The sequence below is a fragment of the Episyrphus balteatus genome, chromosome 3 (assembly GCF_945859705.1).
Source record: "Episyrphus balteatus chromosome 3, idEpiBalt1.1, whole genome shotgun sequence".
Lineage (NCBI taxonomy): Eukaryota > Metazoa > Arthropoda > Insecta > Diptera > Syrphidae > Episyrphus > Episyrphus balteatus.
The window spans coordinates 36,026,646-36,305,189 of NC_079136.1; the positions used below are offsets into that span (position 1 = coordinate 36,026,646).

Consider the following 278,544-nt stretch of genomic DNA (forward strand, 5'->3'; position numbering starts at 1 on the left):
CAAAATTTTTAAAAGCCAAATTTTAATAAATCGTTACAAGGAGTGAACGAAATGTTCAAGGAGCCTTTTTGGCTGGTAACGGTGAGAGCTCATCTTTGGGAGCCCATTCAATTATAATATTGGATAAATGGTTGAATATAATAAAGTTTTCACGTTGGGCGCGATTTAAAAATAGTACTGTATAATTACTTTCACAAAGTGTTTAACTAGAAAAATATAAGTTTGAGCATTTTCATGTTGAACGGCGCGCCGCCGTCTAACATCATTGGATAGTTAGAAGAACAAAGTACTTAAATTGGAAATAAGAAACAAGTCTGAATTTTTTTGCATTGGGCGCCATTTATCAATAATATTAGATACCTAAGTAAAAAAAGCTTTTTAAATGGAAATATAATTTTGATCTGAATATGTTCTCTTTTAGAGGTTTAAATGACCTCAGCTACAATGCGTCATTTGAACTTTTAAAATTAAATTACATTCAATACTTTTCCTTTGTTTGTTGAATATGTTCCCGTTGGGCGCCATTTTATCAACAAATATTGCTAAGTATTTAATCAAAAACTCCGACTTTTTGTTTCCCAAAATGTGTTCCCACTTTTTGTCCACACTACTTTCGTACAAAAGAAAATATAAGTGTCAACACTTTAAACCTTACACGATCCCACACACACACACACACTCTAACCAAACAACCGCCATTCATAACAAAAAAGAAAGAGAAACCATTACCATCGCCAAAACGATCGTATTTCAATGAGCAACAAGTATAACTCTCAAACACTCATCACAAAATCTTAAAATTTAAAATAAAAGCGAGAAAAACGAACTCATCCAAAGCAACAGAGACAACACTATAAATGATTTTTTTTTTTTTCTAAAATAGATTTTTATTTGATCACCCACGACAAATTCCAATAACTTCTACAAGTGTAACCAAGACAAGTATTACCACAATTCACCAATCATCCCTGTGGACAAATAGAGATGGCAATACTATCGATCTAAAACGAAACAACCATCAACCACCTCCATATGAACATAATCATCCACTTTACTTTGGTTTGATCGTAGGAAATTCAGCTCCGCTCGCAATAACCAAATCGTCTCGAATTCAGTTTAATTCTGAAAGGCAGTCGGTTCGTTTCGTTAAATGCAAGCGATTGTTAATATTGATATTAAACTAAAATAGAAATAAAAAAAATAAATACAATTTATTTGGTTAATTTATCTATCTCAGAAGGTAGAAGATCTATTTTAGGACACGGGAAAAAACTTTAAAAATCATTCTTTTTTTTTTTTGTATATTGGATCAATAAATCGGCAAGAGGTTTTTTCTTTTTTTGGAAAATCTTTCACTTTTCTTTACTCGTTCTTTTGGTTATCGACGATATAAAAAAGGGAACATTTTTATTTCTCTTCGTTTTTATTATTTTTTACTTTATTGTCTACTTCTGGCATATATAAGAGAACGATCTGTGGGATTAAATAAAAGAATTGAAATTGAAATATATAAATCCCCGCTGGAATTTTTCGTTGTTTTTCCTCCATTTTCTGATTTTTCTCTGAATTTTCCTCTCGGAAAAAAGTGCGATCACATACACAAAATTTTTTGTTAAACGGCAACATCGGCGGTGGAAAACCCTGACAAAAGAAGAATTACTTAAAATTTTCAATTTCATTTGATTTTCCGTGGAAATCAAACAACACAAAAGTGCTGAAGAAGAAAGAAAAGAATCGAGTGGAATTTAATTACATATTATTACTTCGTTCGTAACAAAGTGCAATATAAATAAAAAAAAGTAGTAAGAAAAATCAAAAGTGGCATCCCTAATTTGCGCAAAAGTACCTGTTTCATATTGCAGTTATTTAGAATAAAAATTTTTAAATAAAATTTTTACTATTATTTTTATTAATTCTATAACCTAACTGTGTTTCGAAGAGAAGAGGGAAACAAAACGGCAAAATGAGTGTCTGCGAAAATAATAACACACAACAACAAAACACACAGAGCATAGCCGACTATCTGGCTCAATTACTTAAGGACAGGAAACAATTGGCAGCTTTTCCGAACGTTTTCAATCACGTGGAACGTTTGCTGGATGAAGGTGAGTTTGACTTTAAAGGTCCCACAAGTACCTTTAGTTTAAGACCCATTCGTTAGAAATACCTTAAAGGAGGAGATGGTGGAATTTTGTATCCATCAGATCACCATTTACCTCCCCGTATGTGGACTTATGTTTATTCTGGTTTTCTATCGAATTCCTGTTTTTCAAGAAAAGTCGATGAGGACAAGTGCATAACAAACTCAGAGCTCTGAGATTCAGGAACCCTTTTTTTTACTTAGGTATTCCTACAACAACATCATTCTGTATCTCAGGTTGATGACCCTTTTTTTCTATTGGAATTTCATTTACTCGCTTCGATGGCGAGTTCCGAGTTTTTTTTTTTCTGTTTTTGTTTGAGTCGATGACGAAATTTTTCAATTCGTCGAATCGTTTTTTTTTTTATTATTTTATTTTATCATTTCTATTTCTATAGCATCTTGATTATGAAGAAGATGATGCTGGTTTAAGGTTCTGTTCTAGTGTTTTTTTTTTTTATTAAATGTGTATAGGTGCTGTCGAACCTAACCTTTAAAAAATTATGTGGTGCTCACTGCTCACTCTTTGATCAATAGATCGTAGATACAGTGAGTATGAAATTGTTTGCGATAGGTAGATTTCGAAAGTGAAAATAGAAAACAAACAATGGCCCTTAGTAATAGAACCGAATTTAGCGAAAACTCGATTTTAACAAAAAATCAGTAGTCTAATAAAACATAACATCTCACTTCCAAACTAAAAAAATGTTATCATTTTTAAATCGACTTAGTTAGAAATGAATTGCTTATAAGCCACTTCTTAACAACTTTACTTCACTTCTTAGTTTGGCAGTGAGATGTATGTTTTATTAGGTACTACTAATGTCGATTTGCATGTCAGATGCTAAAATTTTTAAAACACAAGAAACATAAAGAAATGAATATTACATTCCCAGAGTTTCATCAAAATCGTTAGAGTCGTTTTCGAGAATATTGCAATAGATACCTAACTTGAAAATTTTGTATTGAAAAAAGCTAGATATTATAAAAAAAAATCTTTCAGAATTCTATAAAAATCGTCTGTACCAAATTTGAAGAAAATCCGTCTACCCGTTTTGCCCACACTGCCGACGGAGGTCATGATGAAAACCACTTTTTGAATTTCACCGACCATCATCGTAATGTTAGTTTTGATCAAAACGAACAAAATTTTTGGACACGAAACGAATATATAGATCAAGTAAAAAATATTGTTTAATTCTGAATGACTCCAACCAAATTGCATTCAGAATCATAAAAATGTAGAAAATCTGGTGTAATTAATTTTGGTGTCCGACAAAATTTCTATGAGGATGAGGAATTGCCGAAAAAAAACAAACTTTTTTTGTATTTTGAATGAGAAAATTACCAAGAGTTTACTATTGAGAAATCAGTACAAAAATTCCTACATTTTCAACAATGAACTAATTTATTTTTCAAACATTTTTTTTTTTCGTACTAAAAGAACCAACTTGCAACTTGTATGTATATTTCAACAGTCTTTTGAGCTAAACCAAAAAATCATGAAAAATGAGTTTTGCATAATTTTTTAGGGCTTGGTGAAGATGGTCTTCGCGCAACTATTTTCTTGCGTGGAAATTAACTTAACCCAATGCCAGTGACGTGAATAAAATTACGTAGACTTTGCGACATCGTGCCATTTAAACGACCATCTGGTGATATTATTTTACGAAATCTTAGTTTAAACAATTATTTTCGTTATTTTTTATCGAATAAAAACCTATTATTAACTTTTTGTCATTCCATAAGTCTTAAAACAAGTTTTCAGTACTTTCGTTCATTTTTGAAAATCACATAATATCCAAATCCAATGTAGTAGAACTGGAAATTCGTTGTTGGATGTATTTATATAAACTGACCCCTCGAAAATAAGCAACATGTCATCTTTTAATACAATTTTAAAGCCTTTTGTAGCATGTGTTTGACCATTTAATTTGATTTTTGAAACAGCTGGGTAACAACGGCTAAAATTTTGTTTTTTTAAAAGAGTAGATACAACAGCATTCATCCTATGAACCTTACATATTTATATATTCGAAAAATAAATATATTTATATTTGCAACATCTATGATCTAATAACTTTACCGGTGAAACGTTTAGTCTTGTCGATATGGAAAAATTCACATGTGTTTCAAAATGTTGAATTTCCCCAGCAAAAACCTTTACTAAACTTTTCTAACACCCTTTTTCTTCGTTGAAAAAATCAGGGGTCAAATCGTCGCATACGTTAACGAGTAACTCGTTAACGAAATCTGTTCATTTGGCATGATGTCATACGTACAGCAAACGACTTCGTATTCAACTGAACGGAATGTCATTCGTTTGGTTTGAAGCTTTCGAACAAATTGTTAATGGATTCAAAAAGTAATGAAAATATAAGAATATCTTATTTTAAAAATAATTAATACAGTAAAATAAGGAGAAAAAAGGGGTAAATCTCGGAATGAATGTTAGTTGAAATTTTTTTTGCTCAATATCTTCCTTTTGCCATTCTATAACATATCTCAAAAGTCTAGAAAAATCTCATGTCCGCTTGTCGCGATTTCAAGGTCAAATCGCGAAATGGAGATTTTCAAAATTAGCAAAAATAGGCTATGGTAGTATATACACATATGATACATGATTTCAAGGTATTTTTTAATGCTGATTCCAAAAAATCTAAAATTAAGACAATCTGACGTCTCTGGAAAAAGTTATACCTGTTTTTGATCTGTCAACTCATATTATTATAACAGTTGCAAACTTACTGCCGAAAAACCCTTAAAAGTTATGGTAGATGAACCAAATTTTGCATGAAGATTTTAGAATCCATCATTATTAAAAATCAAAACAATCCATTACAAAAAATATATATACCTACGAAATAATGGTATTTTTTGATGGAGGGGCAAATTTTAGGATATGCACTAAAGAAGATTCTTGTTCATCTTAGGAATAAGTGCAAATAGGCTAATTTTTACATTTTAATCTTTGTTTGGATATTTTTTAACTACCCTCAAAAATCTGAAAAAATCTCATGTCTGCAAGTCCTAATTTTCTTGGTTTGAAAATAAGGTGCAGATTTTAAAAAATTGGAAAACTACACTTCATATATTTGTGTCAGATCAACATGAATAAGGTGCATTACTTTTCAGGGATGGTCAGGTTGACTTGTTTGTGAGTTTTGTTGGAACTAGTGTTAAAAAATACCTTTAAATCATGTCGCTTATGTTGGTATACATATAAAAATTTAAACTTTTCTTATTAATTTTTTAAAATCTGCACCTTATTTTCAAACCAAGAAAATTAGGACTTGCGGACATGAGATTTTTTTAGATTTTTGAGGGTAGTTAGAGAATATCCAAACAAAGATTAAAATGAAAAAAATTAGCCTATTTGCACTTATTCCTAAGATGAACAAGAATCTTCTTTAGTGCATATCCTAAAATTTGCCCCTCCATCAAAAAATACCATTATTTCGTAGGTATATATATTTTTTGTAAGGGATTGTTTTGATTTTTAATAATGATGGATTCTAAAATCTTCATGCAAAATTTGGCTCATCTACCATAACTTTTAAGGGTTTTTCGGCAGTAAGTTTGCAACTGTTATAATAATATGAGTTGACAGATCAAAAACAGGTATAACTTTTTCCAGAGACGTCAGATTGTCTTAATTTTAGATTTTTTGGAATCAGCATTAAAAAATACCTTGAAATCATGTATCATATGTGTATATACTACCATAGCCTATTTTTGCTAATTTTGAAAATCTCCATTTCGCGATATGTCCTTGAAATCGCGACAAGCGGACATGAGATTTTTCTAGACTTTTGAGATACGTTATAGAATGGCAAAAGGAAGATATTGAGCAAAAAAAATTTCTACTAACATTCATTCCGAGGTTAAACCCTTATTTAACTGGATTAAATCAAACTGTTTGAAATCACGAAAACATACATTAGGGCATATATTAACAAAATAAAATTTCACCAAAAGAGTTCAAAGCAACAGCACCAACCCCCAATGATTTAAGAAAAAAATAATTCCTCAAATTAGAATTATATGGAAAAAAAAAATTGATTTTAAAACTAAAACGACGTGATTAGCCAAAAAAATAATAAAACTCTTAAAAAAAATAAAAAAAAAAAATTCTTGTCAAAAGTGGGATTCGAACCCATGTCATTTACGCTCCCATATCTTTAGAAGGCAACATTGTTTTTTGAGTCAGGCGCCTCAGACCACTCGGCCATCCTCGCATAGGGGTCGACGAAGTCAAATTTATCACCAATTATGTTTTGGCCTATGCAGTTGTACATTCTACCAAAAATTTCGTTCTGTTTTCTAACGTATGCCGTCATCCCAATCGCTGTGCTCGTTTAATGTATCACGAAATTATCTTTCGTACGTTTGAGGTTTCGTCAACGGATGCGACGATTTGGCCCCAGGCTTTTTGTATTTTGTTTTAAAAAAAACGAACTTATCGATCGATAGAATTTTTGCATTACAAAATGAGTGATTACCAAGTCCCTTGAGGATAAATCTCACATTTGAAATTTGTTACTTTTTAAAAATTACCAGCTCTAACAATTTTACCGATTTTAAAGATCTTTCGTCACCTAATCTTTTGTAATTCTTGGTAAAAACTCAGTAAAATTAGCTGATTATGATTACTAATACGATTCTGAATAAAAAGTCGCAAATTTCAATAGTTTTAATGATCCGTGCTTAACAGTCCGACATTCAAATTTTTTGTGATTTTTCAAGTAATATACCAGTGCTGCTATAGTTAGTGCGATTCACTACTGGGTTAAAATCCAGTTTCAGGGATACTGCAAGTATTATACGAAGGAGTGCATCTTTGCTAAGTTGTTTGGATCCGACAGAAAACTGTAGGCCAGGTCCTTTTTGTTGCCAATTTATTACCTTGTAAGGTAAGTCACAAGGTGTTGTCCCTTCATGAAGTCGTCAGTCGTTGCAAAAATGTATTTATTCATTCAATGGAACCATTTTTAGAAACAACTCATGTTAAATAACTTGATTTTTCTGAAGTCCTTGTTTTTGACTTGTCCGTGCTCATATCTATCTTTTTTGATATTGAAGTTATAATAGGGTTGAAAGTGACTTGTACTGTGTACTGTAACGGCTGGTAACAGCTGAGCTCAATCCACCATTATGAATCCAAAGTGCCAAAAAGTGCATTTCATCATCAGGTACCACTTCATTCCCAAAAAGAAATGTGGATAAGCTTTTAGTTTGATTTGATTTCTGTCTTGAAAAAATACTTATGGTACCTATTTGACGTTCACTGCTAGGACCGAAAACTACTAAATTCCTGTCGATAGATCGAGGAGTACATTTTTCTATGAATTTTTCTCTATGAACTCCTATGATTTTTTTATATACTCACTGTACATGATCAAAGTATTTTTATTGATATTAAGTTGTTTCTGTTCGTAAATCGTATTCATCGTCGTATATTCGTTCACATATCTCCTTGCTCATTTCAATTCTAGAAATGTTATTTGTATTTCTTTCTCCCTCTTTCTCATCATTATTATGGATTTTCTCTAGCGCATTCGCCGTCGTCGTCACCATCACCATCACCACCACCGCAAAGGTTTTCACTTTGACTCTTTTTGGCTCTGTCTCAGCTCAGAGATCTATAAGCTATTTCGTCATCATCACCATCATCGTGGTATGGGGTATGAATATATATATAAAAATACTGTGTAATGCGTATTTCGCCCTCTTGAAAGTACTCTCATCCCCTTGTCGTAAATTTTCATTAAAAAACATAAGAAAAAAAAAAAATGTTAAACAAAATAAAATTAATGAGATAAACCGAAAAAATCAACGCATGCGTCAATGAATTTTGATGAAAAAAAAGATCAAGAAAACAAAACGGGAGGAACGATCTTACATGTGTAAATTCTGTTTTTTTTTTTAGAGTAAATTAACATTTAAACAGATTTATTAGTAGAAGAAGGAGAAGGTAGCCCTGCAGCGCAGTGCTGCTGTATTAAAGAAAATTGTATAATGAAGGTTTACGGATGTGTTTTTAAAACACAATCTCCGTATATCTTTTGGTTTATTTATGGAATTGGTTATTGTAAACAATGATCATCGTATAGGGATGAGGACTGTGGATCATCAACATTTTTTTTGTAGAAAACGTAAATAAAACTTCGGAAGGAATTTTGTTTGCATTTTTTGGAGTAATTTAAAAATGACGAGCTGAGCTATAAGAGAACGAGAAAGAAGATATTGGTTTAATGTGATGCAAATAGGAATGTAAGAGCAAATTCCTCCCACTTTTAAACTGTCTTTAACTATCCTGTTTGTAGTACTGAGGTTTCTGGGGTCTTAATAAACTTGATTGATTATTCGCTTTTGTTTCGAACAAAACAAATCCGAATGACAAAATTAATTAAAGTGCATATTAATCTACAAATCAGAAATAAAAACAAAATAAAAAATTGTTTGTTTTGATAGTTAAACATTTTAATTTCAGGTTATTAACATTGACAAAACGAAAATAAGACTTAAGAACCGGATAGACTTGTATAGTTTGAAGATCGAATCTAATATTTATGGAAACAATGTTTAAAAGTAGACGATGATACAATAACCGCAAAAAGAACATAATTGTTATCACTTTAATCTGTTGTTATGGAAATGGATTTCTTTTCTTAATTTGCATTTTATAAGACACTTCTGCACTTTTTGATTATGTTTGCAGTCAAAAGCAGTTGGTAACTCTTGTTAAAATAATTATGAACCATGAAAAATTTTGATATGCAAACCGACGGCAACCCTGGTTGATAAAAGAACTAATGAATACAGGAATATAATTGAACGCATTTCTTTCGAAATATCCTTGAAATTGTTTTCACACAATAATGGGTAAATATGTCTGAAGGTTCCTACCTGCTGCTAGACTTACAAGGAGGGAATATGTCAGCGCCAGACGTATTGTTTACATCTCAATTGACTTCGGGTAGTATTTGTTACAAACATACATACATCGACTCTTGTTTCGTCCTTTCTTTTAGGAAATTAAAAAAAAAACATATGCTTCTGTTAAAATAAAATCTGGCTCTCATTAATATGTACATGACAAGGACCTTTATTTTGTATGTGGTAGTAGTTAGAAAGAATAATGAGCTTAGTTGCATAATTATATTGGTGTTTGTTTGAATTGTTTGTCGATTGCAGGTCAATAAATGAAACAAAGGATCTGTAAGTGAAGCAAATAAACAAACAAATTTTTTTTTTTACCTTAAACGTTTTTATATTAATTAAAAAATAGTGTTTCCGAGGTTCTATGAAAAGAATTTTAAAAAAGGATTCAAATTTGATGTTGTCTACAAAGACTTCTAGATTTAATTTTAACTTTTTTAGATGGATAAGGACTTAAAGTCACATTGAGTTCGTACCTATTAATAACTTTTTTTTTCACCTATCAACGTTACCTCGGGTATGTCACAAGGAAACAGTTATGGTCCGGTTTTTTTTCTCTTCTTTATCTATTACATTCACTTTCTATTTTTTAATTCTAGATGTGTAATGTACGGAGACAATTTGAAAGTCTACGATTATCCAATTTTTCTTATAATCTAAATGATTCTCTTCAACTTATCTACTGTAACTTTTAAAAAAGTCCTAGGTATAGAGGTAATATTTGATCAAAGCCTTTATGTCTAAAAACCCACAGTCTATTTTTTTCAGTTTAAAAGCAAGTTAATATAATAATTGCTTTGAACATTTAAACAAACACCTAATATTAAGTTTTAGCTCTTACAAATTCCTTAAAAGCTGTCCGGAAGACGACAGGAGTGTTATATGTTAGAAAAGTTTGAATAAATCAGCAAACATAATATAAACAAATGCAAGAGTCACTTTCTATCTTATTTTTTTTTTTATAAGTCAGACTTTAATAAAGTTACCCAAATCAAATTTTTACTCATTGAGTTCCTTTCCTACTCATTTTGGTTCGATTTAATGTCAAATTATTTATTCATGTCACGATTACACACATATTAATATATATATTTATATTTCTATGTATCAGTTCAAAAAAGGAGAACCTATTAATTTTGTATTTTGAGTGATTTAAAAGTAAAGTTTTTCTTTATACTCTTCCTGCCTACCCATTTGTATTATCTTTATATACCAATTTATGCATATAATTGATAGGTAGCTTTAAAATCAATAATATGTTGCTTTAAATCTGGAGATAATAAATTATTTTCATATAATTAATTCGCAGTATATCAAGATACAAACGAAAGGAAATAGAAAATAGAACGAATTGCACGATTTTCTTTCACGTTTTGTTTTTGTTTAAAAAATATAGTGCAGGAGCTAAAGGCCATTTTGCCGGTTTAGAAGTATTTTTAGACTTTTTTTTTGAGAAGGCCACTAAATGCAAGTTCGTTAGCTAAAAATAATCAAAACAAAAATACATATATATTGAAAATTTTCCGAAAATTTCCCCAGATTTCGAAAAATCCATAAAATCCGTACAAATTTTACAAATACAAATCAGCACTTTTTGAATAAACATAAAAATTTCCATTTTTCGTTCAAAAAGTACTAATTTGTCCTTTGAGCAAAACCATTCATGGTATAAAAAAAGAGGTTGTCTGTAAAGCCGGTTTACGGACGATGATTTTACGTGATAACGTCGTTAGAGCCCAGGTTGTGTGCTTTTAAAATGAGTCAATTGAAGCGTTTATTTATTTCAAACAAATATAATTTACAAGAAAAAGCTAAAAAAATTACCTTTTTTCTTTTCTCATTATATTAATTTTTTATTTTAAAAGCTTACAAAAAAATTTATACCATTAAAAAGCCAAATATTTCTTCTAAATAATAAAACCATTTTTAAATTTTTACAATGCTCAAAAAGTATTAAAATAATTTATTAAAAACAATCATTTCTTATGAAAAAAGTGAAAAATCATTTCCGTCACCCAAAAATTCATTTTTTTGATATAACAACCTATAATAAATTTTATACCACCTGAAAGCTTATTGCTTCAGCTCAAAATATACATTTATATCGATCATGTCTATTAGGCATCTACAAAAAGAGCTAGAATTTTTTGAACTCGATCAATTTTCATCAAAAAAAGCAACAAAAAAAAACATATAATTTTATGTTCTCACGCTATTGAATCAATTTTTTTTTAACAACCTATACAAAATTTTATATCATTTAAAAGCTTATAATTTCACCTTTCATATGACGTTTCAATCTTATTTCTGCGATGCCTAGTAAAAAAGTAAGAATTTTTTAAAGCCAACCATGTCGAAATTCCAAACTGAGATTACGGTACTTCCCACACTGGTGGCTGTTCATGATCAACAGATCTCCACAGGTGTTTTGAGGTATTTCGCAAGTTTTTTAATTTAACATTGTGTAGCTTGTAGTGAATGTACAGTTATGTGTGATATACCAAATGAAAGGTAACATCATCAGGGTGCTCAATAAAGTTAAATCAATTTGTATTTGCTTTAGATCAAAAGATAGAACCTGTTGAATAATAAAACTTTATTTTACCGTTATCTCAAAATTGTTACTACAACATTGATTGAAATTTTGCACAGATATAGTCCTTTTCATTTATTTATCTGTTGAAGAAAAAAAGATAAAAATAAAAACAGTTAAAAAAGGTCAAAAAACTTGGGACAAAAAAACTTGTTTTTCCTGTTATTCGGTCAAAAACCATTTTGAAATACCAATTTTTTGCACATGTATGCACACAGTCATAGACTACATGTTCTATAAGCTTGAGATTTTTTGAATGCTACAAAAATTTAAAAAAATAAAAACTCACCCAAAAATACTCCAAATCCGTATCAGACCCCTATATTTTTTTCTTTATTATCTTTCGAATGACGTTTTTCAAATTGTCAAAAAAAAAAAAAAATCCCCTACCTATAATCACTACTTTGTCAAAGGTCCACCTCATGTTTTAGTTTTAGAAAAAAATTAATAGCTTGGTTTTGAATTTTTTTAGAATTTTTTCAATACCATTGTCAGTCTTGCAATAAATTTATCTATTGATTATAAAAAATTCAACTCTTTACATTGTCGCGTTTAGAAAATAGCCAATTTTTTGAAATTTTGTTTTACCCCTATTTACTCTATTAAAAGATGGAATTTTTTAAAATCCTTCAAATGTATTTAACTTTAGGTTATTATCTTTCAAATAAGTTATAGAAGATTTTTTTTTTAACTATTTTCATAGTAAAAATCGGGATAACTATTTTTGATTTGGATTTATTTTTGACATTCGACAATTTTACATCTAGTGAATAATATGGCCGTAATAGTTTATTTTTAATTTTTAATTGAGATTTTTGCCGCACTGCGAAAGTGCGAGAGTGGAACGTTAGAAAATGGTGTCAATTTCTTGTGGCGGCTGCCATGGTTCATCGATTTATAAGACGTTATCATCACGTCAAAAAATAATAATAAAACATAAACTGTTCTTAATATAATATATTTATGTATATTTATATATATATTTTCTTGTATAATACACAACTTTTTTTTGTAAAAAAAATACCACTTTTCATGAAATTCACCAATAAAAGGAAAAAACATAAATTTTTGGATATTTCTCATGCTTGGCGTGAGAAACAAGATGGTTTTGCCAGTGAAATTGACCACTAATTTACAAAATTTCTAGAGCCCAATTCGAGAAAATCCATCAATTCATAAGATCGAGATTGGTATAAATGGACGGGACCTAAAATTTTTTGAAGAATCTGAACGGCTTAGCTGAGATGCACTTTTTTATGACAATTATACTCTTGGACCTTGGAGGCTTTATCAATTATTATGTATTAACAAAATGCAGTACTGCTGGAAAAAAATACCTATTATGTTGCAGGCTGAATCTGCATCTTCTGCATTTAGCAATAACAATAATTGTACCACGGAATATTTCGCATAGAAGCAATAAAGAAAAAAAAAAAAAAATAAAGAAGGAATTAATAAAAAAGCCAGAAATTGTAAACCTATTAAACACTAAATAAAGAATGACTTAAGAACTGTCATACTGAAATCATAATAATTGTCTTACTAGGATAAAATTCGTATTGCTTGTAACGCAGTTTTTAAAACACAGTGTCGTCATTAATGTCAGATTTTATTAGTGCTTGACCGCCTATTTAACACGAAGATTATACTGCCCATAATCTCGTAAAGGCCCTAACTAAATTTTTCTTACTTCTGATTTATAGAGGGAAACACTAAATCTAATATCGCAATTTGCATATAAAAATGAAAAAAAATCTAAAGTACATTTTGAGTTTTCTGACTTATTTGAAGACCTAGGCTAAAAAAATAAATGAGATTAATTCAGAGACAATGCCCTCTAAATCGAAAACTTTGTAGTTAGGGCCTTTACGTGATTATGGGCAGTATAAAATTCAAGATTTTTCTTTGAAAACAAAAAGTGGTTCCTTTCAGAAAAACTAAATTTATAATGATTTAGCATCAATATCTCATCTGAAAACAATACCTCCCCATAATAATAATCATAAACCAAAAATTCGGTTTGATATTTCTTTATATTCTTATCTAAGAATAAAAATGGAGAATCTACCTGACCTATACGATTAGTTATACACCTCTATAAGGTACTTAAGTATAAAAAGGTACCCTCCAAACCGACCAAAGACCAATAGAAGTTTCTATTTTTCTTCTATTCGGTTTTGTATTCTTTTCAAATCTTTTTTTATTATCATTTGAATTGAATAGAATGAGAAGGTAAAACAAAAAATGCAATAACAAAAAAAAAGAAAGAAAAAAAAAAAACAAAACCCTGTTAATCTGATAAGGACGGAAATATATTCCAACAGGTTTTTCATTTATTTTTTATACCACACTCTAGCCACTGTCTAGCTAAGCTATAGTAGATTCTAACACATTTGTGCTGAATTATGGCGAAAGACAAAACAACTATAGTAAAAAAGAAATACAATATTCAAAGAGAAGATAGAAAAACGTGATAAAGAAACAGTTGATTCATGAATAACAGTTTATGTTGTCATTATTTGTATCTGTATCTAATATCTAAGAGTTTTTTGTAGCCCATGTCCAATCAGCTACTTCATGTTGATATACTTCTAGTCCTTTTATTTGTCCTCTTTCCATGAAAAATGTTGATCGTGTAAACAAATTATACTTTTTTTTTTCTAAACGATCGTCAAACATGAAAAAAAATCAAGCCAGGTACTTATAGGTATTTGTTTTCATTTTTTATCTCTTCTATCACTGTCTCGTTCTTTCTAACTTCGTTTCTAATGTTTGGTGTATTAATTATCAAGGGAAGTTATGTGATCTTGCGATCTTGGTTATTCAAGAAATACCTATACATACCTAACCTACCTCGCGGATCGCGTGCTCAAAACTTAATTAAGTGATAGAATTTAATACAAAAGCCGCAAATTCTCTTAGGTTCTCTATAAAAGTAGATATTTTTCGTCAAATTCCATTATGAGCGATGAGTCATTGTTTAATTTGCATATTAAACTTTTTTTTTTTTTGTTATCAAAAGGTTTTTTTTTTTTTATTTGATGCAATCATTTATTGGATATCTCTTTCAAATGTTATTGGCGATTTTTGTTTAAACTTTGTTTGGGTTAAAACACATTTTTTTTAGCTTCTCTTTTTGTGTTTGGCTTCATTCGCATATGGTGCGCAGATGTTTTTTTTATTATAATTTTTGTATCGTTTTAGATTCTTTGCATTTTTTTGTTTCGCTAAGCAAATTCTGTGCAACTAATGGATCGTTTCTAATAAGGCGATTGATTCAATTATTAATTCAATAATTTATAGGCCTTGAATTTATTTGTTTTTTTTTTTTGATCATCATTTTAACAATTTTCTCATTATTGTTTGGGTTTAAATTGATTTTTATGAATTTTAGACTTTAATTATTAAAATTTTAAAATATTATTAATAAATAATAAACAAAAGCAAGCAATTTCCAAGAAGTTAAGAAACCTTTGAGGTTAACATTATATTTAATATCTTTAACAATAAAATTAAGAACGATTTTTTAACAGTAAGTTCTGCAATTGAGATTTTGAAAATTAAATTTGTTTCTTTGCAAATCAAATTCACCTTTTGAAAATCAAATACTTATTATTTTTATTAAAATTAAGAAAGTAAACATTAAGACCTTCAAAACATATCAACGTCAGTGGAGGATTCTGTCCTGCAAAAGGTGAATTACGTTTCTTGAATAAAGAACACAAGAATCTGAGTTCTGACTTCACAAAGCTTTTAGAAGACAGTTTCAATATGATGTACTGTATTCCCAAAATGAGAGCTTCCTAAAATGATTTGATTATTCGGACAGATTAATAAATTTTGAACTTCTCAAATTTTAACTGCAATTTCTTGATGAAGAAAATTCCATTGGGTGTTTATTTTTTAACATTAAAAATTAAACGAATAACAAAGCCTACGTCATGTTTATATTACCTTAAAAATGATAATGATGATAAATCTACAAACTATTCGAAACTTAAAAAAAAAAATAATAAAAAAAAATATTTATCACTAATTAAGCAATAAATCAGAGTAGTCAGATAGACATCTGTGTTATATCAAATGGAAATGTTCTTAAACTTGTTCTATGTATTCAGATTATACCTACTAAGATTTGATTCAATATTATTAATCGCTCAAGACCAACAGCAAAAAAAAAAAAAAAAGAAAAACACAAATACAAAATATTGAGTCATAAACTTTAAATAATAAAGTAACGAGTGTTGATTTTAACCACCTTGTCATTAATTAAAATTTTTTTTTTTTTATACACAATTCAATTTATGTACTTAGACAACAGAACGTGCTCAAAAAACTAGGCAACGCATTAAAAATACACCATCACCAAATAACAATAGTCTGCATCTCATATATACTCGTTAATAAAAGATAATAAAATAAACAAATCACGATTAACCTATTCAAGAAAAGACCACCACTTTATTATTTTAATTTTATTGTTTATAAGTTTGTTTTCTTTTTTTGAAGTTTTATTTATGAATATATTGTGTATGTGCGTTTATATGCAAAAAAACCCCACCTTTTGTTTAATTTATTGGTTGCATTTTTAAAATAAAAAAAGATATCGGGTATCTGATTAACAATAATGATTAAATTATTATATTTTTAATTTGTATTTAAATTTACCAAATTTTCACTCAAGTACGTATGAATTTTAGTCTTAATTTTGTCACACCCGTAACGATTGGTTGTCACGCCCGTTACGACACTAAAACGAATATACATAGGAATACAAAACTGAAAATCAACGTTTAGATGAATTTGTTGAAAAAAGATTAACATAGTTACACATTTGAATTCTTTTTTTAAGACCAGGAGTTTTTAATGTCACACCCTTAATGTCAGTAAATTGTGTCTTGTAACTAAGTTAAGTAAATTTCAAATGTTATTATAAAAAATACCATGCTTTTTGAACATTATTCAACTAGAATTCGAGCAAAAGTGTCACACCCGTAACATAGTCAAAATCTTACCCCCAGGCAATACAAAAATTATTATTTTTCACTTGAAATTCAATCTTTACATTCGTAAAAACATGTGTACAAAACGATTTTGGAAAAGAACTAATATTTTATCCCAAAAGGGAAGCAAAACAAAAGATCATTCCATTAGTCATTTAGCTACCGAATGATGAGGAGCCTGCAACTGCTCATACAATTTCAAATTCTAAGTGGAACACTTAAAACAAATATTAATAATGGAAATTAAAATAAAAAAAAAGAGATAAAAACGTAGGGGAGAGTGGGGCAGTTTTGAACACGGGGCACATTTGAACACTGCTTATAAAGTTTTAGTATATCAATCTTTTTTAGAAGTATTTAGATATTTGAACCCGTCAACACGATATCCATAAATGTCAATGACTTTCCATCGTTATCTAGGCTGACTTTCAGATTTATAGGTGGAAGGTGATCTTTATAGTGGTTTTGCATTATTTCAGTTTTTTAGTTGCAAGAGTTTAAAAAAAAATTGGTACGTGATTTCAAAACGCAATACAATTTTTGTTAATGGTTAATGAATTTTAAACTAATTGACGGTGAATTTTTGAATGTATGTATTGATGTTAAATATTTATTCAACATTTTATGTCGTTGACACAGTGGGGGCAGTTTTGAACAAGTATGGTGGGGCAGTTTTGAACATGTTCAAAACCACCCCGAGCAGTTTGTATCAGACATTTTTAGGACACTTGAATATGTATTATTCAATAAATCGTAATGTTCTTATAAAAAAAAATAATGAAAAAATGGGAATATGTACAACATAATTGAAGATTTAAAAAAATGCCTGAATTCTTCAAGTTCTGCTAGACTGTTCTGGATGAGAACTCGATTATATACTGCTTAAGCAATATAGAAATTAAAGTCAAGCTACCTACACCAATTAATGCTCCTGGTACAGAACATCCGCTTTGTTAACATTTGGATTTAATGTCTAGAAATATATCTATATATATTGAAAATAAATCTATTTTACTCTGAGAAGCATAAATGGTATGAATACCATTTTTCTAAGATATATTTTAAATGAATTTTTCTTGGTTTTTGTTTTTCTTTTGAACTTATAAATGTGATAAACTGATAACTATAGTTTAAATTTTAATGTTATTTTTTCTGAGTTTTTATTATTTGTTGGTTAATTGAATATGCTATAATAATCAATTTGGAGTTTTTGTATGTTCTTATTTAAAAACTAATATAAAGTTAAGTATTATTTATTCATTGCAACGAAATTAATACTGCTGTTCAAAACTACCCCTTCCATGTTCAAAACTGCCCCATACATGGGGCACTTTTGAACCTAAGACCTAATATTGGTTAAAAATTAAAATTAAATATAAATAATATGCTAAAATAACCAGATGTAATTTAAAATCGAAGTTCAATATCACTGCTTCATATAAGTAAACTTAACAGATCAATAAATCGAATAAATATCTTTCTAGCAGTTGCGAAAGCAAAAAGTGTTCAAAACTGCCCCACTCTCCCCTACAACAATTTTGAAAAACATTGCCAGATTGTGCTGAGTCAAAAAAGAATACTTCGAACAACGTTTTTCCTTTTTCATGTGTTTCTTGTTGAATTTTTTTGTCTTTATAATGTTCATGTGCGCTATCGACACCTTTTGAATAGAATTTTCAAATTTTGTTATTTTTAAAAATGAAAATGTTTTCTTTTCTTTTTGGATTTTTGAATAAGATAGAGAGATGGAAAGAGAGAACAAGTAAAAGAGAATACCAAATGTTGTTGATACTATGGTATAAAAACTAATTCAGGAGGAAGAATAAATAAATGAGTTTTTGGTTGTTTCTGAAAAATAAAAAAAAAAAAAAATTAAAAATACATTATTTTCGAGAATGCATGAAATTCAACATTTTTATAGGTTTTTGTTGTTTTCGAATATCTACGTGTTGGCGGTATATGAGCGAGGGTGGAAAAATACAAAAGAATAACTTGTAGATAAAATACATTTCCCCCTTAGTTCGTTTTTGAAGAGGAAAGTATTTTTACCAACATACGTGTGTGTCACAAATCTTTCAGAAAATAGAAGAATTGTTTTAAAAAGAACCCAAAAACTAGGTGTGGAATGAATATATTTTATGGCATAGGTGATGGCACAGTGGTGGGTGTTTTTTTTTTTGTTTTCAGTTTTAAAGGAAAGGTACCTACCTACAACTTGATCGATGTTTTGTGTCGACTTGAAACGAAAACAAAATGGGAACTTTAAAATTTAAAATTTTAGATATTTTTAGACATTTCGATGGCTGACAAAGAGATTATAAGGAACGGTCCTACAAACATAAAACAAAAACAAGAAGAACAATTTTAAAAATTCTTTGATTTTAGTTTGAGTTCGTTAGTTTTACGACATGGTGATGTAAATTATAAAAATGTGAGTGACAAATGGATTAGACAGGTGACTAAGATAGATAATGTAGATTTTATCATGATTTTTGGGGACTTGATAAAGATAATGATAGAATGAACAGAATAAAAACTGTAAATCATAAAAAAAACTCCCCAAAACAAAATTTATTTATTGAATGACGTGATATCTGTCACGTAGACAACTTTCTATAGAGATATTTCTATAAGTGTGTGTCTGAATTCGTCAAAAATTTCGGTAACATTAAAAAAAACGCACATAATTATAATGATATACCACAGTTTAAAACTTATATAAGGATTGTATAAGCTTTCCTCAAAACAAACTTTCTTATGGAGGTTATAACTTTGTTAATAGCAGCTACGAGATTTGAGATTATTGTTCCATATTAATTAATATTAATTCATATTTCATATGTCGAAAAAAAGTGACATTCAAAATTAAAAAATGTATATTTTTCAAAGTTTAATCAATAAATCTCACATACTCGTATTTTATGCGAGAAAGAAAAGTTCCAAAAAGTATTTGATGTATTTAATTTTCAATATCTCTTAGTCAGCTATTACATGAAGCCTCAAGAGGCTTGACTCTTTTTTCGAATTTTCTTTTGATAATTATTCTGTGAGGCGCGTACTATTACACTAAGCCTCTTGAGTCAAAGACTCAAATTTGACATTTCTCATTTGATTTAAGTATTGTTGTTGTTGTATTTCACCAAGAAACAAAAAGAAATGAAAGGGAATGTTGAAAAAAGAAAGAGTGGAAAAAGAAACGTCAAAAAAGAGTCTCAGAATTTCGGCCCACGACTCTCCGGTCGGATAATTTTATGTTTTATCTTCTTTCTCTTTTGCACTCATTAGATTTGAAAAGAGGCGCGCCTCTTGAGGCTTCATGTAATAGCTGACTTAAAATTTCACTGATCTAATTTTCACGCGTAAACTGTCCAAACATACGTGACTATAAGAGTAAAATATTGTCAACGAGCTCCTTTTCCATTTGCTTGAAAAAAGTGGAGCTAAATCTCCCTAGACCTTTCTGTGAGTCATTCTTTTTCTCATTGTTGGTTGCTCGTCTCCTTAGTAAAAATTTTAGTTTTTGGAACTGGGAATGTTTTGGATGCTTTCTCAAGCCCTTTGTTTTTTTTTGGGACGGCATCAATGGCATTTGATAATGCGTTTTCTGTCTTTTGCGCCTTTCTATAGATCGTTTATATTTACTAACTTTGTTCACTATAAAGTAAATGAAAAATTGAAAATAAGTATAAAATTACACACTATGCCATTTAAGCCGAGTGCGTAGTAGTCCATTTTATCCGTTTAGTTTTTTTCATTTAAGTTTTAATACCGACAAAAATTGAAATAGTTCTAGATCAACTTCAGTAAATAAATAAAAGTATAAGAAAAACTGAATTCTATCTGTTTAAATGTTTTGTCCAAAATTCAATGTTTTTATAGATTTTTTTTTCAAAACATTTTTCGAGACTCACTACGTATGTATGTATAAACTAAAAACTTATGTATTTACAAAACTTTGTAATTCTATTTAATTCTACGATTTCTAGAAAGATGGCCCATTTTATCTTGTTGGACTATTTTTGGCCACCTTCCCCTATTTGTCACACATCAAAACTATTTACATAAGTTGCCATTTATATTAACAATAAACTTTTAAGTGAATTTCTTTAATAGACAAGCACAAATGTCATTTTGTCTGCTATCTATTGCAATGACAAAAAATGTAGTAGATTTGGTATTAGAGCGGTAGTAAGTAAAAGAAACGTATTTGATGGTTAAACTAAACATATCCTTAAAGTTTTTACTTGGAAACTATTTATACAAAACTATTTAAAATCTTTTGAAGTTATATCACCCTGTGCAGAGCATATAGGTACCTACCTATTCCTCAAATAGAACTAAATACATAAATTCACGCGTAGTTATCAACAATTTTTGTGTCTATCAATTAAATTTTACTTAACATTCAACACGAATTTTTGAACTTTTGAAGTCAATTAAAGTTCAAATTGTGAATGAAATTAATGAATGGTCCGATGGTATCTAAATTGTGCTTCGTAAGTACCTACTTCATAAATTTTCATTATTCATTGATCATAACTTCTTGTCAACAATATTATTGTAAAGTATCATCTGTCAAAGTAAATCTATTACATTTACCTGTCAAAATGAATTTATGTTAAATCAAACAAAACCGATTTACTTTATTCAAATTATTGCTGAGCATAATACATATTACATTCAACAAAGTACAACAAAAAATTACAACATAACAGCCACATTATAATGTCAGACAAACTCATCCATAGACAGTTAGATGTCAAATAAAATATTGTAAACCTTTTATAACTGTGCACACTTTCTCTTTGTCTTGTTTTGTCATATAAATGTATATTATGATTGTGTTCCAAGGAAAAAATCTTACAACCTTTTTTTTTTTATTAATTTATTTGTACATAGATCCATCGCCGCCACATAGCCATTTGCCAAGTGAGCTGCGTGTTTCTTTTTGATTTTCTTTTTCTTCCTGTTTGGCCATATTATTACCATAATGATTCGATTAATATGGCACGCATAGTTACTGTCACTTTTGGTTTGAAAATAAAACAAACGGAAGCATTGTCAATAAAAAGAAGCAACAGGAAAAACGGTGATTGTTTTATAAAATTATGTGGATTATGTTTGACTTTTAATAGTGACATTTATATGGAAAAGTGATTGATACAATCAATAACAAGATTGAATTCAACAAAGTTGTTAACAAAATAAAATGTAAGTGGAAGCATTTTTGCTTTTTCACGGACATCTCACAGAGAAAATATTATTGATTTGTATTGTACGAAACTAAGTTGCTTCTGGTAACATTTTCGCTGCATTTTGTAACATTTGTATGTTTACCCTATTATTTATATTTTTATAACATGTACCAATACCAAGTAAATTAGATCGAACCATTATAATCCTATGTATTAATTTATACCAAGCAGTAAATCAATGTAATGTAATTGAACGGTTTTGGCACTCACTCGAATATTGTCCGCCAACCAAACAACAACTCTAATCTTTATATTAACAATAGTTTTAAGAAATATTTTAAGTAATTAAATAAATGAATTCTTTTATAAAAGTTACAGTCTTTCTTTATTAAAAATAAACACAACACATTTGAAAACCCAATTTACAAGAATCAAGCAATTCTCAGTTTCACGTTGGGCGCCACTAAAAAGTTAAATTACAAAATTGAACCATAATTGTATCATTTGGTCACCTTCAAGGAAAGAAACTGTTGAAGCACGTTAAAACAGAAAAAAAAGTATTAAATAGTTCCACGTTGGGCGCCAGTTAAACATGTGTTATTTAAAGATATCAGATTGATTAATTAACTCCTGACCCATATTCACAGTGATTTCAATTTATTTATACAAATCCGCCTCTTTTTTAATGAGCATACGAATATAAGTTGGTGCCTACTCATTCTTTTTAACAAAAAAAAAATCACAGCTCTTATCAATCAAAAGCCTTACGATTAATTAACCGCCACACTAACTTCAATATATGGCACATACGTACAATGACCTTTTTCGTATACCAAAAAAAAAAAAACAAAATAAACAGATTTTTCCCTCTTTTTATGGCTTGGCGACATGTATGTTTAATGAATTTAAATATTATTCACATTCGCTGAAATAAGCATTTTTCAATAATGGCTACCTTAACCAAAAGTTTTGAGGTGAATAGAATACATAAAAGAAGGAACACATCGTCTGTTTATCAATTGAGTATTTTTCTCCCTCGAATACGCACGTTTACACAGAGCCATAACCTGATAAAGTTTCAATTCAATACAAAATGTTTGATTTGTTCACAATAACGAAAAATCAATCGCTTCACTGTAGTGTTTTTTTTTAAGAATTGAAATACTTTTTTTGTTGTTGTATTTTGTTTCTTTTTTGGTATTGGGTGGGGTAAATGATCGATCGCCACTGCTTGCTAATTAAAATCGTTCATGCAATATGTCCGCGCTAGCATGCACCATTGAACAAATCGAAAAGTACACAATAGATTTATAAATTTCCCATTTCTATACAATAAATATCTATCTATCCATTCAATGCATTAGTCCGCAAAAGTTAAAAATGCTACCCGCAACGCATCATAAGTTCTTTTTTTTTTGTTGTTTTTCTTTTTTTTAGTTTTGCCTTCATATTGACTTTTGTTATTTTAAAATTTCAATAGAACTTGGGGAGGGTTTCGAAAGAAAAAAAAACCTATTCAAGATCGAGGAACATGCGCAATGCCCTCTTTAAGCTGTGTGGTTTTCGGCCCTTCCTTAGAATAGAAAATTCCGTCACTATTATACATAGTTGCAATTCGGTTGATCATGTGGGTTTTTGTTTGTGTGGATAGGGTTACCATAGTTTCGTATATTCTTCAATAAGAACAAATTGATACGAAATATTTACAAATCAAACTTACCTATTTCTGCTGAACGCACTCATTTGAAACGTCATTTTTATGAATCGAACCAATTTGTGTGGAAATTACATGTGAGCTACTACGTTTACATACAAAATCAAGAAATCGAGTTGAAAAGATTGCAAGATTTTAAGTCTGTACGAGGAAGTCTATTTCAATTCAAATAGTTTTTTGTTAATTTAGTTTTACATCTGGTAACACTCCCTGTCGATGAATGTTCTTGTTATTTTTATTCCCCAATGCGTGTATAAAGATGCGTGATAAGACATTTTTAATTTAGATCATTTATAAGCGATTTGTTTCTTAAATTGCATCTTATGATTGCTTTATAGAAGAGTAAAGCTTATGCCGACATTTTCTGTTTTTATTTAACTTTAAAAACAAGATCACACAATTTTTTTCATTAAACAGAACTTTTTATTCTGTTTGTTTTAGAATGGAAACATTTTTAGAGAGTATCTCCAAAGGAGAAAAATTTTTAACCATTTTTTTTTTTTTGTTCTTATCTGTTTTCATTGGAATGTTGGTAATGTTTGCAGATGATGTCTCATTAAATGAACAAAGATGTTGTTGTTGATAATTCTTTTGGAAGTTAATCATATTTAAGAGGTTTTTTATTGTGGTTTTAATGTCTGACCTCGATAAATTGTATTTTTGAATTTTTATTTAAAATATTTTTTGGTTGACTAACCACAAATAGTTTAAATTCAACTTTTAAATTATCTTTTTCTAATTAGCTTGGGAAATTATTTACTTGATCTAATTTATATCATAAAATTATCAAAATAATTTTAAAAATTTTGGTATTACTTAAGTTAAAATGTTTTAAGAATGTTTTTTTTTCAATTTTTTGCTTATTTAATAAAAAACCAACACAAATTATGAATTAAAACAAAGTATAATGTTGATTTTTTTTTCTTTTTCAGGTAAATAACAAATTTAAATTATGATGTTTGAATTAGTTAATGTGTAAGTATTTTTTCTATTTGATTCTAAAGAAGAGTTTTATCACGTGAAGTTTTATTTACGTGAAGTAGAACACTTTAGTGGTAAAACTTTGGACCAGTAGTACCCTAAAAGTTTAAACATATCGTCGGCACAACGCCAAAACCGCGAATCTGCATTTTTGAATGTGTCATTTTACTTCTTATCGGTCCCTCTATTCACTGCGTCAATTCCAATCCTCCATCTGTTGCCTAGAAGCCTAAAATATCATTTTTTGTTGCACGAGTTTCCATAAGATTGCATGTGTTTCCAAAACTTTGAAGCCGTTTTTCTCAAAACTACAATATTGCAGATTCGTGGTTTTGGCTTTGTGCCCACGATATGTACGCATGACTCATCCAGTTCACTCTACAGGAATTATAGTTCGGCCTCAAAATTTTTGAATCAAACTTGTCTACTTCGTTTGTCCACCGTTTATCCATGTTTGTCCACCCAAAATTTTTGTTTGTTCATCAAACAAAAAAAAACGCTCAAATTTTGAGATAGACGTACCAATAAAACCAACTGCAATTGTTTGTCTTCAAGTTTTATAAACATACCAAATTTTATCGTTTATCAACCCTTCGTTTAGAAGATATTCAAAAATCAAATTTTGCACTAAAAAATTGAAATTCCCCTAAAATCCACAAAAATCATTTTTTTTTTAATTCAAACTGCTGTCGTTTGTCCACCTCGAGTTCTTTTCGTATACAAAAAATCATTGTTTGTCCAATCTCCGTTTAGGAGATATTCCAAAAAGAATTTTTTTATAGCAACTCTCATACAAAATATCATTTTTTCTAAAATCCCCAAAAATTCAAAAAACGTCCATCGTTTGTTCACCTTGAGAAAGGGATACAAACCAAAAATCATCGTTTGGCAACCCTACGTTTAGGAGATATGTATTAAAAACACAAATTTTCAAAATTCCCAAAAAAAAGTTACGCATACACCATAGTGTACCTACCTACTGAAAATTTCAAACCCCTAAAATCTCCAAAAATTACTTTTTTTCAAAAATTCAAATTTCTGTCGTTTGTCCACTTCGAGAAATGAATACAAACCAAAAATCATCGTTTCTCCACCTTACGTTTCGAAGATATTTACATAAACAAATTTTGTACTGAAAGTCCCTTAAAATCCCCAAAAACTACTTTTTTTTCAAAAATTCAAATTTCTGTCGTTTGTCCACCTCGAGCACCGAAAGCAATAGTCAAAATGTTAAAGAATGATCGTTATCGTATGCCGTGATTTGACCCCTAATTTTTAGGATTTTAAGCTGCTTAGGTCGAAAAGGTTATTAAGAATAACTCTAATGAACCAATAAAAAATAGAAAACTCTTTACAAGTAAATAAATTCAGCACATCAAAGCTCTTGAAATGTCTATATGCGAAAAGCGAACTACCGTACTTAAAATGCAACAAAATTAGAAATTATATTAAACAATTTATAATTTATCTTTGTGCAACCATTATTTAAAATAAGCTTAAATACGAACAGACTTTAACTATCTACCAAGGTTTGTAAACATATCGATTACATCCTATCAACCAAAATTTGAATTGGTACTAAATGACATTTACTTAATTGAAATAATTATACTTGTCAGATTTGCAAAACAAACTAAAAATTGTAAATTTAATTACGTCTTTATATCTTCGTTATATTGTCAATACACGGCTTGCGAACTGGAACCAGATAGTCACTCAGCCACAAGTCAACTGTGGTTAAAAGAAAAAAGAAAAACTTGTGACAATCGGCTATAAAAGTTGTCAAAACCTGTTCTAAGTTGTAACTAGTACGCAAGCCATAAAATTTTTCATTCACACTTTTATTTAATCTTTAACTCTCAGAATAAAAATTATCCTACACGTGTAAAATTGTTAAAAAACAAATGCAAACACAAAACACATAAAACTGAAAACCTGAACGGTAGCCCTCTTTTATCGAAGTTCATTAAATTTTTTATGTATTGTCTTTGAATATTTAAGAAAAGAAAAAAGAATCAGTCAAATCTTTATGCCTGAACGCATGCCTTTCAATGTCGCTCCAAAAAGGCGAGATCACAATTAAACGTCAACTGTCAAGTGACTGCGAACTATAGAGAGATTATGGCGCACTTTGGTTTTGTGCTGATATTATAGACGATGATTTTGTTGCCCACCACAAACATAACAAGACGTGTTAAGAGGGGCGTGTGTGTTTAAAAAAAAAAAAACAACAACATACACATTAACCAAACTCTGTATCTTTTTTAAAAAAAGATTTGTATCCTACAGAGAGTTTGTTATTATTTGTATGTACATGGCGTGATGTAGTTGATAAAAGTTGATCTCATAAATCAATGAAAGTCATTAGCTTAATATTCACCTATTTCTGATTCGATGACAGTCATTACAGAAATGTCACATTACTACTTTAGTTAAATAATATAATTGACATCTATAAAGCACATTTTATGTCGAATGTAATAGTTTTTTTTTTCCTTCTTGTTGAAAAATTAGCTCCGAATTGGAGTGGTTTTCTTGTTACCCTGCTTTTCGTGTGTGCTATACTGTTTTTGGGGGTTGTCATTTATAAGAAATTAAATTAATTAATTAACATTCGTTAAGTGTAAATTGACATTTATGACAGTTTAATAGTAAAGACATTTGGGTAAGGAAAGAAATTAAATTAAATTTTAACTGGCAATCACGCATTGATATTACATTCGAGCCTGCAAAATTTGACAGCGTTTTTGTTGTTAAGAAGTGACGGCAACTTTTGTTTTAGTGTAGGAACTCCTATAAGACACTTTGTAACCAAAATTTCGCACCTGAACGTCGTCAAAGACAAAAAAACACTGTCAACTGCGTTTTTAGTTGTCTTCCGTCGTCGTTGGTGTAGGAGAACCTTTAATGCTGTCCTATACAAAAGACGACTGACGGCAAACAAATGCTTCCAAAATCGTTTTTCTACGGAAAAGAATCAAAACCGGAACTTCAACGTTCGGGTGTGTAATTTTTTCATACAAAAAAGCTGTCGGCGGAGTTTTTTGTCGTTGGTGTGGGACAGGCTTTAAAAGGTTGTGATTGCTTGCATTATTCTCGAGGCGAGAAAAAGAGTCTGGCAAAGTGTATCCTGTCATCTTGTCACTTGTCATTGCAGCCACAAATTTTATTATAAACGTCAGTGTTTTGAAACAAAAGGTAGAAAATACAGCTTTGACTTAACACTTCTTTTATGCTCCAATTAAAACTGATTTTAGTGACAGTTGCATTTTTTTTTTAGTTATTTTAATCACAAAAAGTGATGAGTACGTTCGATATTTACAAAAACAAACATATCCCGACTAACAAATTTGCTTCTATAAAGCTTTACAGGTGGTAATATAACTCCTGTAAAGCTTTTAAGAAGTGATATTTTTTGTTGGGTATGCCTTTTAAATATTCTGTCAAATTTGAAATGCACAACAGACGACACACTATCGAAACTGACCTCTTTCTTTCACTTCAAGAGAGTAATTCACCAGAAACGTCAAAGGGGCATTACAATGTCTCACACAATAATACCTCCTCGAGAGCACATGCCAGCAGGCCAGTTAAGTTCAGTTCGACTACACAACATGTGCTTCTCGTCTGCCTTAATTGCCATTTCTGTAAAAATTTCTTACTTTACTCTTCTTTTGCATTTTATAATCTCATTCGCATAAAGCATTTACAATCACACATTAATATAAAAAAATAAAATGCGGCCATTTATTTGTATTGGCAGCATTCAGAGTCTCAGTCAATTCAGTCAGTAGTTGTCGATGGCATTACGAGAGCAAGATCGCCAAACACCAGATTAAAAACGTCATGCCAAGATATGAATGTATGTTCAAAGTGTAAGCGGGGGGTAATATACATTGTTTCAAGGGAATATATACATATACACACATTGATCGTTACCGAACGTGTATACGAACAGAGCCAGTCAAAGTGGACTGTGATGTTGTGTTTTTTTTACAAATAAAAATAACACCCGATTTGGTTTTGGACTATTTTCATAAAAAGTCCAATTTGCAAGAGGACATTTTTGATTGCATTTTACTATTTGACAGTAAAACATTTCAATTAGTTGAAGAAACTTTTGGATATTTGACAGGACATGCGATTAATATGGTCCAATGGTATCAGATGTCATTAATTTGCCGCCACAGTGTAGGTATGTTTCTTAAATCTAGAGCGAGATAGAGAGGCAGGAGAAAGAGCAAACAAATTGAGTGGTTTTGGTTTTTTTTTGTTGTTGTTGTTATTTTGGTTAGCCAAGTTAATAACTGCTTTAAGTTGTCGTTTTGTTTTTCTCTGACAATTTTGCTGTGCGGGAAGTGGCAAGCGACACACGGCTGTCAGTATCAGAAGCTTTGTGTAGTCATTTTGCTAAAGCTGAATTGTATCTTCATTTTTTTGTTTTATTTGTTTTTAGAGACTTTTCTCTGAAAATTGGGAATGATACGGTTCATTTATGTGGGATGTGGATGTCAACAGGTATACATAACTGGATTTCATTCAGATTCTGAATCCATGATTGTGATTGACCCTCATTTTGAAACAGGAAACTGAAACAACATTCAAATGGGCCGTATAGACTTCAGACAGTGACTTGACTCTGCTGGCTGAACCAAGGTATTTAGCTCGTGCTGAATATTGCCATATGGTTCTTTCTCCCTTTCTATCTCTCTTTTTCTATCATTTCAATCCTATACCAACATGTATTGGTATAAATAAATTAATTAAAGAAGGGAATCAACAACAATAAAACAAAAAATAATAAAAAAAAAGGGGTTTTCCCCCTATCACCTATTCATAGTTTTCAAAACAGGAAGACATTTAGATCTTTTGATGACGTAATGTTTTAGAGGAAGGTTCATTCCTCACTATACTACAATGCGATCGACGCGACAACGCGACGCGACAATTTTGTATAAAGAATTTAGTGTTGCCAATAAAAAAAGAAACAATTAGGTGTCTCTTATATTGGTTTGGAAGCTTTATAGGAATGCTTGTTTGGAATGACAATGAATGAAGCCGCAACCACGAGTTGTGTATAGATTAATCAGCTGGCTGTTATAAAATTTGTTACATTACGAAACATCTATTAGTATTATAGGTGGGGTACCTTATGTAAAAATGATGGTTGAATGTTGTTCAAAGCTATACAACTAAATCCCTGGATTTTTGTTTGAGATTAAAACTGATAGGTAGGTAAACTTGATAAGAAAATTAACATTAGGTGCTAGTTGATGAAATGAAATCATTATTTCAGGGGATTAGATTTCAATACCTAAGCGTTGAAACAGATATTTAATAGGTTTTCAATAAAAATTTGTAATCTTAGAAACCAGATCATCTTTTAAGCTGAACTTGAGCTATATTCTTGTACATTTAAAAACCTTAATCGAGTTGAAATAAGCTTGCTTTGGCTACTTTTTTCTAGAAAACGCTGGATATTATATTCCCTACAAAGTTTACTTTTTTTACGCAAATCGAAGATGACAGAGTACCTTTTGCGGTTTTGCCCCGACTTTTTTAAATGCAGCATTAGATTCAGACTTTTTCAGGTCTTTATGCGATCTTATTCTCCTTTAAGACTGTCTTACAGAAAATTCCACACCTGAACGTCAACGTTCCGGTTTGAAATTTGTTTCCTACAAAAACGCTTTATCAGATATTAAATCATTTTTAAACTTATTTCGTGAACTTTATTATTCTAGCTCGTACTGGTTGAAACAGTCTGTAAAGTTGATGAAAGATTAATAAAATAAATTAAACGCAGGTTTTTAATTAATGTGCCTGACGATACGACTGGACATTTTGAAGACTCTTTGAATTTGTTAATTTGTATCTTTAGAGACAGATCAAGTAGTTAAACATTTTTTTTGATGATCATCAATCAAAATCAAATAAATCTTCAACGGATTCAAAAATGACTCAGGAAAATTTTAATAAAACAAAATTTAATTAATAATTTGACCTTTACGACATAAAATTATGTTACTAACAACCTTCAAGTCATGAAACCACGTTTTGGCATTGACATTGACATTCAATTAGAATGTCTTCACCACAAAATGACGTAAGGCAAAAGTGTAAAACTTCAAAATGTTCACTAAAAATGTAAAGAAGAAGTATAATGCCACTAAAGACATGTTTTCTATACAAAAACTATTTTATCTCATCAATATTTAACTTAAAATAGTTAAACAAGTTTTTAAAAAAACTAATATTTACTTAATTAGAGTTAAACTTATAAATGTATTAAGTCATTTTGAATTATTTATTTGATCATTAAGTAAGCGGTTAAAATTTTGCGGTCATTATTTTTGGAATAAAAAATGTTGATTAAAAAGTATAAGCAAAAATAGAGCTTGGAACATTCAAGTCCGTGTTTTAACATCGAAACCGGGTTAAATCAATTTGATTTTTAGCTGACAAATTTTACTGGGTTTTATATGAGGTATTCAGAGTAAAAATTAGGTCAAGGCTATTTGGAATACGTGAACTGTAGCACTACACCTACAGTATTTTAGAAATTAAAGAAATCTTTGAAAATTTAAGAATTTTTTTAAACAAAAAAAAAAACTGCATTTTCATTTCTTCTATAATATTGGGATTAATCTTTGGAAGAAATATTTAAGCTAAAGATTAGAATCAACCTTTTAATCTATAATAAAAGTTTAAGTTTTAAATTTCAAAAAATGAATGCTGGTGTGCCTCAGGGTTCCGTTTTGTCCCCTACACTTGTTTTAATATTCATGGGTAAACTATTTTCATAAAAAACAACAACTGAGCTTTTGTAAGCTTTGTAGGCCTTGCTGTATCTCCTGTAGAGTTTTATAGAAGCTTTATAATTGTTATTTGCGTTGTGTTTTATTTTTTTACAGAATTTTTCGTAATTCTTGGAAAGATTTTAGTGCGCTTTGTGTAAGTTTGACATTCAGTAAAATTTTTTAATTTTTCTGGATATGTCCTTCGCACTATTGAATTATTAGGATTTCCTTAGTAAATTTGTCAAAAATCATTAACCTTATTCAAATGGTCATAACTGTCACGACAATTCAGCAATATGCTGAACAATTTATATGGAGACTTATATTAACAGTCTTATTCTGTAATTAAATATTATAATTTTTGATAATGACTGTGCATGTCTAATATTTCAAACCAAGCCTTCAAGTCGTATGAAGTTTGTCTCGTTTAGATTGATAAAATCTAGATGACATTTTCCTCTATGCAAAAATTCATCTAGTCCAATTATGTTTAGCCTCATATTAACAATCTTCAGCGGCCACCCAGTTAGACTTGTTATGGGCTAAAAAAAAAACTGCCGAAAAGTCTTAAATTAGACAAAAACTTGTAGAACAACCACTATAAATCTCAAATGGGTGCATTAAGGTGTTAATCTTTATTTTATGCAGATATATCTTTTTTTTTTTTAATTTATGTCAGAAATTCAATACCTACAATACTACCATCGTTGTGCATTTTTAAATACATGAGTTTTTTTCCTTATCGCATGACAAATCTCTCAAAAAAACAAGCAGACAAAATTTGTGTGTAGGCACAAACAAACATTTTTAACTGTTTGAGAAAATCATTTAAAATATAATAATTTATCTTTTAGCTTGGCTCATTAAAATGCAATTAAATTGGTTTTATTATTATTTGTTGTTGTTGGATGAGAGAGAAATCTTCATGCATATCACCTGCCCGAGAAGACCAGAAAAAAAAAACAATTTTTTTTTTTCAAGTCTTGATATCTTCGCGGTAATAAAAAAACTCGCGCACTGAATGTGGCCTCTGCCACTTATGGATGCAAAGTTATTGCGACATATGGGACAAGAAGCCGTTGATGGTGTGTAATTTCATAACGGACTTTTGACAGCTCCTTCTTCTTCTTTGAGCTGAACTGAGCTAAGCTGTGAAGCCTTTATCCAAACGTAATTTTTGTATCTTTAATTTGAATTGCTAATTAGCACAAGATTGAATCATGTTTTATAGCTTTATTTTTTTTTTTTTTTGTTAATCATCTTATCGATTCGTATCGGAAAGCCAAAGTGTATGTAAGTGTGTGTTTGGTATAACACGTTCCACATCTTTGATTTTCGAAAATACTATTTTCCGGTATTTATTTTTATTTTTATTTTTATTTATTTTTTTGAACTCCCACACTGGGTCCGCTGCTGGCTGTTGCTGCTTCTATGAGATTTCGCGCGCATCCGACGAAATATAAATCAAACCGAAAGAAAAACTACTCATCGTATTTTAATATAATTAGACGCAATGGCTGCTTCTTTGGCTTTGCCGGAAGTCGAAGAAGATGAGAAATATCTATCAAAAGGAGACACATATTTCAAATTCAGTTTGAATTCTTTTTTTTTGCTTTTGAAAAATTTAGTGAGAGGGTCTTCTGATGCTGATGGTTGAAAAGTATAGTTTTTTGAAAATGAATAATTGGCCATCTTCGACGACCCCGAGTGGGTGGGTGGCACTCTCGTATATTCATTCGAAATGAATAATTTTCCAATTTTTTTTTTTTCACTTCTTTAATTTCCCACAGAAATTATAGAATCGTGCCAAATGAATCCGTCATCGTCACGTATGGTTCGATAGATTTTAGGAATTCATATAGATTAAATGGGCACAAGTCAATGTGTGAATTTATTCAAAATGCGGGTCGTCCTTATTTGCTCGTAATACCCTCACTTCACATGATTACGAACTGGAACAAACATTGAAGGTATATAATTTGAAGTTAGATGAAGGAAAAAAAAAGGTCTGATTGTATCTTTTGTTTAGCAATTCAACGGGTTCTTTCCAAAATAATGCTGGTATCAAGTATCCTTTTGTGGGTTACTTAATTATACCACGTTAAAGTGTTTTTCTTTCTTTCTCATAGAAATCGACTTCAACCCCTGATTAGAAAGGTTGTACAAAAAGGGAGGGTTGTGAACTCCTTTTATTCTTGTTTTACCTAACATTTAACATATTTGATGATTTAAGGTACATGCTTTGCATACCTGTTGTTCCACTTTTTTTTTTTTAACCTTTTTAACGTTTGTTTGCAAATTATCTTTTTTTGTTTATATGTTAATATGGTGTCAAATCCCAAACCCATATTTTTGTAATTTTTTTAAACCACTTAAATTTATTTTAGCTAAGAAATAATATTTATTAATTATTTTCAAATCAATTCTTCAAAAGTGTTTAGTTTATTTTTGACCTCAAAAGTTTTCGCTTGTACAGCTTGTTTCGGTCATCATCTAGAAAAGTGTGTTGAAAATTGTTTACATTCCACAAAAATGTTTAGAAAATAAATGTGTTTAATGCTCGTTTTGACCATGTGCAAAGATTATTATAAACAAATGTTTCTATTCTGTTATTTTGTAACATAGTATTTGTTGTTTAAAATGAGCTATTTGTTTTCTATGAATTTATGTTTTTACTTCGCAATTTGAAATTCAAATAATTGTTGTATTCACATGCTTAAGACTATAGATTCTTGTGGTGCCATGTATGTTTTAATTTCTTTTGCTTAAAAATAAAATACATAATATTTTTGGTGTTTTTATTTTCAATTTTTATAGATTATTTAGCTTTTCAAACTATTTTTTTTTAATTGAAAGATAATGATTATGACATTAACTCCACCTCGAAAAAAAACACCCTTTCACCCAAAATTATTTACTTTTTTTTTTTTTTTTTTTTTTTTTTGTCCGTGGGTAGGTGTTGAAATCTTCAAAAGATTCTATGAGGACCGGAAAACGCGTGCTCATAGATATGTGGGACTCTTAACCACTAAAACCACCTCCTCCTCCCGATTGCAACTAAGTTCAGATGGAACTTATCTAGCAATTTATCTTTCTCGAAGTTAAGTTACGTGTTGTAGGTAACTTTCCGATGAAAGTTCCTACTGATGATATTTAAAAATAAATAAATAACTTTTGTTTTAAATTAAATCATTAAGTAATGGTTTAAATTTTTGTTATCAAAAAAATATTTTAAAGGAAGTTAAATAAATAAAATCTCTAAAACATTTAAATTCATATTAATCAATGCCGATATTTCGAAATAAAGGAATTAAATTGAAAAATTTCACTGTACCAAATCGGAAGGTTTAGTCCTTCGCAAACGTCGTACTAAGTTTGTCTCGTCGAGAATTTCTAGTATTGTTCTATTAGTATGTTCGACTAACCGTTTTCGATGTTTTTGGGCAAACGTTTTTATTTCTTCGCGAACCGTGGGGATTCCAAGATCCCTGTGAAGATCTTCGTTTCTTATATACCACGGCGCATTTACAAATGATCTTAATAATTTATTTTCAAAAGTTTGTAATCTATTTAAATTTGTATCGCGTGTACAACCCCAGAGTTGAATACCGTATGTCCAGACAGGCTTTAGTACCTGCTTGTAAACTAATAATCACAACAAAAACATTACTGTTAAAAAAGTAGCCAAGTTCTCCTATGTTGAAATTATGCTGGTACAAAAAGTACTGAGATGTAAAAGTGTACCAAGTTCTAAAGTTTGGGTTCAAATTCGTATCAATAAAATTTTGATTGTTCTCTTGACAATTTTTCTTTTAATTACCGATTTTTAAAGTTATTTAAAAAATTGCCAAGTAAACAATCAAAATTTTATTGATACGAATTTGAACCCAAACTTTAGAACTTGGTACACTTTTACATCTCAGTACTTTTTGTACCAGCATAATTTCAACATAGGAGAACTTGGCTACTTTTTTAACAGTAATGTTTTTGTTGTGATTTCACTACTTTTTGCAAGGTATGGCTGTAGAGTTAAAAATCTCTATATTTGATGAAAATTCAGTGATAATGGGTGGTTGTCACGCCCCCTGGCTGAAATTCTCAAACTTTAAATTTTTTCTTTGTATAAACTACCATCTCTACCATTCTACCAAATTTCAAGATTCTACGATAATCAGAAGTGCTCTGTTATATTTAATGAAGATTCAGCGGAAATGGGCGGTTGCCACGCCCCCTGGCTGAAATTCTCAAATTTAAAATTTTTTCCTTTGTATTAACTACCATCTCTACCATTCTACCAAATTTCAAGATTCTACGATAATCAGAAGTGCTCTGTTATATTTAATGAAGATTCAGCGGAAATGGGCGGTTGCCACGCCCCCTGGCTGAAATTCTCAAATTTAAAGTTTTTTCCTTTGTATAAACTACCATCTCTACCATTCTACCAAATTTCAAGATTCTACGATAATCAGAAGTGCTCTATTATATTTAATGAAACTTCAGCGGAAATGGGCGGTTGCCACGCCCCCTGGCTGAAATTCTCAAATTCTCAAATTTTAAAATTTTTCCTTTGTATAAACTACCATCTCTACCATTCTACCAAATTTCAAGATTCTACGATAATTAGAAGTGCTCTATTATATTTAATGAAAATTCAGCGGAAATGGGCGGATGCCACGCCCCCTGGCTGAAATTCTCAAATTTTAAATTTTTTCCTTTGTATAAACTACCAGCTCTACCATTCTACCAAATTTCAAGATTCTACGATAGTCAGAAGTGCTCTATAATATTTGATGATAATTCAGCGGAAATGGGCGGATGCCACGCCCCCTGAATTGAAAATCTCAAATTTTCGATTTTTCCCTTTGTAAACACCACAAGCCCTATCACCGTGTAAAATTTCAAGTTTCTACGTTAACGGGAAGTTCTCCATAATTTTGATGATCTGTCAGTGAGTGAGTGAGTGAGTCAGTCAGTCAGTTACGGTTTTTGCGATTTTTGAAGCCCTATATCTCAGAAACTACTCATCGTAAAAGGCTGAAATTTTGTGAGGAGTTTTGTTTTGACAAGCTCAATAAATGTAGCGAGTTTGAAATTTCTAGCATCTTTGGTGTGGAAGTTAGAGGGGGGTCGAAAATGGCCTGAGTTGTTTCCTGTAAATAAGGGTGTAGTGCCAAAGTTGCTAGAGAACTTGGCTGGGCACTACCGTGCCCCTTGATTTGTTTTCGATACTTAGTCTAGAATGTTGTCCTAGCAACCAGTACATTTCTCTCAATTTCATATTTAATTGATCACATTTATTTTTAACATGCGCTTTCCATTTTAATTTCGCGTCGAGAGTCATCCCGAGATATTTTGCCTCATTTGCAAATGGGACTTGAGTAGTATTAATAAAAACAGGTAGTCTATTTATTTTCTTATATGTAAAGTCCACGTGGACTGACTTAAATTCGTTAAGCGCTATTCGCCACGTTTTTGTCCATTCATTGACATTGTTAAGGGCATTTTGCAATTTACTTGTCGACTCGTTGATTGTTTTGCCTACTGCAAGTATTGCGGTATCATCAGCAAAAGTAGCTACAATTGTGTTTTCTGTTTGAGGTATATCGCGTGTGAATAGAAGGTACAAAATAGGACCTAAAACACTACCTTGTGGTACCCCAGCCACTATTTCCCTAAAGTCTGAGTAATCATTTCCGTGTCTGACGCGAAAAATTCTGTTCTCTAGATATTCTCTAAGAATGGTAAAGAGTCCTTCAGGTAGGACTTGTCTTAACTTGAATTTGAGGCCCTCGTGCCATACTTTGTCAAAAGCTTGAGATACATCTAAAAAGACCGCTGAACAAATTTTCTTTTCTTCGAGAGCTCGTAAAATCGTAAATTATTTACTGATATCTCTTTATTCTTGCTTAAAATCTCAATTGTTGAATTTAAATAACCCACATTTTCTCTACACATCAATAAAATAACCTTTCACATGAAAAAAAATGTATAGTTGTAGTTCCTACACTGAGGGAAAAAAACAACTTAAAATCAACGAAAACCACGTTGATTTAACTATTTTTCGGAATAATTTAGCTTTGAAGACGAAAATTTTAAAATCAAATTAGAGCATCGTAAGTTTAAAGTTGTTTACAGTTACAAAACATACTTAAACCAAAGTTGTTTCAACTTTGAAAAAAAAAGCATCAATTTAAATAAAAAAAAGAAAAAAATTGGCACCCACTGGGAATTGAACCTACAACTCTTGGGTCTCTAGGCGAATGCTTTACCAATGTGCTATCTCACTGTTGAAAATTGGAGTGATTAAATGGAAGAAAAGCAAAAGTGCGACAAAAATTGAAAATTTTTTTGTACATGAACCAATTTTACCAATTTTCATTTGGGTATTAATTTTTTCTCAGCTTTTATGAATTTAATATTTTCTTCAAACACCCTTTCACTCAAGATAATTTTGTAGACTTTTAGATTCTTAATTCTTAACAAATTAAACTTTTTCACCAAAATTTATGTCAGCTTTTATGCAACCTTTTTCACACATAACTCAACTCCACAAAAAAGACACCCTTTCGCCAAAAATATTTTTGAGAACTCCTATCGTATTGTAACATTGAAGTCGCATTTAGCTTTCAAGTCACAGCTAAAGTTAGAGTTTTCATACGAACTCAATATCGTTTTTCAGATACAAGGTTTGTGTCCCGTCACCAGACAAAGGAGCGAATAAGGCCTCTAAATCTATGTTCCAAGCAATATTGAATCTGTGCATCTGCATTGACTCAGATAGAAATTTACACTTTCTATATTTTGACCTATGTCACACCCGTAACCTATAGGTTCAAAAGATATTATTACAAACCAAGATAGAAATAAAAGTATTATTCACAAGGTTTTCAAGCCTTAAAATAACTTATTGAATAAAAGAGGTTGCCTGTAAAGCCGGTTTACGGACGATGATTTTACGTGATAACGTCATCAGAAAACAGTTTGTGTGATATTGTTTAAAATGAGTCAATTGAAGAGTTTGCTTTTTTCACCCAATCATAATTTACAAGAAAGAGCTAAAAAGAAATACCTTCTTTATTTTCTCAATATATTAATTTTTTTATTTAAAAAAAAAATGCAATTTAAAAGCCAAGTATTTCTTCTTAAGAATAAAACCATTTTTATTTTTACAATGCGCAAAAAGTATAAAAATAATTTATTGAAAACAATCATTTTCATCAAAAAAAGCAAAAAAAAAAACATGAATTTTTATCTTCTCAGGTCATTAATTCCATTTTTTCCTTAACAACCTATACACAAATTTTATACCATCTGAAAGCTTATTGTCTTGGCTCAAAATATATGTATTGATCAGGTCTATGAGACATCTACAAAAATTTCATTAAAAAAAGCAAACAAAAAAAATATTTATTTTTTATTTTTTACAAGAGAAGTTAGAATTTTTTAAAGTCAACCATGTCGAATTTCCAGACTGAGATTACGGTACTTCCCACACTGGTGGCTGTTCGGGGGGCAATAGATCTCCACTGGTGTTTTAGGGTTTTCGCAAGTTTCTTGATTTAACATTGTGTAGCTTGTAGTTAGTCTACCGTTATGTGTGATATACCAAATGAAAGGTAATTGTATCAGGATGCTCATAAAAGTTTAATAAAATTTCTATCTGCTCTTGGTCAAAAGTTATAACCTGTTGAATTTTAAAATTTTATTTTACTGTTATCTCAAAATTGTGTTTACGAAAATGATTGAAACTTCGTACACATTTAGTCGTGGTCATGGTCTCCAAATACTTTATTCCTGTATCTATTAAAGGAAAAAAGATAAAAATAAAAAATGGTGAAAATCGGTTAAAAACGGTCAAAAAACGTGTTTTTTAAAAACTTGTTTCTTCTGTTATTCAGTCAAAACTCACTAAACGATGCCAAGTTTTTGCACATGTATGCATAAGGCCAAAACCTACATGTCCTATAAGTTTGAGATTTGAACGCTCAAAAAAAAGCTAAAAAACAATTACCCAAAAATATCCCTAAAAAACAAGGTGTTTTTCAAAAATTCATATTTCGAAACGCAGAGCGTTAGAAAAAAATCCGTATCAGATGCCTAATTTTTTTTTTCTTTCATCTTTGACCTGGCATCTTTAGAATTGTCAAAACAAATTTTCTTTAACCAAAATCATCATTTTGTCATAGCCCCAACACGTGTACAATGTTCAAACAAAATGTTATAGCTTAGTTTCAAAAATTGTTTAGAATTTTTTCTTAAATGCAGTTATTCCTAAATTAATCTGATCTATCTATAGCAAAAAAAATCAATTCTCTACGATTTCGCGTTTAGATTTTAGCCCAAATTTCATCTTTCCGTTTTACCCCTGTTTACCCTATTAAATGACGGAATTTTTAAAAATCCTTCATTTGGATTAAGCTTTAGGTTATTATCATTCAAATAAGCTATAGAAGATTTTTGTATCTCTAATAGTTTATTTTTAATTTTGAATTGAAATTTTTTGCCGCACTGCGAAAGTGCGAGAGTGTAACGTTAGAAAATGGCGTCACTTTTTTGTGGTGGCTGCCATGGTTCATCGATTTATAAGACGTTATCACGTCAAAAAGTACTATTATTAGGATTGGAAAAAATTGATTTTTGTCACACCCTTTACAAAGATATATATATCTTTTTTCACTGTTTAAAATAAGTATTATTACTGGCTTTGTGCTTTGTGTGTATAGTTTATAAACTCAATACTACACCATTTTTATTGTATCATTTTTATCTGAATTAAATTCTTTTTGAATAGCCAATTATTATCGTGATTAATTTATATGCATTTTTTTTTCTTTCCAGGTAAGACAAATAACCATCCATCAGCTTTAACTGCTTCAAATGGGAGGAGTTTATACTTTATCTAATTTTAATCTACCATCGATTGAAGTGTATGATCAATCGATTCACATGTGAACAACAAAAAAATATCAGTTATTTACTTATAGAACGTGGGTATTATTTATTTGTATAATTGAATGGTGTTATCTTCGAACCACCCAATAAGGGGGTAATAAGAAAATCCCCACACTACTTATTTTCTTTAATTTAAAGGTGTGGTTCGAGATAAAAACTTAACTATCTGCAGGGGCGTACACTCCCTTGGGGCAAGCGGGGCGGCGCTCCGGGGCCCCCGACCGAATCCAGGGCCCCCATTGGAGACAATGCAGATAATATAATATATTGATTTAAAAAAAAGGTTACCCCAACAAAATAAACTGCTATTTTCAAAGAAAAATTATAATAATCTTAGGGCCCCAAAAAATATTACTTGAAAAATCTTTGCAACCACAAATAATACATTAGAGGCCCTAAAAAAGCAAAAAAAGTTTTGTTAATGGCATACCAAATATTACTCAAGTCAATACATTATGGGCCCCAAAAAAGCAAACAACTTCAGGTCAGGGGCCCCAAAAGCCTTTACTTCAGGGCCCCCAAAAAATTAAATTAAAAAAAAAAAATAGTTTTTTAAATTAAATTACATTTGTTGATGGATTACTAAATATTACTTTAGGAGCCCCAAAAAAATATGACTTCGGGGCTCCAAAAATATTATATGAAGGGTCCCAAAAAATAATTTTTCAGGAGCCCCGTTAGTTGAAAGGCAATCAAATATTAATTGGGGGCCCCAAACTCTATTACTAAGGAGCCCAAAAATATTCATCAAATTTTTTGATGGCATGACAAATAATATTATTTGAGGATCATCAAAACCTTTTACTTCAGTGGTTCAAAACAATCAAATGTAAAATTAAATATCAATTCAGGGGCCCCAACACAAATACATTAGGGCCCAAAATAAAAACATTACGTTATTTATATTTTTATATTTATATTTTACTTAATTTCACTTAATTTTGAGGCCCCAAAAATAATTTTTCAGGGGCCCCAAAAGAAATAAACTATGTTTGATGATAGAAAATCAGATGTGTACATATTACGTCAGAACAGAGGCCCCAAGAACTATTAATTCTAAGCTAAACAAATGTTTATTTTAGAGGTCTCTAAATATTTAATTTTTGGGGCCCCTATTTCAAGTATTTACTACTTTTATGATAGACATTTTAAGTAAGTATAGCAAAGTGCATAACGAACATATTAAAACATTAAAATAAAATTAAAAATAAATAAGCCATACAAAAAAAATGTATGGCGTATACTTACTTTTTTTTGTATCTAAGGGGCCCCCAATTATCAAAGGGGCCCAAACTTTAGTCTTGCCTCGGGGCCCCGGCGACTCAACGTACGCCACTGACTATCTGTTTTGTTAGAGGCGTTACCTTAAAATTACAAAAATAACATCACTATACTCTGATTCTATTGACAATTTCACCTTAAATAGAAGATATTTCCCGTGCAGATAATGGATAACAAAAAATAATTCCCACAGCAATTTTTTATATCCAAAAAGAAAAACAAATTAGATCATCGTCAATCGATCCTATATAAAGATTTGATTTTTGAAGTGAAACACGCCTCTTGCGAATAGCGAAAATTGCGTGCAAGTCATCGCATAAATTTTCCTTAATTGTAATCGTGAGTGCTTGTGGTTAAAAACTGATTTTCTACCACCGATAAGCTACTGGTTATAGTCTTAGACAATACAAAATTGGATGGACTAATAAAAAAAACCAACAATCTCAACAACAAATCGTCGTTAAGTTGTTAAATAAATGTTTTTTTTTTTTTTTTTACTTTTGATTTTGATTAAAAAAGGGAACACAGACAGTTTAAATTTCACCACACCAAAATTGACTATAACAAAATGTGGTCTCTATGGTGAACTAGTTAATGGTGAAGCTTCACCAAAATTTCATTCAAATTTTTTCCAAGTTATAGAAACATTAGGTTCCCATGAGACTATGCAATAATGTTGTAGATAGTGCAGATAGGCATAGCTATATCGTGGCGCTGTACAACAATTTAATGTGGCAAAATTGTAGACTGGTATGAGAGTAGATACTGCATTTATATTTTATTCATTTAGGTTTCAAAAAATTACTTGATACAAATTATTCTCAAAGTTTTCAACATAATTATACATTTTGCATAATCTAAAATAAATAAAAACAAAATAGATTGCATTTAACTGTGAGAAAATAAGATATGAAAGTGGGAAAAATTACGTTTTAATATTAGCCTTAGAATCTAAAACAATGACTTTGAAAATTTACTTCAAAGTATTTGCAATATTTCAGCAAAGCTGAGTTTCTGAATGAGAGTATAACTTTCCAAAATGGCGACTGAAAATAACTTAGTTGGTTGAATCGAATTGACTATAAACATAATTGACATGCATTTTTTCTGGAATCTGGAATTTCGCATATTGAGCCAATTCAGACGTTTAGGTATAACATATAAACTGTTGCTTCATAATAATATCCTAATAAAAACACATCTTTTGAAAAAAAAAGCCAAGTTTGTTTCTATTTTGAAATTATGTTTACAACAAAAAGCACTGCAGATTTAAAAATGTACCAAAACTTCTTAGGCTTTTTAGAGTTCTTAATTCCTTCAAGTAATTCTGAGCTACTTGTGTGAAAAACTTGCTATTATTCAACCCCATGAAAAAAATAAAATGATATAATTTTTCATTAAAGGTTAAAAACCAAGAAAACATCTTTTGTTTAATATTTTTTTTGTTTTCTATAAGAGAAAAACTAGTTTGGAAAGTACCAACAATTACTGAATCTATAAATTTTCAACTATGATCATGTTTAAATAGTTCAAAAGAGCAATGATCTCTTTAATACAGTCAAAATGGTTACATAAACCGTAAGATCTAAAATTAACTACAACTTTTATGACAATGTTACGATATTTTTTTCATTTTTAATGTTATATCAAGAAGATATATTTTAATGGTTGGTTTCTGCAGTGTTCTTAAATAATAGGCCATGGAACTCTAGATTGCAAAAAAGTTAAACAATCAAAAAACATGTTCCAATTATAAGATGCTATAAAACGTTAGTAACTTTATGCAAAAATAAAATTTAATTTTTCATGAGATTAAACAAATTTATAGCAACTTTACTTTAGAAGCCTTTATTTTGAATATGAGAAAAACGTATTTACTGATGAAATCTTAAAATAATACAAATTAATTTATTATAGCAGAAAAGAAAAAGAACGAAGAGAAGCAGACATGAAAACTTTTTTTGTTTTTTGAAAAAAAATTAAAAGACATGCATAGTTTCAATAAGATAAAACAATTTTGAACTTTTTAAATTGTTAAATACTTTTGTTTAAAGAAGTGTGGTGTTGTACTTTAAAGCCAGTTTCATTCTTTTCAGCCTTATTTTTAATACAGTTTCTGCTGATTAACAAGTTGCCCAGTTTCCCCTACGAAACTAATAAATTCATAACACTCTTTTATTGTTGAAAGTTTTAAAACATCTGTGTGGCGTGTTTTATTATTATTTGTGTCTTTCTTCAAAACTTGGGTTTAATAAATTTAAACAATAAAAATAATATGACTATTCATGCTTCTATTTACGGTTCTTTTGCTCATATAGCCTACACAACACACACTCACGTTTTGTCAAAAAAGAAAATTAAAACTATAAAATACAAAAATTGTGATTTGAATATTAAAAATGTTTGGAGAGAATTTTGTGTGTTGCAACGTAAATCACAAACATGACATAAAAAACCTATAGCCTAACCCCTCAAGAGCTTAAAGTAGTCAACCTTTATATAAACTTGTCCAAATGTGGGATTATATCGAGAAATAGTGCGTTGGTTTGGGTTTGAAGAAAATATAAAAAAAAAAAGAAATCCATCAGAGTCCACCTACTGACACAATCAACTTTTAGTACACTTTACGACCACAACAGCAATAATGTTCAATTGGTAACCGTTCAGATGGTTATAAATAAAAACATATTTGTTTTATCTTACCTACATTTGTCATTCGAAGATTTAGAATCACCCACACAATCCCCCAGATTATGATTTAGTTTATTGTTAGAAATTTTTTGATATCAAAAGTTGCAGGCTGTATAGTGTATAGTATATATGTACTTCTTGCATATAAATTTGATACCAACTAGCATTAAAAGGCAGGCATAGAAGGGCAATATCCATCGTTAAGTGTAAAAAATAAGAAGAAAGTCATCAAACTTTCTCTAAACTGTTAATTTTTTGAAAACAAAAAAAAAAAAAATTATTTACAACAATCTAAGACTCAGAAGGTAAACGTAAAATTTATACTATGCTTTACTGAGTCTTTCTTAAAACACATTGATTTTTTATCATCCTGGTCTTTGAATCGAAGGTTCGGTCCTTCTTGTAGTCTCAAACCTAGAAGTTGGCTTTCTGATTCATAAACCATCTTGAATGGTTGTTGTGATCGAGCTGCGTGTTTGTTTAATGGACACAGGACCTTCCCATTTTCCTCAGTTTTTAATAATACTATCCACAGGACAAACTTGAAACACAAACAAAGCCGGTGCCCGAAATTATCCATGATTTGAGTCTTATCTAGCGTCTAATAGTTTTAATAAACCTAATAGTTTTCAAGATTTCGCTTTTCAAAAATCTCAAGTTTTGTGGAAATCTCTCTAACATTATTGACGTGATGCTAAATTGAGAAAAAGATTGTTTAGAGATTAAAATGTTTTTATACAGTTGTTTATTATAAACTTAAAGTAGTAAATATTCATAACACTACCCTAGTGTTGACATATTGCCATTTATCTACTCATTTATGGATAATTCATGCAAATTTTATTATTGCATAGATAATGTAATAATTTTTTAATAGTAGACTTTCTTTTATCTTTGACACTCCTCACATTTTATTTTATGAACCTTAATAACCATTTATCCTTGTCTAATTTGTCTACTTTTGATTTTGTTTTGAAAAAAATAAAATACACGAGTGGGTCGCATGTACTTGCATTTATTTTAGTTAAGAAAACATATTTTGTCGTTATTTCAATGTTGTCAATAGCATGGAAATGACATCATTGAAAAAAGGTCGATGTGGTAAAAAAGAATGACAAAACGGGGAAAGGTGTTATTATTAATCTAAATACTATTTTTCGCTTACATAAAATGTTTAAAAACATTATATATACGAGTATATTAACAAATATTTTCTCATATTACAAGTTAAAATAGAGAAAAAAATTTTTTTTTCAAAATTTTATTTCAAAAGAAAACTATTTTTTATAACAAACAATTAAGAAAATATTTAAACACTGAAGAATGAATACTCAACTTTTAAACACATGTGTTAATTCTAATAATAACTATTTTACATTAAAATAAAAATAATAAAATTGACATAAATTTAAATCCATTGTTTTATTGTTGTTGAGAATCAGGAAAAAGTGGGGGCTTTCGAATTAATAGAACTAAAGCCAGCTTGTCCAACTCACTGTCGCAAATAGTGTAAATATTTGTTTAGTTTTTTTTTTTTTTTTGAAATATGTAAGAATAACTTTTGCCACCTTTTCATTACGCTTACTCTATGAAATGATTATAAATTTTGTTTACCTTTTTTTTTCTGAAAAAATATCTATTTCTCTTGTTGTTTCTGTGGCTTTGTTTTTTTTTTTTCAATTTTTACTTTTCACTGTGTAGTTTTTGGAATAATTCCAAAAAAAAATTCAAAATGAGTGTCCAGCTAATTTCATTTAAATCTAACGTCTAACCTACCTAAAAACATATAGCCACATATTGTGTCAATGGTTGGTTTGTTGGTCTGTGTTTCTTCATACAATTGAGTAATTTTATTTTCAAAACGATGCATCATTTTGTGTGTGAATGGAATAATAAATAGAGAAAAACAGGTGACTTGTGATTTGTTCACAAGTTAGTCGAATGAAACATTTTTTTAAGATTCAAAACAATGTTTGAAAATAATCATTATGAAATTGCAATACGAAACGATAATTTTAAAGTCAAGGGTGCTTTAATAAAACGCTTATTTCCAGAGTTAGAAATGTTTCCATAAAATATAAGATCTGTGTTCAATAGAATGAAAAAAGTAGTCATTTTTGCAGGTATTTAATAAATTAAATAAAGTTCTTTTTCATGTTTTTAAGATAAGATAAACTTACATAAAGCAAAGTAATAAGCATTGATTTATAGTCTTTGTAAGAGCGGTAGCATATTTTGTAGGTATATCAAATTTAAAAAGTTTAAGTCGTTCACTGTGGCGTATGTGTAACTATTTTTGAACTTATTTTTTGTTTGCTAATACAGTTTATATTCTAAACCCTTTTCACATATTTAATACACTAATTTAATAATTTTAAAATATGCAAACAAATGTCTAGTAACAGGGAGATGATTTTTAGTTATGCCAAAAACTTAGATACTATGCTTTATGAAGGTTTTAAGTTCCGTTAAGGTTCAATAAAAGAAAAAAAGGAAAGAAGATAAACTAAAGCAGCCATAAATAAATATAAATTTACGTATAAAACTAAATAAAAAAAGTGAAAATAAGACTGCCTACGAGTATTTTGTGCTGTTTACGGAAGTCTCAATTTAGCACAAAGAGAAGAAGTAGAATTACTGGTAAAATACATGCAAGGATTTTATACGGTTTACAAAATCGGTCAACATGTTAGCACTGTTGTTAAAATGATGTCAACAATTTTTTTCTTCAAGTGTGTCAGTTTATATGATCGTTCACAGAAAAACTGTCAACATGTTGACGGATACGATGACACTCGCGTTGACACATTTTTTTTTTTGGGTTTTGTGACATGACGGCGCGCTGACAGTGTTAAGATAATGATTTTGGTGACATCTGAGAGTCAACGCGTTGACCGATTTTGTAGACTGTTTTATACTAACTTTATACTTGCAAATATTAATGCGATAATAATGCAAACATTTTAAGGCTGAGTACAAACCTCTTTTGTATATTACTGCATTGTTAAGGTACCTGGTCACTGTTGACAGTTTCTTATGTGAGAAGATTTTTAGAACCCAAGGTCGAATTCAAATATGATAGCTCTATAAATCCCAGTCATTTGAACGTCCTTGAGAAATCTTTAATTAAAATCTTAATATTACCAATTTTCTCACAAAAAAATCAAAAAAAAAAAAAAAACATAAACGGGAAGTGAATTCAATATAAAACTCCAATATTTATTTATTTATTGAAAAAAACTATAAAATATTCACTTTCATATTTCTTGGACACACAAAAATAATATATATATGCATTTATATAATCAATTGATTGCATGTTGATATCAAAATCAAACCTTAAAGCTAAAAATAAACTAGAAAACAAAAACACAACACTCAAAAAAGTGATAATTCAATAAGAAATATAAAATATAGGCCACAACAATCAGCCTTGTGGTATCTCACAAATTTAATTTTGTTGACAGCCTACAGCGATCAACCGACATTTCACACCGTGTATATCGTAAATTTGTCTTGATAATAATAAGATCAAAACGCGATTGTTAAATTAGTAGATAATCATTTCTTCGTCAAAATAGCTTCTGGGGTTTAATCTTACAACAACTTTCATTAGCCTGATTCGAATTGTGAAGCTTACAAATCATATTTATAATCCCTCGATTGAATCAAAACCAATCATCCAATACACTCCTAATCAGAAGAAGCAAATGCCCACACCCTGACATCCATATGTGGGGGTACCTCCATACATAATTTTCCATTTAAAAAATGATTTATAAATTTACTTTGTAATTTTACTTGGCAACATGATTAAATTGCAAATCGCACGCGCACTTAGAAACTAAAAAAAAATTATGTATAGCCCATCCATCACTGTTCAAATAGTTCTCCTATCTACCACAAGTGCTAGTATGGCATTACAATTACCAAACAAACACACAAAACAACCTCCACTGCCGTCGCGTCCGCCTCCTATATCGACCACATACAGCACACAATATGGTGCTGAATGCATCCAATTCCACACCACACGCCACCGCTAAGCCACTGCTGCAGCGCACGCAGAAATTCCAGTCGTTTTTGGAATTTTATCTGTTTACTGTTGGATTTCCACACACATTTTCTTTTTCTCCTGCACAAACATGGACGCCGACAAAGAACCAGACACACAGTAATTTTTCCGCTTCTATTTCCCGCCACCGCTAATGCTAGTGTTGTTACACTCTTAACTCGCTACAACCATAATGCCAGACCAATTGCTTACAAATCAATTGACCATTTTAAGTTTAAAACAAACTTGTACAACCAAAAGGTATTAGATTAGTTTGATTAACGTCCGTCGTTGTCCGTCTGATGAAGCCTTACAGTTGTTACAAATATTTGAATTTGAAAAACTTGTTCTCCTCCAAAACAAAAAACAAAAAAAAAAAACAAAATGGCAGAAAAAAAAGAACACTTTAAGCCCCAAACAGATGTCTTGTGTCAAACTCTAACAACACAAAAAAAAACCAGCAATGTTAATCGCTAAAAATAGATTTTGTTAAAAAAAAAATAATAAAATCTTCTCTTCTAACGGACATCGCGCATTAAACTAAATAAAAAGAAGAAGACAAAACAAAAACAACATAAAAATCCACCGAAACCAAAATCTATGACTGAACTTTAACACACAATTTTTAGTGGAACTTTAGTTGCGAATTTTGGCGGAAAAAAAATGACATCATAACTTTGGTATTGTTCCATCTTGAATCCGCTGTGAATATACCATTTATTTGCTTAAAGAATTTCGCGCCATAATTCATTATTGTGACTGCGAAGAAAAACTATTAAACACTCAATAAGTGTGGGACTTTAAGTTTATGGGGATTCTTCTAAATTTCTTTAAAAAAAATAAATAACTTTTGAATCTTCTCCGTGAAATGCGGAATGTTGTTTCATATATAAATTGCACAACAATTTTGGGTGAATAAATTTAAATTTTGAGCAACTATACTAACGGCTATTAGAGCTAAACAAGCATATAATTTCATGTGAGGGTTGGGCTCATCTGCATATTTTTGCTGTTTGCTGTTGTTTTGATTTTCGCTATTTTATGTGCCGGCCATTCTGTGTCAATGAATTCGCTTTACAATTTTTGTAGGTGTCACCATACTCGTTTTGTTTTCTTTTTTTCTGCTTTTTTTTTTTGTTTATATTTAATTTTATAACCTCATTATTGTGAATCAAATTTATTGAGGTACTTCATTCACAAGAGCACGAGTTTGAAGTTACAATATGCAATAGTTTCCGGTTTCGTAAAATTGTGTCAGTCGGAGAATGAGCAACACATTTTGGGTTAACTTAACTTTAATTTGTTTTTTTTTTTTTTTATAATTTTAGAAATGTTTATAGACGAGGTTATTTACTTTTTTTTGTATCTAATTTGAATTTTTTTTTATTGGAATTCGAGCAAATCATAGTGATTTATTGTTTTAAAATTTATCGATTGAGAAAGTTATTATTAAAATGGGAACATTAATAACTTTTGTGTTATCAAACTTTCTTGATTTGAATTGGATCGATTTGGCTAAAAACAAAAAAGAGTTAACACTCTACAATATCTTACAAATTGTAATATTAAAAAAAAAAACAATAAACTTGTTTTTTAACAAGATTAACATAATATGTTTTTGCATTGATTAATTAAAAATTTTATATAAAACTGTGAAACTAATAAGTTTCAAAGTCGTAAAAAGTTTAAATATCACAACAAATTATTATTTTATTGGAAATATCAATTTTATCTCTCACTTTTTTTTTTGTTTTGCTTACATTTTGAGACGAAATTTAAATTTTCTTATTCACAGAAACAGCTTCTGGATTGAATCTAAATTTAGCTTAAGTTTTTATTGGCTTAGAGATTATATTTTTATGTGATTTCTAATAAAATTTATGAATTATGAAAATTTAAATTGTCATTGTAACCTTGTCATATTTTAATATTGTAAATAAAAGGCCTTTACAAATATCTTATGTCACATTTACAAGAGTGATAAATAATAGTTATGTCTTATGTGTTACAATCGTGTTATAAGATAACCTTTCAAAAAGTCAAAGATTATTTGGTTGTGATCGGGCCTTTTTGAGGTTCATAACCTCAGTAATTCTTCAAATAACAGAAAAATATAAATCCAACAGGCTAAAGCTTCTTTAATTAGACTTCTTTAAAACGTTCCTCAAAATCTATTACATTTTTTCATAAAAGCCTAAATTCGTTTATTGTATACTTCACGCAGAGATTTTACGAAGTTTTATCAACCTTCCGGTAAGAATTCGGTATGTTACATACTTATATTTCGATTATGTCAAACGAATATAAGTGCAAACGATCCAATAAGATCGGAATGAAGTCCATTGTCTTGCCGATTTTTACTTATTCTATATATATTTTAATTCTCACAAAAAAGCTTGAATTTAATAAAAATTTTCTCCTTTTTTTATTTTCAGGTATGTTAAAGTGAATTAATGAAATCAAAGGATTTATACAAAATTGTATGGTTTGTCTCTAATTTTACATATTTTAATTTTCATTGACATTTTTACAAATTCTAAAATTTTAGAAACAAATTAAATCTAAAAGTCAATTTAAGATAAGTTTAGTCATTAAACAAAATCTATTGAAAAACGTTTGAAAAAAAAAATTACTCATACACCACAGTGACCCGCAAACAATAAATAAAATTCAATAATTAAAAATCTTTAAATCTGTTTTGAGCATGACAATTTTTAAATTATCTAATTAAGCGTATCTTCATGGTTAGCATTTATAATTGCTGCTTTATTCTCTTTTGTATAAAGATAAATTCTTTTAAGACTAACAAAAGCTGTCAAACGCTCCCAGTTTAACAAAGGTATTTCTTTGTTAAAAAAAAAAAAATAAAAAAAATATTAATAATAATAATATTGATTGATTTGACATAGAGTGTATACTCGGTGGTTTGTCTAGACATAATCATCTTGCTACTAAATAGAGGATAGTATAATGTAAGAATGCATTGTCAAAATGTTCAATCTTCGTAATGTGTAGTTTCAAATTCATCATAATAGTTAACCATGATATTTTTTGTGTTGCTTTGAGTTAAAATTTCTTAAAAAAAGTGTTGAATGAATGCACCTTTTGTGTAAATGAATAAAAAGCATTGTATTCATAAAACAGATTATGACAGATTGTACATATCACAGTCAACATAACATACATTTATGAAGTTGTAGTTACTTTATTGTAGGTCATCCTGGAGGTGAAAATTAGTTATTAATATTATATTCAAAGTAAAATTAAAGTGTTAAAGTTTGACACTAAAAATGTTTAATGAAACATTTTTGAATGCGCAATGCTCTAGTTAATTGAAAAATTGTAATTTTGATGAATTTTAGTTTTGAGACTCAATGCGTTAACAACTTTGTAGATTTGTCACATGAGAATTCAAGTCGATGCTTCATCTTCATCCTTTCCATCTCTCCTTTATTGTATTTATAGTCCACTCAAATAAATTGTATTTTAAATTAATTTCATTTGAACTCACATGTGACTGTTGGTTCTTTTACAATTTTTTTTTTTTTTTTTCATTTGTTCTTTGCACAAGTACCAATAAAATTTAATTAATATTTCTCTTCCTACACACAATATTAATGTATAATATTTAACATTTTTAATGCACACATTGGATGTTCGCCAAAATGTACACGCCCCGTTTTCGTATTTCATTAATTTTTTAATTTTTATATTGTATACACTCTGTAGTAGTTGTTGTTGTCATAAAAAAAGAGTTCTTTGTTTATCAAAAATGCATAGAAAGAGTACCTTTAAAAAAAAAACTAAATAATAATTTAAAGCTTTTTTGTTTGTTTTGTGATAGGTAATTTTAATGTTATATAGTTTGGGCAAACCACAAACAAATGGGAAAATGGCCAAAAAGTATTTTTTCGACTCGGTTGTTTAAAAATCAAAAATGCGTGAAATTTCACGATTAAAAGAACTTAATTAAGATTTGTTGTGGTGTGGTGCAATATTAGATGTAGTGTAAATGAATATTAAAACTTTGTCAAATAAACATTAACAAGTGCCTATTTCAAAACCATACATAGCGATTTGATTTTCTTTTGTTTTTCTCTTAGCTGTATGTTAACTTAGTTGGAATCAATTTTTTAATAGATCGTCTTTTTTAAATACAAGATCAGAATTTTTTACCATTTGCTTTCTTTAAAAAAATATTAAATTTCCTTACATGCAAGGGTGTTTAGAGATAGTTTCTTGCAATAATAAATCAATATATTTTAGACATTAATCTTTTAAAATTAAAAAAAATGCTAAAGCTGTTACTTTTTACGGTCAGTTCATATCCATATTTTAGTCTAGTATAGGCAGTTTTATTTCAGAAGTTAAAAGATTTGACATTTGATCATTCATTGTTGTACGATTGTCAAAATTGGGGACATTAAAAATATTATTAAAATTCCTAGTCAATTAATAACAATGAACGTAGATTACGTCATGAGTAATGGTTGTCAACATAAGCAAATTTTAAGCCATCAACTACACGAAATTGGTGAAGGGAACTAAGTCCACGGGAACTTTTTCCACTGATTGAGTTAGCTCTCACTCAGTGGAAACGAAACCCCTTTATAGTAAAGTGGACTTAGTTCTCAAGCTGGATGGGAACCAAATTCCGAAAAAAATGTGTGTTTTTTTCCCTCTGAATGTAAAATTAAATCCTCATTTGATCAAGAAGAAGTTAAAATAAGAAGGAGACGAATCAAGATTTTGAAAATGCTGCAGTGCATTAACACCCACAGAAGGGGTCGGGTCAAAATTCTGGCTTCAAAATTCTGCTTTTCAAAATTCTGCTTTTTTAACGAAAATTCTGTTTTTCAAAATTTTTTTTCTATTCTGCTTTTTAAAATTCTGCTTTTCAAAATTCTGCCAGCATTATTCTTGAACAAAAAAATTCTGCCAATTCTGTTTTTTTTTTTTATAGCAGCGCATAGCTGACTAAAGAAAAATACACCTTATTAATGTAATTCAACATTGGTACTTTCCTAAATTTTTTTGTTTGAGTGTCGCAAATATTTTTTAAAATGCAAAGACTGACTTTCTTTCAAATAAAATCTATAACTTATTGGAACCTATCGGTTGTTTGATACAAAATATTCCTTTATTAAAATTTTGAATTATTGTCGGAAATGTTTAGTATTAAAAACCTTTTCTTAATTTTTTCAAATTTATCTATTTATTATTATTATATTATATTATTAATTTTTCAAGAAGATGATTTTACAGAATTCTGCAAAAAAGCGCTTTTTAACATTTTCCAAACCCTTTTTTAATTTTTTGCAGAATTTTGAAAAATAGAATTATGAAAAGCAGAATTTTGAAAAACAGAATTTTGAAAAACAGAATTTTGTAAAGCAGAATTTTGAAAGCAGAATTTTGTAAAGCAGAATTTTGAAAGCAGAATTTTGACAAAAGAATTTTGACCCCGGCAGAATTTTGACCCCAAACCCCACAGAACTATGCCCGGTGGGTGTTAATTCTTTTTTAATTTTGGAATTAACATCGGCGGGATTTGGTTCGTTTCTCGGGCTGGTTTAAATTAAAATTTTAAATAAAAAAAAGCCTTTATGGCTGTATTGAGAACCTTCATATCGGGCCAGGCAAAGAAAACTTAGTCCCTCAGTAGACTTAGTTTCCTGCACTACAGAAATTAATGCAAAATGAGAAAAGTATAATCGCGGATGTAGGAGCTAGTATTTAATAGAAAAATTCTTTCAGAGACAATCTTGAGCAATTTCTGAATTTTTATGAAATCCAAAGAAAATACTATTTTCTGAGGAATAAATTCATAAAATTTCGATTAAAAAAAAAAAAAAAAAAAAAAACAATTCAATATGTTATTGTGATGCAAATGATTAATAGTTAAAATATTATTCATATCTAATAGACCCCTTGAGTTATCTTCAAGAGCTTCCATTCAAAATAATACCAAATTCAAGTACTCTCCACATGCACTTGACAGACATAATAATATTGTTGTTGTGCTTCTTTTTCCAAGTATTCAATATGGTTTAAATCAGAAAAAAACCCTTCTTTTCTACCCAGCTCACTGAAACTTCAAAACATTAAGCAATACAAAAAATATACAAATCAAAGTTATTTCGCCTTGACTTTTTCCTAACATGGTGCCATTTAATATATTAAAGCACTTTTGATTTCAATTCTTTTTTTTTTCGAATGCGATTATAGCCTCAAAGCCACATAACCACTTGAAAGTACCATGGATATTAATTTGTTTCATGTAACACACTTGACAATGTTCATTAATTTCTACCTCCTCTCGAGGACACTTTCAATCTAAACAAAAAATGCCTCCAGATAAAAAAGTGAAATCCAAGAAAAATAAAAATAATTGTTGTGACACATTTCGGTCTCTGTGGAACTGTTTCCCTTTCCGTTTTCAATGTCAAACTTAGATCTTATAGGCGCCATTTATAAATTCCAGTTTTTTTTTTCAGTTCGTCACTGTTATTATTTTTATTTTGTTTCTTAACGTATCTTGTCGACAATGTGTGTCATTATTTTAAATTTGATTTCGATTGCAAAGTAAGTTCCGGTGGCGGAGGTGGTTTAGCGGTGACAAGAATGACGCAATGACATTGACAGTTAAACCACACAATCTCGTGAGAGAGAACCCAATATCAAAACAAAGTACTATTTGGTGATTAAGATGAAAACAAAACACAATAAAAAAATCACTGTGTATAATCACAACAGTGAGTTGCTGACACAAAATACAATTCAGAGAGGAAGTAGTGGGTTTCTTCTTACGAAAAAAAAAAAAAAAATAAATAACAACCTTTAATGAGTTTGCTTATCTACGTAAAGTAGCCTCGACATTGTTTAATGTCCAAACAGAAAAATTAAATTAAGATACAGGTAAGTACTCGCCAATGACAGCCGCCGCCGCCAGCAGAAACAAAAACAAAAAAAATTAACTGGGTGTGGAAAGTGACAATCAAATTGTATCTAAGTACCGAAGCAACTTGTTTCCAGTTTCCACACACAGTTGACACACATTTAAAAAAAAAGTGTGACAAGATGTTGACTTAAACAAAAAGTAAATTAAAATTAAATCAAAAACAAGGTGGGGATTGCAAATTGCGCTAAAACGATTTGTTTATTGCATCTTTTTGGGTGACCAAAAGTATTTGTTTTGCTTGTTGTGTTCAGGTTCAGGTGTTGAGAAAATGAATACACGATGCATTATGGAGTTGTTTTGGATGAATAAAATGTTTGATAAGACTTGATTTTATTTGACATTGATACCTCATTTAAATGAAGTTACTGGCCCCATCTTTTATTTATTTTAATTTTATTTAAGTGACAATTTAATTTAATGACGGAGATTGGTTATTTAATAAAACAAGCAAAGTCACACGGTTAGTGCTAATTGGGGTTTAAATTATAACACTGACAATTTCTACCAGTCGAAATATCTATTAGCTGATAAGAGTTTTTAATTTAAGAAGTGAGTACAAAAGAGTGAAAAACTTGGAGCACTCTTTCATGTAGCTTTGAAGGAATTTTAAACAGAATTTTCTGAAAGATAGATGAGTGTTTTAAGTTCTCAAGTTTTGGAATTGGATTGGAAAAAAAGCTTCTTTTTATGTTTGATATTAAGAAAATGATTTAAATTCGAATTAACTGTTAATTACACTGGTCAACAAAATGTAACTTTTTTTTTGCCACAAGAACCAAAATATACTTTTCTAGTAGTTTTTGGGGTGCTGAATCCGAATCTGAAGTCAAAAAAATTTGATTGGCCTCCGTTTTTGAAATATTACCGTTATAAAATGCTAAAAAACGTCATTTTGGCTGTTTTCGAGGTTCTGTTTTAATGTAGGGTAATTCATTACAAACAAATTTGTAAAGGTGATTATAAGAACAGATATTCTTCTTTCAAAAACTGTTTAAATCTTTCCGATATCTCTTTTAATGCCCGAGATATTTAAAATTTAAGTAGCGGTCCTTGAATCAGAAATAACACCGGCCAACCAAATCAAAATTTGTTTTGCTACAAGAACCAAAATATACTTTTCTAGTAGTTTTCGGGGTGCTTAACTCGAATTCGCAATCAAAAAAATTCTATTAGCCTTCGTTTTTGAAATATTACCGTTATAAAATGCAAAAAAAGTTTTTTTTATAACGGTTATATTTCAAGAACGAAAGCTAATAGAATTTTTCTGATTGCGGATTTGAGTTAAGCACCCCGAAAACTACTAGAAAAGTATATTTTGGTTCTTGTGGCAAAAATTCTGTGACCAGTGACTTAAACTTTAGATTAAATTTAGTTTCTCTTTGGTTTATTAACTGAAACTTAAGATATCTCGAGCAATAAAAGAGATATCGGAAAGATTTAAACAGTTTTTGAAAGAAGAATATTTGTTCTTATAATCACCTTTACAAATTTGTTTGTAATGAATTACCCTACATTAAAACAGAACCTCGAAAACAGCCAAAATGACGTTTTTTAGCATTTTATAACAGTAATATTTCAAAAATGGAGGCCAATAACAATTTTCTAAACTCCAGATTCGAGTTTAGCATATCAAAAACTACTAGAAAAATATATTTTGGTTCTTGTGGCAAAAACCTTGTTGACCAGTGTTATGAAGTACCTACAAGTTTTTTTTTAGTCGAACCCCTTTTCCAGCCTAAATAAATAGTAACTTCTAGGGTTAAAACTTTTAAATGTTCTTTTTACCTGGTAGAACTACCAAACCTTATTCCTGCTAAAGATCGTTCTATTTCTTCCATCGCTCCTTTCTCGTGGAGCGACTCGACCTTAACTTTACAAATTCTTTTTCATAAACACTCTCTAAAGTGCTATTTATCCTATTTAAATTCGATCACACTTTAGCTTAGACTCAATTAAGTAACGACAATGAATAAATCCCAATAAGTTTAAATAATAACTGATTTTATCTATGGATTTTATAAGAGCTCAAAAATTTGACCACTCTATTTTTTTTTATAATTTCTTTTGTTTATTTTTTATACGAAACTAAACTTTCGAAACAATTCTATTTACTTAGCTTAATTATAACGCGTGGTCAACAAAAAATCATTACCCTGATTCAAATTCACTTTAAACAAATATTATTATAAGACAAATAATATCTTTCAGATATGACCAATCCGTCACTTAAAATTTGCCTTAGGTAAGCAAAGAACACAAAAATTAAAAAATATGAAATAATGCCTGTAGTTATAACAGTTCCGAAAGTCAACCGTCACCGCATAAATTATACGCTTGGCTTACATTCAACAAAAACAAAAAAAAAAAAAAAAACTGAAAACAAAACAAAAAAAGTATATTATTCCTTTGCCTTTTCACCATTTCTGGTTTCGTTGACTTTTGGACTTTCTCCGCCAAAAATTCTGCTCCATAAAACCAATTTATTCGTTTCGTAGGGTACTTTTTGATCCCGCGCACAACAAGATCCCGCAGAAGATTTTATTTCGCTCGTCATCATTATCACCAACATCAACACAATTTTTCTGCACAAATGTCCCTTTGCCACACCGCGCACCCAAGACACTCTTTTTCTTCATCAAAAAAAGGTGATCGTGTGTCTTGAAGATTTGAAACTTTCGATTTCACTCCCAACGAACGGGTACGACTTATATACGGCAGAGACAGACTAAGTACCTACTCCAGATTCAGTCTAGCATGTCCGTCCATTCATATAAAGTAGAGAAGGTAGCGCAACGACATGACACGGAGACGAACGACGAAGTAAGGAAAACATTGATGATAGCACAAAACTCGTACCAATGTGGGCCAACTGTGAGATTAAGTACCTCTTTGTGTATGTCTCTTGGCTCAGATTCAGAGATGGTAATTTAAGACTCCACGAGTCAACAACAATGGATTGCGCTAGATGGCGCGATGGCGACTCCGTCAGTCAACATTCATCGCAACGACAAAAGCAAAGTACGCATTTAAGATTTTATTCACAATGACAAATAATAATAATTTTGTTTTTTTTTTGTCTCAGTCTCTTCATTGTAGACGATCTCATATTTTTTGGATTTAACAATCTTCTTCTCCTAAGGGGGACTGACTTTCTAATTACCCGCGTGAAGACTAAGTTAATTCCCATTTAATTGTGTTTATGAGGTGTAATTTGGCTTTTATTTGCTGTCATTGCCCCAAGGCTTTTGTAAAAATTTTAGACAACACATTTTGTTAGCAATTTACGAAACTTTTTGTTTGTTTATTTTGTTTTCCCAAAAAAAAAAAAACACAAAAATGACATCCATAAAAAATAAGTACCTATTCTGCTTCTACCTTGTTATATTAAATCCAATGACAGATGATTTCTTAGTGGTGGTGCATTAGACTCACAACTGCACAGAGCTCACCATCATCACCCAGCTGAAAATATAAAACCATAAAATCACAATTTATTGACAGAATTTTTCTAAATTTAAACTCGTGAGTACCTTCGAAGATGGTTTTTTCTTGTGCGATGATTTTGGCTGATGGGAGACCAACGCAAATAAGAATACATTGTTGGGGAAATTGGTCAATTTTCGTTTTGAATTTGTTTTGTAGAAGAAAAAAGCTGAGAAGATTACACTTTTTGGTTGAAATATCCTTTTTTTATAGCAAATTCTATAAATCATATTTTAATTGCGTTTTGTAAATGTTTGACTATAATTTGCGTAGAGTTTGATGAAAAATTAAAAAAAAAATAGAAAAAGAGGCATTAATGGAACAGGATTCCAAATCCTCTTGAACTATTTAAACCTCAAATGCACCATCTTTTGCTCGACAAATTTTATAAAACAGTTCCGTATTCCCAGAGACTTCCCAAAACCAAATTCGAATCTCTTTTTTTTCATTCTGAACACTTAATTCACGTTAAATAAGTCTTTATATGTTTGTAGAATTTTGAAGAATTTTAGAAAAGAGCATACAAATAATTTAAAAATTAATAAAAAATGATGTATGGCGTATACATACGTAACCTTTTTTATCAGTTATGTTTAACGCTTTTAATATTGCTTAAATATTAATACTAGTTTGCTTATTGTATTATTTATTTACATAATTAATTAATTTATTTATTTATTCATTTATTTTAAGAAATAAAATTGATGGCAGTTATAAGGCGATGCATTTTTTTTTTATACATATAATGGAACTTTTTGATCCTGAACACAATTACTTATAAAGCTCAAAGACAAAAAGCGTAGCCCACAGTTAAAATTGTTTTTTTTTATCTTTTATTAGAACTGAGCCTGCTATTGCGATAGCTGCTTTCAATCACTCTGCTCTTCCACTGAGCAGTGAACAGTTGCGATTGCTCTTCAATATAGCTGCTTACTGCTCAGTCCACAACTTACTGAAATCCAAACCAATCTTATTTTTGTTCTTATATTTACAATTATAAACATTTCACTGCTTTTAAAAGCAAAGCTGCTCTCTGTTCTTTGTAACTTCACTGCTCTTTTCAGAAAATATTCTCGGCTCTTTAAAATTTCTATTGCATTTTTGTGATCATTTTGTTATTGATATCTAATAATTTGATTAAAGATGACAAAAGGCAAATATGTAGAGACAAGTTTAACATGATGATAGCGAAACAGAGAAGTTCTTTTTTAAATTACCATTGTTTTAGTGCATGCATTCAAGGAGTTATTAAAAAATTTCAAAAATGGCTACTTACATTTTATTTGTTTTGTATTCCATATTTTCAATCATGATTCAAATCAGGAAGAAATTTAAAAAGTAATTTGCAACTTTAACTAATTGCTATTTAAAGAGTGATTAAATAGCAGCTATAAATAGCTGCTTTTGTAATATGCTGCTCACTGCTATCACTGCTCTTTAAAAATCGCTCTTTAGCAAACCCCTATCCATTATTATCATCAACAAATGGACGGTGTGCGAGTTTTTTGTTTAAGCTTTTCATTCTATGAAAAAATACGCTTTCAGAATTTCAGCGAAATCTTTCGAGCCGTTCTCAAAACATTTATACTTAATAAATGTTGAATGTTATTTATAAGAACAAAATTCTGAAATTTTAATAAAAAATCGGTTACATCGTTTGCGAGTGCAAGGTGTTCGAGGTCTCAAATTTGGATTTTAGTTCACTAACTATCGCAGAAATACTTAAAAGTAAGTCCTCAAGACATGTTGTTTGATGGCTCCAGAGAAAACTTTGCATTTTTTTTTTGGACAACTTACAAAAATTTAGAATTTTTAAACCCGTGAACATTCATACCTTTCTGTAAGGCATAATCAATAGCCTTCATTAAAAGTATGTAAAAGGATCTAAATTTTTACTCTCTATGTAGGACTAAGATCAAACAAGTTTAAATCAAATCTTATTTCGAAAGAATACCTAAACTATATTTGAAAAATTCTAACCTTTAGACAAAAAATTTGCATTAAAATAAAAGTAGATTATGATTAATTCATTTGGCACTCATTGAACACAAGATCAAATTGATTAATTGACATATTATCGTGACATTTTGTGACAGAAAACGATATGTTAATAAAACGTTTGCGTATAGCCTAACCGCTCTGAACTTCCTATCCATATAAACCACTTGCACCTGCATGCAAATTCAAATTCTATATATAGATAAGTTATCTTTCGAACGAAAAGTAGATAAACTCGTACCTCCTCGTACTTGTTTATATTGACGTTCGCCGAAGTTGCAAATAGTTGTGTGTGTGTTTAAAATGGTGCATCTGTTAAACATCAATCAGAAATAATAACTTTTCCTGTATACAAAAAAAAAATCAATAACAAATACCTATCCATCAGTTTGAAATATTTACAACTTTTTAAACAATCAATTTTAAATTTATCTCCTCTTTCTGTGAATTGTAGCTTTTCATGAAAAATAAAACAACTTTCACTGATTTATTTTTTTTATATTTCTTTAAATGGAAGAACGCATAATCTTTCTTCCACTTTTAAAGTGCATGCGTCTGTGGAATTTTTTATTTCTTCAAGTTTCCAAAAATATTATTACAAATCAAAACCTAATCAAAATCAACCAAAAAAACAAGCTAAAACATACACAAGTTGTAGGCATCTATCAAGACTTTTCATCAACCTACATGAGTCTTAAGCTCAAATCGGACGACGGAACCTTGTGCTTATTCACTCACAATTACAATATCAATCTGTTAGTCATTAGAGACTGACGCCAACGTCTCTCTCAGAAATCGGAACTCCAAATAAGGGATCTCTCTACCACGCCAAATTATAGACACCAACTTCGCATCAGTGTAGGTGGCCAATAAGCAGCAGCGACACACAACAACAAAATGATTTCTCTTTAGTTAAACTTTTTTTCTACTGGTAGTAGTTGTTGGTGGAACAAGTATTGTGCTTGGGCTTGCTTACCTTTTATAGATAACCTAAAGCTTTTGCTTGTTACCCTCCACCGACATTGTGCCGCAAATTACTAAGTAAAACGCGGAGGCATGCATTTAATGTGATAGCCACTTTTCTATTGCTGGTTGCTTTATGCCAAGCTTGGCTTTGCTGATGACTTTTGAGGCTTGTTCCCTGTTTTGGTGATATGTGAGTAGGTTTTTTTGTTTTTTTTTTTTTTTGTCGGTTTGGTATATGAAATTATAATTTTCAAACCCCACTCAGTTTTGAGGTGGATTCGTCATTGTCATACATTTAGTCGATGACTTTATAACTCAAGGTTAGTTTGAACCTTAAGCTTTGTGTTCGAACCAAATGAGGATGATTTAAAATTTGAAAATAAACATTTTATATAAAAACATGTTCTAGTGTAGGTTTGATTTAAGGAGAAACTTGTAAACCCCTAAAGCCATTAAATTTTAGGTATAACAATTAGAAATCAAGTTTTATTTTATACTTTTGCAACAAGTTGGAGGAAATTAAAAAACTGTTATTGATATTAATTTATCTTTGCTAGCATCGCTAGTCTCAAGGCGGATATGTCTATATTTGTTATTATTAGCGTACCGCGCCGCATTGTGTTCCAATTAAGGAATTTGTTATTTCTTTTTTTCTTTAATGGCCATTTTGGGTATTAGAAGTATAAAAGCAGTCCTCAAGCTCAATTTCAATGTGAGTTTCAAGTTTAAAAACTAAGAATTAGAAAGAACCTAAGTTAAACAATACTTCCATACCTATTCGTCTAAATTGGTGAATTTAAAAGAAAGGTAAGTAGAAAGAAATTGAGGGCTCTAGAACAAAATTTTAATTTTGAACTTGTTATCATTTTGCTACTCAGCTTTTACAGCAGCTTGTTTTTCTAACTGTTAAAAGGTTTTCTGCAATTTTGTTTTCTTGAGAAATTCTAAAATATGTTATCTATGGAATTCATTTCTATGAATTCGAATAGTTGACTTAAATTTTGAATTCAACTTGTAAACATTATGACTAGGTACCAAAATGAATATTAAGAAGTTAATACAATCTCTTTGACACTCTGGCTTTTCAGGTATTTAATGCAATAATTGGACTAAAAAGTATTTAAATGTAGTACTTTTTCAATGGCTAATATTTAAATCAGTTGTTTTTTACTTGCTCTATAGGGCAAGTATTGGTTTCGTGCAGAAAAAAAAAATCGAGGTTTTAATCAAAACCAACATTACGATGATGGAGAAGATCAAAAAAGTGGTTTTCGTCATGCCGTCCGTCGGTCTGTGCGTCCATCTGTACATCGAGCTAGGGCCTAAACGGGTGGATGGATTTGCTTGAAACTTGGTACAGATGATTTTTGCATAATTTCCTAGGTTCGTTTTTTTATTTTTTTAATATCTCCTTTTTAACGCATACCTCCCATATACCGTTTTCGAGGTATTGCATTTTTCTCGAAAAGGGCTCTAACGATTTCGATAAAATTTTATATACGTAATGGTCTTATAGATCCTAACAAAACTGTGTTTTTAGTTTTTCTCAAAAAATTCGGAGAACGGAAATATGGCGTTGCCATTTTGCAAAAATTGACATATTTTTTAGGTTCATATATTCAATCGAAGCATAATCTAATTTTATTCAAAATTAACAGGCAACTAATTCTTTTCATTTTTAAATGTAAAATAAATTTTTTTTTTAAGTTTTAAAAAATTGAAAAGTTTAATTTTCTTAACATTCGATTTAAAAAAAAATTTTTTTCGAAACTTAACAAAATCTTAAATTTACAATAGATATTTAAGATAAAGACACTTTGAACTACAAGAGCAAGTACGTGCGACCCAGTCGTGCATTCTTTCTTAAAGAAATGCTACAAATTTATTAGATATTGATTTTTTTTTTAATCCATAAACTATGATAGTAATAAATAAATAATCGTTTTAAACTTCTAGCTACAAAACAACAGAATACAAAAAAAAAAAAAAGTTCACCGCATTCCCAACAGATTATTCACAACTATTTTCTGTATCCACTTCTTTCTGATCTAACAATCAACCAATCAAGTCCATCAGACACTCATTATAATTACTTTAAATTAACCCATCATTAATCATCATTGATTAGTTAAATTGGTCACAATAGCTTTTGCTTCGACTATAAACTAAACCCTTTATCAGAAAAAATACAATCTGATGATCATCAATATCATATGACTTCAAGCTAAAAAAAAATTGCAAAACAAAAATATTTTTGTTTATTAAAATCTTTGAATTCGAATTGATAATAATTTAAGTGGTATTTCAATACTGTTCTTTATAATCTCTAACCCTATCGGCATCGTTTTTTTTTCTAATAATTCAATAAAATTACAAGTCACACAATCGATGGAATTTGAAAATTGATTAACTTCCACTCCTTATAATACTCTTTGATGGTTTTAAGTTTTGATGCACCGATCGATCGCATTATCACACTTCTGATGAAGTGACGTTAGTAGATCGTCTATCTATCTTTTGAGTGTGGTCTATGTGTTTTTTTTTCTTCTTCTTCTTCTTCTTCTTCTTTGATGTTATAGCAATTTTTATGCCAATTACAATCCACACCTATTTGTTGGGGGTTAACTATTGAAAAAGGCGGTTCCAATTGACGCGTTGACCTTTAATAACTTTTATTTTATATGACGGAAAAAAGGGGAACTTTATATTTTTATCGATGATGATGGATGGTCGGATGGTGTTTTGACTGATTTCTCGGAATTGACTTCCATGTGCACTGTGCAGTGCCAGTGATGTAATTTAATTTAATTAGTTTAGATTGAAAAATTGAGTAGTCCTTTAGGTTTTATGCACCATTTAGGGTCAGTTTTTCAGTGCAAAGTTAACCGTAAATAAACTTTGGATAAGTTAATCCTGCGAAACACATTTCGTCAGAATTAACTTTGTGATAGTTTTTAAGTGCAGAACATCATTTATTCCTATAGACCATTGTGGATTGTAAGTTAACTCGGGGTAAACCTTGACATTATTTTCATACTCTGTTTGGGATTTTTGTATTGGGTTAATATTTCAAGATACTAAAAATATTTCAACCAATATGTTTTCAGTTTCTCACTTTGAACATAATTCTTAAACTTTGTTGCATATTATTTCCCTAACTTTATGTTTGTTGTTTTTGTGTACTGTTTCAAAAGCTCTTAAAATTTTAGTCCAAATTCAAGAGGATTAAAACAATTAATTATATTTCACAATTTAATTTGATTTACAATGATTATGATGATTTCATTACCAACAGACTTCGTGCGCCGAAGGTTCATTTCACATCTCATCTGCATACATAAATTCTTTGGAATTACTTTTATCTTTAAGTTATTAGTAATAAATTGGAATCGGATATCAAATGATTGTATCTATTAGTTAAACTATTGAAGAAAAATTTAAACATTTTTGATAGTAAAATATGCTTCATCCTGTGAACTTTTGGTGAATGTTTAGTGATTCACCTGTTGGCCAATATACTTGGCCAACAGGTTTAATGACGAACTTTTGATTATTATGTGTTCAATAAGAAAACAAAGAAAAGAAAACAAAATTCAGATCCTTAAGTTTGACATTTTTAGTGAGATTATAAAAACAAATTTTGTTAAATTTCCATCAAAACTAATAAAAAAACTTATTTTTATAAAATACGGAATAAGTTATTGAACTGCTTAACCTTAAACCCATTTACTGAAACGAAATTTAAATATTTTAATAAAACATAAAATCTTTTTCCCTACTTTTTCCTCTGGCGTAAACTGTTACATACGATTTTATTTAGAACTTAAATCCTTAAGTTTCGTTTCAGCAAACAGCTCTTACTCGTAGGCTTCAAACCTTTAATACCAATTTCGAATTGATAGAATCATAACGTTCTCAAGCATCTTTTTGTTTTAGTCCAAAATATGTATAAAAAGGGCATAATCCTTTCATATTGTCATTCCGTTTATATTTTTAATTTTTCTTATACACATGAGTTTTTAAACTTTTAGTTGGATAATAATTTATCTCATATTTAAATTATCGAATTTTTGTTTAATGTTTGAGTATTTGTTTAAATTTGTATGCATTTTTAATTATAAAATTATTTGAAAATATATACTTCAAAAATTAGAGCTCCTAGAAGGGACTAAGATTTTTAGGCCCAAATTCATTGAGTTAACTATTTATTTTTTTTTGAAAATTTTAAATAACGCTTAAAAACAAAATAAAACTTAAAAATAAATATAAAAAATTAAATATTGGAAAATTAAAGCTGCTTGAAGCGAGAAATATGCTCCGGGTATTAAATGGCAAATTTTGTGTTCAAGACTTTTCTCGCTTATAAACCTTTCAATGTACAGCAAAATTATACCATACAAAACTCTTATTTAACTTTGAAAGACATACATTTCAAAACATAATATCTCAGCTAACTGAAGCAACTCCCAAATAAGCCCACAAATTTAGTAGGTGTTGACTTATTTTGAATGTGGGAGTAAGTTCGTGAAGTCTTTAGGAAGCCGTAAATTCGTAATAATTAACTTAAGACCCACGTAATTTGTCAAAATTCTATAAAATTTGCTTAACCAATGCAATCATAAAAATATTCGTGCTTAATTCATTTTATAAATATTATATCGATGACAAAAGGGCAAATTGTTTTGTATTTCATTCACAGTGCACATTCCTCATCATTTTTCTTTTCTTATCAGTTGTTTTTAATTCAGCCATTAACGTTACATCTAATGCGGCATTATACACATACGAATATTGGCAATAATTCAACAACCAATTTATTCATCATGTCACATAAAAAAGTAATATTAATTTAAAATAATAAATAAGAAACACAACAAAATTCATAGAAAAACTATGCAATAATGTGTTGTTATCAGTTTTATCTCAAAAAAATGACATGCACATGCACAAATGGATGGTAACACTTAACCCAATAAAACAACCCGACTCCTCGTTGTTGTCAATCTTTTTTTTTTTGTATGCAATTACATCTATACGAACCACTTGAACGATGTCTATAAAGACTACGACTAGCAACTTGAAGAAAAAAAACAAAAGATACATTTTGCATAATTTTCCAATTTTGATGTGAAGATCAAATAATACAAAATTTTTGTTGAAAACTTATGCACTTCAAGTAGCCGTGTCGGTCAACTACTTGCTATATTATTGTACGAGTGCATATTGAGTGTGGTTATGGCGGGAAATTCAAATGCATTCCATTAGATGCAGATCGAGTAGTTAGATATATATATTCGGCTCGTGTTACAGTGGTTTTTTTGCTTGGTTTTTGTCTATTTTAACTTGATTTTATTAGTTTTTTTTTGTCTATTTTTTTTTTTTTTTTTTTGATATTTGCAATAAAAATGTATATTTTTCAGTTCAACTATGGAGGTCAATTGGCAACGATACGCCATATTTATATTCTCGTTGAGGAAAAAATAAAAATTGTGCACACTGCCAAGCAAACCATAAACACCATCATCATCAACATCAAAGTTTTTTTTTGTTATTTAAAAAATACAACAAAAATGAGAAAAAAAACTATCGACACTGGACAATTGTTTGTCGATTATATAGCGAAACGAGTGATGTAGTGATGGCAGTTTGCTAACTTGCAATTGCAATGCATTTGAGTGACATTAGGCGCCACAGCCATAACAGCGGCGTGCATAGTTTAACCTAGTTTCGGCGACAAGACCAAGTGCAGGATATCGTTTTAATTGGCGTGGGAATTGGTACTTGTTTATGCTTTGCAATAACTATGAAACGATGCTTTTTTTAAACTCACACACTATATGAATTGAATAAATATTTTTAATAGCGAGTTTTTATATTATTAGGACTAGTAGGGCAAGTTAGGAAACCGTAAAATGATCGTACTGGCAATTGTAGTCTTTAAAGTTAAAGCTCAGTTTTTCAGTAGAAGATTATCTCTTTAAGCCATTTTTTGGACTCAATCAATTTTGACGTAGAAACAACTTTACTGTCAGATTACAGTGCAGAGTTAACTCTGGGTTAACTCGACATTTTTTAATCCTGCCAAACAAATTCAACCAGAGTTAATTTATATTATTCCTATTTCAATATTTGCACTGAGTTAACTCCTGCAACATGTTTTTTACTAAGTTTTGGTTTTAGAGTTTATTAAAAAATAAATTGCACGACTGGGGTCGCACGTACTTGCTCTTAGAGTTCAAGTTGCTTAAATTTTAAAGACTTTTTATATAGAAATTTGGAAAATCTAAATATATGGGAAAGAAAAAAAAAAAGGAAATTCGTTTTTTAAAAAAATAATATAAAATCTGAAATCAAATTGCCCCTCAAAACAAGTATGCAGTTTTGACTGATATACTAACATGCATTTTTAGAAAAAAAAATTTCAAAATCGTTAGAGCCGTTTTTTAAAAAACTAATTTTTTATAAATAATTTCTTGGAAAAAAAGTTTTAAAATAAAATTGGTATGCCATTTTGTAGAAATCACTGATCAACATCTAAACACAAAATTTCAAAAAAATTTAATGTCCCGTTTTCGAAAATTGGATTTTTCAAAAAAAAATTTTCAAAATTTTTTTAAAAATCCAAAAAGTATTTTTTTCAAAATTTTCCTTTTGGCTTATATTTAAATTATATAAATTCTTCATCACAAAAAGTTTCGTTGAAATAGAATAAGCACTTTCGGAGATAATCGGATTTAAAAAAAACGGTTCTATGGCAGGTACCGTTAATAATGATTTTCAAAAAAAAAATTTTTCATTAGAAGATAGACCTTGTCTTAAAACTTACATTTGAATTTTTTAAACAAAATCGTTGGAGCCGTTTTTGAGCAATTTTAACTTTACTAAAATCGGTATATGACAAGTACCGTTATTTTTGGTCCAAAAAAATTAATTCCAAAAACCCCTCTGGAGAGTTGATAAATAACGCTACACACCAAGTTTGACATTAATCGGTCCATCCGTTTAGGCTGTAGCTCCTTATACAGACAGACAGACATACTGACAGACTGACAGACTGACAGACTGACAGACTGACAGACTGACAGACTGACAGACTGACAGACTGACAGACTGACAGACTGACAGACTGACAGACTGACAGACTGACAGACTGACAGACTGACAGACTGACAGACTGACAGACTGACAGACTGACAGACTGACAGACTGACAGACAGACAGACAGACAGACAGACTGACGGACTTCCGGGACCCACTTTTTTGGCATTCTCTACCATCGTAATGTTATGGAAAAATGTTATCTCAACTTTTTTTTTTGTACGAATACATAACTTGATATATATAGTACCTATATCGCAAGTAAAAAATTGGTAAATTAGTTCTGGGATTAAAATAAACAAATATTTTAGCAGGAGTAAGCGCTACTTCTATTGATATCAAGTTATATAATATGTAATTTAACCTTGTTATGGAAAGTGAAAAAGGGTGACATCCAATTGTAAAAGATTTTGAGAACTTAAAATCAATCTTGGGTAAAAAAAAACTGTTTTTGAAACAACTCGGGTTCTATTTATTACCTACTCAGGATGAGCTTATATCAAGTTAACTCAAACCAAACTAAACACCTTCCTTAAATTTTTTTTATTCTTATAACAATATTTTTAAAAGGTTTTGACCTCCAAGCTAAGTATGCCATTTTTTAATTTTAAATTTAAAAAAAAAACCTTTTAAAATCGTTAGAACCACTTTTTTAGAGCGTTGATTTTTTATAATTAAAAATTTTCAAATACCTTTTTAGGGGAGAAACACCTCTGAAATTTTTTATTTTTGCATTATTTTTTTTTGCCAAAAAAATTCATTTATCAACCAAAAAAAACTATTTTCAGAGGGTTTAGCCTTGAATGAATCCTCCAAAGCCCCTTGATAGTCCCGAAACCTATGGGCTCCGAACTTACCACAGTACGAAAACGAAAACTATAAACGCATTTTTCTCAAAACGCTTTTTTCCGCGCCGTATAATGTAACTCAAAAACTAATGAAGTTATCGTTTTGAAATAAAGTGCAAATTACTTTCTTTGGTTTCTAATTTGTATTTCACAAAAATTTATCTTTTGATTATAAATAATTTCCTGGACCTGGGCATTGCACTGCCCAAACTCGAGGCGTCAACTTAAAAGGGCAGTAGAGCCGCCATTTTTTTTTTTACTTAAAAAAATTATATCGGTACTTCATAATGTCAATAATATTATTTGTACTTTTCCAAATTTCAATAAATGCTTTCAGTTTTCCAAAAAAAAAATTATTGAAAAAGCTGTCGTCCAGAGGGATTTTGCCCCTTAGACAAATTTTGTTTGCGATCAAAAAGAACATATTAATCGACGCATAAAAACAAATTTAAAAAAAAAATTCATGGACGGATTTTCAATTTTTTTTAATCCAATAATTATTTTTTTAAAATTTTTTTCACTTAAACGTTTTCTTATAAAAATTTACATTTGGTCATTTAATTTTTTAATCAAAATCGTTGGAGCCGTTTTTATATAGGTAAAAAGAACACAAGATAACAGATCAATTTCTTCAGTTATTATGGTGAATATTTTTTATATTTCAATATCTACACATTTTAAAAACTAAAAATTGCCTTTTTATTAGAACTAATATGTGTGCGACTTTCTAATGCATTTTATCGAATACTCATTTATCTTTTTAGAAATAAAAACGATGCGTCTTTATTTTTGAAAACAAGTATTTATTTACATTTTCTGAATGAATGTTTAAAAATGTCTACAGAGTCACATAGGCCTAATGTATAATATGTTGTTTTTCATATTTTGTTTTTTTTTTTTTTTTTTTACTATTTCTTTGATCATCGTCATCACCATCATTATGATATCCTCTCAAAACATCATTGTAATAATAATGCGTTGAAAGATTTTTGATGATGATTCAAAACTATATAGCATCGCAACATGAAAATACCTACTATTCTAATTTTATCTCATTTATATATATTTTTTTACTTGCGATATAGGTACTATAGGGCAAGTTTAGGATTCGTAAAAAAAATCGAACTCGAGATAACAATTTTACATGACATTACGATGATGGAGAATGCCAAAAAAGTGGGTCCGGCAATTCTGTCTGTCTGTCTGTCTGTCTGTCTGTCTGTCTGTCTGTCTGTCTGTCTGTCTGTCTGTCCGTCTGTCTCTATCTGGAGCTGCAGCCTAAACGAGTGAAGTGATTTTCTTCAAACTTGGTAGTTAGCAGTTTTTGGTGATTCCCTAGAGGGGAAATTGAAATTTTTTTTTTATGACCAAAACTAACGGTACCTGCCATATAACGGAAATAGAAAAGTTAATTTTTTTCAAAAACGGCTCTAACGATTTTGATTAAAATTTTTGTGTGTAATACTACACATAAGGGCCAACTTTTTAAATAAAAAAAATATTTTTTGTACCGTTATTAACGGTACCTGTCATAGAACGGTTTTTTTCGTTTCTGAATATCTCGTACAAAATTAGCCCGATTTAAATGAAAATTTTTATACAAAAGTGTGTAAGTAAAGATAATATTAAAATTTTATAAAATTTTCAAAAAACGCATTTTTGGTTTTTTAAAAAATATTTCAAAATTTTTTTTTGAAAAATCAATTTTTTGAAAACGTATCAATGAAAAATTTTGAAATTTAGTTTTTATGTGTAAATTAATTATTTCTTCAAAATGGCATACCAACTTTTTTTTTGAAAAATGTTAAAAAAATTTTATATATAAAAAATTATTTTTTTAAAAAACGGCTCCTACAATTTTCAAAATTTTTTTTCTAAAAATACCTTTTTATACGAGAAATAAAATGGCATATTTGTTTTTTTTTTTGTAGATATTTTAAAACGGAGTTTTATTAATTATAAAAACAGATTTAATTTTTTTATACTACTTATGAAATTTCTTCAAAATATCGAATTTTAAATTTCTTGAATAAAAAGCTTTAACATTATAGTTACTTTAAGCATAAGAGCAAGTACGTGCGACCCCAGTCGTGCAATTTATTTATTTTATATTTTTGCTTGCGGAAATTAAATATTTAATTAAGTTTTTTTTTTAAGTGACTAATATTTAAGATAGTTTTTTTTTTTATAAAAAAAAAATGTTAATTTTTTTGAAGACAAATAGGAAGGCGTGAATATGTTTCTTTTTTATTGTAGACATAAATAAATGCCATTTTAAATTAATTAATAGAAACATTTGTACAAAAACAAAAATCAGGAAGAAGAAAATTATTATTTTATATTTCATTCAAGTTATTTTTTGTATTTTTTAATTCTAAGTATCTATGTAGGTATGTATTAGATTAATATTAGGTTTTTATAAATCAAAAAATGAATGTTAAAAAATTTTGATGTTCAATATCAATTTTGATGTTCAATATCAAGGTCATTTACAAAAATGCTTCAACCGATACCTTATTTGTCAAATGAAGATGAGAATTTTAGAAACTATGAGGCAACAAACAAACGTTAACAGCAGCTAGAGTTTCTTTATGGTTATTTCTAAAACATGTAGGAGATTTTGGGACAAAACCGGCCCTTTTCTTGTTTAATAGTCTTAAAACCAATACAAAACATCTTTTAGTTAAGGGAACATGTCTTCTTGGGTAATTTGACCAATTTGAGATCGTTTTGTAAAATTAGGAAAAGAAGGTTAAAAGGTATTAACTAACTCCAGAAGACATATTTTTTATAAAGCCAAAAAATAATGTTTTATAAAAAGGAATTTAATAGTTTCCGTTTTTTTATACCAACTCTATACCCTTTCATCTTATGTTAATTAACTGTTTTGTATCCATATTCAATCAAATTCATATTCAATGCTCAATAGTTTGGAAGCACTTTAATAAATAAAGTAAAAATATGTATTTATTTTCTTTTAAACTATGAATATTCCAAATTGTATTCTAATTCGTATTTTTTTTTTTATTGATTTATTATAGAGATTGCCAGAGTACGTGCCTCCCTATTTCAAATAAATGGCGTTAAAAAAGAACCGCTCACATTACCAGAACCCGAAGGAGCGCCTATTACATTAAATGAAAAAGTCTATGTGCCAGTAAGAGAACATCCAGATGTAAGTAAAAATTCATATTTCACCATTTTATATAAAGAGAATGGAAAATTTCTATAATGACATTTTAAAAATTATTTCCGCTATCTTTTTAAAAAACATTTAAATTTATTTAACTTTTTTTCAAGATTAACTTGACAATAAGTTAAACTCTACTTCCGTATGTTAATAGTTCTAGTGTTCAATTTAAGAAGACATATAATAACTATCTTTCATTTTCATTAATATATAACTGCACAAAGTCAATCATAATTAATGTTTCTAGTTGTCATATGCGTTTTAAAGGTCAAGTTATTGGAGTTATGAAAAAAAAAACTCATATTATTGAAGTGTCTTTCTTCTAATTTGGAAACAATTTACGGAAACTTCACTGAAATAACGTTATTTCCTCAACTCCAACTCAGCCATTTCCTATAAATTGCTCTAAAAAAGTTTTAACACATTCCAAAAAAGCAGCCTATGTCGTTCACTGAACAAAATTCTATACCTTCGTTAAATTTTATTAGGATCGAATAAGTATTGCAGCATACACGCTTCCACAAACAAGCAAAACATTTTAAAACTAGCTAGTTTGATCCCGAAAAGTAAACAAACGGATCTTAAAAAAGATAAAAAGCGATTTCGCTCAGTATAAAATTTGGGTTAAGCCTGTTAAAAGCAATCATGTCAATTTTTTGACGAAATTCGACAGGCAAATTCATACGACTTTATCATTTGATTTTATTTGTTAGCATTTTTTTTTTTTTTTCATTCTATACAAAACCCATCATCACCATTCAGACATTTATCTCGTCATCAATCCAAATAAGCATTTTACAGACTTTAATAATTAATTAATATACGACTTCTATTTGACATCGCACTGCCAATTGTCAGCTGGAAACAAGTTGCGCGCTGGTGCTGGCTGGATGCAAAGTGAAAAACGATGTAGCATTACTGCATTAGCACCTTAACTCTTGCATGACGAACTGGGTTTCGATTGATGGCGATATAGCGATTATTAACTTGGTTCTAAAACGAGAATAAATTTGTATAGTTCTTTTGTTTTCAATTCCATCATGACACAGAATATGTATCTGTAATGTTATAATAAAACTTGATTAATTATATTGGCCGCGGGCTATTGAAAAGTAGATAATGAACATGTCTTTGAATCTAGCTAATTAGTTGCAATATAAAAAGTGTGCAACAACGAGGACAAGATTGTGAATTTATGTTATTTAATGTACAGCACGAGTAGGTATTTATAAGAGTAAATATATATCTTTCCCACAAAACAAAAAAAAAAACTAAAAAAAAAACTCGAATCTACTGTCAATATTCATTAAGCACTCTGACATCGCTTCTCTCCGGTCACACCTTAACCAACATCCGGTGATGGTGTATCTTGAAGTTACACTAGAAATCCATATAATGAGTTTCCCATTTGCATAAAAACTGATCTTTTTCAACTTTAACGTGTGTTGTGTCGTGCACATATCCGTTTATAGTTGTTTGAGATGACATATTCTGAGTCATAGATACTTTTCACGAGAAATTTTTTTCACGATCATCCAAACAATTGGATAATGGAATTTCCCCCGAAAAACTGTCTACTAGTTTGTCAGAAAGATATTTTTGGAGAAACATTTTTCTCAATTTTCTAATTTATTTTCGTGCTTCAATATAACCACAAACTAAGACCGATGGGGTCGTTATGAATATTAATTTATTTTATTTTTTCTTCACATTTTTTTTTGGTTTTTTTTTTACAATCATCTTAAAGCTCTTACCGTTGGTCTCGATATTTTTTTTATTTAATTACCAATTCCTGACATTCATCGTCGTGATAAATATTTTTTAGTACCAAAAGATATAACACCCACTCACTCTCAAAGTAGGGGGGCTCTCTACTGGATGTGACTTGGAGATATTTTATCTGAACTTTTATATACAAGCTACTGTTTCGTTGTTGTGTATCGATGTCGGCAGCCATAAATGAACATGAGACATACGATTTTAGATCTTTTGGAATTTATTAATTTTTTTTTATAGTATAATGGAATTCAAATAACTTATAACGATGATTAATATGATTTCTTTTAAATTAAATTTTATAATTGGAAATATGGTATAGAGCTTTGGGGATGGTATGTATAAGCAAATAAAAAAAAATAACAAATAAGAGTTGTAAAATAGAAAAAGATATTAATCGGATTAAGTCTTGTTACAAGATGTTATAAGATTGTTTATTAATTCGTTAATTTATAATAAATAAAAGTTAACGAATCATTACTGTTGGGCGCCAATAAATATTTTGAATTGAACATTTTGTATGAACAGATTGTTTCTTTTTAAAGATTTATTTGATTGATATTTGGATTTTGGCATGTGGATTATTATTTTATAATAAGTCTTTCAAATGGCTTTAACTATTGTTTAGAAACTTTTGAATTAAAAATAGATATACACATTGTGAAGGCGTTTTTTGCATAAATAACTGAAAGGCTACGTGTACAATTCATAAACTCTGAAAACTCTCATGTAGATATTTCTTCAAGAGAGTGCACACAAAAAAAAAATGAAAAAAAAACTTCGAAATCAACAAGCTTCTTCAATTAGTTCTTCCATTTACTAATGCCAATTTACTTTGTTACCGTCCATCCGTGTCATGGTTTTCTAATTTCCGTACAATAATTGCACATTTTCTCCGACTCTTCCTTAATTTGGTTTGTGTCCTTTTTTTCACTTTCTCTTTCCATTTGACAGATCGTACAGAAAGAAACAGTTTATTAATTTTTGACAACAGCTTCCGTTTATTAAAGTTGGGCCTACACTATACCTTACTCTCATAGATAAAATCAAATACTGATGGGCTATTCTCTAGCTTCTAGCCCATACTATCAAAAATCCATACTTGTAAAAACTATCAATTTAACCCAGTAACAATTGTGTTGCTTCTTGCAAATGCTGACTTGTAAATATCAATTCACGTACGCTTCCTTTCAGTATTGGATATAAAATACAAAAATGCCGATTTGCTGTGCAAATAAAGAAATAATAACTTTTCCATTCTTCATTTTAACATTTGACTTCACTTTTTTTAATATAATAATAACTTCTCATGATTTTTAGAATTACAATCTAGGAACAGATGAATAATATATTTCTGTGAAACTCGTCACTTGTGTGTTTGGCAGTTTTAATTTTAGGAATTATAGAAAAGAATTTTTTTGGTACGTACAGTGAATTTTCAACAAATACAACAGATTTCCTTCCAATTCCATGATTTTCCCTTACCTGACGCTGTCTCAAGGCAAATTTGTTTGGTTAGTGCAATGGTTTCCTTTCTAAATCTCAGTTATAGACCTGTGCAAGGTTAAGCAGAGTTTTAGTCTTTTAATAAACTTTAATATTTGTAGATATTTTGTTTTTTTTTTTTTAACTTATACTTCTTTTGCGGCTTTGGGACGTGCAACTCAAAACTTTGGGAATGAGTTCGTGTGATTTCCTCTCATACTGCAGAGTGCAGTTTGTATTTATAACTTGCGCACGACCTTAAAACACGGGCCAAAACCAGTCGGTTATCAATTTGATTCGAGAAAGATTATGATTTTTCTTCGTTTGTCTTCTATTTATGCATTTCCGATCAAGAAATGTACTACTTTGTAAGTCAAAATAATTATTGCATTTATAAGACAGTTCGTTCCTTTACTCATAAAAATGGAGTATGCATTTAATTTAAAAAAATCTTTCGCCGATATTCTAAACACCTTTCGTAATCGAACTAGTTAAATAAATCAATAGTTCATCAAACGCAGGAATTATACCCGATGTTTCTGGCTGATGCAATGTGTTTTGGACAAAAAAAACTCCAATTAAATATCTTAACCATTGAAAAATATGAAGGTACATTCATAAAATTAGACTTAGTGATTTCACTTGTGAGAAGAATACTAAATCAAATAAAGTTTATTTTAATATCTGGTGTGAAAAATAGCAGGTTTTCGAACTATTACTGAAACATCATGTGAATAAATTGCTATACTCTTAAAATCCACTTAAAAAGTTACATTTGGCATGAAAACCAAGAAAAGTAAATTCAAATGTTGTAGGTTCAAGGGTGTTTTTTTTTTCTAAGCGAAATACAAAATTGGACTTTATGACATTAATTTTTAATTTCGGAAGAAAACATGTGTATTGTGAATGTGCATGTTTTACAATATTGATTTATTTTAAATCATCTGTTTTTATTTTCATAATGTCCGGTTGTAAAACACGCTTTTACCTACTCTGATATCCATATTAACACCATATTTGTACCAAAAATAACAATGAATTCAATGAAAAGCTGAGCATAAAACCGAATTTATGAGCGAGTACAAGAATGTATCCGTGCATTAAGTTCATTAAGTTTCAAAACAATCCATTAGCACACATGTGTGTTCAGTTGCTTTTGTAAAATCTATCATTGACTCTGTCAAACTTAAAACAAAGTCCAATCACTGTTCGGAATACCAATCATGGTCTACTATTAGTATAGTTATGCTCTTAGAAAGCAAAAGATTTTAATTTTACAAAATATAAAAAGCCTTCACTTGCACTTGGAATTGGAATGCATGATGATTATTCAATTTAAAAACTATTTCTAGTTCAAGTTGCCCGCAGCCCCTAAGTAGGGGAGAGTGGCGGACAGTGAGACGGTGCAAACAGTGAGACAATCCATTTTTCTCTTTTCTGAAAATAAGCACAGTAACGCTAGTTTGGGTCAAAACGTTTATTTCCCCGTCTGCGTCTTTTAATTTTGTCCCGACTTAATTAAAGCTGTCCATTTTCCCCCGCCGTAAAATATCACAAAAAATCAGGTGAAAGTAGTTTTTGGAGTGTTATAAAAAGAGTGTATAACACAAAAAAATCTGGTTAGTGGACAGAACTTTTTTTACATATGTATTATATTTATATGTTCTTTCATAAAAAAATATCATTGAATTAGAATTCCTTCTCGTTTTTTGTAATTTTATATTTTTCCGAAAAATGACAAAAAGTAAACAGTGAGACATTATTAAAAAGCAAACAGTGAGACATAGGTTTTTTAAAAAGCAAACAGTGAGACATATAGATTTTAAAAAAATCTATTATTTTAGCATGACTTCAAAATGATTTCGTATTGTTTTTTCTTTCATTTTTTTTTGGCTTTTTGTTTTTTTTTTTTTTGAATAAATGGGTTAAAGTAACATAAATTAATTAAGTATATACTTGTCAATTACCTAATTATTTGACGTTTTCGTTATTTTTTTTTTCACCTAAGAATGTCTCACTGATCGCACCCCTTTCAAACAGTGAGACGTTTTGACTTTTTCTACATTTTAGTCCAATGTGATGCCCTCATTCATTCTTTAACTATAAGTTTTTTTGCAACATTAAGATAAAATATGTCTTAAACTAACTTCAAAGTTTCGTTAAGCTATCTCGAAAACATTCTAAGATATACCAATTTAAAAAAAGGGTGTCTCACTGTCCGCCACTCTCCCCTACTCGTAATCAATGCTGTGCATTGTCTGATTGGCATAAATCAAGCCTAAGTGAACATGCAGCACACACATCATACCTACGAGTACAACGAATACATGTATGTGACTTGGAGTTTAGATAGATATAGGATGACTCATACCATAAAATGATGCGATCGGATTTTGGTTCAGAGTGCAGTGTTGATCTCACCGCATGATAGTTTGATTGATTGTAACAATTTGCAATAAATAAATTATAAAGAAAATAAAAAACTCCATCATGTCAGTTATGGAGTCCGGATCAAGAGTGTGAGTGTCGAGGGTTTGAATTAACTTGATCGCTAAGTTCGTGGCAGTAAATCAAATTATATGGAGGAATAGCGGCCATGTTTTTTTTTGTTTTGTTTTTGCTGTTATAGCTGCTGCATTGCCGCCACCGATCGACCGACCGGGTGTCGCATAATGCCACCCACAATGATTGTCATGGCATCGATGTTATGTCATGCGGTTTTCGAGTCATTTTCAAAAACCACTGACATAATACACATACTGTCGTTTCGGTCGTGCTATATCTAAAGTTGATGTCGTCGTTGTGTTCGATTTATTGCAAACAAATTTTTGTTTAGTAATTTTGTACGTCGCACATTCGTTTCGTTAGGATTTATTATGATTTTCGATATGAAAATTTAAATGAAATTCGTCGTGTCGGCACAATTCGCACTGACATCATGCCTTGCATATAAATGCAATTAGTGCATCATTCTGTAGACAATTTAACGGGCCGTTTGCTCTCATGTTGGCATTGGGTTTTATGTTCACTAGATTGTTTTTTTTTTAGTCTTTTTTTCTCAATTTGTTTTTTAGTACATAAATAATGTTTTACAATTTTTTTGTTTTGTTTCATTTCGTTAAGTTATCATCTAACATTTTCTGTTTTTATATGTTAAATTCAAATGTGAATGTCATTATCGTGAGGTAGTTTAAGATAGAAAGTTAAAAAACTACTTGGATTACAATTTGACGGTCTCTGATTTCGAACAATGATGATGAATGTCAGATACGCTTTGTCAGAGAATTGATATGTTGCGTTATGTCTAACTATGGAAAACACATGCTGTATGTGGTTTTTTTTATACAAACGTCGTCATTCATATTGTGAATGATATGCAAAAAAAAAAACATCGTTTGTTTTATTAAGATGATGGCAGCCGGAATTAGAAATGCATTCAAATGTTAATGTTATAGTTTATATGGTGAATAGAAAACAATAAAGATTAAAGTGGATTATGTCTAGGATATTGATAAATGATAAGATAATCTGAATAACATAAACAATACATAGTTGAAAACGATTAAAATTGTATTAAATGAAAAATCTGACAATTCGGTTGTTCGTGAGTGTATCATTCGGAAAACAAACTTAAAGCATTTGAGCATAAACATTTCTTTTACAAAATAGAATTCAGATTTGCATTCAGATAATTATATTCTCTAACGAATAAAAGTCATTTTCCAAACTAAATTCACCCCTTTGCAAATCAAATTCACCTTCTGAATATTAATTGCTTAAATTTATCAATTGGTTGACTTTCATTTGCATCATAAGGGTTATGGTTCTCCCAATCTTGGTGATCCGGTGGATAGAATCCAAGATATATAAACCACGTTCATCAAACTAATAGTTCTAGTTCCAATGAGTTATATAATGGAAGTCAATGGTACCATTGACTTAATATATATGGACTGCTAGAAGCATATTCAGGTTGGTTCCACTTGTTTCTTCGCGATACTAGCGCCCTAAAAAAAAGCGGAGAATAAGTGCAACATTTTTGACGAAGTGCGAAAGGAACAAATATATAAAAACAGAGAAAGCACTACCTTTTAACGACAGATGTCATTCACTAAAAGTTTCCTCTTTTCGCCGTCTAAGGTTATACCGCTAGTAGAGCTAGAAAGATGTGGAATCATTTTTTTTTTCAATTTTTGTATTGAAAAGTCAAACGACTAGCAGTCCATATATAGTAGGTCAATGAATGGTACATTTTGTGATAAAAGCATGAAATTCGTTTTAGTGTTTTCTGGATCTCTCTTATCTCTGTACTCTAGATTTGTACCCATATTGTAAGAGATCATAAGAATTACATATTTTTCACAATGTTCTCTTCACTATATGATATTATTTGTGGGTCAGACTAACTGTGAACTTTAAGATTTTAAAAGTAAAATTTGTAGGTATAGAAATTAAATTTCTATATTTTTCCATTGCAATCGGGTGACGTCGCGTCGGTCGGTCTCTGGTATTCATTACCTACTGATTGCATGGATACTTTGGAATACGATTTTCAACCCGTTTGAGCTTCCACAAAGCTTACCATGTGGATCATTCACGCAGAGTCAGATGTCAACCTACATTGTGACTTCATCTTCAAGTAGTTGAGGTCTGCAATAAAAAGTAAAGGCCTCAAGACACTTCCCAATGGTACACCTGTTGTGATTTTGAAATCTTCAATACACATGCCAAAAACTAAACTCACAAAGATTTTCACTACCTCGTCGTTGCTTTAGAGCCGCGATGGTTGTAGATCCTCTTTTTTTTCAAAAGCGACCAACATCATTTGCATGACCTAAAGGGGAACCACAATGTTTTTTTTTCCAATTCTCGTTCAAAGTTTTTGACTTACCTACTCTATCCAATAGTCGTTCAACGGTTTTCATATCTAAGGACTTCACTGTTTTCCTGTACCTATACTCGTTGATTAGTAGTTCGGAAAATTGTACTAAATGTACGAACTTTTAGATTTCTAATTGTTACATGAAGCTACAAGAACTACACCATTATAATAAAATCAGATGGAATGTGTATGTATAGTATATTTTTATATACCTACAGCATTTTTTTTATTGAAAGAAACAAAAATTGGTTTAAAAAACAAGACTTTTGTGAGTTTGTTTAAAAAAAAAAACAATCACTTTAGAAGGCGTAGAAAAAACACCTTTATCGATATTTGCTTCAACATAATCCTTCTCCAGCAATTACTTGTTTGTCATCTACTTCAAATAGATAGATAACATTTTCTTTTTCTAATATGAGTTGCTTCTTTTTCGATAAGATGTTTTTTATTTAATTTTTGATAACGATCGGGTGTGTCGTTTACAAAAAAACTAAAGTGCTATTGTAAATAACAGTAAGTGAGAGTAGCCATAATTATTATTGTTATACTTTATGGTTCACATCCAATCAAACACGGAATCGATTTCGTTGATTTTTTATGTAAACAATTGTGTTTTTTGTTGAATACTTCCTTCTGAATTTGAAAACTCTCACCGTATGAATTTTGAGTTATGACTTGTGATTTATGCGATGATGCTAAAGATGTAATGCACTTTATGACAATGTCATTCACAATTGTAATAACAAATTGAACTTCGTATATTTTCTTGTAAGGTTGATTGAAAATAATTTTTGTATACAGTAATTTAGGTCAAAGTTATCATTGAAGCAAAGCATGTTTTACCTGTTTCTTTTTTTTAAATTCAATTTTATTAACTGTTTTTAGTAATATTGCACACGACACGATTATAACATTGAATTAAGGTTTAAGCTGATCAGACACAATGCAGACGACAATTCACAACGCAGTAGTCACACCTCACACCTTCTTCACATAAATTTTAATTTAAAAAGAATTTCAAAAGACAAAAAGAAGAATAATAATTTTAAGGCTTGTTAACGTATAAGGTCGTAAAATGAAATACGTTTACATTCAGGGCAATGGCAAAAAGACGATTAAAAATTCAAAAACAATGGCAAAACAGTGGCTTTTACATGATGATATTTTCGATAAGGTGTCAATATTATTTGCATTGGAATTATATTTTGTTTAAACAAAAAATTAATATACAGTTATTTATGTTTTTACAAATTTTAATTGAAATGTCTCAGAAAAAGAAATCCTTCAAGAAAAAACACCGGAAATTGAAAATCAACTTATCTTATTATTGTGACCTATTTTTGTCATTCACCATAAGTTATTTATTTTTTCATGAAAATTGAAATTGGAATTCAATTTGACACACAAACAAGTTCTTCTTTTAGCATTTGTCATTAATTTTTCAAAACATTAGCATAAAACTTTTCAACAAAAAAAAAATTTTAATATATTTTCATTCAATTATTCATTATATTGTGAATGGCATGGATTAAAATTGTTATAATGACCTAAGACAGCAACCATTTTATTTTTTTTTATGGTTTTTAAAAATAAAATTATTTTTAATTTCCCTTCGTTTTCATCAACATTTTTATGTTCAATAAAATTAAATTGAAAAATTTTCCACCCAAAGTGAGAGAGAGGTGAATGACAGAGATCTGAGATCTAAATAGACCCTCACGAAGATTGTTATATTGAAAAAGAGCATTTCTTCAAAGGTGTTTTTTTTTTTTTTGTTGAATCTTTTGAATTTTCAAAAAACATCTTCATAAACAAAAATGTCATAGCTAATTTATTAAGATCCCCACATGAATACGAGTATAATGTCATCCATTTTAACTTGAAAATTGAAGTTTTTTTTCTCAGAGAAAAAAAAAATAATAAAATGTGTATTGGTACTAAAAATAAATATAATTTTCTTTTAGAAGAAAAAAAAAAATTAAAAAAATCATTAATCATTAATGTGTTTTGGAACAGTCATCAAGCTTATTAGCTCTGTTTTCAAGAAATTGTCTTATTTTTATTTATGTTTTATTTTCTATTTTAATATTTTGTTTTAAAGAAATAAAAATATACATAAAAGACTGCTGCTCACTGCTCAAGTGCTCATGCATGACATTAATTGTTAGAAAATGAAACAAAACACAGTTTGAATTTTGGACTTTTCCCAAGGTGATTGGTAAAATATCTTTGATGTTCTTGTGCACTTTTAAATGCATTTTTGTAGGCTATGGTTTTTAAAAGCAATAGACAAATCTTTATAATGTCAAAATTTAGAATATTGTTTTTGAGAAACAATTCGTAAAAATGTATTTATCCAAATACGCCAAACACATTCTCATCAGTTCACCCTATTTTTCTTGACCTTGCAATATTTGAACAAGTGTAACTTCTGCATATATCAATATAATTCATCAAAATAGAAAGAAATAACAAGCTCAGCTCAAATATTAATACCTTGATTTTTTTGAAGAAAAAATCTTAGTTTTTGAGAACTTTAGACTATGGAAAAAAAATAATTAAATTATTATTTCTGAAAAAGTAAAAATAAAAAATCCTTTTTGAACATTTTTATGAATTATATTTATATACATACATGCAGAAGTTACACCTGTTCAAACATTGCAAGGTCAAGAAAAATAGCGTCCGTTCCGATTAATTTCCAAAATAGAATTAAAAAAAAATAAATTTTTAGTCTGACAAAAAACACAAAACAAATACATAGGTCTTACTAAAATAACGACCAAAATGATAGCTTTTTACACTCTCTAAATTACAATTGCTCAAATTTATTTTTATATTTTTAAGGCCTTGTTTATTATCTAAATAATAAAATTTATTTCATTCAATTATCTTTACAAATTTGGAAGTTATCGACCAATTTATAAACGTTGAGCCGTTTATGTGTTGGTCCCACCTCGCCTTAAATACAGACATTCAGACTTTCTACAGCCCCTCAACAAAAATTCGTAATGCTTTACCTATTTTTCTCGAAGAAAATTGGTCTCAAAGTCAAAAATTATCATGGACAAGAAAAAAAAATTTAATTTAAAAGGTTTTATTGAGCAACCAAAAGGTATTAATCATTTTTAAACACATTTAAATAAAAACAAAAACCTTTACCAAGTTTTTACCATTTTTATTAACAGAGAAATTATGATTAACATGAGTAAAGGCATCCTAAATTATGGGTTTTCTTAAATCATCAGATAGCTTTTCTCTTTGAAAATAATTAATAATAAACTTAAATTTTCGTTATCTTACTCCGGAACACCCTGTATATTGGATAGTTTAAAAAAAAATGCATCACTTATTTGACATTTTTGAAAAAAATAAAAATGCAGTTTTGTTGCAATCGCTTTGAATATTACGTCTGCAAAAAAAAAAAACAACTTTAAGAATTCTATAAAAATCATCTGTACCAAATTTGAAGAAAATCCATCCACCCGTTTAAGCTGTGGAAATGTGTACTTTTTTGGAATTCTCCATCATCGTAATGTTGGTTTTGATTAAAACCTCAAATTTTTTTCGACACGAAACCAACACTTGCGCTATAGGCAAGTAAAAATGGCTAAATTGGGAAACTCATAACAATTCATAAATAAGTCAGAAATCAGAACAACCAGATTTGATACAAAGTCTGATGTTGGTTACATTACAAAACATTCCTCATCATACAGAACTTCTTAAATTCTATCAACATGCATCATTTGCCTCGTGTAAGACTACCATATTTTTTCTACAAACCTATTTAAAATATTTACATTTAGTCACAAAAATCGTGTTTTTGTCGGATATGATCAAAGTTATATTTTTTAAACGATATACTCGTCGATCAATGTACTAACGATCAACGAGTATCCCATTCGCCATTATGCTAATAAAACAAAACAAAAAAAAACCTTACACACAATAAATGCATTTAAATTACATACGTGCAGTTATTTGCTTGTTTTATAGCCTGACTTGGTAGCTTTCAGTGCAAATTGCCACAAATATATTTAGTTACATCGCGGTTAATTGATTGCCACTGCCGCATGAAACGTGAAGGTGTGATGATGATGTGAAAGTGATGCATTCTTATGATATTTTAATTGGTCTTAATTCGTTTTTTTTTTTGTTAATATTTTGTGGTTTGTCCGAAGGCAAGAAAGGTAGTTTTTTTTTAACGACTTTGTCTCAAACATACTTAACGACACAAATTGGTCATTAATTCAAGCCCTTTACATTTAGCTTTATTGCCTCATAGAATTAAACTTTATTAGATATTCAAATGAATTAAAAAAAAAAAACAGGTACAAAATGCTTTTCTTTTTATCATATCAAGAAACAAACAATCTTTTAGATAAAAAAGATATTTACAAACTATTATTAGAACCCTTATCTCAGTTGTGCTTTGCATTGTGATGTCACTTTAGCCTAGCCTAAGCTCGATGATATCAGAAATAAATTTTTGATTAATTTTTTTTTTCGTATTCTCATTTGTATATTATCTTTGTTAGAAAATAATAAATAATTATTTCCTATTAATTAATTAGTTTTTATTATGCCAAAGGCTTCGCGCATCAGACATGGCAAAATGCAATTTAACAGAATGCGTGTATTTTTAGTCTGGAGGTCAATGATGACCTAAGGGACTTCCTGTATTTATAAATTAGATCGATATAATAACATTCATGACCACAAAGAAATAATTAATTTTTTTTTTTTTTAAACAATCAAGTTATGAATTTAATTAATTTAAACAGGCTTCTTTGGTTTTGTTTGAAATAGATTAATTTGAAGTTATTTCATTTAGATTAACGAAAAATTAGACGTATTATTGAGCTTTTTGAAGGCCATGTTTTATGCGATTTCATAGAGTTTTAAAGGAGTTTCTTTTTCATCCAGGAAGCCCAGTGAAAAAAAAAACGGCAACTGTAAGCTTAAAAAAAGTCTCAAATAAAAAGGAAGAAAGGCCATAGAAAAAAGAAATATTCTTCGAATATTTAAAATGGTATTTTAAGCCTTGTCATTTGCTAGGGATTTTTAAAATTTTCCAACTTCGATGCATGACGTCTATGGACGCTCTTACGCCCATCTAACCTTCTTGTCAATTTATTTTATATTTCCCATGATGGTAGGTACTAATTTAAACCTTGTAGCAAAAATACAAAAAGATTCGTGCCAACTTGTATTTTATTTTGTCTGCATAAAATCAAATCAATCAAAAACTATATTGCTTGGTTTAATATAAAAATCAAGGCAACACAAAACAAAAAATCAATTAGCAATTCTTTGTCACGTTTTATGTGAAAACAAAAACCTAAATCACGATTTCAGTTAAAAACGATTATAACAATGAAATTAATGCGTTACAATCGATTAATTGAATCATCGTTTTAGAGAATTTAAAACTATTATGGACATGTGTACAAAAAGTCTCCCACATAAGCTTATTGCAATTTAAAAAAGTCACAGGAAACTTATGAGAAAATTATAGTAACAAGACCCTATTAACAATTTTTCTTCTATTAAGCTTTACGGAAGCAACGACAGCTTCTGTAAAGATTAAGAGAAGCAAAATTGTTAGTTGGAAAAGTGTTTTATTTGTTGGAATCTAATTTCGTTTAGCATTGAGCCACTCATTTGTTAAAATTAGTGGCTTGTAATTTTCATTTGAATCACGAATTGTTCCTTGATTTTTTTCTTGATATTTTGCTTCATAAATTTTTATATATACAACATACAGGCGTTATTTTATACCTAAAAATTTCCTGCTTTAAACTACAAAAGTACTTATTTCATCAAGTGCAACTGTGTGAATTATATTTTTTTTACTTCTGATGGTGTTCCTGAGGGTTGCATCCTAAGGCCTTTATTTTTTTTTTTATTTGTCGCATTATTCGCAGATGTGTTCACTGATATGCATTCTGGTGTTGTTAAGTTTGCAAGACAGAAAAACTTTTTTCACTATAACCTTAAATAAGCAAACAACAATCGTAATGTAGTAGATTAATTTCTGATTTCGATTTCTGTTGACACGAGATCGTTGTTGTCTTCAAATTTAATAAATCAAATCTGGATACACACTTGCTAATTAGCTTTCGAAAAACTTAAAACTAATTTCTAATTTTTTGTTAGTTCGAACCACAAAACAATAAACTTGAAACTGGAACAAACCGTTAAAAAAATTTCATTCAAAAGAAACTGCTAACCTTCCAACATATTTTTGGTTAGACCTCATCATTATAACTTATTCCCAAGCTTCTTTTATCCCCAAACAAACACAATAAAAGGTAATTTGTGTTGGCACAAATCAACTTCCCTACTTGCATTTAAATTTTGTTCGTTGTTTGAAAAAAATAATGGGCCAACACAAAAAGTCAGTCCAACAACACAATACTGACACAATCAGCAAATGATTACTTTTTCCACACCTCTTCCTGTCACAAATGGCATTCAATCTTTTTTTTAAAGCTGTACCACATGTGTTTGGAGACGTGAAGAGGTGGTTAAAAGGTAGCGCAATTGGGTAATTAATGTTCGGAGTTTAATAAATTACTGTCTATTAGAGTTAGGGTTTTTTTGTGAAAAGACTTGCCATCATCGCCATCTGGTGGGCTTCCAAACAGAGGCTTAGTTTGACAATTCATTTTGGTCTATGAGTTTTTTTTTAGTGTATTATATGCTTTGTCACAGATATCCACCTTAAAGTATCAGACTGTTAACCACATCTCACTCAAATTACTCACATCTATCCTCCTCAAACACGTGCCATTATGCATTGTCAACAAAATGCAAATAAAACACACAACTTGGTCGAACATTTATGCACCTTTGGCTTCAAGCTATGTAAGAAAACATGGCCACAATTCGAGAAATAAAGCCCTTTTTCAAAAAAATTTGAAGTTTTGAGATTTTTTGAATCTATTTTTCGAGCTTCGAAACAGTCTTTGTAAAACCTTTAGCTTAAACTTAACTTTCGTACATAGAACCAATACATCTCCCTTAGAGCCAGTTATAAGTAATTTTAAAGGTGTGCAAATGCATTGCTATTGTATCGCTCATGAAGTAATATTAAATTGATTTAGAAACAGATACCTCGTATCGTATAGCCTCAGCACCAGCTAAATAAGCCGCACATAGTTATTTTCCATTTTAAATGTGATTATGTTTCGCTAAGCTAAGTTATCTTTTTTTTTATATATTTATAAACAAAAGCCTTAATTGCTTATTATTCGGTTGACTGAAGCTTCATTTTGTGATCTCCATCCAAGTAGACAAGACAAATTTACACAAGTCAAAAAGAAGAAGAAGCAAAAAGCAGAAGCCAGAAGATCGCATTGTTTTGTTTAACTTTTTTAAACGAGTTAAATTAATGTTAACTCAAGTTATATCAGATCTTTTTGTTGTAATTAAAGAAAATTAAAGAAAAAAAAAATATAAGCAAACGAAATAAAGTTCCAGAGAGGTGGCACGCGGCAAATAAATGCGTAGGTGATGTAGTTGCTCTCTGATGGTTTGAGGCATAGACAAATTTAAGTTAATTTGCCAAATGAGTAAAATTTGATTAATGATTAAAGTGTGCAAGATTCGATTTATGATGTTTGGCCTAGAAGACTCAATTAACCTATGTTGCGTGGGTAGCGTGTTTTTAGTAGAAGAAAATGCTCCAGAAATAATTTTTAGTTGTTGGTTAGAGATGTTTAGCTAAAAATGGGAAAATCATAGTTTTGTACGAATTTTTTTTATATTTAGTTTTTAAATTAGGATGGGTTGCTTCCAGCTACATTACTAATAAATACTAAGGTCAATATTCTCAAATGAAAGAAAAGTTGTATTCAAAATGCACTTAAATGTGGCAACCCTATTTTAAAGTAAAAATTGTCACATAATTAATTTTGTCATATTTTTGTAGTTTGACCGAAATATAAAATTTTTAAAATGCCAAAAAAAAACCGAAAAAATCGAAGGAATCTATAGTATAGACATATAAATATGGCAACCCTGAACAAGTAAAAAAGAAACTCTGCAAAATATTTTTTTTTTATTAAAAAATTTAAAAGTAAAATATGAATATCATTAAAAGAAATTGAAAAAATAAATAAAATACTTCTTGATTCAAAAATATTTATAACCTTTTAGTATTACACCATCCTTTTACGTTCAAAAGCTTTTTAAAAACTACCATTATTTCAAATTTAATAAAATTGTGTTTAATATCTTGTTTCTATAAGAATTTTGATTATTTGTTCTTTTTGCTTGAGCAAAATTCAACAACAATCGTTGTAAAAATTTTGACGTAGTTTCTACGAAAATTTGGGCTACATTTGAGGCAACACCAAAATTTTATTTAAATTTAATACTTTGAATGTAGTATTTTTCTAAGTCTAATACAAGATTTACCTATTGAAATTTTATATTTTTGTATTAAAAATCAAGGACGATTTCCTAAATTTTAAGTTTCAGTTTATTGTAATGATTTTTTCCCTTTCTCTTTCTTTTTTATTATTTTAAGTTTTTTCTTTCTTTTTTCTTTAAAATGAAAAAAAAGTTATTATTTTTTTCTCAAAATATTTAAAGTACAATCTTATTGCCGATCAATATTTTTCAGTAATTCATATATTTTACTTAAAAAAACACAAAGCACCTTTGAAGTGTAGTGAAAATTATGATTATTTTATTTATATTTTTCATCAGAAAAAAGGGTTACCAAATGGTTTTTTTATCTGGAACAAAATATTTTTGTAGGTACTTTTTCGGGTTATGGTAAAATTTCTTAAATTTTAAAACTTTTTATTACATTTTAATGCTTTTTGTATTTAAAATAAGGTTTTTAATACAAAACTAATTGAAATTAATGCAAAATTTATTTTAAAACTGTGTAATGAAATCGAAGTATTAAAAACTATTTTTTTTTGTATTGAAAAGGGCCTAATTTCGAAGGTTGTCTTAAACACTACGACAACATTTTTAACCGTGTAAGAAAATACATACTTTAAAAAGTACAGTCTGTCCTTCAAAAACTATTTTCAAGACAATTTCCATGTTCACTGAACCGTGATTCCTTCCAGTTTTTCCCCTTTTCAATAAACATATTACGATCAAATCATTCTTGACGATTACTCCAGATCAATCACCACTGTGATCTAAAATGGAAAACCTTTCAAAACACACAACACACACTCAGTAAATGCATGCATACTGCATGCAGCAAAACAGCACCCACATCAATATTCATATATAAATTAGAAAATCAGTCAATGAATTGTGATCGAGATTCGAGTGATTTGTGTTTAAGATTTGTGAAAATAAAGGAAAAAATAAAGTAATAGCGATAATCATTTGTGACAGAACGAGTTCCCGCCATAAATATAAAATAAACTAAAATCAGAGCAAAACTTACACCTACCCGATGATGCATTTAAAATTATTGTTATATGACTCAAATTGATCAATAGAATTGATTGTTAAAACAAAAAGATCCAGTGATGAAATAAAGTTAATTTGAATTTGGCGTTTTAGACATTAACATAGTTTTGAAGGTGATGGAAAAGTGAGTGAAAACCCAAGATTTCTTGTAGGAGTGAAGCCTTCATTCTCGTTTCAGTAGAATTAGGTGGTTTCTTATTTCATTTTTTTTTTTGTTTTTCTTTATTTTTTTTTTGTTGCCGCACTGTGAGTTTGAAAATGAAAATAAATTCTTCACGCTTCAGCTAATGCAATTTATTGATGTAAGGGGTTATGCATGTGTATGTTTAACTTTTTTTTTTCACTTTAATAATAAAGAAAATGAAAGAAGAAAATTACGTAAGATATAATTTTAGTAGAGAAATGGATCGAGGTTGTTATTATTTATCATCACATGCAAATATTATATAGTCATGTTTTAATCTACTTTTGTTTCAGGTAAGTTCCTATTTTTGTTAAGTGAAGATATAAGAGGAAATGACGCCTTGGTTGAAAGAATGCATTTTAAAGGAAAGCAAATATTTGACTGGAACAATAAGTATTCATTTAGAAGTGAATAAGATTTAGTTTCTTTAAGATAAAAGATAAAGTTGAATTTTTTTTCAACCCGTTTAAGGGCTTGGAGCAAGGAATGTGAGTTTTTTTTTTGTTAAAGTCCTGCTTCTTTGTATTATGATCGACGAGTAAGTTAAGGATTTTTTTTTTGGTATCAAATCAAAGGTTAACTCTCTGTCGGCACAAGGGTGCGAATTTGGCAGGACAAAAATAAAAAAATTACGATTTTTCAAAAAAGTGGTCACAAAAAAGTCTCTTTATAAGGGTGAAAATAACTTTTTTTTTCGGAATTGTGAATACAATATTCGAATTCCTCGGAATATTCTACATCAATTTCATACTTTATTCTCTGTAAAATATTGTGACCGAAAAAAGTTCTAGCGACTTGAAAAAGTATAAACCAAATTCGCACCCGTGTGCCTATCACGTCACAAAAAAGAGGTGTGTCTATAGGGGGTTAATTAAGCACCTTCCTAACATCCACATTTTTGAAGCTACTGTTAATATTTTTTTTATACAAAGTTTATTCAAAATTTTCAAAAATACAAGAACAAACTATACAAAAGGTGTGCTGTAAACGTTTATAGTAATGAAATTAAAGGATCAATGACAACATTTCAACAACATTTCTTTACAAAATTTAATGGTCTTTCGGATCAAAAAATTGCAATTTGAGCCGAGTATGTGAGAACGTTAGAAGCGATGAACTCTTAACCCTTTAAAGAAGCTGCATGACAAAACATTACATTTTTTACTCTGGTTTTAAAAAGAAGATGTTATATTACCTACTTTATCCGAGGAGTCGCTTTAGAGTTTTACCGACTTTTCACGAGTCGATTTTAGCCGCACAATATGTCGCAGGGCTAAAGTTTACTAGGATTCTTCTAACCTTCTAAGGGGATTGTCACTTGCGGCTTTCGTTCACACGAGTCGACTTACGTCGAAAATCTTCGCCGCACGAAATCGGCTCGTGAAAAGTCGGCATTTGAACGATTCTCTAATATTATGTAAAAGGTTTGCAGAAACCCTCAGCTTTTGTTTCTATTTCCATTTATTAACCATCGTGCATCATCATCGTCTGTCTTCAACGCAAAATCATTACAAAATATAGTTAAAACAAAGTGGTTTTCGTTGATTTTAAATTGTTTTTTATTTTCCTCAGAATAAGGCTTAGCTTTAAAAATTGGTACGTGGAAGTCCAAAGAATAAAATTATAATGTTATGATCCTGTCTGAAATATAAATAATACTTATCTGCGGATAATAATGTATATAAAAAATTAAAATTCTTTTAAAACTATAAAATTTAATTTTGAATCTAATAATTTTCTATTTTTTTTTTTTTTTTATTTTCAGTTCAACTTTGTTGGAAGAATTCTAGGACCCCGCGGTATGACAGCTAAACAATTAGAACAAGAGACTGGTTGTAAAATAATGGTCAGAGGAAAAGGTTCTATGAGAGACAAAAAGAAGGTAAGTTTCACATTAAAAACTTTTAAACAACAAAATTTTATACAACATTCCTACAACCTGTTAAAAACTTTCATTAAAATCAAAAACTTATAAATATTCAATTATATTATTTTCCCTGGTCATGTTTATCTACTTTTCTTTTTTCATAAACATGACAAGACACAATTGCGAAAATAAAAATGTAATTCATCTGTGAAAAAGAAGAAAATATTTAAAAAAAAAAACTATGATACGCACTTTATTGCATTGTTCTTGTGGCACTTGATCTCTAGTGGGTGGGGTATTTTTTTTTTTTTTTTTTTTTTTCAAAAATACTCAACAACAACTCATGTGCTCTAGTAAAAGTAAAATGTTATATTAACATTAGATGCGGATGCTACAAATCGTACAAACCAAAAAAATAATAAAAATAAAAATATACTCTCTCCCTCTAGCATTGAAATCTTAAACTACATGAAGATACTTTTTTTTTGTATCTTGTTTTGTGATGATGCGCGGGAGAAAGGTCTATTTTTAAAAATACGAATTGAAAGCGCATTGCGCATAAAATTTAATACTCACCGCAATTGCGCACCACGAACGCAACGCAACGCCCAACAAAACGAAATTAATATGAAAAAATGCATATAAATGTGTTGTATCTATAGACTCTTACCTCCTGTACAATCTATATGAGTATTACACATTTTTGTACGAGTAAATTGAGATAAAAAAAAAGTGGAAAACAACAAAATAAGATCGGAAAAATCATCGGCAGCGGCCGGCAGCACCAGCAACGTCGCGATGCGTCGCGTCGGTCGTCCCGGTTCTGGTTACACATATCTTTTCCTGTGTATCTTGTTTGGTCACTTTTATGCGAATTCGAATGCGAATGGACATGCTGAACTGCACTCTACGTGCATAAAACAGCGTTGCCAGATAACAAAAATAAAAATAAAAATTTAATCGATTCTTAAATTGCCTTTTTGCAAAAAATTTGTGTTAAGTTAGAAATTTGCCACAAATTTTGTGAAAATCATATACGGATTTATAGAGATATGGATGACCCTAAATAATTTTAAAATGTTGTTTTATCATTTTCTTCTTTTATTAATTTTTATAAAGTTTGTGTATTTAAGGCCCTAAAATACCTACGTTTAATTTCTAAAATGGGGCACACAACAATCTTTTTAAGAAGCAGAAAGTTTTTTAAAATTTATTTTTACGGAAACGACATTCGACATTTCCATTTTATTCATTCAAAAATCTATTTTATTTTGGGCACACTGGTTATTCCAAAGTGGGAAGAAAACTACTACTTTCGAAGTGAGAATTTCTAAATGGAATTTACGTACCCCGTAACTTGTTTCCAAATGGCAAAAGTATTCGAATAAGAAAAATTTGTTTGTCCCTTACGTCAACAAGAATTTATGGAAGAGATTTGCATCAGTATTCAATGCGAAAACCGCTGTAGGGACCCTATTTTTCTTTGATTTTCGAGAAGCTGTGCCTGTTTTTGAAAAACATTCAATTTTATTCTAAATAAAAACTCTCGGGGTAAAGGGCTAAATTGAAAGATTGTGAGTTTATTTTCCTATTTTCTCGAGAACTTGAACATATCTAACCTGATGTGAGAGCCCTCATTTGTAAGTCACTTGTTTCTACGTGATCTTATAGAATTTATTTATTTGTTTAAGAAATGATCGTCTGTTTGTCTTGCACTATTGAAAACTTTTTAAACTGCTTTTTCCCTTATTTTTCAAATGATTTTTGGTTTACTTTTATTTGCCACTTATAACATTTCGGCCCTGTTTTCCCCGGATAGTTCAAATAATTCTTGGAATGTTTTCCCTTCACCTTTTGATGATTAAATCATTACTTTTGTCAATTATTTATCGCTCATTGCGTGGTCTTAGTTGAAAGATTGTCACAGTTTGGTGAAAAAAAAAAACACCAAATGCCAAAACATTTTACTACAACAATAAAAGTTATACAACAAACTCTACTCAAGAAATGTTAAGTCTTTAAATAAAAGATTAAAATCAACTCTATTCTAAATTTACCTATATCCTAAGAAAATTGCCTTGACAGGTCTTTCATATGACAATTGGAACGTTGGGTGGGTCACTAGGGTGTATGAGTAATATTTTCTTTTAATCCACCGTTTATATAAAATGTTAAGAAAGTTGAAGCAAAAGGTTTAGCAACAGAGTCAGACAGAACACTTATTTAGAGTTTTTTTAAATCTTTTTTATTGGTATAAATAGGTCCAAAATAAATAAGTTAAACAAAAATTGACAAAAAAAAACAAATTTCTAATTAAAATATGAACATTTTATGACTAAACAACTCCTAACAAAGGGTTAGACCAGTTTATACTAATCATCTGTGAAATTGCTTAGTCCGTATAGATAAGTGAACGTAAGCAAAGTAAACATTTGGCCTTTTCAAACTAAATGATGGAGCATTTTAGTTTAAACGTGAAAATTAAAAAAATCTAATAGATATGTATAATCTTTTTGAAAAAAATTTGCTTTATTCTTAAAAAGACAACTCTGTAATCTTTGCACTATGTAGTTCTCCTACGGCCCGCTTCTGTCTCTGTTGTAATCATTAAAAAGTTGGTGTAGAAAACAAAATACATATGTATAAAAAATGCTGCCTTGGCCTTAAGTGCTTGCATTAGACGGACAGTTCATGCAATGCAGATGGAAAGTGAAAGCCATTGTCTTTGGATATACTTTGGCATGAAGAAAATACATTACATACCCTATATGTGAGTGAGACTTGGCGGGAAGTTCGGGAAATTGCCGCACCGCAGACTTTATATTTGACTGATGCCAAAGGGAATCTACATTTATTCTTTCAGATAGATAGATACAATATACTCAGACTCACAGACATTATAAGTACTCTGCATGAGTTGTGATTATTTTTAATCATTCATCCGTAGCTTTGAGCGATTTTATTTTAAATTGTATTTAATCTTAATTGTTTGTGAGATGGACTTTTTTTCTGATTTTATACTTGTTTTATAGATAAATATATATAATGTTTGTTCTATAAATGTATATCAAAGACAACAACGATGATGATCGTGCGACACGGGGCGGCAAGATGTCTTAATGTGAAGTGAAATCATCAAGACATTTTTTTTTTTTTATTTTGAATTCATAAGACAGAGGGAAACTTTTTTTCGATTTAGTAGGGTGATGAAACTAGCTCTTGTTATTTGGTATAAATATATATATTTATCGCTCAAAGGCAAAAAGAATCTGTTTTAAAGAAAGTCAAAGTAAAATAAAATTAGAAATAAAGTATATTTGAATCATCAAAATTATTTAATTAGTTTCGGTAGACATTCTATTTTGTTTCCGTTGATGTTATGTATATGAACAGAATGGAATCACCTCACTGCGTTTTAGAAAATGCAATCATTTCTGAAATGAAAAAAAACTTAATTTAACCTTATGTCAAGTTTTTGTAAACTTGACGCGTCATTTTACAATTTTGATTATAAATCATTCGATAATAATTACAGTAAGTTACAGATATAGGATACGATTTTAAAATTAAGTTTGGATATTTTTGAAATTATTTCTGAGAAAGTCTAACAGAATTCGATTGTATATATCTGGTATATGTAACTGCTTTAAAAATGAATCCGTCTCATGTATGCCCAGTATAATGTGAATTTTACTGTTTCAAATGCATTTTTTCCAAAAGAAATACAAACTTCAGTGTAACAATTTGAAAATAAGAAGAGATTCTCTTGCATTAATATGTATTGAAAATTTGCACCAACTACAAAAATAAGTTTCGCATACACCATAGTGACCCGTTATGTTCAACTACGGAAAACAGAAAACATTGGTGCTGAATAACTTATAGAACTAGTTGATATATGTTTATCATTTTATGAATATTGGCATATTACTCGTGGTTCATACAAAATTTAATAACCAAGCATTAACAATCTGTTAATAAAATCTTTAAAAAATTCTGGAAGCCAGTGGAAGCACAGATATTGCTAGAATTTTGTTGTAAGTCATAGTAAAATGGGCTGCAATTTTTGTCATTACTTTTTTTTTAATGAACTTAATACAATTTGATGCAACATTAAAATTCACCCAAGAGATTCTGTATTCTTTATTTTTTGTGTACCTATTCTAAAGATAGTGTCACAAAAGCAATACGCAATAATGTGATATGGCTCTTATGGTAAAAGTTGATAAGAATATTAATGCTTTTTGTAGTATAAATGAATATTTTTAATTTTATTTATCATTAATTTTAAAATAAAATTGATTTGTAAAAAAAAACAAATTTAAAATAAAACAAAAAAAAAAACCAAAAACAAGGAAATCAAAAATGGAGGAAACGGTTCTATGAAAGGTACCTTTAATAATGGTTCAATAAATATTTGTTTATTTGGACAAAAACCCAAAACCTTTAGCTAACAAATTTGAAGCAAATCGTTTAGGTAAGTGTTTTGAACTGTTGCTGGACAAACCGAACGTTGGATAAGGTGTCATGTCATTTTGTTGCCAATGAAAAATCAGCCTGTAAACGCTCGTTAATATCAAAACTCAAAACGCGATTCAAGCACGATAGTAAATTGCCTTTGAAACACTGTTTTGATGTTAACGAGCGTTTATAGGTTGATTGTGTTAAGTCAGAGACCCAACAATTTCATTGATTTAAAGTTTAAATTATTGGATGGTTCTTTTTTTTTTTTTTGTTTTTTTTTTGAGTTTGAAACTAAGAATGGTTTAAATCGTTTTTTGTTCAAAAAAATATACCTTCATTTAGTGTTTAAATGAAATTTTGTAATGAAAAAATATAAATTTAAAAACAAGATAATTATTATTTTTATTTTTAATTTTATTTTTAGTTTTAAAAACTTAATATTTACAACATTTTTTAATTTTAAATAAATAAATTGCGACGCGTTTCGGATTTAATCCATCTTCGGTCAGAGGTGTAGTTGACGTTTGATGTATTTTGTTTTTTTGCCAATTCTATTGTGGGTGTCGTATTGTGTAATATGTGTTTATCTCCTTCTTCCATTCTCATATTTTATTGCTGTGTCATATAGTGCGTTTTGTTTTATTGTTAATTTGTCATTAAGTATTTTGTCTTGGTTTGTCTTATTAGCTTTGTAAGACAAACCAAGACAAAATACTTAATGACAAATTAACAATAAAACAAAACGCACTATATGACACAGCAATAAAATATGAGAATGGAAGAAGGAGATAAACACATATTACACAATACGACACCCACAATAGAATTGGCAAAAAAACAAAATACATCAAACGTCAACTACACCTCTGCCCGAAGATGGATTAAATCCGAAACGCGTCGCAATTTATTTATTTAAAATTAAAAAATGTTGTAAATATTAAGTTTTTAAAACTAAAAATAAAATTAAAAATAAAAATAATAATTATCTTGTTTTTAAATTTATATTTTTTCATATACACTATACAACATGGAGACAACACCACAAATTATAAATTTTGTAAGTTCCTTAAAGACCTACTCATTTCTTGTAAATTTTCTTTATTATAAGATTTGCTCCATATAATATTATTTGACTTTCGATTCTATGTATGTCGATTTTAAGATGTGATTCTATGCAGAAATAGTTAACAATCAAATGTTTTTGAAATTCTACAACTTTTAAGCCTTTTCTTTATTTCAAATTTTAACTCTTTGTTCGAAAATATATATTAAGTCATATAGTTTTCAATTCGGGTGAGCTCAATTAAAGCACTAAAGAAATAATGACTTCAAGACATAGAATACTGCACCGAAAAAAAAAACAATATCAATTTAACATTTTTTAAATATCAAATTAAAATTTTTTAAATATCAGCCAAAAATGTTCTATAAAATGTGTTTTATGATATTTATGTTAATGTTAAAACAATTATTTATTTATGGATTTAATATAACAATAACTTGAGTAGTTGGGAATCTCAATAATTTTTCGCTTTTCTTTTCTAAAAACTATAATGATTCTGGATACAATAATGAAATAATGGTTAATTTGAATTTCGAAAATATCTTTATAATAATAAAATATCATAAAAACAAACAAACAAAATATATACATAACTATTATTAATAGAAGCCATGTCACCTATGACAGCAGCTGCATTTCTTTAAAAATCACCATCACATTATGTATGCACAATTAATTTATTGATGTTTACACGTTGCAACTATAATAGTGTTAACACAGAAATGCTCTAAACTAAACATAGCACTTTATAACGTATTGAAGCTTTTAATTAAAGAAAAAAAAATCAACTCCCCCTCATCGAAACCGACTACGGAAGAAATGATTCATTTGTGGTATAGTTGCCGATTAATCATATATTTACTTATATTGTTAGTTATTACTTCAATGCACCTTTATTGCATATACCTACATAATATTTATAGCCAAGTTTAAATAAGAATTTTCTTTGAAAAATGAATATTTGTGCCAAAATCATTTTATACATTTTAGTCAGAAACAATTTGATGGCTTTTTTTTTTTAAGAGCACCTATCACCTAGGCATCTATAAAAGAGAAAATCTTCATCAAGGTGACAGTATTATGCTATGACTTTCCTCAAAATGTCTTCTAAAAATTATTCGAAATTTTTCCTTCCACCCACATTTTTTGGTGATAAACGTCAGTTTTCATTAAGCGCATAGCTAAAAAAAATGCATAAAGGATATTTTAATTTCACCAGGAATAAAAGTTGTACACTGTGCTACTGCACCAACTAAGACACCAGTGAATCACTTTGAGTTACGATTATATTCACTGGCATCGTTCGTTCGTTCTGCATTTTTATTGTATAGCTCTGCGCGCAGCGGGTGACCTCATTTTCTCATTTTCAGCAAATCCAAATTTAACATCGATGGAAATGAAAATAAAAAAAAAAATATAGTATTTTCAGAAAATCGCATGTTTAAAAGAAAATTTTTCTCTGTATTCTCTGGTTTTTCGTATTTGCAAGCAAAAACACGACAAGATGTTAGAGGATATATAATTTCAAATGAATTTATGTATTTTTTTTTTATTTTTTGTAATTTTTTGTTTAGCTATTTTAAAAGAAGCCAAATGGTTTTTGTTTATTTCGTTTATATAAAAATTTTAATGCTTTGGCAAATGCATTTTTAATGTTTATTACTAGTGTTTCCGCTTGGACACTATACATCATTATTATGTGTGGCGGGATTAATATTGCAGCGGCAGCGATTGTTTTATTTCATTCTCGTGTAGGTGATTTTATACTTTTTTTTTCTTAAAATTTATGTCTTAATGATGTCAGGACATGCCAATTTTGTACAATTAATTTAATGTTTCCTTCTAAAATAGAACGAAGTTTATTAGCAAAAATATATTCTCATTTCTTGAACTGTTCTTTCCACGAATCAACCCTTCATAAAGAATGTATATAAGTGTCTAAAATCCCTAAAAATTTCTTAAAAGTTCAACTATTTCTTTTTATTTAAAAGATGGGTGACTGTGGCGTATACGTACTTTTTTTTAATCAATTAATGAACCTGTGCAAATAAAGTTAAAAGAAACATTGTTTTATGATCACCAAACATAATAACTGTTCGCTTTAAGTTTTACTCGTCAATAATAATGGAAAAATGTATAGTTTTTGACACATAACTTTTTGTTTACATTACAGGAAGATGCAAATCGAGGTAAACCAAATTGGGAACATTTATCAGATGATCTTCATGTCCTTATCACAGTTGAAGATACTGAAAATAGAGCAACACTCAAATTAGCCCAAGCTGTTGCCGAAGTTCAAAAATTGCTAGTGCCGGTAAGATCTATCAATTAATAAATTATACATAAACTTAACCATTTTCAGCTAAAATATAATAATTATAATAAAATTAATAAAACAAAATCCTCTTTATTAACGCTGCTTAATAATACGTTTATGATCGTCCAAATAAAATTATTATGTGGTTCCAAATATACACAAAAAATAAACAAATTTTACCAACTTAAAGCGTGCAACTGAGAAAACATCTCCCAAAACTAACAAAACAAACTTTAATCAAATTGTTTATTAAAAAAACGTGTTTTGATAAAATAAAACTATTTTTCCAATTAATACAAATCAATAAATAATATTTTTATTTCTGATGTATACCTACTAACAGCAAGCTGAAGGCGAAGATGAGCTTAAAAAACGTCAACTCATGGAGTTAGCTATTATAAATGGCACATATAGAGATACAACTGCGAAATCAGTCGCTGCAGGTACGTCCTTTCAAAAAATAAACAAACAACTAAATATTAAATAATTCCCTTAATTAAAATTTTAATATTAATAAAAAATAATTTTTTATTAAAATTCGTTTTAACATTTAACTTTTTCGTAATTCTTTTTTTTTTCTCATCAACCAAAAAAAAACAAACTAAATTATTTAAAAATATAATAATTTATAAATAAATTTTTTCAGTTGAAGAAGAATGGCGTCGGGTAGTTGCTGCATCAGCCGAAAATCGTTTGCTTCCAACCTCCATTCCCGGTCTGGCGCAACAAATTCGTGCTCCAACAGCAACCCCGCTGGGTGCGCCCCTTATCCGAATGACAGTACCAACATCAGCGGCCAGTTTAATACCTGGACAAGCACAGCCCGGACTTGAGCATGCCGCCGCCCATGGTATGATTTTCGCCCCCTTCGGTGATTACAACTACGCGGCGGCGTTAGGCAATCCCTTGCTCACGGAATACGCAGACCATAGCGGTGGGTTATTTGCTAGATAAAAATCATAAAACAAAAAAATAATTAAACTAGAATTAAGTTAAAAAAAATAAACAAACAAACAACAAATCTATTAAAAATTAAAAAAAAAAAAATAATACCAAACTTAAAAAATAATTTTAAAAAAATAATACACATTTAATTAATAATAATCATTTCTTTAAAAAGAATTTTAAAAATATATCGAAATCAAGAGAAAATTTATCATGCACTAGATCAAAATAGTTATTTAACCAACATTTATAAAATAAACGACAAAAAAATTAATAGGTGACAGAATATTACAAAGATTTTAAAGTAACAATTTTAATTGCTTAATATAACAAAAAATTAAATAAGCAAAAACTAAGCAATTTTTTCATCAAAAAAGAAAACAACCAAAAAAAAATGTGTACCTAATTAAATTTTGTAAGGAAACGCATTTTATTTAAAAAAAAAAAAAAAACTGATAAAGTAATTTTTTTATTTATTTGAATTTAATAATTACAACCTACACATACATAAAGTTAATTATTTAAATAATTTATAATATTTTATTTATTATTTAATTTAGCCCTGATTTTTCAATCGTCAGTTAGACTATCAGAGGAATTAATGTCAATATAAAAAAAACTTTTATTCATAGGAATAAGCTCTATCTGAGGTTTATCTGACTATTGAAAAATTGGCCCTTAATGGTTGATTTTCTTTTTTATTTAATTCTCTTAATTAATAAATTGTTATTGTGCCATTTTTGAAGAAATTTCATAGTTAAACAAAAGAAAAGTAGAATTTTTTTTTGTAACACAAGTAAAAACTAAAACCAAAACAAACAAATATTGTAATAGTCCTTTTCGCACATACACGCAAGTATCCCTCGACTTATTTTTATTAACAAACTTTTTATTTAAAGAGGTTATTAATTTATTATTCTATCATTATTTTCGGATTATTTGAATCATATGGTGTTTCTTATTGCTCGGGCTTTCATCATTTTCCATTTTTTTTTTAATTCTTACTTTGGAAAATATTTTTAAAAAAGTTGAGTGGATTTTTAAGTAGTAATATGAACTTCTCATAAATAATATTAGCAATTTTAAAAAGGTATAGGCAAAAGGTTGAAAAATTACGATGGCTTTCTTAATACAATGGAAAATGGCTAACGCGTCAATTTTTAAGGCAGTGTTAGCATCTAATAAAAGATATTTTTAGGTAAACTCCTGTTGTTCACAGAAATTCGATTAAATTAATTCAACATTATTTCTAATTACTTTTACTCCAATGCTCCCATAACGCTTCCCATCGTTATCACAAATTCAATTTTCAAAGCATACAAATACTAATGTCCAATTCAATGTCAACACTTATAATAATGCACTGGGAGCATTGTCATAGCCATCTATATAGCATAGCTCTCGATTTACACCGACCGATGGTGTCATGACTCCTCCAAAGCTTACAAACGGATTCATGGGGTGAATTTTCTTTCGTAATTGTACTGGCCCTCCTTATCATTCTGAAGAGGTTTTTTCCACGCTGGCTGGATGGAAAACAGCATTTATCCAGCCTCTCCTTAAAAAGTCGAATCTTCTTCACCCTCAAACTACCGTTTCTTTCTTTTATATTATTGTACTCGATATATCAAAGGTATTTGATAGATTTTGACATCAAGCTCTACTTTCGAAAATGTTTGTTTTTGTAGTCGATGAATCTCTTCTTGGCTGTATTTGAAACTATCGTTGAATACAAGTCGTATTGAATGGATTCAAGTCTGAAACCCACAAAATAAATGCTGGTGTGCCCCAGGCCTCCGTTCTGCCTACGACTTTCTATCTCTTTTTTTTATGATCTCCTTTCTGAAAATAACTTAAACTCTTTTCCACTTAACTGTTTTGCTGGTGATAGTACCATCATATTCGTTTCCTGATTTTAGACCATGTGAGTCTTGAAAGGCTTAATATGATAAGCTCGTTAAGTTCTGATCTTAATAACAGTTTTAAAAATACAATGGTGTTAACTATCATTTAGGCGGTACCTGCCTCTCTAGGTGGAACTTGCTTCGAGGAAACCGAAAAACTTTCCATTTTCGTTATTTGCATTCGACCCCGTTAAAAGTGCTGCGAAATGTTAAGGTTTCCTCCGAAGATGCAAGAAATTTTTCTTCCACGTCTAATCTAGCAATAACACAGAACTTCAAAACAAATGTTCATCATTATCTTCTTGCAAATAACCCCTTACAAAAATCGCCGAATTTTCCCTGCTGATAATTTCGATTTCTGAGCGGCATCTTGTTTGGTGAAGTTACCTGAAGTTACTTCTTGGTCCAGCAACCAGTAATAGCATAATGTTTGTATATCTCTGAACATCCAGCTCCTTTGAGTATGAAACGAGCTTGTGCTCCTAATACACTCATTTTCATATGCGAAACGAAATAATGTTGCTACTCTTTTTCCGTAGTTAAGATTTTTATTAGGTATTATAATTTGAAGAATTCTTTTGGTTTTCATTTACGTCGTTTTTTAAACTAAGAAAAGGGAATTATAGGTTTAAACGATGTTTCAAATCTATGGTAATATATTTTTACCTAAGTTAATGTAACTCTGAAATGTTATCTATATCATAACTTTTTCATTCCTTGTTAAGAGAAATTTAAACTTTATTTTTTTTTTCTTTTTAAACTTTTTATTATATTTGCTCAGTTTTGGTTGTGCCCTTGACTTTTTATTCAACTCTTTTGTTTTTTGTCTTTTTTTTAATGCTCTCTATAAGGTGTTTAAAATTTCTAAGGGATAACCAAATCTGTTGAATCTTTTTTTTTTTTTTGATAAAACAAAACCAAAACAACCAAACCAAAACAACAATCTCAAATATCACTTTATAGATCGATATACATTACCGTCTACACCCCAACAAAATGGAACACAATACAATGAGGACCAACAAAAGCTCTTTATGCAGTCTGTGAATTATTGGTGCAACAAATCTGCAGCCGGAAATATGAGATATAGAGTAAAACCATACGATCATGTGAATCTTGGACACAAAGATTAGGAGAAAAAAACTGACAAAAAAACTAAAAAAAAAATGTAATTACCACATTAGAACAAAAAAAAAGTAAAAATTTGGTTGTTATCTATTATTATCATAATCGTTGTTATGTTTTGTGATTGTTCTTTATTATTTTTTTTTTTTAATTTATTATTAGTACGTAGTTGAATTTTTTATTATTGACATTTTTATTTGACATTTTTTTTTTATTTATTTATTTTTTTTTTAAATATAAGTCGATGGATTCTTGCGTAGATATTTAGCAACAATAGAAATAGAAATGAAATAACAATAATTAAAATGTTAACCAACTAAGCAAATTAGAGGCACTTCATTTTTGTATTAATTTATTTTAAAATAAAAAAAATAATCATAATTAAAGCTTTAGGTCGGGGCTTTTCATTTGCAAGCATAATAATACTAAAAAATAATAAAATAAATAATAGTATGCAATAATTTTTAATCACACTTTGAAAAAAAAAAAAAAAAATATTTTCTTTTAGCAAGAGCGGAACTCAAATTTGATCATATTTACATAATTTTTTTTTTTAAATATCAATCAACTCTAGACATCAACTTTTGAAAATCAAACAGATCCTGAGACTCAATAAGGAACTCATTAAAAATTATAAAAATTAATTTTAAAACTTCTTGTTGGAAAGAAAAAAATTTTTTCTAACAATATTATAAATTAAAGAAAACTTGTTTTTTTTTAACAATTCTCAAGGCAATCATTTTATATTCTCATACGTTTTATCTACAAGCATTATTGACTCTGTGTATAGTGCGATTTTGTCTATTTCTATTGTGAATTGAGTTTCGTAAAGTTTTTAAACAAACTATATTTTCAATTTCTGTTTCTAAAATTCATTACGAAGTTTTTTTTTTGCGCTAGAGTCTACAGGTGAAGTTTTCGAACAGTAGGAATCTTAATAAATATAAGGAATTAATTTAATGCGAACTTTTGAGTTTCGTTCGTTCAGTTTTGCTTTTGTCAGTATAAAAGCACTCCCAAACAGGTGATATTACTGAAAGTCAAGGTTTTTATTAAAATCAACTACCCCCACCCAGAATTCAGGTCAAATGAAGGGGTAAGACCATTAAATAGAAAAATGTCTCTTTAATTATTAAGCATATTTTCGGCAATTTTATACCAAATGCTTATTAGTCAATCATCTGGCACCATAAACCTAAATGGCAAACCTTCTTAACTTATCTCTGTTCTCTTTGATTGTTTCTCCAACGTATATTTTTGTTATTAACAAACTCTTTTATAAATTAAAATTGTCACTAACGTGCTTGCCTAACTTTTACGCCAAAATAAAAAAAAAAAAAATAAACAAAATATGATCCCAAATGCATAAACTATATATTTTAGGACTTAAAACACAAAACATTTTTAATTTTTTTTTTAATTGCAGTTTGGTACACAAATTTGATCACCTAAATAAAAACCCTATCCCCCCTCATAATTTCTGTTCAAAAATCAAAATCAAAAAAAGTATACAATCAATATATACTGCTACACAAAACTGATGGGCAAAACTTTATGACGTTAATCAGCTCAACCCAAGCAGATTTTTTTATTTTAAATTTAAATTTAATATAATTTAATTTTAGTTAATTTAAAAAAAAATTAGGAAAAATTTAAGAGATAAAAAAATATAAACTGTGATCAAATTTGGGGGTCGCTTTGTAATAATTTATTAATTGTTTAACAATTTTTTTTATTATTATTATTTTGTTTACATAGATGCAAGAGTTTGATTTTAAAAATTTTGTTATATTATTTATAAATGTTTTTTTTTTTTATTGTTTTTACCTTAAATAAAATTAAAATTATCATAATTTTTACAGTTGGTCGATATTTGCATGCCGGCTCCGTCTTTTAAATATTTTTTATATTTAAATAAATAAATAGTTAGTTATACATATAAATATAACAGTATACTCATATTTTGTAGGATGAAAAATTTAAAAAAAAAAATTATTTATTATCTGAAACAAACTTATAAAATTTTATTTTTTTTTTAAATTTAAAGTTTGATCAGATAATTAAATATTGAATAAATTTTGAATGATTATATTCAATAAGTAAAAAAAAAAGATTTCATTGTTAGTTTTCGAAAACAATGTTCTAAGAACATTGAAAATAGTTATCTTGTAAATGTTAAATTTCTTTTTTTTTTTTATTATCACTCGACATTAGAATTTTAAATATCGCAATAAAATAAGTAAAATGTTAAAGAAAATATTTAAACATATGACTTAAATAATTGTCGAATTCATTGTATTTACTGTAAATATTTAGTATTCCCTTAATTTTTTTTTTATAATTTATAAATTTTGTTCACATATAAACATTATAAGTGATTTTTTACCCAGTGGTAGTTTTTCTTTTCTTATATTTATTTTATAAATATTTTCATGACATGAGTATATTCTAGTTTAAAACTTATATGTTGCTTTTTGTTTGTATTCAATTTGCTTTAAAAAAAAAAACAAATGATTAATTTTGTTTTAAATATACATTTTTTTAGTATTATTTTGTTTTTGGTGTTGGGCTTATTTTAGTGTGATTTTTTTTTTTTTGTAGAAAAAATATTTATTTTTAATTTGTATTTTTTAGTATTGTGTACCTTTATCTAGGAGCTATTATTTTTTTTTTATTTATTTTTTGATTTTTATCTAAAGTTATCTTTTTTCTTTGCGCTTTTTTTAAACAAAAGTAACAAACTAACCTGTTACGCAGATATTTTAATTTTAACATTAAAAAAAACCTGAACTTAATGAAAAAAAAAAATGCAAACATTCATAGAAATAGAAGTTTAACATCCATTTACAAAATTATTTATTTCAAAGCAAAAGAACAGGGCTATTTCTATTTATACGAGTATGTTATGCCTTTAAAGTTAAATGAAGATTTATATCAAAAATAGAATACTTAGATGGAACAACGTGTTTCTGAATTATGTCTATGCCATGTAGACTTAGATTGGATTGGGACTAATTTTCATTCATTCAAATTTATAAGATGAAGCAATCCTGAAGCACTCTAATAAGGAGATCATCACAACAAATACCAAAAAATTGCTCAAATGATCGATTGAAACGATAATAAACCATTCACTCTTTATGCTTCAATTTTTAACTAAAATTAGTTGCATCATTTTCCAAAATATTTAAGTCGTAAAGTTTTGCCCATTGCAGTCAGTTATATGTATATTACATTGTTTTCTCTTGGTCAATATCACTTCTAATGTTTTAGCGATAAAATAAAAAAATTTTACAAACGTCATTCGACGTCAAAATTACTCAAAAACTGCGTTTTTGACTTAGTAATATTCATGCATTTCAAAAACGTGATGTCCAATGAAATTTTGACTTTCAATTCGGAATCTGCACACAAAAATGAATCAGCAAAGTTGAATCAATGAAGTGTGATCATTGGTGAATGGTAGTTCGACTTTCACCAATATATGTATGCCCCAACCTTATAAAATGTTATAAAAATAGGTATAACTTGGATAAACTTAATTTAACAAGTTTGCTGACTAGGTTATCCTCGGGGTGTTCAGATCACCTATTTACATAAAAGATTTAGTATCCACGCAGGTGTGTCTTTTTCTCGAGCCCAAGATTTTAAATACATCAAATATGTGCGACTTAATACATTTTTCGTTAAGTTGTATAAAAATGCTTTTGATAAATTGTATGAAAACTGAATGAAAAAGTTTAGGAGTTCGAAATGTATTATTTAAATGCATTAAAAAGCACTTGAATTTGACTTGGCGGACCTTTTTTCGAGAAAGATTTTGACTTTGAGATTTTTTGCATTGAACGCTATAAATCTTCTTGCCAATTTTGTACGTCGGAATTTCCAGAGATAAAATGATGTTACAATTTTTTTTTAAGTACATTCTTACTGGGAATTCAACTGGCAATAGAAAAAGGGTTTTAAACAGTCTTTCTCTATCTTTTTATAAATATAAGGTACCAAATCCATTGTACGTTCCTGGAAGTTTAAACATTTTACAAGTCCTAGAGAAATCAGTATCAATGTTCTAAAATACAATTAATGTTATACTCTATCTTATTTTTATTAGCTTTATCTTCTCGACTGTAAAACTAAGGCGATTACGAATCTAAATGTGCTGTAACTTTATGTTTAAAACGAAGGAAAAAGTTTCTTTTCATTCTTTCAAACGTATTAACCCTCTGTAGGCACACCTCTTTTTTGTGACCGTGATAAGCACACGGGTGCTAATTTGGTTTATACTTTTTCATGTCGCTAGAACTTTTTTCGGTCCCAATATTTTATAGAGAATCAAGTATGAAATTGATGTAGAATATTCCGAGGAATTCGAATATTGTATTCAGAATTCCGAAAAAATATATTTTCACCCTTATAAAGAGACTTTTTTGTGACCACTTTTTTGAAAAATCGTATTTTTTTTATTTTTGTCCTGCCAAATTAGCACCCGTGTGCCGACAGAGGGTTAAGTACCCATAATTGGATTAACTTAACGAAATAATTTCATATTAATATTATTGCTTTGACTTTGAAAACAATTGTAGAACTTAAAATATCTGTTTTTTATCGACATGTGCAAATAAATAAGAATACTTGTTTGGTCAAAAACAAAACAAAGACCATTACAAAAGATTGGGAAACTTTTTAAACACAAAATTAAAACTGAACGAAACTAAACAATTCGCTATTATAATTGTGCTGTATGATTTTCTTGAGATTTTGATGAATTTTCAACCTCAACAAATGACCTCACACGAATTATAAAACCTTGACCAAGCAGACTTTTTCAGAAAGCTTTATAAACATTATTCATTTCAAAATTCGACTGTCACCAACATCCATCCATACATGATAATGGCTGACTGACATTCTTAAATTTGAAAAAAAAATTCAAGAAAACAAAAAATAAAATCTTAAAAGCTTAAACATACATAGATAGAATCTGCCTAAAATTAACAAAGTGCCATCCGCTTAATATAGCATTACATTACTTACCAAACAATAATACCAGTCTTAGTTATCTAATTAAATTTACTTTAAAATACATAAAAGCAATAACAATTTTTATTGGCTTTTATTTTTAAAACAATATATTACATAAAATATAGTTCTTAATATTTTTTTTGTTTTCGTTTTTTTGTTTTACTTAAACAATTTTTTTTTTCTTGCTCAGCAGGATTTCGGGTTGAATCAAAATGGTGCTTAGTATATCATAATTATTAAAATTTATTTTATAAAAAATTATTTAGTTTAATTGTTATATATATTTAAAAAAAAAAAATCAATATAAAAACTGCAAGCTCACCGAATTCCGTCCAATATGTTTTTTTTTTAGTTGCTAGTCAAATAAAGTGTTTTTTTTTATTATTTTTATTTCTTTAGTTATCTTTTTATCTTTGTTAAATTACAATATAAATAAAAAAAAAAAAAAACTGCATGATATTAAATTCTTTCTCCTAAATATTCTCCTATATATCTGACATTATTTTTTTCTGTGTGACTCTTACTTTTTTTTCTCATTTATTTATGTATAATGTTAAGTTTAAAACAAATGAAAATAGAAGATTTTGTTAGAACTTCTGGTATAAAATCACTTATAAATAAAAAAATAAATAAAAAATAAATATTCATTCCAAAGAATAAAAATAAATTAAAACAAAAAAACAGGCAAACACAAGGAATAGACAAAACTTATAAACAAAAAATATTCGATTTTAATTCATTTTCATATATATACGAGCATATAAAGTAGAACATATTTTTTATGATTTATTATTTTTAATTATTATAATTTCTTAAAAATTACAACAAAACAAAAACTTATACAAAAAATGTATTTTTTCAAAGTAGGAGCACTTAAACAACATAGACGTTTTTCTAACAGAGAACATCCGTATCAGAGGGCTGGGGTCTCTCATAAACCACCAAATTTTATTGAAATTCAGTAAACAAAAAAAAAAAATTAAACTTAAATAATCTTCAATTTTAAATTAAAACAAACAACATTTACTCACAAACGAACAAAAAAATTAAAAGAATCTCAGTGTTGATACATAATTTAACAAAGAAAAAAAATACAATATAAAATATAAATCTCATTTCGCCTGATCTGTGAGAGACCCCTTTGACCAACAATGAATATAAAATATCAACTTTTCTTACAAATTTTCAGCCCACAGGTTAGTTTGTTAATTTTAATTAAATTTAATTGAATTTTTATTAATTAAATTTAAGTAAAAAAAAAAGAAATGATTTTAGAACAGAAAATCAACTCTTTTTTTTTGTATAATTTTTAAATATTTATAGTTTTACTTGATATTGTAAACTATATTTTGTGGCAACATAAAATCAAACTTTAAATGGAACAACAAAACCTATGAGATATAGAGAAAAGAAAGCCGAGATATAGAAAAAAAAATTGAAATGTTTTTTTTTATAAAAAAAAAATATATAAAATATATTGTTTTAATGTTGACTTGTGCCTTTGTGAATGTGTTTTTTTTTTGTATTTAAATAAGAATTTTAAATTTTAGATAAATATATATATTTAAATTATAAGATTATTATGAATATTTTTTAAAACTATTTTATACTCTACGACAACCACAAAAAAATGTAGACTTAAGTTTTCAAATTCCTCTTAAAAATTACAAATACAAAAAATTATCTTGTTTTTTTTATGTATGAAAAATGTAATATTGTACAATAGAATAATATTTAGCAATAAATCAGTAAAAGAGGGGATATAAAAATTTTTTTCTATGAATTTCATGACAAAATATAAATATTAAATCGATGAAATTTCGATAAAGTTATAAACAAATAAAGATCAATGATTGTTAAATCAAAATTTAAAAAAACAAATTAGTCTTTTTTTTACTTAATTTATTTTAACTAAAAAATATTATGTTTACCTTTCCTGTCTTTTTTAATTCTTTAAAATTTCTTTTAGCATTTTTAACAAATAAAAAAATACTTACAATATTTTCTATTAATTAAATAAAAACCCTTCCATGTTTCCCTTTTTAATATTTTTTTTTTTTCTGATTGAAAAGAATGCAAAATTTAATTAAAAAATAAAATATATATCATTCATCTTTATTAACAAAATAAATAAAAAATAACTTTAACATTAACATAATCGATTATGTAACATCGAATTAGTTTTATAAAAAATATTCTTATACATTAATATTATAACTTTTAACACAAAATTTGGTTTTAATCTTCGTTAAAAATTAATAATACCTAAATAAAAACATACAAATTAAAATATTTTATTCTGGGATGAATGAACTGGAGTTTGTGCATATAAAATTAATAAACAATTTTTTTTTCAAATAGATGATAAGTTTGTTTTTAAGAATTACATCACACATTTTTTTCTACATAAATATTTCAAAAAATAACAATATTGGTTATGGGAAATAATTTATAAACTTTTTTAATACAAAAAACATGTTTGCATTGCATCGCTTTTTTTATGTTTTTGTTTTTCAAATTAAAAAAAATTAAAAAATAAAAATTATATTTATATTTAAACTTACATTGATTTCATTAATTTGGTCCTATATTTTTCTAACATCCCGCACAAAAAATATAAAATCATAAAAAGAAAACAACAAATAATTAACTATCTGTTTATAAATAAAACACCATTTAAACTGTAACAATTAAATTAAAAAAAAAAAACTCTGCACACTCTACATTTAATTTTTATGTAAAAAATAAATAAAATAAAACTAAATAATAAATTTGATATGCAAAGTTATAGTTTTGTCATAATATAAATTATGTATTTCATTAAAAACTTTCATTGTTAACATTTAATAACTAAAATATAAGTAAAAATTATTATCTTTAATAATTAATAATTCTTTTTTCCAAACAACAACAATTTAAAAAAAAGTGCAAGAATATAGTACTTTTTTTTCTATAAATAATATCTTGCTAAATAAAAACTAACCAAAGGCCAAGTTAACTAAAACGACATTTTTATATATATATATATATAATTATTACATTAAATATTAATTTAATACTTATCTCAATTTCTTACATTGAAATCGACAAAAAAAAATTATCTAATCTCAAAGCGTTTTAAAAACAAAATAATCCATAATGCACACCTTTCGATTATACTCAAAACAATATCATAAATAAATGTTTATATGTGTTTAATTGTCTAAAGAAAACAAAATTAATAATTTAAAATTAAAAAAAAATATGTAAATTTATGTAATTAACAAAATTTATTAAAAAGTACTTATTTATGTGAATGTAAACAAATGGCAACACTTGTACTGACTTCAATTTTTGTGTTGACTATATTATGATGCAAATGCCTAGAAATATGCAATTGAATTTTTTTAAGTTCGTAACAATTTTTTGAATGGCTAAGTAACGACAATTAAACATATCAAAAATATTTGTTTTTGTTTTTCAAGAAATTTAAGTAAAACTATAAATTAACTTTTTGAAAATGAACTTAGTTTTCGTATATAACTGGGATGCTTGCATGAGTTTAATTTTTATTTACATATTTTTATTTTTAAAGAATGACATGACTCACTCTTAGAATGAATTTCATTGACTTAAATTCGTATTTTAAAAAATTTCAAAAGAGTGCTTTCATCATTTCGACGAATTAATTGTTTTTTACCTATAAATATTTTTTTTTAGCGATTTTCAATTATATTTTCTTGAACAAGAAAGCAAATTCTTCTTAACGTTTTGCCTTTTTTGTATCCAAAAATGGAAAATAGACGCTGCAGACGCTGGTATCTCTTCCTAAGAGTAAAGTTTAAATTGAAAATTAAGATGATATTCAACTTTGTACTTCTTGATAAAACCCCTTTCGATAAAGTAGATTAATTAATTTTTCAAAAACTGAACCCTTTTCTTTACGTTAATGTAGAGTTGATTGACCAAATCACAAATCTTCTGAAACTATACAAAATGATAATTCTGCTTTCTCTCCAACGCTTCATCCAATGTACACAGTTTATTTGCTCAAACAATTTTTATTTATTAAATTCTTCATCGTACCTTAAAAATAAATTGAAATCGACGCTATACCGAATCTTTTGTTTACTTTTTCGAATAGTAAAACCCTTCTTAAAGGCCATAAACTTTATTATAAAGATTTGGTGTGAGTTGCATATAGCCCTTGAGCTCATGCTCACTGCTCAGCTCTAAGTGAAAGATATCGCAACTTATGAGTATTTTTGAAGACCAAAATTAAATACTTCAGTATCCACTAGAAATCTGATGGTATATCTCAGCAATAGGTGGAAACTATTTTTACAATGATTTAGAGAAGAAGGATTTTTACGATTCATAATTTCAAAGCATTTGATTAAATTGGGCTTTCTTATCGGGAATAATTGCATTCTTCGTTAGATTATCATACATTTTGGTACACCCCAAGGTTCCGGCTTATGTCCGAGTCTTTTCCTTGTATTCATAACTTATCTTTTATATAAAACTTCTAACTCTCATCATCCAATTTCACCCACCAGTTCTTCGGGTGTAGAACTGATCGGTGTGCGAATGACAAGCTTGTTGAATTCTGGCCTTGACAGGATTAAATAGTTCCTCAAATCCCCCCTCAATAAAACCGAAAAGTTATCAGTATTTGGAATGTGTTAAACGGTGGTAATCATTACAACAAGTTTCCTGAAACTATTCAAACATTTCTTTACCTCTTTTGACCTGTCTTCCGTTGTCCTAAAGTTGAGTCTATGTGGTGTTAAAAAAGCTTTCCTCCTATTAGATAGAATGTTAACTGTGGCAATAAATAAAAGAAAATTTTTTCACGAAAACGACCCAAAGCCAATCTGATTTTGTATGGATGTTCCATTGGTTCCAATTGTGAACCGATTCCTAAATTTTTGAACCAAATTTCCATAAACTGGTATCATCATTGATTGTTAAATTGTTTATGTTATCAGTGTCAAGCTGTTGAAGGTTTTATTTAAAACTGGACATGTACAATGTAAAATTTTTTAAGGCATTTTTTTTACAGTTAAGATTGTGATTGTACTGGCTTAACGAAAATATTTGTGTTTCTGAAAATTTTCTATTTCTATCTATACACGTATTAGAAAGAAGCTTGTTGATCAGAAACAAACCGTGTTGGAAGAAGCGGTTCGTAAATTTTTGTGTATGAACAACAAAATTGTATTGATCAGGGCATACATCTGACAGTTTGCTCATAGTTTGTATTTGTATTACATTTTATTGTTTTAAAGAAATCCGTCTGTATTCCTTATACAAACTGTTCTATTTTCTCTAACTTCCTCATTTGCCATTAAACATCTTTGCAACTTAATGACTTGAACAAAAACGAAACAAAATACAAAACTCATGCCTGCATTCCATTTAAAATATATTTTTTTAGAATTAACACTATAATTTCTATATTATAATAACAATAATACATACTAACATTAACATATTTGTTTATATCTATTTTTTCTTCTATATTTTTTTACATGCTAACCAACGTGGTACCATGGTAGATGATCTAACCCTGAACGTATATTTGAAGCGATTGAAAACTGTTATGTGAAAAAAGCAACAAAAACAACAAAAATATTTTTAATAACTAACTCTCTCATAATTGGAAAATTATAAATTTTCCAAAAAAAAAAAAAAAAAGAAATGAATTTATGTGCACAGATCATTTAAAATTCCCCGTCTTCAAAAATCATCAATCAATTTATGCTACTTCATTTTGTCACTGTTTTGTGTTACACCATAATTTCGTCCCTTAACTATTGCTCCTCTCTAACATAAAACAAAACTTAAAGTTAAAAAAAAAAAAAAATAAATAAATAAAGGTCAGTGGAATAATGTATAGACAAGTTTGGATCTCCTGGAAATCAAAATCGAATCAGCGGATATCAATCTCATCAACAAGAAAACAAATCAAAAGCAATATCTATCGACTTACTCTAATTTAATTTTGGAAAACGCATAAAATTTAGAATCTTCAAGTTTTTTTTACATTAAAAATGTAAGTATGAAAAATAAGAATCTTATATTTTAAATCTTATAGATAAATTTAAATTATAACAAAAAAATATAAATAAATAAACAAAAATGTTATAATATTTAAATAAAATAAATAACATTTGAAGCTATAACTTTTAAGGAAAAAAAATCATATTTTTTACAAACTGTTGATTTTTTTCAATCTTAAATTATATAATATCGATTTAGTTGAAATTTGATGTTTTTTTTGTTAAACATATTAAAATAAAAAGAAAACAATCAAAATATTTTATTTTAAAACTAAAAACAATAAAATATAAAAACTAAACTAAAAAGAAAAACTAAATTTGATTAAATCAACCGCCATATTTAGTTGTTATGTATTTTTTTTATATACATTATATGAATAGATAAATAGTATACATATAATAAAATTATTTTGATGTTTATTTCTTAAATGAAAAAAAAAATAAATATCATATATCAAGGCAGTTAAACAAAACAAAGAGTGTATTAAAATTAAAACAATTGGCTTAGATTGACTAGTTAAATAGACATTTTCTTAATTTTTTTTATTAAAGCTTCATAATGATTTTAAAAATCACTAAGGTAATGGTTTGCATTGCTTGAAGTTTGCCAATAAAGTTATCATTTGTAATTTGCCACCAAAAAATGAACAAGACTATTTTGTATTCCTTGAACATATTTAATGGTCTTTCTTTACTCCAACCATGTACAAACAGCTTGTTTAGAATACGGTGACAGTTTATTTTTGCTTCATTTAGTATCCACAATAAATTTTGCTTTTCTTAAAAATGAAAACTTTTAAACCGCGCACTAAATAAAATTGACACATGCATTCAGATGCTAAATTTCGCATTTTGGTGCTCTTAAACTACAAAATCAAAACTTAACGAAACTGAGCTGAATATGAGATGAGCTGTCCCGAGTTGAGTTGAACTAGGAATGAGTTAGGTTATTTAATAATCCTGAGTCAAAAAATTGCATGAACATGCATGCAATTGCAATGAATTAGATTAAATTTTTGATTCGTTATGAGCTAAAAAAGTAGAAAAATCTTTGTTTCACTCTGAATGCGTTCAAGGTGTGCCCTTTTTATGGAAAAAAAAAAACAATAAAAGCATGTAAAAACATCAGGCGTAACGACTCTTCTATAATTCAATCATTTTAAATTTTTCTGTCGGCTTTGTCGCTAACAAATCTTTCTGTACAATTGTTTTAAATAAAAAACACTTTATCATAATAATTTAAATAAAAACAAAAAATTCATTGTATAAAAAACATTTATTTAAAATATAAAATTAAATTAATCTACAAAACAATAAAATCACATCATTGATAAATAGAAACAAAAATATAAATATTCTATATAAAAAAAAAAAACATTGCATTCATTTAATCAAATACATAAAAAACTATTTAAGAAACACAAAAACTACAATATGAAAAGAAAATAGGTTTAATCAAAAACAATTTTATTTAAAACAAAAAAAATCATATAATTATTGTCCAAATAAGAAAAAATGTGCCTTAAGAATTAATAAAAAATATATATATTATTGAATTATTTAGATGTTTTACAAACGAACAAAACATTTTGTTTGTAGTATTTTTTTTTATTATTTTTGACTCTAAGTACATTACATACATATAATTAAAATTAACAAAAATATTTTTTTTTTCTCTTCAATATTTATGAATTTAAACATTATAGTTCAGTTTTTTTTTTTTGTTTTTAAGTTAAACTTTAATTATGTATTCATTATTTCATCTTATGTGCAATTCATTGTTGTAAAATACATTTATTTTTAAATATTAATAAAAAAAATAAAAACTGTGCATTACATCATTTTACAAACTATAAACAAATATGTCATATTATCATATTAATTTTTTATTAAAAATTAATAATAAAAAAAGAAAATTAAATACTATATATTTTTAATTTTCAATAAAAAAAATGGAATTTTTTTTGCAATTTGTATTTTTCAAAAATCAATCAAATGATACGTATACCTAAAGTAGATTATAGAAAAGAAAAATAAGGGTTTATTTAAGGCTTTTTAATAATTATATTATATATTGTTGTGTTTTATATATATATATTATACATAAAAAAATCATTGCATATTTTATATATACATAGATTTTTGCTTTGATACATTTAAAAATATAAAAAAAAATCATATTTGATGTTAAATATTCTCTACTAGATGAAAACATTGAAAATGTTTTTTTCTTTTTTTTTTCATGCGATTTTATTATAAATTTTTTGTTTTATTTCTGAAAATACATGTTAGAAAAAAAATGTTGTACAAGAAAAAGAAAAATTCTCAGCATGTTATGTTCATATAAGAAAACAAAATAAAATTAAATTGAATCCAATGCAAAACAAAAAATATATAAAATCAAATCAACTATACAATAAATTGTGTTAAATGTTAAGTGAAATAAATGAATCTAATAAAACATTTTTAATGAGTTCAGATTTATGTTTTTTTTTTAAGTTAACAATTTAATGAATGTGGTAAGTTTACAACATTACAACATGATTCTAATGGAATTTTCAAAATGCGAGAGAAATAATATCTGAAATCTAATTCTTTTTTTTTTTTGGAATTCGCAAATTTAATTAAAACCAGAATTTCATAGGATGCATAAGATATAATTTTATAGGAGAAACATAAATGGAAATGGCCATAAAATTCACTTAAAGTTGTTTTGGATTTCGAGATATATCTATGCACACGTAAAAGCTAAAGCATTGGCAATAAATTGCATTTTTTATCTACCCCAAAAAAGTCAATTTACGGAAAAATATCGTTGCATTTTTTGCTTACATTGACAAATCTTTTCATTAAGAGGTTGACAGAATTCGCTCAAAATAAGAGATCATTGTCATTTAAAACAATATGTTTTAATTGAATTTAGCAATGTTTTTTATTGAAATAAAAAAACTTATGATCTCATTATCATTCACACAAAATGGTCCCAATCTGTGTGAACTGGAGCGTTTTTTTATTCGTACTCTACTGCTATTTCGCCACACCAGAAAAAGTTATAACGATCATACCATCAAAATTTAGTATTTTTGTTCTTTATTAAAAATGATGGCTTTCAACGTTCCCATACCAAAAACCTACATTTCAAATGTATTAAGATTTTTCAAAAATACTTTGATCTACACGAGCAAATTCGTGCGAACTTCTCGTGCATTTAATTAAGCTTACATTCAATTCTCTATAAAGCCTTACAGAAGCTTACGGAAATTAAGGCCTTGTAATTTATAATTTCGCTATTGAATGCTAGATTCGAATTCGAAGTATGATTTCATTCTAGACTCAAAAACTGTCTTCGTTGGAGGGAAGATTTCAAGCAGCAGCGTTTGGTATTACAAACAGGAACATAGAGATGAGTTTCAAGTTCCCATAGATTACACTGAGGGAAAAGCAACCATAAAACAACGTAAAATCAATGAAACCACATTGATTTAACTATTATTCGGAATGATTTTGCGTTGAAGATAAACATTTTAAAATCAACGTGGAGAAAAGGTTAATTTTTGATGGTTTAGTATCTTAAAGTCACATAAATAAAAGTAGTTCATCTTTGAAACAAAGACGTTTCTACTTCAATTATTATAAATTAAGAAAAAAAAAAAAACGAGTTTTTAATAATTTTACCACACTTTGAACCTTGAATATCTTTTAAATGGTTAGATAAACGAAAAAAGTGTGGGTTTTTTTGTAGAGCGTAAAGAATAAGTAAAGAAATTTGCTAAAAAGTCAATTGATAAAAAAATATTATTTTTAAATATAAGATTTTTTTCACCCACCCTAATATATAATTGTATATACTTTTGAATACTAATGAAATATTGATCTAATAGACTTCTATCTCCAATATCATATGAGCTGTTAATCAATATTACATTATGTATATGAAATGTCAAATACTTTAACATTTAGCAAACTATGAAACGTTTATAAGTCTTAAAATATTTATGAATTTAACAACTGTAGAAAGAGATACTAATATAAAAATAATGTTGATTTTATCGATTGCAATGTCAATAACAAAATCCACAATTTATATACTTTGTTTAAAGCCATAAGGTAGATTGCTGTTACTTACGACAATTTTATTGAAATCAATTGCTCTACAAAAAAAAAATTAACTAAGTAGTAAACTCTACTCGATTGCGTGCATATTGAGGTCATTTGCGTTGTCCTTTTGTTACTTTATTCCCACAATGCACGCAATTATTGTGCATTGTATTGTAGTAAAGTTCGATAAAAATAAAACATACTAAAAAGCTATACACTTACCGAACTCCTTATATTCAACTTTAAATTATTGAAGTGAGTTTAATATGAACATCAAAGGAAAGTCAAAATTTTCAAATTTATAATTGCTTCCCCTCAATAAATTAAATCTAACTCAACTTGAAGAACTTATTTTAAAAATGATTTTTCAATATCGACAGGTAAGGTACACTTTGATTTTAATGAAAACTAATCGGTTTTTTCACCACACAAAATCTCTTCCGAAATTAACTGAAAGAAATCAATTTTGAATTTCAAATCAAATCCTTTTTAAACCATCATCATCAGTTTCCAGTTTAGGATATGGTTTTTTCAGTTCAAATTTGAAAAAAATATTTATTGAATAAAAAAATTTCATTTAAAAAAATATTTACTGCAACTGAAAAAAAATTTCATTAGAATAAAAAATTATTGCAACTGAAAAATATTTGCATTAAAAAAAATATTTGTTGCAAATAAAAAAAGTTTTCACTTTTACCAAAAAAACAAAACCGACTTCCATGGATAGAAGCTGGGTTTTATGGTTTTTCTCATAGTTTCTATAGCCAGAACTGAACGAAATTAGAACCACCCTGCAGGCACCAGCTTCCCAATACAAAAGGAATTATCAAAATTGGTTCACTCAGTCCAAAGTTATGAGGTAACAAACATAAAAAAAAAAACAAAAGTTCAGACGAATACTTCCAAAAAGGTATTAACCTTTTTAAATGAAAAAAAGTATTAAAAATAAAAAAAAAAAAATAAGTATCATACGGACCTAAGCAATAAAATTCATTGATATCAATTTTGGCCATAAGTTAGTAAAAATGTTTTAAAACACAAACTGCCAAACAAATCACAATTTACCCTAAACATTGTTCGTCTTTCCAACAGAAGTAGCTTTTTTACAAATCAACTCCGTTACACTTTATGAGTACCGACCAACCGCAAGGTCAATTTCTTAAGTAAACCCTATAACCTATTAGTCATAATTTTCTAACATCATAGTGATGAAGGCATTAACAAGTCTTACGTTGTTATGTATTTTGTTTAACTAAAAAAAAGTTTAAAACTAGACGAACATCAAATTTACCTATTCCTATATAGACTGAGTGCATTCAAATACCTATCACTTAACTCATTTTATATTACAAAACGTGTAGACAAGACTCATTTAAAAAAAAAAAGTACCAAAGCCAGAGAATTGGCAGCATACTGGCTAGCAAGTTAAAGTATAGCATCGACACCATAACAAGTTTTTAATTCATTTTTTTTTGCACAACTTTGGTTAAAGTTATTTACTCAAATAAAAACAAAAAAAAAACGGCGACTTGAAAACAATTAGCCAGGTGAGTTCAGTTACAGACTGGATTCAATCGACTTAACATGCGCTTACCACTTAGCATTCAGTGAACCTAAAATAAATTATTTATTTTCGAATGCAAAACAAAGTTTAATATTAAAACCAGTGTTTTTGCGACTGTGAATAAGTTAAAAAAAAATCAATTATAAATAAACAACAAGTTCAGACATTTAACTCAAAAACAAACTATCAACAATCGACGCATAAATGATGGGCAACTCTAGTTCAATGTGTAAGGACAAGAAATCGGTGCAAAATCGGGGAGATGATGGGTAGGTTCACATTTTTAATAATTTATTCATAATATTCAATATTTTCGATTTCGAAAATAACAAACTTTTCGAACTTCAAACGTCTATTGTGTACTTCTTATTATTCTTTTCTAAAATCAACCTGGCATTATTGGCAAAAGTTTTGAGATACAAAAATAGAATCTATTCAACAAAAATAATGCAAAAATGTATAAATATTTACAAGTAATGACGCAGGAGATAAAGAAGGGACGTAAACACTCATCCCCACAATCTAGAAAGGAAGAGGGTATTTGTTTTAGTAATTTCGAAGTCATGATGCTGTTTTTTTCAACATTCACTCTGTAGTTTGATTTATTATTTTACTGCAAACGGTCTCTGGGAAAATTTCTGTTAAATAAAAATAATTGACATCCCTCCCCCATATAAAATATATTCCCCAAAAGACTGCAATTGTTCTTCTAATTCACAATATAAAATTCAAATCGTGACAAGTTTACAATCAGTGATATTATCTAGTAAATTTTAAATTACACCTAAGGTACTTTTAGTAAACATTTCCAATGCAAAAATAAATACAAGTGATTTCAAGGTCATCAGCTGACAACATACTGATTAATTAATTTAAAGTAAAAATTTTGTTCGTTTTTTTTTTGCGAGGGCATAGAGAGTGACAAGGTGTTATTATTTGTGATTCAATTTCAATTTGATTTCCATGGTGACCCCGCCACTATGTATAATAGACAAACTTTCAATTTTCTCAGTTTATTTTTATTGTTTTTTTTAGTTTTATGGCAAACAAAATTAAAAAGTTTTCTATTGTTTCATTGTGAATTATTGATGACATCATTTGTTTGAATATGATGTTAGAGATCGTGAGATAAAGAAGAGGATGTTAAAATGCATGTTTATATGCATAATTATGAATATGTTGTTTGCAAAAATTAAAAAAGCTACGAATTGCTTTAACCCGTTCATAGCATGACAAACTGTAAACAAAAATGGACTGGAAATGATAATTTAATCAGCAGAACAGAGAAAACAGCAAATAAAATGTTGATAAGAAATATGTATATTATAATCATATGTTGTTGTTATGACGAGTTCATTTTTGTTTTGATTCGCACAGCAAAATGAAAACAATAAATATTAATTGACTGATAATATGATTAGATTATGATAACAATTTCGATAGCAACTCGAATAATAACAGAAGTTTTTCTGTCACAACTTCAATATTTTTACTTGCTCTATAGGGCAAGTATTGGTTTCGTGTCGAAAAAAAAATTGAGGTTTTAATCAAACCCAACATTACGATGATGGAGAATTCCAAAAAAGTGGGTCTCGCAATTCCGTCCGATTTTGATTAAACTTTGTATACGTAATATTTAAAGCAGTGGCAATAAAACTGCATTTTTATTTTTTCTTAAAAAAGTCAAATAACAAAAAAAAATTTTTTTTCATTTAACATAATTTTGCCCTAAATGTCGGCTCTTCCCCAATATCAATTTTTTTTAAAATTTAGATCCAGCTTTTAAAATCTACAAGTAGACCAACATAAAAGTGCTTTGAGCTGCAAGAGCAAGTACGTGCGACCCCAGTCGTGCATTTTATTCGATATGTTTTTGTTGCTAAAGATTTCTTGAATAAATAACAAAAGAATCTGACAGTTGTTCTGCTTTCTGTTTGCATTTAATGATCTTACTTCTTTTTTAAGATATTAATCATATAATAGAACTTTTACACGGAACAATGTAAAAAGGTGTTTGTTTTACGAAACAGACCCTCTATTGGACACTTTGACTCTTTATTGGCTTGTATCAAGTTTGTAACAAATTGTTGTCTTTAAGTCCATGCTGACATGTTTACACCCTGTATGCTATATCTTACGGATTTTTTGAACCATTAAAAACAAAAACAAGTTTCCAAGTAACAAATTGTATAATTTTGCCGGTCACTGTGGTGTATGTGTAACTTTTTTTTCTATGAAAAAAATTAAACAGCTTAAAATTAATAACTGTTTTCGGTGATCAAATAAATCTAACCAAATTATTTTAAATAATGACATTTTTATTTTTTAAGAAATTTTCGTTCAAAACTATTCATATATGGTTATAAGGTGTAAGAATCCTAATATACATACATACAAGGTGATTTGCAACACCGTTTGCCCGAACAAACTAGAGCATTTAGGTCGGGTCAAAAATTAGCAAAGTGTGTCTATTTTCCTCCTTTTATTTTAAATTTATTCTTCTTCTTTTGTACAATTATTGAAACCAGGAGTTTTATGCAACAAAGATAGTTTGAATATCACTATTCAAACTGTTGATCATTATCTTAAAAGTTTACGCTTTAAAGTGAAAGCTTAGTATAAAATCTTTTTTGATCTTAATAAGCTATTATCGAGGGAAATATATTTTTTCTGAATTTTCCTTTCAAAGATGGTATTGAAGGAAATTCTCAAACCGATGAATGAGCTCAAAATATAAATAATAAATATGTTTATGTACTCAAAAACTATGTAGTTTTTCACAAAAAAGTGCACTCAAGAGGCAACTTGCATATTTCTTCCCGACAAAATTCACTTCTGCAGTGCATAATTCTTTAATGTTTTTTATTTATTTTTTTTTTTTGAGAATAGCTACTTTTTAATTTTAAGGTATTGGTGAAGAACATTCAAGAGACTAAAAATATTTTCTTAGATTGGAGTACTAAATACATTCCTTTTAATCACCTACTCTTTTAGTCTTCGTGATCATGTATGATATTGTGAGGATGTCACTCAGCATATAAAAGGGGGTAGTTGTATGCATAGGAAATAGACATACAAAACCAAAACAGGTTGGATTTAATTAATTTTTTCAAGTATGCTATATGCTTAAAATAAAACTACATTTGTTGGGGCCCAAAAATTTAACAAGAGTCTTAAAAGGAAAAATATTTTTCTTCAGAAGAACTTTTTTTTTTAATTTGCGGAAAATTTAAACATTTAAATTGCAATTTTAAAAATAAAATGCACGACTGGGTTGCACGAACATCCTCTTAAGTTAAAAGTTTCTTTTTCTTCCATAACAGAATTTTTAAGAAGTTAAGAAATAAGTAAACTTAAATTTAGTTAAAAGTTACGACCTCAACACGATAAGCCATTTATTTTCTTGTTTATAACAAAGACTATTTAGAATTTTTTTTTGAAAATCGTTAGAGCCGTTTTTTTTTAATAGTTTTTTATATTTAAAAACTTTCAAACATTTTTCAAAAAAAAAAAAACTGGTATACCATTGACAAAAAAAAAATATTAATTGACACATTAAAACAAAGATCCAATGAAATTTATTAATCTGTTCTAAAAAAATTGATTTTTCAAAAAAAAACAAATTTTTTTTAAATCCAAAATTTTGGGTATATGGCAATTACCGTTAGTAATATACAAAATTTAGATGGGAATATTTTTGTTGTTTCATATTTTAGAGCGTTAAGTTGACAAGTCACATTAATTTCTTGAATGCGCAAATAAAAAAAAAAAAAAACTGACAGCCAACGGGGATCGAACCTACAACTGTTGGGTTACTAGGCCAGTGCCATACCACTGTGCTATCTCACTGTTGAAAATGAGTATGACAAACTGCAAGTAAAGCTAAAGTGTGACTATAATTTTAAAATTTTTATTTTTGGTCGGTTTTCTTAAGATGAACATTCACATTAAAAAAAGATGAATTTCACATTAAATTTAACTGAGTTTAAGTGGAATCACCTTATTTTAAGTAGATTATCACCTTATTTTAAGGTGGTAAAATTTAATGTGTGCATCATCTTATTTTAAGGTGATCTAAAAAATATTCAAAAATAATAATTTTTCAGTCTTTGTCAGAAATATCTAGAAAAGAGATCTGCTGAAACACAAAAATATGTAAACAAATAAAATTAATATTTGTTTATTGCAAAAATAAAAAAACCTGCTATCTGAGAATTTTTTTTGTGAAATTCATTTTTTCCTTCTTAAAATCTTTAAAAATATTTGAATCGGTCACGTGAAAAACCACTTATATCACGAAGTAAAAAACCTTCAACAGTCAATTAATTTAAGGATTTTTTTAAACTGATAATGGTAAGAATCCAATTCAATGCAGCTCAAAAAATAAAATATTTAAAACCATTTTATTTGTAAATGAAACTATTTTTATTGGCTTCTGAAGAATTTTAATTTGTTACTTAAGTGGTTGAGCGTATTGAGGAAGGCGGTCTACGAAATTATAATTTCTACCTATCGCAATAATATAAAAAAAAGTTGTCACTAACCGATGCACATCATACGATTAACAAACCGATAATGATTCAGATGGATTCATTATCACACATTAGTCTACCTACAAACAATTATCTTAATATTATTTAAATTGTCTATAAGAAAATTCCAACAAAAAAAATGTCTTATCAATAAAAATTATGACCTAAAGTTGAAACTTTCGTTCGATCAGCCAACTTTTCAAAGTACATTATTAATTAGCCTCTATGATTGTTCATTAATCGAATGTTATCATCATACCACCACCCGCTTAAAGTCCATTATCAGCTGTTGTTTATTATGCCGGCTATGCATTATCTCTTAAAAATGAAAAACAAAAATGCTGTACAATAGTATCTATTAAATTGCAGGCTTTCTATAAACTAACTATCAATCAAAATGGATTGAATTTAGGTAACATCTATCACTTTATAATGTGGGTCTGTGGTACCTTTAGGTTTAATTGATTTTTCCACCCTCGATTCGCTAATGTGATTATGACAAAACAACACACCAGACTACATTATGACACTCACACAAAATGCTTTTAGTCGATATTGTGAATTCGAAAAACAACAAACACCATTTTTGTTCGCAAATAACTTTAGTCTAGACATTAGAAACAAAATAAGAGTGAAATTACATGAAAATTAATTTTGTATCGTTAACTTGGATATTAATTAAAAATTGATACCACTGCCTTTAAGTTCTCATTTTATCATTAGAAAATATATGTTAAAATTTATGGAAAAAAACATGTAAAGTTTCCTTCAAGGTCAATATTGACTCAGTGTGCAAATTTATGTGTCATATTTAGCATGGTTTTTTGCCTTTTTTTTGACAAGTCATTGACTCATAACATTCTGATGTTAGTAGCTTTGAATTAACACATTAATCTAATATTCAACAAGATGTTTAGATGAAGTGAGAAAAAATGAAGCAAACAAAAAGTTTATCACCCAATAAGGACGTGTGACAATTTTATCAATTGAAACTTACTACGCGCATGACATGACAGTTGATATGTGTCAAAATATCACTCTAATGCTCCAAATACAAAACTTAACTATCAAACATTAATTTTTTTGTTTTTTTTTTTTTCTCTTGATTTTATTTTCATTTCAAAGACAGTTCACTGGACATTAAAAAAAAATTAAATTTGCATTGCGAATTAGCGTGAATGTATTACGTCATTTTTTTTCATAGTACGTTTTGTTATGCACGAAGTCATTTGGACTTCATCCGTATTGGAATGAACTAGAAATTCGAATGAACAATTTCGTGGAAGAATTTGTTTACTTTTGAGACAACTCTTCTCGAGCTCTTTTTTTTTGCCAAGGGGAAACGTGATCAATGACATACGTTTGTCGTCATCTTTTTCTGTTCTTGTGAAATTAGTTGTCATAGGACCATCAACCTTAGATATGTTATGTACCTCAGTTTTTTTTTCTGATATATACGAAACCTATGGAATTTTTTGTATTTCGATGAGAGAAAGGGATGTTGTTTTAAGCTTGTTTTACAAATAAAATTTCTTATTTTAGGCATAGTTTATTTTTAACCACATATTGTGACAAGACCATATTCTGAGTGTGCTCTTAAAAATCGATTAAACGAAACTTTATTTATTAAAAAATATAATAAATTTAAGAAATAAAATAAAAATTAAAAAAAAAAAAAACAATGTTCCTATATAATCAAACAAGATGCCTTTTAGGCCAAAGTGCTACTCGTCTTGCATCGAGGTCAAAACATTTAAATTCAATCAAGTAAGTATAAAGTTCAATATTTTTTTGCTTTCATTTTCAGATTTTCAATTTAGAGTCATAAGTTCAAAAATATTATTTTATTTAAAAACAAAATTGATAAACATTTGTCTGCTGAACTTTGGTAGCCATCACAATCAATAGTTTAAATTAAGGTTAAAGTGGCAACATGTCAGTAACTTTCTAATTAAGTTTGGCGGGAAATTTAACTTTTCTTTTTTTCGATGAATTCGAATTTGTGGTGAATTTAAATATGAGGCACACCAAAAACCTTAAGAAAATTATAGTTTAGTCTTAGTCACAAGAAAAGTACTTTTGCAAAAAAAAATATTTAAAAAAAGCTTGTAATTTACACAACTTTTTGTGAATATTTATATACATTTAAACTCTAAACAATTTAAACCACCTTATTGAGACTATAATTTGATCATAAATTATTTCTAACATTTGAATTTCTGTTAATTCAACTAAAGCAACAATTGAATAAAAGTCTTATTTTAAATTAATAACATTTACTTTGAGACATTTTGCTTTAAAATTCTTAAACAATAAGTTAAACTCATGATATCATCAATTTAAGTAAATTAACAGTCAAAAAGTTCTATCACTGCACATTTAATTCAGGTAAATTTGAAGTTAATAAATTTTGTTTTTTAACCCTCTGTCGGCACACGGGTGCGAATTTGGCAGGACAAAAATTAAAAGTGGTCACAAAAAAGTGTCTTTATAAGGGTGAAAATAATTTTTTTTTTTTTTTTTTGAATTGTGAATTGTGAATACAATACTTGAATTCCTCGGAATATTCTACATCAATTTCATACATGATTCTCTATAAAATAGTGAGATCGAAAAAAGTTCTAGCGACATGAAATAGTTTAAACCAAATTCGGTGTGCCTACAGAGGGTTAATTATCTTAAACTGCAATTTGTCGTGCAGATATTTCGATAGTTACAATGAAATTATTTTGTTAAGGTAATTATTTAGGTACAAGCAAACCTTAAGTATTTATATTAACGTAAATGAAGTACACTATGGTGTATGAGTAACTTTTATTCACGATCCAAAAACACGATTGATTTTATTAGAAACAAATTGTTCGTGATAAATTTTGTTCGCTCTTGATGAATTAATTATATCTTATCTTTATATTGACTTGATGTGTCACAAAAAGAAATAACATAGCTAAAATATGTTCACATCAAAAAGTCATTTATTTGAATATAATTCCTTAGCAACAAATTTATAAACTTTGTCAATACATTCATCAATAAATTATTGAAAATATAAAGCTTTTATATAATTTTTAATATGTATGCTGCCTAACCATCTTGTACGATTTGCTTATGTGTGTCTTACAGTTGTATGTTGCACTCCCAAACATAGCATTACCTTATTTCCTTATTTTGTTTAATAGAATTCAAACAAATTCCTCATGAAAAATAAACACTCCCAATTTATAACATATCCAAAAAATTCTATAGTAAATAATTTCCTAAAATAATAAAATCAATAATAATTTTAAGATTAAAAAAAGTACTCATACGCCATAGTGTAACTACATTTACATTCTAATGCACTTCCATTTACAATGAAATGAACTTTTTAATTGAATTTTTTTAAGTTCCTAATACTATTTTAATACATATATCAATAAATGTGTGTTTTGCATTCCATCTCCATCTATCTCCACGATAAACTGCAATTTCAGGTAATTATAAAAAAATTATAATTATAGCTCCTAAAATATATATTTAATGTTCAATAGCACAACTTTTGATGAATATTTAATTGTTAATTTATTTGAAATGATGATTTTATGGATTTAAACGTTTGTTTAAGAAATTTGTAAAGAAGTATTTCTGGATGATCAAAACCACATTTTATAAATAAGAACTTAATCTTGAAGTAACAGGTATAATTATCCCTATTATTAATTTTATCTGTAGAATCTCAGTTTAAATATGTAAATAATAAATTAACTGATAAATTTTATTTAAAAAAAAAAATACCTGTTGAATGCAGTTGAAATAACGGGAATTTGATATGATATACTTGAAATAAACTTATTATTATTTAATTTTTTTAAAGAATTTCATATGAAAAATTTAAAAAAAATAAAATTTGTTTCAAATAATTTGAACCATTTCTTGTACATATAAAAAAGAATTTTTGGAAAAAAAAATTCTTTGTGTTCAATATTTTTTGTATAAAACAATTCTAACATTTAAAAAAAAATTAGTAGATTTGCCATTTTTAAGAAAATATTTTTCAACACATAAATAAATTGAACGTTAAATCTTCAATTTAGAAGAGAGATACTACGCTTCTCCAATTAGTTTAGCCAATCCCAACGAAATTTGCTATATAAAAATTAAAACTATAACTGATATTAAAACAATTCTTGACAAATTACCATACGTTCCTTTTGTCAAACTTTAGTCATTTCACTTAATGAATTGACAAGAACACAAGCACTTTTTTTATTCTAATTACTTTTTAGTTTTTCTTTTATTGTTTGTTAGTTTGAAGTTTATAGTACCTATATACGTTTGTCTTTATATCTAGTTTTAAGAAAACCTACACATTTTGTGAATTCTGTAACTGCCTTTGAGCAAATTTGAATCTGGGCAAAATACATACATGAAGCACAGGGATGATGAGAATTTTATATTATGATCGACTCGCTTATTGACGAAATCGTAGGGTATTATTCATCAATAGGTTTCTCATGAAACATCTATAATTCTTTGCTGATGTAATTATTTGTCTTCTTACAACTGTGACGAAGCACAACAAATTGTTTGACCACCTTAAAGTTGTACCTTTCTACAGTCACGTTCACAAAAGATACTATTATAGAGATAGACTTTGAAAAAGTTAAAGTTAAGCTACAGATATACATACAAGACTGACAGATAATGGACACATGCACAAAAAAACATAATTCTATTGGAATCAGTGTTGTCAAAGTCCTTATAAATATAGAATAATAATATATTTTTATGAACCAAAAACTTGTTGTTGTCTAGGGATTTGTTTCTAAAACTAAAAATAGTATTTTCGACTACTAAAACTAAAAAACAATAATTCTCTATTTAAAGTACAGGTAGATAGGTATCTGAGCAATTATTGTATTTCTCTCCATGATTCTCATAATAACAATTAACAATATCGTGCAATTAAGTCATGAATTTTGATTTTGTTTTTATCTTTTAATTTTAACTTTTTTTCAACCTCTTTTTAACGTCATTGATTAAAATGACTCAACAAAAACTAGTCAATAAAAGATTATAATTTAAAGCCTTCATCTATCTATAAAAATCCATTTTTACTGGAATCTATCATTAAGTCACGCACGCCTTCAAAATAAATCAACAAACCAACAAAAAAAAAAAAATAAATACCCACCAATAAAAATGAACTTTCAAAAAACCTTCTACCTACTTCAACAAAATGTATTCCAATTAAATTCAATAAAAAAAAACCAAAGAAAATTAATAATTTATCATCTTTTAATAATTCATAACTTTATAACTTATAGATCTTAACTAAACTACATGTGTATTTTCCTTTTTTTTTTTCAGTGACCATACTACATCCCCATCGGCAAATGGCTCATACTCGCACAGTGCCAATTTGAATGGTTTAGACCGCCATCAGCGCCACCGCAACAGCCAACACATTATCTATCCACCTCAACATCAGCTTTCTGCCAATGGAAATGGAAATGGCAAAATGAATTCCATTCCAAATCCAAATCAGCTGCTGCAACAACAACAACAACATGAACAACAAATTTATAAAACAACAATTCCGGTGAACAACCACCAATGTCAAAATCAAAATTGTTCCAATATTCAAATGAATCAATCAGCTGTTTGTGGCGGCGGCGGCGGTATATCAGCCGGCACCAACATACCGAGTCATGACGTCACAAACGGAGGAATCCCCTCTCAAGCGTCACATTGTTGTTGCCATTACAACAATAATGTCCATTATATGCGCAACTCTGGCACCACTCCTTGCCCCTGCCATCCAAATGACAGCGACAAAAGGTTTGTATGCCCTACAAATACCATGACAGAAACACACCACGAACATCATACGACCCTGGTTGGATGTGTCGCTGGCGGTACTATTTCTACTGGTGGCGGCGAGCTAACAGACGGTGTGGCAAAACTTTGCAAATTTAGTTCGAATCGAAACACTCAGTTGCCGACGTCGTTTTATTCGTATTCTCCTACTGCTGCTGCTCTAGTGGACGGAACTAGAACTACAAATAATAATAATAATTCAAATTTTTATTATCAAAATAGTCATCGTGCTTATAGCAGTTATATAGACCAATTACGAGGTTTTTCATCGTCGACAAGTGACACAGAAAAAGAAGAACTTAAGACAAAAAAAATGTCCGCAGGAAATAATCGTGACAGATTGGGTTTTTGGGGTACCGATGGTGATAGCGATGTTACCGGAAGTTTATCAGGATTGGATCGTCTGCAGAAGAAGCGATACAATAAGGTAGGTGTTAGATGTAGTCGTCCTTTCTGACAAGGATATCGGTGATGGAAAGTTTCCATTTTTTTTTTTTTCCAAATTTATCAGTAGGTAAAAATCGATAATAAACTTTGACAGTTGACAGATGAGGCGGAATTTTGTTAAAATTTTTTTTCAGCGAAAAATCGATTTGCCGATTATTATTTTTGAATTTTTCTGTGAATTATATGAACCAGAAGGACAAGTTTTTTTAAAGTTAGATCCGTTTTGAATAAATTATTAACAAAAATTGATTTGAATATAAATGACAGCTAAAGGGCATAGGTTTGTTCGAAAGCCAACTTTCAGATTCATGTTTCTCTCTATTTGTTGTAAACGACTCGTAGCGGCGTGACGGCACACTTATACACATAATCGACTTTTATAATTCAAACGGTTGAATAGAAACAAAATGTTGTATTGTTGTATTTTTTTTTTGCTAAAAATGTATTTCGCAAAAATTGAAAAATGTTGAAAGAAACATTTTTAATGAGGAAAGAAGGAAAAAAACATGAATCAGCTTTTATAATTTATTTATTTCTCTCGCTAGTCTCTGGCAATTAGTTTGAAGCTTACGAAAGATACCTGCTATCTGCTATGTCTCTATAATAAATGTATTTGTATACCTTCTATATTACACCATAATAATACTTACAGGGAGGGTATTCTATCTCTATTTGCGCGATTATTCGAGTACCTTCTTTACAAAAAATGTTGTCATGTAATCTTTGTACTTTAGATAGAGAAAAAGATAAAGTTTAATTAGAAAACAACTACTAGTTCTTAAAAGAATGGGAAGTTTTTTTTTATGTCCAATTTATTTTAGATAAAAATTAATTTATTTATGTAGTCAAAAAAATTCATTGGCTCTATTGGAGGGTTCATTATGAATTTTGTATATTTTTTCGTCATTCATTTATTCGAATTTATTCTGGGGGCTACTAATGTTCGGTCTGAGTGTATATTTTTATTTTTGAGCGGTGTGACCAGAGTAGGGTTATTTTTTTTAATTTTCAATTTGGTATTAATTGAAAAGAATTGACTGATAAACGTTCTTTGTATCTACTAGTAAATCTTTGGCTTTTTATTTTTCCAATTTGCCGGAAAAATATATAACGACCGGCATTATTTTGATATTCCTTTAAATACTGATAAATTACGGGTAGTTTTGAAGAATTTCACTGAAAAACTCGGTAAAATTTTTAATGTTGACAGAAAATTTTCAAAATTTTTAAATACCTTCAGTACTATAAGGATTTTGGAATAAAGTGGATGGTAAAACGAATCAGCCTTATCTAGAGGTAGGTACGTGTTGCGATGCTCTGAATAAGGTCTGAAAAAGTTCAAAATTGAGTAATTACGACAAAATTACAAAAACTGTTTTTTTTTCTTTTTTTTTTTTGTACACGCAACTTGTGTTTTTTATGTGCCGATGTCATTTTTTCTCGTTTCTCTGGAAATGTTTTTACCCTCTGGAATTTTTTTCGATCCCTCGGAATTTATTTCCACGTAAATTCTCCTAGATAATTTATTGACGATATCATTAAATTCCGAAGGAAACTTTTGATGGTCGTTTTCATTCACATTCTATAATATCTATAAAGAATTAAATGCGAAAAAATGATATTTTTGAAATTTAATTTTGAATAAATTTTAGAGGCACAAAACTGAAACCATCAAACAATTTTTAAATAAGCGTGCCCAAAAATTCATTTAAATCAAAAGAGAAGTCAAGAAAATCATAATTTCACAATCAAGAACAAGATAGAAGTAACTACAATTTAAATTCTCTTTTATTTATTCTCGGCACATTATGGTTGTGAAAGCATAACGTTGATCTCCGTTAAAAACTCAAAAATAAAGTTTATCTTTTGTTGAAAAATTTCTACTGAATTTACTTTTCGAGTGATTTGTTTTGCAGAATTAACTAATTCCAAATTATATTTGTAATTACTGTACTAAAAAAAAGGCCCGAAGGTTTGTCAATGCATATATTTAAATTGAACAAAGAATAATTAAAAGAACCTAACAATTTTTCAATTCCAATTTTCATACATGCTGTCTGGGACACAAATATAGAATTAAGAAAGTTATTTCACCAAAAATATGATATGTGAAACAATAGAGTTTCATGAGACGTCAGTTCTGGATTTAATTTAATTTTCAAATCTCTTTGCAAAATTAGGTGAAATTTGCGACAGTTTGGACAAAGAGTTTCACTATTTCTGTGAATGGCGATTCAAGTTGACTGTTATGACTCATTTCAAAATGATTTACTTATGACTGCTAAATGTTTGGTTTCTTGGTTCACAAACGCATATTTCATTAACGCATGCAGTTTCTGTAGATTGAGACAGAGTTTAAATCAAGTTGCTTTGATTCATTGATTTATGAATATCAATGGACATCCTAAGTTAAAGGCTGGAGAGTCAAACGAAACTTTTCCAAAAGTTGAAAAAAAAAATTTTTAAATACCTATTTTTTCAGCCTTTAAAAGTCTTAACCCTTAAGGTCTAATTATATTCATACCCTCAATCATCTCATTAGACAGTTTTTAAAATATTTGTTCTCAAACTTCATCAATAATGTCGAATTGTTATATTATTTTGTATTAAAAGTGAACAAAAGTGCGTTATATAAAATAACTCGGTACGAACAAACTATGACATGGCTTTTGGAGAATTAAAAAATCTTAAAAGACCATATTGCAAACATGCCAAGTTCTTTCAGAATTTGCTGTTTTTATTACCCTTGAATAAAATTTACATTTTCCCTTTTATGTTTTATAGGATACAAAATTAAAAACCTATAATTCTTAAAAAGAAAATACTGCGGTTTAAGGCGACCGCAACTAGAAATGCGATTTAAAATAAAAAATTAAAAAATGATCATAAACAAATCAAATTGTTGCATTTTTTAGTCAATAAATAAATACATTTTAGTTATATTTTTAGCTGTTTAAATGTGTCTACAAAAAAATTACGTATACGCCACAGTGATCATCCTTTTATTCGATTTAGGTACCACTTGAATGACATTAGTTTAAATCTCTTTAGATTCAAACTGCAAATTATCTCCGCATGCTTAGTACTTTATAAAAGTTAAAATGCGATATTTCTGAAGATTACGAGTTGTTAGTGCCGCAGAACAAAGGCAACTTGACGATGAAAAGAATTTGTCTTAATAAAGAAATTATGTAGTTCCTTAACAAAAAAAAGTGTCAATTTATGATTCAATTATTTATAATATTTTGATGGTTAAATCACGTAACAAGAACAACGTATATCTGAATAATATATTATTACGTTGATTTTTGGTCACCCCAAATTTGAGTGCGTACACTTTATCATTCAATTTCCTTGCTTCAAGAGCATGAATTATTCAATCATACCTACCCTATACGTAAATACTACTATTCTATATATTTTACGTCATACCAAAGTTCTATTGAACTGCATTGCATTCGTTTGTGAAAAAAAGTGAAAAAAAAAAATAAAGAAAAAGGTGAAGATGAAGAGACGGATGCTTCAAGTTCATGCGCTTTAGCAAGTTGTTCTTCTCACGGAAGCAGATGTTTTTCTTGTTTCTTTTATAGGGTGATTTTTCTGATTTTATTGTTTATAGAATACAATCATTGCAGAAACGCATGTCTAATGGAACGAGAAGTAGATATTTCTCTCTCTAGGTAAAGCTTCAAACTAAAACTTATTTGAATGTATTGGTGACAGTGAACAAGGTCATTTAAGGTGGTGTTTTTTGACAACAGTCTGGTTTACCTGTGTTTTTATTTTAATTTTTTTTTTTTTATTCAATTAAAACAAATTATGTTGATAAGGGAAATTATGTAGATAGACATATCAAATCGAAATTAATAGTCACATCTTATCAAATATTTTTTGTATTAATTTCAGTAGCGATAGTGGATAGGTATTCAGAGAGCAAGTTGTAGCTTGTAGGTTAGTTAATAAAATCGATGATTGACTGACACGTTGATAAGGAAGAAAGAAAAAAAAACGTATGATCCACACAACGTGAATTGCTGTGTTTGTAACTATAAAGTAACCCTAACAATAGGTTTCAGGAAAGTCTATAGAGGAGAAATTATATTGCTATGATATTGATTTAAAACTTAATTTGATTCTTAAAGTTCAAATCATTTTCAATTGAACACTTTATTTAATTGAAATGTGAAAAGTTTAATTGACTCTTCAATTTTTTTCGATGAATATTGTCTTGGATTTTTTTTTAACGTAGGTACTTATTCAGAATTACTGATTCAAAACTGTTTTGCAAAATTATATTAAAGCAAGCAACAATTTCAGACAGAATTTGAGCAAGATATGAATTTTTGAGAACAAGCTCAAGCATTTTATATCCTCAATCTGAAATATACGTTAGTATCAATCTAGCTCTAATTAAAGGATTGACAGAAATAATTTGTTAAGTTTTTATATCTTGCTAACTTCTGACAACACTGATGTTTCTAACTTTCATATCGATGTTTTTCGTCACAAGCTTTCCGCCTAAAACAAACCGAAATCAATATAATAGAAAACCGTAATCTTTGTTAATTAGCTCAAAATCCGGGATGAGGAATAATATTGATAAAATTAAGATTATTAAGTTTTCCGCTCTAAACAATGAATGGCATTTTACTATTAATCGAATGAACGAAAAACAAGAATATAAAAAATTACAAAAATGTGTTCAAACTCAGAATTAAATTTTTCAAAAAAAAGTTTTAGAATTAATACAAAAAAAAAACACTATAAATGTAATTAAATACAGATTTTCTTTTAAAAGATTCTTTTTTTAATGTTCTCCATACTTTGCTAAAATTAGAAAAAACACAGCAAATATAATTATTATCTTGGAAGATAATAAAATCTAATTTTAGATAATTTTGTATTTAATTGTTTATCTTATTAGAAGAAAGAAAAACATTATTGCTGTTCAGACTGAAGATATTTGTTCATATCAAAATAAAAAAAAAAAAGTTTGTATTTTGTATAGTATTTTTTTAATGGAATCAGAATTTAGCTCCTAGTCATGGGAATTTTTATGACGTAATTCTGATAACAGGTTAATTTAAGTAAAAAGTGATTTTATCTAACAAATAAGCCAATAATCAATTTTGTTAAGGAAATGTATCTTATTGGATTGGCTTGTGGTTTTTTATTTTTAAATTAGTTCAGTTGGGACTTCATAGATTTTGATTAATTAAAAATAAACGTAGGTATAATGCATCGAAATGAAGGATTTTCCACGCTTCACTTGTCAGTTTTAAATTAAAACACAAAAATAATCACAGTTTTATTAAAATAGAAAGAAATCAAAACAAAGATAAGATTGTTAAAAAAAAAAACTAACCGGCTTTTCAAAAAAAAAAAAAAAAACAAACAAACAAGTTACTGAAATAAGACTGATTAAGTCAATATTTAAAAAACTTTGAACCTTTAAACATGTTTGCTGTGAAAACACTTTACAAACTTTATCAAATAAAGATTAATACCTACAAGTTAATTTTCAACTCAGTCTCAAAAAAAAAAAAAAATACAAATAGAAAATGTGATTTTTGTTATTTATATAAATAACTAATAACAATAAGGTTATTAAGAAATTGATTGTTTCCTAGAGACAAAGCTATATTAGCTTATTATTTCCAGACAGGTGTTAGACATCGATATTGCCATAATAGCAAATACATATTGACAACATGGCTAGAATCCCGAAGTCAGATCAAACCGATTTCTTACTACTTTGGTTGTTTTACTCTTTTAATTATTGGGATATCCCAATAGCTGATTTGATTAGAATGAAATGATTGTGATCAGATGAACTGACTTGCAAAAAATACAAAATCAAACAAAAATAAATTAATGAAAACATAAAAATACACATCATTTTGAAAAAGTTTCAGAATAAAAATATCAGTACACAAAACACTTCAAAATTTCATTATTTAATCATTGTCTTTCGATAAGATAAATCTAGGTATCTGTCATGATAAAACTTCTTAAATGATGAATTTTGCAGTATCATACTATAGATAACAGCGCTTGAACTTTTCCGTTGTCGTGATAAACGTTTCATATTATCATCTTTTAACATTATGAATGTCATAATGGTTTTTTATTTCGTTTATCTTTCCCATTATTATTTGGGTGGAGGATTTAATTTAAAAACATAACATTTTTACAAAAAAAATGTTGGCAATAATTCTACACTTGTTCTCCACCTTAAAAAAAAAAAAACACCCTTTAACCCAAAATAGGTCCATTCAATCATTTATTATGCATTTTAAAAGAACAATTTAACTCTTAACAGGCTACAGGTCTGATAAAAAACTTATAGTTAATAACCAAAAAATATACTTTTGTTCAAATTAAAGTAATAACAGAAACATGTAAGCATTAAGGTTAATGTTTTTGTAAGCATGTTTTCCCTAATTGCTAGTAAATAGTTTGTTTGTTGACAATATAGTACGAGTTTAATAGTATTTTAATTACTTCTCTGAACACACTTATTTCTCTTAAAATAAATACAAAGTAATTATATAATTACGTCCTGTTTCTTAGTTTGAAATATGTAGATAATAGTGAAATTTTTCTGTAAGGTGAGAAATTCAAAAAGCACGCTTATATAGTGTTTGTATAGTGGTAGTATAGGACTCTAAGGTTGAATACCCGACTAACAAATTTGCTTCTATAAAGCCTTACAGGTGGTAATGTAGCTCCTGTAAAGCTTTATAGAAGGTATAATGTTTGTTGGGTACACGAGTGATAAAATACTTGTGTTTTTGTCATTCCGTTGACCATGACTTTTTGTTAAATTATCGCAAAAAATTATACAAAATTAACGTGCTTTTTTAAGCACTTATTATGACAGGAGCATTTGACAATTAGGCGACATAATAACTGTCGGTTGTGTGACAAATCAAAAACGCTATAAAATTCAAGTGAATGATGACGAATAGAAGTTGCAATTGTGAGACCATTTCCATTAATTAATAGATCCTAAAGTCTCAAATCGAGCTAAATAGACGATTTGATTCTACAAATTGACAGGTCAGGTCAGTGTCCTAACCTCAAAATGTCAATACGTCACTGATTGATTTAAATTTTTTTTTGTTGTATTTTGCTATTTCTTACAACAACATTGTATTGTACTTTGTTTTCAATTTAGTGCTCATGCCTACACCAAATAATTGATCGAGATCACGCTATTTAGCGGTTATCGCGCTAACCACACCTCCAATCAATAAATTGCAATATCAAGTGTCAGCAACAAGTTAATAGTGTACTCGTGCCTTTATAGCCTTCGTTTACTTTTAATTCAGAGCAACGCAACGCAGAGTGAGTATCTCGCACAAAGCAAAACAAAAACGCAGAGCTTTGTTTCAAGTTCAATGTCATTTAAGTCTCGCTTACGTACAATCAACTGTGAATAAAAAAGTATCACTCTACTTTCAGCAGGTAGATACGAGTATTAAAATGCTTCCAACTTTTGCAGTCACTTCGTTCAATCATGCAATATTCATAAGCTAATGACTGATCGTCTGATGTAATTTTATTTAAAACTTGCTTGGAGGGAAAAAATTTGCTCATGCAATCGACAACAAGGTTTAAGAAAGAGAGTGCGTTATGTTTTGAAAAAATTTATTTCAATTAAAATTCGCGCACATGGCCAGTAGAAAATATTTGAGGTTTTTGTATTTTATTGGGGCAATGTTAGATTTTGTAATAAAAAAAAAGAGATTAACAAGTTAGTATTTAGTTTTTAATTAACAAGCTTGTCTTAATCTAATTGCATTAATTAGTGTGTTCCTTGCATTTAATTTCCTGTTTATGAAATTCATTATGTTTTATAATATGGTATACCTTAGTCTGTGATTTCACGCATGTGCGTATTTAGCAAAAAAAAAAACATTATGGTTACCACTTTTGTTAATCGAAATTTGTGAGATGTTAGATCTTACTTAAGAGATCAAAATTACATTGCATTTAAGGTTTCGGGAACTTTTTCGCAATCTTGTATTCTCATACCTTAGACTTTGAGGACTAATAAAATACATATAATGATGTAAATTTTTACTCTTAAAATCTTAGCAAGCAAACAATTAAGTGGCTAACCTAATTTTAAGACTTACAATTGTTGCTTCTGAACAAAAAAAATGCAAAAATTACAATGTAATGTGTAGCCTCATACAAATGTAGCCTTAAGCTTCTATAGAAGCACTATAATAGGCGTACGTTAGTGTAGTCCAAAAAATATTTTTTTTCGATTTTCGGTCGGGCCACTCGCTAAATTTGTTCCACTTATCTATAACATTAACGTTGTGAAATTTCAATTCGCTATCTTAAGCGCAATCTTGTTTTTTTTTCATTTTTTTTTTTTTTTTTTTTTGAAAAAAAAAAAATATTTGTCTTTATAAAACATATAAAATATCTTTTTTTTTCGAAAAAAAAGTGAGAAATAATTAAAAATAATAAATTATAAGCAAAATGTGCAAAAAAAAGTCTGTGTACTACCTGTTGATGAAATTTACTTGGAAGTTCCCCCAGATATTATTATTTCGATTTTTTCAGAATAAGTACAACAACCACAACTTTCTACCAATTTTTAACTAAAAAATTTTTACTTTTTTTCCAAAAAAATTAAATTTTTTAATATCGATCAGCACCCCCTTCTATATAAGATAGGAGGCTGAAAATTCAACAGTAAGTTACCAATAGTATGTGGAACCAAACTAGAGGGTGGCCCAATGTTTATTTAAAAATTTTATTTTTCCCATACATACAAACGTGGACCACTCTACCGTACGTGCTTTTTGAATTTCCCATTTTAGAGAAAATAAGTAGTGAACAATTATATTTCCATTAGTTAAAACCAGAGATCAGAAATAAATCTCAACCTTTTGAAAGGTTCCTTAATAACTCTTATTTCTCGCCATTTTCAATAAAGGTCATAAAATAACCTGAGTCTGAGAGAAACCTTTATTTTGTATTTTTTTATGTTTCGGTCAACCAGTGAGATTTATCGCTGAGAGAAAAAAATAAATCTCATCTGCAAATTTATCAATTAATAGAGACATGGGAGTGGTGCCATATGAAAGCTTATATTCTCAGCTACCCGATAGTGGTATGATCCGGTTTCTCAATTTTTTTTTTTCAAAATTCCGAGAAATTCGCGTTGGGGTAAAATTTTTTTTCGAAAAATCCCCGAATCTTTGAACGCTCCTGGAAGCTAAACCGCTTGAGAGCAATTTTTGGGAGTGATGCCAAATGATAGCTTGTGTCATGGGCCTACGCTTTGAACATTGTCAGATTTTTAAAAAAATCATCTTCCATGTTAAACCGCCACATCATGCCTATTTTTTCAGAATCGGGCTTAATTTTTTTTGTTTGACCTTAAAGTTCTCCCGGTTTGAGAACGCGTGCACCTACAGGGATGTGAGTTGTACCCAAATGTAGGTTAGAGTCCCCGCTACCTTTTGGCATCAAAAAGTTTTTTTTTTCATTTTTTTTTTTCAAAATTCCGAGATATAGCCGTTTGAAGTTGGGCGGGCGAAAACGAAAAGAGATATAATCTTGGGTCTAAAGAACTTTGAGAGTCTATTTAGTTCATACATTATTTAATACATAAACTTAGAAGAAACATCCTTTTCAAATTTATTTTAGCAATATAAAGACATTCTTGACATATTCGACATTTTCCTTTGAATAGACCATTTTTGATTTATTTTCAGAGAAAACGGTTAAAGGTTGACCTTTTCCATTTATTTTTTTGTAAAAATCTCAACCATTGAGAGATATTTAAAAAAATAAAAAATAAATCTCAACCGATAACCTTTATTTTTGATTTTTAAAATAAATCTCAAACCTTAACCGAAACTATTTAAAGTAATGTGGTAACTCTAAGAGAGAAACCGATTGAAAATAAAGGTTGACTGTTATGGTCTGGTCTCTGGTAAAACCAAGAGACAAATAGATGTAATTAGATTATTACTTTGTAGTTAATGTAAGGCTGATTTAAGAGAAATAAATGTGGTCAGTGAAGCTATTAAAAAAAAAACAATGCTCGTAAATTGTTAGTGAATAAACTATTAACCAGTAATTAGGAAAAACATGCTTACAACAACATAAACCTCATTATTACTAGTTAATGTTTAATTGTTTCTGTTTTGTTACTTTAATTTCAAAAACTTTGTAAAGTTAAACTACGTTTTCTTATCGATCAAGCATAGAATCGAAAAAAAAAATTTTAAATTCTATTAAAGGGTGTTTTTTTAAGGCATTATTGCCGAAAAATTGCTATCAAAATGTTATCACATGAAGTGTGTAATATCCCTGTTCCAGTGGAGGTAGTAGATGGTAGTCTATACTAATAGTAGATGTTTTGGACAATCTAGTACCTTCTATCAACCACTTAAGCTCTTCTTTCCTAGAAGATACGATTTGTATTGAATTCGTTAAAGGTGCGTTCCATATTCCATTGAAAATATCTAGTAAACTACTATGTAGTAGTACTTTGCCACCTCCCAAAGGAACAGGACTAATAATACCTAAATAGAAGTTTTAACGAAGTTTACAAGAAGCTTTAGCAAAAGATACACGGAGCTTCTCGAAGGTAGCTTATAGAAAGTTAAGAATCTTAAACTTAATAAAAAAAAAGTTAAGGTCTCAACATTGCAAAAACCTTGTATACCTAAGAAAATTTATTCTTAAGAAGACTTTTAAAGAAGCTTTATGTTTTAGTTAGAAGGTATTAGCAAAAAGTTATTAGCTGTTCTAGGCTTTAATATGGTTTGGATTGTTTTGTCCAAGTTATGAATTTCAGTTAATATTTCTTAATTCTTACACCCCCTTTAATTTCCCTTTTATAAAATAAATAATGTTTTTTTTTGTATTCCAGGGCCTTGGATTTACACTTGAAGAACGACAATTGATGGGCATTCAAGGTCTATTACCAGCTGTTGTAAAAACTCTAGATGAACAAGTCAAACATGCTCTCATTCTGCTAGATCGTTTGGAAAATGATTTAGACAAATACATCTATTTGAATGGTCTTGCCGATCGTAATGAACGTTTATTCTATAATGTCTTGGCTGCTGATATTGGCAAGATGATGCCAATTGTTTATACCCCAGTTGTTGGTTTGGGATGTCAGAAATTTAGTTTAGTATTCCAAAATCCTAAAGGAATGTACATAACTATCAAGGATAAAGGTCATGTTTACCAGGTTTTGAAGGTAAGTTTCAGGAAACGGAATCTAATAAAGAAAGATATTATAAGATTTTGAACTTTTTTAGAACTGGCCAGAAACTGATGTTCGAGCTATTGTTGTGACAGATGGAGAGCGTATCCTTGGCTTAGGTGATCTCGGTGCTAATGGAATGGGTATTCCATGCGGAAAATTATCCCTCTATACAGCTTTAGCTGGTATTCCACCACACCAATGTCTTCCCATAACATTGGATGTGGGAACCAATACCCAATCGATTTTGGATGACCCACTTTACATTGGACTTCGTCAGAAGCGTGTAACTGGTCCGGAATATGATGAATTCTTGGAGGAATTCATGCAAGCTGTAGTTCGACGTTATGGTCAAAACTGCCTGGTGCAGTTTGAGGACTTTGGTAACGCTAACGCATTCCGTCTTTTGTCCCGTTATCGTGACACTAATTGTGTCTTCAATGATGACATCCAGGGAACCGCTTCGGTTGCCTTGGCTGGTCTTCTAGCTTCGTTAAAGATTAAAAACACCAGTCTTAAGGAGAATACAATTCTCTTCCAAGGAGCTGGTGAAGCTGCTTTGGGAATTGCAAATCTTTGCGTTATGGCCATGCAACAGGAAGGTCTTAGTGAAGAAGAAGCTAAGAGGCATGTGTGGCTGGTTGACAGCAAGGGTTTAATTGTCAAAGATCGCCCAAGTGGTGGTCTGAGCGAGCACAAGTTACACTTTGCTCATGAACACGAACCAGTTGAAACTTTGGCCGAGGCAGTAAATGTCATCAAGCCAAATATATTGATTGGAGCTGCCGCAATTGGAGGAGCATTTACACCAGCCATTTTAGAAAAAATGGCCGAACTTAACGAAACTCCAATCATTTTCGCTCTCTCAAATCCCACCATTAAAGCTGAATGCACTGCCATCCAAGCTTACACACACACAAAGGGTAAATGTATTTTTGCCTCAGGATCACCATTCGACCCGGTCGAATACAATGGCAAGACATTCTATCCTGGCCAAGGTAATAACTCGTATATTTTCCCGGGAGTTGCTTTGGGAGTTATTTGTGCTGGTATGTTGACCATTCCGGAAGAGGTATTCCTTATTTCTGCTGAGAAATTGGCTGATATTTGTTCAGCAGAAGATTTAGCTAAGGGCAGTCTTTATCCACCATTGTCTGCTATTACTCAATGTTCCATTCAAATAGCTGTTAAGGTTATGGATTATGCTTATAAAAATGGTAAGTGTTGCCATTGGTATTGAAATTCATACAAATTTTAATTGTTTTTTTTTTTTTTTTAATTTTCTAGGTCTTGCAACAGTTAGGCCAGAGCCTCAAGACAAGGAAGCATTCATTAAGTCCCAAATGTATGAACTTAATTACCCACCTGCAGTTCCCGAAGTATACCAATGGAGTAATAAGCTGTAAAAAGTATTTTATGAGTGACTAAAAATTTTGTCTAAAATTATTATATTATCATTCACTCGCGCACCATCATTTATCATTTAATTTAACCAAAAAAATATATTAAATTGAGGAAGGGGAAAAATATAATTTGTTTAAAATAATAGAAAAAAAAAAAAAAACATTCAAACTATTTTATACCAATTGGGAAAAAAAACTATACTTGAACTCGTCTTAATAGAGTTAATTTTCTTGTATTTTGATCTTCATACTCATTTAGTTAATCTTTTTTTTCTCTGATTTATGTATTTTATTCTATAATTAATTATATGAGTTTTGTTAATTTTTGTTGTGTTTTTTTTTTAGATTATAAAATTGTTAAATAAAAATAATTAGTTTTATATAATTATAAAAAAAAAAATTGGTTATTCGTTTTTTTTTTTTATTTTCATTGGTTTTTTTATTGTTTGCAGGATGTGAAATTTAATGATAATAATTTACTTAATGTTCGTAATTGATATAAAAAACTTTATTGTTCTAAATAATTAGAAATGTGTTTAATTGGTATAAACACAAAATTGATGAATATCTGCGAAAAGGCTAAAATGTAAGTATACGTTACCTTATTTTTGACTACCCCTCCAATAGTACCTACAGGTAAAATAGTACTTAAAATCAACAAATAAAAAAAAATTGTTTCACTCATGAAACTTGGAAAAAAGTTGGGTGGAAGGGTGTTTTTTCGCATACAAGAGGGAGGGGGTGAAGGTCAAAAATACATATGTATATTGACCAAAATTGTTTGTGGAATATCATCATATGACACATGTTTTTAAAGTATTTTTTTAATGCTGCGTCCAATGACATAAAAATAAACTCAATACGATTGCTCTAAAAAAAAGTTATAGCCGATTTAAAACAAGGGTGCTTGTTTTTTGACTTCAACAGGTAAAATATAACTGAAACCCATGTCAAAAATATGCTACACTGATAAAATTCGGGATGAAGGTTTTTTATAAAGCTGGGATAAAGGATTCATAAAGTTCTTAAAAATATTTTTTTTTATGGGTTGAGTAGTGTGTGAGAAAGATATCATAACAGCTGACTTAAATTTCATTAATTTTTAAAAATTGGTGAAAAAGTTTTGTTTGTTATTAGAATAAAGAATCTATAAAGTGTACAAAAATAACTTGAGTGAAAGGGTGTTTTTTTTTTTTTTTTTAAGAAATGATGAAATTCGGAATTAGTACCACAAAAACTGTGAAAAAATTGTTAGTTACACTAATGGTAATTGGTAAAAATGTTTCATTTATAACAGAAACCAAGAACCCAAACAGTCAATACAAATATTTAAGTTTTTGTTTTTTTTGGGAAGTAGGGAAAATCCGCGATAAGTCCGATAAAGTCAATGGTCTAAAAGTTACCCTTACGAAATTTATTAAAAATGCTGTCCTTCCTATGGGAATTAGGTATACGAATAAAAAGAAGTCCATACATTTTTTTTTATGTTTTAGGTGTAGAGAAAATATGAGTACCTATATTTGAAAAAGTGAGTAGTACTAGAGTAAAGGTTTACTACAAACACCACTTTTGAAAAAGTACAAAAATGATAACATTTTTTTCTGGCTAGCGCAATTGTTTTGAGAAAAAGAGTATACAAATTATTTCTTAGACCAAAAAATAAGCTCTCTGAATCATTTGTTTTAATTTTCCAGCCCGGACAACTATACAAAAATGCGTTCGAAAATTTTCACTTTTGTACTTTTTCACTTTTTTAACCAATGTAGTTAAGGCTTAAAACTAGGGGTACCCTATTGAAATTCAGCAATTATGTTACTTTTGAGATCATAAACAGGAATGTAATGTGTCTATAAGAATGTCATGGTTAAAAGGGTGTTTTTTAGTGAAAACAAAAATGATGGGTCACCCTAATAAAATTTGGTAAAAACGTTGAACTTGCAAGCAAGAATAAAGACTTTTTATAAAAAAAAATTACGTGAAAGGGTGTTTTTTCGAAGAGACAGTAGAGAAGTATGTATTTGGTCACAAAAAGCCAATGATTTGTGTAAATCGTCTAAGAACTGAGGTTTAAGCTTATAATTTGTCATGAAAGCCAAAAATAAAATGAAGCATTGGCTTTTTGAGACCAATTACAGAAAAAAACACCCTTTCATCTAATTTTTTTTCTTATAAAAACTCTTTCTTCTCAAAAACAACAACAATTTTCAAGACAAACAATAACAATTTTAACAGGGCAGCTGTCAAAAATTTAGGAATAAGCCGTCTTTTTTTTCTTTCATCTGACAGTTTTCCATACAGACTTTCTGCGCATGATAGTATTTTGTTTTATTTTACCATACATGATGTGTACACAAATTTTTTTAAATCTAATTTTCGTCCGTTATATTAGCTGCGTTCCTTTGGAAATATTTATCTACAATCTACTGCTTAGTACTTAAAACTACTTTGATCTACTTTTGCTATACTGAAAAAGTAGTTCAAAGCAGCTTTAAGTACTAAGCAGTAGATAAATTTTTCCAAAGGAACGCAGCTGTTGTGACAGATAAAAAAATGTATAATTGGAAACTAATATTTTTGTCAAATCGGTTGAAATTCTTAAATAAATTTTCTAGATATTTTTATGTATGGCTTGATCTGGCGTACTTTGCTCTTAAGGGCCAGTTGTACAAACGTGGTTCATCCTCGGATCAACGTTTGAACTCGGTTCAACTCATTTGCAGTGTTGTACAATCGAGGTTCAGGTCTTAACCCACAGCTGAACCACGATCAGAAGTTACCCACCGATATTGGTGGGTTAGCAGTGGTTCAGCCATGGATCAGGTGATTTAAAGTGGAAAAAATGTTGCTTTCTCACTTTAATCTGAATTTTTTGACAGTTCAAGTAAAAGCTCGTGGAAATTATGTGCTTTTCCCAAATGATTAAGGTGCTTTTTTTATTTGTTTTGGATGTGTTTTTGTTCTAAATAAAATAATAATAACACAAAATTTTATTGATTTTTAATACTTCTTTATTTATTTATTTATTTATTTATTTATTTTATAAATGGATACAATATTCTTCACAAAAAAAAATCATAACAAAAAAATAAATAAAACAACCTTCCAAGAATCAATCCTCCTCTTCCTCATCAGCCCATTAAATAAATAGTCCGCCATTAGAAGTGGCAAAAAACTAGTTTAACTAAAATATTACTTTAGATGTGTGTATTTTATTCCAAACCACAATACGATATATTTTCTTGAACTTGTGCTTTATAAAATAAGGACAACTGACAGTGACATTAGGTATATATATGCTAAAATTTTCTTGTATATACACCTGATCTGCGGTTCAGATGACTCTCACTTGAACCACAACTGTACAACCCACTCAAAGTTGAACCTGGTTCAAGAGTTAACTCGAGTTCAGCTGATCCGTGGGTTAACCCTCAATTTGTACAACTGGCCCTAAGCAAACCAAAAATGTTTTTCTTGACATTTTTTCAAAATTTTAGTTAAAAGTGTAACAAAATAGTTTCACAGTTTTAGTTCGAAGTGTACTAAAACAGTTGTTATATTGGCATCACTGGTTGTGATTTCCAGTTATAGCTGTCACTTTTTGCAGATTTCCCTCCACTTCCATTTTTATTCCAGTTTCCAGTCAAAACAGACACACAAAAAAGCGACTGCAGACAGAACAGACGCCATAAATTTATAAACGGTAAACCCAATAAAAGTTTACTTTTTAATTCCAAAAAAGTTAAAATACTTTTCTACGCAATCTCAAAAATTAATTAAAAATCTATTTAGAATTTATTTATTGCACCTTGAACATTTGGTTTTACTAAATTTAAATCAAAATCACAGTCGGCATTAGTTTCGTATGTATAAGTGTGTCCGCGCATCGAGAAACGAGACAGATGTTCAAATAAAAACAAAAAAAGAGCATCTATTTTTCTTATGTACCTAATCGTACCTTTTTTTTACCTGCATAATTTTGAGGTTAGACCACAAAATAGGAAAAAATAAATGAACGACCAATTTTTTCACATCAAATTTTAAATAAAATTAAAAATGAAAGTAAGTTCTTAAAAATAACTTTGATTATGTTTTTTTCATAAAATTATTTCTTTTTAAAGCTCGATTTATCAACTCAAGTTTCTGAACTCAAACAAGAGCATGTAAGTAGACATAAAAAAGTTTTCCATATATTTTCTTTACTTTATCAATTGCTTCTTTGTTTTAAAAATTTACTAAAGGAAATCACCCAAAGAATCATTCATCAGATTCTTTATTCTAAACGGCTTTTAGCCGATCATGTTGAATCTTTAGAACACTGTTTGTCTTTTCTGCAACAGCAGCAAGAGGCAAGCAGTTTGACGGAGAAAAAACCTGTGGAAATATTCACAGCAAGAAATACATGTGTTTTATTGGGTTCAACAATTTTGGAACACTTTATTACACCGAAATCATTGAAGTTGACTCTGATTCCTTCAGTTCTCTTCACGGCTAGTTTCAGTGCATTGTTTGTAGTCAAAAATATCTTTGTTTTTCGTAATAAAGTTGTTGAACGTGATTTGGAGAAACTAATACGAAGCATTGATGAATTTGGAAATTGCATTCGACGTAATATGACTTATTTTAATGAAGTTTTAGTTATGAAGGCTTCAGAGTTGATTGAGTGAGTTCTAATTTATCTCAAGTCGATGGAAAAGAAAATTAATAAGATTTATTTTTAGATCAAGACAAATTGAAAGAGCTTGGGATTGTATAACTTCAATTAAAGAAGTTGTCGAAGTTCTTTTTGATGCAACGAGAAAATTGGAAATGTTACATCCAATTCCATCAAGATTCACTGAACATTATTCACCAATGGAAGATTTGAAGGAATGCGATTATTTCAGGAATAACATCACAGATTATAATCCTAAAAATATTAAGGTGAGTCATTATCAATAAGAATTTGCATGCCGTTTTTAGTGTTAGTAGGTTAAAAACTTTGTTGTATCCCAATTTACAATTGTATACCTGGGCAATTCCATGGTAACTCACGTTACATTCACAAAAATTTCCAACACATAAATAATTTTTTTTTTTTTCAATTTTAATGTAAATTGATACGAAATTACTATCCATGAATGGAGCATAACTATTACTTTCATAATTAACTAAAAAAATTGTCTTTATTTTTAACATTTTCTTGGGAAAAATAAAAGTTTGATGGTTACTCACGTTACAAAAATCGGACACGAATTTTTAGAGTCCGACAGTATGAAATTTTTATGTGAAATTAAGAATCTTAATTTGTTTTCAATGAAGATTCCATACATACAAAATTACAAGCTTTTAATATGAGTGACAAAACCAAACATTTTTTTCAATATTTCGAGGAAAAATTTTAAAATATTTAGGTAACTCACGTTACATTATTTTGGTAACTCATGTTACCTGCGATTTGTGGTTCCAAAAGTAAAGAAAAGATGCATTTTCACTCAAGTTTTTTTATTATCGAATAGTGTGTAACGAAGCTTGCTTAAATGTTAACTTATTTAAGCACTCACGAGGGGATATTGTCATCGTCACTATTAGACTCATCATATTTTCAGTTTGCTTGTTTTTCCGTCATTTTCATGTGAAATTCTTCTGTTCTTGGCAAGCTTATGCTATAAAAATGCTTTAAGATTATTAAACTCCCTGAATTTTATGTCTATCCATAAGGGAATACAACAAAGAATATTTTCTTGCAACTTACATAAAGAGTTGCCGTTTGTAAATAGTAATTTGCTAATAAAAAAAGTAAAAAAGACTGCATAATTTGTTCAAAATTCGTGTCCACTTTTTCATGGAATTACCCACCTATTATTTTTGACGACCATGTTTGTAGTCCAGAGTTACCATTATCAGGTTCTTTTCTGTAGACTTGCAGTTATACGAAGCATCTTCATCTCAGCTGGTGTTAACTTACTCTCATACTTTCTGTGCAATGTCAAACAAAGTGAACCGTATACAATTGCTGGACGCACATCCGCAGTTTAGAGACTTCGAGCTTAGGTGTATTTTTCGATCACAGAGGATAGCATTTCACTCCACCCTACCTTTTTACTATGATTGGTATCGTCATCAGAACTAACTTCGGTTTTTATTATAGATTATATACCTACCTACTTAAACTTTTCACACTTGGGAAGCACTACTCCACTCAAATTAATGTAAAAAAATAAATTTGCATCAGAAAATGGACAGCATAGATATTCTGGGGCCGTATTTGAAAAACGATTATCGTTGAAACTATTTCGTTTTCGTTGAAATGCGACTACGTATTACGATAATCGTTTTACTTCAACGATACTCGTTAATCTTTACCACTGCCATTTACCTATCGTTAAACTTTTGTTTAGCTGTCATAATATTATTGCGTTTGCTGGTAGAGCCTCATGAGCCTCAAAAACATATTTTTTTGGATTAGTTTGCCGAAACGACCTTCTCGTTTTACAAAATCGCTCTTTGTCGTGACTATCGTTTACTTCATTATCGTTGACTTGTCGCTCGTTTTGTGATACGTAATAGACCCTCGTCTTTTTCGCACTTATGCGGTACCCACTTCCGCCCAGAAGATTCACTCATTCGTCAAAAATTTCTTGCAGGGATATCATATCTTTACTTATGATGGCTCCATCGTCACTTTGCCTTCAAGGAAGTAATCAAGAACTGTAATAAAGAGTTGACAACTCAAGACACTTCCCTGTACCCGATTGTGATTCCAAATTCTTCGGTGACTTTACCAGCACATATTACTTCAGATGCCGGTTATAGAAATCCGAAAAAATTTTCAAATTAATATTTTGTGATGTTTGCATTTGATTTGGAATACAATGATTCCAAGAACAAAATGAAAGAAATTGCTCCCCTGATGAGTTTCAATTTTTTCCTGTTGCACTGCAAAAGAAAAACTTTGTGGTGTGTATTTCAATCCGGAAAAAAATGAGGAAGGTAGATTGTGTGACTTGCTAAGTGATATAATTTTCCTATTCACTATACATTCAAATTCATATTCATGACTGATTCACAATATTGAGAGACGACGAGACGAAAGCGTTGCGTAAGTGAAATTGATATCCAGTTTTTTATTTCTGTCCAAATAATTCCCTTCCTTTCATACACATTCTTCTATTCCCCGTCAAAAATAAACAATTACCCGAAAAAATTCGTGACATGGCCTACGATTTAAATAAAAAAAAATCTCGTCTCGCTCTCGTTGTGTCGTCCCCAATATTGCATAATAGGTATCAGTCTCGATATTTCAATCGGAACAGATACGTATGGACCTGATAGTTTCTTTTTTCCTGATATTTTTCCTGTTTGCTATAACCAACCCTAATAATTGGCATAAATTTACATGAGCTTATATCAACTTCGAAAGAACGGCTTCGTCGTGTTTCTGAAAACATGAATTTGTTTAGTTTAGTTTAGTTATTTTAGTTTATTTATTTAGCTATTGCTATTAAAATTCCAAATTTATAATAATATTAAACTTAAATTCTATGTACATATATACAATTTTTACATTCTTAAGTATAGTTACATTTGATGAATTCAGTTACATATCTTTTAAACCTTTATACGAAATGCTATTTTGTGTAATACATAATGAGGAAGTCTAAAATCTTCTCTATTTCTTAGCTCATAAGGCGATTGGCCAACATATCGTCGCCCTAGAATTGGGTTGCCGTATAGGCTATTGAAAACCTATGTATATACGGCAACCCAATTCTAGGGCGACGATATGTCAAATATTTACTTAAGTAATTATGCAGTAAATTGTTTTTAGTTTTAAACACAAAACATAATACATTAACAAAAATTCTTTGCTTTACATTCATCCATTGAAGCATCTCAAGCATTGTTCTTATAGAGGTAAAACGGCTACATTTACCATTCGTGTTAAAATCACTTTGTTTATCGAATCTTTTTATAAAGTGAAAATTAAATTAATTCTGCCATCCGATGTTGGTTTTATATAATTCTGTGATTTACACATGCCGCGTGGTTCAGAGCGCAGGACGTATGCTTATAGGCAACTTTATGAAATTGTAAGCACATGTCTATTATATTTGGGCCTTTAGTGAATTATCTAAAATGGTTTCTTTCTTCTTTAACTGTTGTATGTTTTCTATCCAACCACGGTAGATTTTGGCATAGTATTCAATCCTTTGTGTGTGTTTTTTTGCTTCATCAAATAGAGAGCTAAATTTTTTTATACCGTCACATTTATGTAAAAAAATTTTTTTTTTTAATGTTTTGTCCTCGCGTGGTGCAAAAAGTCTCCCCATCTCTAAAATTATAAAAAGTGTTTAAAAAGTAACTATGAAATGAGTGATAGTAAAGTAACATTATTGTGCAGTAAAAAAATCCTACACATACATATAATAACGTTCTTTAGTTGATGACACTTAATTTTCATCCATTTCTGACCTGCTTATTACACTATAGTTTCAAAACAATTTGTTTTTTCCCTCACATCGTCCGATATTATCAGCTGATTCTAAATATTGGGAGAATTTTTGTATCACAGTACCAGTTTTGTTATTTTGTGCATTGCGCATTATTTTTCTTTAGTGCAACTACATGTTCTGCCACGGTCCCTCGTTCTTTTTTTCGAAAGTTTCGGTGAGTCTTTTTACAATTTTCCTAGAAAAGACAACAAAATCTTGGTACTACACTATACTTATCCATTCTAAACTTTGAATTCAATAAATAAATGATAAGCGCAAGATGAAGAGCTGCATTTAGAATTATAGTTGCTCTAGGTGCAATATAAATCGCCAAACGATCAAAATCATTAACTTAAATTTTCTTTTATTTCAGGACTTTTACAACATTTTTGCCTACGTACAATCACAATATCTATTTCGCTTGGCTCTGACAATATCACAAAAACCATCACTATCCAGTCTAAGTCGCGACATATCCAATGTTGAATACCAAATCCGCCAACTAGTCAACGAAGAAGAAAATCACTTTAGAAATCTCTCAATTGATTTGCGCAAAAAGAAACAACTCGAAGCAAGTGAATTTAATCAAAACCAAATAATGCGCTGCAAATCTGGACCCGTAGCCGTACTACAAAGTTCATCATTAAAATTAAGTTCCTGTATGGTAGCTGTAGCTGAAGAATGTCAACAACTCGACGAAGCTCTACAAAGACTCACCGAAACCGAGGCGGTGCAAAAAGACGAAAGTAAAGATCTAATTGACGTTGCAAATAGTATGCGTTCAATTGAGGGCACTTTATCGGTATGTTTTGATGATTTTCATCGTTTAATGTTGGTTTATGATAAGTTCTTAAGTAGTAAATTAGATGATAGATTGTTAGATAATAAGAAATCATTGCCGTCATCCTCGGCGACAAATGATGCATTGGCTGATGGTAACGAAAGTATTTTGCGTGTAGAAATTTCAAATGATGGCGGTGTTAAACAAGATGATTTTTATGCTTATATGTTTGAAGAAAGCGATCAACAGCAAGAAGCTGAAAATGAACATGAAAATGGTGGTGCTGATCGAGAGATTTTAAATTTTGAAAAACGCGTTACTAAAGGTAAATTTAAACCTGTTTTAAGGCAGTTGAAAGATCGCATTGATCCCATTCGCCAAGAGATGTTAGAGAAAGAACGTCGAGTTCTTGAAGCTAAAGGCATCAATGTTGATGAACTTTTTGCTCCCGAAAACAATAATAATAACAGTAGTAGATTTGAATCTGAAAATGATGATTCGGGCAGTGAAGGTTCAGCCGATGAAGTTGAAAAACGAAGTAAAAAAATCAAAGAACGCGATAATTTTGCCGAAATGAGAAATTTTCTAGCACAAAAAGAATCAATTAATTTGTTTCAACTTGAGTTACCATCACAAAATGCAACAATAAATTCAAATGAAGAAATTCTTGAGTAAGGATCTTTAGTCCAAGTTAAGTTTGTAGAACAAAAATTGTTGAAGGACAAAAAACACACACAAAAAAGAAGAAAACATTTTTTGCATTTTTATATATATAAAAAAAAACACGTTAAAGAAAAATTTTTGTACCTCAGGGTAAAAATTATATAGAAAATGTTTTTTCTTTTTTCTTCTCTAATTATATTTTGTATATAAAAATAATGTATGGGTAATATGAAGTGGCTTATTTACACAATGAAAACAATTTAATTTAATAAGGAAGATTATTCAAAAATTTAACTTTTGATCTTAAAAAAAAACTAGGAGTGGTTATTTATTTGTCTATTTTTTTTTCAATATTTTCCAATTTTTTTCAAAATTCAAGCATGCAAATTATTTCTAGAGTATTTCAATTTTATTTTTGTTTTTGTACAAAAAACGTTTTTTAATACGAAAAACTCAAGCCAGTTTAACTTTCTTAAATTAATTAGTAATCCAACGTAAAGATATCTCCAAAAAAATGTATCACAGAATTATTTGAATATTGCACTTTTATAATTAAACACCAACATTTCATCTCAACAAACTAGAGAACATTTTAAATGACTAGAGAACATTTTAAATTGTTTTTTACAAAAAATGCAATTCCACCTGTATGACTTGATTCACTGACACAGTTTAATAGGAAATAACCTTCAAGATTGAGGCAGCTTATGTCATGGTTCAATGTTATATGTGTTTCTGTTAATATTAAAACATCAATATTCACTTTATCGACCAAACACTGAACTTCAGAAGAATTATTTGCTAAACCTTGAACTTTTAAAAACACACAATGAATTGAACTTAGTTGCTAACATTCTACACGTTCTTTAGCAATTTTGATTTTTCTTAGAAGTGACGGATAGTTTGGATCATTTGCTGCGTGATCAGTATTAATGTCACGTTGCAAGTTAGCTTTTGCTACAATACAATTCACACATTTTTTAAATTCAAAGTTGCAATTTTTTATATCATGCCTACCGGCACATTGAGCACAAACTTTTTCTTTTTTACAGTCTTTGGCCATATGATTGAATTCACAACAGCTATAACACCTCAAAATATTATAATGGGGATAAACTTTACAACAGTCCCATCCAATATTTATCCTAGTACAATTCAATATTTGCACATAGGCAACACTATCCATTTGGTTTTAGGTGACATATATACACGAACACATTTAATATCAAGTTCGTCCAGCTGATTTTGACGTTTGAGAGCTTTAAGAAGATCACTACTTGGAATTTCCTCCCTCTTTCCAACAATCAGAATGCGCGGTTTCTTTTGAAGTGGAATGTTAATATCGTAACTGTCTTGCATTTTTGTTTTGATTTCACTTTCAATTTTCTTTATAGATTCCTTATTTGCTTGAATCATCAAAGCACAATTTTGGATATTTTTTATTTTATTTATTTTAAGGGACATATCATACGGATTTATTATACTTCTAATATTTTGTTTTTTGTTTTGTGTATTTTATTAGTTTAAAAAACTCTTAACATCAGTTAATACTTAAAACTATAAGTGATTTTAGACTAAATTATTTTTTAATAAAGGTTTCAATAAAGACTTAAATATATTTAGGTTTCTTTCAGTCTTGAGGTTTGTAGGCAGATTATTAAATAATTGCACTCCTTTGTAAAGCAGGTTGTTTTGCGTACCAGTTCTTCTGTACAGTGGCAATCTAAAGTCTCCGATATTCCTTAAATTATAAAAAGAATTTGTTATAAAACTAACATTTCGTTGCAAATAAAATAGGATACAGATTATTTTTTATTTTGAAAATCATCAATAAAGCATTAAATTGTAAACGTTGCTCAACATTTAGCCATCCGAGATTTGATAGCATTTCTTGTATTGGCGTTCTAAATTCACACTGAAGCACTGTTCTCATCGCTCTATTTTGCAATATTTGAAGTTTTCTAATGTTTTCTATGTTTGACATATATATTATCGATGAGCAATAATCAAAATGTGGAATAATCAACGTGTTATAAACAGTCAGTGCACAATTTCGAGTTATATTTTTACGAATTCTTTTGAAAAACCCTATCTTTTTTGATATCTTAGCACACAGATAATTAACATGTTCATTGAATTTAAGCTTGTTGTCAATATATACTCCCAAATACTTGATTTCACGGACACATTCGACTCTTTCATCATTTATTTTTACGTTGACATTAGGTTCACTACTATTTATACACATGATTTTAGTCTTACTAACTTACTATATCATCCTGAATTTTATTGTTGTTTTGGTTCGCTTTGGGTTTGATAACAATACAATCACTTTTTTCTTTTTCCTTTAACACATGGGCGTACGAACAGCTAGGGGAGTCATTTTTATTTAGTGTGGGTGCACTTTCAACACTAACAACTTGTTTTGTTTTTGTAAGCAAATTAATTGCTTCTTTCAATTCATTATTTGCTTGGGCAATATCAGATAATTTTGCACTTATTATTTTAAGCATATTGCTGCATTCTGCACATAAGTATTTCAGACCAATCTTGGTATCAAGCATTGAAACATCATACTCGGACAAGTTGACACAGTTAGTATGATATTTTTTTTCGCACACACCATTGCACGTGAATGCATTTAGAACGCTTCGGTGGCGCTCATCATTAGCACTAACTCAATTGACAAAAACAATTATTGGTTTTGGTAAATCTAGAGCGAAGAAGAAGCAGTTAGATTTTTTGTAAGTAAGTAAAAACTATACAAGAGAGAACAAAGGTGATTGAATGTCGCCTCCATCCACATTCAAATTGTTGTTTTCTTTTTTGATGAAAGTTGTTAACATTAAAGTTGTTAACATTTTTTAATAATGTTATGATGTGCTCTTTCTCATCAGAACCATGACCTTCCTCAATTACATGATTGCCAAAAGCCGATTGTTTTAGTTTTTTTTTCTTTTCCATGCAATTGCAATGTTCTTTAAATCTTACATTCAAGTTTCTTTTTGTTTGTCCAATGTAACGTCGTTTACAAACTCCACATTCAATAGCATAAATTCCCGATTTTTGTTCTTGGTCAACTTTATCTTTTGTAGATGCAAAAATGTTTTTTAGTTTTAGGCTTTTAGAGAACAATGGTGAAATGTTATGTTGATTTAAACGGTTTTTAAATTTGTTCATTATTTCTGGGACATAATTAAAAACTTTTCTTTTCATTTCATTCGTGAAATCTTACACAAAGTTGATTTTTCATTTTGGTACACTTTCATTTAATGCTTTATTATAATGGAATCCACAAGAGTCTTGGAATAACCATTTAAAATAGCTACATCAAGTTCGTACTCATATTCTTTTTTAAAATTTACTATAGATAGTGGAAGATTGACAATACGATATGCTATGTACTAGTACTAGTTGGCTTATGGTATATTGCCACATCAATTTTGTCCAACTTTCTCGTCAGTTCCAAGTCTAAAAAGGCCAGTTTTTGATACACTTCTTTTTCACTTGTGAATTTTATTGATTCCCATTGATTATTTAAAAGGTTTAAAAAATTATCACTTTCTGACTCACTTAAAATTGTAAAAATGTCATCCACATATCGATAAAACACTTCTGGTAAACTACCTTCAGCTTTCAATTTCATTTCAAGCTTTGCCATATAAATTTCAGCAATAAAAGGGCTAAGTGGGTTACCAATACTTGTACCTTTTGTTGACTTAAAATATTCATTGCGAAACTGAAAAAACCGTTTTATTAGGTTTTCTTTATAATTCCTTTATTAAGTTCTTTAAATTAGAATGGTCTTGATAATTGTAAGATCTCTATTAGAATGCCATGTCATCGTTGTGCTCGTTCTCTTTGATCTACATAATATGTAATGTGGTCAATATAAATTTGGACTAACGGTGTTGTCAGATGACATGGCAGACTTTACAATTATTCTAACATTCTATATAATAGCCTTTTCACACCAAAACCAAATGTCAAAAAGTTTTCAAAAACCTGAAAAGCGTTCACACCATAAGTTTACAAGTTTTTGTTTGACGTTTAAAATGTTTTGACATCCAAATGTCAAATTTTCAATGGGATTTAATTTTTGTTGTTTAAACCAGCTTGAGCGCACAAAATTGATCAAATAAAAACTCTGACAATTTAAATATAATTTTATTTATTTGGTCGTTAAATTGTTTAGTTTCATTTTAATTTCTTCCGTAGAATAATATTTTGGCTGCTCCTCAAATTCTTTAGTTATTTTGATGTAAATATGACCGTTTTTTCGGACAAAATTTTATTATTATTAATTCGACTTTCGTAAGAATTCTCAGCTCCTATGGAACTGGAAAAGTACCTATCCCGGGCTATGCCAAGGGATTAGACTCTGTTGGAGCATAGACCATGTTCTAGCCCTTTTTTGTGGTTGGCCGGATCATTGTTGTTCCAAGAACTTGGGTACGTACAGTCCTGCAGCTATTCAAGATGATAGACTTCAACATTTCGTGAACAAGATGGTCGCACTGCGCCCCTTTTAGTTCTTCTATAACTTTTTTTTCAATGATACCCGTACTAGATATAACAATTGGTACTATCCGTATGCTCCTCAAGTTTTCCCGTTGTTTGACTTCATGGGCCAGATCAGCGTATTTTGAAAGTTTTTCACCAATTGTTCGGTCCATATTAGCCGTTAACGGAACTGCAATGTCCATTAGGAAACCTTGCCTATTAGTTTTGTCGATATACACAATATCTGGGCGGTTCGCTAGGATTGTGTGATCCATACTCATTTGGCGGTCCCAATACAATTTAGAGTTATTGTTGGAACGTATTGGTTCCGAACGAAAAACGTATTGGTTCCGAACGAAAAACTTGTTTAAATCTTCAAGCGAAGTTTTAACCTTTTATTAAATAATAAATTCAATATATATTTACATAGAAAAATAATATTTTATTACTTACAATAGTTTTTTCTTCTTTTTATTTGCTTTAGTTTTATTCAGTATCTTAGTATATAGGTAGGTTAGTTATTTAAGTTAAGATTTTAACATTTAATTTTAAGGAGTAAAATCAAGTCGTCAAAGGCGAAAGTTCAAATCAGCCATTTTTACTTTTTGGAGCTTTTAGCTCATCGGAAGTTAAGTCAGCCATTTTTATTGGAGCTGTAAGCTCAATGGGAGGATTCTTCTCTAGTACAATTTGTACAGCATTGCCAACAGTTATTATTCATGAGTACTTCATCAGCTTCATATTGGTAGTATGGTTTCTTACAGCTAATAAGTTTGAACCTAAGGGCGAGTTCTTGATGAATTATCTTCAGAACATCGTTGTGCCGTTTAAGGTATTAATGATTTGCCATGATTAAGCAACCATTCAAAATGTGTTCAATCGATTCAATTGTTTGGTGACATCGCCTACAAATGCTATCGATGTCCTAATGAAGTATTGCTCGGCGGTATTGCCTTGTTGCTACAACTCCATCTTGAATGGCCATAATAAACCCTTCAGTTTCGGGAAAAAGCTGTCCTCTTTGGAACCATTGAGTTGATTTTGTCTTATCGACACTCAATGAATTCAGTTGGAATGGGTACTTTCCATGAATTGCTTTCGCCTTCCATTGCTCAATTCGACTCGTTATTGTAAAACTGTGGGGCTGATATTCATGGTCACTTAGTTTTAAAGGTGTAAAGATTTTGTCCATATCTATTAAAGCTTGATACCTGACATCGCTTTGATTTTCCATAAAATACTGCCTCAATTTGACCACTTGCATGTTTTGCTGGTTTACTAGATCTAGTATTCCCATTCCACCTTCATTTCGCGGTAAAGTTGCTCTCTCAATCGCCGATTTAGGGTGATAAAATCGTTGCTACGTCAGCACTACTCTTATTTGTCTTGTCTTCCAAATCAGTCTCACTCCACTTGAACGATTTGGCGTAGTTGTAAATATTACGCCCAATCCCCCATCTTATAAGATTTTTAAGTACAATATATGGGTTTTTTTAAATTAAAAAAGGAGTTCGCAAAACATTATCATTATTAAAATAAATCAGAACTCCAAATTCTTTTGGCGTTGACCAATTCTTTTAGCAGTTTATTATCGTTATAAATAACCAGCTTTAAAAAAAAAAAAAACTATCAAAATGATATTCTATCAAAACAATTGACAACATATATAATTATTACTTCCTTACCTTTCGTCTTCGTTTGGCTTGGCCTTAGAATCGAATGAATTTTTCAGTTGGATTTAAATGTGTTCAATGTGAAATGAAATCGTTCACCAAACCAAACGAAAACCTAACAACTAAATTCGCACCCGTGTGCCTTTCACCCAGGGTGTGCCTTAATTCAAGTTTTTATAAATAAGGTTACAAAATTTAATCCAGTCTTTAACTTGTTAAAAGAAAACACTTTTTATTTATTTTTTTACACAATTTATTGTTTTGTTGATCCTTTTACATCCGTTCTGCCTCACTACTTATAATCGAATGAAAAATGAGAGGGATGAACACGAGAAGCGTTGCTTCATCCACACACGTACACATAGGCGACCCTTCACCGACAGCCATTCAATATCTTTTTTTCTTTGTATTTAAAAAGAGAGCTTACAAGAATTAGTTTTCTTTTGCTTTTTTAATTTATTACAATGATACCCAGATCCTTATTGTGGCGAGCTTCCATTAGAAAAGAAAGTTTTGTCTTAGATAATTTGACATTTAGGATGGAAAAAAAAAATGGTGGGTGCAATATCATCACACTTCCGCTGTTGTCGATTTTACCGCTTTATTACTACATTCGACGTTAAATAGACAGCTGAAGAAATTAAATTTTTCTTGTTCTGAAAAGTAAACACAAATTTGGTGTGTAACGAATTTTATGCTTGCATTGCATTTTAGCAACTTTGAGAATGCTCACTCGCATTTTAAATACCTATATTTAGTAAGACGGGGAAACAACAGTATTCTCGAAAAAGAATATGAAAACCCAAATTTTTATTTGTTGTAAAGGAGAGTTTTTTAAATTAATCCACTTAACCAACAAACGACACCGAATTCAATTTCAGTATTTGATCAAAAAAGATATGATAATTTGTTGATTCTCTATTCTCTTCTCAAAGTTTCCCTTAAAGACCTATCCCACATTTGAACCAATTCTTACAAACTCATTGGTACGTCTATGCGAAAAAAATTTAAAGCTTTTTACATACACATTAACAGGCCAATTGTTTATATTTTTTGCATCAGTTTCTTTATGCGGCGGTATGCCGACTTCGAAATTGATAAGTTTCAGTTTCGTTAGATAGGAATCTTTTTTAATGAGTTTATAGCACTGAATTTCATCAAAAGGAATAATTAGTTTGTTCGACACATAATTTTTAATTGTTTGTTCAGAAGTTGAAATTCTGAAAATTTAGAAACATGTAACCATTTAACTGGGGGAACAATTTTTTACACATCTACGGCTGTTTATACTCTTTCCGTTTGCATGAGTAATACGGCTATTTTATACTCCTTCCGTTTGCATGAGTTGATGGGACATTAACTTAAAAACCATCTCTTCAAGATCTACTCCGGCACTCAATTGGTACTCAGATAAACATCTTCCTTCGACTGAATAATAGGATGAAGTGTTATCATATTTTACATCCCTAGAATAGGAATGTAATTTAGGCTCGCGGCAACATAGCGTAACTGCTCCTTGTATCTGAACGTTGCAACCAAAATCTTCGGATGTGTATTCACTTCCATCTTGAGGGTCTTCAAATGCAACATAAATTCGCGCGCAAGTAGTACCTATTGGTATCATTCCATAACACCTCGGCGTCCTAGGCGTTGGAGTAAATGTTAAGGACAACGTCCTTGTAGCGGGTCCATTCCTTGAGAATGGTGTCTCTGTTAGTCTACGATAAGGTAGACCTTTTGGCGTTTCCATGACAGTGTACGGTATTATACAAATACCCCACATTCCATTCTTCTTAGCAGATGGGCACGTTGGTACAGCTGTTACGGTGACAGAACGTAAACAGCACATGGTGTAGTTTGAGTACCACACGGTACTATCTGTTGAGACTACAATGCCCGATGAGTCTGCAATGATGGTTGTTGGTGATAGGTCTATTCCAACTTGTAAGCCAATAACGGACACGTTCGCTTGATCTTGGTCTGATAGTCCAGCATGAATTAAATCCAACGTTGACGTTTGTGTTACATTGGTTGAACCGAAAATAAAATCAGCTATGGGCTTCAATACGGCTTGCCCTGGTAGTAAGCCAATCAAAGTTCGCGCACCTCTAACGACATAATCGATAGGAGTAGATTTTACCGCGCGACGAGAGGAATTTCTTCCCATACGTTTTGTCCTTCTCTTCTGCGCCTTAAGACGTCTTTCAGGATTACGAACGAATCGACCACCTTTTCCCATGATATCAATAATAATATAATTATAACTAACAAAATGATTAAGGGTAGGTTGGATGAGGAGCTTTCTTTTCGTAGCGTTTCTTCAATCCTAGATAGAGTAGAAGCAATCTGATTTAAACAGTGAATTTCACGGTCACAATTCATATATATATACTGGTAACTTTAAGTTGGGGTACAAAACCCGCAAGTATTTAAAATTTTAAAAATTTGTTTGGTTTTTAAAACGACGGTATCGGATATCCAGTGTGTCTTAATAAGCACGACGACACATTCTTTTTTCCGTTTTTAGTTCAACCATTAACATTGTTGATTTCCTCAGTTATTTCCGAACTGCCATTATTTTTTAAGTTGGGTAGGGGGGAAACATTTTTATTAGAGGTGTTGTTGCACAATTCACTTTCATTAGAAACAGAAGTAGTATAAATTGGTAACTCCCACTCCACCTTGGCACCAAACTTGGCATCGGCACGGCACCGCACTTCCCAATTGGGATGTTCTCATTTCCAAACGTATATCAATGGGTCCTGTTTTCATAGTTTCATTTTGATGTCTGCAGTCTACCACGAAAACTAGAGCACGTGATTTAAATAATTCCAAAGAAAGAAGAGGTTCAGTGATGGTTTTATTATAGTAGGTTTCTTGAAAGTCGGTGTACATTTTGTAAAACAGACTATATCTATTTTTTCAATAGAAACATTTAAATCTTCATGTGGATAAACATCAGAGTTTAAATAAACTTTTAAGTCTGTTAGATTACAGTGATCAAAAGTTGTAGGATAAGCAGTCAGATTTTTATTTTTACCAGTTTGTAGAGCAAAAACAATACATCGAGGTTTTTCTATTTGTGTTGTTGTCTTGACATTCCAGATTATGATGATCAGAACTTGGCAACATGGGATATTCTTAAAGATCCCAGTTTTGGAAAGCAATTTTCATAGAGCTGCTTTTATTTATAGATTTATATAAGTTTAATTTCATGGAATCTGATGAGGTTACGTGGGGTACTTTCCATTGTATTTTTTGAATTAGTGCGTTTTCATCCACTCTTGCACGAGTGATAATAAGATCATGTCGAGCATTTGGAATGATTTTTTTATAATCTTCAGCGAATCCTAAAAGTTTGTTCAATGGAATACAGTAATTAAAACGAAATGGTTTCAAATTAATTAAGGTGAGTCAGGAGACCAGGATGCGTTTAACAGCATATCACTCTCATTTTTAGTTAAAGATAAATAATTTTTGATCGTTGATATTATTCCGACATTTCTATTGTAATCGATTTCCTTTCCATTAAGTTCATAGCGTATTTCATCAAAAAGAAAACTCATGGCATTGTTTACAAGTTTTGTATTGTTATTTATTGTTATTCCTTGAACAATAATCTATTAGTAACTCAAGTGGACTGTATATTTAATTCGTAATTATAATAATAAAAACCAAGTTTGTATTTTGAATAGGACTGGACGTCCTGTTTATTGTGCGATCTTGATATGACTGAGGAGAAGAGAGGGAGGGAAGAATAAGGAAACACACACGATCGTTGGTTGGTGTTGTTCGTTGGCATGCCATGCGTGTGTGTTGATAGGCTTCTTCTTCAAATAGGCACGGATTATTTAACATCCTGCCCACTTTAAACCTTCGGTTTAATAAATGCTGATTTTGATCGTTTGGTTCTGCTTTGGGGCTTCTTCCGAATAGCATTTGCTCATGGACATTGGGAAAACATTGGCGCCCCTGCGTGTATATGCCAATGAAAAAACCAAGTCGATTCGGGTACTATGTAATGAATGATCACAGTGACTGAGGAGATCGTTGTTCACATAGACCTCCAGACTGAAAGTCTGTTGTAGATATGCCTTGGAGATTGTGATGCAATTCTGTTAGATGAGTAAAATCTTTTTGATGTTCCATCTTGCTGGTTTTAATTTGTTTTATCGCATATGAATGTATGTGAAATGTATTCAAAGAATTCTGTCTTGTTGAAACATGCTAGATCAGCTCGTTGATTTTTCTTTATTTCTCATCATTTACTTCGACATCCATGATCCATGAAATCCAAGCATTTGTTCGTTGTCAGTTCGTATTGGAATAGAAAACTTTGATTGTATTCATCTAAAATGCGTATTGTATCTAGCCGATATCACCAAAATTATCTCCTCCACACAATTATTTTCTTTTTCTTATTTTTCTGTTTGTATATTTTTTTATTTTGTATTGTATGTACATATTTTATTTACAATTTATTTTTCGCACTCTCACTTGGTGACTGATTTGTTTTTTTTTTTATTTCGAAATATATTTTTTATTTTTAACGACACTGCATTATACTAATGAATGTACTTTTAAGAGGTGCATAGCTCAATATTGGGCTACGAAGGACCGTGAACAATAATCTATTAGTAACTCAAGTGGACTGTATATTTAATTCGTAATTATAATAATAAAAACCAAGTTTGTATTTTGAATAGGACTGGACGTCCTGTTTATTGTGAGATCTTGATATGACTGAGGAGAAGAGAGGGAGGGAAGAATAAGGAAACACACACGATCGTTGGTTGGTGTTGTTCGTTGGCATGCCATGCGTGTGTGTTGATAGGCTTCTTCTTCAAATAGGCACGGATTATTTAACATTCCTTTTACATCTGTTGTCGATAATGATCCTTCAATATATAAAAAAAAAAACTTTCCGAAGGGAGAACATTAAGATTTTGATGTTGTATACAAATCTGAATGATGTCATTTCGTTCAAAATTGTTTTGATACGGTGAATAAGTATGATACTCATATTTAGAAATGCTTTCATTTATTTCGGGATCTTGAAAAATGTTCAACATTATTTATGATTTCTTTTTTAATTTAAGACCTATTGACAATAAAAAGTCCTTGATTATGTTTGGTAAGGCAATGTGTTAACGCAGCTGCGTTCGAAGCTTGATTGAAGATTGATTTATTCTTATCAATGTTTTTATAAGATATTGAGTTGTCTATGCTTTCATACACAATCATTTTTCTGGTTGTAAATGTAAACGGACAGTTATGTTTATATAAAATTAATATCGTTAACGTCTTGATCGCAGAGCTTAAGGCACAATGATGTTATTCGTTTGACGTTCACAGGTAATTAAATAACATTGCTTGGAACTTCTATGATCTTATAGCCAGGACTTACTTTAACAGAGAATTCATGTAAAATATGCGCCGATTGGTTATTGATGTACGTACCATCTATGATATTACATTCAATGCGGATTGTATTAACTCTATTTATGTTAACATAGAGATCTGATTCGTGAAGCAGGTTTGATTTCAACAACTTCTTACCAATAGAATTTGGTTTTGAAAAGTCAATATCTTCTTAACAGAAAATTTCACATTTCAGAGTGTTGTTGTTTGCCTTGATTTTAATTTCAGTTTTCCTTAATTGGTTTTTCTTTTTTTATTTATTTCATTAATTCTCTTTTGTATTAAATTGTTAATATCTTCAATTTCATATGAACCAATAGGAAAAGATACATAAAATATTATTACTCTCATCCACATTTGGAATTGAATTAGGATGTTTGGAAATCTATAAGTCCACATACATAATTCGATTTCAGCACTATTGGTGGAAAATAGTGAGCATTAAGAGTTGATTCATTTCCATTTAAAGCAAGTGTTAACGACATGTTGATTAAAAGACAAAAATGACACATTTTTCATTTTTACACATCATTTAATTTATATTTGATAACATTATTATAGTATTGTATTAATAAACACTTTTTCAATTTTATTATATCCTAATTTTATTACATTATACATTCATTAAATTAAACTACATTATATTACATTATTATAGTATAACATTTAAACAATTTTTTTTTCTTTTAGTTCGCTTTCATAACCTTCATCATTACCACCCTCATTCACATTCAAATTGAACATAATATCCAAAATCATATTATAATTTCTTTCTATATTATTCAATATCTCTTCATTTTCTGATAGATAAAATATCAAATGCATTACACGATGGTCGTTAGGTTGTAGACATTTTTTGTATCTACAACCATATACGATCATATCGAACATGTTGACAAACTCTTCCATGCTTACAGTTGGTCTCCTAATATGGAGGTTTCGCAACAGTAAGCGCAATGGTCCTTCAAAAAAGAAAAAAAAAAAAAAAATTAAAGAAAAAAAAATAAACAAATAAATAAAGACTTACCGTCCATGTTTATTTTTTATTTTTTTGAAACTTGAAAATAAGATTTTAAAGGAACGTTTGATTTATATTTTTTGTTCTTACAAACTTTGTCAAGGTTTTTTTTTTTCACTCGAAACAAAGATTTCAATGCATATCAATTGGGAAGTGCGGTGCCGTGCCGATGCCAAGTTTGGTGCCAAGGTGGAGTGGGAGTTACCTATTTATACTACTAACAGATTTGTTGTTACAATTTGCCTACTTGCTGTTCTAAAGCTCACTCAATTTTACTTGAAAGGAGTCAAACTCGACTAAGTCATTTTCTTTAGTAAATAATTCTCTAACTGGAAATTTGGTTCAATCAAAACAATGTTATGAAAGATTAGAATTAATTTTGCCAATTACATTAAACAAGTAATCCGGAACTCCAGTACAAAGTCTATGAAATGATTTTCCACAAAATAAACCGCATTTAATTCCCTCATCAAGCAAGGAATTTGAACGTTTAGCGCACTTTCCCCTTAAGTTCCATCAGGAACTCCCACTCTTCCATAGCTGGCGTCCAGTTTGCAGATCAGCCAATTTTGTAATTGCAGAGCAAAAAGAAAAACGCGTGTACTTACGAAAGAAGTTTAAACAAGAGTTTATTCGATGATAAAACAAAATGAAATTTTTACAATGAACATGTTCATAACACATATATAGGAACTCTTGCTAAACGATTACATTTGTTTGATGAAAGGCTTCAACGCCGCATTTTGTTATTCCAATAAATTCGTTTACTAATTAATCTATTCTGGCTTGCAGATTCACCACACAAACATTAAGAAAAATGATCTTTTTGACCTGTCCACAAGCGTGACACTTTTTTCCTTTTGCTGGACGGGCGCCCACAAATAATTGAATAATTTAAACTTTTGTTCGAGTTCATTCTCCGAAAAAGTGTAAATTTTTGCTTGGTTTTGATTTTGCAAACACTTTCGTCTTTTTGCTCGTCTGACTTCAATGAATTTGAATTGAGGATAGTTGACTCACTCCCGAAGAACTTCTGTTCTTGAGCCACCGCAGTGCTTTGAAGATCCTAATTATTTTTAAAATGTGCTCTAAAAATCAACGTGACGAACAAGTTAAAACTTGCACAAACACATGCATTTATTTATTAAATGCCTTCACTCACATAAACAAATAATTACTCTTAGTAATTTTTGTTTTCACTCGTCGCCACTTGTAGTGGTCGCCAACGCCAACGAGCGTGACACTTTTTTTCTTTTTGCTGGTGCACTGCCCCCAAATAATGAATAATTTAAACTTTTGTTTGAGTTCAGTATTTGAAACAGTGTACATTTTTTCTTGGTTTCGGATTTTGCAAACACTTTCTTCTTTTTGCTCTTCTGACTTCAATGAATTTTAATTGATATTCACTATACCACTTAGTTTTTGTTTGCTTTTTATTCCTTTTATTATTTTTTTTCAAATGTAGTACCTAGTTCACAAGATAGTTCTCGAGTTCATTTTCTTCCTCTACAGAAAAAAAAACACTTATAATTTGATAGCCAACAGTGGCAGAAATTTTTTGTATGTACCGCGCAGGAATAACATGACAGAGACCATGTTGTTTTGTAGCGGCCCTCACACTCTTCTTATTTTTTTCTTACTTAACTGTTTCCGTTTGAAATTTAGAAACTTCTTGATGTTGAACCAATTTGTTCTGCTTGACCTCGCCTACGTGCTTATTTGCTTATGAAACGGCAGTTTTACTGCTATCACTTTTTTAATTTTTAAATATTTAGCAATGTTTTGAAATATTGCTTATCAACGTCAGATATAAACGGAAGCAAGGTTTTTATGTCTTCTTTTCTTTTGAGATCGATGTTTTAAAAGTATTTGTTAATATTGCACAAAGTACATTTTTGTACTATATTCGTTTCTGTTTCTTGGACTATCAAGTGACAATATCGCTCAAAATCGAAATCCGGAATGCTGCTGCACATATTTTCTAGTTTTCTTTCACACTTCTCCACCATGTTTATCACCATCTCGTAGTCAATCGGTGTGAACTTTGTTAAAATTGTCCATGAATCGCTGTAGAAGACTGCGTGTTCTACCGTTTCGAAAACTACCGGTGAATTCTCTTCTAATGATGTTATTTTGTAGGGTTTCTGTGACTGCCCGGGGTAGATGTTAATAATTAACATGAACATAGTTATTTCAAAACTATAAAAATTGAACATTTTTTTTTTTTTTTGTTTACTGTAATATCTTAATATTGTATTGTCATATAATTAGAAACTATAGTTAATAATTATAAATAAAATAATAGTTTGTATTTCCTTTGTTTTCACTTGATCAATACTGAAAAGAAACACAAAAATTGTTAAAAATATATACATATTTGAAATAGAAGATATATTTTTTTATCTGTTTTTGGTGTGTTTTTGTTGGCATTAATTGGATGTTATGAAACTTGAACACTTTTCTTGAATTCTTTTCTGCTATTTTTTTTCTTATTTGGATATTATATTAATTTTTTTTTTCTTTCAGTTACGGGTCGTATATTAATTAGTCCATTGAAATGTTACATTAACCTTGCATTTTGGGTAGGACAAGATTTTTTTGTTTTGATCTGTAGGGGAGGTTAATGTGAGTATACAATCCAGTTTTCGGGGTTGAAAGCCCCCCCATTTGGCCGCCATCTTGGAAAAAGGGGTGTAAACTGTTTTTTATCGATATCTTGCGAACCGTAAGTCCCACAAAAAAAATGTCTAAAGCGATTTTGTAGATAATTTATTTCTCTACAATTTTGTTTAAGATACTTTTTTCTGTAAAATTGAAAATAAGAAAATTATACTTGAAAATAGATGTACATTTTCAAGAAAAAATTCTTTGAAGGGCCATAGCTTTTTTTCTACAAGTTTTATTGAAAAAATACTCATGACCGTTTTTAAAGATCATTTAATTTTCAACAATTTGAAGTGCTCGTTTTGCAGATTTCGTTTTGCTGCAATGGTTTTACAAAAAAAGGTAACAATTTATTTTTGTACTTTTATGTTTATTTTTTTTTTTACTTCAATACAGACTGATTCAAAAGGGTATGTAGGTTGGGTTGAAAAAAGACAAAAATCATAAAGTACGGGGGTCCATTCCGTACCGTTTAGTCAGGAGGGCAATTTTCTAAAAAAAAATGTCTTACTTTTGAAAACAATTTAGTTAAAATCAACGGTTACACCCATTTTAACGTGTTATATCTTTTTTGTAAAGCCGAAAACCTTTTCTTTTATATTATTTTTAATTAAACCTGTTTTTTAGAATAGCTTTTGAATAAATAAATTTCAAAATAAAAACTTTGAAAAAAAAAAATACAAAAATATTTTAAACTAATTTTTTTCAAAATTTTATATAATTAAGTACTAATTAAAATTTTCAAAATTCAATGCTGTTATGTGTTTTCAAACAAAAACAGAAAACCGGATTGAAAAGAGTCTTGTCGTTTTCGAGAAATTAAATTTCTTTAGATCCAGATGTATTTTTTTAACTAGTGAATAATACGATCGTAAGATATTTTTGCACAAATTTAAACAGATAAACATTGACATTGTGTGCACAAGACATTTTTGATCAATAATGGTTTTGGTTAGTTCAAGTTTCATCGAAAATTGTTTCACTTTATAATAGAAGAAAAGTTAATTTTTCATAAATTAATTAACCAACATATCCAGCCACTTAAAAACAAAAAATAATGGGGGTTCTTAGAAAAAAGTAGTTTTGTTTTCTTTTTAATTTCTCGAAAACGACAAGACTCTTGCATCCGGTTTTCTGATTTTGTTGGAAAACACATAACGGCATTGAATTTTGAAAATTTAATTAGTACTTAATTATATAAAATTTTGAAAAAAATTAGTTCGAAATATTTTTTTCGTATTTTTTTTTCAGTTTTTATTTTGAAAATTATTTTTTCAAAAGCTATTATATAAAACAGGTTTAATTGAAAATAATACAAAAGAAAAGGTTTTTGGCTTTACAAAAAAATATAACACGTTAAAATAGGTGTAACCGTTGATTTTTAGTAATTTTTTTTTCAAAAGTAAGACAATTTTTTTAGAATATTGCTCTCTTGACCAAACGGTAGGGAATGGACCCCCCTATACTTTATGATTTTTTTCTTGTTTCAACCCAACCTACATATCCTTTTGAATCAGCCTGTATTGAAGTAAAAAAAATAATAAAATAAACATATACAAGTACGAAAATAAATTGTTACCTTTTTTTGTAAAACCATTGCAGCAGCTTTATATAAACGAAATCTGCAAAATGAGCACATCAAATTGTTGGAAATTAAATGATCTTTAAAAACGGTCATGAGTATTTTTTCAATAAAACTTGTAGAAAAAAAGCTATGGCCCTCCAAAGAATTTTTTCTTGAAAATGTACATCTATTTTCAAGTATAACTTTCTTATTTTCAATTTTACAGAAAAAAGTATCTTAAACAAAATTGTAGAGAAATAAATTATCTACAAAATCGCTTTAGACATTTTTTTTGTGGGACTTACGGTTCGCAAGATATCGATAAAAAACAGTTTCCACCCCTTTTTCCAAGATGGCGGCCAAATGGGGGGGCTTTCAACCCCGAAAACTGGATTGTATACTCACATTAACCTCCCCTACAGATCAAAACAAAAAAATCTTGTCCTACCCAAAATGCAAGGTTCGGTCAAATTTTTGTAACATTTCAATGGACTAAATTTTTTTTTTTTTTTTCTTTTCGTATACGGTTCGCGAACCGGCTGCGCCAATATGTTTTAATAAAATAAAAAGACAAATACTCCAGTCAAAGCGTCGGAAAAAAGGGCCTCACCTTGCGATGAGAGGCACTGTCAGTTTTTATTTCATGGATCGATAGGGGTATATTTAAAAGGCTTAAACCCAATTTCTCACCACCTGATCATTCTTTTTAGCGGAGTTATTCACAAAAATGCATTTTTTGGGATATTTTACTTCTAAGCTAATATCTTTGCTCCAGATTATCGTAGACCAAAAAATAAACATACATTCTCTTCCTTATAATATTTTCTATCGTTGTATGTAATTTCATTGTATTTGAGTGAGTAAATATAAAATGGCAACCATTTAAAGTCAAGTTAAAGTCTTGTTGTTAAAAAACACATTTTTGTCATTATTTCGAAAAAAGCTTATATCATGATTGACATTTTTCCAACCTATTTTGTAGCCCTGTTCATGTCCTGCATTTTACAGAAAAAATCAGCTCTGTATCACCAAAGATGGCCGAGCTATTGATAAATGAACGCATGCAAAACCGGTGCGAAAACACCCAAAAATATCGTTTTTTGGGAATAACTCGACTTCAGAATGTCCTACGGCAAAAAATAAAGCAATGAATTGTTCATTGCAACATTTTCTATCAATTTAGTGCACAATCTTTTTGTTGAAACAAATAAAAAATAAGTAATATTAAGTCAAAGTCGTTTTTTTGTTTAGCAAACTCTCGCCTTATTATTTTGCAAACGGTGCGAGTATTGGCTAAGAAAATAAAATATTATTGTAGTCCTTTAAATTATCTACAATTTAAAAAAAAAATTAGCTCTCTATGACCCACACGAGCCGAGTAATTAATTTTTTAAAAAAGGTCCAAATGACCAACGAAAAAACATAAGACAAATTCTCTTATAACAAGAAACAATGAAAACAACCCCTCTCACTGAGAACTAGTATTCGAATCATAAACAAGGGAAATTTTTTTGAATTTTCGTACGGATTAATGCTTTCTTAAAATTATAATAGCTCGGCTCCCGTGGGTCGTAGAAAGCTAAATTTTTTTTTAAATTGTAGATAATTTAAAGGACTACAATAATATTTTATTTTCTTAGCCAATACTCTCACCGTTTGCAAAATAATAAGGCAAGAGTTTGCTAAACAAAAAAACGACTTTGACTTAATATTACTTATTTTTAATTTGTTTCAACAAAAAGATTGTGCACTAAATTGATAGAAAATGTTGTAACGAACAATTTATTGCTTTATTTTTTGCCGTAGGACATTCTGAAGTCGAGTTATTCCCAAAAAACGATGTTTTTGGGTGTTTTCGCACCGGTTTTGCATGCTTTCATTTATCAATAGCTCGGCCATCTTTGGTGCTAAAGAGCTGATTTTTTCTGTAAAATGCAGGACATGAACAGGGCTACAAAATAGGTTGGAAAAATGTCAATCATGATATAAGCTTTTTTCGAAATAATGACAAAAATGTGTTTTTTAACAACAAGAATTTGACTTTAAATGGTTGCCATTTTATATTTACTCACTCAAATACAATGAAATTACATACAACGATAGAAAATATTATAAGGAAGAGAATGTATGTTTATTTTTTGGTCTACGATAACCTGGAGCAAAGATATTAGCTTAGAAGTAAAATATCCCAAAAAATACATTTTTGTGAATAACTCCGCTAAAAAGAATGATCAGGTGGTGAGAAATTGGGTTTAAGCCTTTTAAATATATTCCCATCGATCCATGAAATAAAAACAGACAGTGCCTCTCATCGCAAGGTCAAATGACGCTTTGACTGGAGTAAAAGGACCGTCGCGGTTTATGGTTAATTTCAAACTCAACTCGAGTTCTAAAGACCAACCCGGAACTTCATGAACTTCCAAAATGCATTACTCAGCTTTGACCTGCTGAGTTGCATTCTGGAAGTTGGCTTGACCCACGAAGCGTTGCGTCACATTAAGTGTGACACAAAGTTGCTGTAATTCATTATTTCATTATAACTATATTTAAGTAGAGCGGGTCAGCTCTGAGTGATGCAATATGGGGCATAACAGTGTAAATAAAACTCTTCGTCGCCGAGAAGGAGTTTTTAAAAAGAATTTATATTTATTAAAAAATCGAAATGAAATATAATAACTGACGATGGTGGTGGGCTTCAACTGCTCAACTCTTGTACTGTAGTCTTCTAGTGTAAAGTGTAAAGTGACTGTGTGTTTTGGATATTTTGTGTATCCCCTTTATATTGATGATGGGATGCAATAGTGATCTCTTGATTAAACCTTCATTTTGAGTAGCCTTTAGATGTCGTATGTATCTATGGATACAAATACTAAAGAATGTGCGACGCAGAAACAAAGTTCATTACCACGGCAAATTAAGGCAAAAGTATTCCGTACCCTATTCGATGGATTCGCAATGACATATTTTGGGGAAACATCTCGAGACTGTCGGTATGAACACTGACGATGGCAATAAATCAATTTCCTGTTTTTTTTTTTTTTTTTGTATATTTCGTGGATTTTGTTGTTTTGTTTTACATTTTTTTTTTACTTTGGATTTGAGGAATCTGGGGCGTTGGGATTCGCATAGGAGACTCCTTAAATTTATCCCAAATTCTTCCAACTTGGTGGGACACAATCTTCCTGGGGCTCTGGTTCCATATTCTTTGAGGGTTTCAATTGAATCTTAATCTGGTTGAGGGTACATAAATTAAATTATAAACTAAACAGAGCAGGTTTTAAAAAAGATTTTATTTCATATATCTAAACTTAAAGATACAATTAAATACACTGATTGAAGATCAAAGTAAATTAAACAATACTTGTTGTAACCTGAATAATACACGAATTGAACATGAAGTCTTAATACTCTGGAGAGCGCACTATTTATACAAAGATTTCCTTTGTTCTTACTTATGACTAATTACATCTTAAAACTATGAAACCATATGTTGATGGTGATCTCATCGGGATTCTGGATAGGTGCAATATGATCCCGTGAACGTGCTTAGTAGGTTGTTTGCGATTTCTACATCTTCGGCACGATTTTAATTACCATTACTGTGTAATTATGACTCCTTAACTCCCCTCTTTCTTTAGGAAGAACGTCCCGCTTCTTCTTCAAGACGTTTCGTCAGAAGTATGTTTCGTTTGTTTATATTGTCGAACATGATCTCATCTTGGTTTCTTTTTTTACTAAGTTTCCTAAGATATAGTAATTTAATATACTTATTTAAAATAACACATGTTGTGACAATAATTATGACTAATAGAAATATGGAAAATGGATGGTTTTCAATATGTTTTGTTAATTTCGACATTAAATTTATATTTTCAAAATTCAGATCTTTATTGTCTGAATCCATATATTTTGTAATTATGTAATTGTTAATATGAGTCGTTCTTATGTAATTCCAAACTTTTGAAGTTGGATTTTCGTATGTTATGTTATCTATAATAGTTTTGTTTTCGAAAATTATTAAATAAACTCCTTCTACAGAGTTGTTATCAACAAAATGGCACCATCTTTAATTATTTCTATATTTTTATTCTTTTCTTTAACTTTAGTACAGTTTCCATTTTTTTTATTTAAAATTTTAGACAAACAAGATTTTTTCCAAGTCAATTTACAAAATGTATTTCTTAATTCTATTTTACAATTTTCAACATTTAAAAATGTATTATTACATTTGATTATTTCTTTATTTATTTCCAATTTACCATCCTTCTTACTTATAGCTCTAGTTTCATAAAGTTTACAATTTCTTTGGATTATTGGGTATTTTATATTTTTGATATGTCCATAAGGTCAGTCAATGTTATAGTTTCGTGTTCGTGATTTATTATTTGTTGTATGTCTTTAATATTTAAAATGGCTGTATTTAGTTCGTCAATAGGCCATTAGCGTTATTCGTAATTTTATTTCTAAATATAGTTAATGTAGCGAAATAATTTCTGCTGCCTGTTATGTATAATGACATTGAGTTGTGTGCGGCTTCCCGCCAACTTACATATGAATTGATATTTTGCCCTGAAAACTCAGGCAAAGATTTTATGACGTCGAGTGTCTCGTTACACTCTACACCGTCTGTTATCGTCTGTTTTTTGTATTCAGTCACTAAATTTGTGTTTGTTACAGTCTCTAAAGTCGTTTTAAAGTTATTAATTTCCGCACGTAGGGAAACTCGATTACTCGATTACATTTAAATAATAATAAAATTTAAAAAAAAGTTTGAAAAATACAGTAGATATAACCTCTACATTTAAATAAGAAATAAAATAACTTACCAAGAGATTGCCGGTTATTTGTTTTAAGGCTGTGAATTCTTTAAAGTAGTCCTCGGTGGTAATTTTTTTTGTTAAATGCAGCCAGCAAACTCGTATGGTCTGTACCCATTTTTCCTCCACTGTTTGTGATTTATGTACAGTGGAGAGTTTGGTTTTCATGGCTTTCATATCGGAATTCGTGTTCGAGAGGGAGATTTCCATCGTATTTACTTTTTTATTTGCGATAAATGTTTTTATTTATTACACTTATCTCAAGATCAATTTTTTGTTTAATATTCGCTTCACCCTGAGATATTTTATTTGGCAAGCAAAGAGATAATAAACTCACTTTGTTTTTTTAGTTTTTCGTCCATTTTTTCTTCCCATGTTTTGTTACTTTGTTATTCACTTTTGTAACTTTGAATATTATTAGAAAATACCTATATTTTCTCTCTACGAATAGTTAAAACTCTTTTGCGGGATCGCATTGTCGCAGATTTTGGAGATATGTTGTTGTTTGCTGTTCAGTCGATAGATTTATAGGTTGATGTTAATGGTATAGTTAGAATTTGTAACTAAGTTTCACAAGCACTCGATTTTTGCAACATGTACGGAAATGAAAGCAAAATTTTTGATTCAGTGTAGCATCAACTTAGCTTCATTAGCAGAACATATACAAAAATGTTTCACTCACAGTCTTTGGAAGACTTTAATGTCCTCATATAATTCTTTAATTTATTTAAATAAAACACCGTTCTTTCTACTGGTAAATCAATAAATTACCACTTTTTACTTCTTAATTGATTTTCTTCCATTTATAATTATGTATAAGTTAAGGATTATCCTTTTAGATATCCTAAAAAAAAAAGCGAACGCCAACCCCCGATTTATTTGCCTGTTCCAAATGAACTGCCAGAACTTAAACCTAAAAGTAATATCTGGTTAGATTTGATAAGGTTAATAGGTTAGGAAAGGTCTTCTTCTATCTTCTTGATTCTGAGTACCTGGTTGGTGTATTTACAGATCTCATTCCAATTATGTTGGCTAGTTAGCATTTTTTAGACTATATTCTCTGGAGTGATGGTGCCAATGCTTCTCTCGAGGTTAGGAACGCGGAACTGTTCTTCTTTCATCTTCTTGATTCTAAAGACCTGGTTGGTGTATTTACAGATCTCATTCCAATTATGTTGGCTAGTTAGCATCTTTTGGACTATATTCTCTGGAGTGATGGTGCCAATGTTTCTCTCCAGTTCTTCTCTTTGTGCTGCCCATCTGCTGCAGGTGAAGAAGGTGTGTTGTGCATCGTCTTCTTGGGAGTCCCTGTAATGGCATGCTGGACTATTCGTTTTTCCGATATTGTGGAGAAATGCGTTGAAGTAACCCATTGTTTCCCTGCAGAGATGATCGAGGACATTTTGTCCTTAACTCTTTTAAAGGATTTTCAATTCTTCATCAACCTTCAAATTGTTGCTTTCATATTCCTTGATGGGAACTCACTTGTATAAGGCTTGCTGCTGTTCTCCAGTATTAATTATTTCTTCAGTTTCTATTGTTTCCACAGAGAGTTTAAAATTGTTAGCTAGCTCTCCTCCAATGCTATAGAGCTCTCAAGAGAATTTCCAATGTCTAAAAAGTATGTATGTATTAAAATATTTAAGTAAATAATCGTAAAACGGTTTTTTTGACATGTTAGAAATATAGTTTCTCGTTTACTGTTGAAAATGTTCCTTAAGCCTAATAAGGTATTTTCCTTTGGATTTTTTTGTCAAAATTATAGGAGGAGCGATAATTTTGTCAAATTTACATTGAATTAAAAAGGTACATAAAATTAATAAATTTGTACATTAAATTATTGAAAAAACTCATGGCAAATGAGCCAAGGTACAAATTCATTAAATATTTAAACTTTTTGTTTATTTTTAAATGTTCTTGGACTTTTTGAATTTTTCTTATTATTCCACTTTTAAATTTTTCTTTCGTCTTCTCCATCACTACTACTTCCTCGACTGCTTGAGTATTCGGTATCAATCTTTCGTCGTACTCTTCTAATTCCTCTCGATTCGGAACTTCTTCTTCTTTATGCGATTGAATCTGCGAATCGTCGTCGATGATAACTGGATCCCGAATTGTCACTTTCTTGGTAATCTTCATTTTCTTCTGAATAATTATACGAACAAACACTAGAACTTTCACTGTTTTCACTGTCACTTCTAGAACACATTTGAGAAGTTCGAAAAAACTGATCTCTATTTATACGACTACATTTTTTGAATTTGAATTTTTTTTTTTCCTTTCCACTTCTTGAAGTATGAATTGAAAAAATGTTCAATAGTTTTTGACAAAAGAATTATATGCTAGCTTCAGCTTGAACTATAGTCTTAATAATGTATATTGAAGTTGAAGCGGCTAGCTTTTTAGCCGAATATGAAAGCGAAAAAATTAACCAAAACGAATTGAAATAAAAGGCGACAAATTGATAATTTTATTTAAGAATATATTATTCAAAGTTTTAAGTTTCTAACAATATGAATATGATGATGCACTTTTGAGTGTGATTTATAATGGACTGTGTCCTATATACAAACAGCCTGGGCTTTTATTCCATTCTTCAGCTATCCGCATTGTATTCCATAATACCAATTGTTGTTCTTTTCTTTGACTTGAACTTAAACTTAAGCTTAAGTCATCGTCGGACGCAACCATCACTATTTGCTAGCGAAATCGGTGATATAGGTCAAGGGCCAGGATGCAGATGTTCGATAAATTGCTATTCTTTTGCCATTAGTAATTGTGGATGATGAAGATGTTGCTATTTGTATTTTTCGGTCACAACGATCGCTATTCGGGAGCGACCTTTTGATGATGGTGATGATGTTGTGCTTGAACTTTGTTTAGAGGATCTCTAAAAACTTGTGAACTTCCGTCCGACATTTCCTACAAATAAATGATTTCGTTTGCCTCCTATGTTTTCCGAAATAAAACTCAATTGTTTTTTTGTTGCGATCTATATATTTCGGCAAACAAGTGCCATTATTAGGATCTGTTAAAACAATAAATTTATACAATTTTTTTTTTTTTTTTTTTTTTTTTTTTTTTTTTTACTTTACTTGTGGAGGAATGCGTTACGCACCATAAGGAGGTATCCATACCTCCCCGTGTGTCGGACTCACCACCAAGGAAAAAATGTTAAAACCTTATAATGGCATACCGACTAAACCTCCAAAAGTGTCACGAAGAACCCCCCCTCGGGACCACGGGATTGCACTTCTTCAAGAGGGGGTGCTGTTGTAGCGCCCATTCTGGGCTCACGTCTTGTAGCGGGATCTTTTCTTCATCTGCTTTCTTCGTTCCTAGGTTAGGGAGGGTTAGGTTAGGTAGGAAATCTTAGGATTAGGTTAGGTTTAGGTTAGATTAGTTGGGTTTCGTTAGTTTAAATTAGTCTTTATTAGGTGAAGTTAGGTGACGTTAGTAGAAGTTGGTTTGGTTAGATTTAATTAGGTTAGTTGGTTAATAGGTTAGGAAAGATTAGGAACGCGGAACTGTTCTTCTTCCATCTTCTTGATTCTGAGGACCTGGTTGGTGTATTTACAGGTCTCATTCCAATTATGTTGGCTAGTTAGCATCTTCTCGACTATATTTTCTGGAGTGATGGTGCCAATGCTTCTCTCCAGTTCTTCTCTTTGTGCTGCCCATCTGCTGCAGGCGAAGAAGGTATGTTGTGCATCGTCTTCTTGGGAGTCCCCGTACTGGCATGCTGGACTACTTGATTTGCCGATCTTGTGGAGAAATGCGTTGAAGTAACCGTGTCCGGTGAGTAACTGGGTGACGTAATAATTAACCTCACCGTGTTTCCGGTCTTTCCACTCAGCCACATTTCTGATCAGCCTCGCCGTCCATCGTCCTCTGCTTTCTGCACACCAACGCTCTTGCCACTTCTGTATGGTCAGCTGCTTCGCCTCTTCTGCTGCCGCTTCCACTCCCATTTCCGCCTTCTTGTCGTAGACGTACTTCCTTTCTGTCGCTAGGAGATCGATAGGGGTCACTCCAGCGATTACAAGGACAGCTGGTTCCGACACCGTTCGATAAGAGCTTGCCACGCGTAGAGCTCCGCATCTTTGTACTGCTGCCATCTGCTTTCGGTACTTCTCTTGCTTAAGTGCGTCCGCCCATATTTCGCTGCCATACAGAAGGATGGAATGTGTTGTCGCCATCAGTAGCTTCCGCTTACTGGCCGTTGGTCCCCCCACGTTCGCCATCAGTCTGCTCAGTGATGTGGTAGTTTTTGATGCTCTTTCCGTTGCTGCCTTTATTTGTTGCCAGTAGGTTAGCTTTGTGTCGAGCCTCAGTCCCAAGTACTTCACTGCCGCGCTGCTTCTTATTAATTCGTCCCCAATTTGGAAGTCCATTTGTGTAGGAATCCTCTTCTTCGTCAGAAGAACTATCTCTGTTTTTTCCGTGGCTAGGCTGAGTCCATGCTCTTCCATCCATGAATTTGTCCGTCGCATGACCTGGTTCAGCTTTCTTTGCGCGCTATCGGTGTTTCGTGCCGTAATCACCGCGGCGATGTCGTCAGCATAGCCAACCAGGAAGGCATCGTCAGGCATCTCCATGCGAAGGATATCATCATAGGAGATGTTCCACAGGTCTGGTCCTAAGATTGACCCCTGCGCTGCCCCAGATGTGACTTCCTTCCTTCGCTGGCCTTCTGCGGTCTCGTAGATCAGCTCTCGATCCCTGAGATAGTTCTTCACCATCCGTAGCAGATAGGCAGGAACGTGGAATCTCCATTCGAGCGCATGTAAAATATCGCTCCACCTGGCCGAGTTAAAGGCGTTTCGAACATCCAGCGTTGCCAGCAAGACGATCTCCTTCGAGTAGTGGTTTCTTTGTTGGGCAATTTGGACTGCGTGCACTACTTCTTGTATTGCTCCGATAGTAGAGCGGCCTCTCCGGAAACCGTACTGTCTCTCCGATAGATCGCCCGACGCTTGTACTGCTGCTGAGAGCCGCGGTTTCAAAAGCTTTTCAAAGAGTTTCCCCGCAGTGTCTAGCATGCACAGAGGTCTGTATGCCGATGGGGAATCCGGGTCTCCTTTGCCTTTGCTGATGAGCACGAGTCGTTGTTTCTTCCAGCTCTTAGGGAAGACGCCTTCTATTAGGAAGCTGTTAAACATGTTCAACAGTAATTGGGGACATGCTTTGGCGGTCGCTTTCAGGACTTCTGTGGGGATTCCATCGGGGCCAGGAGCTCTTCGGTTTTGCAGGGACTGCACAGCTATGCTCAACTCCTCCTCACTGAAGAGAGGGATATCCTGTCTTTGGACCGGTGTGTTGTCAGTTGTCCTGATAGGATGAGTTGGGAATAGAGTTTCAACAATGTGCTCCATTTTTTCTTCGCTTAGGACTGGGGGTGCCATCTGAGCTCCTAGTTTACGCGTGACGATCTTGTAGCCTAGTCCCCAGGGGTCGCTATTGACATCACGGCGGAGATCCTCCCATTTCTCTCTCTTGCTCGAATTGATGGCCCTCTTGAGCTCGGATCTCTTGGTTCTGAACTCCGCTATGGCGTCCTCCATAGGTTCAGCGTTTCTTCTCCTTCTCCCCCTGGTAACTATTCGTCGAAGTTGTAAACATCTTCGGCGTAACGCAGCTATCTCCTCTGTCCACCAGTACACTGGATCTCTGTTTCTGTTGGCACCTCTTGTCCGGGGCATTGAGGAATCGCAGGCGAGCCGAATAAGTTGCATCGTGGCTTCAGCCTTGGTTTCAGCAGGTCCTTCTACTCGCAGCACAGCATCTGCCCCTTCCTCGATCACTCCCTTTAAAACATCCGCGTTAAGCCTGTTTAAGTTCCACCTTGGAGCCCGTGGTTGGTGACGTAGGTTTAGGGCTCGTTGGTTTTCCTCCAGGTCGAAAACGATATACTGGTGGTCGCTACCTGTATAGTCCTCGATTACTCTCCAGTTCTTAATTTTTGCGAATGCGGTGCCCGTCGCAAAGGTAACATCTGGAATAGTGCCTCTGTGTCCTGGTCTCCTGAAGGTGGGGGTATTTCCTACGTTAGCTACGTATAGCCCACGTCTTGCGGCCATCTCGAGTATTTGCCTTCCTCGAGAGTCTGTAGTTGGCATACCCCACTCCTGACCTCTGGCGTTGAAGTCTCCAGCCACTAGAATGTCTCCCTCGGTTTGATTTAGAAAATCTTCTAGATCTTCCAGTTTTTGACGGAACTCTTCGATTCTTTCATTAGGAGTGAGGTATATGCTAACTACTGTCAGCCTTCCACTTTTAACCCATGCGAAGCCTCTTTCTGCCCCTTTTCTCTCAATGAGGAATTTCCTTGTGTCAGGGATCCAAACAGCAGCAGTTCTGAGCAGATCCGGGATCCAGTTTGGTCCATCCTTATCACGGTATTGCTCGCTTACGATGACAATGTCAGCTCGCAATTCCATAACAAGTTTTGTCAGGAGGCTATCTGCGGTTAGACTCCTGTGGACATTCGCTTGAAGGATTTTGGTCATTTTGAGGACGCCTTTTTCGCCTGTTCAAGTGCTTTCCTAAACACTTGGCAGTTTCCTGTGCCTGGCACGTGGTTCAAGGATGGTGTGTTTTCAAGGTCGGCACAGAGGCAACATTTTGAAGAATTTTTGCAATCCTTCATTTTGTGTCCTTTCTCTCCACAGTTGATACAGAGTCCTTGGCCCTTTCTGTCCATACTGGTACAAGACGATTGTGTATGCCCATATCCAAAGCATTTGAAGCACCTTTTAACTTCAACTCGTCTGCGGATTCGACATTGGACCCATCCAATTTTTATTTTGGAGGATTTCAGCATATCGTTGGCTGCTCTTGCGCTAATTTGAACAATGGCCATCTTCAGCGAACTTCTGTTTTTGCCTGTGATCGCTACCTGGATATCTGTTGTAATATCGAGGAGTTTCTTTTTGACAGCTTCCTCGACTTCCTCCACGGTTGTCAGCTCGTCCAGGTCCCTTATTTCTATAGCCACTTTCGGTTCGAGGTTTTGGACCGTTGCCTTATCTCCTAGTATGGACTTCAGGGATTCACCAAAAGCTTTTTTGTCCTTTGTTTTTGCTCCGAGTTCGAGAAGCACATGTCCAGATTTTGTCTGCCGAACATTTTTGACAACGGTTTCGGTGTCGTCTGGATTCGCTTTGGTTCGGATTTCCCTCAGAATATCGGAGAATTTCTCCGTTCCCTTCGGCTTGATTAAGATAGCTTCAGGTCGAGCTCTCCGTCGGTCGCGTTTTTTCCCCTTCTTCTTCTTATCTTTTGGGCCTTCTTTGGGATTTTCTTGGGTGTTGCTCTTTTGGCTTGTCCCTGCCGCCCCCGTCGCCTTTTTCGGAGCCTTTTCTCCCATCGCTTCTGCAGATTCAGCAATTTTAGCATAGCTCTGTTTTCCGTTGCTATCCGCCGTTCTACCGGAATCTTTGGGATCGGAAGCGGGTGCTTTTTGAGCCTGTTCGTCACCTGCTGTTGCCACGTGATGCCTTTCACCAGTTTGAGACTTCCTGGTTCTTTTCCCTTGTGTTTTTGCAAGTGGGCTGGATGGTGGTCTCTTTGTTGTGCATGTTTGTTTGTCCACGTCTTCGTTTGTTTGTGTGCCAATATCCTCTGTTTTGACTTTCGAACTTACATCCTTAGTTGTCGTAGGGCAGACTTTCTTGTTTTTCTTGTGGAGCCAGTTCATTATGTCAATAGACTCTTCTAATACCTCAATCCCGTTTTTGATGTCCTTGCTAATGTTTTTCTGTTTCTCGCAAGCAAGTTTCATTGTCTTCAACACTTTCATACACTTTTCAACCTCTTTGGATATATTGTCTTCATCCGATTCTGCTAGTGTTTCTTCGACAGGTGTCTCACTAGCTATAGAGGTTACAACGACTGGCTCTGCTTCTTTTCCTGTGAGCCTTCCACCTCGGGGGGGTGTACGAGGTATTTTTGGGATTCTCTTGAAAGGATCCGGGGTACCTTCGGGGCCTTTGCTTGTAGTGATACTTTCGTTGGGAGCCAAGTGTGCTACTCCCAAGGAAGGGTTTACATTAACCTTTTCATTTCCATTTCTATTTCTATTGCAGTCGCTGTATATCGACGTCCCGGGGCCTGCGCGCTCACCCCTGTCAGACGCCGGTACTGGGGATCCGACTCCCTGCACCGTAAAATTTCTCTCCCTTACTTCACTCTCCATATTTGGTTTATTGTTCTGTGTTCCTTCACATAGTAGTTTTTGTTGGTCCGCGTGTGGTATTTTATTTCCCACATACCCTGCATTTCAAAGAAATACCGAGCGTTCCACTATCCGCCACCTGTGGACGCGTCCTCTAGGGGAAAAACTACAAAACCCCCGAGGAAAAAAAAAAATTTTTGGGCCAAAGGAACCAGAACGAATTGTTATTTGATTAGATGTTCTAGTTTTTGATGGAACTGCTACTTCAGGTAAGTTCCAGAAAACCTTATCACCCGATGGTGTTATAGCTGGTCCAAGTCCACAGATGTAATCATATATTGGGACTGGAATATTAAAATCAGCTGCGCTGATTACTGCAAGTGGGTCCATTTCATTTATCAAAGACGGTGACTTCAACACGTACTTTGCCAATTGCAATTGTTGTGCCATCAGAAATTCAACCATAGCGTGCTGGAATATCGCAAATGGTAATTTCCGGGATATCTGTTGGTCTTTAATCGCCATGCGGTCATAAACTTGCCTTACAAGTGGTATGAAACCAGCGAAATCAAAATTCTGACCAAGAGTTTTCTTGACGGGCTTGCTTCCACGTCCATTCCCCGAATGTAGGGGTTCATCCTTCGGGGGAGTTTCCACCGTCGAAGGGCGTGCTTCAGGGGCTTTCCTCCTGATTGGTGGTCCACGGGGCCGCGTAGACTGGGGTCTTCCACCAGTCTGATGAGGGGCTGGCTGAGCCTTTACCCTCTCAATCGCTGCCTCATACGCTTCATCCATCTCAACGCGATGGGACCATCCTCCTCCATTGGCATTCCTCGAGTCATGCTTGCCCTCGTTGAATGCTCTCATCCTGTCGTAGTCCCTAGCTCTAGGTTTACGGTTGTTGTTGGTGTTTTCGGGTTTTCCACGAAAGTTATTTTCCGCCATTGTAGGCAATAGTTAAAATTTGAAAGTTCTTTGAAAGAAACGAAAGTTATACATAATAAATACAATAAATATAAAATTAAAATTAGTTTACCTTAAATAGAATATCACAATTTACTTTTTTACAATTTATTTTGACTTTTGATTTGATCTGTCAAAGAATATTTCAAAAACTGTAACGAAATTCCCTACCCTCACCAACCTATACCACCTCTACGAACCCATGTCCAGGCAGCAGGATGGTGAAGGGTGTCATTGCTCAGCTCGTCGGGTGTGTCGCGGGTTTTTTTTTTTTGCCTCTAATATTTTCCGAAATAAAACTCAATTGTTTTTTGTACATATATTAATTACCAAAGAAAACAGTTTTAGTTGTTCTTCGGGTCGATTGCGACTGCCGAATTACCTTGTTTTGTTATTAAAATTATCAAATAATCACTTAAAGCTAAGGTCAATGCATCCACTTCCCGTTGCCCTTCGGAAATTGCAATGTATCGATTGTCAGCGGAAAGTAGTGTTGAATTACATTATGGGTTGCGAAGTAACACATATGTTCCGTCATCAAGTTTGCTGACTTGCATCTGTGTAACTTCACCCCAATTTAATTCAAGATTCTCCTGAATTTTGTTTGTAGCAGTTTGTAGTTTTGTTTCGATATTTTTTTATAATAATTTTGACATTTTTGTTCTTTTTTTGAATTATAATTATTAAAACTGCAATTATAACTATGGCTTTGATAACAATAAAGATTGTGACTGACCTTATTATGTAAATATTATTTTTATGGTATTTAACTTCATTTATGTGATTTAGGTTTAGGTGGCTTCTGTCGACTGCCAGAATTATCCGCCACTTATCAGTCTTTTAAGGCTTTCTAAGTCTTGCAAATTCCCTAAGCTATCAATGTAAGTTTCATTAGAACTAATGTATTTTTTCTCAATCGTTTCGATATCTTGTACCCCTTTGTTTTCTGAAGGGCAAGGTTCACTTAAGTAGTCTTGAGACCTCCTGCTCCAAATACTTTGCTAAAATTGGTGTATCTTAGAACTGAGGTCGCTTAACAGCTCGAAATGGACAGCCTTGGTTGTAAAGTCTGAAAAATAAAGATATGCATTGGACGACACTAGTACACCCAACACCAGTTGAATAATTAAGTGTTCGACTTATTTTAGTTAAGATCCCCATTTTCGAATTTGGAATAACTCACTTTGAAAATTAAGTTTTTAAATAGTTTTTTTTTTATCGCAAAATAGAAAATATAATAAGTCACTTTGAAAATAAAAATATACTTTAGCACCACTTCATTGCTCACTGTTCAAATATCACTTTTGAAGTGAAATGAATACCCACGCGGGTTTTATAACAATTTAAACTTTGAAATAAGACAGAATTGTAAAAACAGTTCTTCTTTTTTTTTCTTTGTTATATAAGAAAAAAGCTCCTTATACCAAAATTTGGACGTAGACCCCCTGTCCTTTGCAGTTTTCATAAAACAAGGCGAGTTTTTGTTTTTACTTTGTGAATGCAACCAATATTTCCCCTTGTAACGTATATACTTTTTTATAATTGATTTTCGATTAGTGATTTAATGGCTGAACTGAATTCGGTTTCAGAATCATCGGAACGCGATGCATTGGTAATATCGTTAAGAATATCAGATACTTTAGCATGGGTGGAATAAAAAAACGATTTTAAATCGGAACGATATTGGGTCTCATCTGCTAGTAAAGTAGCGCCTTCAATCGAGTCTTCGATTTCACTTTGCAAGCACTCGAATTCTTGCATATGCTGCTGTAGTTTTGTCTGTCGCAATTTACACTCAGATAAAGGGGAACCCATTGTTTCCGCAAATGTAACGATCCGCGTTACTTGCCCTTTAATAATTACCCGTTTTCTCTTGAGCAACTCCATAATGCAAGAAAAAGAAATGTGTTTTTATTTATTAATTAGGCTTTTTTTTTCTGCTGCAGAAAAAACTACAACAACTAAGCCGAGTTAGTTACTTGTGTATTTGCAAGAACCGTTCTGTTTGACACAGAAAGAGAACTCGTTTGCTCACCACCGTTTGATGATTGACACAGAAAGAGAGCGAACAGAGTTTGTTGCTCACCACCGACGTAAATGTGGATTGTATTAAGCGTGTATTCGTGTATGCGAATTTTCTTTGAATAATGAATAACGGAGCACAGAGTTTGATGTTTGGCAATGTATATTTTCGGACTGTAATTTTAACAAATAACGAAATAAAAAACGGACACTTTTAGAGTCGGGAAACCAAGATGGAAAAAACCCGACTATTAGAAGGATTTTATTTATAATGAATATTGTTAAATTATGATTCTGTACTCTGTACATTTATTAAGTTAATTTCATTATATTTCTGTACTCTGTACGTTAAGATTAATTCTACTAACTTTATATAACTTTTTATTTAATAATAAAAACTCGACTGACATGCTTAATACTATATTCGTAGGTATAAATGCGAATTTTACTTGAAAAAAAAAATGAATAACGACCTTATTGCTTCATGAACATTTTTTGCCGATCAAATTTAATGAAATAAATGCGAGTTTTTATTTTAAATTTTAAATATCCGTTAAAAGTAGCCTTTGAAAAACGTCTTCATTTGTTGATGCTCTAGAACATTTTCGGACATGGTGCAGTCTTAAATTTTTGTAGTCTTTGTTGCGAGACTCTTGAGCATCTTCTGAAAGCTGTCCAATTGGTAGATAGCACCGGAAAGTGGTTTATAATGCTTTCTCCGTGAATCAAAATCGAACAGCGAAAATTATAGCACACTCTAGCATTTTGTACTGGGTGATTATATTTTACCTTGAATGGGTTTGGTTTCTCAAAACTCGTTTTTGCCCCCTTATCTCTTATATATTTAAAAAACTTACCTCTAGATTGGTTCAGATATGATTTAAGGGCGTTGCACTTAATCCTCTCGGTGAACAATTGTGAGAAAATTTTGGGTTTTTTCACACCACTTTTATTTTTTTTGATCACCTTCTAGATCTAGAGAGTCCTCAATTGTGAATTTTTCAATTTTCCATTGAATTATATATTTATTCGCCCTAAATTGGTTTATTTATGATTTAAGGGCGTTGCACTTAATCCTCTCGGTGAAAAATTGTGAGGAAATTTTGGGTTTTTTCACACCATTTTTTTATCACCTTTTTGTTTCTTTGCACACCACTTTTTTTTAATCACCTTTTTGTTTGTTTTAAAATAATTATACTTTTTGAGTACACAATATTTTGTTTTTATCCGGTTAGGTCATCGTACTTTTGCGGTTGAATAGAAACTGTGACATTGACAGGAAGCAATATTCGAATGGTACCTACTGTCGTCTATCTCGTCTTTTATCCACTGGTGTTGAACCAACCGCCTTTCTTTGATATTCTGGTCCTTAGCCAAAATTACCCCTAGTTTTTTGCTATGATCCGTAGAATGGAGATCATATCATTAGGCGCTGTAAAATAAAATTAAAACAAGACTTTAATATTTTTAAAGTAATTTATTTAAAAGTAATGTTTGGAGAAGTGATCTCGTGATAGGTTACTGAAAAACTGTTTTGTAGTTTTTTCTTTGCTCGAAGCTAAGCCACAGCTGCATCTTGATTTGCCATTTTCAGGCGGCTTCTATCTACTCTCGAAACTGCATTTTGGTTGGCCAATTATAAGTGGCTTCTGTCGACTCTCGACCGGCGCAGAGTTGCCAGATTTATCCGCCACAAATCTGTCTTTTTTAGGCTTTTTAAGCCTTGCAAATCCCAAAAAAAATAAAAAAAAAACAACATAAAATGCTTTCAGGTTTTCCACATCGGTCCCTTCAGCTGGCTGGGTTGTTCACTTACTTTGGTAGTATTTTGTTGTAAGCTCGTATACTTTGATTTGATAGTTACTGATGGTTGGTATTATGAGCATAAAGCTCTCTTTGGCATCTTGGATTGTTGCTTTCCGTTTACTGCTTCCATCCAAACTCTTGAAGCGGGCAGATGGAAGAAGGATAGAGTTTAATAAGACCGCAAACACGTAGTCTTCGCAATCTAAAAAAAAAAAAAAAAAATAAAAGGTTTTGAAATACATATACAGACTAGGATGAACTTTATTTTTGAAATGCTTGAATTTCCTTTTTTTGCCTCGAAGAGATTTGGAGGGGGGGGGAGGGGTGTGGGTAGACGAGTGCAAACGAAATTAAAAAAATTGAAATCTTACCAATTTTGTTTGTTTCTTTTCCCTTCACCAGTAAACTTTTTGAGTTTGGATTTCTAATATTTTAAAATCATCCCATTTGCTTTTTAATAGATGTTCTCTTCCTGGATGCATAGACTTAAAATCAATATCGATCTGAAATTATAGTAAAAACAAAATCAAAACAATTCACTAAAGGAAAACGACAAAAAATTTACTTTCAAAATGAAACGCAAACATTTTGATTTTCAGAGTCAATATTTTTTTATGCACGAAAATATATCAAGATATGTACATCGAAATTAACTGCAATTTGTATATTTACGTAAAAACGTAAGAAAAGTAAAAATATATAAAATTGTACAATAAAGTTACAAAACTCACCCCAATTAATGGTAGGTAAAAACTCACTAAGTGTTTTTTTTTACTTCACGAACAATGGTGTTTTTTTTCCACAACGCACAAAGTGTTTTTTTTTTACCTCACGAACAATAGTGTTTTTTTTTTCCACACCGCACCAAAATGTTTTTTTTTTTTTTTAGAATAGTACAAAAAACTGGAGACCACCGACTGCACGCTTTGAAACTGAATTGAATACTGAAACGAAAGCGAGGATCGAGGAATTTGTTCTCTTGTTGAAATGGAGAAATGTAATCAAAGCGTTCACTCTCAAATCGAAATGCACATTTTACTTTTTAAAGCGTTTGTTTTAAAACACTTTTTTATTAGTGTTGAACGCTTTAAAAATCAAAAGTGAATTTATTTATTTGGAAAAAAAACTTAAAAAAAAGTTGGCAAGTTATTTGTTGGAACAAAAATTGGCGCCAAAGTTATTTGTTGCAAAAAAATCTTAGTGGAAAAAAAATTGTCTTGCAGCGTGTGTTCTTTGCTTACTACCGTATGGAAACTGTTCCTTTTGTTTCAAGCGTCTGTTACTGTGACTGTTAGTGCACTAAGCACTGAATTTTATTTATTTGACACAATGACAATTCACAATGGTTTAATGCAGGGTGCATAACCTTAGCATAAAAAATAGGTTCGGGAATACAACCGACTTTTCTCTTGTTATTGAGTGCTGCCATCTGTGTTTGGGTTTTGGAACTAGTTAAGTGAGTCTGCCACTACAAAATAAATGGCAGCGATTTTCCCCTAAGGGTTTGTTTGGAACAAAAAGAGATTTTATTAAAGTTCTTTTTAAACAAACATTTTAGCTGCGTTCCTTTGGAAATATTTATCTACTTTTTAGTACTTATAACTACTTTGAACTACTTTTGCTATACTGAAAAAGTAGTTCAAAGCAACTTTAAGTACTAAAAAGTAGATAAATATTTCCAAAGGAACGCAGCTTTTATACCAGTTTTTAAAGAGAGAAGTTACGTTATTCGAACTCTTGATGACGTTCTATTTTATTCAAGATTTTCAGTAGGGAATCGTTCGAATATCTCTTTTTCATTAGAAAAGGCCCACTCCAACCAGAGAGCCAACACGTTGAAAGAAAAAAAAAATCATAACGGTCAAAAACCATTGCGTATTAAATAATAAGAAAACTTTCAAATAAAAACACGACAACACACTTTTATTTAAAGAATTATGTTCCTTGGGTACAAATTAATTCAAAAAATATTTTTTTGGCTTTATTGCCTTTATTTATTCTTTATTATTTTATCGGTCGTATGACCGGAGTCACTGGTGTGTTTCTTAAGACTTAATTTATACATTGAATTAAAATAACAATTAATCTATGGAAGCATATTTGTCCTAAAATTGTGTGGGCGATTGATGCCCAAGGGAATGAAATCTTTAATTACACTTTTGCTGAATTGCCAAAATTGTGGTGTTGCAGATGCAACGAATAAAGAATATTTGACGAGTTGCTTTTGCAACGAAATATTCTTTATGTGGGTGTATCAGAAAAATACAGTATCTGAAAGATACGAAGAGAAGAATCCAAAAAGTAATTATGGATTCATAATCGCATGGATTGCGATTTTAATCATAACTTGTACGATTGGACTTTGATGTAAAGAGATTTTAATTTATCTCTTCTGAAAGTTATCGCCTCAGCTACTGCTTCTTTTTTAGGCTCCGCGAGAATAAATGATTCTTTGAATTTAAATTTTCAAGTCCTCCAGTACTTTTTATCTATTTTTCTTGGTCTTAATGTAGCTGTTCACAAAAGTGAAGGTATCAGCAGAAACGATAAATCGTTAATTTTTTTTTTTGTTATAAAAAATTTATATATCAAAAACCACTGTGATATTAATAATTAAGGCTGTGATTCGAATCGATGAAGTCCGCCTTAGTGGAGATGTTCTTAAAACAAACCATGATGCGAAAAGATGCGTCTGCCTTCTACATGTTTTTCTTTCCTTATTTTCTTTTGTCCATAAGTTCCATCACATTTGTAACGTTTTGATAACGTATTGATATATTTCAGTTTATTTTAAATATACCCAGTGTATGATTCTGGGTTAAAACAAAAATCCTGCGTAAACAATAAAATTATATTCATTCAATCACTTAAGTATCCATGACTTAAAGATGTGTCTGAGTCGTCAAGTTCATAGAATCCCCCTTTAATATGGTTCCCTTTATAATTTCTAACAAATATGTAATCGGATTAGTGAGATTTACTTTTACTATTTTAAAAATTTCTGCTGTCCACTGTGTTATGTAGCTTTCTCAAGTTATGTTCAACTCCGAGTGAAGAAAATGGACCTAAAAGTACTATAAAAACGTTGGACAAATAGAATATTTTGATAGCTTTAGAAATATTCAGCCTCCTGTCGAAATTATGTACCTTAAATTAGTTTGGGTCGCTTATGACCAACAAAATCCGATTTTCTTAAATACTTTGGCGGCATCTCTGTTGTTTGATTATGCAGTTTTATTGTTGCAATTTTGTATTCCTTCCAATATTTTCCGAAATAAAACTCAATTGTTTTTGTTGCGATCAATATATTTCGGCAACAAGTGCCATCATCAGGATCTATTAAAACAATAAAGTTATACATAACAATCACAATAAATATTAAAAATATAAAATTATTAATAATATACCTTAAAAAGAATATCACAATTTACTTTTTTACTATTTATTTTGACTTGATCTGTCAAAAAATACTTCAAATTAAAAACAAAAACAATTATAGCTGTTATCCCCCATCACGGTGTGCAGTGTTTACACGATCTGTAGTGTTTAGACTGTGTGTAGTGTTTACACGATCATTTGTCACTCGTTGTAAATTTCCATTATTATTGAAATATGTATTTGTGTAATCTTTTTTGTCTGTTTTGAAATCACACGCATCTTTTCGAATTTTAACAATTTGGTTTACTTCATGAACTTGACAAAAACCAACTTCGTGCCGGTCCGGACAACCGAAGTGAAGCATAGAATAAGGCTGACCACGAATAATTTACTTTCAATCTTTCGATGTTTTCTATCCATGCTTGGATAGAAATTTCATTTTTTTTGGGGATCGAATTTGGGGATGAAGATGTTGACTTCGTTCAACCCCATAGTAAATGGACGACTCACCTGGTTGTTGCTAGCTGAAACCGAGCTGGCTCTTGATGTGGTCAAGGTTTCATTTAGTTCACGTAGCCTTCTAACTTCGGCTAGCGCGTTTTGGAGTTGAGCCTCCATTTCACACTTCTTTCTTGACATCTTCTATATTTTTTTTGTTTTTGACCGCAACGCCGACGTGGTCTATGTGGAAGGTTGCTATGTGGAAGGTTGCTTGTCTTCCTTGTCGATGGGTCTCAGCAACCCTTCTTTTTTGCCAGCTTTGGATTCAGTGATGAGGCACTTGACGCATCCTTTAACTGCTTCGGTGATCTTCTTTGTGACATCCGGAATGAAGAATGTCTTCTCCAACTGATCTTGGGTTTTCTTGACGGAAAAATGACCTTGTTGATGTGCTATTCCGATTATCTCTTTCTCTAGGGCCGTGGGTATCACTATAAGTTCCTTGTTGGGATCTTTGAATAATACCCCCGCTTTCGTGAAGTAGTCTTCATATTCCTCCCTATCGAGAATCCTCTGCACCGCTCTTATCCAGTCGTCCTTCAACTGCGCTTCTTTGATCCGATGACTCAATGAATTGTCGATCATCAGACTAAACACTCTGCTTAGAGCATCGACATGCTTCATTCTCGTGCCCGATCGATGTTGAACGTCACATTGGAATTCTTTCAAAAACATCGCCCATCGAGCCACTCTCGAGTTGACATACTCTTTTTTAATCGTTTGGGTAAACGCTTTGCAGTCTGTGAAGACTTTGAACCGTATACCCAACACATATACTCGCCATTTCTTCAGGGCTTCGATGATCGCCAAAACTTCCAATTCATAAGAATGGTACTGTTCTTCCGCATTGGCGGTTTTTCGACTCATGTACTGTACTGGGTGAAACATTTGGTCTTCTCCGTCTTTCTGCATCAAGACGGCTCCGTATCCATATTTACATGCGTCCGTATGAATTTCCGTCTCAGCTTTTGGGTTGTATAATTTTAGCACAGGCTCTTTGACTAGCGCCGCTTTTAATTCTTCAAAAGCAATCAGCTGATCCGTTTTAATCTCAAACTTCACATCCATGCGCAACAGGTCGGACAAGGGTTTAGCCATGAGTGCATATCCCTCAATGAATCGGCGAAAATATGATGTTAAGCCCAAGAAACGATGAAGCGTTTTGGGGTCCCTTGGTACTGGATACTCGGCCACGGCTCTGGTCTGTCCCGTTTGGTTGCATCTAAAGCACTTCGCTGATGTTGTTGGTCGGCAATCTCTTGCTAAATGATGAGCATCTCCGCAACGGTAGCATGTTTTCTTCTTCTCGTCCTTCATTTGTATCTGGGCCGGAGTGCTTCCACCTGGAGCGTATGTATAGCGCAAGGGTCCTCTTGAGTTTGATGACTGCGGCAGAGAAACCTTCGCTCTTTCATACGCCCTAATTTGGATCTTTAATTCGTCTATTTTTGTCGCTTGGTACAGCATAAGCTTATGCTGCCTGGCGTCCGGTATTCCTTCCACAAAATACTCGATGAGGCTCTCATCATCCAATTTTACTAGTTTGCCTATCTCTTGCAACGCATAAAGGTATTCAAGAGGTGTTTCGTTACAGCGTTTTCTTCGAATTCTTGAATCCAAGTTTCAATGGCCAGGGACCCAGATCCATCGAAATGAGCTAGCGAGTCTTGGATGTCCTTTAAAGTGAAATTTCTGACCCTCGCAAATTCAGCCCGCCTTGCCTCTCGTCCGCCCATCTCTACATCGCTGTCTTCATCGTCGTCACGAGATAGCCCAAAGTGGGTGAGCAGTCTGTCCTGTAACGTTCGTTTAAGTCCCGTTGTCTCCAAGTGTAATTCAGTCAGTTTACTTCTAAGTCCGTCCACCGTTAGCCCTAAAATTTCGTCCCTATCCATATTAATAATTTTACTCTACCCCTCACAATTGTCAAAAAAAAATTAAAAAAATAAAGTTCTTTGTATTTAAAATTATTTAAAAAAAATACCAGCTTTAATTTAAATTTTCTTTTTATTTAAATTCAGAAAAAAAAAATGGCACGGTCTTCGCTTACCCATACATGTATTTTTTGTATCGAAAAAAAAAAAAAAAAAAAACTGCAACAGCACTCTTCTTCTTCGTTTGCCTGGACACGGCGCTTTTCTTTCTCCTTTCGGTGGAGCAAACAACCACGATGATCTTGGTGATTCGTGTATATGTGTGTAGACCTTTTTTTTTTGTAAAACACGACCACTAACACCGCTTTAGGTTGAAGCCCTTTATTCTTGTTCTTGTTCTTTTCTTTTTTTCACAGTTTCAATTTTCTTGATTTTTCTTTCTTTTTTGTTTCGTTCTTTGCTTTTACAGTTAACACAAAAAAAATAACGATTGCGCACTTCTATTTATGCACAAATAGTTTTATTTTCTTTTAGGATGAAGCCTTTTTTTTTTAATTGGAATGCGCGCACAAATAATTTTTTTTTTTTCGATTGAATTGTTTATGTTTTAGGTATACTAAGATTTTGCGCACATGACTTATTTGGTTTTTTTTTCGATTTGCATATATTTATGTAACGCGCTCAAATAATTTTTTTTTCTCGGATTGTATTTGTTTTACAAAGATTTCGCGCACACGACTTATTTCGTTTTTTTTTCGATTTACACATGTGTGTACATATATTTATGTAACGCGCACATATAATTTTTTTTTTAGATTGAATTCCGCCCACAAATAAGTTTTTTTTTTCTTTTTGGATTGAATTCCACGCAGAAATAAGTTTTTTTTTTCTTTTTGGATTGAATTCCTTTTTTGTATTTCTTGTATCGCGCACACGACTAAATTCTTTCTTTTTTTTTTTTTATTCGATCCTGGTTGAGTCCCCAATTGTAGAATCTCGCTCTACAATTAAACACCGGTTTTATGTTTTCGAATAGTTTTATTTTTATCAACTTAACAGATTACTTGAACTAAAACGAAGACCGGCCAGGCTCAATGACAATTTACAACTGAACTCAATTATATAATAGGAAACTACTTTGCTGGATTTTGTCTACAGATCATCCCATTATCCCGTTGCGTTGTTTGGTGGTTGTTCGTTATGTTGCTTTGTTCTGTGTTTTGTCTGTGTGTTAGTGTTAGTTATTGTCTTGTTGCTTCGTCTTAGGTGTCCTGTGTTGGTCGTTCGTTCCTGTTCACTACTCATCCCACATGTATTTACCTCGAATTCCTCGAAAATAATATAGAGTTGCCCAAGCAACTTCCTTGTGTGAAAATATCCTTGAAATCAAGAAAACCTCTTTTTTCTTCTCTACGGAAACCCTGCCATTTCGTTATATCGCCCTCGAAGTAGCCCCAGGTGTTCTTAACGTCGTGTAGTGAAAACGGAAGATTCACCCGGACTTCGATCGGCCCTGCTAGTCCTGCTAATCCTGCTCCTGCTAATCCTGCTGATCCTGCTGCCATGTCTACCTTTTCCTTCAAGGCGGCATAGGCGTCATAGTACTTCGCCTCTGCTTCGGCAATTCTACGCTGCATCTCAACATTTATTAGAAGGTCGTTGGCAAACGCAATTTTAGCCTCTAACACCTTAACTTGTGCCCAAGCGTCCTGCAAGGCCTCCAGCCTGACCTGTGCAGCTGCCACCGAACAATCCTTAAAGGTTGGGGACCGCACGAATGCCAGCATCCTGCTCATCGAAAATATTCCGGCATCCAGCGTATAGCTGTCATTAGATACCTGCTGTTGTTGTTCCATCTCTTATTTATTATTTTATTTTTTTTATTATTATTTTCGACCAACGCAATTTTGGCCTCGGACACCTTAACTTGTGCCCAAGCGTCCTGCAAGGCCTCCAGCCTGACCTGTGCAGCTGCCACCGAACAATCCTTAAAGGTTGAGGACCGCACGAATGCCAGCATCCTGCTCATCGAAAATATTCCGGCATCCAGCGTATAGCTGTCATTAGATACCTGCTGTTGTTGTTCCATCTCTTATTTATTATTTTATTTTTTTTATTATTATTTTCGACCAACGCAATTTTGGCCTCGGACACCTTAACTTGTGCCCAAGCGTCCTGCAAGGCCTCCAGCCTGACCTGTGCAGCTGCCACCGAACAATCCTTAAAGGTTGAGGACCGCACGAATGCCAGCATCCTGCTCATCGAAAATATTCCGGCATCCAGCGTATAGCTGTCATTAGATACCTGCTGTTGTTCCATCTCTTATATATTATTTTATTTTTTTTATTATTATTTTCGACCAACGCAATTTTGGCCTCGGACACCTTAACTTGTGCCCAAGCGTCCTGCAAGGCCTTCAGCCTGACCTGTGCAGCTGCCACCGAACAATCCTTAAAGGTTGAGGACCGCACGAATGCCAGCATCCTGCTCATCAAAAATATTCCGGCATCCAGCGTATAGCTGTCATTAGATACCTGCTGTTGTTGTTCCATCTCTTATTTATTATTTTTTTTTTTTATTATTATTTTTTTTAAATATTCCTGCTCGCTGCTCTGTAACCTGCTCGCTGCTCTGCTGAATAATTTGATAAAGAAAAAGTTTAATTGTTCATTTGTTAAGTATCGGAAAAGAAAATGATGCACTTATGCGATTGAAAATAAATATTGGAAAAAACACGACTTGCTCCTGCGACATGGTTCTTTCTAATGAGATAAATTTTGTTTCATTCTCCTGTTTCCTGCTATGAGCTTGCTCTTGTGTGACCGCTGCACATTCGCTCTTGTGTGTCTGTCGCTTATTAATTTTTCTTCTCCTTTCGCTGCACGTATGAGTGTGTTTTTCTCTTTGATCTATAAAACTCTCTTACCCTGCTCAAATTCTTGATGTAGAGTTTGCAATGCAACTGTCGCTTACACACATCATGTTGAAACATGATTTGTGTGCATAGATAAAATTAAAAGTAAAAAGAAAAAAAAAACCTTTTCGCTACTTACATATTGTGAGCTGAGCACATAGTAAATATGAAAAATGTGCTGCCTGCTGTAATTACTTACTTATGTCGAGAAATGATTCCTGCTCGTTTTTTGTGCTTGTCTACTTGACTTTTTGTCTACTTGACTTTTCATAGCACTTTTTTCTCAATTTTCGTGCTGCGCTGCACTTTTTAAACACATTGCACTAATATTAATTGCACGCACGCACATACATTTTTTTTTTAACAACGCGCTTGTACTGATCCGTCGCTGGTACAATATCAGGCTCGACCTGGGCCAAATGTATCGTAGCACAGCGGAGGCAAATGGAAGTACAAATATTTCACCAGTAAAAATAAAACACGTACAAGAATTATAGTGGAAAATGTTATAAAAACCACTCTTTATTTCAAATCAAACGCTGCACAATAAAACCCTGCTAATTAAATCCACCTTCCTTCACGAGTTTCAAATTAGAACTGAACTTTCGTCAAATATAAAAACGAAACGAAAGCTGCTCTGTCATCAAGTTACAAAAAAGAAGAATAAATATACCCAGAAAACGTAGAACTACGGAAAAAACCGGTGAAATACGTACGTACAAGAAGTACTTCTTTTCCACTGAAAAAAGATAGGAGCTCGGGAAAAAACTCATTTATATAGTATACTCATTTATATACTATACTGTTTATAAGAATACGTGAAGCAGCTATCTCTTTCTTGCATGCAAGATGAAATAAATTTCCCCTCCATTAAAAGTACACATAAATGTACTTTAAAAGTACATCAGCGAAGCAAATCTGGAAGTGCAGTACCAGTCCTTTTTTAACTACAGAAAAACCACTGAATAAAAGTACTTATATGGAGTACTATTTCACCGGTTTATATCCGTACTGCTAAAATCCATATTTTAATTTCATTTCAAAATGAAAAAACCTTCAAAACAAACAAACAATTCTTTTAAACAACCATTATATTTAATGGAAAAACAGAAAGTAGTTTTCACAAATATCACTGGGAAGATTATTTATTTTTTTAAATTAAATTCTTTTATTTTTTCACTTTTATTCTCCAAATGGAGCACAGAAATTTTTTTTGCTTAACTAATATGTTGCTGTGGCTATCAAGGTTTAACTGGTTTCACTAGAAAATATAAAATGCAGGAAAAGTCAAATCAAACGCGATGGGCCGAATTCACTTTTTTTTTTAGTTTTGACACAAATTCATCTTTTTATTTAACTTTTACTTTAAATTCGGTTTTTCGTTTATTCTTTGCTTAAAACTTACAACATTTGACTTTATTCATAAAAAAATGACATCTCCATTCATCTGTTTTTAGTTTCATTTTCTCAAACAAAAAAATTTAATTATTATTTCCCTCTCCACAATAAAAAAAATTAATTTCTTACTTTAAGTACGTAATCAATTTTTTTTTTGTATTTATTTTTTTACTGATTGCCGACTCAAAAATATTATAATTTCATTAAATTCATATAATATAGTTAATTAAAGAAAAATGATTCACTTACCATCGCTCCAAAATGGTGTGCACAGCATATTGTTGCGATTTTGTTGAGGTTTGATTGATGATGGGGTAAAAAAAAATATGAATAAGAAAAAATAATAACTTTGATGGCAAAAAAAATTCCAACTGACTGGGGAATTTCACTGAATTTCATACTATGCTTAGAGATGGATGGGATGGTTAACATTCATATTTTTTTTACTTATTTCTTATTTTAAAAAATACTAATTTCCTTTTTTTTTACGTTAAATTAAATTTCCTTTTTTTTTTACTTTAAAATTTTCTTAAAGCTCATTCACTTTGCTTTTAATAAAAAAAATAGGTAATGAAACTAAATTTCCCGCTCAAAGTTTTTCTCTTCTTTTTTTTTGTATCTAATTCTCTTAGTTACGTAACTTATATTTCTAAATTTGTTTTTGATATTAATACCTCTTTTTTCTCTTTTCTTTAAAAAATTTTTCTTTTAAACCGTATATCTATTTTCACTTTAATTTCACTTCTTTAATTTCAACACTTCTCTTAAATATTTTAAACTCTCTTTTTAAGTTACCATCTATTTTCGAAATTCGAATTATCTTCTCTTTCTTTTATTATTTCTCTATTTTTTTCAATTTTTATCATTTTTTTTTTTTTTATGATTCCTTTTTTTTTATTAATTCACTCTTTTCAAATTTTCTTTTTTATATCTTCGTTATTTTTCTTTTTTTTTATGATACATATATCTATGTTATGTTGGACTAGGTGGCCTGAAGTGCTAACTTGTCGATCTAGAGTAGTTTTATAGTTGCGACTGCCAAAAATTCACTTTCGAGTCACCACTGGAGCCTTTCGATGACGTAGAAATCGCTGTCAGAGGTGATCTCGAAAGTTCTTGTAAAGATGTGACGACTATGACGACGCACCTAGGAGATAACAAAAATATATTTCTGCTATATGTCTATACATTAGGGTGGGTCAAAAAAATCGATTTTTTTTTTTTTGATTTGGTACTCCGAAAAATCGATTGCTAGACCCCTCTAGAATATACACGCCAAATATGAGCTCTTTATATTAATGGGAAGGTCCTCCGCTTTGCAATTTTCCATTTTTACATCAAGCTTCTACTAAAAAAAAATAATTTTTTTATTAATTGACTTTTTAGCAAATTTCTTTTCATATTCTTGTAGGAAATTGAACGCTCTACAAAAAAGGCCTTATACACTTTTTTCGTTTATCTAACCGTTGAATAGATATTTGAGGTCCAAAAATCGAGAAAATTTTTAAAAATTCGTTTTTTGTTCTTAATTTTGTAACAAATTGAAAAATTATAATGATCAAACGCGCAAGACATATTCTTGTTGGAAATTGATTGCTCCACAAAAAAGGTCTTATTAACTTTTTTCATTAATCTAACCATTCTAAAGATATTCGAGGTCAAAGTTAAAAAAAAATATAAAAACATTTTATATTTTTAAAAAATTTCTAATTCACTGAAACTTTATTATTTTCAAATTAGCAAGATATATTCTTGTAGGGGCTTAAACGTTCTACAAAAAATTCCTTGGAATGAAATTGATTGCTTTAACCGTTTAGAAGATATTCGTATCCAAACCAATGCTCACTGATTTCAATAGTTTTCTTATGACCCGTATGCATTGCGATTTGGATACGAATATCTTCTAAAAGGTTAAAGCAATCAATTTCATTCCAAGGAATTTTTTGTAGAACGTTTAAGCCCCTACAAGAATATATCTTGCTAATTTGAAAATAATAAAGTTTCAGTGAATTAGAAATTTTTTTAAAAATATAAAATGTTTTTATATTTTTTTTTAACTTTGACCTCGAATATCTTTAGAATGTTTAGATTAATGAAAAAAGTTAATAAGACCTTTTTTGTGGAGCAATCAATTTCCAACAAGAATATGTCTTGCGCGTTTGATCATTATAATTTTTCAATTTGTTACAAAATTAAGAACAAAAAACGAATTTTTAAAGATTTTCTCGATTTTTGAACCTCAAATATCTATTCAACGGTTAGATAAACGAAAAAAGTGTATAAGGCCTTTTTTGTAGAGCGTTCAATTTCCTACAAGAATATGAAAAGAAATTTGCTAAAAAGTCAATTAATAAAAAAATTATTTTTTTTTAGTAGAAGCTTGATGTAAAAATGGAAAATTGCAAAGCGGAGGACCTTCCCATTAATATAAAGAGCTCATTTTTGGCGTGTATATTCTAGAGGGGTCTAGCAATCGATTTTTCGGAGTACCAATCCAAAAAAAAGAATTTCGATTTTTTTGACCCACCCTACTATACATATTCTGTACTTATGTCCTTTTTAAGTTTCTTTCTCTCGCCTTTACTTCTTCCAAGTGAGCAAGAGCTTTCGCTTTTTTTTTTTCTTTATGCTTTCTTTCTGGTTAAGTAAATAAGCAGAAGCTTTAGTTTTTTTGTTTGTTTCTTTTTTTGTGGTTTTCGTGTTCTTTTAACGCACACCTGGCTATGTACGCAGAGCAAGGGAAGGGACTTGCGGTCCCTTCGAAAATGGATATCTTTTCTTGATGGTATTATCGCCTATGTAATGAAAACTTGTTACTATATCGAATACTTATTTGACAATTCTTATTTCTTACCTTTCTTTTCTTTTTTTTTTCAATAAAATTTTTGAAGGATTATTAAAAACTAAAAAGATTTAAATCTTTATAAAAGTGGTGTTTTAATCCAATAGCTTGGGAAGCTTATCTTTTTATTTTAGTTTCTTTCGCGTTTACAATTTTTCTTTTTCTTTTTGATCAAACTTAGTTACTTTTTATTTCTCCTCTTTTTAATAAATGAAACTAAACGATGTGTGGTTTACAATGGTTTTAATTTTAATAATTTTTTGATTCTACAAATTGCAATGGTTTACAAAATTAAAATGAATTTGCAAAATTGATGTTGACAGGAATGACATCTTAGCAGGTTTGATGGTTAAGTTGGATGTATGTTTACACTGTATGACTCATCATTTACATGGTGCAACACCACTGGTGGGGGGAAATCTTCAGCTGAACGTTGAACTAAGACTGAAAATTACAATATTCTTTAAATGCTAGGCTACTAAATTTATTATCGCATACGATTTCTTCGGGGTTGCCTAGTAATGAGTTTCTAAGCTTAAGCTGCTCAATAATTTCGTGAGTGTGTCCGGTGAAAATCTCAGCTAAGGGCTAGCATCTCATTATTGACCTCCTTGGAAAACAACAAAATGATAATAATAATTGGTACTCGAATTTTGAGGGCGGGGTCGGCTTGTATAATTAAAGTCAGGACAAAAAAGAACGTCTTAGGATGTTCTGAGATTTTAGATGTTAAAGAATAAAAAAATATGCTTTAGCAACTTGATTTTAAGAAAATTTAACTTTAATATTTTACGAAGATCTTTTTCAAATGGCGGGAGCCGACAAAATATAACCTCATACAAAATGAGGGATGAGAGCCATGCAGTTCAATATAGTTGTCTCTTTGTTTAGAATTAATAAATTTAATACTGTTTGATTACTTTAGAACTAATAAATTTCATACTGTTTGATTACTAAATAATAGAAAAACCCTATTTTGTTCACATTTCTCAATAATTAAACATTTAGGATCTGGTGAAACAATAGTGCTTTTTTGTATGTTTCGTCCAATTCCAAAATAACTGCTACTGTTCTTCCATTGTCAGGGAAGTGATCATAGTGATGACGCTTGTTAGTTTCTTTACTCTTTGGAAGCGTAAACCAAACTGGGGTTATATCTATACAAAGTTCTAAGACACTAAAACAAAAATAAAATCTGTCGTTTTAACGAGTATGTGTTGTAATCGAGAGTAGTTTTATTTGTATTTAAGTTTTTACTTAATCTTTGGATTTAAGAAAGGAAGTAAACGGTTTTGGAAAATATAAAAAAAGCAAAGAAATATTCTATGAAAAAATAAAATTGAACCACTTTGTATTCAGTACTTTATTCAGTACAATTTAGAAATTGAACTTTTCGAAGAAACTTCTAATAATATCAAATAGCTTTCTTTTTTCTTTAATTCTTTTTTTTTTCTTACTATTAAAGGAAAAATTCGAAAAAAGATATAGAGTACAGTACAATGTACTCCGTGTAGAGTAGATTGTACTGTACATATAAGGTAATTATTCTAATCTTCAAATTTTACATAATTTTTAAATTATGTAAACTAATAAAAAGGAAGTGAACGTGTTTAGAAAGGTTTCAAAAGAAAACCAAAGAAACATTCTATGACAAAATCAAATTGAACCACTCCTTTTATTCAGTACTTTATTCAGTACAATCTAGCAAATGAACTTTTTCTAAGAAACTTTAAATAATAAATAATTTTCTCCTATACTTTTTTTCCTATTTATTAATTAATATTTTTTGTTTAATAAGCCACTTCATATAGAGTACATTGTACAGTACTTAAAAAGTACTTAATATAATCTTCAACATTTTACATAATGTGTACATAAATTAATAAGTGTCCTTGCTAAATAAATTATTCTTAGTCATTAGAATTTGTTAATCAGTGTTCCTTAATATTGTTTCTCTAAAATTTAATTTTTAAAAAAGCTTTTGTATTTTATAAACAACAAAAATATTTACTATTCACTTTAGGTTAAAAAATCCGTTTTCATTAATACAAAAAGATGTTTGTTCGTTATCGCAATAATGATGGTTCTATGTCTAATAGCAATATTCATAGTTCCAATATGATTTATCATCACACACAAAAATATCTATTGAATCATTTTAAACATCAAATAAAACAACAAAGTTACAAAATAACCAAAATATAACCTTAAAACAAAAAAAAAATAAAGACCTGTAAACTGATAATTTTTAAATTTTGTACTTTTGTTAAACTCAATTTTAAGTTATAAATCTAATGTAAAAAAAAAAATAACGAACATAAACACCAAATATTAAGTTATTTTCTAACCAATTTTTTCCTTTTGTTAATTTAAAGTTAAAAAAAAAAAAAAAACGAACAAAATATTATTATGAACTATTGTAAAAAAAAAGAAAAATTTTGAGAAAAATGTAAACACTAAATTTTAAGTTTAAAATTGTTTTTTATTTATAGAAAAAAAAACTTAGTCATTAAGTACAGCTTTTGTTAACAATGTTTTCAATAAATTATTTATATAAAAAAAAATTCAAATAAATTGAGTCATAATTATTTTTAATTATGTATATTCTTAAAATAAAATTTCTTTCTTTGGCATTATCTCATCATCATTTACAAAAAAATTTCTATTTTAAAATTGCCGACGCTGCAGATTGATTGCTTACTCTAACACTGGTATACCGGATTGGTGCTATACCAAAATCATCACGTTTCAGTCTACGATGTATGTAAACTATCCCAAAACCAGCTAAAACACCGAAAAACAACACCAATGCTATTGTCACAATAGTCAAGGCAATGTAACGCCGACGCAAGAATTTCGGTGGATCAACTTCTTCTGGTACAATGTACTCTTTTGGTAGATTACAAACAAATTCTGATGTTAAATTGGAAATTCGAATACCAGATAATCCAAAAGGCCAATGGCATCGTGCTTGAATGTCCATTTTAAATACATCCTTGCCACAATATTCAAGAATTTTCATTAATTTACAATCACATGTCCAAGGATTGCCGACGACTTGTATTGCTTGTAACTTTGGCCATTGGGCAGTAAAATTTTTGGGCAATTCATTGGACAGATCTACATCGGTGTTGACGGTTTCCAATTTGCAATATGAAATATCTAACTGTAAAGAAGAAGAAAATTCGTTATGACATATGTAGATTTTGAAAGATTTTGAAAAAAAGTTACAATAGCTAGATTCCTGCAATGTAACAGTCCATCGATATCAAACGAAGTTAGATGTGGATTTCGACTACAATATAAATATTCCAGTGACTCCAAATGGCTAAATGTATCCTTGGCAACTGTGGTAAGTTCATTCATAGAACTAATATTTAAGTATTGTAATGTTTTGAATCCATTGAAATTGACTTCATTTAATGTTTTAATAGGATTGTTGGCAAAATTTAAGTACTCTAAAGTTCTGCCAATTAAATTTAAATCAGTTGGAATGGCTTTAAGTTTGTTGCCTTGAAGTTTAAGAGCCTTTAAAGCTATGAGATTTTTAAACAATGTTGATGGCAAGGATTCTAAATCGTTATGGGAAAGATCAAGATCCTGAAATTCATAAAAGAAAAAAAATTAAAAATCATTATTAATGCAAATATCCTTGGAACTTAATTTATTTACTTCTTTCCAATACCTTCCTATTAATAAACGAATTAAGAAGAAAGATAGGTCTCAAAATTCCTGGTACATGCAAAGCAAAGGGCAAATTCAAAAACACCAGCGCAAAATAAAGCAAGAGAACAGAAAGCGAATTAATATTTTCTGAAAAAAAAAAAAACACTCATACGCCATACACATTTTTTTAATGCTAAAAATTGTTTTATATTTGTTGATGAATGCCGACAAGCAAAGCAGTTTGTTGAATTTCATCATGTGACACATGTTTTCAAGGTATTTTTTGATGCTGAATCTATATATATATAAAGTGAATACGATTGCTCTAAGAAAAGTTATTGCCGATTAAAAACAAGGGTGCTTGTTTTTTGACTTCAACAAGTAAAATATAACAGAAACCCATGTGAAAAACATGCTACAGTGATAAAATTCGGGATGAAGGTTTTAGATAGAGCAGGGACAAAGGATTCATAAAGTTCTTAAAATTATTTTTGGTGAAAGGGTGTTTTTTTGATGGGTTAAGTTGTGTGTGAGGAAAGAATCATAACAGCTGACTTAAATTTTATTAATTTTTAAAACTTGGTGTAAATGTTTTGGTTGGTATAAGAATTAAGAATCTATAAAGTGTACAAAATTATCTTGAGTGAAAGGGTGTTTTTTTTTCAAGAAATAATGAAATTCGGAACTAGTACTACAAAAACTAGAAAAAAATTGTTACACCAATGAAAATTGGTAAAAATGTTTCATTTATAACAGAAACCAAGAAACCGAACAGTCTATACAAATATTTTAGGCTAAAGAGTGTTTTTTTGAGAAATAGGGAAAAATCCGCCATAAGTCCGATAAAATCAATGGTATAAATGGTATCCTTACGAAATTCTTTAAATATGTTCTCTTTCCCATGAGAATTACGAATAATGTAAGTCTATGAATTTTTTTTTATGTGAAAGGGTGTTTTTTTTAGAAGTAAAGAAAATTTTGAAAAAGTGTGTAATACAAGAGTAATATTAGTGGTACCCTATTGAAATTTAGTAATTATGTTACTTGTAAGATAAGAAACAAGAATCTAAAGTGTCTATACAAATATCATGGTTAAAAGGGTCTTTTTTTGAGTGAAAACAAAATTGATGGGTCACCCTAATGAAATTTGGTAAAAACATTGATTTTGGGATAGAAAGCAAGAATAAGGAGTTTTCATAAAAAAAATTTTGGTGAAAGGGTGTTTTTTCGAAGAGATTGGTCCCAAAAAGCCAATGATTCATTTTATTTAAGGTTTTGATGACAAATTAAACATTTATAGATAAGTTCTTACACGTTTTACGCGAATCATTGGCTTTTTGAGTTCTTATGAAATTCGAATCAATGTTCTTTTGACATAGCTTAACTATCCGCATGTGCAGTAGAAGTTTATATGCATTATAAAAACAACGCAGCTGCCTATCAAAATTGAAATAAAATCCAACTGTGGATACAATTTGACAAAGTATTTATTCATAATCTTGGTAGGTGCATGTACATATTTATTGAATTTTAATAAAAATGGAAGATCCTAGTATCCTACTGGTTGTAACCCTACCAAAAATCATACCTATAGTTGTATTTGGCATGAAATGCAATAATCAAAAGATTTCATTCTTATATCGAAGAAGAAAGGGTGTTTTTTTTTGACTGGGAAATACATATGTACATACAAATTTGAATTTTTCAACACATAATTTTTGAAAATAAACACTGCTTCGTTCTTCTTTTTTAAATCAAAATGGAAATGCAAACATTAATATTAAATCTGGGTTTAAAAACCAGAAACGGAAGCGTTTCATACATTCAGAAGTTAAAAAATAGGAGAGCCTAAAATATTTCTGTTACCATTTTCGAAAACATCATTCTACTTACTTTAAGCGAACTTGCAGAAGATATAGCCATTAAAGTAGTTGTGTCCATCATTTTCAAGCTATTATAGCCCAAATTCAAATAAGCAATATCTGGTGTATGCTCAAATAACAACTTTTGCAATGAACTTATTTTATTATGACTCAAATCAAGATCACGCAATTTAATCGGTTCATAGCCAGTATTTTTATAAGGTCCTCGAAAAACATCAGCTGACAATGCATCCGAAGTAATTTCATTCCAACTCAAATCCAATCGAACAATATTAGGAACATCCATAAATGTTGGAGCTTGTATATCTTTAATGTGACAATGCCTACAACTAAACAACAAAGTTGCATTAGTTGCAGGCAATTGTTGTAAAAGTTCAATTTTATTGCCAGAGAATGTTGCAACTATTTCCACACCTGTAAAATAAAATCAACAAGTTCACATAAATATTGAATATTATTTTTTATTTTATAAAACTTTTATACCTTGATGATTTGAACCGAATTCACTTGGCCACCTTGCAAGGATATGATTGAAATTTTTGGTTGAACAATCCAACATGTGGTGGTATTTCTTGTATGCATCCTGTGCATTCATACAGGTACATGTATTACAAATATTTTCTACATTTTGATATGGAATATCTTCGTGTTGTGCAAAGGAGGTTTGCAAGGATAGCAAAGTCAGAACTATAACCTGAAACAAAAAAAAAAAAAAACAAAATATTAAAGCCAAATTTAAATTTTAAAGTACTATAATTTAATATTTGGTAAATTTCTAAGTAAAATTGTAAATCCTACAACTTCATTCATAAGATTAGTGACATTTGTTTTCAAGGAATCTTGTGAAATTTAACATTCCCGACCTATTTTCTATAAAATAAACTTGTCAGCAATTAGACAAGAAGTGGGCGTAGACTATTATTTTAAAAATTACACATTAATCTCTTACTTCTTTGTTCTCTAAAATATCAAACTTAAAACTACTGTCTAAATGGACCCTAATGGACGCGAAGAAGTGATGAGGGGTAGAGAAAATGACAATTTCATTTGCAATTAATTTTTTAAAATTCCCGGGAACAAATATTTTTGAGTAAAATAAGTGTAAAATAAGACTGTCTCTGTTTACTTGACGTTTTTATAAAATTTTATAAATGATTGCATTTAAAAAATAGACTTCTACAATGGTCGGAAAAAGTATTTTGACAAAATTAACATTTTTCTAACTGATGAGAATAATCTGTTACGGTTAAATATAAAATAAGGAAGTTCACGGTTATTTAATAGGTATATTATGGTGAATCTCATGATGGTCAATGTCAGTCATATAGTTGGTATTATGCTTCGAGGCTGCATTTTTTGTATAAAAAGTACTAATTTTTGAGGGAAAAAGTATTTTGACAAACGTTCTTTTTCAACGTTGGTAAGGTAAGGTTATGCATTTTACATGTTTCAAGCACGCATACAACTGACAGACTTATTAAGGCTCCGATTTGTAAAAAATTGGGCAAAACGGCGGAGCTTAACATTGAATTTAGTGCATCTTCTGTTGCAAGTCATAATTTCGGTGTGTCTGTTAAAAAATCTGTGGAGAACTGAATTTATCGCGGAATCGCGAAAAACTAAAAATTACCAAATATGAAAACACAAAAATATAATTATGATATTCAAAATTTACCACAAATGGACAAAAAATAAAAAAATGCACTAAAAATAGAATTCACTTAAATCGCGGATTGACTCCAAAAAGTCGGGATTTGGAAATGCCATTCTTTCATCAAAACCTTGGGTGCTTTCATAAATGCATGGTTGCGCAAGTCTAACGAATGCAAAGCTTTCATTAATGCAAATGACAAATGTCAGGTGTTCATAAATGAAAAACGCAAATATTTGCAGCGCAAATGTGCAAATGAAAAAATTCCTATGCGCAATGCATTTAAACTTGAAGAAAGAAGGAACATGACGTTAAAAATGATACAGCTTTCCTTTATTTCTCAATTCTATCAAAATTTGGAATGGAAATTCAAAATTCAAGTCAAAATAACAAAAATAGCCGCGAATTTCTTGCATATAATAAATTTGTAAACATTTGGAGAAATGTTTAAAAAAAAAGATTTTTTTCTTAAAGGATGGAATTGGTTTATTTTGAAAAAGAGGTTGAATTGAAACTTTAAACTTTTGACAAAAGGACCAAATCAGAAAAAGTGTTCATAAATTCAAAGTAAAATACATGCGCAAATAGTTTTTCTGACATTAGTCTGATCGCAAATGACCGCATGTAAACAAAGCAACCATGCAATTATGAAAGCACCACTTGCATTGAGCTCGAAGAAGACAATTTTGCCATATTTATGGCAAAAAGCTGAAGTTGGAAAGAATAAATGGTCAAAAATTAATGAAAATAAAATTTCATAAGTTGTTGACTGTTTTGTTTTAGACAGCAATTTATATTCTTAAAAGATTCACATTTTTCTTTTGAACTAACAATTAATTCTTAAATTTAAAACATTACAAAACATTTTCGCTGTTGGCGTTTTAACAATTAGGTCCTTGCTTTGACGATTTTGAAATTCACCAACAATATCGATTACGCCAACAATTTATTCTTGGATAAAAGCTAAAATTTGCGTTCTTGTTACAAGAATTGCAAGTTTTTGGATTCATTTTAACCTAGGAAAATTAATCAAAAGTACCAAGTTCTTGAAATTACAACATTTTTTCTGAGTGTTATTATTATTGGTACAAAACTACTCAAATTTAAGTTAAGTTAGCATTTAACACATGTCGTTTTCCAAAATTCAAAAAGTGTCACTCCCAAAAGGAGTGATTTCAAATTCCAAAATTGAAAAAGGAGTGAATTTTTGGAGTGAATTCTTCACTCCCAAAATTTTGAAGGAGTGACGGAGTGATTACCAATACTTCTACATTTGACTTCATGAGGACTACTTGTCAAATTCTTGGGTGCTTGTTTTAATTTTATACAAAAATTCAATAAAGTATCGTAAAAAATCAATAAAAGTGAATTTAAAAGATTGTGTTATTATTTTATTTATTATTTAGCATTACAAACACATGAAAAGCAAACGTCAAATCACTCCACCTGTCAAATTCGTCATGAAGAAATTCCAAAATTGCACAAAAAAGGAGTGATTCACTCCCATAATTTTGGAAAATGACAACAAATTCATTTTGGTGCAAAAATTAAAACAAACTTTAAACTATTGCAATTTTCAACAAAAAAAAAAAACATAAATACATTACAACCTATAGGTACTTGAAGTTCTACTTTTGGCTAAAAACTCAGAACCAAATTACATATTATTTCAATTTTACTTAACGAGTAACAATTTTTTAAAATCTTACAATTTTGAGTACCTACTTACAATACGATCAACCATGTTTTTCAATCGTATTTATTTTTTTTAACTGGAAACACCCTATTTCCATTTAAATTTTTTTAAATACCACCCACTCAAGGGAATCACAAGAATAAGCATCTAGGTACTGAACTGATGCACTTGACTCATTCTTTTTGCAATAATACTCTTGTTGAATTTCTTTTTTACCGCAATGGCTATAAATTTATACCTATAAGCCATTTAGTTCTTAAAATATATTGAATTATAAATATTTTTTTCAACACTCATTGCATTCCAACTAATAATAAAAAAAAAACTTTTCTACGAATGGAGATGCCGGGGTTTGAACCCGGGACTTCTCACATGCGAAGCGAGCGCTCTACCACTGAGCTACATCCCCACGGATAAAATTCGATGTCCAAGTTCTTATTTAAATACAATGCTCTAAAATACCCAAGTCTTGTGAATCATAGAAAGTAAAACAGTGATAAGGTAACATAATTAATAGGGAATACTTCCTTATTCCGTGACCTTTCTTTTTAAATAAAGTGAATCTTCTTCGTTGGCTATAGGTTGACCTATAGCCAACGAAGAAGATTCACTATAATTAATAGGGTGCAAATGTCAATTTTTACGTAGAATTGTATTCTTATCTTGACGAATCTAAGCGAAACATAGAAGATAGTGTCGATTATATTCAATGCTAAGTTTTATAAATAAAAATCAATAAAAAAAAAATTTGTTAAAAAAAAAAAAACTGAACAGAAAATTAATATACCTAAAGTATATTTTTAAATTTAATTTGTGAGAAGAAAATAATACTCTTTGTTTGGGTTTGAAAAAGTTCAAGTTAAAGAGAAATTCGACTATCTTTCGATCTAACTTCAACTTTTGTAACATTTATACTTTTTTGGAAACTGCAATATAAGGACACGTTTCTAAAATAATAAACCAGTGTCACACCATACAAAATTTTTCCGAGGTGTTGTTCTGAAATAATTAAATAAATTAAGAAATTGAGTTTTTAAAACTTGGAACTGTTAATTAATTAATTTAGCGAAATGGCGTATTAAAAAAAATATTTTGATTATTGAATTGTTTCTTATTATTTGGAAATGTTTTAGTTAAAAGTTCGTAAAAAAAAAACAAAAATCAATTATGGGCAGAGGAAGCAAAATACTGTTGGAAAATACGAAATTTTCTAAATTTCACAAAAATTGCATTTAATAGCATATTTCGTTTAATCCAATACTAATTTTTGGTGTTTTTATTTTTATTAATTCTTTTATTATGTTCCCGATTTTAAGTTTACTTAGCTTGAAAATTGAAGCGGAATAAGGAATAAACGAAAGTTTTGTTATAACAAAGTTCGTAGGCTGAAATCTAAATAATTTCAAAAACATAATAATAACCTTTTTAAGCGAACTAATTTTAATTTTGTTCAATAAAGTCATCTTCAAAACTACTTTTCGGATGCATTCACTTTACCCTTCTAATTTAGGTACTTTCACCTACTTTTATGTACTTATTTATATTCGATATTGTCTATTTTTCATCGAAAAGCCGAGTCAAATTGATGAGGTAATTTTTCAGGTTTTGTGTTTCATTTATTATTATTTCGAACTTATCTTATTTCAATTTTCAGTTGGTTGCAACTTTTTCCCAAATTTGTTATCTTTTTTGGAAAGACAACAGATTTTCAGATTTTTTTCATTAAACTCTATTTTGTTGCTCTTTGGATTTCTTAAGTAAATAAAATAGGGAAAAGTAAATTAAAAACAAAATCATTTTAGATGTATGGATCACAAATTCTATAAGTTCATAGCAATCAATGAAACGCCACTCACCACTATACTAATCTTTATCTCCATAATAAGTTTTGTTTTAAAGGCTAGGTTAATTTTTGTGATCAATTTTAAACTTCTTTTTTTTTTTGTAAACGCACTTTTCACTTTTGTTTTGTATTTTATTATGATTTCAATATCAGAAAGCTTTATTTTTATGCATTTTATTTTTTTAGAAAAAAAGGTTTAAATATTTTTACTTTGAATATCGACGAATTTTACGCTAAATTATAAGCGGAGAAAAAGAAAGAAAATGTCCGTCCGAGTTTTTTTGTGATAACAAACTGAATACCGTTTGTATTATTATTAGGTATTACAAATATTTCCTTATCATTCGGGGAAAAAAAACGATAAGATACCCCATACCTTCGTCGTCGTCAATCTCTTACAATCGTTTATCAGACCAAGTTTGATTATAACTTTAAATACATTCCCCTACTCACACTGTAGTATCTATAAAATGTTTTGGTTTACATTTAAAAAAAAAAATGAATTATAATCTTTATGACTGATAAGAAACCTTCGACAAGGGCTTCAGGATTTCGATAACTAAAAATAGCTATTAATTGGAATAGGTGTGTATTTTATAAAAAAAAATTACTTTAAACGAATATTGATGAAAGTGGAGATAGTATTGAAAGTGATTAGTCTGTCAGCAAAATCAGATCAAAGTCAATAATTTTTACTATTTGTATTTTAGGGCCACAAAATCAAAGTTCAGAAGATTATGTTCAAGTGTTGAACCTCATCGTGTTCCAGAAATTAAATAAAGTTAAAGGAGCAGCATTTAAAAATGAATTGGACCGAGGTTTAAAAAAAAGTAAACAGGAACAAGAAATCCGCTTTATGGATTTCTTGTTCCCGTTTACTTTTTCCAGTACAATTTTTTTTTTGTTTGTTTTGTGAAAAGTCAGTACCAGATTGCATTATCAAAATGCTCGTTAATATACCCATGAGCCAAACTTCGAAGAGATTCTTTCTCTAGCCGCACTATACGGATGTGGAACCCGCCTTTATTTTTCACTGTCATTTTAATGTCCAGAAACTTTAAAATCAATGCGAATCAAAATTAAATTCCTCCCTTTTTTCTAAAAAGCTCGTATTGTGTATAACATAATCAAGGTATTCTAACCCTTTAAAAAAAAAAAAAAAACAATAACAAACTACAACTATATTACAAAGTGCGTTTGTTCTTAACATACCTAATCGACTGATTCATCTTCACCCAAATCTGATTCATAAACAAAAAATTTTGTTTACTTTGATCCATTTTTTTTTTTCTTTATCGATATGCTGTTCAGTTGAAGAGAATAGATGCATCACAAATACAATATTTGAATCGTCATTTTACCAAGAATATTGTTTTGTATGAGTTTTTTTTTCATTTGTTTACTGATATCAACTTAATTTTTAGATTTACATCTTATTTATAATTAAGTGCTAATTAAGGAGAGTTATAAAAGGCATCTTCAATTAAGTTATAAATATAAATAGAAGTTAAAAAAGTAATAAAAGTAAAGTTGGTGAGTTATTCTGATTCTGATGATTTAAGAAGACTTAACCTTTACCTTAGTTTAGTGGCAGTAATTGTATTCTTGTATTTGCAAAAGGTAAATCACCAAAATAAAATCACCCAAATAAAATTATCCAAATTTGTAATAAGAAAGGGCATTATTGAAGAGTTTGGGTTTACGAATGGAAAATATAGAAATCAAAAAGGATGGGACCTCATTGGCTCACTTGTGGGACTCCAGAAGAAGTGAGAAAGAGCTGATAGGTTTGAGTAGAAGTAAGTTAAAAGAGTATGAGTCTATACATGGAGAATAAATATATCAATTTAAAAAAGATGACGTTCAATTTAAATCCCATTTGTTTAAAATAGTAAGATTTGTTATTAAAATAAAAGCATTCCGTTTAAACTCAGTTAAATTTAAAATTAATTTCTTATCAATTCTGTGTACATACCTACTTAAAGATTTATTAAAAGGGAATAATTTTTAATTAAAGTGCATACATTTGTTAAAAATATTAAGGTTTGCTTATTTTTGTCCACAATGGTTGTTTAGTTCTAAAAACGTGTAATATTAAAGCTTTAGATATATTTTTTATAGGGTTCAATCTAAAAATAAAATGCACGACTGGGTCGCACGAACTTGCGACCTAAGCTTAAAACTAACATTTGAATTTTTTAAACAAAATCGTTGGAGCCGTCTTCGAGATATTTCAATTTTACTAAAATCGGTGTATGAGAAGTACCGTTATTTTGGTCCAAAAATATTAATTCCAAAAACCCCTCTGGAGAGTCGCCAAATAACGCTACATACCAAGTTTGAAATCAATCGGTCCATCCGTTTAGGCTGTAGCTTCGTTTACAGACAGACAGACAGACAGACTGATAGACGGACTTCCGGGACCCACTTTTTTGGCATTGTCTACCATCGTAATGTCATGGAAAAATGTTATCTCAACTTTTATTATTGTACGAATGCATAAATTGATTTATAGTACCTATATCGCAAGTAAAAAGCGATGTAAGTAAATTCAATCAGAAAACGTATTGAATTTAAATGTCATGCATTTTTTTAAACGGAAATCTACTCTAAATTAAAATGTCTGCACATAAAAATAAATAGATTTTTTAATTGAATTAAACGGATTCTTTAAAATTGAAACATTCAATAAATTGAGAAAATGCAACAAGGAATACTGGAGTTGGTGCAGTTTAAGACTTTAAATTCTTAATTTCTTATAACAACAGCTCGTCGAGGCTTAGGTAGGTACTGATGGATGACTGCTACAAAAGCTGCTAGACATATTGCACTTTGAGAAAGGAGAAGTAAAAAACTGATTTTGTACCACCAAAACATTTATGGTGTATTACAATTTTTAAAAAATTGACATGAATTAGCATAGATTATAATGTATAGTCTACAAAATACATACAATTGGTAAGGTGAGGTCTAACAGTTTTTATTTTTTATTTATTTTTTTATTTAATTTATTATCTTTCAATTTAACTTCTGTATTTTTTTTTATTTTGTGGACGTATAGAACAAATTAAGATACAAATCGATTTACCTCTATAATGCCGGACGAATAACACAAATAACAAATCTTCATTCGCATGCCGGAATGTAATCGATGTCTGTGTGCTGAGTTAAATAAATCTAACCCTATTTCCACACTCACTTTTGTTTTGATTTACCCTTAAATCAATTTTTGTGTTGTCCCTCTTACCCGCTGTATCTGGGTTTAACCCGCTTCAACACTTCACTTTCCACACCGGTTAAATGTGTGTTAAAAGTTTAAAAATTAAACAAATAAAAACGAATTAAATGCACACACCGCGCCGCCAATTGTGTGAAATTATGCAGTAGAACCGTTACATGCTGCAGGTTTGGCCTCCGATCACGTTTTGAATGAACTGAACTGGAATTGGAAGTTTATTTCTCGCTAAAGTGGTTAGGTGACTTGGTTGCCTTTTTGTTTGACCTGTTGACTTTTTTTTGTCTTAAAGAGGTAGGTAGTCCCTATGCATTGCTAATGAAAAAGGAATTTGTAAACCATTTCGATTCTGTTTAAATTCGATTTACTATACGAATGACGAAGCTTATGAATGAATTAAAGGAGGTCTTTTTTACCTTTGTGTCTTTTGTTCATATTCTTTTATGTGAATCATTATGTGTGGGATATATTCTTTTCTTCTCTTTACCTGTTAAGAAGGTATTAAAGGAAATTGAATTAATTGAAATAAAATTAATTAAATCGATTTTAAAGAAAAGAAACATAAGACGGAAAATTAGATGCAATATAAGCATCCTTGGCAGGAGCTTATTTGCATAAAAAACTGTTGTTTTAACAAAAAGTGTTTGTGTACAATAATTGTACATGATGAGTATAGTAACTACGTGGCTACACTTTTTTGCGAAACTATGCTATCATTCAAGAAAAGCTAAAAGGTCTTATTACAAATAACTTCACTAATATGCTTTGAAGTGAATTTGACTTTTGGTTGTTCATATAGTTTTATGTTTTGAAAAAAAAAAAAAAAAAAAAAAAAAAAAACTGAAAATAATTTGATCAACTTTTTACGGAAGAAAAAAAAGAAGCAAATAAAGGTTATAAAAGAGATTATGAAATGATAACAAAATATCAGTTGGTTATATCAATTTATGAGCTATAGAAATTTTAAGTTTTTCTAAAAGGGAAAAATAGTACGTATACACCACAGTGACCTATACTAAACGTTTTTTTAAGTTTGTCCATCTAAATTGCGTTCTTCCAACGTTTTTGATTTCAGTTACACACTGAGATACACCAATTTAATGCTCAACCAAATACATTTCTGTTAACAGTTTTATGGCTTGGCATTCAAATTAGAATTAATTTTTGAATAAAACAGAATTTGTGTTTTAGCTTAAAATAAAATACAAGGTGTAATGAAATATAATTCACGACTGGGTCGCAAGTACTTGCTCTTATGATAAAAGTAGCTCTATGTGTAGTGGAGTAATTTAATCAAATTAAGTTTAAAAAATGAAATGATATGAAAATATAGATTATTTAAAGAAAAATGATATATGCTAGTTCGAGACAACATTCCATCGTTTAAGCGGCAGAAGCAATTTTCTTACAAATTCGCTTCAAACATAAAAAAAAAATATTTGAACACAATAAAAACACCTACACGGTTAAAAATTCTGTCGTAGTTTTTAATACAACCTTTGGAATTTGGCCTTTTTCAAAACAAAAAATATTAGTTTTTAATATTGTGATTTTAGGTATTACAAAGTTTTTTTGATAATTTTTTTATTAATTTAAAATACAAAAAATTAAAATGTATTAGTTTTAAATACAAAACATTAAAATGTAATCAAAAGTATTGATATATAAGAAAATTTGAATCAAAAAATAATTCTTTTGCAGCTTAATTATAACATTACTTATCTGGTTAAAAATTGAATTTAAATACTCATATTCTTTTTAATTAATACAAGAAAATCAAATTTTAATCAAACTGTATCAAAAACGTAAACGAAAATGGAATCCATTAAAAAAAAAGAAATTTTCTTGTGCCTAGATTTAGGGTTATCGCTACCTGAAAAAGTACCTACAATAAACTATTTTGGTTCAGAAAGACGCATTTGGTAACCTTTTTTCAGATAAAAATTTATTTATGAATTTACACTATTTTGAAGGCGCTTTGTGTTTTTTCGAATTTTTAAAATGTATAAATTACTGACTTAATTTGATCGGCAATAAAATTTCACTTCACATAGTTTTTGCACTCAGAGAAAAAAGTGAAAAAATAACTATTTTAATAATTAAAACCGGAATAACTATTTTAAATAGTCATTATTAACTATTTAAATAGTCACATAATAACTTTTTTAATAGTTATTTATATAACTATTTAATAGTCAATAATGAATGTTTTGATTGATTTAAGTAAGAAAGACAATTATACTTGAAATAATAAAAAATAATAAAAAAGAAGAAGTATCATTATAACAAACTGAAACTTTAAATTCAGGAAAACGTCCTTGATTTTAAATAGGTACCTACAAAAAAAAATTAAATTTCAATACATTTTTGTAATAAACTTAAAAATGTAATACAATCAAATTATACATATAAATAAAATGTTGGTGTTGCCTCAATAACCGTGTACAATGTTAAGATATACATTTTTAAAAACAAAAAAAAATTTCATATCTGTAAAATTTAAATCAAGTAGGTAAATAAATTGATTTGTTTTTGAAAAAAACTCTAAGTTTTGAAAAAAAAATTAATAAACAAAATTTTAACTAGGTAGGTACTAAAACGAAAAATATACCATCGACTATTATGTCAAAGTCAAAATAATAAAAATACAAATCAAAAATTTAAGAAAAAATATCAAAAAATCAGTTTTCAAACGAAAAAAAAATTAATTTCGTTCAAGATTTTGTTGTGCAATTTTTGTATTTAAAATTTCGCTTCGCTTCAGCTGCTTAAAAATAGGCGGTGCAGCCCTGCATCATAAATGCATCCATTTTTTCGGCCTCTACTGTACATAAAATTTGACATTTGGAATTCTGGAAAGATGTTTCTTTCCCGTCCTTGCCTAATGTTTACTTTTGTTCATAAAATTTACAGATATTAAATATTTAAATTAATATATAAAACTGTGCATAGTAAATAAATATTAATTTTAATTTCTTATTTCTATTTGCGATCGATATTTTTACAAGATAAAGCTTAAAAATCTCTTAAAAACTAGTAAAATCATTACGCAAAATTAAACAAAATATTGACAATTTATTTACACAAAAACATTCCAGTCCCCTGGGAATTGATGACATTTCTCACTAACGTCAAATAAAAAAATTTCAACCAAAAGCCAAATCACCTTTGTGAATTAAAAATTTTTTGTTTTCATTTTTGGTAACAAAAATGAGCATCTTAAATTATGATGGTAAATAATAAACAATAATTAATTGATAAATTTTATTAATTCATATCGTTTCACTGCTTTAGCACTCCGGAAACAAGCCAGACACTTAGAAAATGAAATTGATTTGAAGCTCGTTGCATTTAGCAAAATTGGGGCAGGCTCATCGAGTTCGGGGGGTCACAGTTCAGCAGATACATCACCGCTCCTTGGCGAACATGTCTTCGATTCATTGTCCGAGGAAATTGCTCAAATGTTAGATAAGGTTTGTCATACATAAATAATTCATCAAAAGAAATGAATCACCAAACTATTTTCAGCTTTCTTCTCTTAACGAGAATATGTCCGAACTTCCAACTTCTGGAGCAGCTGCAATACACACTCTACAACGCCATCGAGAAATTCTCCAAGGCTATCGGCAGGAATTCAACAAAATATGCGCCAATCACACGACTCGCATGGAACGAGAAGAACTCTTGCGTGGCTCTGGACTCTCGACAAATCTCAACAGTCCATCCAGTTCGGGACTGAGTCGAAGAGATATGTATTTGAAAGAAAGTAGTCATATCAACAGGTGAGATAGTTAAAGGGTTGCACAGTGCAGTATTTTTGTCTAAAACTGGCCGAAAATATTTGGTGACATTATTCACATCAAATAGGTACAAAATAACTAAAAAAATATTTGGAAGGAAAAGTTTTTATATTCTTGGTATAGTAAAATCCACTTAAGTTGTTATTCACTAACCCCTCGATTAGCCGGAGAAAAAAAAAATTATTAAAAAGCAAAAAAGGTTTTAGGTACAATCCTGTGCTTTAACTTTTTTTAAGTTAATATAATATTCTAAGAGCCCACAACAAATTTTAGGAGGAGAGTGATAATCAAAATGTGAGAATGCAGTTTTACATATGGAGGGCTAAGAGCTGAAGTGAACCAAGTCACAAAAAGTGAATTCGGAGATATAACGAGTTAAAGTAAATACGTTTCCATTAAATCAACAAACAACAAATGACAATTTGAATCGAAACACTTTTGTATCAAACTAATGACAGAACTTAGTAGTCAAACCTTGCGCAGATTTTGCCACTAAATTCGAATTTTTTTTTTCTTTTTTTTTAACTTGGTCCGTGTCAGATGTGAAACCCCCATATGTCCTTATGCGTTGTAATAACGAATTCAAAAGTCTGGCAACTTTAAATCGCAGCCTTATATGGTTTTCGGGAGATTAAATATCGCGAGTTTTTCCATTAATGTGAGTAGGCTAAATTAACATAAATTCACATTCTGAATATAAACACTGATGCTCTGACATTTCCCCTAAGTCTGCAGATATCAATCTTGACGATTTGATCAATAGAACTGAAGATATAAGCTGTTTAAGTGGCTTTATTTTGGAAACTTTTTTGTCTCCAAAATAGAGCCGATGGTTCTATTTGTATGATCGTCAAGATTTATGTCTTCAGCAGCGTTGCCGCGAAGAAAAAAGCAGACAGGGCCATTTTGAATTTTTTAAGGGCCATTTGACAAAAGTGTGGGCCAAATATTTTACTAACAAACTTTTCCTTTAAACATAAAACTGCAATTTATTAAAAATTGTATTTATTCTTTTTTGTTTGTTTAATGCATTAAAAGCCGATTTCATAAACATTCAACTTCTTCTTCTTCCTTTTTTTTTTTCTCGGCGCTGTTATGATCTCGATGTCGAGGGGATCATAACCTTCCCACGTTACTGCTTCACACTAGTGATCCGCCTGTGGGGTTCGCCGGGTTGACCTCAGAAATCGGCGGCAAGCCTCCCGGTTTTGTATTGTTCCGTTTCTGAGGCCAACTGAATGCTGGTGTTTTTGCATTTGCTTGTACCAGGAGTTTTTAGGCCTACCTTTCTTTTTATTTCGTGTTGGAACGTTATATGATATTGCTTTTTTGACGGGGTTCTCAGGATCTCTCCTTTGAACATGGCAATACCAACTGAGTCGGTCGTGTTCAATTTTTTGGGAGATGGTATTTTTAACATGAAGGCTTCCTCGGATCTTCGTACTTCTAATTCTATCAAGCTTTGTTACTCCTGCTGTCATGCGAAGCATCTTCATCTCAGCTGCCGTTAACTTACTCTCATACTTTTTGTACATTGTCCAACATTGTGAACCGTATGTGAGTGCTGGACGCACAACTGCGGTGTAGAGCCTTCCTTTCAGCTTAGGGGGCATTTTTCGATCACAGAAGATAGCAGAATTTTCCCGCCACTTCATCCACCCTACGCTTACGCGATGATTGATATCGTCATCACAAGTACCTTCGTTATTTATCATAGACCCCAGATATTTAAACTTTTCACACTTGGGAAGCACTACACCATTCAAATAAATGTCAGGAATAGGCCTGTGTGGATCAGAAAATGGGCAGCATAGGTATTCTGTCTTTTTCGCGCTTATGCGGTACCCACTACCTTCTAGAACATCCACCCATACATCAAGTGCTCGTTGCAGGGATATCGGGTCTTCACTTATGATGGCTCCATCGTCAGCAAAGAATAACTGATGCACTTTTGGGTCCGTCACTTTGCCTTGAAGCAGGTAATCAAGAACGGTAATAAAGAGCAGAGGACTCAAGACGCTTCCCTGGTGTACACCTACTGTGATTTCGAATTCTTCGGTGACTCCAGCTGCACATCTTACTTTAGTAACTGCTCCATCATACATGTCCATAATTATCCGCACATAGGTTTCCGGAACTCCTCGTTGTCTGAGGGCCACCCATATCAGATCTCGTGGTTGTCGATCGAATGCTTTTTCAAAATCAACCAATACCACATGCAAATCCTCCAAGGAATCTCGATGTTTTTCCATAATGATTCTGATACTCTGGATTGCATCTGTGGTTGATTTACCCGCAACAAACCCGCACTGGTCATCAGATAGCCTTATTATTTTTCGCAGTCGGCTACCCAAGACTCGCTCAACGATCTTCATGGTGTGTGACATCAGCTTAATCGAACGGTAATTATCACAGCTTCGAGTATCACCCTTCCCTTTGTATATTGGAAGAAGATAACTTTCCCTCCATTGATTAGGCATTCGATCACCTCGTATAAGCTTGGAAACAAGAACCATGAGCCATCTAGACCCGATGTCTCCCATCTTTTTCCAAAACTCTGAGGGTATTTCGTCTGGCCCAACAGCTTTTCCCTTTTTGGAGTATTTTACAGCCTCACTAACTTCTTCGACTGTGACATCGGATACTTCGCTTAAGTTAGGTGAAGCTATTGGAAAGTGTAGCCTTGGAAATTGTTCATTTAGAAGTTCGTCACAATACTGTCGCCACCTGTGGAGGATTTCTTCGTTTTCCACAAGTAGTTGGCCTTGAGCATTGTTAATAAACTTTGGCGAACAGATCTCCTGAGCATTTCTTCTTCTTTGAGCGGCTATTTTGAAGATGGTTGCGCCCTTATTCACGTTTTGTCGTAGCTCTTGAATAGCACCAGCAGTCGGGGAAGAAATTTCATCTAGCTCCCGATACAGGTCTTCCGTATTCTTGGCTTGAATTTGGGCACATATCTTCTTCGCTTCTTTCTTGCAGTTTCTGTATTCCACTTCGAGGCGTGACTTTTGCTCTGTATTATTAGAGGGGCACTTCGACCAAGCTTTGAAAGCCATTTTCTTTTTACTTACAACTGCTTTAGCTTCATCATTCCACCACCATGTTTCTTTGCCTTGTTGGTTGTGTCCTTTTGAAACCCCTAACAGTGTTTTGGCTTTTTCTATGCAAGTTCGCTGTAGGAGGTCCCACATACTTTGTGCTGTACTCTCTTCATTTCGAAATATATTGGTGTTGTTATACAGATAGTTTTGCATATTCGAAATAAAAGCTTCGCCTTTTTCCTTATCCAGATTATACCATTTGATCTTCCCAAAAGTCTTTGTCTTTTTGTTGTCGTTCACTGTCTCCATAAAAAATTCTGTCAGTAGGAGACGGTGTTGGTGGGCGATCGCTTCTCCCAGTATCACTTTACAATCCTTGACCCGAGGTTTCATGAAACTAGATACCAAATGGTAATCAATCTGAGTCTCATTTCCACCACTGCTGTAAGTGACCAGGTGTCGGCTTTGTTTGATGAACATGGTATTAAGTACGATAAGACCATATGTTTTGCACGAGCTCAGGATGTCTTCACCAGGAGAGTTCCTGATGCCGTATCCGAGGCCTCCATGGCAGTCTTCATAGTCTTCGTTTGTTTTCCCGACATGTCCATTTAAATCTCCGCCCACGAACAAAAACTCTTCCTTTGGGATGTCCTTAAGTAGGTTGTGAAAATCTAGCCAAAATGCATCTTTTTCCACCTGCTTACATCCAATTTGGGGAGCATATGCAGTGACAATATTCCACAACTTTCCTTTAATCACCAATTTAAGGGACATCAAACGGTCACTGAATTTCGAAATGGACAATATGCTGCCTAAGAGGTCTTTTGCAAGGATGATTCCGATTCCGTTCTTACCCTTTTCCGTTCCATAGTAGAACATCTTGTAATTTTTTGTCCTTGTATCCAAGAAACGGGCCCTATTTCCCGTGTTACGCCATTTCGTTTCTTGGACACACAAGATGTCTACTCGCCTTCTTATCATCATCTCTTCCAGCTCGAAGCTTCGACCTGTCATACTCCCAACGTTCCAACTCGCAACTCTCAGATTTTGTATAGTCTGTGGCATTACTTTGCTAGCCCCCGGAATCCGTCTAGCTCTGACCCGAGCATTGCTACTCGGTCCAGGATCAGTACCATTAGTAATGGTAGTGCCTGGCGGGGTAGTGTCATTTCTTTGGACGAGTACTTCCATAATGCTTCAGTTCACAAAATCTTGCGAAACGTTGTTGTTGTTGTTGTTTTTTTTTTCGACGCGTGCATACTCCAGTTTTGTATTTGATCTCTCTTTAACAGCACCGGTGATCTCCAGTCGTGCCAACCCAGGGACTGGCATGCACACTTTTGGGAAAGTTTACAGGTGTTAAGTGTCGCTAGGTTCACCTTGGTGTTTGTGACCTAGATAAATTTGCTCCTTTAGTCGCCTTTTACGACAAGCGGGGAGGCGCTGCAGGAATATTCTAACCCGTCCCTGCACAGGGATTCATAAACATTCAACAAGCTTTTAAAATTTTAAATGACGTTTTTTGTATAGGACAAACGTCATTTTAGGATGTAAAAGCCTGATAAATATTTCAAAAGGCTTTATTGGCCATAAATTTGTTATATCTTATTAGTTTACAAAAAGAAATAAAAGAAAAACACAGATGTACATTTTAAACTTTTAATTCGCAGACATCTTTAAGCTTTGAGCCACTAATTAAAAATAAATAAAAACAATTGACTTGAGAAAAATCAAATTACTAAACGAGATTAATTAAAGAATTCAGTCAGTATACATACCTTTTTATTTGTGGTGAAAACACATTATAGTTGCGATGCATAGCGATGATTTATATTTAATTTTGTAAAGTCTTTTAATTATAGCTAAGAACGATATGAAGATAAATCTACTAAAATTTGGATTCGTGGGCCATTTCTAATTGGCCCGGGCAAAGGGCCGAAATATAAAATAGAGGGGCAAATGGCCCGAACGGGCACTTTGTGGCAACGCTGGTCTTCAGGGTTAGGAGAAATGACTGAGCATCTGTCCTTATATTCAGAATATGAATCTGTGTCAATTTAGCGGACCCATTTCGATCGATTTTAGTAAAACTTAATTTGCTCGAAAATGGCTCCAACGGTTTTGTTAAAATAATTCAAATATAACTTTTAAGACAAGGTATATCTTTTAATGAAAAAATTTGTTACTTTTTTAACTAAATGCATTATATCTCAGAAAGTGTCAAAATTTTAAGTCGGTTGGTGCAAAATGGACGAAGTTATCAGTATTTTAATACTTCGCTTATGAACGTTTTATTCCAGTGTTCAAAACTTGAAATGGTTCTCCCCACAATTATCGTTTTAATATTGATGCTCTCATAACTTCAAAACTGGTGCACCGATTCTTTTAAAATTTGAAACGCTTTTTCTGTACATACATATTTTTAAAGGTATCTCTGAAGATATTTTCACAATAGTAAAATACATTCAATAGAGTAATAAAAACATTTATTAGTAAGGGTCATTTTTGAGAAATGCTCTTTTTTGTATGTATAAAAAAAAATTTCTCCGTATGAAAAAATAGAGTTGCATATACAAATAATTTTTTTTTTTAATACTATACATACATTGACTGTCGATATCCATATCAAATTTTAATTTAACTACTTTTAAGTAAAAAAAAAAACTAAGAAAATTCACTTTTTTTTGGTTATCTACCTTTTATGAAACATAAGCTTAATCCTGGGGGGCAAAATTGAGAAATTTGGGTTATTGCCACGTTTTAGGTCAAAATACCGCACAGTGGGTTGTTAAGTAGAAATACAATAATGACTTTTGATTTCAGTTCGAATTCTTTGATAAACGACCAAATCAGCATCGCTATGGAAACCAAAGAACATCTTCTCTCACAGAGGCAATCATTTAAACGTCTTCAGACCAGATTCAATGATATATCAAATCGATTTCCTTTGATTTCAAGGTAAGGCTTAATTGATGTTTTTCGATTACAACTTTTTTTCTTTTTTTCAGCTTGGTTCAGAGGATAAATATAAAAAAACGTCGTGATTCGATGATATTGGGACTGGTTATTGGAATTTGTACTATCCTTTTGCTGTTATATGCTTTCAACTGAAAGCATAGAGCATAGTTGATGAGGATATGGAATTCAAGGAAAGGTTTGACTGATTCAGTTGGAGATCATTTTTTTAAGATAAGAAAATAAATAATTAATAAATAACAAAAATAATATTTTATTCCAAACAAAAAAAGTAATAATTAAAATTAAGTTGATGTATTTTGTGATAAAAATCAAGTAAAAAGTAAATAACGAAATATATTTTAAATATAATATTTTAATGGGTTTTTATGTTTAGTTGTTTATAAATTAAAAGATTTCGATAGGCTAGCCTGAAACGCACTCTCTTTTTTCTACTACTGCTATTCTTGGAGACTGTTAATTTCTCACAAAAAGGAGGAACTCTGAAAAAAAAAGAGTCTATCAATGTATGGTGAAGGCTGACTTGGAGTCCAAAACCACCACCTTGACAGTCCATGGCACTAACCATTAAATTATGTGACACTACAAAGAAGATTTGAACACTTAAAAGACTTGACATTAATTGAAGCAGTACTGACACTACGCCGCCGCCGGCCGACACTACGTAAAACGATCTTTTGATGTTTTTTTTTTCGTTCTATATCGTTTTCGATTGTCTAAATTTTTTTTACTTTTTCATGTTCTAATTGCAGGACTAGGTTCCATAATATTGGAGTGATCTAAACAAAAACAATTAATTGCAACAAATAAGGTAAAAAAGATATTGCGAACTGTTCACTTGTGTGTAATCAAAAAAATAAAATCCCAAACTTCGTAACGCAAAAATGATGAAAGAACCACTTTAACAGGCTTAAGTTTTCAAAAAATCACATGGTAGGGACCGGAAAGTTGAAAGCCATCATCTTTAGTAGCGAACTTCTCGATGAAAAAAGCAGTGTGTTCATACAAAATTGGCATTGTTAGTTTCAATTTTGCAATTAGTCGAATTTTGTTGCCGGTCAAAGCTGTACCATCGCTACAAAAAGCAAAACATTTTATCCAATCGAAGTCGCCTCAGCTTTCTACATATGGTAAAAATACTGGCCAATAGGGTAAGCAGTAGAGCGAAACTTAAATCTTATGTAATTAGATCGAGTTTTGAAGGGGTTTTGTATATACAGCTACATATTTAAAAAAACTGACACATTATAGAGTGGGGAGGCGAAGTTCCAGGAACTAGTTCCGACCGAAAAAAGAACCGTTCCATGTTCGTTCCGGCTTTGGAACTGTTTTGCGCATCTCTAATTCGCATCGCAATGCAGCTTAAAAGTGTGTACATTTTTTTCAACTACGAGTCATAACCGAGATGTGTACATAGATTTCACGGCTCGGCTCCACGAAATGGTCTGGGTTTCCCATGAAGTCCTGATCTAATTCATTCACGATATAAAAAAAACTTGAAAAACGTTCTTAAAACTCAACTTCTATTTTTAATAATTAAAATTTACATTGCTTTTATTATTTATCTTTGGTGCATATAATAATCAATGGCTGTTGAGAATGCAGCAAATCCAAGTGCTCCTAAAACACCAGCCTTAACTCCTGCTCTAAGTCCAATAATCCCCCCAGTTACTCCACCAGCATAAGTACCATTTTTCCAATCTGTCTTTCCTCGACACTATAATAAATTAAATCAAATTTCATTATTCTCGAAAAAGATTCAAATCAATCCTTACCGATTCAATTGTACATTCTACAGCTGAAAAAACAGCTCCAATCATAGCAAAATTCTTTGCATATGAATGTGTTGTGGTGCGCATTTCTTTGAAAATCTGTCTTGCAGTTTGTTGTTTTTCATTTGCAAGTGGATCTGTTATATTTGGATTAACTGATGCACTGAATAATCCAATAGCAGCACCCAATCCGTAGCCTAAATAAATTCAAATTATAAAAGACTCAATTTAATGAACGCAATTCGGTTTCTTTTACCCATAACGCATGCCATCACTGATTTAAATACACAGCTCTCCAGAGTCGATTCGATTAGTTTTTCTTGATCACTTTTAATCTGGACTGGTCCTAGATTCCTTGGTATTATAATGTTTTCCCTATATCTGGAAAAGGAGTTGTATAATTCGTATGGAAATGTGACTGATTACAAGCAAGTTAGTAAAGTATACCTTTGAAAGTTACCAACAAAATGCTTTGCCATTTCATCTAGTTCTTGATTTTGGAAAAATGTTGCTTCTTTTGATGGCTCACGTTTTACTGGTGGAGGTATTAACGACATTTTGTACTAAATTTATTGTTTTCAGTGAAGAAATTGTTAAATTAATTTGCAATTAAATTGCAAAAAAAAGGGGTATGGACTTTTTTTCAGTAGTAAAAAATATTTTGGTTCGGGAGAATAGTGACAGCTGTCATAATTGACACTGGAATTTTAAAAAATATGGAAAATACTTCCATGAAAAATGTGTTCCGGGTATGAACAAAAATACAATAAAATTAATTTCTTAAACCACGTTTTCACTAGACAGGTTTTCCATGTGCAATATATAGGAAGTTCGAATTAAATTGTGACGCATTGAGCTGTAGTGAAACTAAAAATTTCGTTTGATATCAAATTTAAGGAAACAAAATTTCTAAAAAAGTAGACTTTTTTTCTTCGTAAATTACATGGAGATTTTAAAAGTATTATCTGTAAAGTGATCCAAGTTTTTTGTTTTGTTCGGGTCATTAATTTTCACAAAATATTTTACAATAAAAGAAACAAAATAACGGGACACGAGTGTCCAACTAAGTGGTGGACTGCCACCAAGTAGGTACGAAGTTCGATTCCTGGGTGTGGTAAAATAATTATAATAGCCTAATACGCAGATCGGGAAAAATTTTATTTCTCATACAAATTTTTTCTCGGGACAAATTTTGTCTTGAATATTTTTCCAAGCTGTAAGCAGTTCAAGCGCAAAATTTAGATATTTGGAGCCGCTGTAAAGAAAAAGTCTCCACTTAATTTTGCGTGGACAAATAATGTTCGAAGCTTTATTCTGCCGACAAAAATTGTGACAAGGAAAAAAAATAAAACAAAATTAAAAAAAATTCAAATAAAATTAAGGTGGACTATTTAATAAAATACCTGGAAAGTGAAGACGAAGCAAATGCAACTCGAATCAAATAAAAAAAAAAAAACAAAACAAAAAAATTAATTTAATTTGAAAGAAGAAAAAAAACTATTGATAGAAATTACTTAGGGTAAACTGCCCTATTGTTGCCACTCCCCATGTGAATGGCACCTTAAGTTTAAAAACTATTTACAGCTACTATTTTTATTTTTTGTTTAAAAATTTACTCTTCCCGCCTTTTTTGGCATATTCTTAGCAAACGAGATAAGGTACAGTTCCCTATTTGCGGCTGCCTCCAGTTACCGGCCACCTTTCGAAAAATCATTATAACTAGTGATTTTAAAAGGGTTTATTCCAAATTTTCACTCGTATGCTGTTCTAACATATAAGAGAACAGCATAAGAGCAAAGTTTTGGAATACATCCTACGAAATCTCTAGTTATAACGATTTCCCGAAAGGTGGCCGGAAACTGGAGACGGCCGCAAATAGGCAACTCTACCCTATTGATAATTACAAAAAAAGTATTAATAATAGTTTAATGCTATACGGAAAAAACAGCGAACTAAAGTTGGTGCGACATTCGCTTAAGGTGCCAATGATTGGGCAGTTTACCCTAGGTAATTTCTCCAACTTCAAAATTTTGCAGAGGATTAAATGTTTTGTAGAGATTTAAATTGTAGAGATAAAATTTGTTTTTTCCCGATCAGCAAACTAGGCTTATACTTTTAAAATTATTATTACTAGATATACTTAAAACAATGGAATGTTGTGTATAATTTCAGATTAAAAGATAAAATTCATGATTTAAAATTATATTAAAAAAGAAAATTCTTTTTTGTTTGAATGGTTTTTATTTTCTTTGCAAGAAATATGATTTTTTAAGGTTTCACTTCTACCACGTGTGAATTGCACACATGATTTTTTTTTGTTTTAAAACTTGTTTCCCAATATTTTTTCTTATTTGTATTTTTATTAAGTTGATTTTGACATGACACGAACAAGAAAGCAAAAACAAAACAAATTTAATTTCGTCCAAGATTTCGTTAACGAAATTTCTTATGGAAAAATTCGTTTCGCTTAAGCTTCAAAATAGGCTTTATGCTTAAAAGAGGGGGGGGGGGGGGGCCCTCTGAAAATTTACGCCAGTAAATTTTCTCCACGGCACTTTTTTGCTCTTCTCTTAAATTATAAACAATTTTTGATTAATTCTATTAAATATAGTTTATATTCAAGTTTAAGTACATTTCTTATGTATGTCTTACATCCTACACAATAAACATCATTTTAGTTTTTCTTCTTTTCTATAAACCTATTATTACACTTTTTATTATACTGTTTTTCTTTTTTTTTGTTTTGTCTTATCTTATTGTCTATTAGCAGCTGCGCTACTTATTGTATGCTCCATATTCTTGACAATAATATAATTTGTTATATGATTAATTGCCTCATCTTGCATTCGATCTGGCCACTTTCGCAAGTATGATTTCAAAAAATCTGTAAACGAATCAACTTTGTCTGGCTGTCCAGTTTTGTAATTATCAACAATATTTTTAACAATATCCACCAGTTTCTCGTAGTCATCTGATTTTTTGATTTTACTTAATCGACCTACAAAATCATCATCACCCCCATTGGGGACACTTGGTGTCATTGGGTTTATATTGCTTTCATTCATTCGTGGATTGCTCATGAATGCCGGTACCTCAGAAGGATTTGTGGAGTTTCCATGCGAGGAGGGCTCCATATAATGACGGGGTTGCATATATTCGGTTCTAAAAAAAAAATTATGAAATTATTAAAGGCTAACAAGAGATGAGAGAAAAATTTGTACTTGTAGAAAGGTTCGGAGTTATTACTAAACTCTGGCTCGGACATTGAATTTTTCCAGACTGAGGAATCGGATATGCTGCTTGCATTACTTGCAGGTGTCATTACTCTTTTTTCACTAAAATTGTATTTAGTGATTAGGATTTTAAATATTAAAGAGGATATACAGACGTTTTAAATCCGGGTGTGTTAGATGTGTGGCCGGATAAACTTTTGAATACATCATCCACTAAGCTGTAAAACTTCCAAGTACTCACAATTCCCGTAGTTTCGTAAGTTTTTGATTCTTGTCTGTAAAAATATATTCATTTAATTTGTAATTAACAGTCAATCATGATTTGGAAGGGAAAGTAAAATAAAAGTGGACATTATTTCCACCTTGACTGTTATTTCTGCTTTAAAAGCAGTCATTGTTCAGTTTAAAAAAAAATCTCACCTATAACGTTGCGTTAAATTATTCACTTTAAAATGAACTTCTAATGCAGTGACTGGAACTCCTATTGCAGATAACTGCTTTGCCATAGCAACATAGAGATGGCCATTGCGTTTAATTGTTCTTAGTTCGTAAGCACAGCACTTCCAAAGTTTTATTAGTTCATGTACTCCAGAGTCTTCCCATTGACGGCGTTTCTTTCCAAATTTTTCGTACTGTAGAGCAAAAATATATTTGAAAAGTTAATATCATGATCATTTTTACGCAGCTTACATTCAAATTTTTGTTCATAATTATATTGCAAATCTCGAAAAAAATTATTAATATATTTTTGTTATGTGATGTAGTTAGTGGTGCGAAATAATTATAAGCCATTATGGTAATTATTTAAACCTTTAATCTAACATAACGGCCTAAACTTAAACTACTTATTAAGCTTTAACAAAATTTATTTAAATTGTACTAAAATGGAGCCATATTGTATAGGAAACTATTTTTCCCCTAAAGCCTAGTACGCAGCTGAAGCGAAACAAAATTTTCCATACAAAAATTAGCTAACGAAATCTTGAACGAAATTAAATTTGTTTTGTTTTTGATTTAAGCCTTAACTACATTGGCTCAAAAAGTGAAAAAGTACAAAAGTGAAAATTTTCAAACGCATTTTTGTATAGTTTTTCGGGATGAAAAATTAAAACAAATGATGCAGAAAGCTTATTTTTTGGTCTAAAATATAATTTCTATACTCTTTATCACAAAACAATTGCGATAGCCAGAAAAAAAATCTTTTCACTTTTGTACTTTTTCAAAAAGTGGTGTATGTAGTTAAGCCTTTAAAACTTATTTTCTAATGTTTTTTTCATGAATTTTTTTATTTTTACTTTTATTATTTTTACTTTGCCAATGGTATTTTTTCGTAAACATTTTCTTTTCGCTTCAGCTGCGTACTAGGCTTAAATTTAGCTCAAAGTGCCATACCAGTCAGGTTGTAGGCCAAGATGGCTGAGGATTTTCGTCTTTTTGACGTTTGTTCCTAGAAAATGTAAATTGGAACGTGATTGGGCACAACACTGTGTATCCACGGGCAAAGAAATTCCACCGATTTTATGTGAGCCGATACATACGACCATACGACGAATTCCTTGACAAAAAAATATGACGGATTTTAATGTCCAAATGTATGACCACACCGGAAAGGCATGCGTTTCATTCAGATGTGTAATTTATTTAAAGGCTTGGCCACACCGGAGGGTATGCGGTAGCGGTACGGGTAGAGGTAACGGTACTTGTATGAAAAAAATTCCAAACTGACATATCAACGTTCAGATGTTGAATTTTTTTCATACAAATATCGTAACCGCTACCCGTACCGCTACCGCATACCCTCCGGTGTGGCCAAGCCCTAATACAAATATCGTTACCGCTACCCGTACCGCTACCGCATACCCTCCGTTGTGGCCAAGCCTTAAATCCCCATTTAAAGAAAAAGTGCGAACTCAACTTAAGTAAGGAAATAAAAATTTTCGAAATTTGGAAGCACTTTTCTGCCAAGAGCCATCCCTGTTTATGAAACTTCAAATTTAAAACTCGTGATTTTTGAATTTTTGTTTTTGAAAAATCAAAACAAGAATAAAAAAAGCTTTTGTGTCGAAAATTTGTCCTAATTAGATTTTCAATAAATATTGTTATTGGTGTCACAAAGCAAATTAAGATGCACCTACTATTAAATACCGATTTTAATCCCTCAGCTAAATTGTTTATCCTGATTCATATGGTTCTTGTTGGATTTTTCTGTAGAAAAATACTGTCTTGCATCATCGATACTAAAGCCCACGGAAATGCGAATGGTACATAATGCTAAAATTGCATAGTCTTCGTATAAAGACTATCTGATATTTCCAATTAAGCAAACAAAATTTTATATAATTCTCGACTCCTCGCACTAAATTCTATCAATATGGTTTCTCGTGGTCAAGTAATTCGCAATTTATTTTAAAATATTTTGTTCTTTAATTTTAACTCAGCACTCACATCTCACAGTTGTGTCATAAAAGTAAAGGTATTGACTAACGGTAGGGAATCGATACGCACAAAATAGAAATTTAAATGACTGTCTCATCGAAAGTTAACTTTTTCCCATTTGTAATTTGTTTTAAACGAACATAAATTCCAATTTGACTAATTTTCATTAGTAAATATTCAACTTTTAAGCATCTGAATGCAGCGATACCACAAACCACAACGTTTGCAGAATAGCTTCCTAAACTCTTGCTGTAAAAAACATTGTTATTGTTCATTCAAAACCTTCAATACAAATTGATTTTACGGGCAGCATCACTGCGCGTATTAAAAAACCCCTTCTTACATTGATTTTTAGTTATCATAATGGAGAAATGCAGTAATCTCTGCGGCCATAATACCTGTGTGTATGGGTTCTTCCAAACCAAAAGGTTTGCCGAACGGCCTTTTTTTATGGGAATCTTTTCTTTTTCAATTTAAAAATTTTCATTAAAAGTAAAGTAAGCTCGTGATACTTGTTACTTTTGATTTTGAAGATAATCCTCAAAGAAGTTATTTCAAAGTTTCATATTTGAACTTACTGATTGCACTAGAAATGAAACCACTATAACATTTTGCTTAGTACTGGTGCACAAATGCGTTTTTTTTACGAACGATGTTTTTTGAATCTACAGAAGTCAATACCGATACTGCCCATAATCTCATAAAGAGCCTAACTACTTTGTTCATACTTTTGAGTTATAGAGGGAAATATTAAATCCAATATCGCAATCTGCAAATAAAAATGAAAAAAATATTTGGACTTTTTTAACTTACATATTTGAAGACCTACAATGCCCTAACTCCAAATATGCAAAAAAAAAAATCAAAATCGTAAATTTTGTAGTCAGGGCCTTTACTAGATTATGGGCAGGATAGATCGTCCCACACGCGCAGTGACGGACGCAGCGCTGTTTTGGGGACCTGCAAATCTTTTTTTCCAGCTCGCTAATGGACGTGCGCAGCAGCGTCACCGCGTAAATATGTGCAAGTGTATACCTAATTTAACTATGACTGTGAGGCGAGCACTATCGTTATAACAAATTGCATTTTAATTTTCTATAATTCTACAAAATCAAGATAAATCACACAAAAATATTTCTAAATTAGTTTTTCTTATATTCTTATATTATTTCTTATATTTCTAAATTAGTTTATTGATGAAGGATCTTATCTTGGATAGTAATATAATAATAATAATGGAGGTACAAAAGCAGCATTAAGTTATCGATGTATTAAATTTTACTCGGTTTTAACAATCCAATGTATCAAGATCAAATTTATATAGGCTTTTCCTACCTAAACTTCCAGTTTGATTTCTAAATAGCGGGGACTTGAAAATGGAAAGTATGAGAACAAATATTGATTCGTTGTCTCTTTTTGGCATTTCGTGAATATTAAAAAAAAACAAGGAAATAACGTTAAATCATATTCTTAAAGATTAAATAAAACTCCTGTTGTACTGAAGAAAAAAAATTTAACACAATGCTTGGAGATGTGAATTGCTGATAGAAATCTTATTCATATCCAAAAAGTCTTCCAAATATTTTTTTTGTTTTTGTCAAAAATGTTGAAAAAAAAAATTCTCGCTATTGCTTTTAAATGTTTATAAAATCACTTACTGTTAATGTTAACAAATTACTACTAAAACAAATGGGAAATAGTTCAAGGCAAGGTTATGTAAGTATTAAACATATGGATTTGGACTTTAATAAGACACTTACAAGACCTTTTCTATCATTTCCCATTAAAGAGCTGAAATCTGACGAATTGAATATAAGCCCCTTTAAGTAAAGAGTCATATATGTGCTTTTTTAATAATTTTATTTAAACGATTTAATGGTAATTCTTTTTTGAAGCAATTGATGTAATATGACATTTATGCTACAGTGAAATTACAATTTGCTATAATAATAAATCCTAAACTTACTATTTACTTTTTGGTAACCTCTAGCTTTTGAATTTATAATTTTTACATACAGCTAGGGAGATTGTGAATTTATTACTTGGTGAGAACATTATTTCAGAACTACATACTTTGAGAAGGTTTCAGAAAGCGCATTAAAAAACTTATATTCTGAGTATATATTGTGAACAGATGGCTCTTAACTTTGTTAAACCATATTTTTGGAATAAGGAATGAAAGATCTATTTTATATGAATCGGTTACATCAAATAAGTGAAATCTGCTATTTCCGATTGTGCTAGTTATGTGTTCGGAATGTCACTTGGTAGTTACGATTTGCATTGGCAGCAAAGTTTGGATGTTAAATGTTCGCTAAGATTGTATAAAAATAGGTTACAAAGTTTAAGAAGAACTATTTTAAAAGTGTTTTTTCTTATTTCAAAGTAACGAATCAATTAGTTATTTTTGTACTGCAATCAACCTGGAAGTTTATTTGGTTCAAATTACAAACAATACTTTTGCAAGGTAAGTAGAAGAACCCAATTTTTGTTAGATTGAATATTTAAAGATATTTGTTTTTGTATTTTTAACAGCAAACCCGGAACAAAAAAGTGAAGATTATTATAAAATTACTAAAAAAACCTTTGTTTTTATATAATCTGTTAAAAAAGATTCAGGTGATAAATTGCATTCAAAAAGTTCCATAGTAAATTATAATAAAAATGCATATCATACAAAATGGGGTAGTAATTTTGGCCATAGCAGAAAGGTAAGTATGTATAACTGCACCTGTTTTGTCTATATATAAAATAAATTTCTTTTTAACCATCTCAGGAACTCAGTTTTCTTTGTTTCAAAGAAATTGTGAGAAACTGGGTTTTGCATTATGTGCTATCAGTAGAATCTCGCTGAACTTAAATCATTTAAAAGATATTTGTTGCACTTTTTGTTTAAATTTTCATTTGTTCTTATAAACTTATATTATTTCGTTTATCCACTTCAAGTCCATCGAATAGTTACCAAAATTTATTTTCATCTAAATTCCCATCGAAATAAAATTGCTTTACTTGAATATGCAATTTACCTGACATTAATGGAACTTTAATCGGCATTTCACGATTTTTGTTTATTTTTTTTTTTTTTGCTCTTCCAAAAAAAGATGAACCTGGTATACATCGGCATATAAACTTGTGTAGATACACACAACACAAATAAAACAGAGACAGCAAGATAAAGTATAGAGTTCGACAAAACAAAATGATGGACCATGGAAAAAAAATCTTTCTTTCTACCTCCAAAAGCAATTATCTTTTTTTCACGAATTTTTGTTTAAATAATTTAGTTTCATTATCAACTTTATAATAAAACACCAAAGATTAATGTTTTCATTCACTTTTGTACCTGGGTATTTTTTTAAATTTTATCTTGTAGGTATGCATTGGGAATTAAAAAGATTATCACGCACCACTCCCACTTTTTTTTTCTTGCAATTTATATTTATAAACAAATAATAAAGAAAAAAATATTAATCAAAATTGAATACTAACCCCGTTTACGCGGCCCTTGTGTTTGTTGTATGAAGTTCAGTGTCGTTATTGCAAATGGAAGAGCAGCACCAAGCAGCACAACGATGCAAAAACAATGAAATAAAGAAAAATAAACAAAAAGAAAAAAAAACAAGATTAAATGAAAGTAATTTAGTTGCTCTCTTTAATGATGATGATGATGAGAGTTATTAAAAAAAAAAACAAAATTCGCATCATAATTTATGTTTGGGTTGATGAGTTTTAGCAGGTAGTACACCACCGTACTCTGGGCGAACTAGAAATGTCAATACGATAAAAGAGATGTGTCTGTCCATCTCGTCGTCGTCGCAATCAACACAACACGGCACAGGCACACAAATTGAGTAACCTAATGGATTCTCAATCAAACTTTGAAAATAATGGCCATCCTCATCATCATCATCATTATTCTTCTTCTTTTTTTCTCTTCATCTCATATAAACGAGAAACGTCGTCGTCGCTGATGACGACCCAACAAAACTTACATCCATGACCAATCAACAGCCAGGGTGATTTTCGTTCGTCGATGACTTCCAAGTCTTTTTTGTGTGATAAAAATTTTGACAGAAGTCACGACAAATGCACCACACAGACCAAAAGATTGAGTATCAGCAGCAGGAAAAAAAAAACAATACCTTCACTAGCATACACACAATTACGATATCAAACTAATTAAGTGCACTAATGATTGTAATTATTGAATTTCAATGATCATTAAAATTCATCTCCAACAAACTGACGACATGCAAGAGTAAAAAGCACAGAACAGAACTCCATTTGTCAATTGGATTGGATTGTTGTATAGTGCTGAGATCTGAGATCCACTTCCACCACACACACAGTATAGCGCGATAGTGATGATGGCGGCGTCGCTGTCACTTTGGCTCTCAAGGCAATTGCAGAGCTTGACAGTGTTTTGCAAAATATGATTTTTTTAGAATTTCACAAGTATTGTCTTGATTAAATTTTAATAAATAAAATTGTATTTTATTGAATTCTAACGCGAGATATAAACATAAAAGCCACTTCTTTACATGAAGTTCGAAACTGCAATGAACTCTCCAATAGGTTTTGTTGGATGGAGTTCAAAGAGAGAGAGTGTGAGAGAGAAAGAGAGATGGATAACAATATCGAACGACAAGAAAGTGTGTTGGTTGTGCTTCTCTGAAAATAAATGATGTAATTAATTTAATGGCAATGAGCATACGCAGTTCCTTCAAATAATGATGTTCCTCTTCGAACCAACGGAATTATTATGGAAGAAAAACCTTGCGGTCATTATCTTCATCAATGTATAGCAGGTGTTGTTGTCTCTTTTCAGCTTTTTGCCTGCTATGCCTGTGTATAGCAGCAGGTAACATATTATGGGGGAGTTTGGGGAGATGTAGAGTAATTTAACCATAATGGCTTTCGTTCCTTCACATTCACAGTCCCAATCGCAATCATCATCAACTTTTTTTTTTTGTAATTTTCTTTTTTGTAACTTGCTCTCTGTGGGATTTAATATTGTGCTAGCGGATGGAACACTGATGGGTTTATTTTTTTGTTGGCTGCTCATGTTGTTATGCATGGAGGAAAGCAAACGAAAATAATGTACCTAAATGCGAGGCCATTATCATCATCATTAGGCGCAGGGGAAGTTGCTTGTGCATGGCAGAGAAGACGATAATGGTTTTCGTGGAAGTTGGAGAAATGTTGCTATGGGAAAATTGATGACTATTCCAAGGCATATGGAATGAACACAGATGAAAAGGATGCGGGTGCAGGAAAATGTTAAAGTAAAAGATACAATCTGTGTGATAGGAAAAAAATTTGAGAGTTGCCGAATAATGTTTTGTTGAAAACATTATTAAAAAGCATACAAGAAGATGAAGATTATATTAGCTAAAGTTTCTTTTCTATGACCCAGAACAACTGGAGGATTCATAGAAGTAGGTACCTATACAACCGATTTATAATATGATATCAAAATTGATAAATTGCTAGATTTTATATATGTACTTACCTATATTCAGATCAAATGGGTGTTTAAGAGGCAACATCCTTTATTTTAGAATTCTTTAAATGCTGGCACCTGCGGTTATGAAATTTGCTTACTTACTCAGTCCTCAAACCTTTTAAGTCCGTGATTTATCCCTAGAGGGACATAGGGCTTCATAAACAACTGGTGATAAGATTTGAGATTAAAGTTATATTTGTTATGAGAATCGAGAATAAAACAGGCATGGAAATATTTTAAATTTCGAACTTTTCATTTTCGGATGTTTTGGTCTCAATACCTTAAAAATGAAAAATAATCATATTTTTTTAACGTGTGAACCAATTTTTAATTGTTAATCTTCTTCAGGAGCACTTTTTAATAACTATTTAAAAACAAATATGATTCGTGGGTGAATTTTAGAACAAAAAAGAGAAATCGTAGAATTCCAAATATATAATAATAAAAACTGGGGTTGAACTACGGCATACGTACGTTAACGTATTGACGCTTTATGTCTCATCATTTTTTCTGATTAAATAGAGAAAGCAATAGTCAAAACGTTAACGAACGTATGCCGTAGTTCGAAACAATCTATGTAACAAACAGCAAAACCCTCAACAAATGAGAGATTTAAGGAACTATATACATCTTGAGAAGTTTTCTTACTTTGATATTTTCATCTAAAATACAAGTTTTAAGTAGTTTACTTGAAACAAAATAGATATTTTGAAACCAAGTTCTAAGGTTTCAAAATGAAGTCAAAATGCACCAGTTTAAAAAATGTTTAGTCTTTGGGTACCGGAAAACTTATGCAAAACTTTTACTGCAATGTTTTTTGTACAACTCAGTAGATACTCATTTTTCATTTGTAGAAAAGAACTGAGTTAATGTTAATATATATTTTGAAATAGAGAAAATAAAATTAATTAATAAATTTTATAAAAACTAATTAATTTTCCATATAAAAGCTTTAAATCGTTTTACCCGTTTAAAACAAAAATTAAGTTTTAAAACTAACAAAATTAAAAAAAAAATTAAATAAAACAAATCGGCAAGCAAGTTTAAAGTTAAACACCTAAAAAATAAAAAAAAAATACAAACTTGGCCGGAAGCACGTTAAAGTTGTACTACCTATGCGTATCTTTTTACATATTATTTGAAAATAACAGATGGCATATCGTTTCTGACGCCTGGAAAGTGAATACTATCTCCATGTAAGCAATTTGTACGGGAAAGTATAAGAAAAACGCTAGACACAAAAAAAACTTAAACCAAAATCCTTACAGTGTCTTAGTTTTTTGGCAACATCGAAAATAGAATAAAGGCTCAAATCCTGGTATGATAAATATTGAAAGACACAGAAAAACTAATTCATGAATTTGTATGATGCTTCAGAATATCATCCTCAAATGCAGATTCAATGTCCCTTTTATTCCTTTATTGGTTGGAGAGGGAGAGGTCAAGTTGATGCTTCATCTAATCCTATTATCTTAGAACCTAGAACTTCAAAACCACAAACTGGAAACCAAATTGTATTCCTTTTTTTTAAATGTGCTCAAATTAATTGTTTTTTTTTTTGAAAATCAACTTTAAATATAATTTAAAAAAAAGGTCTCTGGAACATAGCTAGAACATAGAGCTTTCATGAACTCTAAGAGCAAATTCGTGGGACTTAGTTCACATTTAATTTAAATTTGTATCCTCTCTTTTTGAACAAATTTTGAATTGAAGAACAAACTTCACTATTACGCTAATTGTCTGCAAGAGTCATTCTTGTTTTTTTTTAACATTTAATTTTAATTATGTTGTTTTTGAAAATGTTTACCAACAGTAAATTGTTCATTAATTATAATTCTTTAAATAAATATTTTTTATTTGTTCGCATTGCATCATACATTCAATGTGTTATTTTTGATCACCTAAAAATAAATAAATCTAAATTTGTTTCTATTGAATTAGATCCAAATATGTATGTAAATTTTATAAAAACGAATATTTGGTGCATATTGATTATGAGTTCAGTAGACAGATGTTCTGATGAGATAAGGTTTGTAGTATATAATTAGCCTTTGAAGCTTTTTGTTTTTATAAAATTACTATATTTATTGAAACCTAAATAATACATAATTCTAAAATATTTTAATCATAAACACATACATTATCTTTCCAAATAAGAATTAGTCTATCACTGAGCTATTAAATTAAAAGGTGATCCTTGAATATGATCATCTCCCCACTTTGCTGCTAGGATATATTCGCCAGGATCTTGAACTTGATAGATAACTCTGTAGACATTCCTGCCCATGTGTTTTATAACAACCTCATCGCATTGTCCTTTTGGTCCAAAAATTCCAACAAACAAAATATTATTTCCAGCCTCTGAGCCATCAATGGTAAATTCGTTACGTTGATTGACTTTGATGTTACCTATGTTAACGCCACGATATGTAACTTTCGATGCATCGGATTTGAAAATAGGTACTATAAGAAAAGAGAGGGTAAAGTGGCTTTAGTTACCTACTATCTTAAAAATGGAAATTTACCTTCGGGTTTGTTCTGTTGTTCAGGTTCTCCAGAAATAACGACAATCATGAAAGGTGATCTTGGCAATGTCACTGAATTGCAACTTATATGTACTCGATACAATCCCAATTGATTTAGGTTGAAAGAAACTTCTAGACGTTCTGGATCAACTATTCTTAGTGGAATGGGTATTAAAACTCCTGAGGGATTCTCAACCTTAAATTTAAATGCCATTTATCAATGTATTAAAAGTAATTTATTAATAACTGTTACTAACCTTAACTTCAAAGTTTCCTTTGACACCATTTCGTTTGATGATAAAACATACTTCATTGCCTATTCGCATTGCTCCATTTGGAAAATGAAGCAACTGAACTCGAGTTACATCAGTTAATTCTGGTGCAATGAAGACATTGTTACTATTTTGAGGATATATATCTGAAAACAATTTGAACATAAATGATTTAATTTAAAGAACAAAGTTTCACTGTTTTCTATTTTTCATAAATCTATTTTTGAAATACAAATAAACACCGTTAGATTTTTTTAATTTTAATTTTCTTCAAAACTGCTTTGGAAATTATAAGAGCTCCTTAATTTAACCTAAGCATTAAAAATATTAACCTGCATTAATTTCTATTCATTTGCATTCTTTGCATGATTGCATTAAAAATTATTACAATTCTTTACAACCATGAGTCTATTATAAACTTTATTAAATAAGAAAAAAAAAATGTCTCAAACATTTTTCAAGTTTTGTCTGAAGATCGATATTTTTACGTTTTCGTATCTAACCCTAACGTTCCTCCATTACTGGTTTACGAGGTTGAAGGTTAATGCACACAATTTAATCATAATCGTAAATAAACCATAGAAATATGAACAAACCGAATAGGTATATATTTTTGTTTCCCATAACAAAAAATAAAAATATTACGCATACGCCGTAGTGTACAATTTTCAAATAAAGTTCATAATGTAAAAATTAGTGTATAAGTAATATGTACATGTATAAATTATTATTAATAATGCTACTTTACAATGTGTATTGGATATTTTTAAACGAAAAATTGTTTAGAGTAATGTTCTCCATGGGCTTCATTTATCGAGGTTTTAAGGAAACGTGTACCCTGTTGCACGTGTATAGGCTCTTTGAATGCCAGAATAAAATTACATATTCAATTTAATTCAACTTTTAATGATAATTATGAATGCAAATTTTTTATTTATTATGCAAATTTCAGAACAGTACCTATACCAGAACTTTTGAAATTTTCAAACATATGAAGATTAAACAATATAAAAAGGTGCTTTCGTATTTTTAAAAACATTTTATAATACTTTCTTTTTACATTTGTTATAATTATGTAAAATTAATGATCAAATTTAATTAAAATTATTCTTTCATGAATTCTTTGATCAGCTTTAACAAAACGACCGATTCAATTGTGCTTGTACTTCGAACTGCTTAGAAAGCTGTAATTCGTAAATGTTAAATTTGGTATAAAAAATGTAATGTCGAATTCTTTAAAAAGTGATTTTGATGCGATTTACTTGTCATAAACAATGTGCCGAACATTTTTTATTAAACAAAAAATCGCTATAAAATCTATTTAAAAAAAAATGAATTCGACATAAGTTTGTTCAAGAACGAATGACAAATATTTAAAAAAAAAAACGATCTTTGTTGTTGTGGTGGACAGATATTTAAATAAAAATCTTTGGAGTCATTTTTGAAAAAGAGAATAATTTAGTTTTTCATATGAACATTTCAGAAGAACAATAATAACACTTGTCAACAAAATTGAACTTTTTTTTGCCACAAGAACCAAAAGTATTCTAGAGGTTTTTGATGTGCTGAACTCGAATCTGAAGTCAGAAAAATTTTGATTGGCCTCCGTTTTTGAGATATTACCGTTATAAAATGCTAAAAAAACGTCATTTTGGCTGTTTTTGAGCTTCTGTTTTTATGTGGGGTAATTCATTATAAACAAATTTGTAACGGTGATTATAAGAACAGATATTCTTCTTTCCAAAACCGTTAAAATTTCTCGAGCAATAAAAGAGATATCGGGAAAATTTAAAGTTTCAGTTAATAAGCCAAAGAGAAACTAAATTTAATCTAAAGTTTAAGTCACATGTCATAAAGTTTTTGCCACAAGAACCAAAATATACTTTTCTAGAAGTTTTTCGGTTGCTGAACTCGAATCCGCAATCAGAAAAATTCTATTAGCCTCCGTTCTTGGAATATAACCGTTATAAAAAAAAACCTTTTTTGCACTTTATAACGGTAATATTTTAAGAACGGAGGCTAATAGAATTTTTTACGGATTACGGATTTGAGTTCAGCAACCTAAATACCACTAGAAAAGTATATTTTGGTTCTTGTGGCAAAAAAAATTTAATTTGGTTGGCCAGTGCTTTTTCAGAGTAAAGGAACGCTACTTAATTTTTGAAGTGAAAACTTCTTTAGTATAGTAGTGATTTGAAACAAGATGAAACGAAAACGCGACACGACTTCAACTTGTTATAACTTTTTTGTTTTAATAGATAGATAAATGAAATTTGTACTGTAGGTAGGTAATTAAATAAATTATAACTGTACAAAATTTCAATTAATTTCATATTCAAAATTTGGAGATAACGGTAAAAAGATGTTCTTTTCCAACACACGTTATATCTTTTGATCTAGTGCACATACAAATTTGATTTAACTTTAAAACGCATGCTGATAACATAACCTTTTATTTGATATATCACACATAACGTTACGTGCTCTACAAGTTACACAATCTTAAATTGAAAAAATTTAAAAATACCTCAAAACACCTGTAGAGATCTGTTGGCGATGACCAGCTACCAGTGTAGGAAGTACCGTAATCTCAGTCTGGAAATTCGACATGGTTGACTTTAAAAAATTCTACCTTCTCTTGTAGACATCTTTGAAATAAGATTTATATATCATTATACAAGGTGAAACAATAAGCTTTCACATGGTATAAAATTTTCTATAGGTTGTTAAACAAAAAAATTGATTTAATAGCATGAGAACATAAAACTAAATGTTTTTTTTTTGCTTTTTTTGATGAAATTTCATCGAGTTTAAAAAATTCTAGCTCTTTTTGTAGATGTCTCGTAGACCTGAGCGATATATATATTTTGAGCTTGGACAATAAGCTTTCAGATGGTATAAAATTTTTAATAGGTTGTTAGGGAAGAAAATGGATTTAATAGCGTGAGAAGACAAAAATACGTGTTTTTTTCGCTTTTTTAATGGAAATTGATTGAGTTCAAAAAATTCTAGCTCTTTTTGTAGATGTCTCATAGACCTGATAGATATATAAGCTTTAAGATGATATAAAATACATATAGGTTGTCATATAAAAAACATGGATTTGAAGGTGATAGAATAAAAATAGGTAGATTTTTTCTATTTTTTTTTTGCAACAAAAATTATTTTTTAAGGTTTCACTTCTACCACGTGTGAATTGCACACATATTTTTTTTGTTTTTTAATATCTCGGGCAGTAAAAGAGATATCGGAAAAATTTAAACAGTTTTTGGAAGAATAAAGTTCTTATAGATACCGTTACAAATGTATTCATAATAAATTACCCCACATAAAAGCATAACCTCAAAAACAGCCAAAATGACGTTTTTTGACATTTTCTAACGATAATATTTCAAAAAACGGAGACCAATAAAAATTTTCTGACTTCGGATTCGAGTTCATCACATCAAAAACCTATAGAAAAGTATATTTTGGTTCTTGTGGCAAAAACCTTGTTGACCAAATTAAGAGCAAGCATAAACGATCAATAAACAGTATGTATCTCGAACATTGCTGTTTGTTAAGTTAATAGATTCCAATATTCAGGGCACATAGGAGGAATTACAATCCCCACTTTTTGGGCTCTATGTAGTTATAGCGTGCGTCGGTTTGATCAAAACGCCATGTTTTTAAATTAGGTAGATATATAATATATTCCCTTAATTCGGTTCTCGCAAAAAAAATCAAAAAATCTTAAAGTAGTTGTTTTTTACCTAAACAACCCAGATAGATTTTCAGTTTTAATCGGTGAAATAAAACAAAATTTAAAAAACGCATGTAGGAGGAACAATTAATGGAACAATTTATAAATAAACTAGTCTTAATGCTTTTTAGACTTCTTATTTTGAGATTACCTAAATGTTGTTTTTTGTTTGATTATGTTTCTGTTTAAACCAATTATAATGTTATTGTTAGCTTTAAAAAAAAAAAAAATAAGATTGATTGATTTAAAGTATTTTGTTGCGCACTAACATCAGGCAATGTGGATTTTCTTCTATAAAAAAATATATAATTTTCCAAAACAACTTCCTTCTCTATAATTTTTTTAGCAGACAGGGATTAGGAACAAAACTGCAAAATACTCTTAAAAAATAAAAACAAATAACCCACCCATGTCAGGTGTTTTCTGATACTTTCCAAAAACAATTTCATCAGATTGTTTTGCCTCACTATTCGTGCTCAAACAAATCTCTTGAGATACTTTGAACATCTTTCTGCTTCCGCTTAAAATATTTCCAATAATAACTTTGAATGATTTAATAATCGCACGCGCCTCTCCGTCCTCGTTGACTCAGATATATTCGATATTGTATAGTGTCTGGAAAACAAATTTCCTGAAACGATGTGTATAGATGTTTCGAAATATTTACGAGACTAAAACGCCCGTATTGGAATTCACTTTACCAAGAGTAAATAATCCGTACGAAAAAGCAGCCGACCAGTCGCGAGAAATTTTTATTACAAACTGAGCAAGTTTATGTTTTGAAAACTGTCCAAAGCCAGCCAAAGGTTGAAAACGCCAACAGCCAACGGACTTCGCCTCTCCATTCATGTTGTGGAGCTAAATAAAATTTTAAAAACTATATAGACTTTCGAATGACATTATTTTTTATACAAAAAAAGATCAGCGACAAATCTTTGTTCGAGAATGATGATGGGGAATGACTTGTTAGCATCATGGGAGGGGGTCCCTCCTATTTTTTTGTTTGTTTTTTTTTCTTTTTCATGTATTTTATTTGTATCTATAGTTTTCCAAAAATAAATTTCTTGTATTTTGAATTGAAACAAAACATGGGGGAGGGCATAAGGCATTCATTTGATTGTTGTTCAATTTCTTAGGAGGATTTCGAACACTCTTTAACAGATGTTCGAGGAGCTTATTAGTTTGAACATTTTTATTTTTGGTTTTGCCATTTATTTAAATTAGGTGCATCTGTAGGACCTACTTGATGTTTTCGCGTCATGTGGTGACAATAGTTGAGTGGGCCAGTGATTCACATATTTTTTGGTTGCACTATGCAGAGAAACTGTGCATAGAGTGCACAAGTACATTATTACCTTAACCTTCTTTTAGGAAATGCGTCATACGGGTGAATGACAATTTGGCCATGTGTCAGTAAAAGTTGGGGATATCTTTTAAGCTTCAAAAACCATCATTGGTTCTTTTTTTTTTTTTTTTGAGGTAAAAGTATTGAAAAACAAAAAAATAGTCAGAAGTTGAAACTAATGTCATGATTGAACAAAAAGTGGCTTTCTGGTTTAAGTGCTTTCAGTTTTTGAATTTATTTAATTTTTGATTTCTTGAATGCTCTTAATCTTTTACTAGCTGTGTTTTTGTGAGAATTATTTCAAGTAAAGTAAAAACCGGCTTGTGAAAAGTCGGCATAAGCATAGAATTTTTAATAGTAAAACGACTAAGTCATTTATTAATTAATCATTTATTCTAGGGTAAGCAGCCCTTCTATTTAAATAAAGCTGAATTTAAGAAAAAAAAGTGTATTTTTGAATTTATAAAAAATCAATTTTATCAGGCAAATTTTTTTTTTTTTTTTAATTTGTTTAGGTTTATTAACACCATCATGCCATTTTACTTTAAGGTACAAAATCTCTCTATGTCTCTATCTATCTTAAAGTAATGAACGATTTTCTTCAAACTTGTTCATTTAGAGTTGAAATTAAAATTTTATTTTTAGAACCAAAATTAACGCTACCTTCCATATAAGCCAAATGTAAAACATTACTTTTTTAGAGAACGATTTAGATTAAAGTGTTTTTGTCTACAAGGGTCGTACTTTTAAAATAGAGGAAATGTTTTTTTGAATCGTCACTAACAGTAACTTATACCTAAGTATAGAACCGTTTTCTTCTTTATTGACTTACTTGTAAACCAATCAACCGATTTCAACCGAAATTTTTATACAAATATTAACTTTAAAATTAAAAATAAGTAAAATTTTTGAAAAAGAAATTAAATTTTTTTTTGAAACATATTTTTTTTAAACGGGTTGCCGTTTTCAGTGAAAATTGACATAGTTTTTAGTTAATCTCGTATATTGCGTCAATTTTTTTTAATTAACACACAGATCATTCTTTTCATTTTTCAAATTTAAAAAAAAGTTATGCAAAAAAATATGAATCAATTTGTTTTACTCTCGTTTTTGTTTTTTTTTCTTCTTCCAGAATATTTTCGACTTCGCATTCGAGTTCAGCATCCTAAAACATTATGAAAAGTATATTTTGCTACTTGTAGCAAAAAAAAAGTTTGATGTTGTCTGTTTCGATCAGAAAGATCCTTGCAAATTTTGTTTGTGATAAGTCGTTCTTGAGATACTCAGAGCTACATACATACGTGCTTTTTAAAATGGCAAACGCCCCACAAGACCAAATAGTTTTCGAGGCATTGCGAGTTACGCGTGTATCAAAAACATTACATAATAGAAGATTTTTAGAGAATTCTGAATTTGTTTTTTTAAATATCTCGCTTAGACGAGATACATATATGTTCCTCCTAATAATATTTTTCAATTTTCTTGAAAATGGCTCATTTCGAAACTCATCAGTAACGGTACCTCCAAAGAACCTTTTTTAGTTTCTGGTATACTCCCAAACGACTTAAGTAATCAATTTCTTAATTGCAAAACCTTTTTATTTCTAACATTTCGTACAACACACAAATTTTATTTTAGGAGTTTAATCGAACTTAAGTGATATGAAAAACGTACCATTTTTCCTTTACCATAAAATGTCTGGAGTATACATTTTTGTGTACAAAAGAGATTTAAAAATGTTCATTGTTTTTGATAAATATGAATTTTAAATTCATCCAAATAATTGATGATTCACATCAATGAAAATGTTATATTATTTTCAACATACAAGAACAACATTCAGAACTGTTCTGACCATTCACCGTGGTTCTAAACTCACTGTTTGATCTTTAGCAAATTGTTTATACGATAGCATCATGCTGTAAATGCAAATCTTCTCAACTAAAAACTCTGTATTTTTGCTTAGTTAATTATATATATTTATTTATTACTAATATTTATAATGCTCATAACATAAAAATGAATCATTTAATTTATATTAAAAAAAAAACTCGAAAAAAATCATTACATTTAACATTTATGCATTCATTTAATATTAAATGCTTCATTTATACTCATATTGAATGTTTTATGTATATGTGTGTATGTATTGTTTTTTGTTTAACTTGCTAGAATTCAAAATTCAAAAAACTAACAAATATAAAGAAAAATAACATTGTGAAGCCTTGAATAGAGTATTTTAGGCTTCTAAAAAAATTAAAAAAAAAAAGATAATATTAAAAGTTTTATCCTATTGCCGATGTAACTAGCTCTGCTAGATCGGAATCTGTCGTTCTGACAGTCAATTGCATTGTGACACCTTCAGAAAGAGCCAATTTAGCTCGTACAAGAATCTCTGCACCACCTCTAAATGTGCCTATTGTAAAATAAAAAATGAGAATAAAAAATATGTACAAAAAAATGCATAAAATTGTATTTAAAAAATAATTGTACCTGAACATAAAAGTGTATGCGTATGTGTTCCTTCGGCAACCTTTTCTGACATATTCGCAGCTCCAAGACCAATAAACTTCAATATTGTATTCACGGCATCTTGTAGAGTGTTTACAGCAGATAGGGAATAAGTATCTTCAGCTTCAACCCATTCTAATAAAATAAATAAAATTAGTTTGGAGTTAGTCATCTTTTTTTATTGAAAATACCTTCAGTATTCGCCGCATCCCAAACAGCAGCAAAATTGCTCTTCTTCGATTTTTGTATTTGATCAGCAACTGTAATTTCCAAGTCCTCCAACATATACTCGTCATCGTAACCTTCTTCAGAATCTGGTTCACCAGTTGTTGGATCACAATCTTTGACAACAAATCGAAGGGTTGCACCAAATGTAGCTAAAAATGAAAAGCTTTCTTTAATCTAAACTTCTTTGAGATATCGTCTATTATTTCTTACCAGCTGAGCTTCCAACATCTGGAGGGAATTCAACAATGACAAATGTGGTTTTTAAATCATTGTATGGCAACTTGGGGCAAGGAATAACAGCTCTAGTGGTAAATCCTTCTGGAATGGTTAATTCAACTCGGGCATTTTCAAGTATTTGATCGGACAGGGTATTAAGGCAATCGAACTGGGAAATAAAAAAAAAAATAAAATTGAGACCAATGACTTTAAATAAAATGCAGAGTGCACTTTTACCTGGAATACTATATGATTTTTGAAAATATGTTTAACACATTGCACAGTGTATTCAGTTTCGCTTTCGGTAAGTTGGATTGGTGTCGTAGTTCGATGGATTGGGCCGAGGACTTGAATTCCAGGCAGCAATGCCAATCGAGCAGCACTTTCTTCTTCGCGGGTGATTTTGGGTACTCGAGGAGCTGAACAAAAAATGGTATTCTCATTTAAAAATCTTGCAGATTATTAATTTGTAACTTACCATTTGAAATCAACATAGTTTCACTAGATACTTCCTCCTTAATAATAGTTGCTTTGGGTACAATAGACATATCAAATTGTTCAGATAGATCACCATTCAAATGACCAATTAAAGCTTTTTCAAGCAATGGCAACGAACAATTCGATCTCTCAATAATGTAACTTTTGTAGAGATCCTGTTTGTCTGATTGCAAAATGTGATAATAATAAGTTGCACGATCACGAACTTCATCATCTGGATCCATTTGGCATCGACCAAGCAGAACCATAATATTGGCCAATAATGCTGGACATGATGCACCAAATTGTGCCAAAGCTGTAACAGCTGCAGCTCTTACAATTGGACTTTCGAGGATAACTCGATTGTAAATGAAACGAATATATTTGGATGGACTGCTAGCAAATGGTCCTTCTTTGCCGAGGAGATGAAGAATTCGAACAGCTAAAGAAGTGTGTTCACAATCTTCAATGAATTCACATAAATGTGAGAGGCCAGACTCTTTGGCGTCGGCATTTTCTTCAATAATTGTGATGATTGTGTCAACAATGGAAGTTTTGTATTCCAATCCACCTTCTTCACGCAACATGCCACTCAAGAAATTCATTAAAACGGTATGTTTGCGTGGGTATTTTGTGCAAAGAGCGCATATTGCTTGAACCACAACGACCTTGAATTCATCTGAGATTTCAGCAACAAATGAAGAGATTTGTTTCATTAAACGTTCAACTGAACTTTCTGCTCCGGTTTTGAGCAAAGTTGTGATAGCTAGAGTGGCAACGGAACGGTTCGAATCGGTTATTAAACCTTCCAAGTCCAAATTGCATGTGGTTACAGCAGCTGGATGAGTCATTGCAACTTTGTTTAAAGTGCGAACAGCAGCAAAACGTAATGTTGCCTTTGGCGAAGAGCAAAACAATTGTAAAATACTAAAAGCTGGCGAAAGAACACGAGCGTTTGTGTTTTTAAGATTGACAATGGCATGAGCTGCTTCATAGATAACCATTTCACTTTTGTGACGCAAACAGGCCTCGATAAAAGTAAACATAGGAGATTCGGATAGTTCATCACTACTGAAGTCTTCCTCTTCGATTAATTTGCATGAGATACGAATCTAAAAAAGAATCGATGAAAACATAAGACAAACAAAACTCACTAAATTAGATACTCACCAACATACAAACAGCATAAGGACTTTTAAGGAAGTTCTTAGTCAATTTATTGACCAACTTGGAAACAGCCAAACGATCAGATTTCCTTATATGATAAAGTAAACCCAAAGCATGATACTGCACCATAATATTATCGCTATTTAAAGCTTCTTGGGCTTCATTGGCCCAACGTTTGACTACATCGCCAGCTTGTCCAGCCAAACGTAGGGAACTGACTAAGGCAGCACAAGAGACGGCTGCATTCTTGTCAACAATGCATTGTTTCATGTAACGTTCAACAGCTTGCAACATGGTGTTGTCAGTGATGCTGCATAAAGCACGAATAGCAGCAGCACGGTATAGATCTTCCTTGCCAGTCATGTCCTTGGTCAAGGAACTGGTTACGATGATGACATCTTCAGCAATTGAGCTGAGTTCCTTGATACCCAAATAGACCATGCGACGGAGAACTACATCCTTCGATTGAAATAACTTGGTCATGGCAAAGAAGCAGTCGGTAGCTTCACGAGAAACCAACACTTCACCCTGTAAATAAATTAATAATCGATTATAAAAGCTAAAAATGATTAAAATGAAGAAGAGGTTTGTGTATTTTCATACTTGCAGGCAGCTGCTTGTGTAATCAATTTATAAATGAAATTAAAAATGAAATTTTTAGAAACTCACCTGATTAATTAGATAAAGAATTTTGGTCAAGATTTGTATACATTTTCTTGGATTGACTGGTGTTTCATTGAATGTGCGCGTTTCTTGGAGAACTGATGTTTTTTCCAAGTTCTGATAGATGTTGGTTTGACCTGAAAATTTAATTTAAAATTAGTATTTAATGGGGATAATTTAAAAAAAGCGCCAACATTTTTGAATTCGACGATAGCTTTGCATTGTAGGTTAGATAATAATATGACGAATTTATTTTCAAAGACCAAACAAGAACACGTTGCTATGACAGTATAATTTGTTTAAGTTACGTCTTCTATACAATTGAAAAAAAATATTAACTAAGAACACACAACGAAAAGGCAAGTTAAAATATTAATTTCTGATGCTTTGTTCATAATCGAATGTTTACAATTTGGATGGTATCACGTTTCATTTCCAATTATTTTATTTTATTTATTTTAGCGGATCTGTTTTATCACTATGTCACTATGTTTTATCATTAAAATAGCACAACGCTCTCGAAATTTTACTTTTATTGTTTGATGTACCGGAAAGGTACTCTTCTTTTGTTTTAACATTTATTTCGAAATACTTCCTTCGCCTGTGATATAAATCAACTAAAAAAACTCATTCACACTAGTATTAGGAAAGGTCATGGTGATCATCCATTATACTATGTACCTATACCTCGTTATCCGAAGGCAAATAAGGCACAACTGTTAAAAGGGATTTACTAATGATATATGAACATTATTTTTTGTTTATAATGGTGATTTGAAAGAATCTTTTCAAATTATTACTTCTAATGGAATGAATAGTACTGAACACTACACTTACGAAACACACTACACTAATAACTGTTCCAAAAAGTCATAGAAAAGTGTTATCGTAACCAGTTCATAAAATATTGGATTTTTATCGTTCAGTATATTTTTGATTTCATCATCTTACGTTTTTGTGTATCAGAACCACGAAAGAATGAATATTATAAGTTTCTTTTTTTTTTAATAATTTTAATTTCAGGTGACCATTTTTTTTTTTTTTTAATATGCGCGTCTAAAGGGAATTTCAAAATGGTAAAAGTTTTCATCTTACGCCCATTACGCTGCTGAAGCGAAACGAAAAATTTTAAAGTCTCCAAAGTCAACAGCGAATATGTTAACAAAAAAATACCATCGTGTATTATAGCAAAATAAAAATTATGAAAATACAAATAATAAAATTCAAGAAAAAACATCAAAAAATAAGTTTAAAAGCAAAAACAAAACAAATTTAATTTCGTTCAAGATTTCGTTAACGAAATTTTGTATGGAAAATTTCGTTTCGCATCAGCAGCGTACTAGGCTTTACTTTGAGTAATAAGGAAGTTATTGGTATTAATATGCAAAAAACCGTAGATACTAATTTATTAAATTAATTTTACTCTATTATCTAAAGTTTATTTTTTTTGTAATTGCTGCCAAGAATTAACAATCAACAACCCAAACAATGAACGATTCTCGTTGCTTGAAATTTGAAAAATTTTGAAAAAAGACGCACGAGAAGCGTTTTTTTTTTTAATCAAATTTAATAATTATATGTCGTAATAAACAGCAGTTTTTGTTTTTTTTTTTTTTTATTTTTCTTTTACTCCCACCGGCCCAGGTTCGTATCCCAATGTACATTGTGATTGTTTTTTTATTTACATTACTTAAATTAAAACTAATTTGTAAAAAAAAATCGCAGCATTGTGAGTTGCTTAACGATTTTAAAACTATTTCTATTTTTCGCGACGAAAAACGTAATGCTCCCGTCTGACTCAACTGAACAAGTTTTGTGCGTGCTATTTCATAATATCTGTATATAAGCCGTGTTTTTTTGGTAACTCAATATTTTGCTGAGTAAACATTTTATGCTGTAAACAACAACAAACGACTACTTTCATTTGTTATAAATTGTTATTGTTTTCTCTGTAACCCAACAAATAAAAAAGTTTTGTTTATCCATAGCAATCATTTGTTGTTTTTTTCCGTGCAAAATTGTACTGAGCTAAATATCTACTATGTTACAAAAAAAAAAAAAAAAAAACACAGCTTAGTAAAAGTAGGTTTTAATTTTGTGATTATTTTTATAATTTAAGGATTCTTGTTTAAAAACTGAAATCAACTAGCATTTTGGCAAATTAAATAAAACGATAAGGTTAACATTTTTTGGTAATGAAACAAAATTAGTACATGTTTTTGTTCAACCAACATAGAGTACGTATTCAAAGCAAGTGTTAGCTTGAAGGTGTGTAGTGTGTATATGTATATATTTCGTCACAAAAACTTTACTCAAATCCCATAAACATAGTTTTAATTAGCTTTCTATACAAAATAACTTTACACTCCAAAGCTATTATTTTACTTTAAACTATTGTTTATTATAAGAATTTATCTAAAAATACAATTTTGCAATAAATCTAAAGCCAAAAAACATCAGTGTTCGACAACAAAACGAATGAAACCCGGTCATCAATAGGCCTTAAAAAACTGCTCTAAACTTACCTTCATCCTCGTCTTCTTTTTCACGTCGGAAATTACCCATTTTATTGAATTATTTTCTTTAATTGGATTAAGCCAAAAAGATGAAATTATTAGAAATAATTTACAGATTAAAATTCAATTTTTCTGCACTAGCACTAGATAAATTACACGTCACAATCTTGCACAGTCGCTGGAAAATGTCAAATGTGACATTTTGATGTGGAGTTGGCGGCGAATTGAAAAAATCCAAGCGAATTGGAAAGATGAAGGCGAAAATGCTGTCACTTTTTGAATTTCCAATAATTATAACAGTTTAAAAGACAGGTATGTTAAAAAATCTATTTTCACAATCAAAAAAAAAAAAAAATTGCGGATTTTAAACATGTTCCCCTAAAATGTTAAAATTCACAGTCTATTCAGGTTGTGATTTTTATAAGTGTCTGTATTCATGGACCAAAATTTTGCGTCTTAGTAAGGGTATGACAGCATCTAACTGATGAGCCCACTGTCATACCTGGGCGAAACGCATATGGAGTTGAGGTCACTTTAACTTTTTAATAATAAAAAGTTATTAACTTTTTAATTGAATTATATTCAAAATAAAAATAAAAATAATTTTCATTATTTTTTTCACTTTGTTTACAAAAAAATTATATTTCATTGTTTTTGCGGAAAAAACTTATTACTGTCATCTGTTTTTTTTTTCTTCGCTACTTATTTTTTTTTTGAGCTGCGTTCCTTTGGAAATATTTATCTACTTTTTAGTACTTTAAGGCTTGGCCACACCGGAGGGTATGCGGTATAGCGGTAACGATATTTGTACTAAAAAAATTCCACACCTGAACGTTGATGTGTCAGTTTTGAATTTTTTTCATACAAGTACCCTCACCGCTACCCGTACCGCTACCGCATACCCTCCAGTGTGGCCAAGCCTTAAGGCTTGGCAACACCGGAGGGTATGCGGTATAGCGGTAACGATATTTGTACTAAAAAAATTCCACACCTGAACGTTGATGTGTCAGTTTGGAATTTTTTTCATACAAGTACCCTCACCGCTACCCGTACCGCTACCGCATACCCTCCAATGTGGCCAAGCCTTTAAAGGCTTGGCCACACCAGAGGGTACATGCGGTAGCGGTACGGGTAATTGTATGAACAAAATTCCACATCTGAACGTCGATGTGTCAGTTTGGAATTTTTTTCATACAAGTACCCGTACCGCTACCGTATGTACCCTTTGATGTGGCCAAGCCTTAAAGCTGCTTTGAACTACTTTTTCAATAGCTGCGTTCCTTTGGAAATATTTATCTACTTTTTAGTACTTAAAGCTGCTTTGAACTACTTTTTCAGTATAGCAAAGTAGATCAAAGTAGTTTTAAGTACTAAAAAGTAGATAAATATTTCCAAAGGAACGCAGCTAATATAGCAAAAGTAGTTGAAAGTAGTTTAAAGTACTAAAAAGTAGATAAATATTTCCAAAGGAACGTAGCTTTTATCAAAAAGAACTGTATACTAGGCTTTAACTGACTGTTCACGAAATTTTTATTACACTTTTCGCTTTTCGCAAAGTTAAAAAAAAAAGCTTATTTTTTTAAAGTGAAAACAATTTTTGTAGTTTTTTCCTAACAAAAATTGAGCTCAAAAGAAAAAAAAAATTTACTTTTGTAAATTTCCCACTTTTTGCAAAAAGTGGTCATTGTAGTTATACCTTTAGAAAAAAAAAAAACACGCATTAAATTGTTATACAAAACAGAACATCCTTTGGGAGGTGGCAAAGTACTACTGGAAGTATACTACCGAATTTCAAAGGAACGCATTTTCAACGAATTCAATACAAATCGTATCTACTCGGGAAGAAGAGCATGAATGATAGTACTAGATTAATTAAAACATCAACTATTAGTAGACTACCACCTCCAAAAGAACAGGGCTGTAATTTGACAAGCTAATAAACTGTTATACAAAACAGAACTATCTGTTAAAATGTGTCAGGTAGATTTTGAAGAAATTTCATCGTAATCTACATTATGTCGGCTATTACATGAAGCCTCAAGAGGCTTGACTCTTTTTTCGAATTTTCTTTTGATAATCATTCTGTGAGGCGCGTACTATTACACGATGCCTCTTGAGTCAAAGACTCAAATTTGACATTTATCCTTTAATTTAAGTATTGTTGTTGTTGTATTCCACCAAGAAGCAAAAAGAAATGGAAGGGAATGTTGAAAAAATAAAGAGTGGAAAAAGAAACGTCAAAAAAGAGTCTTAGAATTTTGGCCCACGACTCTCCGGTCGGATAATTTTTTGTTTATCTTCTTTCTCTCTTGCACTCATTAGTTTTGAAAAGAGGCGCGCCTCTTGAGGCTTCATGTAATAGCTGACTATGAAATTCGAAAATGTATTAAAATCCAATAGATTTCGATGAGATTTGTAGGTTTCTGTTCAAAATCTAGATTGATTATAAAAAAAATAATCGCTAGCGTTTGTTTTTATCGTTTCGCAAGTGTCGCGATCAGCAGTGAAAATATTTTGTTGTAACATCCTCGAAGACATCCCTGTGCAATACAAAACAAATTTGTTTGACATTTCTTTTTGACGTTTCTTTTCATACAAAAATAAATTTAAAATTTTTGAGAAGACTTGCTTCTCTTTTGCCATGTGAGTTTTATAAACAAAAATATTTTCAAAAAATAAAACATTTAAACTTTCCAGAATGCCTGAAAAAAACCATCAATGGGACAGTGACCCCAAATCCTGGTCCAAACCAATCAAACCACTTGAAGAAAAATGGAAACTTGTACCGGCATTTCTCCAAGTCAAAGGACTCGTCAAACAACACATCGATTCATTCAATCATTTCGTCAATTTGGACATTAAAAAGATAATCCAAGCCAATCAAACTGTTCAGAGTGATGCTGATCCAATGTTTTATCTCAAATATTTAGATGTCAATGTCGGAACACCTGACATTGAAGATGGATTCAATATTACCAAACCAACAACTCCACACGAATGTCGTTTGAGAGATGTTACATATTCGGCACCAATCACTGTCGACATTGAATACACAAGAGGTTCCCAAAGAATCATTAGAAATAACTTGCTCATTGGACGAATGCCAATTATGTTAAGATCATCAAATTGTGTGTTGAGTGGCAAGTCTGAATATGAATTGGCTAAAATGAATGAATGTCCTTTAGATCCGGGTGGTTATTTTGTTGTTCGTGGTCAGGAGAAGGTTATACTCATCCAAGAACAGTTGTCATGGAATAAAATGATTACTGAAGAGTTTAATGGTCAAATTCAATGTCAGGTTACGAGTTCGACTCATGAAAAGAAATCTAGAACTTTGGTATTGGTTAAACATGGGAAATATTATTTGAAACATAATTCCATGACCGATGACATTCCAATTGTTGTAATCTTTAAAGCAATGGGAATTATTTCTGATCAAGAAATTATGTCTTTGATTGGAACTGATACTGAAACCCAGAATAGATTTGCTCCATCGCTAATGGAAGCTTTTAATTTGAAAGTATTTACACAACAGAGAGCTTTAGAGTTTATGGGATCGAAGTTGGTGGTGAAAAGATTTCAGACATCTGCTTCAAAGAATAAGACTCCAGCTGAAGAAGCTAGGGAGCTTCTTATGACAACCATCTTGGCCCACGTCCCAGTGGAAAACTTTAATTTTCAAATCAAATCGATTTATGTTTCTCTAATGGTTCGGCGAGTAATGGCTGCTGAATTAAACAGCGAAGCCTTTGATGATCGAGATTACTATGGAAACAAAAGGTTGGAACTGGCTGGTTCTTTGATATCTCTTATGTTTGAGGATCTCTTTAAGAGACTGAATTGGGAATTGAAAATGATTGCAGATAAGAATATTCCCAAAGTCAAGGCAGCTCAATTTGATGTGGTAAAGCACATGCGTGCGGCACAGATTACAGTCGGCTTGGAATCGGCAATTTCTTCTGGAAACTGGACTATTAAGCGTTTTAAAATGGAAAGAGCTGGTGTTACCCAGGTTTTATCAAGATTGAGTTATATATCTTGTTTGGGAATGATGACCAGAGTAAACTCACAGTTTGAGAAAACTCGGAAAGTCTCAGGACCACGTTCCTTGCAGCCGAGTCAGTGGGGAATGTTGTGTCCTTCTGATACTCCTGAAGGAGAAGCTTGTGGTTTGGTCAAGAATTTAGCTCTAATGACTCATATCACAACAGAAGTCGATGAAGGACCTGTAATTCGACTTGCATTCAATGCAGGTGTGGAGGATATTCGTTTGGTTGGTGGTGATGCCATTAATAATCCAAAAGTTTTTATGGTCTTTATCAATGGTAATATATTGGGAGTTACCATCTGTTACAAACGGTTGGTTCAAGTATTTCGGATGATGAGAAGGAAAGGTTTGCTGGGGCCGTTTGTGTCAATTCACACCTCGCATACGCAAAGATGTGTTTATATACATACCGATGGCGGTCGATTGTGTCGGCCATACATCATCGTTGTAAAAGGCAAACCTATGGTACAACAGTGTCATATTGATGAACTTAAACGTGGAGTGAGAAAATTTGAAGATTTCCTTACAGACGGATTGGTAGAGTATTTAGATGTCAACGAGGAGAATGACTCATTCATATCATGGAATGAAACTGAAATTAGTGCAGAAAACACAACTCATTTAGAAGTTGAACCATTTACTTTGTTGGGAGTTTGTGCTGGTCTTGTTCCATATCCCCATCATAATCAGAGTCCTCGTAATACTTATCAATGTGCTATGGGTAAACAAGCGATGGGTGTTATTGGATATAATCAAAAGAATCGCATTGATACTTTAATGTATAATTTGGTATATCCACAAGCTCCAATGGTTAAATCACGTACAATTGAATTGACGAATTTTGATAAGCTACCTGCTGGACAGAATGCTACTGTTGCTGTTATGAGTTATTCTGGATATGATATTGAAGATGCTTTGATATTGAATAAGGCATCGATTGATCGTGGCTATGGACGATGTTTGGTGTATAAAAATTCAAAGTGTACGGTTAAGCGCTATGCAAATCAGACGTATGACAGAATTATGGGACCCTTGAAGGATTCAGCAACTAATAAGGTAATTAAATTGAAATGTTTTTTAGATTTTTATTTTCTCAAAACAATGATTTATTAGAAGACTAAAAAATTGAATTGAAATCTGTAGGAGATATTGTTATACTAGGTTTTGAAGATCTGAAAACAGTTATGGGAGGCAAATATTCATCCTAATAACTGTATTTAAGAGTATGCCTGCAATCAGGAACTTTGCAAGTGTATCGTATTAGTTTAGTTTATTTGTTTATTTGGCATACGAGAGCTATTTTAGTAAATTAATTATACAATATTTTACAATTATATTTTTTACATTATTTTCAATCAATAGATTATATATGTACAAGGATTTTTTATTATACAAATGATAGAAATAAGAGTTCAAATTACAAATTGAAATTGGTATGTTTAAGTTATTTTGTTGAAATAAGTTTTTTTTTCTTCAAATAATAAAGTCTTTAGCATGATTTGCAATCATTCTTTTAAACATGTTGATGTTGGTTGCATTTTGTATATGTTGTGGAAGCTGGTTGAATGATTGAATAAGTTCCGATATCTTTTTGAAAATTGATGTTGTTGTCATATATGTATCTCTGAATCGTGGTTTTCAGAGGAAATCAATGATTCTTGATTAATATTTTTAGAAGAGGAGGAGTTTATCAAAAAGATCACCTTTCGGCTCTCCTATGGACTACTTTTTTGTAGAAATAAAATGTGTTTCTCAAAAAATTTCTTTTAGGTTAATCGTCCTAACAAAAGCATTCATATAATACCATCGACTTCAAAACTTGATGAACCGTCATATCTTGCGTCACTGGTTATTTTACTAGGTGATTTCAATTTTAAGAAGTTTTAACATTTTCTCAGTGAATACATAAATCACTTCCTACTCACTTTTCCAAAAAAAAGTAGTACATTGTTACATTTATTCTTTTCTAACTTATCCAGAAAAGCTCCTTATATTCGACCTACTCACTATAGAGTAAAATGATGAAAAAACTAGACTAAATTTTTTGTATTTAATGGTTAGATATCCACCTGAAATGGTTAGATATCCACCTGAAATAGCATCAAAAGTGTATTAAATCAAATTCAAACCTTAAATGTCATTTTAATTTTAAATGCTCCTCAAAACAAAGCCTTATCGATTAAATAATCCAACCTAGCTTTAAATGCACTTGCTTGGCACATTTTCGTAACTTCAAATAAAATCAGGGAAAAAAGATTCTTTAAAATCTTTGAGAAAATTACTACCGTTTGATATCAACCTAACTTTTTAATTTTAAAATTCAGAAAATGGACTTTTGACTCGTAATTGGAAGAATGTACTCCATAGTGCAAATTTTCATGTTTCTCCTATTACGATTGAACTTATCTCAATTTTTATATATTTTCTAATTGTTAAATAAGATATGGAATTTCATACCTCGTATCATCAGAATGATCAGCTCCACAACTTAGTTCAAAGTTTGTATCAGACATTATTTAGAGAAAGTTTGATTAAATATGGCATTTTTCTTTTCCTTTTAGTACTTTTTAAGTTCTATTAATATTCGTTTAATCGATGCATGTACATTTTATTTATATTTATTTCATATTCAAGGCTTGTAGTTTCCTCAATATTGTAGTTGTAGCGTAGTTATTTCCACCGGATATGAGTGGCTGCTCAGAAACCTCTTACAATAAACAACTCTTTTCTATCAGCATTAAATTTATAACAAAGTTTTTATTTTTACTTCTAGGTTGTGTTCAAGCACGACGCACTGGATACTGATGGAATAGTTTCACCCGGGGAGATGGTTGTAAACAAGCAGATACTTATCAATAAGGAAATGCCTGCGGTCACCTCAATCAATCCAATTGAACAGAAAGAACCAGGCCAAGCAGGAGTCCAATATACCGCAGTTCCTATATCATACAAAAATCCCGAACCAAGTTATATTGAAAAAGTTATGGTTTCGGCTAACGGCGAAGAAGATTTTCTTATTAAAATCCTCCTAAGGCAAACAAGACGCCCTGAAATAGGTGATAAGTTTAGTTCTAGGCATGGACAGAAAGGTGTTACAGGTTTAATTGTCGACCAAGAAGACCTTCCATTTAATGACTTTGGAATCTGCCCCGATATGGTGATGAATCCTCATGGTTTTCCCTCTCGAATGACAGTAGGTAAGACGCTTGAGCTGCTAGGTGGGAAAGCAGGATTGCTCGAAGGTAAATTCCACTATGGAACTGCTTTTGGAGGATCAAAGTGCAAGGATATTCAAGATGAACTCTTCAAGCATGGTTTCAATTACATGGGCAAAGATATTTTCTATTCAGGAATTACAGGCGAATCTCTGGAGGCCTATATCTATTCTGGTCCAGTATACTACCAGAAACTAAAGCATATGGTGCAAGATAAAATGCATGCTCGTGCCCGAGGACCCAAGGCTGTGCTAACAAGGCAACCAACTCAAGGTCGTAGTCGTGAAGGTGGTCTACGTTTGGGTGAAATGGAACGTGATTGTCTTATATCATACGGAGCCAGTATGTTGATTATGGAACGATTGATGATTTCTTCAGATGCTTTCGATGTGGATGTGTGTAAGACTTGTGGACGTTTGGCGTATTGCTCTTGGTGTCATTATTGTCAATCGTCGGCAAATGTTTCAAAAATTTCAATGCCCTATGCTTGTAAGTTGCTATTTCAAGAATTGACCAGTATGAATGTTGTGCCAAAGTTAAAGTTACAAAACTACTAACTTGTGGGTAATTTTTTTTACGATACATAATAAATATAAATAGGTATTGAAATATTATTGCTTTTCGTTTTATTTTATTTCAACGTGAGGTGATATCTTTTATTTAGCGTTTTTTTTTTCATTAAAATGTCGAGTTTGTTTGACTAGTAAATAAAATGCACGATTGAGTCGCGCTGCTTAGTGTTCATGTTGCGCAGATATAAAAAAAAATAATAATAAAATAAAATGCACCACTGGGGTCGCACGTACTTGCTCTTGCAGTTCAAAGCACTTTTATATTAGTTTACTTGTAGATTATAAGAGCTGCCTCTATATAAATTTTTAAGAAATTTGGTTTATGTAGTGGAAGAGCCGACATGGAGACCATATTTTTGTTAAATAAAATTTTTTTTTTGTTATTTGACTTTTTTGAGAAAAACTAAAAATGCTGTTTTATTGCAATTGCTTTGAATATTACGTATGAAAAAATTAATCAAAATCGTTATAGCCGTTTTCGAGAAAATTACAATAACTAATTAAAGATTTAAGGGAAGAGCCGACATGAGTGATTTAAAAAAATGAAACATACCATATTTCCATTATCAGTATTTTTAAAGAAAAACTAAAAACGCAGTTTTGTTAGAACTTTGTCCAGCATTTCGTGTGTTAAATTTTATCAAAATGGTTAGAGCCGTTTTCGAGAAAATTGCAATAACTCGAAAATTGTGTATGGGAGGTATACGTTGACGTTCTAAGCGAGATATTAATAAATAAAAAAAAACAACCTTAGAAATTACGGAAAAAACATCTATACCAAATTTCAAGAAAATCCATCCACCCGTTTAGGCTGTAGCTACTTGTACAGATGGACGCACCAACGCACATACGCACAGACCGACAGACGTCATGACGAAACCCACTTTTTTGGACTTCTCTATCATCGTAATGTTAGTTTTGATTAAAATCTTTTTTTGACACGAAACCAATACTTGTCCTATTAAGCAAATAAAAATTGTTTAAACAACAAAATCAACCGCTTTATAAGTTTGGCTATAAGAACGAACGCAATTGGGTTTGTTATATTAAGATGCATTTTTAGAAAAAGAAAACCGGTTAGAGTGTACAATGTATATGCTGTATTTTTTAAGAGTGTAAGTTCTTGTACATACCAGGGACGGGTGCCATTAGCCATCAAAAAAGAGCATAACAAATCTCAGCCCGATCAAAAAATATCTTGAGGGTTCACAACGCCCTTAAAAATTTACATGCTTGTTGGAAGTAAAGTACTGGCAGCAATGTGCTAAAAAGAATAAGCAATGTGCCAAAAGGCTAGAGCGTGTAGGTTCGGTCGAGACAAGAAAAAAATCGGGGGGTCTATTCCCCTTCGTTTAGCGGGGGAGGGGCAATTAAAAAAAAATGACTTAGTTTGAAAAAAAAATTTTTTAAATCAAAGGTTACACTTACAATAAACTATACCTTTTTGTAAAGCCAAAAACATCGTCTTTTGAAAAAAATTTTAATATGGCCATTTTCTGGCGCATTTTTTGAAAAATTAATTTTCAAAATCTAAATTAAAAAAAAAAAATCAAACTAATTTTTTCAAAAATTGTATGTAATTCAGTACTATTTAAGTTTTTAAAATTCGATACTCTTATTTGTTTTTGAACAAAAACAGAAAACCGCATCCAAAACCATCTTTTCATTTTCGAGAAGTTAAAAAAAAAAACAAAACTATTTTTGTCTAAAAATTTCTTTATTTTTTGTCTTTACGTGGCTGGATCATTTCGGTTGGGGGATGGATGGATTCTTGCAGTAAGGGCTTAAGCAATAAAATCGCAATTTTTTAATGAAAATTGAACAATAAATAATAATGTACATGTTTTTCGAATCAAAAAAACTGAGTAAAACAATAAAAACTCGAAAACCTCCATATATTGACCTTAAGGGTTTTTTTTTTATTTTTTTCAAGTGACTTGTGAACCCTCTAAAATTTCTTTGATCGATCTGAAACTTTTTTACCGTTATTTAAGTTCCAAATGGCACCCATCCTGGCTATGTACATATATCAAAAAATAAGACAACTTTGTTTTTCACTCCACCCTAGTGTAAGTGCTTCTAACGGAACCCAGATTTTTTTGAGACGAAGTTGTACTTTTGTTGACGCTCGGCGCTTTTACGATTATATTTTTTTCAAAAACGACTCTAAATATTTTGTTAAAAATTTTTGTGTAGTGCTACACATAAGAGCCTCCTTTTAAAATAAAAACAAAAACCTGAATAAACCCCTGGTCCTAGAAAACGTTATACCATTTTAAAAACGTTGTTTAATGTAGTCAAGAACCTCATCAAAAAATTTAAGTCTATATTTAAAAAAATGGCTTCATAAGTCAACATATACCTATTTCAAATTATAAAAAACTTTAACCCTTTTGGGGCGCCATCTCGTGTCCAAATAAAAATCTGAAAAAATTAGAGGATTTATTTTTATTATTTAGAAACAGTTTTTACACTAAGGAACTTGATTCTCGAAAAAAAATCTAAATAACGAACGCTCTAATGTATATATGTATATATAAACAGTCGACTCCCTCTAAGTCGAATTTCTCGCTAACTCGAACTTTTTCTCTATATTTCTGCATTCCCCTGAATTTTCCATACAAAAACCATCCTCTAAGTCGAAATTCCCTCTAGCTCGAAAAAATTCTTTACATTCTTGGAATATTTTCAATCCCTTTAAGTCGAATTTTTACCAAGTATAGGTTTCACATAAAAAAAAATTTTCGAGGTTAATCAAAACTAACATTTTGATGATAGATTAGTCCAGAAAAGTGGGTTTGGCCATGATATCGGTACAAGTAACTACAGGCTAAACGGATAGACAGATGAAATTGAAATTTGATATAATGTATGTTTTTACAAGTAAACTAACATAAAAACGCTTTGAACTGGAAGAGCAAGTACATTTGACCCAGTCGTGCATTTTATTTTTTGCAAAAACAAACATTTTAAAAATCACTCTCGTTCAGTTGGTTTTGTTTTGTTGTTCATACGAGTATGTATCAACATAGAAATATAGAATTTTGGAGAAAATTTGAAAAAAAATTGTAGCACATGCTATACATATACATCGGAGTTGATTTGGAATAAAAAATCCTTACTTTTCAGGAAATCTTTTTAAATTAAAAATAATAAAGTCTTAAATTAAAGTCAATTTGATTCATTAAAAAAGAATTTGTTTTTAGATAAATTCACCTTGGTGGTTCAAAAATGTGTTTGCAATTCTAAAATAAAAACAATTTCAATTTCAAACATTCAAATCCGGTTAGTTAGGTTAGCTTGGGTAAACGATTTCTCTGAGTGGAAAAAGTGGAGTAAATCTAGAAAAATCGGAGCTTTGGAGTAGATTGTTTTTTTCCTCATAAATGGAATACTCCGATCCGAAGTAAAAAAAACTTTGTTTGTTTATTAAATTTATTTATTTATTCATCGTTATCTTTTTTATATTCAATAAAAAAATGTAATCCCTCTAACTCGAATTTTTCAAATTTTTATATATACAAAATTGTTTTTTTTTTTTAAACCGACCATAACGATTTTCGAATTTTTTTTTCTTAATTCTTTTTATACAAGACATCAAATGGCATATAATTGGTTTTTTGCAAACGATCATTTAAAATTGCGTTTAATTAATTTTAAAAACAAATTTTTTTACATTGCTTATGAAATTTCTTAAAAAATAAAATTCTAAATTTTCCTTAATTTTGTTCAATAAAGAGCTTTAACATAAGAAATACTTTTATCATAAGAGCAAGTACGTGCGACCCAGTCGTGTATTTTATTTTAGTAAGTTAACGTACTAAAATAACTTTAGCATTTTACCTACTAAAATTTTGCGCTACTAATTTAAGATCTTGAAAAGAATATCTTCTTAAAAAAGAAGATATGAATCAAGGGGCACGGTAGTGCCCAGCCAAGTTCTCTAGAAACTTTGACACTACACCCTTATTTACAGGAAACAACTCAGGCCATTTTCGACCCCCCTCTAACTTCCACACCAAAGATGCTAGAAATCTTGGCAATTTTTGAAATAACTTTAAAAATCGGTAGTTAAAAAAAAAATTGTCAAGAGAACAATCAAAATTTTATTTATACGAATTTGAAACCAAACTTTAGAACTTGGTATACTTTTACATCTCAATACTTTTTGTGCTAGCATAATTTCAACATAACAGAACTTGGCTCTTTTTTTAACAGTAATGTTTTTGTTGTGATTACATATAAACTAATTTAAGATGGAATAATATAATGAAATAAGAGGTACATTTCATACCGAAACAGGTCAGGAATTCGATGAAATTAAATAAGGTCTTAATGATAAATACCTGCTAAATCTTTTTAAAAACTACAGACTTTTTAACACCCTATGTTTTTCAACAATCTTCGAATGTGGGACCATTCGACTGAACTATACAAAACATCCCCAACAATATCCCCAATATAATAATGACAGTTACCACCATAACGAATAACTCGAAAAAAAAAATTAAGGGAATTTTCCAAATGACTTGCGCCTAAAAAAAACAACAGAGATAGAATGTTAAAAAATATTGAATACACTCGACTCGTAATATGTCAAACTCAACTTTTCATCCAATCTATACTTGCAGGATGTTTGCATGAGAAGAAAAAAAATTTCTTATTTTAAAAAAATCATCGAATTGAATTAAATCGAGTCCTTGAAATCACACGAATATACTTGAAAAATAAACGTTCGACTATTGCGACCGTATTGCTGTGAATTATAAAATAACGGTGAAACTAATAAATTAAATTGTTTATCAACATCTTCTGCCAACACCGGTGTACATCGAATGACAAAATCAATTGCTGCATTTTAGGCGTTTTTTTTTCTCCTTTCATTTTTCATTCACAATTTTTCTCGCTAAGAAATTAAAAAGAAAAACGTGTAATAAATATTAATTAAGTTAAGATAACTTTTAATGCAAACTTATTATATTTCGGAAGTTGTAATGTTTATGCCAAATATTTACACAAAAAAATCTGTTTAAGTCCTATAGTGCAACGCATCAAAAAAGTTTTTGCGAACAAAAAAATTGCAATACAATAAAAATAAAATTAAAAAAAAAAAAAAAAAAAAAAACAGATATAACATCATCCCCCAACCCCCAACCCCCTTTAAGGCATACTAATACATACAGTGACTCCCACATGTTGACATTTAACAATAATTATCTCTGCCCTGCTGCTGTCGTTGCAGGCATCTGAGTTCTGAGAACCTAATTGAGTGTGGCCTACTGAGAATATAACACTTTTTTTTGCGCTTTATCCTTTAAACCCTAAGGACTTCTTTTTAGTGCAAAAGAGAAATAAAAACTATAACAAAAAATAACAAAACCGCGAGTAGGTATCCTCGATACCAAAAAAAAAACTTTCTTTTGAAAACGGGTTAAAGACAAGTTTTAAAAATTTATTCTCCAGCGTCAAATATGCCCGAACAAAGCAACGACTATCGGGTGGTTGTTTTTGGTGCGGGCGGTGTTGGGAAGAGTTCCTTGGTGCTACGATTCATTAAAGGAACTTTTCGTGAGAGCTACATACCGACTATTGAGGACACATATCGTCAGGTAAGCCTGCCTGATGTGCTTGGTGACCATCATAAAGAAGGTCTCTAAGGACATTTTGCGTATTAATAAAATTCGCAAGCATTTTTTTTTCTTTTTTGCTAAGTGCTCTTCTATTTTAGTCGACTTAAGTCGACATAAGTCAGGATAAAATCCTTTTGATTATTAGACCAATTAATTAATCACTGACGCATGTTGAAGAAGATTACATTTTCCCACATCCTTTTCCTCCCTCTCCTTTGTTATTCCTTGATACTGCCCTGATTTTCTACATCTTCCTTATTGTGTTCACCTTACCACCTTCCCAGAAGACCGAATATATAAATAATAAAGAAAAATAGCCTCATATGTATGTTGTAATGACGTGTGTATATGTATATGTGTGTCTTTATTTCTATTGCACGCAGGTCATTAGCTGTAATAAGAATATTTGCACACTGCAAATAACCGACACTACAGGATCACATCAGTTTCCTGCCATGCAAAGGCTCTCCATAACAAAGGGGCATGCCTTTATATTGGTCTATTCGATGTGTTCGAAGCAAAGTCTGGAGGAATTGCGACCTATTTGGAGTCTAATTAAGGAATTAAAGGTTAGTAGTTTTATTATCTTAATTTGCAAATACCTATAAGAAATATAAGACCAAAGAGAGGTGAGGTACAAATCGGAAATTAGAAAGCTTTCAGTTTTAATTTATTTACTTTTTGGTATTGCTTTCGACATATGTGTCGGTATGTATGGGTTTGTAAGATATAGAAGAGGATATTATATTTTTTTTTTTGGTGAGAAAGCAAAAGTACCAAAGTTCGATATAAATGTTATGAATGGAAAAGGATAAAGTGTGGGTATACCTATAAGTAACTTTACCACGTGATGTGGGTGGTAGATTGTTATCAGATTTCAATAAACTTAAGGAGACTGTAGAGTAATTATTTTCATGATAATACATAAAACAAACTTTGAATGATAATAAATTATTTGTTTCTTCGTTTATTTTGTTTTAGCTTAGTATGGCTTCATTTTGAATTTTTGCTTACTCAAATTTTCGACGAAAATAAAAATCAAATTAACAGTGGGGGGGGGGGGGGGCATATTTTTGGGTCAATCTTGTTTGTGAAGTCAATGACCAAACATAATTTGTAGGAAAACAAAATTGAAAATATGACATGAAAAATGAAACTGTATCAAGACTTTTTGTTTGAAGAACCGTAAAACATTAATTTAAGCGAATATGAACATAAATAAAACTCAGCTGAAAATTGAAAATATTGCAAAAATCTTTCAACTTAAATTTACAATTTAGTTTTGAGTGTGCATATTTTAAGTAAATAGCACAATAGCGTCAGCAGTGCATAAGGCATTAGTAGTTATTTTAAAAAAAGTTACGCATACGCCCCAGTGAATCATTTTATTTACCATCAAGATGGTGATGAATGCGTTGCATTCATGTCTAGATTCATCGTAGAACAAGCCATTTGGTTGATTTCCATTTTTTTTATTTCAAATTTGTTTATTTCGGAATTTGTCGCCTTAGTATTAAATTGATACCTCATTTATTGGTTCCCTTGAGCCCACTAGAAGTAAATAGCTGTGGCAACAAGTAATCACAGCATAAGTCGACTTATGTCGAAATTGAGTTTTTTACGATGCAGAATAAGCAATCCTGGGGTCAAATCGTCGCATCCGTTGATGAAACCTTAAGTGCACGAAAGACAATTACTTGATACATTAAACGAGCACAGCAATTGTGATGATATATTTAGCAACTGCATAGGCTAAATATAATTGTGTGACAAATTTGACTTCGTCGACCCCTATTTCAGGATGGCCGAGCGGTCTAAGGTGCCTGACTCAAGAAGCAATGTTGCCTTCATTAAAGATATGGGAGTGGGTTCGAGTCACACTTTTGGCAAGAATTAAAAATATTTTTTTTTTATACATTTTAAGAGTTTTATTATTTTTTTTTTTGTGATTTTAGTTTTAAAATCTATTTTTTTCCATATAATTTGATGAATTATTTTTTTCTTAAATCAATGGTCTGCAATGAGGGTTGGTGCTGGTGCTTTGAACTCTTTTGGTGAAATTTTAATTTGTTACTATATGCCCTAATGTATGTTTTCGTGATTTCAAACAGTTTAATTAATAATTAAATAAGATATACCTACTTATTTTCTTTACTTTTTGAACCCGTTAACAATTTGTTCGAAAGCTTCAAAGCAAACGAATGACATTCCGTTCAGTTGAATACGAAGTCGTTTGCTGTACGTATGACATCATGCCAAATGAACAGATTTCGTTCACGAGTTACTCGTTAACGTATGCGACGATTTGACCCCTGTCTTTCGTTTTTATCTTAAGTGGTTTATAAAGTACAGGCAAAAGAAAAAAATTTGTTATTTTTCAATTTATAATTTTTTCAAATGACATTTTATAAATTAAAACTAAAACAAATTTCCTGTTTACTGCGATTGAAATATAAAAATTTAAGCTGACCTGACAGATTGGTGCCCATTTTTGAAAACGTTCGGAAGATATTACCTTATTATGTGTACTGTGGTAAAAACTGACATATGTAGTGTAGATGGTCATGTGAGATAAATTTGATCTCGCCATTTTAGTATAAAAACTCATTCTCAAGAATTCATTGACACTTTTTTTTTTGTCCGTGGGTAGGTGTTGAAATCTTCTAAAGATTCTATGAGGACCGGAAAACGCGTGCTCATAGATATGTGGGACTCTTAACCACTAAAACCACCTCTTCCTCCCGATTGCAACTAAGTTCAGATGGAACTTATCTAGCAATTTATCTTTCTCGAAGTTAAGTTACGTGTTGTAGGTAACTTGACACTGATTAATCATTTTAATAACTGGCAATGTTATTGGGGATTTCAGGTTATACTTGTAGCGTTTTTTTTTTTTAACTCTTATACTTTTTTCAAAACTACCATAACAGGGAAAATTGAAAAAAATAAATTATTCAGTATCAACGAATTCTTTTCATCGTTCTGTTCTAAAATAAAAGTTGGAAATTGAGTGTTATTAAAACTTTCATTTGAAGCAAGATGGCGTAACCCTGTTTTGTTGAATTCAAATTGTAATATTTTGCGATATAACTGCAGCTTTGCGAACTTTTATACATTTTTGAAAACTAGAATAACAGGGCAACTTTTTAAAATAATAAACCATTCTCACACCGTACACATTTTTTTTTGCGGTGTTGATCTCAAATAAAAGTTAGAAATTGATTTTTTATAAAACTTGAAACTGTTAGTTAATTTGCAGCGAAATGGCGTATGGGATAAAAAATATTTTGATTAATTAATTGTTCCTAATTATTTGGCAATGTTTTTTTAAAAGAATTTTAAAAAACAAAAATCAATAATGGGTGCAGGAAGCAAAATACTGTTGCAAATTAGGGATTTTTCGAAATTTCACAAGAATCGCATTAAATCGAAAACCGTAAGTATTTGGGATGAACAAGTTACCAAATTCTGAGAGCCCTTAAGATTCCCTATCAGCATACTTCATTTGATCCATTACTTTTGGGACACCCTGTAGGAAATAAAATAGTGTGCTTGATTTTTTGTCAGAATACATTGGAGGATGATTTTGGGAGATTCCATCCTGCATACTTAAAATAAAGGCGCCTTTATGGAAGTCAAATAGATTGAACGAAAATTGGGGCGCATTTGTCCTTCAAAAGAAATAGGTCTTAAATAAGGGCGCCTGTTTTAAATTCAAAATAAATCCTAATTCTGGTTTTCTCTTGGTTTACTCCCCAAATTCAACCGCATTAACCATAACCACTTGAAAATGCTAGGTATTGCTTTGGGTTTTTTACAACTTTCTATTGACTCCAGTTATTCTAGTCTTCTAAATCCTTGCTTTTGTTTATTGACCTCAACTCCAAGAGCAACCCAAAAATACCTTCTGATCTCTTGTTTTCTTTTTTCTCTTAATTCAAAGATGTTCCCATGTGCTTTCTCTTGAGTCGTAGTGCAGCTAATTCTACGATGTTATGGAGAATGATTCAGCCCTCAATCAACAAGCTTTTCCAACTTCGCATGTCCTTTGACAGTTTGATAAACCCATGCTGAATGCTCACCAAAATGCGAGCTACATCTTGCTGTGTTCTTTCAATTATGTAAATAATGTTGATTTTTTTTATCATACTGGTTGAATAACAAAATATGTGCTTCCTAAACAGAAAGAAATTTCAATGAAATTTTATCAAGACTTAAAGAGCTGGATGAAAAAGTTATTTCCATAATTTCTACTACTGAAGTAATACATTACCACCGTTCCTTTGGAGGTGGTAAAAGGTTCTTATAAGAAAATTAAATAATCAAATTTGTTTTTTTTTCTTACATTGAATAAAAATAGAAAAAAAGTTACGCATACACCCCAGTAACCCATTTTTTTTTTGCAAATATGCGATATCTGAATCAAATTTAGCCTCACAAGTTTATTCGAATTCGTTTTGAAATGTCTTTAGAAAGTCTGAATACTATTTCATTAAAACATATTTGCTTCAAAATCCAAAATTTATATTTAATAACAAAATGCATTTATATTTCTTAGGGACAAGATATTACTCAAATACCTGTCATGCTAGTTGGTAATAAATGCGATGAAAGTGCCGAATTGCGTGAAGTCACTCAAAGTGAAGGCCAAGCTGAAGCTGCCTCATGGGGAGTATCATTCATGGAAACCTCTGCAAAAACGAACCATAACGTCACCGAGCTGTTCCAGGTAAATACTTTTTTTTTAAACACTTAATCAATGGTCTTTATAACGAAACAATAACATTTGTTATCTTACTATTTTTTAAGATTTGTATTTGTCTTGTTGTTTTGTGATAGAGAAAATTTTGCTTCTATAAAACTTTATTGATGCTTCTATAGCTTCTGTAGGACCTTACTGAAGCAAAATTGCTAGTAGAATACAAAAACGTTTGATGTTTCAATTAAAGTTTCTAACTTTTACTATTAAATAAAATAAATTAACTTTAATTTAAGGAACTACTGAACATGGAGAAAAATCGTAGCGTTTCATTGCAATTAGATGGCAAAAAACAGAAAAAACAAAAACAAAAGAAAAAGAAAGAAACCAATGGAGCGATAGCTGAAGGCGAAAATGGAGGGGAGGGCACCAGTGGTAATGCCAAGGAAAAATGTCACGTAATGTAAATTCATTTTTTTAATTATATTTTTTTACTAAACTAAAACCAACACAAAAAAAAACAATTGTTTTAAATATTTCTGTTTTAAAGAAAGTAGAATTAGTCGAAGAAGTTAAGTAAAGAAAATTAGTAGAAAAAAAAAGTTTTGAATGCGATTTAGAAAAAAAAAAAAATAAAAACGAATATAGAAAACTGATGAAACGAAAAAGAACGTTTTTTGGATCATGTGTTTTGCAAATGAAACGATATGTTTGTATATAAACCAAAAATGTCAAGTGTAATCAATTGCACTTCAAAGCCTCATAAATAATGATGGTCTTTGAGGTACTAGATACTTAAAGATGTTTAATCACAAATTATATAACCACCCAAAACAAAATAATCTATAATCAATTAAAAAATAAAACTAAATATTTAATACAAAAAAAAATAGGAAAATAGTTTTAGAACAATATTTAAATGAAAGGTGTTAATCGAAGAGATATTTATAAATATTGCAAAGCTTAAAGCATGTGTGCTTATTCATTAAATTAATTTTTTTTTTATTTTTTTAACAGAGGAAACCATTATAAAATAACATTTTTATTGTTTTATTGTTTTCTTGTTTTAATTTCACTTTGTTACTATGTTCGCATTTTTGAAGTATCTAGCACAGAATAAAATGTTAAAACAAATTCTATCGGAAGTTATTGGGCTTTTAGGAACCTTTGGAATCGCAACACACTTCAGTTATTTGTTGTTGGTTGGTACTTAATTATGCAAATTCAATGTTTTGCCTTTATTATGCTTTGTTATATTTTGCTCATTTATTGCTACTTATTGGTGACACTTCTGTGTTTGAGATTTTAATGAGTTCTTTCTATTTTTGTTTTTAACTTAATGGTGTTAATTTTGTTTTCAAAGTTAATAACACAAACATCGAAATAGCCCCACCATTTAGTACGGATAAATCAAAAAGTATTTGGTACATTTTTCAATGAAAACCTGGTTTAAGAGATTTTAGCTCTTTATTTTATTTTTTTGTTTTTCACCAAAATAAGTTTTTTGGAAATTTTCAAGAAATTTCCAAAGGTTCGTAGCAAAACATTGTCCCAGGTACGCGCTTATTTGAGTTCGAAAACTGTTTAACAAACTTATAAGACAACTCCTGCAGAAACCATGTTTCTTTACAGAAAATCAAAATTTACATTTCGTGTAAAGATTTCAAAATCTCATCGGATTAAAATTGATTTTCAAAACATCTTCATAAAAATGAAAAACTTAAAGAAAAAAAAAATACAGAAAATTAAGGCTTTAAGGTCGAATTATTCACCCTATTTTATATTTTAAGTCTCCATTGAAAATTAGAAAGCTGTCAAATGGCATACAGGTTTTAAAATGCTTTTTTTAAATGGTGACTTAATTGCTTATAAGATTGTTAAGAAATAACTTAAATTTTTATTTTTATAACATATTTTTTCTAAATAAATCAAATCAGCTACGTGAATAGTTTTCAACTTATTTTAGGTACAGTCTTTCGCAATTTTGTTTTCTTCTGAAAGATTTTTTGACAGACTTTACTTTAGGGCCCAAAAAGTATGGAAAAGATCTGAAATTTTGGGTTTTGACTCTCTGATATATGCCGGAAAAGGGGTATTAATTCAATAAGAAACAGAGGTGTCGCTTCTTTCCTTCCGTTAACATTAACCCCTGTATACTTTTCTGTCAAAGAAGTTTAGGGATTTAATTCTTTCATTCTGACATAATCTGTATTACCATTAACTATTGTGTTAAGCAGTCGATTGTTGAAGTTGTATCAAAAATTCAATTTTTTCCATGATTTATTTTGCATCCTTGAAGAATAATTTAAAGTAACTTAATTAAATTTAAAGGAACTTAATTATCTATTTATCAGTCAATTGAATAAACAAATTTAAGTTTAAAGTTTTCACCAATATTATGAAAGAGTTAATTATAAATTTTAAAAAAAATTATTTAAACTTTTAAACCAAACAAAAATAAAACACTATAGACAAAATACAAAAGTATAAATTAAAAAAAAATTAGTAAACGAACTGTAAACATATCAATTCAGTTGAAACGTGACATTTTAATGGTGAATTAATAAAGTACGAATATATTTATATATTTACAAAACAATTGTATAAGGACACAAGAATGATTAATGGAAAAAAAAAGGCATACAAAGAAAATTAAATAGCAAGAAGGTTATTATTATATAATTAGATATTAATTAATTACTTCAAAATAAAAAAAATAAATACAAATACGTAAAATTTATGAACTAATTTCATGAAAAATAATTTTTTTTGAGACGCAAAATATTTTTTTTTTAAGGTTACACTTTGTATAAAACTATAATACTCGTATTATTATAAAAATGGCGTTGGAATTTCTTTAAACTTTTTTTACGTAAGCTTCTTCAAATAATATTTATTTTTTTTAGAGCAAAATAATAATTATTGCTCTGTTTTGTATTGTTAAATTTATTTTTAAGTATAAATAATTTTTAAGCTTTGATAACTTGTCAATTGAACAAAAATTGGGATAAACCTACTTTTTTTTGTAAAAATTTATTCAATTTTGTTAATAATTCCTCATTGAATTATTTTTAGATTTAAATTACATAAATTACTTTTCTTACATTTTTTATGACATTTTATACCTCTTTCTTTTATTTTATGAAAGACTAGAAAGAAAACAAAATCTTATTGATTGATAAAATGTTTGTGATGTAGATACGCCAAAATTTTAGTCTAATTTGGGCGAACGGGGCAACATACATACAGTCTTATAATAGCCGTGTTTTTGTTCAAAAATTAGGGGATATATTTTTATTACTTTGAAATAGTTTTCCACTTAGGAACATGATTCTCGAAAAAAATCTTAAATAGCGGACGCCCTAATATACACATTCTTACATAAAATTGTTCCTTTTTTTCTCAATTGTAATGTTTCAACTGTTATACCAAACAAACTATATGTTTTAAATGGTTCACCGCTGGCAAAATCAAGTAAATGAATGAAGAAATTTGGCACTATTGTAAATTATAAACTATAACAAAGTTTACCGTTATCGATAATCTCGGATTTCGGCAACAATAGGTACTACGAAATTTCTTTTCACTAGTGTTGAACCGTTATAAAAGTGTAATAAATGTATGTACTTATATCTGCTTACAAAATCATTTGGATTTTGAGGAGATTTTGTTTTAATCTAGATAATGAAGTAGTAGATTTCAATGATTTTAAGCTTCCATTAAAAGTCTGTGGTTTATTTAAAAGAAATTTCACTTAAACCATTCAAGGGTTAGGAAATCTACTTGATTTCATTGAGATTTTGAATATTTTGCACGAATTCTAACGAAAAAAGTTGTCCAGTAACATTTTAACATTTTTTTCGATACACAATGTTTTTCGACTGCCTATATTATTCGATGCGAAAATTTTAGATAATTTTAATGTTTGCCTGCTAAATTTTGCTAAGTTTCCAAAAAAAAATATGCCTGTAGCAAAAGTATTAAGTACTACATATTTTAAAACAGGTTTCCCCGACTTCGAAGCTTGACATTATTCCACACATGAAATATGATGTTTAACTATCTGGATTAATTTGATCATAAGGAAATTATAATTCTTTTTCTACTTTTTCTCCAGAAGCTAGATTACCAATAGTTTCTTCAAATATTAGGCTAAAATTTTCTTTGTTAAATTAACTAATTAATTCAATTTTATCTAATTAATAATGTTTCATTAAAGTAATTTCTATCAAATGCTTTAATTTTTTGTTTGCATGAGTATAACCTAATAGTGTTATTAAATATCTTGTTCTCATCAAAAAGCACCCAAATAAATCATCTTGAAGTTAAAAAAAAAAAAATTTAAAGCTTCTTACACCTCTTGACTTATTTTTTAATTTAAAATTAACTTTATAATTATTTTTTTTTGTTTTTTAATTAAGTTTATTTTCAATGAAACTTTTAAAGTGGACCAATTGTGAATAAGATTTTCCATTGAAAATAATTTACTATATACTTTTAATATAATATTTATTAAATTATTTATTAAATAATAATATAATTAGTAATTTATTTAATAGTTTTTCAATTTAAGACTTTGTTGCACAAGACAAATATATATTTAGAACCATAGTTACACTTTATTTTTACTTATAAATATGCTACAACTCTTTAAAATAAATATAAGTTAAAGAAAATAATAATAATAAAAAAAAAGAATTTAATATATAACATAAACAAATTTTTATATTATATGTTCCTTTAATCACAAAAACAACAACAAGAAAAAAATATATAAAAATAAAGTACACATTTTGTAAGGGAGCGTACCTATAGTAGAAAAAAAATTTCTACTCTTACTAAGTTTCTACACTTTTCTCAACAAAAAAAAAAAAAAAACAAAAAAGAAAAAAAAACTTCTTACAACTTATTACAAAAAATATCGCTAATATGCCATTAAAACAAATTAATAAAAAAATAAATATTTTATTGTTTTTATATATTTATGTAAATAATATTTGTTTATTACCAAGACAAAATAAAAACAAAAAACACGACTCTTTTTAGATTTGATGAAAGCTTTAACACAAACTTAAAATAAGAGTTAATTAAATTTTGAATATAAAGTATATTAACTTAATAATTTTTAAGCATTATACGGTTACTTAAAACGAAAAAAAAAAAAACAATTAATAAAAACATAATTAAACATTTTAATTAAATTGAAAACAAAAAAATAAAACGTCTTAATAGCATATTCCAGTGTATTGCCTTAATATTTATTAGATTTTTAAGTCAAATTCGTAGCTATTTAAAAAAAAATAATTATTTTGTTGGCTAATTCTGTTCTGGAAATAATTTTTTTTGTTATACAATACATAATACATACATATATACATACATACATACATATATATAAAAATGTGCATTTTTTGCAAATGAAAAAAAAAACAAAAAACAATATATAAACGTATACATATTACAACAAACATTGTGAAATAATTAAAACGAAAATGCAAACTTGTATTGTTTTAAGAACATATATAATAAAAATATATATATAAAAAAAATATTGATACATACATACATATATCTACTTTAAAAAAGAAAATAATTTTTTTGTTTTCAAAATTGATTGAGAAATACAACGAATTATTAAACACAATTCTTTAAAAAAGAAAAAATGTAAAGATTTCAAATGTAAGGCATATAATTAACTCAGTTTTTTATTTTCTTGCTTTGTTTTAGGAAAATTTATATATGTATATCTGTTTTTACTAACAATATTATATGTATATGTAACTACTTAAACAAAAAAAAAATAATAAAATCTCTGTTTAAAATATTGAGTTTCAATTAAAAAAAAAAATAAATCCATGGACCATAGGTGTAGAAATATATAAAAAAAAATAGAAATGCATAGTTAAAAAAAGGTAGTTTATTTTGTTTAATAAATTGATAAATTAAATAA

At 30.4% G+C, this 278,544-nt stretch overlaps 11 protein-coding genes, 1 long non-coding RNA gene and 1 other non-coding gene across 23 annotated transcripts; 7 read left to right on the forward strand and 6 right to left on the reverse strand.

Moving 5' to 3' along the window:
* Positions 1 to 1,112: 1,112 nt before the first annotated feature.
* LOC129916972 (protein held out wings) lies at positions 1,113 to 110,405 on the forward strand. Of its 7 annotated transcripts, none has more exons than XM_055997242.1 (9): positions 1,113 to 1,327; positions 1,468 to 2,105; positions 72,742 to 72,875; positions 92,436 to 92,552; positions 100,238 to 100,378; positions 100,725 to 100,824; positions 101,028 to 101,315; positions 104,194 to 104,398; positions 110,242 to 110,405. In XM_055997242.1, the coding sequence occupies exons 2-8, from the start codon at positions 1,964 to 1,966 to the stop codon at positions 104,361 to 104,363; spliced, it is 1,092 nt and encodes a 363-aa protein (XP_055853217.1). In that variant the 5' UTR covers positions 1,113 to 1,327; positions 1,468 to 1,963; the 3' UTR covers positions 104,364 to 104,398; positions 110,242 to 110,405. The 7 variants fall into 7 exon arrangements, with proteins under 7 accessions (XP_055853217.1, XP_055853221.1, XP_055853219.1 ...); XM_055997243.1 differs by having other exon boundaries at positions 1,120 to 1,240; XM_055997246.1 differs by lacking the exon at positions 104,194 to 104,398 and having other exon boundaries at positions 1,113 to 2,105; positions 109,571 to 110,405.
* Positions 110,406 to 120,739: 10,334 nt separating this feature from the next.
* Positions 120,740 to 144,730, forward strand: LOC129914550 (NADP-dependent malic enzyme). 2 transcript variants are annotated; one of them, XM_055993864.1, is made up of 5 exons: positions 120,740 to 121,352; positions 130,965 to 131,901; positions 142,831 to 143,166; positions 143,228 to 144,389; positions 144,460 to 144,730. In XM_055993864.1, exons 1-5 carry the CDS (start codon positions 121,288 to 121,290, stop codon positions 144,576 to 144,578), a joined length of 2,619 nt encoding a protein of 872 aa, XP_055849839.1. In that variant the 5' UTR covers positions 120,740 to 121,287; the 3' UTR covers positions 144,579 to 144,730. The 2 variants fall into 2 exon arrangements, with proteins under 2 accessions (XP_055849839.1, XP_055849838.1); XM_055993863.1 differs by lacking the exon at positions 120,740 to 121,352 and adding an exon at positions 127,239 to 127,382.
* A 3,484-nt stretch (positions 144,731 to 148,214) lies between these two features.
* On the forward strand, positions 148,215 to 154,628 carry LOC129914564 (uncharacterized). The gene is made up of 5 exons (XM_055993882.1): positions 148,215 to 148,634; positions 148,694 to 148,735; positions 148,814 to 149,235; positions 149,294 to 149,495; positions 153,420 to 154,628. The coding sequence occupies exons 1-5, from the start codon at positions 148,629 to 148,631 to the stop codon at positions 154,500 to 154,502; spliced, it is 1,755 nt and encodes a 584-aa protein (XP_055849857.1). The 5' UTR covers positions 148,215 to 148,628; the 3' UTR covers positions 154,503 to 154,628.
* A 49,878-nt stretch (positions 154,629 to 204,506) lies between these two features.
* LOC129914554 (carboxypeptidase N subunit 2) lies at positions 204,507 to 216,154 on the reverse strand. Of its 2 annotated transcripts, none has more exons than XM_055993867.1 (5): positions 215,852 to 216,154; positions 208,057 to 208,267; positions 207,584 to 207,987; positions 205,256 to 205,624; positions 204,507 to 205,190 (listed from the first exon to the last, which is right to left on the reverse strand). In XM_055993867.1, exons 1-5 carry the CDS (start codon positions 215,897 to 215,899, stop codon positions 204,687 to 204,689), a joined length of 1,536 nt encoding a protein of 511 aa, XP_055849842.1. In that variant the 5' UTR covers positions 215,900 to 216,154; the 3' UTR covers positions 204,507 to 204,686. The 2 variants fall into 2 exon arrangements, with proteins under 2 accessions (XP_055849842.1, XP_055849843.1); XM_055993868.1 differs by lacking the exon at positions 215,852 to 216,154 and adding an exon at positions 212,777 to 212,985.
* Trnaa-cgc (transfer RNA alanine (anticodon CGC)) lies at positions 211,258 to 211,329 on the reverse strand. Its single transcript has one exon. It is a non-coding gene; the product is annotated as a tRNA-Ala (tRNA).
* A 2,507-nt stretch (positions 216,155 to 218,661) lies between the features above and the next one.
* On the forward strand, positions 218,662 to 226,174 carry LOC129914559 (Golgi SNAP receptor complex member 1). Of its 2 annotated transcripts, none has more exons than XM_055993875.1 (6): positions 218,662 to 218,824; positions 219,007 to 219,230; positions 219,293 to 219,471; positions 219,527 to 219,780; positions 225,669 to 225,803; positions 225,854 to 226,174. In XM_055993875.1, the coding sequence occupies exons 2-6, from the start codon at positions 219,209 to 219,211 to the stop codon at positions 225,954 to 225,956; spliced, it is 693 nt and encodes a 230-aa protein (XP_055849850.1). In that variant the 5' UTR covers positions 218,662 to 218,824; positions 219,007 to 219,208; the 3' UTR covers positions 225,957 to 226,174. The 2 variants fall into 2 exon arrangements, with proteins under 2 accessions (XP_055849850.1, XP_055849851.1); XM_055993876.1 differs by lacking the exon at positions 218,662 to 218,824 and having other exon boundaries at positions 219,019 to 219,034; positions 219,097 to 219,230.
* A 1,149-nt stretch (positions 226,175 to 227,323) lies between these two features.
* On the reverse strand, positions 227,324 to 228,270 carry LOC129914561 (mitochondrial import inner membrane translocase subunit Tim22). Its single transcript, XM_055993878.1, has 4 exons — positions 228,041 to 228,270; positions 227,850 to 227,974; positions 227,597 to 227,790; positions 227,324 to 227,538 (listed from the first exon to the last, which is right to left on the reverse strand). Exons 1-4 carry the CDS (start codon positions 228,148 to 228,150, stop codon positions 227,383 to 227,385), a joined length of 585 nt encoding a protein of 194 aa, XP_055849853.1. The 5' UTR covers positions 228,151 to 228,270; the 3' UTR covers positions 227,324 to 227,382.
* Positions 228,271 to 230,183: 1,913 nt separating this feature from the next.
* Positions 230,184 to 237,826, reverse strand: LOC129914557 (uncharacterized). 2 transcript variants are annotated; one of them, XM_055993872.1, is made up of 6 exons: positions 237,255 to 237,826; positions 236,752 to 236,766; positions 231,247 to 231,458; positions 230,982 to 231,101; positions 230,815 to 230,928; positions 230,184 to 230,755 (listed from the first exon to the last, which is right to left on the reverse strand). In XM_055993872.1, the coding sequence occupies exons 1-6, from the start codon at positions 237,258 to 237,260 to the stop codon at positions 230,347 to 230,349; spliced, it is 876 nt and encodes a 291-aa protein (XP_055849847.1). In that variant the 5' UTR covers positions 237,261 to 237,826; the 3' UTR covers positions 230,184 to 230,346. The 2 variants fall into 2 exon arrangements, with proteins under 2 accessions (XP_055849847.1, XP_055849848.1); XM_055993873.1 differs by lacking the exons at positions 236,752 to 236,766; positions 237,255 to 237,826 and adding an exon at positions 236,606 to 236,623.
* LOC129914565 (uncharacterized) lies at positions 234,838 to 237,318 on the forward strand. The gene is made up of 2 exons (XR_008772196.1): positions 234,838 to 234,978; positions 235,052 to 237,318. It is a non-coding gene; the product is annotated as an uncharacterized LOC129914565 (long non-coding RNA).
* Positions 237,827 to 240,826: 3,000 nt separating the features above from the next.
* On the reverse strand, positions 240,827 to 246,085 carry LOC129914558 (filamin-A). Its single transcript, XM_055993874.1, has 5 exons — positions 246,009 to 246,085; positions 245,715 to 245,938; positions 241,551 to 241,711; positions 241,294 to 241,489; positions 240,827 to 241,231 (listed from the first exon to the last, which is right to left on the reverse strand). The coding sequence occupies exons 2-5, from the start codon at positions 245,812 to 245,814 to the stop codon at positions 240,936 to 240,938; spliced, it is 753 nt and encodes a 250-aa protein (XP_055849849.1). The 5' UTR covers positions 245,815 to 245,938; positions 246,009 to 246,085; the 3' UTR covers positions 240,827 to 240,935.
* A 2,716-nt stretch (positions 246,086 to 248,801) lies between these two features.
* On the reverse strand, positions 248,802 to 254,633 carry LOC129914551 (coatomer subunit gamma). Its single transcript, XM_055993865.1, has 9 exons — positions 254,440 to 254,633; positions 251,921 to 252,051; positions 251,255 to 251,779; positions 250,086 to 251,196; positions 249,845 to 250,026; positions 249,602 to 249,776; positions 249,355 to 249,540; positions 249,146 to 249,298; positions 248,802 to 249,068 (listed from the first exon to the last, which is right to left on the reverse strand). The coding sequence occupies exons 1-9, from the start codon at positions 254,477 to 254,479 to the stop codon at positions 248,938 to 248,940; spliced, it is 2,634 nt and encodes an 877-aa protein (XP_055849840.1). The 5' UTR covers positions 254,480 to 254,633; the 3' UTR covers positions 248,802 to 248,937.
* A 2,313-nt stretch (positions 254,634 to 256,946) lies between these two features.
* Positions 256,947 to 262,307, forward strand: LOC129914549 (DNA-directed RNA polymerase III subunit RPC2). The gene is made up of 3 exons (XM_055993862.1): positions 256,947 to 257,073; positions 257,128 to 259,534; positions 261,252 to 262,307. Exons 2-3 carry the CDS (start codon positions 257,129 to 257,131, stop codon positions 262,248 to 262,250), a joined length of 3,405 nt encoding a protein of 1,134 aa, XP_055849837.1. The 5' UTR covers positions 256,947 to 257,073; position 257,128; the 3' UTR covers positions 262,251 to 262,307.
* A 4,554-nt stretch (positions 262,308 to 266,861) lies between these two features.
* Positions 266,862 to 277,029, forward strand: LOC129914560 (GTP-binding protein Di-Ras2). Its single transcript, XM_055993877.1, has 4 exons — positions 266,862 to 267,874; positions 268,279 to 268,464; positions 272,454 to 272,624; positions 272,891 to 277,029. Exons 1-4 carry the CDS (start codon positions 267,737 to 267,739, stop codon positions 273,059 to 273,061), a joined length of 666 nt encoding a protein of 221 aa, XP_055849852.1. The 5' UTR covers positions 266,862 to 267,736; the 3' UTR covers positions 273,062 to 277,029.
* Positions 277,030 to 278,544: the final 1,515 nt, after the last annotated feature.

What these genes read in the sequence shown, in the direction of transcription:
- LOC129916972 (XM_055997242.1), top strand. Translation starts at nt 1,964, where the DNA reads ATGAGTGTCTGCGAAAATAATAACACACAACAACAAAACACACAGAGC. An exon ending in TTCAAAAATTGCTAGTGCCG is followed by an intron (nt 100,379 to 100,724) that starts GTAAGATCTATC and finishes ACCTACTAACAG; the next exon opens with CAAGCTGAAGGCGAAGATGA. An exon ending in GGAATACGCAGACCATAGCG is followed by an intron (nt 101,316 to 104,193) that starts GTGGGTTATTTG and finishes ATCACTTTATAG; the next exon opens with ATCGATATACATTACCGTCT.
- LOC129914550 (XM_055993863.1), top strand. Translation starts at nt 127,297, where the DNA reads ATGTTCCTATATAATCAAACAAGATGCCTTTTAGGCCAAAGTGCTACT. An exon ending in AGAAGAAGCGATACAATAAG is followed by an intron (nt 131,902 to 142,830) that starts GTAGGTGTTAGA and finishes TTTGTATTCCAG; the next exon opens with GGCCTTGGATTTACACTTGA. An exon ending in ATGTTTACCAGGTTTTGAAG is followed by an intron (nt 143,167 to 143,227) that starts GTAAGTTTCAGG and finishes GAACTTTTTTAG; the next exon opens with AACTGGCCAGAAACTGATGT.
- LOC129914564 (XM_055993882.1), top strand. An exon ending in CTGAACTCAAACAAGAGCAT is followed by an intron (nt 148,736 to 148,813) that starts GTAAGTAGACAT and finishes AATTTACTAAAG; the next exon opens with GAAATCACCCAAAGAATCAT. An exon ending in AAGGCTTCAGAGTTGATTGA is followed by an intron (nt 149,236 to 149,293) that starts GTGAGTTCTAAT and finishes ATTTATTTTTAG; the next exon opens with ATCAAGACAAATTGAAAGAG.
- LOC129914554 (XM_055993867.1), bottom strand. Translation starts at nt 215,899, where the DNA reads ATGCGAATGAAGATTTGTTATTTGTGTTATTCGTCCGGCATTATAGAG. An exon ending in ATTCGTCCGGCATTATAGAG is followed by an intron (nt 208,268 to 215,851) that starts GTAAATCGATTT and finishes TTTTTGTTTCAG; the next exon opens with GTTATAGTTCTGACTTTGCT. An exon ending in ATTCGGTTCAAATCATCAAG is followed by an intron (nt 207,988 to 208,056) that starts GTATAAAAGTTT and finishes TTTATTTTACAG; the next exon opens with GTGTGGAAATAGTTGCAACA.
- LOC129914559 (XM_055993875.1), top strand. Translation starts at nt 219,209, where the DNA reads ATGAGCATCTTAAATTATGATG. An exon ending in TTGCTCAAATGTTAGATAAG is followed by an intron (nt 219,472 to 219,526) that starts GTTTGTCATACA and finishes AACTATTTTCAG; the next exon opens with CTTTCTTCTCTTAACGAGAA. An exon ending in GAAAGTAGTCATATCAACAG is followed by an intron (nt 219,781 to 225,668) that starts GTGAGATAGTTA and finishes TTTTGATTTCAG; the next exon opens with TTCGAATTCTTTGATAAACG.
- LOC129914561 (XM_055993878.1), bottom strand. Translation starts at nt 228,150, where the DNA reads ATGTCGTTAATACCTCCACCAGTAAAACGTGAGCCATCAAAAGAAGCA. An exon ending in TTTGTTGGTAACTTTCAAAG is followed by an intron (nt 227,975 to 228,040) that starts GTATACTTTACT and finishes CTCCTTTTCCAG; the next exon opens with ATATAGGGAAAACATTATAA. An exon ending in AGTGATGGCATGCGTTATGG is followed by an intron (nt 227,791 to 227,849) that starts GTAAAAGAAACC and finishes GAATTTATTTAG; the next exon opens with GCTACGGATTGGGTGCTGCT.
- LOC129914557 (XM_055993872.1), bottom strand. An exon ending in AATTTAACGCAACGTTATAG is followed by an intron (nt 231,102 to 231,246) that starts GTGAGATTTTTT and finishes ATATTTTTACAG; the next exon opens with ACAAGAATCAAAAACTTACG. An exon ending in AACACACCCGGATTTAAAAC is followed by an intron (nt 230,929 to 230,981) that starts GTCTGTATATCC and finishes ATACAATTTTAG; the next exon opens with TGAAAAAAGAGTAATGACAC.
- LOC129914558 (XM_055993874.1), bottom strand. Translation starts at nt 245,814, where the DNA reads ATGTTCAAAGTATCTCAAGAGATTTGTTTGAGCACGAATAGTGAGGCA. An exon ending in TCAGAAAACACCTGACATGG is followed by an intron (nt 241,712 to 245,714) that starts GTGGGTTATTTG and finishes AATTGTTTTCAG; the next exon opens with ATATATATCCTCAAAATAGT. An exon ending in AAGGAAACTTTGAAGTTAAG is followed by an intron (nt 241,490 to 241,550) that starts GTTAGTAACAGT and finishes TTTAAATTTAAG; the next exon opens with GTTGAGAATCCCTCAGGAGT.
- LOC129914551 (XM_055993865.1), bottom strand. Translation starts at nt 254,479, where the DNA reads ATGGGTAATTTCCGACGTGAAAAAGAAGACGAGGATGAAG. An exon ending in CTTATGCTGTTTGTATGTTG is followed by an intron (nt 251,197 to 251,254) that starts GTGAGTATCTAA and finishes ATTCTTTTTTAG; the next exon opens with ATTCGTATCTCATGCAAATT. An exon ending in GCATACACTTTTATGTTCAG is followed by an intron (nt 249,069 to 249,145) that starts GTACAATTATTT and finishes ATTTTACAATAG; the next exon opens with GCACATTTAGAGGTGGTGCA.
- LOC129914549 (XM_055993862.1), top strand. Translation starts at nt 257,129, where the DNA reads ATGCCTGAAAAAAACCATCAATGGGACAGTGACCCCAAATCCTGGTCC. An exon ending in AGGATTCAGCAACTAATAAG is followed by an intron (nt 259,535 to 261,251) that starts GTAATTAAATTG and finishes TTTTACTTCTAG; the next exon opens with GTTGTGTTCAAGCACGACGC.
- LOC129914560 (XM_055993877.1), top strand. Translation starts at nt 267,737, where the DNA reads ATGCCCGAACAAAGCAACGACTATCGGGTGGTTGTTTTTGGTGCGGGC. An exon ending in GTCTAATTAAGGAATTAAAG is followed by an intron (nt 268,465 to 272,453) that starts GTTAGTAGTTTT and finishes TATATTTCTTAG; the next exon opens with GGACAAGATATTACTCAAAT. An exon ending in ACGTCACCGAGCTGTTCCAG is followed by an intron (nt 272,625 to 272,890) that starts GTAAATACTTTT and finishes CTTTAATTTAAG; the next exon opens with GAACTACTGAACATGGAGAA.